Source organism: Delphinapterus leucas, chromosome X (genome assembly GCF_059928025.1).
Source record: "Delphinapterus leucas isolate spDelLeu-1000000601 "Yukka" chromosome X, BTC_Dleu_Yukka2, whole genome shotgun sequence".
In the NCBI taxonomy this organism is placed as follows: domain Eukaryota; kingdom Metazoa; phylum Chordata; class Mammalia; order Artiodactyla; family Monodontidae; genus Delphinapterus; species Delphinapterus leucas.
The window spans coordinates 90878919-91105492 of record NC_143150.1 but is presented as its reverse complement, the minus strand read 5'-3'; the positions used below and the strand labels follow the sequence as shown (position 1 = coordinate 91105492).

General features: G+C 41.3%; 4 protein-coding genes across 16 annotated transcripts; 3 read left to right on the top strand and 1 right to left on the bottom strand.

Moving 5' to 3' along the window:
- Nucleotides 1–2527: 2527 nt before the first annotated feature.
- CDK16 (cyclin dependent kinase 16) lies at nucleotides 2528–14456 on the top strand. 3 transcript variants are annotated; one of them, XM_022556360.3, is made up of 16 exons: nucleotides 2528–2968; nucleotides 7835–8042; nucleotides 8650–8783; nucleotides 8885–9010; nucleotides 9099–9155; nucleotides 9254–9368; nucleotides 10054–10148; nucleotides 10247–10309; nucleotides 10575–10698; nucleotides 10901–11021; nucleotides 11131–11228; nucleotides 11313–11418; nucleotides 11500–11542; nucleotides 11694–11784; nucleotides 13075–13152; nucleotides 13558–14456. In XM_022556360.3, the coding sequence occupies exons 2-16, from the start codon at nucleotides 7841–7843 to the stop codon at nucleotides 13596–13598; spliced, it is 1494 nt and encodes a 497-aa protein (XP_022412068.1). In that variant the 5' UTR covers nucleotides 2528–2968; nucleotides 7835–7840; the 3' UTR covers nucleotides 13599–14456. The 3 variants fall into 3 exon arrangements, with proteins under 3 accessions (XP_022412068.1, XP_022412067.1, XP_022412069.1); XM_022556359.3 differs by lacking the exon at nucleotides 2528–2968 and adding an exon at nucleotides 2989–3409; XM_022556361.2 differs by lacking the exon at nucleotides 2528–2968 and adding an exon at nucleotides 2991–3409 and having other exon boundaries at nucleotides 13244–14455.
- Nucleotides 14457–17564: 3108 nt separating this feature from the next.
- On the top strand, nucleotides 17565–97992 carry USP11 (ubiquitin specific peptidase 11). Of its 10 annotated transcripts, none has more exons than XM_089904968.1 (21): nucleotides 17565–17731; nucleotides 25098–25207; nucleotides 25381–25511; nucleotides 25857–25974; nucleotides 26113–26258; nucleotides 26381–26442; nucleotides 26567–26666; nucleotides 27026–27199; nucleotides 27282–27440; nucleotides 27825–28049; nucleotides 28191–28274; nucleotides 28393–28487; nucleotides 29225–29431; nucleotides 30107–30159; nucleotides 30347–30750; nucleotides 30904–31016; nucleotides 31975–32124; nucleotides 32213–32328; nucleotides 32501–32589; nucleotides 32663–32826; nucleotides 68883–97992. In XM_089904968.1, exons 1-20 carry the CDS (start codon nucleotides 17580–17582, stop codon nucleotides 32798–32800), a joined length of 2826 nt encoding a protein of 941 aa, XP_089761094.1. In that variant the 5' UTR covers nucleotides 17565–17579; the 3' UTR covers nucleotides 32801–32826; nucleotides 68883–97992. The 10 variants fall into 10 exon arrangements, with proteins under 10 accessions (XP_089761094.1, XP_089761092.1, XP_089761091.1 ...); XM_089904966.1 differs by lacking the exon at nucleotides 68883–97992 and adding an exon at nucleotides 54499–55138; XM_089904965.1 differs by lacking the exon at nucleotides 68883–97992 and adding an exon at nucleotides 47067–54492.
- A 9666-nt stretch (nucleotides 97993–107658) lies between these two features.
- Nucleotides 107659–163977, top strand: ZNF157 (zinc finger protein 157). 2 transcript variants are annotated; one of them, XM_089904986.1, is made up of 4 exons: nucleotides 107659–113336; nucleotides 135876–136002; nucleotides 136296–136391; nucleotides 137326–163977. In XM_089904986.1, the coding sequence occupies exons 1-4, from the start codon at nucleotides 113265–113267 to the stop codon at nucleotides 138348–138350; spliced, it is 1320 nt and encodes a 439-aa protein (XP_089761112.1). In that variant the 5' UTR covers nucleotides 107659–113264; the 3' UTR covers nucleotides 138351–163977. The 2 variants fall into 2 exon arrangements, with proteins under 2 accessions (XP_089761112.1, XP_089761113.1); XM_089904987.1 differs by having other exon boundaries at nucleotides 135863–136002.
- Nucleotides 155108–214046, bottom strand: ZNF41 (zinc finger protein 41). The gene is made up of 5 exons (XM_030764228.2): nucleotides 213855–214046; nucleotides 183702–183945; nucleotides 170038–170158; nucleotides 169693–169788; nucleotides 155108–161434 (listed from the first exon to the last, which is right to left on the bottom strand). The coding sequence occupies exons 2-5, from the start codon at nucleotides 183771–183773 to the stop codon at nucleotides 159381–159383; spliced, it is 2343 nt and encodes a 780-aa protein (XP_030620088.2). The 5' UTR covers nucleotides 183774–183945; nucleotides 213855–214046; the 3' UTR covers nucleotides 155108–159380.
- Between the last annotated feature and the right edge of the window lie 12528 nt (nucleotides 214047–226574).

The window sequence follows — 226574 nt, the reverse complement described above, 5'->3', positions numbered from 1 at the left end:
TCGGACTGGACACCTGGTGCCTGAGGGTGCCACTCATAACCTCTGTCCTTCACCCAGCCAGACTCCAACTTTTTCCATTTAGAAACAGACCCCTCATTCCTTCACTCTAACTCAAGTACTGGGAATCACACAAACTGGCCTTACCCTGACCTGTCACCCAACACAGCCTGTTCCCACATGTGCTGCCTCCTGGGCCAGCTCCAGACTCCAGGCACAGCATATGCCCTTGCCCCACCTCCCTCTGGTTACTTTTTTTTTTTTTTTTTTTTTTGACCACATTGGGTCTTAGTTGCTGCGTGCAGTCTAGTTGGCGGCGAGCGGGGGCTTCTCTTGTTGCGGAGCACAGGCTCCAGGCACGCAGGCTTCAGTAGTTGTGGTGCACAGGCTCAATAGTTGTGGCTCTAGAGTGCAGGCTCAGTAGTTGTGGCGCACGGGGTTAGTTGCTCTGCAGCATGTGGGATCTTCCTGGACCAGGGCTCGAACCCGTGTCCCCTACGTTGGCAGGTGGATTCTTAACCACTGAGCCACCAGGGAAGTCCCTTTCTGGTTACTTGTTTTTTCTTGGCCTATTCTGTTTGGGTGACCTCATCCTTCCATACTTCCTTTCATTCTCCGCCAGGACATTAGGGACTGAAGTGCTTTATCTCTGGCATCCATTTAGTGGTGATGCTAGCTATCTAGGTCAAGTGGAGAGGTTTTCCCGCCACAGGTACTTTTTCCATTATTGCTGCTCTAGAGTACCCCCAAACTCTGCACGTCTGTCCACTGTTTCCACCATTTCCACCTCAGCATCTGAGGCTTGCACACAAACTTGATTTCTCTGCTTCTACTATCCTGGGGCCTTCATGGGTACTCTAGACCTTGTTCACTGTATCCCCCCACCCCCCACCATTACACCTCCTGACTCCAGACATTGCTGTCCCTTTCTTCACCACCACAGCTCCTGGATCCCCTTGCTACCTAATTTGCACAAGGTTTGAGAACAGCTTCTTCATCAAGAACCCATGTTTTCTGGTTGCATTTTAGTTCCCCACACATGCCATTTCACTTCTCTATCATTTTTGTCTACCATTATAACACCAGGGCTCAGTGGGCAAGGGCTGGGTCACTGCACTGAGCCCCCTGCACCCAGCAGGCACAAAGGACAGGGTGGGACAAGGTTGCTTCCTCTTGTCTCTGCCTAGAACTATTTACCATCAGGCATTCAACAAACATTTGTTGACTGCTTACTGTGTGTCAGGCTCTACTGTAGGTGTTGGAGACAGCAATAGATAAAAAAGATCCGTGTCCTGGGGTGGGTTGTGTGTGTGTGTGCATGCGCGTGTGCGCATACTTATGTTTTGCTAGGGCAAGACCTAGAATAGACAATAAACACAGTAAGTAAATTGTATGTTAGAAGTTGATCAGTGCAGTTCAGAAGATCTGTAGAGCCAGGTCTGGGGAATGATGGGGTGCAGGTAGGCAGTTTTAAATAGGGGAGTCAGGGAAGGCTTCATGAAGAAGGTGACATTGAAACAAGGACTTGGAAAAAGATGAGGCAAGTGGATATCTGGGGAAAGAGCATTCCAGGCAAAGGGAACAGCAAGTGCAAAGTCCCTGAGGCTGGACTGTGCCTGCTTCATTCAGGAACAGCTAGGATACTAGTACGACTGGAACCGAGTGAGAAGGCTAACAGATGAGGTCTGGGAAGTGATGGACGCGATCATCTATCCCGAGGTGGACTTTTGTCTTTGTGAAATATTTCCACTCCCGACATGCTCCGGTAAATCCTCGTTAATATGAACTGGTGTGACCAAGGGTACCATAAGGGGAAGCCCAGAAGAGATGGGGAAGTTGGCTTTGGACTGGGGTGCCGTGTAAAGATGTTCCAGATGGCCTGCCGGACGGAGTCTGCTGCCATTTAAACTGGGCTTGGTGATAGTGTAGGAGTTTTGCAGGCAGAGAGGGGTGAGGGATTAGGTTGGTTTGTCAGTGCTTGACACACAACAGGCGCCCAATAAATGAAATGAAAAACCGGAGAGCCCAGGAGGTGGGGCAGGGGGAACCACGGGCGGGGCTCCGGCGGGCCAGAAGAGGTAGTTGAGAGGCGGCAGTAAAACCCAATTTAGGGTACAAATCCTCGCGTGAGGCGGAAAAGAGCCCCCTTTCCAACCCAAAGTCCCAAGCATGCGTAGTAATGCACTCGCCCCTGTAAAGGTCCATCTTTCCCTTCAGCCTAGGCTCCACCCCGTGAGCTTCGCTGATGGAGATGGGAGGGGTTAAAGGCGGGACGAAATTCGATTGAAAGACCTTTTGACCAATCACCTTGCGAGGCATTCGACCCATGGTTGAGAACAAAAAGGAGGCCCCGCCCCCTCGACGGTGAAGCCAATGAAAACCTGGCAGAGGCGCGGCCGGGGCAGCGAAATCACGCCTCTCCAGCCAGGCCACGCCCTTTATTCTTGCTCTGCCTCACCCCAGGGAGCAAATCCGATTGGATGGGCGACAATCTCAAAGGGCGGGGCCGCATACATTCACAGTGGGAATGAGCTCGCGTTTGCGGAGGAGCAGCTGGGCGGGGCTAGACTCTGTCCTATCTAAGGTGGTAGAGGCCAGTGATTCTCCAGGCCGCTTCTCCTAGAAAAGTCATCTTCTCGCGAACCTTTAAAGTCCCTGCCTCCGGAGGCACCTCAAGGGACTAGGACTGACTGCCTTATCTTTTTCCTCCTTCCAAAAGTCCCGTTTGCTATCATGGGGATGTACCAAGTGAGACGGAGTAGGGGGACCGAGTGGTGACCGGCACGCTGGTCACTGTCTGCTGCCCACTTCAGCGTTAGCAAACTTCTAGCAAGATCGGAACTGAGTACTAAACAACCTCTACACTTCCCCCCTGGCGCCATTCCAGGGCCGGCGCCACATTCCCCAGTGGGCGCGCAATGGCCGCGCCCCCTCCCGCTGCGGACGGGTCTTTTGGTACATCCAGTCCGAGGTGAGTCCCTTCCCTACCACTTCACCCGTTCCAGCGCGTGCGTGCGCATGCGCGGAGCGCGGCGCGCGCAGCGGTTGGGCCGTTGGGTGTTCGGCTCTGGGATCTGCAGCGTCTCCGCGAACAGTCGGCTCTGAACCGCGAGCCGCCGTGAGCTCTCGGATTCTAGCCGGCGCCAGCGAGCCCAGGGGCATCGCCCGCAGCGGCCAAGCTCATGGCCGGCTGAGCGGGACGCCGCCTCCGCCTCAGCCACCGCCGCCGCCGCCGCCTCCTCCTCCTCAGCCGGCGGCGGCCCGGGCCCAGCAGCCATGGCCGAAGACTACTGGGACGGGCGCCTGCGGCGAACAGGAGGAGAAGGAGGTCGCGCGGCCTCAGCCCGGGCCGCCGCCCCAGGCGCCGCCGCGCCGGTCCCGCGGCGTTGAGGTTGCTCGCGCGCCCCCGCCGGTGAGCGCGTCCACGAGGCGTGGGGTGGGGGCTGCCCTTCCTCCTACAGAACCAACCCAGACCCCGGGCGTTGCCGGGCTGCACTGCTGGCATGCGCCCCCTCCCCCAGCGAGTTTCCCAGAATGCGCCGGGCCGGGGGTCATTTGGGGCCTCCCTGACCTTGGCCCCGCCCTGGGCCTGGTCTGGGAACTGGGGATGGGAAGTACTGTGGGTGCTAATGGGGAGCAGGGTAATCGAAGGACCAGAGGGTGTGTAAATGGGTGGCAGAGTGGTGAAAGACTCGAGGTTTGCTAACGGGGGCCTGAGCTGTGGAGGGGTCGGAGCATGTGGTAATAAGTCTTACCGCTTTGTAAGGTTTTGAGGCCCAGTGTGTGCTAACGGAGGGGCGGTGCAGGGCGATGGAGGGACCTGAGGATGTATAACAAGGGAGGGGACGTCGGAGGAGTGCTGAGATATGCAAATGGGGTTATTGATGTAGAAAGGCCCCGTGTGTGTTACTGGGGGATAAGGTGGTAGAGGTACCAGAGGGTGTGCCAGTAGGATCGGGGTTCTTAGGCCCTGTGTGTGGTAAGGGGGGGCTGGTCAGGATGGTGTTAATATTGTGTATTTGTCCATGACGGACTGCGAGGTGTGAGGGTGCAGAGTGTGCTCATGGAGGACAGGGTAGTGGAAGAACTCCAGTGTTGAGAGGGTACTAATGGGGGTCATAGCTCTCGAGGGTATGTGCATATGATAATAAAGGTCTGGGTAGTATGAGGCCCAGTATGTGCTAATGGGGGCAGAGTAGTGGAAGACCTGAGCCTGTGCTAATGGGTATCAGAGTTGTGGATATATGTGTGTGTGGGTTGGGGGTGAGGGAAGTATCTAAGCACTGTAAGAGGTTCAGTGTATTAAGGATCAAGATGGTGTGAGATCAGTGTGTGTGGGTCCATGAGGTCAAGGGATGTGAGACTCTAGGACACCCTAAGAAGGAGCAGGGTAATATATGAAGTTCTAGTGACTATTAATGTGGATTTAGAGTCATGGAGGCGCTTAAATGTGTGCCAGTGGGGGGGAGAATCAGAGCAGTATGAGTTCTGGAATATGCTAATGAGCGTCTGAACATTCTGAAGACAGTGTGTTCTTGGGGGACTGAGGTGCGTTGAGGTTCCAGGGAGTGCTAATGGAGGGTAGAGCTGTGGAGGGGATCTTGTGTACAATAAGGAAGATCAGGGCTGTGAAGTGATCCAGTTGTCAACCGACCGGGGTTATAGCTATGGAGGAGTTGAAACAAAGAGAAATAAAGGACAGGAACGTGTGACGGTCCAGGTGTGCTAAAGTGGATTAGCACCATGGAGGGCTGAAGTGTGTTAATGGGGTTCTGGGCTGAATGAAGATCTGTGTGCACTAATGAGGGTCAGGCCATTATAGAACAGCGTGTTTGTGTGTCCCCGGGGACTAGGGCTGAGTACAGGTTCAGGGTGTGGTAATGGGGAGGCACTGTGAGGCCCGGTGTGTGCTAATAGGGGCCAGGGTGAAGTGAAGGTCCAGCCTGTGCTGATGGGATATGGGGGGACAGGGTAGTGGGAGGACCAGAATATGTGTTAGTGATGATCATAGCTGTGGAGGGATCTGAGTGTGGGCTAAAACAGGTCAGGGATCTGCAAGATTCACTTTGTGTTCATGGGATTCAGGGTAGTGTGAAGGTCCAGTGAGTGCTAATGTGGGTTACCAACCTCTACTGCTGTAGAGGGTCCCAAGTGCATGTTAATAGGGGTCAGAATCATGTTGGGGGAACAGTGGGTGCTGTGGAGAAGAAAACAGGCAGCATGTGGTGCTAAGAGTTAACTTAGAGGGGCCAGTGGTGTGCTAACAGAGCTTAGTGCTCTGTTGAGGCTTTGTGTGCTGATGGGGGTTAGAGATAAATAGGGAAATTGCATTGCCGATGGCAGTTACAATGCAGAGAAGCCTTCTTGAGGGTCCAGTGTGTACTGAAGAAAGCAGGACACTGTGAGAGTCCAGTGTGTGCTTATGAGATGTGCCTGAACAGAATGAGGATGGTATGTTCCTATGGGAGTTAGTAGAGTGTGATGACTGTGTCCTCAGTGGTTGGTGTGATGTGAGGTGGTGAGTATCCTTGGGTGTGGAAGTATTCTGAGGATGGAAGCATCTCCTCAGGGGGTCAAGACGGACATGTGCCCTTCTCAGAGTGGGGTTGTGTATCCAGTTTCTTGCTCCTTCAGTATTCTAAAACCTAAAAATCTCAGAAAACTGAAATGATATTTAAAAGTTTTACTGCAGATTAATGTTCAAGTGTCTCTGTTCACAGGGCCCTGTCCAGGGTCCCCCTGCTGGGGGCGTTGCATGATACACAGATTTTGTACCCTATCTCCCTAAAATCCCCCCAAAACTGAACTCTGGAATATGTCCAGCCCTTGGGGTTACCGCTTAGAGGTCATGGACCCATGGCTCCTTCGGGTTCCTTCCTCATCCTCCGTCCAGCTCTACTTACAGTCCCCCCAGCTCCCCCATTCCCTGCCACAACAGGCAAAGCGGCTGGGTATCCATGCCATATGGACGTATGGAAAACAGTCTTTGGGGACTGGCCATGCTTCACCTTCCTCAGCCTCAGGTCCAGTGTTCAGCCTCTTGGGTCAGGATACTTTTTGTTATTGTTATCTTGGGTTCTTTGGATGGACTTCATCCTCTTTACTGGATCTTTCTGCTAGGCTGGGCCCTCTACCCCTTCTGGGGGTGATGAGCTCAGGCAGGCAGAAGTGGGGTATGGGGATCGCTAGGGTAAGCACCTGATTTCAGGGTAACAGATGACCCACTTCTCTCTCTTTCGAATCCAGCCCCAGCCTCATCGTCAACCTTCTATCTAGCTCCACTTCCCTTGGGCCCAGGGCCATCTTAGGCCCTGCTGTGAGTCCAGATGGTTCCTCGGCCAGGTCTTTCCCCCTCCTTGCTGGCCCAGAGCCCAGGAGGAAGCAGAAGAAGGCTGGCCTAAGCCTTTTGGTGGCCCCGTTCCCTCTAGCAGCCCCCATCTTCTTGCTGATACCAGTGTCCCTGGGTCACCTTGTCTGGGGTTGTTCATGAGTAGCAGGGACTCACCCTGCTCACCCTGACAGATGTTGGTCCTAGGCCCTTAGCCCCCTGCTTCATTAATTTCTGCCATAAGCACTTTTTGAGCATCTACTCTGTGTCAGTCACTGTTCCAGGTCCTCAGGATATAGCCGTGACCTAAACAGACATAAATCTACCCTGGCGGAGCTGATCTTCTAGTTATGGTGGTGAGGAGACAGTAAAGAATAAAGAAACCAGTAACTAGATGGTGTCATTTCTGAGGAGGTGATAAGTGCTGGGGGGGTAATTGGCAAGGTGAGGGGGCTCAGAATGGTTGCGATTTTAAATAGGGTTATTCGTGGTTATCTGTGAAAAAGGTGATATTTGAGCAGTGGCCTGAAGGGGATGAGGGAGTGAGCTATTTTGAAATCTAGGGGAAGGGTCTTCTAAGTACTAGCAACAGCCACTGCAAAGGCCCTGAGGTGGGACTTTTGGGTGCGGTTGCAGAACAGCAATTAGCAACGAGGGGGCGGTGAGGCCGGAGAGGTAATGGTGTGAATGGGGGCCTTGTGGGCCACATTAAGGACTGGGATGTTTATTTGGGGTGATAAGGGACATGTGGTATGTTCTCAAGTAGAGGAGAAATGTGACCTGGCTTGCAAAAATCTGGTAAAATCTGGGTTCAACCTGATGGAACCAGGACAGCTGGTAGACTTAGATCCCCCCGCAACCCCACCCAGTGGTTGGGTCTGGGCAGGACTCTCCCTCCCTCTCCCTGCACCCCTCACCTGGGTAGCCCACTGGGGTAGTCCTTTAGCCACCTTGACCATGGCTGCTGGGGGAGGCAGGAGGGTCCTTGTGGTCGCGGGGAGCGTTCCGCCTTGGCAGTTGGGGGTGATGTGGGCTGGTGCCAGCAGAACATGCCATTCTGTGGGCGTGCCTGGGGCCGTGTCAGTGGTTCCGGCGTCCTGGGCGAGCCCCCCGCTACACCAATGGCTAGGTCCATCAGTGCTGCTGCACCCGAGAATGCCTGCTGTGGAGCCTCTGCTTCCACAGTGAGGGTGCCCCCATAGAGGCCAACACGCCACCAGTTGGGCCCTTTCCCTCAGCCAGCCACCCAAGCCTCAGTACCCAGGTGGGCTCCTTAGGAGCAGGGTGCCCTGGGGCTGGTCATCGTAGGTGGCAGGCACTGACAAGGGTCTCCATCCATGCCAGGTTTCTAGGAATCCTGAGTGGTCCCAGGACTCCACAGTGGTTGGGTGGGCACTGACACAGGTTCATGTCAGTGCACCTCACTGGGTTGTCATGGGTTTTAGGGGGCCCATGGGTGTCAGGCAAATGCTAATGTGGGACCCATTCGCATCCATACCCCCTGCGCAGGTCGCCATGGATCGGATGAAGAAGATCAAACGGCAGCTGTCAATGACACTCCGAGGGGGCCGAGGTGTAGATAAGACCAATGGTGCCCCTGAACAGATAGGCCTGGATGAGAGTGGCGGTGGCGGCGGCAGTGACCTTGGAGAGGGCCCCACACGTGCTGCCCCTGGTGAACCTCGCTCTGGACGGGGCCCACTCAGCTCTGCACCAGGTGGGTCCACTGACCATTCCCACTTCCAGACTGGTCCCAGGGGTGCTGCCTTCCAACTGAGTTCCTCTTAAACTTGCGTTATTTTCATTTTCCTTTCTCCATTTTTTTCCCTCATCTCTGCCATCCTCTCTCAACACCCTCTCTCTATTGTCCATCTGTGTCCCTTTCCTTGGCTTTGTGCCCAGGCCTCAGCGGGGAGGAAGGGTGCCCCGCCTGCCACAGCTGCCCCAAGCCTCCCTCTGCCCTTCTCCTGCGCTCTGTGACAGCCCCCTCAGGCCTCCTGGCACCTGCCTGCCCTGGGCCTGCCTTCCCAGGGCATTTGGCTACTTCTGCTGCTGCCTGCCCACTGGCTCTGGGCCAGCCGCAGTTTCAGCTCGCCGCTGACGCGGGGTGCTCCACTAGGTGACTATTGCCCTCCCAGTTCAACCTGTCTTGACCTGTGTGAACCTCCCTGGGCCTTCCCACCCTCTCCGTGAGGGACTCCAGGCTGCTCTGGGGGCCATGTGCACACGTGTGTGATGAGGGAATGTGTTACGGGAGGGTGGGGGGATTTGTCCTGGGGCTTCTGAGCCCACCCGGCCTGCCCTCCGCCTGTCCCCACTACCAGAGATTGTACACGAGGACTTGAAGATGGGGTCTGACGGGGAAAGTGACCAGGCTTCAGCCACGTCCTCGGATGAGGTGCAGTCACCAGTGAGGGTGCGCATGCGCAACCATCCCCCACGCAAGATCTCCACTGAGGTGCTGAACCCCCTGTCCGGGCAGTGGCGGGGCTGGAAAAGAGGGTCGGACCTGGGGAGTTGGAGCTCATGGTCCTGTTTCTCCCCTATCTTGCCTGCCAGGACATCAACAAGCGCCTATCACTACCAGCCGACATCCGGCTGCCCGAGGGCTACCTTGAGAAGCTGACCCTCAATAGCCCCATCTTCGACAAGCCCCTCAGCCGCCGCCTCCGCCGTGTCAGCCTGGTGAGCGTCTTCTCTTCCTGTCTCCTCCTCTTCCTCCTCCCAGTCCCTTCCCCTGAGCTTACTTCAGCCTGCCTCCTTTGCCCCACAGTCTGAGATTGGCTTTGGGAAACTGGAGACCTACATCAAGCTGGACAAGCTGGGAGAGGTGAGAGACAGCCAGGAGGCCCATGGTAGGGCTGGGGGTCCGTGGGAACTCCCTGCAGCTTCATAGCTCGTCTCCTGTCACTCTTACTCACATTCCAGGGTACCTATGCCACCGTCTACAAAGGCAAAAGCAAGCTCACAGACAACCTCGTGGCACTCAAGGAGATCAGACTGGAACATGAAGAGGGGGCACCCTGCACCGCCATCCGGGAAGGTACAGGCCCCATCTGATCTGCCCCAGGCTTCCCGGGCTCTCCCCATGGTGTGCGCGTGCACGCACACACACACACACACACCCATAGTGAGGACAGGGACTAGGGGTTCTGGGACTTCCCTCCTGACGTTCTGGGCTTCATGAGAAAGTGCCCATCAGCCACATATCCAGATAATAAATCAGGGTAACCAGGAATCTTCCTGTGTGGAGAAGAGGTAGGTGAATTGTAAAGCAGGGTGCTTGCTTTGGTTCTGAGAATATCCCTGAAAGTGCTCACCAGTTTACTTGACACAATAGTTTCTAGTCAGAATTTCACATGGAATGAATCTGAATTGCATAGTAATTGAGTGTGCAAACTCATTTTCACACGATGCTGCAGATCGGTGTACTGAGGATTGGAGCAAGGGCGCTTTCCAGAAACCAAAAACTGGTTGTGAAAATCTAGTGTCACATAAGCCTGGGGCTGCAATCCCAGGTTCTTGCTCTATACTCTTCTCTGAGCCTTAGTTTCCACATCTGGAACTTGGGGACACACCTTCTTCCTGGTGTCAGGTGGGTTAGAGCCGGTGGCTGTGAGCCACCACCCCAAGCCATCTGGGCTCAACCCGGTCTAGTCCTCCTCCTTGCCTCTGTTCTGAGGGTGGGCCCTGACTCTTCCGCTGTCCCACCCCCCTGCTTCCTGCAGTGTCCCTGCTCAAGGACCTCAAACACGCCAACATCGTCACGCTACACGACATTATTCACACGGAGAAGTCCCTCACCCTTGTCTTTGAGTACCTGGTAAGGTTGGGTGGCAGTGGGTCCTGGGAGGAGGTGGGGAGATGGCCAGGAGCCACAGGATGTGACCCTCTTTCCTCTACCTGCTCTTCTTTCCTCAGGACAAGGACCTGAAGCAGTACCTGGATGACTGTGGGAACGTCATCAACATGCACAATGTGAAAGTGGGTGTGGGGCAGGAAGCAGGGGCACAAGGGGGCCCCCCACTCACCCACTCCACCCCACAAATCTCCCAGAAACAGACTTTTCCCGTTTGGCTTTTTTGCCAAAAAAAAAGCTGGGAGCCCTTGGAGGGCATTGGGACCCTATCCTCTTTCGTGAGACAAGGCTCTGGGCTCAGTGCCTATCTTTGGGAGGGGGAGCAGTGCCTGCTGGGGGTCAGGCTGCTGGATACTCTTTGACCTCTGCCTGCCGTTCCTGGGTCCCCAGCTGTTCCTGTTCCAGCTGCTCCGTGGCCTGGCCTACTGCCACCGGCAGAAGGTGCTACACCGAGACCTCAAGCCCCAGAACCTGCTCATCAATGAGAGAGGAGAGCTCAAGCTGGCCGACTTTGGTACCCCTGGCCTCTGCCTTCTTCCCAGTGATCCCCCAGCCTTACTCTCCCAGCCTCCCCCTTCCCCACAACCACCTAGTCTCAGTCCCTCCCCTTCAGCCCCTCCAGGCTTTGCTTAGGATGCCCTCAGTCCTAACTGCATTCTCCCCAGTACTGCCCACAACCTCCTCAATCCCAGCTGCCCCTTCTCTCCACCTACCAGGCCTGGCCCGGGCCAAGTCAATTCCAACGAAGACCTACTCCAATGAGGTGGTAACACTGTGGTACCGGCCCCCCGACATCCTGCTCGGGTCCACGGACTACTCCACTCAGATTGACATGTGGTGAGGACAGGTCGAAGTGTGGCAGGGGCCATGCGGTGAAGGGGGGTGGCTTGGTCACAACAGCCAGCCGGCCAACTGCCTACATATTCACTGTGCCCTCCCTGCCCAGGGGTGTGGGCTGCATCTTCTATGAGATGGCCACAGGCCGGCCCCTCTTCCCGGGCTCCACGGTGGAGGAACAGCTGCACTTCATCTTCCGCATCTTGGGTGAGGAGGCATGAGCCCTAGGAGCTGTGGGGACATGCAGGGAGGCCCTGTGAGATGTTTAGGATAACTCCACTTCCCCGCCAGGAACCCCAACTGAGGAGACATGGCCGGGCATCCTGTCCAATGAAGAGTTCAAGACATACAACTACCCCAAGTACCGAGCCGAGGCCCTTTTGAGCCATGCACCCCGGTGAGGCTGGTGGGTAGGTGGGTGTTAGGGACCAGAGTACCCAAACTGAGTTTAAAACAGGTCCCCTTGTCCTTGTGGTAGACTTGACAGCGACGGGGCTGACCTCCTCACCAAGCTGCTGCAGGTGAGACGATCTTCCTGGGCCAGCCTTGGGGCCTAGCAGATTCCAGGTGTGGGGAAACAGGGAGCTACAGGGGCAGGATCTGGGGCGGGGAGGAAGAGAAGCCTACTTGTTGCAAGTGTCAATACTCCCCCATCCCAACACACACACTCAGTTTGAAGGTCGCAATCGGATCTCCGCAGAAGATGCCATGAAACATCCATTCTTCCTCAGTCTGGGGGAACGGATCCACAAACTTCCTGACAGTGAGTGGAGCTGGGGAATGGACCGGCTGGTGGGGGGCTTTGGGGAACAGGACTGCTGCAGATAGCTGGGCAGGTTGTGTTGGGCTCTGGCTCTGCCACCTTGGATGGGGTGGGGTGGGGATGGGGGGTATGCCCTTGTTCACGTGTGTGATGTGTTGTTCATTACATTAGAGTTTTTTAGTTTTCAGTTCCTGGAAATTTTCAAATGTACATAAAAACCGATGGAACATCACTTTACCTTTTAAAAAAAAGTAAATGTTGTGAAATAGATACTGAGAAATGACAGATCATAAGCATATAGCACAATGAATTTTTACAAACTAAACACCCGTGTAACCAGCTTACAGGTCGAGAAATAGGATGTGAGAAGCTCCCCTGAAGTGCCCTCTTTTCTCCTTCAGTTATTCCTGGCATCCCCTCTAAGAGTTGCCACTAGTTTGACTTCTAAAGCATAGATATGCTTTCCCTGTCCTTGTACCCTACAGAAATGGAGGCACATGGCGTGTTCCGTTATGTCTGACTTTTTAAAACTTTTTAATATGGACGTTTTAAAGTTAGATATATTTATATATTAGACCAAATAATATGATGAGTCCCCAGGTACTCCAACAAGTGATCAACTCATGGCCAGTCAGGTTTTATCTATAATCACTGATTATTTTGAATCAAGTCCCAGATACATCATTCATCTATAAACAGTTTCAGCACGTATCTCTAAAATATTTTCTTAAGCGTAACAGTAATACCATTATCACGCTAACATTTGATTGGATTAATCTCAATCAAATCCCAAACACCGGACTTCCCTGGTGGCGCAGTGGTTGAGAGTCCGCCTGCCGATGCAGGGGACATGGGTTCGTGCCCCGGTCCGGGAAGATCCCATATGCCGCGGAGCAGCTGGGCCCGTGAGCCATGGCCGCTGAGCCTGCGCGTCCAGAGCCTGTGCTCCGCAATGGGAGAGGCCACAACAGTGAGAGGCCCACGTACCGCAAAAAAAAAAAAAAAAAAAGAAAAATCCCAAACACCATCCATTGTCTAGACTTTACAGGTGGTAATCGCAGTATCACTGTCGCACTTGACAAAGTTAATGATTTCTTGGTGTCACGTAATAGTCTATATTCCATTTTCCCTGGTTGTAGCTGGTTTGTGTGTGGGATTATTTGACGGATGAAAGTCAAGGCTCTCAAAGAAAAGGCAACTTTTTCTAATTTCCCTGACGGGGCCACATGGGAGGTGGTCCTAGGTGGCCTCATGGGTCATGCCCCACTCCTGTCTCTCCTCCACCCACAGCTACTTCCATATTTGCACTAAAGGAGATCCAGCTACAAAAGGAGGCCAGCATTCGGTCTTCGTCAATGCCTGACTCAGGTAAGTGTACTTGTGGCCCTCACCCTCTTCCCTGCCCTGTCCACCTACCTGCTTGCTCACCAACAGCCATCTGCTCTGCTTTCCCCTGCAGGCAGGCCAGCTTTCCGAGTGGTGGACACCGAGTTCTAAGCCACAGACCGAGGCCCCAGCAGGCAGCAGCTGGAGGGATGCCATACCCCTCACAGGGCAGCCCCCAACTGCATCATCCTCCCTGCTTGCTGCCTGCCTACCTGCCTGACTCATGCTCGCCTGCCCACATGTCCCCTGCTGCCTGTCTGAACACCCGACCATTGGCCTGTCGGCCCACCCATTGGCCTGTCTGCTGGGTGCTAACAAAGTTCTCATCGTTCCTTCGCCTGATCTGTCTGTCTGTCTGTGTGTCTCTCTCTCTTTCTGTCTCGGTAGTTGCCGGCGGACAGCATGGCCGTGCCAGCCTCCCACACTGAGGCCAGGCCTATACCCCTCCCCATCATGCCCCACCCCCCGCAGGACCACTACCCCCACGGCAAGCCAGGGGTCTGGAGCTAGCCCAGGCTGGGGATCTCGACTCAGACAAGACACGGTGATGCCTTGGGTCTGAGGCTCCCCTGTCTGCTTTCCTGCCTGCCCCACCTGCCTCATGTTGTGTGGGCCTTTTTCTTTTTGTTTGTTTCATTCATTGTTGTTTTTTAATTATTTTAAATGAGGTTTTCATTTTTTAAATGCAATATCTCTGTATACAGGCTGGCTGGGCCCCACCCACTGTGTGGCCCTCCCACAGTATTTTGTGCAATGAAGCCCCGCTCCCAGCCTTTCCATGGCAGGGACACAACCCCTATTTAAAACCCTGACCATCACCAGACCCTGGGGTCAGCTAAGGGAAAGCATGCCTCGACCACTCGCCTTCCGACCCCCACCTGCCATCCCCAGCTGCAGGGGGACTTGGGGACTACTGGAGACTCTCTGGGAGATGGATGAGGTGGGGGGCCCCCACTCTTTCCCTCCTGCAGTCCCATAGCAGGGGCCTCCTTCTCAGGGTCTCCCTAGCCCAGCCCTCCTGCCCCCATCCCACTCGGTGCTGTTGAGTAGGGGCCCTGCCAGGAACTGACCAACTCAGCGAGGAGCCATAGTGTGTATATGTACACAGGCAGGGACAGAGGGGCACATGGTGGGGGGGGGTGCCCAGGCGTTACCCCCTAACCCCTGGGGAAGATGAGGCAGGGCAGGGACAGTCTCTGGGGTCAGTCTCCAGATGGGTGGTTACCTCCCCTTCACTCTAAACCCTGGGGCCCTCAAATGGGGTGGGAGGGCAGGGGCCTTCCTAGGGCGGTTTGGGAGGGGTGGGTTCCTGAATGCACCATAATCGCTGTATGAAATATTAAAAAGTCTAAAGTGAAAAACCTGATTGCAAATCCCTGTGGGGGTGGGCTCAACCCAGGGTGAGTACTGGGACCTTGGAGAATTCATACCTGGTCCCCATCGTCTAGAAGAGCACTGGGAGTGGGCCAGGGACATGTCAGGACTATGAAAAAGGCATCTGAGGGGTTGCACACAACGGTGGAACATCGAGTTGAAGCAGGCAGGGCAGGCTGTACAGAGCATAGGCTAAGGAGAGAGGAATCAGATTTACCTGAGAATATGCGGGAGCCAGATAGAGGGTAGACTGGTGGGTGTAGAGAGGCTGTTTGAAAGACACTTGGAAGGCCCAATAAAACGAGCTGGGGAGATGAGGCAGAGAGGCCCAGTATGACCAAGACATGTCTGGCTGGGAGCATGAGAAAGGCCAGTTGGAGAGGGAATATGAGAGGAGGGTAGATTTTGAACCACTGAGTAGATAGGGGAACGCTTTTAATACATGGATCAAATTCAGGAGTAGGGCCATTGATGGAATTGGATGTTTAGATTACTGGTGTCTAGGAAGTAATGGAAACCATGGACATGTATGAGATGACCCTGGGGAGGATGCAGTGGTTTGTGAGAGGCTAGAGGTCAAGAGACACAGCCTGGGACTTGGTCTCAAGTCGAGGCTTTGATTTCCTCTGTCCTGGGAGTTCTAGCCCCTGTCCACCATCTTGGGCAAAGCCTAGGATAGACTTCCAGGCAGAAGAGGTGGGGTGGGCAGGGCCAGGCAAATGCTACAGGAGATGCAAGCTTAAGTGACTGGTTACTGAAGTCTAGCGGTGGCAGTGGCCGACGGACCTCTACTGTGTCCCTGTAAGCACTTTGGTGATAGCTTGCAGCCTTATAGTTCCATGATGGCTGCCATGTCCCCAAAGATGGGAAAGCAAGCAGGGAAAACATCACCCTCCCTACCTGACCGCATCCTTGTAACAGGGCTGAAACTTCCACAAGCTTGTCAGCGGACTTATGCCATCATTTGGCTAAAATCAGTTGACATGGCCACCTCTGGCAGCAAGGGAGGTGGGGAAAACGAAGACCTTGCAAAAGGGGACAAGATTGCCAGGCCGGACTAGAATTCATCCAACTGCTCTGGGGAGTGGTAGGGTATCTGGTGTGGGCAGATGTTGGTTTCTGGAAAACGGAGAAATCAAGTTTAGGCCTAGGGAGGGAGGCCTCTTGTTGGATTGTAGGAAGGACGGGCTATCAATTAAATGGGGAGGGGGAGTTTGCAGAGGGGCAATAAGAGTCAATTCAGAGAATCTGACAAGCTTCAGCTGGGCCTGAAAAGCAGCTATCTGCCATGTGCCAGACGGAACTCGAATGCCACTTCGGGGATCCCCAGGTGAAAGGGCTGCTCCCTTTCCTCCCTCAAAGTTTGCACAACTGAGTTGTGACCCCCTCACCTGTGCCAGGTCTGAGCTGGAGGCTGGAATCACAGTAATATACAATCCCTGCCCTGCAGAAGTTAACCGAAAACAGGTAAATCATAAGATCATGTGTATGGGTGGTAGTGGGATTTGAAATTGTGCAGGGAAAGGGTATTCTGGACCTGTGTGTGCCTGGGCCTAGAGGTGTGGAAAGGCAAGGTGTGTTTTTGCCTGTGGGTATGGGTGGTGATAGTGAAGGAAATCACTGAAACAGACCCAGAATCATGAGCCTGTCTTGGGGAGTTTGTGATATGGTCAAGTGGGGACAGCCAATAGGCAGGTAGATGTAGAGAGCCAAAGAGGGAAACTTTAGTTATCACCAACATGTAGGGCTGGGAGCCCTAGCAGAGAAAAGGCTGGCAGAGTCTAGTGCACTGGTTCTCAGCAGGAGATAATCTCCCCCACCCCCAGAGGACATCTGGCAGCGTCTGGAGACACTTTTGGTTGTGCCAACTGGTGGATGCTAGCGGGTAGAGGCCAGGGGTGGAGCTAAACATCCTACAATGCTTCCTACAACAGAGAAATGTCAATAGTGCCTAAGTTGAAAAAACCCTGGCGTGGTGGACTGGTTCTCAAACTTCTGGTCTCAGGATCCCTTTATATTCTTAAGAATTGAGGACATCCAAAGAGCTTTTGCTTATGTCATGCAGCCTCTGGAAAATTCCACCGCATGTGCAAGAGAGAATGACCATGAAAAAGTACTGTTGTGAATAGTTTTGACTTTGTGAACCCCCTGAAAGGGTTTCCTGAACCGGTAGAAAGCCTAGGACCACAGTTTGAGAATCTCTGGCCTGGTGTTTTAAGGTGCCAACTCTGGAACTGGAATTCCTGAGTTCGAACCACAGCTCCACTACTTACTAGGTGGGGCAAAGTGAATTAACGTTTCTGTGCTCAGCATCCCCATTGTTGCCCATAGGCAACCTGCTGCCTAAGACTACTATTTACGTGCAATAAAACACCTAAACAGGGTCAACTATTATTAGTACTGCAACTCCAACAAATATACCTGGCCTGGGGCTGACTTGCCTTCAACACGTTTATCAAGAGAATAAATCTAGTTCACGCAGGGAAGAGGCCCGAAGGGCTGGGCGGCGCCCTGGAAGTGGTGACCTCTTTTGCATTAGGTTTTGATGGAGGAGAAGGGAAGGGTAGTGCAATGAAATAAGGGTATTCTGGTCAGGCTAGCAAAAACGCCGCTCCCAGGATAGGGGCCCGCGGTCCCCAGCAGAGCATGGGACCGAGAAGACCTGGAACCTTTGTGTTCCCCTGAGCGCTCCCCAATACATGTCCTCGTCCATCCCGGGGACCTCTACCTGCACCTTCCACAGAACCGTTTGCCCCGACTCAACATGGCGTTAGAATCCCACAAGACACCTTTGTCTTTAGTTCCCAACTGGAGGCTTTACCCCGCCTATTCGTCGCAGAGATCACCGCTCAAGGTCCGATGCCCGCCTAGCCCCTCGAAGCGTCCGAGCGGGGGCTCCCTTTTCAAGATGGCAGTAGCCCCCCGGCTGTTTGGGGGGCTCTGTTTCCGTTTCCGGGGACAGAAGCCGGAAGTAGCATTTATGGGGACTTTTCCTATCCCCAGCTGCGATGACTGTGAGAGGAGGGCGAACGGCCATGGCGGCGGTGGCAGAGAGTCCGGCGGCTGCGGCTGCGGCCGAGGACCGAGAGCCACAGCGTAAAGCGGTGCCGGGCCTGGAGAGCCAGCGGCGCCAGATCGAGAACGGCGAGAATGGGCGAGGGCATCCGCTGCGGGCGGGCGATAGCTGGTGAGGCGGAGCTGCGAACGGAGCCTCGGCTAGGGGGGACGATGGGGGCGTTGGGGAAGGTGGGGAACGGGGCTGCGAAGGTCCGCAGGAGAGGTGCCGTGGGGCGGGGAGTGGCCTGTGAGACTGAGGACAAGAGACGCGGGGAAGTGCCTTGTCTGTGAAAGAGGCGGGGCCGGGCCTGTGTGGTGGAGCCTGCGGCCTGAGAACCGGAGGCGGTTTGTTGTGGAGAGGCAGGGGGGCGGATATATTTTTTTTAAACATCTTTATTGGATTAAAATTGCTTTACAATGGTGTGTTAGTTTCTGCTGTATTACAAAGTGCATCACCTATACGTATACATATATCCCCATATCTCTTCCCTCTTGCGTCACCCTCCCACGCTCCCTATCCCACCACTCTAGGTGGACACAAAGCACCGAGCTGATCTCCCTGTGCCATGCGGCTGCTTCCCACTAGCTATCTGTTTTACGTTTGGTAGTGTATATATGTCCATGCCACTCTCCCACTTCGTCCCAGCTTACCCTTCTCCCTCCCCGTGTCCTCAAGTCCATTCTCTATGTCTGCGTCTTTATTCCTGTCCTGCCCCTAGGTTCTTCATGACCACTTTTTTATTTTTTGGATTCCATATATATGTGTTAGCATACGGTATTTTTCTCTTTCTGGCTTCACTGTGTATGACAGACTCTAGGTCCATCCACCTCACTACAGATAACTCAGTTTCATTTCTTTTTATGGCTGAGTAATATTCCATTGTATATATGTGCCACACCTTCTTTATCCATTCAGATGTCGATGGACACTTAGGTTGCTTCCATGTCCTGGCTATTGTAAGTAGAGCTGCAGTGAACATTGGGGCGCATGTGCTTTTTTGAATTATGGCTTTCTCTGGGTATATGCCCAGTAGTGGGATTGCTGGGTTGTATGGTAGTTCTATTTTTAGTTTTTTAAGGAACCTCCATACTGTTCTCCATAGTGGCTGTATCAATTTACATTCAGGGGGGCGGATCTTGAGAAGAAAGGGCCACGGCGGCGGGGTCAGGCTCGCGTGGTGGAACTAAGAACCTGGGAAGGAGGTTTTCTCAGCAACAGAGCGGGGCAGCGTGGTCTGCGCGACGGAACGTAGCATTTGGGGGCGGCCCGCGGTGCTCCGCCGCGCCTGACAACGGAGGCGAGGCGGGTGATGTCAGGCGGAAGAGCGAAATCGGAGCCGAAAGGCTGAGGGGGGAGGGGAGTCGGAGCCTGCGTGATGGAGGGAGCTGGAGCCTGGGAACGAGGCTTGTGACGTAGGCCGAGGGGCGTGTCCTGGGGCAGAGGAAAGACTGCAGAGGGGAGGTGGTGCCTTGTGAAGCAGAAAATGGCGCCTGCGAATGAGCAAAGTTTGTGACGCGGCGAGGTTTTTGCCTCTGGCCGAGCCCTTCTTCCCAGGACGGGAGAAAGTGCAGGTGATTGGCACGGGAGGGGCCTTCGATGTTACATTTGTTTTCTGTTTTGTAATGCTTTGTTTTTGTAATCAGGAACAAATAGCTTTTTAAAATGTCAACGCGTATCTTGATAAATCGGCTTGTTTAATTGATTTCTTTGCTAACCAGTGCTTGAAATGTACTGTTCCTGGGTTCATTTTATTTCTCGCCGAGTTGTATCTCGTTTTTTAAGTTGTGAAATACGTAAGACCTGTAAAGATTATATGAAACGTTTACGTAGCCCAGGTTGATGGACATTCTATAAAAATAAACGGCCTGTGCTCTTCAAAAATTTCAAGGTCGTGAGAGACAAAGGATGAAGAACTGTTCCAGACTGAAGAAATTAACGGGATTTAACGAGTCATGATAACTAAATGCAAAGTGTGATCCTGGGTTGGATCCCGGAGCAGAAAAAATAAATTATTTAAAAATAAGTTTTTTCTCATAAAATGAATTTTCTCTCTTTTACTGTAAAAGATATGAATGGGGAAATTGGTAAAATTTTACTAAGGTCTGAAGATTAGCTATTAGTACTGCTAATTCCTTGCTTTTGATAATTGTATTTTGAGTATGAAAGGGAATATCTTTGTTTTTAGGAAATACATGCCGAAATATTTAGGGGTAAAGAACCATCGTGTAAGCAAGCTTACTCTGAAATCGTTGAAAGAATGGCATATATAAAAACGTATTTAAAGGAATAATCGAGCAAATGGGTAAAATTTTAAATTTGGAGAATCTGGATGAAGGGCACGCGGGAATTCTTTGTATTATTTTTGCGATTTTTCTGAGTCTATTTCAAAGTAAAAAATTTAAAGAATAATAAAAAAATTTGTGAATTAATCACCTAGGTTAAGATTCAGACCGTTACCTTAAGAAATCCTTCTGTGCCCCTCCCAGATGAAGATCCCCCTCCCTGCCAGGGGAAGTTATTACCCTGAATTTTTAATTTCGTTAACATTTCCCCACCATTGTATGCATCCCTAAATAGTATTTGTGGTCTAAGCTTTCATTTTATTGAGGGTATATATGAAATCAGACTGGATGCACATGGTGTGCCCTTTGCATCATGTCAGGTGGGTACTCTGTATTCACATGACGTCATTGGTGATGTTAGCCTTGATCACTTGGTGAAGGTATCTGCTGGGTTTCTCCACTGTGCAGGTACTATTTTCCTCTTTCTGTACACAGTAATTCTTTTTAAAAATAATTTATGTCCATCCTTTCCTCAAAATGTTTTAACAGTCTTCCCATTTTATTCAATGTAACTGCTAAAATTCTTACAATGACTTGCAAGGCTTTAGGATTGCGAGGCTGGTCCCTGGCTCTGATCTTCTCCCATGCTCTTCTGATTTCCCTCCCCCTCACTTTCCCCATCCGGCCATGTTGGACTCTTGCTGTTCCTCGAACGCCTCAAGCATGCTCTCACCTGAGAGCCTTTAGGAGTGAGGTTTGCTCATTTTACAGAGTTATTTAATCACAGTACTAGCGAAATATATATTCCTGTTACTGGAGAGACAAGTTGAGATTCCCCAAATCGGAAATATGGAACTGAGCAGTTTGTTTTACCATTACACTATAGCTCTCCAGCAAGGCAAAACCTCAATCCATCCTGAGAATAAACAATAACAGGAACGTTTTTATAGCCCATTTGGAGGTGTTCAGAAGGGCGGGGGGGGGACTTTGGTTTCTGCCCCATCCTACCTTTACAGCCTTGTGACAATACCCTTTAAAATTATCCCACCAGTACCAGGTTTCCTCTTGGGGTGTTGAAAATGTTTTGGAAGTAGATAGAGGTTGTGGTTGCACAATGCTGAATGTACTAAATGCCATTGAATTGTTCACTTTTTAAATGGTTAATTTTATGTCATGTGAATAAAAAATTATGCTCTGTCAATAAAAAAAATTTATCCCATCGATGTTGGTTCAGTGAAACCAGTTTATCTCTGCTTTTGTGGATAATATGCAGCATTTTTCCTTAGCTCCATTTTTTAATGCTTATCTAGAGCAGAGCACCTCAAGATTCTTTAATTTGCTGTCTATTTTATAGGGGTTTGCTGCAGTGGTCAGGAAATTTGTGCTTATAAAGCATTTCAAAGTCATGGACTAACCCCAAATCATATACCTAATATCCATATTAATATTTGCACCTTCTATCTTTTGTCAGCTGGCATATTTGGGTGGGCGCATTTAATTAATTTGGCCATCTAAATTGATTTAATTTCTAGGAGAAGCTTAAATTTTAAGAGAAAATTCAAATCTGTGATAGTTTAGCCTCCTTGGCAAATTTTCGAGGATGAACCATCTAAAACAAATCTGGGATAGCTGGAGTCTCTAGGTCTGTGCAGGGTGGGGATAGTTTCCTAACAGAGGTAAGCAAGCATGAGGTTCTCTTTGCTCAGGTTAAGGAAGGTGGGTGGCTGGGTTCAGTATTGCAGAATCGACTGTGATGTGTGAAGGGGAAGCAACGTCTCACTGGAGCTTAAGAGACTAGCCTAGAAATGTTGAGGGTTTTCTGTCAATGGAGAAGTCTGCACAGCACGGGGAACCATTACCTTTAATGAAGACCCTAGAACTAAACCGACTGAAATTTTCACACGTTTGGTTGGCGATTGCTGCTATAGCTCTTACACAAGGTAAATATGCTTTGGCCACTGGATCTAATGAAAGACTGAAAAAAACAATAGGCCTCTGACAATTCCCCTCTAATTGAGTCGGCACCCTTAGTACCTGTTCAGACTTTTTGTGAACCAAAAAGGGAAAGGAGTTTGTGAGTCTAGCGTCCTGGAGGGGGGATCTTTTGGTAGACAGTTACTGTACTAGTCTTTGTTGCTTGAACATTATGCTTTTTAGCTTGAAAAGTATGCAGTTATTGAAAGATATTTATATTAGTATATCTAATTATATATAATTAATAACTAATCTAGGAAGATAAACTTTCTTTTTGGTTTGTCATTTTTAAAAATATCAAGTTTGAAAAATGAAAGCCTTTCTGAAATTTTCAAGTTAATTAAAATTGGGGGAATTTTGGATAAACCTAATGATGCTATTGTCATTCCTTTTATAGGGCAAAGGAGCAGATCTTTGTGGTATCTCCCAGAGATAGTTTAGACAGAAAAGAACATCTTAACAGTGTTGTTATTCTGACTTTGGCCTGAATTTGTGAAAGACAAAGGAAGAATAGTTGTTTTTTTAACAAGATATAAATTGAAGTAAAGACAAGAAATATTTATAGTCAACCTCGTAAAACACAGTGATAAATAACAAAGATTTTTAGGAGCTTAACTTTTTTTTAAAGAAAGAATTATTTTTAAAAAATGAGCTAAGGAGATGTCAGAAGGTACCAAGAGTTAACAGTAATTTGGTGACAGAAAAAGGAACTTCCAGTCTGGGCATAAATTAATGTAGTCATTTTACAGAAAAAGGCCCCAATTCTAATTTTTCTCCTTTGGTACATTATTCATGTAACAATTTATAGAAAGGATTTATTTATATGCCTGCCTTCTTATTTATGTATGTAGGCTTATACAGATATATAAATAATAAATTTAGAACAATGTAATAGCACATTTACCATCTGAATAAGCTAACAACCTTTTAATAAAACAAGGAGGAAACCATCTCTTAGTTTACATCCATATTTCTATTTCTCTGTAATTATTATACCTAGTGTAATGATTAACCAGAATAACCCATATTTTCTCCAGACACAAGAGAAATCTAGAGGACAGACAATATTTTTAGTAATTTCTTTCCATAAGCACATATTTCATATCATTTTAACAAATTTGAGGAAACACAAACATAAGTGACTTTAGGAAGATCCATTTTATTTCTGTATACTAGCAACAAGACATTAGAAAGTTAAAATTTGAAAGATACCATTTACAGTAGCAACCAAAAAAAAATTGAAGTGTAGGAGTAAATAACAATGTGATGCTTTTTCATTAGACAATGACAGCTCTGTCATGACTGCCACCTGAGCTGACAGATTATGAGCCATCCCAATTCAGAGATGTTAAAAAAGTTTTTGTGTCTTTGAATTGAAAAAACATGCTAGTGATACTTTGTGAAAATTTATGTAAAACTTCAGTCTTCTATGACGGCTTTAGAAATCCAGGTTGTAGCCAGGTCTGGAGGTTTTGCTTACCACTCTAAAAAGTGATTTTAATGTTAATCTTCCTTAAAAATCTGCTTTTAAAAAAACCCATTGAGCTGTAGCTCCTTTTGCTTCGAAGGTCCCATTAACAATAAACTAGCTTTACTGAGTAACCTCATAGACCATCAATGGAGGCAATTAAAACCTTGAAGGGGAGGTGAAGGTGCAAGTGGCAGAGGGTAAGGTCCGCGATGGGGTTTTCTAGATGAGTGATGGGAAGTGTCTGTGGCTTGAGCCACTGGAGTGGGGAGGGTGTGTGTTCCTGGCATGAATGAAGTACGGGGTCTGTGGGGGTCACTGCAACCCCCCAAATAAATAAATGAATAAAAAACAACCCACAGAAAAGTTTGCCTATTGGGGCAACATGTGACTATTCCAGGGTTTTTCTATCTCCCCATCCCCCTACCTTTCTGATCCTTTTTTAAACAAAGAAAAGTTGCTATGTTAAGGAATCCAATTTATAGAGTTAAATCGCTGGAAAACTGTTACGTATTTTTTATCAGTTTTGTAATTTTTTTAAAAAGTGTTTATTTGAGGCTGTTAAATACTTGGGACAGCCTTTTATGTGTCAACAATTCCATAGCAGGGACTTCCCTGGCGGTCCAGTGATTAAGATTCTGCACTTCCACTGCAGCGGGCAAGGTTCGATCCCTGGTCTGGGAACTAAGATCTTGCATGCCACGGGTGGGCGCAGCCAAAAAAAAAAGAAAAAAAAAATTCCATAGCAGAGCAGGTTTGTGTTGGAGTTGGAGGGGGGAACGAGGATTACGTGTACATGAACTTTTTTGTCTAAGCCCTGGGACCGGAACAGTAACAGCTAATGTTCATTTAGCACTTACTATATGTCAAGTATTTTGCAGACTTCAGAATTTCTCATGACATTTTACAAAGGCAGATTTCAACAGTCTTAAATGTTTATCCTAGTAGTGCATATAAAAGTCTCCTTTAAAAGAGAATAGGTCAAACTGCACTTAAAGGTGGTTCAGGTGGTAAATTTTATGTTTTTAACCACAGTTTTACATAAAGAGTGAGCTAGTCACCATACACTTAGAAATTTACTCTAAAGCCAAAATAAATCCTAAATAAGAAATTATTTTTAAGATGGCAGTATACAGTTTTTGAAGGAAAACTTTATGAGTCTTATAGCAGTTGAAATTCTTCTTGATTTCTGAGCGGGTTTTCAGAATTTAACAATCCATTTCTTAGCTGAAGATTTTTGTATCCTTTACAAACACTGCACATTTAACAAATGGCTAAGTCTTACAACATTAGCTGCAAATAAGTTATTTTGAACCTAATTTGACTGTGTTACCCCACAGACTAATACAAGTGAATTATTGTTTATTCCATAGTAAAATCTCCTGTTTTCTGGCACCATGGGTATGGGTATGGGTTTTGGTTTTTTTTTTTTGCCGTTATTGAGCACACTTTCTGTTTTTAATCATCAAATCTCTTTTAGTATCCTAAGAAGTTAAGCATTCTATCCAAATCTGGATTTCACTGAATACATTTTGCTTCTAGTTTATTTTTATATGATGCTGAAAAATTTTTTAAATGTTGAATTCTGGGAAGAATTTCTTTTTTTAATCGGAAATATAGTTGGCGTATAGCGCTGTATTAGTTTCAGGTGTTCATGAAACTTGTCATCTTGACTTGTAACATGTTGATACTTTTAGTCTAATAACCGTGTGAAGTGGTACCACTAACCCCCAGATAGCCGTGTGACACCCCTGTCACCTGTCTGGTCCAGGTTCCTCGTGGAGCAGCACTGGTACAAGCAGTGGGAAGTATACGTGCAGGGAGGAGACCAGGACCCCAGCACCTTCCCTGGCTGCATCAACAATGCTGAGCTCTTTGAAGGTACCAGGCTTCTGCCTCCCAACATCAGCTAAGCCTGGACTTCTTGTCATCTTTGTCCCCGCAAATGATCATGAGCCCCTTTTCTGTGCTAGGTCATTGGTGAGATGGCCAGAGTGACTCATCACTTTCCTTCCCTGATTGTTCCTCTGCCACCTCCCCCCGCCCTCCTGCAGACCAGGTAAACTGGCGCCTCAAGAAGGGACTGGTGGAAGGTGAGGACTATGTGCTGCTCCCAGCGGCTGCTTGGCATTACCTGGTCAACTGGTATGGTCTAGAGCATGGCCAGCCTCCCATTGAACGCAAGGTATAGTGGGTGGGGAGGGTGCTGGGGGGTGGCTTTTATAGGGCGGGGAGTGTAGGAGGAAGGCCTCCATAGGCCCAGGATGGGTCCAGACCTGTGTGTTCACGTATGCTGTATCCATACACCTGGGTCTGCCCTCTCCTCCTCTCCCAGGTCATTAGACGGTATCTTGCTGTGTCCCCTGCATCTGCTCGCCTGTGTGTGCTCCCCTCACAGAGCCTCGTACATGTGTCTATGCCATGTGTGTTTGTCTGTGTGGATGTTCCTCTGATCTCAAAGGTCGTCGTTCCTGTGTCCATGTGTGTGTTGTGTGGGTACACCTGTGTGTGCATCCTTCCCTCCTTCCAGGTCGTGGAGCTGTCCAGCATCCAGAAGGTTGAAGTGTACCCAGTAGAACTGCTGCTCATCCAGCACAGTGATATGGACACAGCTCACACCGCTCAATTCAGCCGCACAGATTCTGTTGGTGAGTCTAAGGGTCGCGGAATGAGTTGGCATTCCCAGCCACGGTCACAGCTCGGTGACCTAAGGAATCTGATGCCAAGATGGGTGGATCCTCCAGGGTCCCAGGAAGACCTTGAATGTGCTCCATCACCCTCCACAGACCTAGTTCTGCGCACCGCTCAAGAGCAGTTTCTGGTGAGCCCCCAGGAAGAGACACGGCTGTGGATCAAGAACGCGGAGGGCTCTTTTGAGAGGTTGTGCAACACACGTGTCACAGTGCTTGACGCCGCTCTCAAGACTGGGCAGGTAAGGGTGGGGAGGGCTTCTTGGCCCACCACCCGTGCTCAGTTGGGGGAAGTGAGGGCTAGGTGTCCATGGGCCCGCCATGAATGCCTTTCCTGATCTTTACTCCTCTTCCTCCAACCCAGGTGGTCATCATGGAGACCCGAAACAAGGATGGCACTTGGCCCAGCGCACAGCTGCCCGCCATGTGAGCCCTTGGGGTTTCCAGTCCAGAGTGGGATCCCACAGTAGGCAGAACAACTGAGCCCAAGAGCACATTCCACCCACAAGTAGTAGGTCCTCAGCTGATAAGAGTTTCTCATCCGTCCCAGGAGCAGCGCGTCGGAGGAGGATGAGGACTTCCAGGGCCAGCCGGGCATCTGTGGTCTCACCAATCTGGGCAACACGTGCTTCATGAACTCGGCCCTGCAGGTTGAGCCATTAGGTCTAGGTCTGGCACTGCGCAGGGATGGATTTGAGCGTTGGAGATTGGGGACAGAGCTAAGGGGGTACTGCAGGGCAAGGGGTCAGTTGGAAGCTGGGGCCCCACAGTCTGGCTCGACATGCCCACGTTACTTTCTGAAACGTTAATGCCTCTTCCTTCCACTTGCTCCCTGCTTTCCCTTGTCTTCTCTCCTTCGTCACCACATTCTTCCTTCTCCTGAAATTCTTCTCTCCCCTACTCCCCTGCCCCTTCTCTTTCTTTCCCCTTCCTCCTGTCTCCCTTTCCTCTGTCCCCACCTTGGTTACCTCTCTCGCCTCTTCATGCACCTGGCCCCTGCCTTCTGCAGTGCCTCAGCAACGTGCCACAGCTCACCAACTACTTCCTCAAAAACCGCTACCTGGAGGAGCTCAACTTCTGCAACCCACTGGGCATGAAGGGGGAGATCGCAGAGGCCTATGCGGACCTGGTGAAGCAGGCGTGGTCCGGCCACCACCGCTCCATCGTGCCCCACGTGTTCAAGGTGTGGCTCAGCCCTGGCCGGTTCCTCTGTGCCCCCATCCCCCAACTCCCTCACGCTCTGACGGCCCTGCCCATCTTCTCAGACCAAGGTCGGCCACTTTGCGTCCCAGTTTCTGGGCTACCAGCAGCATGACTCACAGGAGCTGCTGTCGTTCCTCCTGGATGGGCTGCACGAGGACCTCAATCGTGTTAAGAAGAAGGAATATGTGGAACTGTGCGATGCTGCTGGGAGGCCAGATCAGGTGGGCGCTCCTGGAAGACCCCCATCCTGAGAGCCTCATTAAAGCCACTAGGGCCCTGCCTCAGGAATTTTCTGGCCTCCCTGGAGTATCCCGCACACCACCATTTTCTATTAAGTTTCTCTTCCCTGACCTCAGTCCCAACCTTGGCTCCAATGCCACATCTGCGCTCACGCCCAACCCAGAGTTAACCCCCACCTGGTCTCCTGCCCCAAATAACCCCCGGCCCCGACAGTGAACGCAGTCTCCAGATAGCCCTCACTGTAACTCTGCCTCTGGACTTTACCGGTGGCCGTAACCTTAACTTTAATCCCATGCACATCCACCCCATACCATGGTTTTCCCCGGCCCCGGGCAAGCCTCACCACCCACCATGACACTCAACAGGAGGTTGCTCAGGAGGCCTGGCAGAACCACAAACGGCGGAACGATTCTGTGATTGTGGACACTTTCCATGGCCTCTTCAAGTCCACGGTGGTGTGCCCTGATTGTGGCAACGTGTCTGTGACCTTCGACCCCTTCTGCTACCTCAGTGTCCCATTGCCTATGACCCACAAGAGGGTCATGGAGGTCTTCTTTGTCTCCATGGACCCCCGCCGCAAGCCAGAGCAGGTATGGGGGGAATGGGGACAGGGGACGTAATGAGGAACATGTAGTCAGAGTTCGTTTGATTACTCTGTCGTACCTCAGGGTTTCCTTCACTAACTCACCACACATCCTTCTGCTCTTTTGTGGATACCGTTCCTCCCTCAGCACCGGCTCGTGGTCCCCAAGAAAGGCAAGATCTCGGATCTGTGTGTGGCTCTGGCCAAACACACTGGTGTCTCGCCAGAAAGGGTGAGGCTCTGCAGATAGGAGGAGGGTGGGATTCAGGGGCAGGGGGGCAGAGAGAGGCAGAAGGGCCTGGGGGAGACCTGGCAGACTGACCGGTCCCCTCTCTGCATCCCATTCTCAGATGATGGTGGCCGATGTCTTCAGTCACCGCTTCTATAAGATCTACCAGCTGGAGGAGTCTCTGAGCAGCATCTTGGACCGAGATGATATCTTCATGTGAGTGAGAGGACGAGGGGAGATGAGGGCTTCTCAGGAACCTCCTCCGTTAACCACCTTCCCTCTCCCTTCCTCGGCCTGATTCACAGGGCACCTGCGCAGCTCGGGGCTTCGGCCATGTGCCTTAGTGGGGCAGGGGGCTAGGGGCTGTCAGTGAGTGGGGCGACACATCCTTATACAGGGTGTCCTTGGGTGTTTTCCTCCTTGTTATGTGAGGGAGACTCCTGTTTCTTTATTTTATTCAGCACTTAACTAGTACCTTGTATGTACCCGATGCTGATCTGCACTCCTTACTCACATTGCATGCCTCAAAAACCCAAGTGATTTTTGAAATGGGGAACACTAAGATGCTTTCTGAACATGAGAACATTCAGAGCAAGTTTGAAATCTTTGGGTAACTAAAATAGAAGGTGCTTTATGAGTAGAAAAATTTTTATAAACCAAGCAGTTTAGTTTTCCAAAAAGAAAATGGTTTTAGATCCCTGTGTCACAAAAAATTTTTGTCAGCTCCCTCAGTGCGCTGATAACACCGAAGTACTTTATCTAACATCACATAAACAAAGGGCTGTGTAAATCATCCAACAGTTTGTAAAATACAGAACCCTGGGTAACTCTTCGGACCCTTTTAAAAATATTTTCAGGCTGTGAGTGGTGAGTGGCTGGAGCAACTGGGGTAGAATCCTCGAATCCCTCTTGGGTGTTCTGATCAGGCGTGGCCTGATGTCCATCCCCCACAGATACGAGGTGTCAGGCAGGGCTGCTATTGGCGAGAACTCCAGAGAGGACGTTGTGCTTCCTATCTACCTGCGGGAGCGCACCCCAGCCCGGGACTACAACAATTCTTACTATGGCCTGATGCTCTTTGGGCACCCGCTCCTGGTGTCGGTGCCCCGGGACCGGCTCTCCTGGGATGCCCTGTATCACATCCTGCTGTACCGCCTCTCGTGAGTCTGCTGTTTGGGGTCAGGCAGGGAGGTGGGGTCAGAACTCAGATCCGGGCGTCTAGCTGCTTAGTTGCCACCTCCCGTCTGCATCCAGAAGACAGCTCAAACTTAACATGGCCAGAGAGGAACTTGTAGGCTTTTTTCTTTCTCTAAATTTCTGACTTTGCACCACTTCTCCTAGGTGCTGGGGATACACAGAGGTGAACAAGACAGACAAAATGCAGACTTCATCTTGTACTTAATTGTCTCTTCCTTGGAGAGGCTTGGTTGCTTGTGTTTTTACTGATAGATTTTCATTGTGCTTAAAATCCAGAGTCCTTACCAAGGCAAACAACAGTGCGTTATCTGGCTTCACCTCTCTCTCATGTTGCACTTACAAGTGCTTCTCAGAGGCCTTCCCTGATGGAAATTTACAGCTGATTGTGTGCCTGTTTACCAGTGGCTTATCATACTTAAGATCCACGCTCCTTAACTGTGGCACACAAGATCCTACATTGTCAGGCTGCCTCTTCCCGTGTCCCTCTGACATCTCCTGAGACCTTCCGGGCTCCTCCTTAAGAACTGTTTGTGTGTGGGTTTACCAGTGGCTTCCCATCATAAGCAAAGTAGGATTCTGGGCTCTGTCCTCCCTGCCCTCGGGTCCCTCCTTGAGAGTCTCCTCTGCTCTGTTGGCAGACGCTATGTGACCAGACCCAGCTCGGATGACGAGGATGATGGGGATGAGAAAGGTGAGGAGGAGAAAGGAGAGAGGATCGGCAAGGATTAGGGTCTGTACAAGCAGTCCCATGGCCTGAGGGAGGGTCAGGGGGTTTGGGGTCGGTCTGGCCCACACAGGGTCCACATGGATGTGTATTGCAGCTCAACCCACTGGGGCTCACACATTTCCACCTCTGACATCCTCTCCTGTCCCAGCAGACCTGGAGGATAAGGACAACCTCCCTAAGCCTGGACATGTGGCTGGGGGCAGCTCCCAAGACCCTGGGCCGGAGCAGGCTGGGCCCAGCTCTGGAGTCGCGGGCGGGAGCCGGGCCCCCGTGGACAACTCCCCTGGACCATCCCACTGGCCCCAGAGAGCACGGCGCAAGCACCTCTTCACCCTGCAGACAGTGAATTCCAATGGGACCAGCGACCGCTCGACCTTCAACGAGGATACCCATGGTGTCTCCTTCAGCTGTGAGCCAGGGTTGGGGAGGCGGGAGGGGGGTTTGCTTGGCAGCAGGGCCCATGACCACCTCCCCTCGCCCCCAGCCCAGCCGTACATTGCCATCGACTGGGAGCCAGAGATGAAGAAGCGTTACTATGACGAGGTGGAGGCTGAGGTAAACGAGATCCTGGGGATGGGAGGCACTTTCACCTTGCGCTACACACAAAGTCCGTGCTCTTAACCACTCGGCGTGTGTCTTCCACCCCGACTCCTTTTTATCCCCCACAACCCCCATCCTCATACCTGGCTGTCCATTCCCCCAACCTAGGGCTACGTGAAGCATGACTGTGTTGGGTACGTGCTGAAGAAGGCTCCGGTGCGGCTGCAGGAGTGCATCGAGCTCTTCACCACCACTGAGACCCTGGAGAAGGAAAACCCCTGGTGAGGGCCCAGAACAGGGCCTCTGTGGGTGCAGTTGGGTGGGACCACCTCCTCCAGTCCGTCACCACTAAATACACCTCCTTCCCCCTCCCCCTCACTCGAAGCCTTCCTGCCACTCTGGCCACCAACACCCCAAGCCTATTCCTACCTCAGAGCCTTTGCCTGGGCTGTTCCTTCTCCCAGGGTCATTCTTCCTCTAGTTATCTACAGGATTTGACCTCCATTTTGCTCAGGTCTCTGAGCAAATGTTACCTCATCAGAGAGACCGTCTCTTACTCTTCTGTTAAAAGCCGCTCCTCTCCCAGCCATCAGCTCCCTCCATTCCCTCTTTCTAGCTCTGTAACGCCACTTGATGTCACCTCCTAGATCCCCTTTTGCATCGTTTTTTTGTATTTTCTGTTAGAGTGAACCCCTTAAGGGGGAAGACTTTTGAGTTCACTGTGTGTCTCTTCTCACTGATTATAATGGTGTGGGCTGTGCAGTAGATACTCATTAGATCCTTGCAGAATAAACAAAACAGAAAAAGAGAACGAAAAAAGACAAAACCAGTCTCAAAAATAAGAGCGGCATCTCCATGGAGCAGAAAGGGAATAGAAATACAAAGTAGTGCCAAAGGACTCAACAGTAGACCGTCAGTAAATACCTGGCGAGTGAGTCAGTGAATAAAATAGAAGAGAGAAAACTGGAGTGAGAGAGGCAGGCTCTAAAAGAAGACTAGTGTCTCACAGACTGGAAGCCAAACAAAAACACACGCCAGTACAAAAGTGTATACAGTGGGGAGTTGGTAAGTACTTGGCAGGATTTTAACGTGTCAAGAGAGCAAACTAGAGTAACAGGCAGGCTAGGAGTAAGAGCAGCATCTCTGGATGAGACGTGGCCCACGAAGGCCGCACGGCACAAAGAGCATGCGGTAGGTGCTCAGAAAGTGTCTGTGTCCTGACTCGGGCTCCATCTCTAGGTACTGCCCCAATTGCAAGCAGCACCAGCTGGCCACCAAGAAGCTGGACCTGTGGATGCTGCCGGAGACGCTCATCATCCACCTGAAGCGCTTTTCCTACACCAAGTTCTCCCGCGAGAAGCTGGATACCCTTGTGGAGTTTCCTATCCGGTCCGGGGCCCGGGGAGGCTGGCTGTGGGGGGAAGGCAGGCAATGGGGAAGGGGGCGCCAGCAGTGTTAACCCTCTTCCCACCCACAGGGACCTGGACTTCTCCAAGTTTGTCATCAAGCCGCAGAACGAGTCGGCCCCAGAGCTGTACAAATATGATCTCATCGCAGTTTCCAACCATTACGGGGGCCTGCGGGATGGACACTGTATGTGCCAGGCTGTGGCAGGGCCGTGTGCTGGGGGGTCAGGATGTCCCCAGTGGGTGTCCCCAGATGTGTGAACGGGTGGCGAGGTCGTTAGGGTGGGAGGAGTGAGAGCGGACGTGGACGCCTCTTAGGGGCAGGAGGGTGGGTGAGGACAGCTTCCCCTCTTTTATAGACACGACATTTGCCTGCAACAAGGACAGCGGTCAATGGCACTACTTCGATGACAACAGTGTCTCACCTGTGACTGAGAATCAGATTGAGGTGTGATTTCCATCCTCCCTTCTCCCGACACCCTCCTCCCCGATCCACACTGACTCCTGTCCTCTCCTTGCAGTCCAAGGCAGCCTATGTCCTATTCTACCAACGCCAGGATGTGGCACGCCGCCTGCAACCCCAGCCCAGCTTATCTGACCCCCCAGCGTCCCCAGCCTGTGGTACCCCGGCCAACTCTGAGTTCATGGATATAAATTGAGGGCCCCTGGCCCTGCCACAGGGAAGGTAGCTATCTCTGCTCTCTTCCTTCCCAGCTCCACCCCTGTCCTCTTACCTGTGTTAGGTGCCCCATGCCAGACGCCACAGGCTTAGTCGTGGCTACTGTCCTGTGCTGCTATATTGCTTTCTCCTGGGGAAGAAGAGGCCATGTCTCCTTCCAGCAGTGTGTTCCCTACCTGTGTTTGCCCCTAGAGCATTAACCCTCCCTTCTATTCTCTATTTATGGTTGTCCCCTTCCCTCTTGTCCTCAACCTGGGGTGAACTGAGGGGTTGGTGGTGGGATGCACCTGAACACAGAGTGTATTTTCTTATTGAGACTCTGTACTTCCTGCTGTGTACATATAAACGTGCCAGTGTGTTCCTTGGCAGTGTGGGTTTTTTTCTTTTAACATACTTACCAAGCACCAGTTTTATGCCTGTGTGCTTACTGAATGCCAGGTGTGTGATGGCTGCTGCTCTGAGTGCACCATCTCTGTGCCAGGTACTATTCTAAGTGCTTCTGAAGCACCATCTGCGCATCAGACACGATTCTCAGCACCAACTGCATGCCCAGTGTTTCCCAAAGCATTTTGGAAATATCGATTCATAATCCTCACAACAGTCTCACGCAGGAGTTGTCATCGCCAATTTCAGATGGGGAAACAGATACAGAGGTCAAGTAATTGCTCGAGCTAGGTCCAGAGGTCAGTACACCTTATCAGTTACACGGCAGTAGTCCTGGAGGGGACGTTTGACCTCCCTGGACCCAGGATGGAAATCTTTGTGGACATGACCTGCACTACAGGTGATGTGGGAAAGGTGTGCCTGGAACAGACAGGCATCCGTGTGGGCAAATGGGTGGTTTCCGGACATAAAAGATACTAACCAGACCACCTCGCAGGCCCCCAGTAGTGTCCTCTGAGGAGTGGGTACATCTGGCCCAAGCCATACAAACTGACAGGACAGGTGTGCTGTGTTTGTGTCGCCCCTATGCTTAGCTTCCCGCCATGACTGCAGCTCCCCCACCAGGCAGGGTCCCTTTAGCCTCATGCCACAGAAGAGTGAGGTGGTGCGCCTAGCACAGAATGGGTGCAGCATAGTGTGTCTGCGCATAAGATGCCACCTAAGCACTGCACAGCCCCCACCTGAGCCCTCCCGTAGGCACCAGCTGTCACCTCTGAGAAACAGGGCTCTTGTGGGGACAACCTTGGGGCAGCGTGGAGTGGACAGATGTGCAGTATCTGGATGTAGACAAGCACCCCAACCCTTCACACTGAGGAAGGGAATCCTGATCAGGACGGCTGAGAGACCATTCCCATGGGAAGGGTCTCCTCATTCCCCTCAGCCTGCTGCCTTTGCACTGGACCTGGCAGGCTCCCCCCGCCCCCACCTCCAGCTTTATCACCCACAAATCTCCGGTCATGCTGTTGACACAGGCAAGAATCGAGGTAGTTGCTGTGAGGAGCTCAGCTCAAACTGACTTAAGCGAAAAGCACAGAAATACTAGTTAAAGGTATGACTGGATCCAGGAACTCATAAGCTGTTGTTTAATCCTCACGAAGACTATATGGTTTAAGCACTGTTACCCCATTTTGCAGATGAGGAATCAGGCGTAAAGAGCTGGTTCAAAATGAGACCTCAGGGCTTCCCTGGTGGCGCAGTGGTTGAGAGTCCGCCTGCCGATGCAGGGGACGCGGGTTCGTGCCCCGGTCCGGGAAGATCCCACATGCTGCGGAGCGGCTGGGCCCGTGAGCCATGGCCGCTGAGCCTGCGCGTCCAGAGCCTGTGCTCCGCAACGGGAGAGGCCACAACAGTGAGAGGCCCGCATACCGCAAAAAAAAAAGACCTCATTAGCTATGAGTAATCAATCAGTCCTGGACAAAAATCCACCTACAATGAATTCACTCAAAATAACTTCCCGGGTTTAACCAAAGACGTTTCGAAAAGACAACATGCCTAAGAATCAGGAGAAGTAAGAGGCAACAGACACAGTTACACAGAGACACCTCATATTAGAATCCTCAGACATCAATGTAAAACAGTTATGCTTACTCTGGCCATGGAAATAGAGACGATTACATATGAACAAGAAATTTAAAACTTTTAAAAATGAAAATGAGAAAGAACCAAGCAGAAGTAATAGATCTGAGATAGATAATAACAGTTTGAGAAGTCGATGGATGAGTTTAGCAACATATCAGACATAGCCGAGGAGGGACTCTGTGAATTGGATACAGTTTATAAAGTGCACTAAGTAGTGCACTTCTAGAAGATTTTAAGTTAGACTAATACTACCTTTCGATAAATTAAGGGTATAAAAACTAAAGAATAGAAAAAGTATAAATTTCAAACAAGAGGAAGGGAAATAGATGAATAATCCAAAAGAAGGCAAGAAGAAAGGAACATGGAACAAGGTGGATGGATAGCACATATGCAACCACTTGCAAATAGTCTGCTCTGACCTCTCCAGTTCAAGGAAGGGGACTGGGAACTAGGCTGCTGCTTCCAGACCGCAACTGCCACTGTCCCAGGGAGAAGGTGGGGCGAGGGTGAGTAAGAATGCCACAGAACTTTCCCACGACTTCGAAGAAGTCTTTTTCTTGATTGGGTACTTGCTCTGTTGCTATAAACCTGTGACTGTTTCCAGAGCACTGACACAATTGGTTCTGACAATTCAGCTTGCTTGCTTTTTTCTTTTCTTTTTAAATTTAATTTTATGTTTTCGTTGGGGCACACAAGCTTGGAGCTTCCTAGTCTGCAATTATGCTGATGTCACTCCCTTTGTGTATTATGTGTTTTTCTTTAAATAGGAAATTTATTGATAGAAATCTCATATTTTTTCATTAGATTACACATCATTTATTACTTGTTTTTTATTTTTTTTAATTAATTTGTTTACTTATTTTAATTTTTTTTTGACTGTGTTGGGTCTTCATTGCTGGGCGCGGGCTTTCTCTAGTTGCAGCGAGCGGGGACTAACTACTCTTCACTGTGGTGCGCGGGCTTCTCATTGCGGTGGCTTCTCTTGTTGTGGAGCATGGGCTCTAGGCTCGCGGGCTTCACTAGTTGCAGCACACAGGCTCCGTAGTTGTGGCTCACGGGCTCTAGAGCACAGGCTCAGTAGTTGTGGTGCACAGGCTTAGTTGCTCTGTGGCATGTGGGATCTTCCCGGACCAGGGATCGAACCCATGTTCCCTGCATTGGCAGGCGGATTCTTAACCACTGCGCCACCAGGGAAGTCCCTGAATTAGGTATTTTAAAATGATTCCACTTTATCTCTTTTGTTTGCCTATTAGCTCTTACTCTTAGTTTTATTTACTGATTGCTTTAGGGTTTATATTATACATCTTTAACTTATCAAAGTCTACTTTCAAGTGATATATACTACTTCACATATAGTATAAGAACTCCACAATAGTGTGCTTCCATTTCCCCCTGCTCAGCCTTTATGCTATTGTTATCATGCATTTTACTTTAACATATGTTATAAATCCCAAAATACATTGTTATTTTTATTTTTTAAAAAAATATTTATTTTTTTTTTACATCTTTATTGGAGTATAATTGCTTTACAATGGTGTGTTAGTTTCTGCTTTATAACAAAGTGAATCAGTTATACATATACATATTTGGTTGCACCGGGTCTTAGTTGCGGCATGGGGGCTCCTTAGTGTGGCATGCGAACTTTTAGTTGCAGCATGCATGTGGGATCTAGTTCCCTGGTCAGGGATCGAACCCGGGCCCCCTGCATTGGGAGTGTGGAGTCTTAACCACTGTGCCACCAGGGAAGTCCCTGTTATTTTTATTTAAGCAGTCAATTACTTCAAAGAGATTTAAATAATAAGAAAAGGAATCATATATGTTTACCCACATAGTTGCCACTTCCAGTGCTCTTCATTCCTTTGTGTAGGTCCTGATTTCCATCTGGTATCATTTGCCGCCTTTCTTTAACATTTTTTGTAGCGCAGGTCTGCTGGTGATGAATTCTCTGTTTTTGTATGTCTGAAAAAGTCTGTATTTCACCTTATTTTTTGAAAGATATTTTCATGGGTCTAGAATGTTAGATCAACTGTTTCTATTTCTTTTAGTACTTTAAAGACATTCCTCCACTATCTTCTTCCTTACATTGTTTCCTATGAGAAATCTGCTCTCATCCTTATCTTCGTCCCCCTTTGCATAGTCTTTTTTTCCTTCTGGCTGCTTTGAAGATTTTCTCTTCAGCACTGGTTTTGAAAAAATTGATTATGATATGCCTTGGTGTAGTTTCTTTTTTTTCTTCTTCCAGTTTTATCGAGATATAATTGACATACAGCACTGTGTAAGTTTAAGGTGTACAACATAATGATTTGACTTACATACATTATGAAATGGTTACCACAATGTTTAGTGAATATCCATCATCTCATATAGATACAAGATTAAAGAAATAGAAAAAAAATGTTTTTCCCTGTGATGAGAACTCTTAGGATTTACCATCTTAACAACTTTCATATATAACATACAGCAGTGTTAATTATATGATGTTGTGTATTACATTCCTAGTAGTTATCTTAGAACTGGAAGTTTGTACCTTTTGACTGCCTTCATCCAGTTATCTTCCCCACCATCTTCCTGCCTCTGGGAACCACAAATCTGACCTCTTTTTCTATAAGTTTGTCTCTTTGTTTTTGAAGTATAATTGACCTTCAACACTATGTTACTTCCTAGTACACAGCATAGAGATTCGATTTTTCTATATATTTCAAAATGTTCACCAAGATAAGTCTAGTTACTGTCACCGTACAAAGATATTACATAATTATTGACTATATTCCCCACACTGTACATTTCATACCCATGACTCACTTATTTTGTAACTGAAAGTATGTACCTGTTAAACTCTCTCACCTATTTCTCTCCTCCTCACCTCCCTTCCTCCCTGGCAACCACCTGTTTGTTCTCTGTTTATGTTTAGTTACGTTTGTTCATTTGTTTTTTAGATTCCACATATAAGCGAAATCTTACAGTATTTGTCTTCGTCTGACTTATTTCACTTAGCATAATGCCCTCCAAGTCCATTCATGTCGTCACAAACGGCAAGATTTCATTCTTTTTTAAGGCTGAGTAATATTCCATTGTGTATATATATACCACATCTTTATCCATTCCTCTTTTGATGGGCACTTAGGTTGCTTCCATATCTTGGCTATTGTAAATAATGCTGCAGTGACCATAAGAGTACACATGTCTTTTCAAATTAGTGTTTTCATTTTCTTTGGATAAATACCCAGGAGTGGAATTGCTGGATCATATGGTAGTTGTATTTTTTACTTTTTTAGGAATCTCCATAATGTTTTCCATACTAGCTGCACCAATTTGTATTCCCACCAACAGTGCACAAAGGTTTCCTTTTCTCCACATCCTCACCAACACTCGTTATTTGTTGTCTTTTTGGTAATAGTCATTCTGACATGTATGAGGTGATATATCTCATTGCGATTTTGATTTGCATCCCCCTGATGATTAGTAATGTTGAACATCGTTCATGTATGTGCCTGCTGGCCATGTATATGTTTTCCTTGAAAAAATGTCTATTCAGGTCCTCTGCCCATTTTTTAAATCAGGTTGTTTGTTTTTTTTAACGTTGAGTTGTATGAGTTCTTTATATATTTTGGATAGTAACCCCTTACCAGATATATTGTTTGCAAATATCTTCTCCCATTCAGTAGGCAGCTTTTTGTTTTGTTGATAGTTTCTTGCCTTGGCGTCGTTTCCTCATGTTTCTTGTGCTTGGGGTTCCTTGAGCTTCTTGGATCTGCAGGTTTCTAGTGTTCATCAGATTTGGAAAAATTTTGGCAAGTGTTTCTTTGTATGTTTTTTTTTTTTTTCTGAAGCTCCCTTCTCTCTTCTTCTTTATGGACTCCAATTACTCATATATTAGGCTGCTTGAAGTTGTCTCACAGCTCACTGATGCTCTTTTCATTTTTTTTGATTCTTTTTTTCCTATGTACTTCATTTTCAATAGTTTCTATTGCTGTGACTTCAAATTGACTAGTTATTTTCTTCTTCAATGTCTAATGTGCTGTTAATCCTATCTGGTGTATTTTTCAACTGGGGCATTGTAGCTGTTCAATTTGGGTCTTCTTTATATCTTCAATGTCTCTACTTAACTTTGAACATATGGCATACAATAATAGCAATAACTGTGTTAATGTCCTTTTCTGCTAATTCTAATGTCTGTATCAGTTCTGAATCAGTTTTGATTGATTATCCTCCTTATTATGGGTCATGTTTCCCTGAAAAGGCATTTCTGATACTCTTTGGTTGGATCTCAGACATGGTAAATTTTATCATACTAGTAGCTGGATATTTTTGTATTCCTACAAATCTCCTAGAGCTTTGTTCTTGGATGCATCTAATTTTCTTAGAAATAGTTTCATCCTTTCAAGTCTTGCTTTTATGATGTTAGGCAGTTCCAAAGAAGTGTTTAATCTGGGGTTAATTATTCCCCACCACTGAGGCAAGATCTTCCTGAGTCCTCTATCCAACGACCTGAGAATTACGAGTGTTTCCAGTCTTCCTGGTTGGATCAGCCACTGGAACCACCCTGTGTGAACGCCAGACCTTGTTCCCTATAACCCTTTTGAATGGCTCTTTCCTCAGTCTTGGGCAGTTTCCTTACACAGATGCACTGCTTGATACTCTGTTGATTGCTCCAGGAAGACCCTCTGCAGATCACCAGAGTTCTCTCTGCAGCTCTCTCCTCTCTGGTACTCTGTCCTAAGGACTCCAGCTGTCCTGGTCTCCACAGACTCTCAGCTGTGTCTCTTCAACTCAAGGGCTCTGCCAGGCTCTGCCTGGGTTCCCCTGCCTGAGCAGTGGCCTGGACAATCCCTCCAGGCAGTAAGCTGGGGAATTCACCTCATCTGCTTCCTGTTTCTCAGGGGTCACTGTCCTTCATTTCCATTGTCCATTGTTTTAAAAACTGTTGTTTCACATATTTTGTCTAGTTGTATTGTTGTTTCAGGCAAGAAGGTGAGTCTTGTCTCTGTTGCTTCATCTTGGGTGGAAGCAGAAGTGCTCTCCCACAACTTTGTAAAACTTGCTGTTTAGCTGTTCTTTTCCTCACTTCTTGAGATGAAGCCTTAGTTCATTAATTATTCTAACTTTTTGCCTTGATGTGTTTGTACTCCTAGATAATAAAAAACAGAAATATGGATTGTAAAAACCCCATGTAAATAGATTTATTACTTTTGACACTGTTGGATTCTTTAAATTCTTTAAATAAAAAAAGTAACACATTTGTGAAATGCTTACAGTTTTTTGGTGCCATCGTAGACCTCACCTTGAAAAAAAATTTCCTTAACAACTGGAAAAAATGTATATAAACATGGGTATCTCTATATTTTAAAAACTTACTGTACCTTTAAAAAATTGTACACTCTTTCTCTGTGGAAAGGAGATAGCAGAGAGAGCAATCTGGAAGTTAAAAAAGAAATATGGAAGGTAGAAGAAAGCAAGGAGAAGAGGGAATAGAAAAGTAGGAAAAATTAGTAGCACATGGATGAGGTTTACAGAAATGGCATGTAACCCTCACTGTTTCTAGATCTTCAGTTATAGTTTCCATAGACTGCAATGCATGGCTGGTCATGGTCCACTTGCATTCACCAGCCACCCCACTGAGCGGACCACTGCCTGTGTTAGCTACTCTATAAAATGGTAAAAACAGTATGTAAAAACACTGTAGAAGAAGACTTAATTGTGAATATAGTTTTTTGGTATGTTTAACAATGGACAATGTCTGAAGTCAGGGTTCCAAGGGAGCATCCTCTTTTTCTTCTATTGCCGTGTAAGATCCCTGTCCTATTCTCTGAGCAGCTCTAAAATCTTGTTTCTTTCCAGTCTAGATCCTAACAAAATCTTGGATTTGGCTTGCTCTAGCAGTTACAGTCACTGAGGCGCTTTTCTCTCTCTCCTTCCCTCAGTTAATAGGTTTCCTGTGCCCAGTTGGAAATGGGGCAGGTTGGAGAGGACCTTTCCTCTTTCCAAATGGAGACTGTGCTGAAAGCAGCAGATTTTGTGTCCATTTGGTATCACTACTGCCTCTTCCCAAGCTCCTGTCCCTGTCATCAGCTGACCCTTTCTTTCTGTGATGTATGAATAGGGCTATGAATTTCAGTGAAGGTAAAATATGTGTTTTCAAACAAAATCTGTTTTTGAATCTATCCTGGGGACAAAAGTACTTTCATAATTATTAAATACTGTGTGCTGGTCTAATGTCATAAAAACAACAATATGTATAGGACTTCAGAAATTACAAAAAAGCTTCCAGATACATTCTCATTTGCCCTCTGTGTAACACTGTGGGACGTGGTATTGTCATTGCCATGTCGCAGATGATGGAGCTGCCGCTGAGGCAGGTAGGCATTTTGCCCTTGCCCAAGGTCATATAGCAAATAAGTGGTATCTTTTAGCCAAGTCTTAGCTCTACAGCCCCACTCTTTCTACTACTTTATTCCTTCTAACATGTGCCGAAAAGCATTGTTATTTGTTTAAAGAAAAATAAAGTACTTTCACTCCTCCTAATGAATTTTTAAAAATATTTATTTATTTATTTGGCTGTACCGGGTCTTAGTTGCGGCAGGCGGGATCTTCATTGCAGCATCCTTGTTGCAGCATGCGGGATCCTTAGTTGTGGCATGCAAACTCCTAGTTGTGGCATGCGGGATCTAGTTCCCTGACCAGGGATCGAACCACCCAGGCCCCCTGCATTGGGAGCATGGAGTCTTAAACACTGGACCACCAGGGAAGTCCCCTCCTAATGAATTTGAACATGTGTAAGCTTTTTAAAACATAGAAATGTGTTGGGAATTCCCTGGTGGTCCAGTGGTTAGGACTCCATGCTTCCACTGCGGGGGCATGGGTTCCATCCCTGGTTGGGGAACTAAGATCTCTGCAAGCCGCACGGCATGGCAAAAAAAAAAAAAAAAGGAAATGTATTCCTATAATTTGAAAGAATGAGCCATGTTAGTAAGCCAGCTCTTTAGAGAGCAGTTAATTATTTTAGACCATCTCATTCCCTAGCTTTATCTCTTTGTGCCCTGCCATGGTGGGGTTAATGCCGTCCTGGTTAGTGAAGGGCTCTCCATCATAGGGTGGGCAAGGGAGGATGTCTCAGGTTCAGGGGATTTGCTACTTTTTTAGTGGTTCTGGCATAAGGTTTGAAAGTGAACAGTGTAACAAAGCTGACTTTCTCTAGGCATTTCCCGCCCCCCCGCCCCCATCCCCGATTTCAGCTATTTTTGGTAGCTCTTTGTTTTAACCCAGTATCAAAAAAAGAAGAGGGTGGTTATTTTGTTGCTCAAGCAGAGACTGAACATCACCTGTTTTGACTGCTACAGTGTAATTGACTGCTACAGTGTAATTCATCCATGTCTCCATCCCTATCTTTGGCATGTTCTGAGGACTCCCATCATGGAACCACACAGGGCTGCTTCTCCATTTTTACAGGATACAGAAATATTGGAAGCTTCAAATTGTGCTGTTGTATTCAGGTGAAGTAATTTTATTCACAGGAATACAATTTAAAGATTATTTTGTGTTTTTGGAGAATGGAGCGTTTATAATAACCATAATCCAAAGCTTACATCTTTTCTGATGCTAAAACTCAGCAGAAAACTCCAAAAGAAATTGTTTTGTTAGAGATAGGACAGGGAACTGCCCAAGGGAGTTAGACATATCAAGTAGGCTACTTTTATTGAATGTACTGAATTAGATGACAAGGAAATGTATTAAGTGCATATATATTACCTGTCACTGACTACATCTGAAGCCCTGAATCTCTTAGCAAAGAGATCTGAGCATGCAGGGAAAGTGAGTGCTGAACCCAAGCTGGTGTGTTTGTGGTGGTGTGTGTTCTGAGGCCTTTTTAAAATTTTTATTTATTTTTTCTTAGTTTTATTGAGATATAATTTACATAGAACATTGTATTAGTTTTAGGTGTACAACACGATGATTTGATATACACATATATTATGAAATGATCACAAGTTAACACCTCTCACCTCACATACTGAGATCTTTTTTATTGAGTTATAATTAACATACAATATTATATTAGTTTCAGGTGTACAACATAGTGATTTGATATTTTATACATTATGAAATGACCACCACAATAAGTCCAGTTACCACCCATTACCATACAAAGCTGTTACAATACTGTTGACTATATTCCCTATGTGTACCTTATATACCTGTGAGTTATTTACCTTATAGCTGGAAGTTTGTACCTCTTTATCCTCTTCACCTATTTCATCTGTACTCCCGACCCTTCCTCTGTGGCAACCACCAGTTTGTTCTGAGACCTTTCTGAAGACAGAATAGATATCTTTAATTTCTTATTGCAATGCTGGGATGTTTCTTATTTTTCCCATGGTATCCTTCTAACACCCCTCCTTATCCCCTCCCCCACTTTTCCTCCAACACTTTCCTAAAGCAGAATTTGTGGAAAACCTATTCTGTTTTACTTATTTATTTATTTATTTAATTTATTTTTGGCTGCGTTGGGTCTTCGTTGCTGCGAGCGGACTTTCTCTAGTTGCCGCGAGTGGGGGCTACTCTTGGTTGTGGTGTGTGGGCTTCTCATTGCGGTGGCTTCTCTTGTTGTGGAGCATGGGCTCTTAGGCGCGTGAGCTTCAGTAGTTGCAGCACGCGGGCTCAGTAGTTGTGGCTCACGGGCTCTAGAGTGCAGGCTCAGTAGTTGTGGTGCACGGGCTTAGTTGCTCTGCAACATGTGAGATCTTCCTGGACCAGGGCTCGAACCCGTGTCCCCTGCATTGGCAGGCGGATTCTTAACCATTGAGTCACCAGGGAAGCCCCCTATTCTGTTTTTAAGTTAGAATTTTATAAGCCAGCCCCTTAGGTGATAGCATTCCCAAAAAATCAGGAGTTATGTGTCTATTTTGGAAGTACAATTTTTAAAACTGCAGCGATCACTTATTACTTTCACTGAAAGCATAGAATCAAAAAGTGATATTTGCACTTTTAAAGCATTTTTAGATGATAAAATTAGAGATAAAGGCATAATTCACATTCCAGAGCTCGGTAATGTCTTCACAATAGTGCTTTCTGTATGATAGACATCAGTCTCCAATGTCAAAGGGGACCTCCTTCACCAGAAGTTAGCATTTTCTGGGGGTCTCTTCCATGCCATCTTACTCTAGGGACAAGGAGTGCACTTGGGGTCTAGTCAGAAGCCTGCTCCTAATTCCCATCTCAGGCTTTGACCTCGTTTTCTACAGCTGCAACCATAGTATGTTGGGTGAGGCTCTGGATACAGAACTCTTGCAGCTCTGAGTTTCCATGGTTCCAAGAGCACAGATGAAATAACAGCATAACCTAAATTTTGTTGGAATACGTTGCTTGACTGTGTTTAGCCTGTGTGCGTGTGTGCACACACGCACACACATGTCTGAGTATTCTAGGAATAATATAATTATAGTGGATGCATTCCTGAGCAATGATGAGCAACAATGGGAAACAGCATGGCTGACTGTCTCTATGATAACCTCAGTTAACTATGTGTATGCATATTTTACTTATTTTGGTAATTTGTATTTTATTTAATTTATTTATTATTTATTTATTTATTTGGCTGCACTGGGTCTTAGTTGCGGCAGGCGGGATCTTCGTTGCCACATGCAGGATCTTTAGTTGCTGCATGTGGGATCCTTAGTTGTGGCATGCGAACTCCTAGTTGCGGCATACGGGATCTAGTTCCCTGACCAGGGATCGAACTCGGGCCCCCTGCGTTGGGAGTGCGGAATCTTAGCCACTGGGCCACCAGGGAAGTCCGGTAATTTGTATTTTAAAGTATAGATAATTTTATGTTCATGATCGTGCATTTGTGACCATCAGTTACTTGTGATCGCAGCGATTATTGGCCATTATTTCTGCTGTGGAATTGTAAGAGCTGTGGAGGAGGTGGGTAGAGGAGACACAGGGAGAGAGATGACTCATTTTAACCTTTTCTGGAGCAAACAGGTGATCACATCAGAAAAAGATGCTTTTTAGTATTTATTTCCCCTTCCCCCCACCCCCAAACACCTTTATCAGTGATGTATGACTGCCTTCCTGTGTTGACTTTGTTCTTCAACCACTGCCTTCAAGCTGGTGCTTCTTTTCAAGTGCCTTGTAGACTTGAGAGCACTTTGCATTTAAGTGAGTCTGAGGCAATCTTTTCAGCAGAGATGCTCAGTTATCATATGCTTCTTGGGGACAACTCTTGGAGGTCCTCATTTGCTAAAGTCTCATCATGAGAATTTAAGGACTGCTACAGAGCATCTTCGTTAGACTTATTAAGCCACATGGCTGAGGGAATTCCCTGGCGGTGCAGTGGTTGGGACTCCGTGCTTCCACTGCAGGGGGCACAGGTTCCATCCCTGGTCAGGGAACTAAGATCCCACATGCAGTGCATGTGGCCAGAAAAAAAAAAAAAAAAAAAAGAGAAGGGTTCACAGAAGGCAGGAGTCCCTCTGTGATCCATGTTGGTCCTAGGAAGCATGGTTTTATTTTGTTTCTGTGTTGCTGAGGACCAGGAGTTGAGTGGCCTGAACTGTTGTCACAGAGGTGATGGTTTCTTAGAGGTTCTTTTCATATAACACCTGAACAACCATGAAGAAAATGCTAATTAGCTGCTCTCCAAAAATATTTTCAAAAAATGATGCTTTGCCAAGGCATGGAAACAACACAAGTGCCCATCAATAGACGATTGGTTTAAGAAGATATGGTGTATATATATATATATATATATATATATATATATATATACACACAATGGAATATTACTCAGCCATAAAAAGAATGAAATAATGCCATTTGTAGCAACATAGATGGACCTAGAGAATATCATACTAAGTGAAGAAAGTCAGACAGAAAGAAAAATATTATATGATATCATTTAGGGACTTCCTAAAAAAAAAAGAAAGAAAATTATTTTAAAAAACCCAAAAGAAACAGAAACAGACTCACAGACATAGAAAACAAACTTATGGTTACCAAAGGGGAAAGGGAGGGAGAGGAAGGATAAATTAGGAGTTTGGGATTAGCAGATACAAACTACTATACGTAAAATAGATAAGCAACAAGGATTTACTGTATAGCACAGGGAACTATATTCAATATATTGTAATAACCTATAATGGAAAATAAAAATAATCTGAAAAAAAAATATAACTGAATCACTTTGCCATATACTAGAAACTAATACAATATTGCAAACCAACTATACTTCAATTTTTAAAAATGCTGCTTTGGGTTTGAATGCCCCATCATACACTTCTTTTCATCGAGAAACCCTAGGCTTTTTCATTTTATTTATTTATTTATTTTTTGCGGTACGCGGGCCTCTCACTGCTGTGGCCTCTCCCGTTGCGGAGCACAGGCTCCGGACGCACAGGCTCAGTGGCCATGGCTCACGGGCCCAGCCGCTCCGCGGCATGTGGGATCTTCCTGGACCGGGGCATGAACCCGTGTCCCCTGCATCGGCAGGACTCTCAACCACTGCGCCACCAGCGAAGCCCAGGCTTTTCCATTTTAAACCTCCCATATTTCCCAAAGCGAGACAACCAGTCTTCATTAGTCTCAAAGGCTAGCAGAGCTTTTCCTCACAGAGAGCTATGGACGCTGAAGGGTTCAAAAGCAATTATAACATATTCAAGGCTCTCTTCCTTATGGTTCCAGCAAATATCTCTGCCATATGTCTGCCTGCTTTTTCTGTCACTGCTGAAATTCTGACACCATGCTCATGGTCAAAGCCACTCCTGTGGCTATTCGAATTTATTTCCTGCTTTTCTCATTCTCTTTCTGTTTTTCATGTTGCTATCAAACTCACCTAGTTATTCACAGTAATTCTCTTAGTGAGAATCAATTAGAGGTTTTGATTCTCAAGACATATAACCTGATTTTTCTGCTTGTTCTGACATATTTTTCCTTGTCCTTGTTACTGTACTTAGACCCAGAGAAGTAACATTTTCTTCTGCATTTGTAAAAATCTCTACTTTTTCCCCCAAAGATATTTCACCATAGTTGACTATTTTAACTGATAACATGTAGCATGTACCATGCACTCCTTTCCTTAGTCCTTGAAAATAATTTTCAGCTTTTGTTCTGCGATATCGTTATTCCCAGATACTTTTTTGGCAGTACATACAGTGCAGTAACTTGCTACTCTTTTAAAGACCACAGTAATTTTTTTTCTTTTTTATCTTTTTTTTTTTTTTTTGCAGTATGCGGGCCTTCTCACTGTTGTGGCCTCTCCCGTTGCAGAGCACAGGCTCCGGACGTGCAGGCTCAGCGGCCATGGCTCATGCGCCCAGCCGCTCCGCGGCATGTGGGATCTTCCCGGACCGGGGCACAAACCCGTGTCCCCTGCATTGGCAGGCGGACTCTCAACCACTGCACCACCAGGGAAGCCCCTTTTTTCTTTTTTATACAGCAGGTTCTTATTAATTATCTGTTTTATACATATTAGTGTATATATGTCAATTGCAATCTCCCAATTCATCCCACCACCACCCCCTCCCCCTGCTTTCCCCCCTTGGTGTCCATACGTTTGTGCTCTACATCTGTGTCTCTATTTCTGCCTTGCAAACCGGTTCATCTGTGCATTTTTCTAGATTCCACAAATGTGCGTTAATATACAATATTTGTTTTTCTCTTTCTGACTTACTTCACTCTGTATGACAGACTCTAGGTCCATCCATATCTCTACAAATGACCCAGTTTCGTTCCTTTTTATGGCTGAGTAATATTCCGTTGTATATATGTACCACATCTTCTTTATCCATTTGTCTGTCGATGAGGTTGCTTCCATGAGCGGGCTCTTGTAAATAGTGCTGCAAGGGCCACAGTAATTTTAAAAATCCAAAACTTTCTTTTTACCACCTAAAAAATCCTAATGCACCCAACAAGGATTTTGAAATGGCCTGGGAACAGTTCGTGATACACAAAGGATATCTCTGTTTCTTAGCAAAGTGATAGAACATAAACACCTGCAACTCAACAGACTTGTGAGATACTTTCTTAATTGTGAAATAACGTCTAAATTATATTGATTTAGTGTTATTTTTTGCATTCAAATTCTCTGAAAAATTAATAATCCAAGTGTGGTATAAAGGGTACCATTTTATTAATTAGATTAGTGGGCTGCCAGAGTTGAATATTCCCCACTTTACCAAGCACAAGGGCTTCCCGTAGAATTCTACTAGACCAAGACAGGCCTTTCCTCTGAGCAATAGTGATAAAGTTGTCTAAATATGTGAACTGCACTGTTTTTGTTTTCTTCAAGTAAAAAGTTGAAAGATGTGTTGGAGGATTTTGCGAGCAGACCTTTTGTTTCTTAATGACTATTCTGCCTCACAGAGAGACTGAGTGACTTGGCTGCTCTCAGAGGTGGCAGAGGCCCACGTGGGGGGTTACAGCCCTCATTTGCTGGGCTTGGGGCAAATATTCAATGAATATTCTTTAGTAATGAGTGTTAGTACAGTTCCAACATTTTTATACATTTTAAGGTTGACCCTTTGAACATTTGGATTTCATAGAATATATTAAAATGGTTTAAAACTCTATGGAGGTGGGCGTCCCTGGTGGCGCAGTGGTTGAGAGTCCGCCTGCCGATGCAGGGGACACGGGTTCGTGCCCCGGTCTGGGAAGATCCCACGTGCCGCGGAGCAGCTAGGCCCGTGAGCCATGGCCGCTGAGCCTGCGCGTCCGGAGCCTGTGCTCCGCAATGGGAGAGACCACAACAGTGAGAAGCCCACGTACTGCAAAAAAAAAAAAAAACTCTATGGAGGGACTTTCCTGTTGGCACAGTGGTTAAGACTTTGTGCTCCCAACGCAGGGGGCCTGGGTTCGATCCCTGGTCAGGGAACTAGATCCCACATGCATGCCACAACCAAGAGTTCGCATGGCACAAATAAGGAGCTGGCGAACTGCAACTAAGGAGCCCTTGAGCCACAACTAAGGAGCCTGCCTGCTGCAACTAAGACCTGGTGCAACCAAATAAATAAATAAATATTAAAATAAAACTCTATGGAGTAAATATCTACCCCTTCCCCCATTTTTGACACTATAGCGAGATATTTTGAATTGCAAAGTGCCCTTCTTTTTACTTATAACATCTTATAATTATGTAACAATGGGAAAGTGTTCAGAATAAGTCCTTCCTTTTATGTTTTTATGTTGTGTGAACACTATGAAATAAATTGATTTCTGTTGCCATCGCCATAGGTTTTTCTTATCACATGTGGTTTTTCCAGTTACTAAGCACATAGCATAATTTAAACCATTCAAGCACTGGAGTCAAGAGAACTGGTCTGAGTTCCAGCTTACTAAGCAGGTGATGCTCAAAACACAGCCATGGGCAAAGGGACACAGAAGTCCATTCTCTGAAGTTGGTGTGTGATGTGTTAATTTATAGCCTAATTCTCCTGTTGACTTCTCAATTCACTGCATCATAAAGCTTTTAGCTGCAGCTAAAAAAGAAATCCAGAGACTGATACTTTCCTCATAATTTCCAGAGTTTTAACATGCAGGGTATATATAAAAAGTATACATGTTTGGATTTCATATTATATCTGTTCCATATGACACATATAACATACATATGTGACACATATACATAGAAAACATATTCATATGATAAAACTGTGGTACAGACTTCAGTAATTCATGTACAACCATCACTGCTTTTGCCATATCCATATACCAAATGAACGTTATTACCTAATATGTTTTTTTTTAATCTTTATTGAAGTATAGTTAATTTACAATGTTGAGTTAGTTTCTGGTGTACAGCAAAGTGATTTAGTTTCATATATATATATATATTCTTTTCATGTTCTTTTCCATTATGGTTTATTACAGGATATTGAATATACTTCCCTGTGCTATATAGTAGGACCTTGTTGTTTATCTATTTTATATATAGTAGTGTGTATCTGCTAATCCCAAACTCCTAATTTATCCCTCCCCCACCCCTTTTCCCCTTTGGTAGCCATAAGTTTGTTTTCTATGTCTGTGAGTCTGTTTCTGTTTTGTAAATAAGTTCGTGTCATCTTTTAGATTCCACATATAAGTGATATCATATGATATTTGTCTTTGTCTTACTTACTTCACTTAGTATGATAATCTCTAGGCCCATCCATGTTGCTGCCAATGGCATTATTTCATTCTTTTTTATGGCTGAGTAGTGTTCCATTGTATATATGTACCACATCTTCTTTATCCATTCATCTGTCAAGGGAATTTAAATTGCTTCCATGTCTTGGCTATTGTAAATAGTGCTGCTATGAACATTGGGGTGCATGTATCTTTTGAATTATATGCCCAGGAACGGGATTGTCAGATCATATGGCAACTCTGTTTTTAGTTTTTTGAGGAACCTCCATACTGTTTTCCATAGTGGCTGCACCAATTTACATTCCCACCACCAGTGTAGGAGCCCTAATATGTTTCTTTAAATTGATGCACATTTCAAAATTTAAATAAAATGATGCTCAGTCCTAAGTGCAGGGTGCATTTATCCCTGGTGGTAATTATGGACACAGCACTAAATAACAGAGAATCACAAGTGAGAGAGATGACCCGTTCCCCAGGTTCTTTCAGCCTCGGTAGGCATCACAGTTAGAAAGTCTCAGTTTGGAACTTTTGACAAAAGAAGTACATCTTTTGACAACAGAAGAGTAAGTCTCAGACCCAGAGCCTCCACCGAACAGTAGTTTTTAGCTAAAATTCAGTAATGCTATTTTGTTTTCATTGTAGTGACCCCAGTATATAAAAAGGGGGGAAAAAAGCAATAATATAGAAAAAAAAGTTTTGTGATCACATTCTCCTTTATTTATTTTATTATGGACAGGCTGTGCAGCCTGCAGGATCTTAGTTCCCCGGCCAAGTACTGAACCCAGCCCCCGCAGTGAAGGCGCTGAGTCCTAATCACTGGACTGCCAGGGAATTCCCAACATTCTCCTTTAAGAACATAAATTGTTAAAGTTAATTTTATTTAAAAAGACATAAGTGAACATGTGAGAATTTACCATGTTAGTACTACTTTAATTTAATCTAAGCAATTCATAATTATTATAGGGATTTTTCAAATAGCCATGCTGGAACTTAGAAAAGAAATAGGAACACCAGGTAAAGAAGCCAGGTCTTTCTAGTATTTTGCTTTTTACTCAAATATTGAGACTATTTTACATAACTAATTATAAGTTGCTATATAACTATGGTTATGGCAATTATAAGTTTGATTAATGTGTAGGATCAAAAACTGCAAATACAATAAGCTTTTGGTTCTCTTGCTAATTCACAAACCGAGATATACATCTGAATATGCAACAGGCACGGATTGGGTGACAGCCTCAGAACAGAGATTGGGAGCAAGAGGGCAGCCAGGCACAAAGGAGAAGCCATTCCAAACTGGGAGCACCAGCCTGCAGGCAAACGGAGCCCTTCATGCATGCGTGCTGTGAGGAGACTGTGATCTATATACACAGTCATTGCATGACAGCAACTGCCAGGGCTACCTACTGGCGGTGGTGACATTCCAGAGCGCTCCATGCAGTCTCACTTGTGGGGCATGCATTTTCCATAAGAGTGAGAAACTTCATCTATTTGCCTGCTTTCAGATGGTGTTTAACTCTCTGCTTTAACTTTTGAAAGGGGAAAATAATCGCTAACAAAAGTGTAAGAACATATTGTTGTAGTTGTCCGATGTTTGCTCCAGCAACTATAGCTTGTGAAAGGGGCCCAACTCCATGGAAGAAAGGGACATTGTAAGTCCCAACTCCATGACTGAGACTTTGGGCAAGTTGCTTTACATTTGGGTGTCTCCATTTCCTGACCTGTAAGATGGGTACAATAATGCATACCCATCTGACTTAGGCTGTTGTTGACCTAATTAATCTCCAAATACCCTTTTCACTGTGAAATGTCTGTGATCTGCGTCCTAAGCTTACACAGATGAACTGATTTCCTTTCATTGGGGTATTTCTCTAGGAAAATGGTTATGGTTTCCTGTCTTCCCTTTTGGAATCTCTTAAGTAACACTCCACATCTAAGCTCCTGGTGGTGATTTCTGACACACACAGCAGTGAGTGGTAGCTTGCAGTGAGCAGCGGCTGGGAGCGAGACTATAGTTCTCTGACCAGGAATCGAACCCTGGTTGCCTGGGTGGAAACCAGGAATCTTAACTGCTAGACCACAGGGCCAGCAGCCAGAATCTAAATCCCCAGTCCCTGTCTACCTTTAAAGGAGGGATCTGACAAGGAGACAAGGTATAGAGGAAAGTAAACTGCTTATTAGGAAAGAAGAGTACATGCAGAAAGATGCATGGGCGAACTCAACGAGAGAGTCCTGAGAGTCGCACCTTTGGGAAGTTTAAATCCTTTATAAGGGGGCAGTCTTCTGGGTCTTTGTCTTCTTGACCAGTCGTATTTCTTCGACTCCATGGCTTATTTGTCTCAGGACCCTCCCCTGGGTGCGAATGCACCCCTCAGTCAAGATGGTGTTGGTATCATTCCATTGCAAAGGCGTCTGGGAGGGAAAATAGCAAGACTCATTATGGTCTGGCATCCCCTGCCTTTTTGACCCCATGGAGGCTTCCTGCATATGTGTAGTGTTTCCCTTGCCCCAAGGATGAGAAGTGTATGACCTCTTGATCTTTGAACAAGGTTTAGTCCCTCTCTGGTCCTGCCATAGAAGTGTCCAATGTCCGGCTATTTGCCCTATTCCTGTTGTTGTTTCTTACATCGAAGTGCAGATCTTGAAATGCAGACAGGAGTCTGGTAGTGAATGTCCGGCCTGGAGCCCATCTTTTTCTCACCCCAGGAAGTATGAACAGGAGGCCAGTTGTAAACTTCTAGCCTGGAGCCCATCTATCTCCTGCCTCAGTGGGTTCACAATGACTAATGTCCTGCCGAGTTCCACAGTCCACACAGGTGGCATCCAGGCGATGTGACTCTGGGAGGTGATGTGGGAAACTGTAAGATAAGGTGACACCGGGAAGATATTTTATCAAAACGCCAAAGTGTGAGAAAGCATATCCTCCTTCACATTTCAACACATTTTTGTCACTTGGGCGACAGCTCTTAAGCAGCAGTGCACTGGCAGCTGCTAAGCTGGCTTGTCACATGTCCACGGATTCAGCCGGAAAAGAGACAATGAAACCAAACTCACTCAGGCAGTGTAGTCCTTACAGAGACAGCAAAAGTAAGACCAGCGTGATGTCAGCTCCCATGTCCTTAGTCCCACAGTTTGACACTGAACCAGAAGGGCCAGATGATAGACCGTGGGTCGCTCTGTTATTGAAGAACCAACTTTAAACCACAGCCAAGCAATTTTGTAGACTTTACACAGAAGCCTGCAGCTGTACCCTAAGTGTGATCAAGGTGGGAATTCCAGCTGCACCAGAGCCAGGGAGGCGGATGGAAAATTGCCTCTTGGCGGCTCCTCCTCAGGCTGCTTGTCCTGTTATGTCCCAGGGAAAATCCCAGGACATTCTGCCAAGACTCATTTCGGACTTCAGCCAAACCTTGGCCCATGTGGGCTCCATGGAGATGTGCAAGGTCACCGCCACGGCAGGGCCATTCCCCTACACCTGCACTGCCTGACCTTTCATGGATCCAGCTAGCTAAGAATTCTTTTAATTTTATTTTTTCTATTTTTTGGCCGCACTGTGGCGTGGCCTGCGGGATCTTAGTTCTCCGACCAGGTATGGAACCTGCGCCCTTTGTAATGGAAGCGCAGCATCTTAACCATTGGACCACCAGGGAAGTCCCTAAGAATTATTTTTAGAAGCACAGACCATCCCATCAGATGCCCCATCAGTCATCGTACTGATAGGGGCTTGGACAAAAACCCTTTCTATTTATTTTGAGTGAAATCAGATGAGAGTGACTGTGGCTACGACTCCCAGTAGAACAATCACACCTGCCTGGAGGACAGACTGCAGCCAGGATCTTGATCCAGAGACAAGCCAGCCAAATATGTCATTTAATCCAGATGCAGCAAGAGGTGTTGGCAACTGCACACACCCTGACTTAGTGGCCAGCAGGAAGTCCAGGGTGATGGGATTGTCCATCCCCGGTCATGCTAGAGAGTGTAGACTGGTTCATGTGTGGCAGGCAAGTATAGGCTTGATGTCCATGTCAGAAGTGGTACCCTACTGGACCATAAACTGTAGCAGAAGTGTATCATTTATTACGACAGGAGTAAACCAGTTTTATGTCCCTTACGATAGAAACTCAACTGAATTAAACAGTTCCTACATCAGCCAGCTCAGCCCCCTGCCACAGCCTGCTCAGGGGGAACTAGATTCTACTAATAGGTCTGTAGCGACCTCAGCAGCAGCATTTTGTTGCCTTGGGGTCTAGGACAAGGTTACCACAGCATTCTGAAATGATAGGACAGGTCAGGGGTCCTGCAGGCAAGAGCCAAGAGAGCCTAATGGTCCCCCGCACCCATGCCAACCCCTGGGTCTAAGGTGTTCCTTTCCCACCAGCCCAGGTTGTCACTCTCCTTTTGTGGTCACATGATGGGTACCCCCAGTCTCAGAAGCGCCCACATCTTCTAATCTCCCCCTGTCTTCCCCACACTGTGGGTCTAGGCTCATTCTAAGATGGTCCAGTGGTTTCCTTCTTTGTATACCTTGTGCCCTCCTAGATCATCTTCCGCCTCCAGACGTGTGCACCCCTCCAGGACCAACTTAGAAATTGTCACCTCATACCTATGATCATCATTAACCCGGAGTGAAGAGAAACACCAAGTTAGTGGCTCCAACCTCCCATCTCTTCTGGGCCACTTGCCAAGTCCCGGCTTCCTGCAGGTCGGTGTGGAAGGGAACAGGCAGAGTGAAAAGGACTACTTGGGTGGTTTGGGTCTCTTACAGTCAGTCTGGGCCCCTTTCCCTTCCCCCGAACTTCATAATTAAAACATTTTCTCCAAATGGGAAGTTCTCTTGTGAAGAATTGCCACATCTAGAGCTCATACTGCCTGTTTTTTGGGTTTTTAAAAAAATTTTTTGCCGCGCAGCACGGCTTGCAGGATCTTAGTTCCCTGACCAGGGGAACTGGTCCCTGCAGTGGAAGCAGGGAGTCCTAACCACTGGACAGTCAGGAAGTTCCCGATACTGCCTGTTTTAAATGTATGCACCACTGGAAACTGAGCCCTGCTGGCCCACTTATCTTTTTTTAAATTAATTTTTATTGGAGTAGAGTTGATTTACAGTGTTGTGTTAGTTTGTGCTGTACAGCAAAGTGAATCAGTTATACATATACATATATCCACTCTTTTTTTTTTTTTTTTTTTTTTGGCTGCGTCAGGTCTTATTTTCGGCCCATGGGATCTTTCACTGAGGTGTGTGGGCTCTTCGTTGCAGCACGCGGGCTTCTCTCTAGTTGTGGCACGTGGGCTCCAGAGCAGGCGGTCTCAGTAGTTGTGGCACGCAGGCTCTCTATTGTGGTGCACAGGCTCAATAGTTGTGGCACACGGGCTTAGTTGACCCACGGCATGTGGGATCTTAGTTCCCTGACCAGGGATCGAACTCACATCCCCTGCACTGGGAGGTGGATTCTTAACCACTGGACCACCAGGGAAGTCCCTATCCACGCTTTATTAGATTCTATTCCCATATAGGTCATTACAGAGTATTAAGTAGAGTTCCCTGCACTATACAGTAGGTTCTTATTCGTTATCTATTTTATATATAGTAGTGTGTGTATGGCAATCTCAATCTCCCAATTTATCTCTACCCCTGCCTTCCCCTTTGGTAACCATAAGTTTCTTTTCTACATCTGTGACTGTATTTCTGTTTTGTAAATAGGTTCATTTGTATCATTTTTGAAGATTCCACATATAAGCGATATCGTATGATATTTGTCTTTGTCTGACTTACTTCACTCAGTATGACAGTCTCTAAGTCTATCCATGTTGCTGCAAATGACATTATTTCGTTCTTTTTTATGGCTGAGTAATATTCTATTGTATATATGTACCACATTTTTAAAAATTAAATGAGTCTTTTTATTTGGACTCATTTATTTTATTTTATTTATATTTTCACTCTTTTAAAACATCTTTATTGGAGTATAACTGCTTTACAATGTTGTGTTAATTTCTGCTGTATAACAAAGTGAATCAGTTATACATATACATATATCGTCATATCTCCTCCCTCTTGCACTTCCCTCCCACCCTCCTTATCCCACCCCTCTCGGTGGTCACAAAACACCGAGCTGATCTCCCTGTGCGATGTGGCTGCTTCCCACTAGCTATCTGTTTTACATTTGGTAGTGTATATAACTCAATGCTACTCTCTCACTTCGTCCCAGCTTATCCTTCCCCCTCCCCAGATCCTCAAGTCCATTCTCTACCTCTACATCTTTATTCCTGTCCTGCCCCTAGGTTCATGAGAACAATTTTTTTTTTTTAGATTCCATATACATGTGTTAGCATACGCTATTTGTTCTTCTTTTTCTGACTTACTTCACTCTGTATGACAACCTCTAGGTCCATCCACCTCACTACAAATAACTCAATTTCTTTTTATGGCTGAGTAATATTCCATTGTATATATGTGCCACACCTTCTTTATCCTTTCATCTGTCGATGGACACTTAGTTTGCTTCCATGTCCTGGCTATTGTAAAGAGCGCTGCAATGAATATTGTGGTACATGACTCTTTTTGAATTATGGTTTTCTAAGTCTATATGCCCTGTAGTGGTATTGCTGTGTTGTACGGTAGTCCTATTTTTAGTTTTTTAAGGAACCTCCATACTGTTCTCCCTAGTGGCTGTATCAATTTGCATTCCCACCAACAGTGCAAGAGAGTTCCCCTTTCTCCACACCCTCTCCAGCATTTATTGTTTGTAGATTTTTGATGATGGCCATTCTGACTGGTGTGAGGTGATACCTCATTGTAGTTTTGATTTGCATATCTCTAATGATTAGTGATGTTGAGCATCCTTTCATGTGTTTGTTGGCAATCTTTATATCTCCTTTGGAGAAATGTCTATTTAAGTCTTCCACCCATTTTTGGATTGGGTTGTTTGTTTTTTTGGTATTGAGCTGCATGGGCTGCTTATATATTTTGGAGATTAATCCTTTGTCAGTTGCTTCGTTTGCAAATATTTTCTCCCATTCTGAGGGTTGTCTTTGGGTCTTGTTTATGGTTTCCTTTGCTGTGCAAAAGCTTTTAAGTTTCATTAGGTCCCATTTGTATATTTTTGTTTTTATTTCCATTTTTCTAGGAGGTGGGACAGAAAGGACCTTGCTGTGATTTATGTCATAGACTGTTCTGCCTATGTTTTCCTCTAAGAGTTTTACAGTGTCTGGCCTTACATGTAGGTCTTTAATCCATTTTAAGTTTATTTTTGTATACAGTGTTAGGGAGTATTCTAATTTCATTCTTTCACATGTAGCTATCCAGTTTTCCGAGCACCACTTATTGAAGAGGCTGTCTTTTTTCCATGGTATATTCTTGCCTCCTTTATCAAAGATAAGGTGACCATAGGTGTGTGGGTTTATCTCTGGGTTTCTATCCTGTTCCATTGATCTATATTTCTGTTTTTGTGCCAGTACCATATTGCCTTGATTACTGTAGCTTTGTAGTACAGTCTGAAGTGAAGGAGCCTGATTCCTCCAGCTCCGTTTTCTTTTCTCAAGACTGCTTTGGCTATTCGGGGTCTTTTGTGTTTCCATACAAATTGTGAAATTTTTTGTTCTAGTTCTGTGAAAAATGCCAGTGGTAGTTTGATAGGGATTGCATTGAATCTGTAGATTGCTTTGGGTAGTAGAGTCATTTTCACAATGTTGATTCTTCCAATCCAAGAACATGGTATATCTCTCCATCTGTTTGTATCGTCTTTAATTTCTTTCATCAGTGTCTTACAGTTTTCTGCATACAGGTCTTTTGTCTCCTTAGGTAGGTTTATTCCTAGGTATTTTATTCTTTTTGTTGCAGTGGTAATTGGAAGTGTTTCCTTAATTTCTCTTTCACATTTTTCATCATTAGTGTATAGGAATGCAAGTGATTTCTGTGCATTAATTTTGTATCCTGCAACTTTACCAAATTCATTGATTAGCTCTAGTAGTTTTCTGGTAGAGTCTTTAGGATTCTCTATGTATAGTATCGTGTTATCAGCAAACAGTGACAGTTTTACTTCTTCTTTTCCAATTTGGATTCCTTTTATTTCCTTTTCTTCTCTGATTGCTGTGGCTAAAACTTCCAAAAGTATGTTGAATAATAGTGGTGAGAGTGGGTAACCTTGTCTTGTTCCTGATCTTAGAGGAAATGGTTTCAGATTTTCATCATTGAGAATGGTGTTGGCTGTGGGTTTTTCATATAAGGCCTTTATTATGTTGAGGTAGGTTCCCTCTATGCCTGCTTTCTAGAGAGTCTTTATCATAAATGGGTGTTGAATTTTGTCAAAAGCTTTTTCTGCATCTATTGAGATTATCATATTGTTTTTATCCTTCAATTTGTTAATATGGTGTATCACATTGATTGATATGTGTATATTGAAGACTCCTTGCATTCCTGGGATAAACCCCACTTGATCATGGTGTATGATCCTTTTAATGTGCTGTTGGATTCTGTTTGCTAGTATTTTGTTGAGGATTTTTGCATCTATGTTCATCAGTGATATTGGCCGGTAGTTTTCTTTTGTTGTGACATCTTTGTCTGGTTTTGGTATCAGAGGGATGTTGGCCTGGTAGAAGGAGTTTGGGAGTGTTTCTCTCTCTGCTATATTTTGGAAGAGTTTGAGAAGGATAGGTGTTAGCTCTTCTCTAAATGTTTGATAGAATTCACCTGTAAAGCCATCTGGTCCTGGGCTTTTGTTTGTTGGAAGATTTTTAATCACAGTTTCAATTTCATTGCTTGTGATTCGTCTGTTCTTATTTTCTATTTCTTCCTGATTCAGTCTCGGCAGGTTGTACATTTCTAAGAATTTGTCCATTTCTTCCAGGTTGTCCATTTTATTGGCATAGAGTTGCTTGTAGTAATCTCTCATGATCCTTTGAATTTCTGCAGTGTCAGTTGTTACTTCTCCATTTTCATTTCTAATTTTGATTTGAGTCTTCCCCCTTTTTTTCTTGATGAGTTTGGCTAATGGTTTATCAATTTTGTTTATCTTCTCAAAGAACCAGCTTTCAGTTTTATTGATCTTAGCTATTGTTTCCTTCATTTCTTTTTCATTTATTTCTGGTCTGATCTTCATAATTTTTTTCCTTCTGCTAACTTTGGTTTTTTTTTGGTTCTTCATCCTCTAATTGCTTTAGGTGGAAGGTTAGGTTGTTTATTTGAGATATTTCTTGTTTCTTGAGGTAGGATTGTATTGCTATAAACTTCCCTCTTAGAACTGCTTTTTCTGCATCCCATAGGTTTTGGGTCATCGTGTCTCCATTGTCATTTGTTTCTAGGTATTTTTTGATTTCCTCTTTGATTTCTTCAGTGATCACTTCGTTATTAAGTAGTGTATTGTTTAGCCTCCATGTGTTTGTATTTCTTACAGATCTTTTCCTGTAATTGATATCTAGCCTCATAGTGTTGTGGTCGGAAAAGATACTGGATACAATTTCAATTTACTTATATTTAACAAGGCTTGATTTGTGACCCAAGATATGATGTCCCCTGGAGAATGTTCCATGAGCACTTGAGAAAAATGTGTATTCTGTTGTTTTTGGATGGAATGTCCTATAAATATCAATTAAGTCTATATTGTTTAATGTATCATTTAAAGCTTGTGTTTCCTTATTTATTTTCATATTGGATGATCTGTCCATTGATGAAAGTGGGGTGTTAAAGTCCCCTACTATGAATGTGTTACTGTTGAGTTCCCCTTTTATGGCTGTTAGCATTTGCCTTATGTATTGAGGTGCTCCTATGTTGGGTGCATAAATATTTACAATTGTTATATCTTCTTCTTGGATCGATCCCTTGATCATTATGTAGTGTCCTTCTTTGTCTCTTCTAATAGTCTTTATTTTAAAGTCTATTTTGTCTGATATGAGAATTGCTACTTCAGCTTTCTTTTGGTTTCCATCTGCATGGAATATCTTTCAGTCTGTATGTGTCTCTAGGTCTGAAGCGGGTCTCTTGTAGACAGCATATATACAGGTCTTGTTTTTGTATCCATTCAGCCAGTCTATGTCTTCTGGTTGGAGCATTTAATCCATTTACCTTTAAGGTAATTATCGATATGTATGTTCCTATTACCATTTTCTTAACTGTTTTGGGTTTGTTATTGTAGGTCTTTTCCTTCTCTTGTGTTTCCTGGGTAGAGAAGTTCCTTTAGCATCTGTTGTAAAGCTGGTTTGGTGATGCTGAATTCTCTTAGCTTTTGCTTGTCTGTAAAGGTTTTAATTTCTCCGTTGAATCTGAATGAGATCCTTGCTGGGTAGAGTAATCTTGGTTGTAGGTTTTTCCCTTTCATCACTTTAAATATGTCCTGCCGCTCCCTTCTGGCTTGCAGAGTTTCTGCTGAAAGATCAGCTGTTAACCTCATGGGGATTCCCTTGTATGTTATTTGTTACTTTTCCCTTGCTGCTTTTAATCTTTTTTCTTTGTATTTAATTTTTGATAGTTTGATTAATATGTGTCAGCATGTTTCTCCTTGGATTTATCCTGTATGGGACTCTCTGTATTTCCTGGGCTTGACTGACTATTTCCTTTCCCATATTAGGGACGTTTTCAACTGTAATCTCTTCAAATATTTTCTCAGTCCCTTTCTTTTTCTCTTCTTCTGGGACCCCTATAATTCGAATGTTGGTGTGTTTAATGTCCCGAAGGTCTCTAAGACTGTCCTCAATTCTTTTCATTCTTTTTTCTTTATTCTGCTCTGCAGTAGTTTATTTCCATTATTTTACCTTCCAGGTCACTTATCCATTCTTCTGCCTCAGTTATTCTGCTATTGATTCCTTCTAGATTATTTTTAATTTCATTTATTGTATTGTTCATCATTGTTTGTTTGCTCTTTAGTTCTTTTAGGCCTTTGTTAAACATTTCTTGTATTTTCTCCATTCTATTTCCAAGATTTTGGATCATCTTTACTATCATTACTCTGAATTCCTTTTCAGGTAGACTGCCTATTTTCTCTTCATTTGTTTGGTCTGGTGAGTTTTTACCTTGCTCCTTCATCTGCTGTGTATTTGTCTGTCTTCTCATTTTGCTTAACTTACTGTGTTTGGGGTCTCCTTTTCGCAGGCTGCTGGTTTGTATCTCCCATTGTGTTTGGTGTCTGCCCCCAGTAGGTAAGGCTGCTTTAGTGGGTTGTGTAAGCTTCCTGGTGGAGGAGACTGGTGCCTGTGTTCTGATGGATGAGGCTGGATCTTATCTTTCTGGCGGGCAGGGCCACATCCTGTGGTGTGTTTTGGGCTGTCTGTGAACTTATTATGATTTTAAGTAGACTCTCTGCTAATGGGTGGGGTTGTGTTCCTGTCTTGTTAGTTTTTTGGCGTGGAGTGTCCAGCACTGGAGCTTGCTGGTCATTGAGTGGAGCTAGGTCTTAGCGTTGAGATGGAGATCTCTGCTCTCGACAATTGATATTATGTGGGGCAGGGAGGCCTCTGGTGGTCCAATGTCCTGAACTTGGCTCTCCCACCTCAGAGGTTTAGGCCTGACACCAGGCCAGAGCACCAAGACCCTGTCAGCCACATGGCTGCCGAATCAACTAGCCCTGAAAATGCATGGCACTGGAGCGTGGGGTCCATACCCGCCATTGCTGGCAGTCAGAGAGCACGAGAGAGGGTCAGGAGTGGCAATGCAGTGTCCTAAGGCGCTTTTATATTTCTTAAGACTTTACTGTTGTCATTTTCTATATTTTATTGAACTTGTTATATATTCAGTGCTTTTCAATTCATTGCAGTCATTATTTCTTCTATTGGTCAAACTGTTCAGTTTAGAAGGAGCCAGTTGGAACTCTTTCACGTTGGCTTCTGTCTTTTTTCTTTTATTATTGAAATTTTCAAACAGATATAAAGTAGAAGATAGTAAAAACACACACACACACACACAAAAACCGTGCATGGCTCTATTCCTAAGCTTCAACAATTAATACCATTCTGCCAGTTTTGTTTGATCTTTTCTCCTCACCCACATTTTTCACTGGGGCATATTCAAGCAATCCCAGCCATCCTGGCATTACACAGATAAATACCTCATTCTGTATCCCTAACTCATAAGTACATTATATAAGGAACCACTAGGCCATTATATTTACTTAATAAGATTAACAATACTTCTTTATATTGTCTAATACTCAGTCCATATTCAAATTTCCATGATTGTCTTTAAAATGTCTATTTACAGTAGCTTTGTTAAATCTATATCCAAAGGTCATTTATTGCTGCTGGATATTTTTCTCTTGAATCTCCCTTCCTGTAAATCCTCTATACACCCCTCCCCCCCAATTTTAAATACCATTGATTTATTGGAGAAACTAAATCATTTGTCTGATTGACAAATGGATTTAGATGATTGCTTCTTTTTGATATATTTTTCAATATCTTTTATTTTATTGTTTATTTATTTTGTCTGTGTTGGGCTTTCGTTGCTGTGGGTGGACTTTCTCCAGTTGCGGCGAGCGGGGGCTGCTCTTTGTTGTGGTGCGTGGGCTTCTCATTGCGGTGGCTTCTCTAGTTGCAGAGCACGGGCTCTAGGTTTGCGGGCTTCAGTAGTTGTGGCTCACGGGCTCTAGAGTGCAGGCTCAGTAGTTGTGGCGCACGGGCTTAGTTGCTCCGCTGCATGTGAGATCTTCCTGGACCAGGGCTCGAACCCGTGTCCCCTGCGTTGGCAGGTGGACTCTCAACCACTGCGCCACCAGGCAAGTCCTGATGATTGCTTCTTTAAGGGGGTTTTTATTGTGTTTTCCCCTCCCCATGTTTCCTGTTCACTGGCATTTAGAGCTAGAGGCTTGAGTAGATTCAATTTAATTATTTTTTAAGGGAAAGAATCATTTCATGCAGTGTTATGCACTTTCTTTTGCATTTCATCATGTGTGATTTTATCTTTTTAACTGATGCTGGGATTGATTTGTGTTTGCAGGTGATCTCAGCCTGATCCCTCCATTGTGGCATTTCCTACTAGCCTTTCTCCTGTTGATTTTAGCAGCCACTGAAGATAATTGTCTAAATTCATTATTTCAGTAGTGGTTGGAAAGTAGTGGTCTAATTCTAGCAATCATTCTGCATTCGTTAGCTGGGATTATTTTATAAAGGAGACCTTTTCCTTACCAGCTACTATTTTCACCCTGAAATATGTTTCATGAAAAAAAGTCAGGATTTACAAACAGAAGTAGACTCACAGACATAGAAAACAAACTTATGGTTACCAAAGGGGATAGCAGGGTTGGGGGGAGGGAGAGATAAATTAGGAGTTTGGGATTAATGTATGCATACTACTATATATAAAATAGGTAAACAACAAGGACCTACTGTGTAGCACAGCGAACCATACTCAATATCTTATAATAACCTATAATGGAAAAGAATCTGAAAAATTATGTATATAATATATATATATATACACATACACATGTGTGTGTAAATGAATCGCTTTGCCATACACTTGAAACTAACACAATATTGTAAATTAACTATAATTCAGTTTAAAAAAGAGTTAATGTTAAAAAACAAAAGGATACTTTTTTATCATTTATTAATTTTCAGAGAACTGGTTTCCTAGAGACCTTCATTGTTTAATATCATTAGGAATTCATGGACTTTTAGGTATTTAATGTGTATCCATTGTGATTAAAAAATGTTTTTTACTGTAGATGGTTTACAATATTGTGTTAGTTTCATGTACAGCAAAGTGACTCAGTTACAGTTTTTTCAGATTATTTTCCATTATAGGTTATTACAAGATATTGAATATAGTTCCCTGTGCTATACAGTAAATCCTCGTTACTTATCTATTTTATATATAGTAGTGTGTATCTATTAGTCCCATACTCCTAATTTATCCCTCTTCCCGCCCCCCTTTCCCCTGTGGTAATTATAAGTTTGTTTTCTATGTCTGTGAGTCTGTTTCTGTTTTTTTTTAATTTATTTATTTTTGGCTGCATTGGATCTTTGTTGCTGAGTGCGGGCTTTCTCTACTTGAGGCGAGCGGGGGCTACTCTTTGTTGCGATGTACGGGCTTCTCATTGCGGTGGCTTCTCTTGTTGTGGAGCACGGGCTCTAGGCGAGCAGGCTTCAGTAGTTGTGGCTCGCGGGCTCTAGAGCACAGGCGCAGTAGTCAGAAACAGGGAAGCCATGTTTCTGTTTTGTAAATAGATTCGTTTGTATTATTTTTTAGATTCCACCTACAAGTGATATCATATGATATTTGTCTTTCTCTGTCTGACTTACTTCACTTAGTATGATATTCTCTAGGTCCATCCATGTTGCTGTTGCAGTATTTCATTTTCTGAGCCTGAGTAGTATTCCATTGTATATAAATACTACATCTCTTAAGCCAATAGTCTGTTGATGGGCCCTTGGGTTGCTTCCATGTCTTGGCTATTGTAAATAGTGCTGATATAAGCATTGGGGTACATATATTTTTTTGAATTAGAGTTTTCATCTTTTCCAGATATATGGCCAGGAGTGGGATTGCTGGATCATAGGGTAGTTCTATTTTTAGTTTTTTAAGGAACCTCTGTACTGTTTTCCATAGTGGCACCAATTTACATTCCTACCAACTGTATAGGAGGGTTCCCTTTTATCCACACCCTCTCCAGTACTGATTATTTGTAGCATTGTGATTTTTTTGATGCTCAAATCGTGCCATTTTATTTATTTATTTAAAAAAATTTTTTAATATAATATAATTTATTTATTTATTTGGCTGTTTTGGGTCTTCGTCTGCACTTGGGCTTTCTCTAGTTGTGGCTAGTCGGGGGCTACTCTTTGTTGCGGTGCATGGGCTTCTTATTGCACTGGCTTCTCTTCTTGTGGAGCACAGGCATACGGGTATCAGTAGTTGTGGCATGTGGGCTCAGCAGTTGTGGCTCACGGGCTCTAGAGAGCAGGCTCAGTAGTCATGGCGCATGGGCTCAGTTGCTCCGCAGCATGTGGGATTTTCCCGGACCAGGGCTTGAACCCATGTTCCCTGCATCGGCAGGTGGATTCTTAACCACCGTGCCACCAGGGAAGTCCTTTTTATTTTTTTTTAATTACTTTTTTTTGGAGTATAGTTGCTTTACAATGTTGTGTTAGGTTCTACTGTACAGCAAAGTGAATCAGCTATATGTATACATATATCCCCTCTCTTTTGGATTTCCTTCCCATTTAGGTCACCACAGAGCATTGAGTAGGGTTCCCTGAGCTATACAGTAGGTTCTCATTAGTTACCTATTTTATACATAGTATCAGTAGTGTATATATTGTCAATCCCAATCTCTCAGTTCATCCCACCCTCTTGGTGTCCATACATTTGTTCTCTACATCTGTGTCTCTATTTCTGCTTTGCAAATAAGATCATCTATACCATTTTTCTCAATTCCACATATATGTGTTAATATAGGATATTTGTTTTTCTCCTTCAGACTTACTTCACTCTGTATGACAATCTCTAGGTCCATCCACATCTCTACAAATGACCCAATTTGCTCCTTTTATGGCTGAGTAATATTCCGTTGTATATATGTACGACATCTTCTTTATCCATTCCTCTGTTGATGGACACTTAGGTTGCTTCCATGTCCTGGCTATTGTAAATAGTGCTGCAATTAACATTGGGGTGCATGTATTTTTTAAATTATGGATTTTCTCTGGGTATATGCCCAGTAGTGGGATTGCTGGGTCATATGTTAGTTCTATTTTTTAGTTTTTTAAGGAACCTCCAGACTGTTCTCTGTAGTGTCCGTATCAATTTACATTCCCACCAACAGGGCAAAAGGGTTTCCTTTTCTCCACACCCTCTCCAGCATTATTGTTTGTAGATTTTTTTAATGATAGCCATTTTGACTTGTGTGAGATGATACTTCATTGTAGTTTTGATTTGCATATCTCTAATACTTAGTGATGTTGAGCACCTTTTCATGTGTTTTTTGACTATCTGTAAGTTTCTTTGGAGAAATGTCTGTTTAGGTCTTCTGCCCATTTTTTGATTGGGTTGTTTGTTGGTTTTTTTGGTATTTAGCTGCATGAGCTGTTTTGAATATTTTGGAGATTAATCCTTTGTACGTTGCTTTGTTTGCGAATATTTTCTCCCATTCTGAGGGCTGTCCTTTTGTCCTATTTATGGTTTCCTTTGCTGGGCAAAAGCTTTTAAGTTTGATTAGGTCCCATTTGTTTATTTTTGTTTTTATTTTCATTACTCTAGGCAGTGGGTCAAAAAAGACCTTGCTGCATTTTACATCAAGCTGTGTTCTGCCTATGTTTTCCTCTAAGAGTTTTACAGTGTCTGGCCTTACATTCAGGTCTTTAATCCATTTTGAGTTTATTTTTGTGTAAGGTGTTAGGGAGTTTTCTAATTTCATTGTTTTACATGTAGCTGTCCAGTTTTCCCAGCACCACTTATTGAAGAGGCTGTCTTTTCTCCATTGTGTATTCCTACCTCCTTTGTCATAGATTAGGTGACCATAGGTGTGTGGGTTTATATCTGGGTTTTCTATCCTGTTCCATTCGTCTATATTTCTGTTTTTGTGCCAATACCATACTGTCTTGATTACTGTAGCTTTGTAGTATAGTCTGAAGTCAGCAAGCCTGACTCCTCCAGCTCTATTTTTCTTTCTCAAAATTGCTTTGGCTATTCAGGGTTTTTTTGTGTTTCCATACAAATTGTAAAATTTTCTGTTCTAGTTCTTTGAAAAAAATCCATTTGTAGTTTGATAGAGATTGCATTGAATCTGTAGATTACTATGGGTATGATAGTCATTTTCTCAATATATATTTTTTAACATCTTTATTGGAGTATAATTGCTTTACAATGGTCTGTTAGTTTCTGCTTTATAACAAAGTGAATCAGCTATACATATACCTATATCCCCGTATCTCCTCCCTCTTGCGTCTCCCTCCCACCCTCCATATCCCACCCCTCTAGGCGGTCACAAAGCACCGAGCTGATCTCCCTGTGCTATGTGGCTGCTTCCCACTAGCTATCTATTTTACATTTGGTAGTGTATATATGTCCATGCCACTCTCTCACTTCGTCCCAGCTTATCCTTCCCCCTCCCCGTGTCCTCAAGTCCGTTCTCTACATCTGCATGTTTATTCCTGTCCTGCCCTTAGGTTCATCAGAACCATTTTCTCTTTTAGATTCCATGTATATGTGTTAGCATACAGTATTTGTTTCTCTCTTTCTGACATCACTCTGTATGTATATGTACCACATTTTCTTTATCCATTCCTTCATCGGCGGGCATTTAACTTGCTTCCATGTCCTGGCTACTGTAAATACCACTTATCTTTTTTTTTTTTTTAAACCCCACATTTGTTTATTTATTTATTTTTGGCTGTGTTGGGTCTTCGTTTCTGTGCAAGGGCTTTCTCTAGTTGTGGCAAGTGGGGGCCACTCTTCATCGCAGTGCGTGGGTCTCTCACTATCACAGCCTCTCTTATTGCAGAGCACAGGCTCCAGATGTGCAGGCTCAATAGTTGTGGCTCACAGGCCTAGTTGCTCCATGGCATGTGGGATCTTCCCAGACCAGGGCTCGAACCCGTGTCCCCTGCATTAGCAGGCAGATTCTCAACCACTATGCCACCAGGGAAGCCCCTACCACTTATCTTTTATTTTTAGTTTTTTCTTTCATAAGTCCATGTTATTTTTTAATGGCATTCATCCCTGAAATGTTCAGTGTATGGCCCCCTACCCAGTGATGTTTGCTAAAAGGTGGCAACATTTGGTGGTGACCGGGTGTATTTGGGGAATCCAAAATGTAGCACCACCCATCTAGGAGTCCTTGGATAGCATGTCCCCTCCTGCTGTACAGACAGGGGTAGCAGTGCCATGCCCTAAAAACGTGCCTACTGCAGTTGGTGCCCAGCCAACCTCATGCGACAGGAGGGAAGGGGCCTGGAGGGTCTATTGTCAAGATGGGCCAGGTCCAGTGCCCTGAAGCTCTCCTTGCCACCCAACTGTGTAACTGGCAGTCTCAGCACATTGGCCAGACTTCTTTGGCTTTGTGTTCTGAAATCACCAGGTCTTGCTCTGGGGCCCAGTCCTGAACTATAGCAGAGTTACTGTACCCTGTGCAGGACTGTGTCCAGGCACCCATGGTCCTTACCTGGGCAGTGTGGGGCTAACCAGCTTGTTGATCCATTGCTGCAAATCCCGAAAGGGTCCCATTCCATAGGCATCCACCACATGGGTCACAAACAGAGCTGTGGGTCTTGTGTGATCTGCTGCCATAATGTTTGTTCCCATGGAGGCTGGTCATCCAGTGGCCTTGATACCAGGCTACTGTCCATGAGTCCAGGGCAAGCTCCACAGCCTGCAACTCTGTCCATTGAGTACAGTTCCCCTCTCCATGCACAGGTTTTCTTTTAACTTTTAATTTTGAAATAATAATTCACATGACCTTGCACAAAAAGAAGTACAAAGGGGTTCCTGCACAAAAAAAAATGTACAAAGGGGTTGCATGTATCTTTTACCCAGCTTTCCCATAACTATAGTACAATATCAAAATGAGGAAATTGACATTGGTACAATCCACTGACATTCATATTTCATAAGCTTTACATGCCGTGTGTGTGTGTGTGTGTGTGTGTGTGTGTGTGTGTATGTGTAGTGCTGTGCAGTTCTATCACATGTGTAGATTCATGTAACCACTACACAGACACAGAACAGTTCCATCAGCACAAAGAGCCCTGTGCTGTGCCTTTATAGTCCCCCACCCACCTCCCTGTCCCCTTGGCAACCACTAATCTCTTCTCCATTTCTATAATTGTGTTATTGCAAGAATGTTACATAAATAGAACCAAACAATATTAAACCTTTTGAGATTGGCTTTTTTCACTCATTACAATTCCTTTGAGATCCAACTAAGTTGTTCCGTGTGTCAATAGTTTATTCCTTTTATTTATTTATCTATTTTATAATATTTATTTATTTATTTATTTAGGTTGCACCAGGTCTTAGTTGCAGCATGCGGGATCTTTAGTTGCAGCATGCAGGATCTTTAGTTGTGTCATTTGGACTTCTTAGCTGTGGCATGCAGACTTCTCAGTTGTGGAATGAGGACTTCTCAGTTGCGGCATGAAGACTTCTCAGTTGCGGCATGTGAACACTTAGTTGCAGTATGCATGCGGGATCTATTTCCCAGACCAGGGATGGAACTGGGCCCCCAGCATTGGGAGCATGTAGTCTTACCCACTGGACCACCAAGGAAGTCCCAGTTTATTCCTTTTAATTGCTAAGTATATTCCATCATATGGATGTTACCACCGTTTGTTTAACCATTCATTCACTGAAGGATATCTCGGATAATTCCAGTTTTATGAATAAAGCTGTTAAGACCATTTCATATACAGGTTTTGGAGTGAACATAAGTTTTCATTTCTCTGGGATAAATGCCCAGGAGTGCAATGCTGGGTCATATAGTAGTTGCAGGTTTAGTTTTATTTTTTTAATTTTTTAAAATAAATTTATTTATTTATCTTTGGCTGCATTGGGTCCTTGCTGCTGTGCTCGGGCTTTCTCTAGTTGCAGCAAGCGGGGGCTACTGTTCATTGTGGTGCATGGGCTTCTCATTGTGGTGGCTTCTCTTGTTGTGGAGCATGGGTTTTAGGCGTGTGGGCTTCAGTAGTTGTGACACGCAGACTCAGTAGTTGTGGCTCTCGGGCTCTAGAGCGCAGGCTCAGTAGTTGTGGCGCATGGGCTTAGTTGCTCCATGGCATGTGGGATCTTCCTGGCCCAGGGATCGAACCCATGTCCCCTGCATTGGCAGGTGGATTCTAAACCACTGCGCCACCAGGGAAGCCCACATGTTTAGTTTTATAAGAAACTGCCAAACTCAAATTATTTTCCAAAGTAGCTGTACCATTTGAAATTCTCTCCAGCAATGTGTAGGTGATCTCTGCATCCTCTCCAGTGTTTAGTGTTGTAACTATTTTTTATTTTAGCCATTTTGATAGTTGTGTAGGTATATGTCACTGTGGTTTTCATTTTCATTTCCCTGATGGTTAATGATGTCCAACATCAGTATTTGCCATCTGTATATCCTCTTTGGTAAAATGTCTCTTCATGCCTTCTGCCCATTTTCTAATTGGATTTTTTTGGTTTTCACTGTTGAGTTTTGAGTGTTCTTTACATATTTTAGATACAAGTCCTTTGTCAGATACACATCTTGCAATTATTTTCTCCCAGTATGTAGCTTGTGTTTTCATTCTCTTAACAGAGTCCCTCCCAAGGTGAAAATTTTTAATTTTAATGAAACCCAGTTAGTTACATTTCCCTTTTATGGATTGTTTTTGGTGTCATGTATAAGAACTCTTTGTCTAGGCTGATGTCCTGAAGATTTTCTCCTATGTTTTCTTTTAAAAGTTTTAAAGTTTTATGTTTTACATTTAAGTCCGTGATCCATTTCAAGTTAATTTTGTGTAAGGTGTGAGGTTCCAGGTTTTTTCCCATTGATATCCACTTGCTCCAGCACCATTTGTTGACCAGGCTGTCCTTCTGTTGAATTGCTTTCACTTCCTTGACAAAAGTCAATTGGGCGTATTTGTGTGGGTCTATGTCTGGACTCTCCATTCTGTTCCATTGATCTATTTGCCTCTGCCAGTACCACACTCTTGATCCCTGTAGCTCTATAGTAAGCCTTAATATCAGGTGGAGTGGTTCCTCCTGCTTTTTTTTCTTTTTCCAAAATTGTTTTAGCTATTTTAGCCTTTGCTTTTCCATATGAATTTTAGAAAAAGCTTGTCTATATCGATGACATTTTCATAGTAATTGCATTAACCTATAGATCTGTTTGGGGGGAACTGACATTTCTTACCACGTTGAGTCTTCCAATCCATAACACAATGTATCTTTCCAGTTATTTAGAGCTCCTCTGATTTCCGTCATCAGTATTTTGTAATTTTTAGCATACAGACCTTGTACATGTTTTGTTAACTATATACCTAAGTATTTAATTTTTTTTGGAGCAATTGTATATGGTATTGTGTTTTTACCTTTGATTACAATTAGTATATAGAAATGCCATTTGTGTGTTTTCCAATAAAACTTTATTTACAAAAAGATGGGACTTCTCTGGCGGTCCAGTGGTTAAGACTCTGTGCTTCCATTGCAGGGGGCATGGGTTCGATCCCTGGATGGGGAACTAAGATCCCATATGCCATGCAGCATGGCAAAAAAACCCAAACAATTTTATTTACAAAAAGAGACAGTGGCCCGTATTTGGTCACAGGCCACAGTTTGCCAGCCCCTACTCTAAGATATATTCAGAGTTTCTTTTCAAAGGCAGATTTCCATTATTAGTAAATTAACAAAAAAAGACAATTGTCTTTTACATTTAAAAAACTTTCTAATGTATAAATCTTATTAGTAATATTACTATGTGCCTGTGGCCTACAGGCACATAGGCTAATGCATATCTCCATGGTTAAGCCATATAAATTTTGAATCCCTTTTATACTGAAAATAATCTCTTTGATTTATTTTTCCCTGGATGAAATATTTAGACAGATCACGCATGGCCAGAAATGTAAGTAGCTTCTCTGTCTTTGTTACTGTGATATTGTGATTTATAATAAGAAATATACATTTGGTCTTTACCCCCAGTTTCTGGCACAGAGCTCCCAAAACCCTTGTAATTTTTTTTTGTTTTTGAAGTTTTTTTTAAAATTAATTAATTCATTTTTGGCTGCGTTGGGTCTTTGTTGCTGTGTGCGGGCTTTTCTCTAGTTGAGGTGAGCGGGGGCTACTGTTCATTGCAGTGCACGGGCTTCTCATTGCGGTGGCTTCTCTTGTTGCGGAGCACGGGCTGTAGGCACACGGGCTTCAGTAGTTGTGGCACACGGGCTCAGTAGTTGTGGCTCGCGGGCTCTAGAGTGCAGGCTCAGTAGTTGCAGTGCACGGGCTTAGTTGCTCCACGGCATGTGGGATCTTCCTGGACCAGGGCTTGAACCCGTGTCCCCTGCATTGGCAGGTGGATTCTTAACCACTGCGCCACCAGGGAAGTCCCCTTGTAATTTCTTAAGTGATAAGAGCACAGGAGAATCTTTTCTTCTAATATTTGGTCTTTCACCCTGGTTCCTGACACGGAGCTCCTAAATCCTTTGGAATTTCTAATGAGGTGGCTCTGGGTGGGCTCCTGGATGGTCACCAGAAAGACCAAACCATGATTAGGAGCTTGGCATTTTCAGCCCCAACCTCCATCCTCCAGAGAGGGGAGAGGGCTGGTAATGGAGTTAATGATCAATCATGCCTACGTGAGGAAGCCTCCATAAAATCCCAATAGCATGGAGTTCTGGGAGCTTTCAGGTGGGTGAACCATCCACATACCAGGAGGGTGATGCAGCCCAACTCCATTGGGATGAAACTCCTGTGCTCAGGACCCTCCCAGACCTCGCCCTGTGTGTCTCTTCATCTGGCTGTTCCTCTGTATCCTTTATCATATCGTTTGATAAACTGATAAACGTGAGTGTTTCCCTCAGTTCTGTGAGCCTCTTTAGTGAATCCAAGGGGGAAGAGGTCATGGAAATCTCTCATGTGTAGCTGAGTCAGACAGAAGTGGTGGGTAACCTGGGGACCTACTACTTTCGATTGGCATCTGAAGTTGTGGGGGCAGTCTTATGGGACTCAGCCCTTAACCCGTGGGATCTGATGTGATCTCCAGGTAGATGTGTGTGTCAGAATTAAGTCGTAAGACACCCAGATGGTGTCACAGAGAATTGCTTGGTGGGGGAAAAACCTCCACATATTTGGTGACCAGAATTATCAGAAGTGGGAATTCCCTGGCGGTCCAGTGGTTAGGACTCTGCGCTTTCACTGCCAAGGGCCCGGGTTCAATCTCTGGTCGGGGAGCTACGATCCTGCAAGCCACACAGGCAAAAAAAAAAGTTATCAGAAGTGGTGTTCTGCATGAAAGTAAAGGAGAAAGGTAGGAGGATTTTAGATTTTCCTTAACACAGGTACACATAGCAAGTTTATCATTCCCGACATTCACCTTCTTGCTCTCTTATTAGGCCGCCTCTCGCCTGACCCTTTGGGAGAAAAGGGTTTCCTGGGTCTTTTCTTGTCTGCACTACTTAGTGTTTTGGGGTTGCTGGTTTCTCCATCACCTTGTCTTGGATCTATTACGCAAAAGAAAAGCCAGGGAACTCACCACTATGTCATTCCTTGAGTCTTGAGACACTAGCCAGTCTGCTGTCTTTTATCCACCTTTCAGAGTCTTCTAGAGTCTTGTTTATATACAATATCCAGGTTTTTAGCTGTACTTGGTGGTAGAAATAGAGAGAAGCATGTCCACTCCATCATCTCCAGGAACCAGAAATCTGGCTGTTAGAGTTTGTCAAATCCTGTTTTGGGTTTTTTTTGTTTTTCCCCATCAATTGATATGATTATATAATTTTTCTTGATATGGTGGCTGACATTGGTTGATTTTTGAACATTGAACCAGCCTTTCTTTCATACCTGGAATAAATCTCACTTGGTTGTGGTGTATAATTCTTTTTAAAAAATAAATTTATTTATTTTATTTTTGGCTGCGTTGGGTCTTCGTTGCTGTGCGCAGGCTTTTCTCTAGTTGAGGTGAGCGGGGGCTACCGTTCATTGCGGTGTGCAGGCTTCTCATTGCGGTGGCTTCTCTTGTTGCAGAGCACGGGCTTAGTTGCTCTGCAGCATGTGAGATCTTCCTGGACCAGGGCTTGAACCCGTGTCCCCTGCATTGGCAGGAGGATTCTTAACCACTGTGCCACCAGGGAAGCCCCAACTGTGGTGTATAATTCTTTATAAACATTGCAATATTTGATTTGCTAATGTTTTGTTGAATTTCTGTGGATAAGTTCAAGAGAGGTAGCAATCTGTATTTTTCTTTTCCTTTTTGTCCTTTTTTTCTGGTTTTGATAGCAAGGTAAAACTGGCCTCATAAAATGAGTTAGGAAGTGTTCTCTTATCTGGAAGAGATTTTATAAAATTGGTGCTAATTTCTCTTTAAAACATTTGGTGGAATTCTTCAGGGAAAACATCTGGGCCTGGAGATTTCCGTTTTGAGGGCTAAAAATAACAAATCCAATCTCTTTGATGGTTATAGGACTGTTTAGATGAGTTGGGTAGTTTGTGGTTTTGGAGTATTCAGTGCATTTCTTCTAAGTTGTTGAGTTTATGAGCCTACAGTTGTTCATAGTATTGATATTATCTTATAATCCTTTTAATAGTTACAGGATCTGTAGAGATAATCCCGTCTTATTCCCGATATTGGTGATTTGTATCGTCTCTCTTTTTATCTTTCTCAGTCTTTCTAGAGGTTTTTCAATTTTATCGATCTTTTCAAAGATCTATCTTTTTATTTCATTGATTTTATCATTTTTGTTTTCAATTTTATTGAGTTTTGCTCTTATTTTTATTATTTCCTTCCTTCTGCTTGCTTTGGATTTATTTTTGCTCTTCTTTTTCTAGTTTCTTGGGGTAGGAACTTTGATTATTGATTTGAGAACTTTCCTCTTCTCTAATGTAAGCATCTAGTGCTGTGACTATCCCTCTCAGCACTGCTTTAGTGCACTGCACATATTTTGATGTTGTATTTTCTCTTTTCTTTCAATTCTATGTATTTGTAAAAATTTCCTTTTGACTTCCATCTTGACCCATAGATGACTGAGAAGCATGTTTTTAAATAAGTGTTTTAGAGGTTTTCCTGTTGTCTCTTTTTATTGATTTCTAGTTTGATTCCATATGGTCAAGACCATATGATATATGTACATGCTATATGCAACAAATTCTTCTAAATTTGTTGAGATTTGTTTTATGGCTCAGGTAATGGTCCATCTTGGTAAATATGTTCCATGGGCACTTGAAAAGAATGTATATTCTGTTATTGTTGGGTTGAACGTTTTATAAGTATCAATTAGATTCTGTTGATCAGTGGTGGTGTTCAGTTCTTCTTTATCATTGCTGAATTTCTCTCTACTACTTCTATTAATTGCTGAAGTCCTCAATTATAATTGTGGATTTACCTATTTCTCCTTTCAACCCCATCAGTTTTTGCTTCATGTATCCTGAAGCTATTTTCTTTAGTGCATACACATTTAGGATTGCTATGTCTTCTTGGTGGACTGATTCTTTTATCATTATGCAAAGTTTCTCTTTGTCTCTAAGTTTATTTGCGCTCAAGTCTACTTTTTTTTTTTAAGTCTACTTTTTAAAAAATGTATGTTTGCATTGCTTATCTTTTTCCTGTCTTTCTTTCTTTCTTTTTTTTTTTTTTGGCTATGCTGCATGGCAGGCAGATCTTAGTTCCCTGACCAGGGATCGAACCTGTGCCCCCTGCTGTGGAAGCGCAGAGTCTTAACCACTGGACCACCAAGGAAGTCCCTGAAGTGAATTTCTTGTAGACAGCATATAGTTGGGTTGTGTTTTCTATTCACTCTGCCAATCTCTGGTATATTTGGACCATTTAAACTTAAAGTAATTAATGAGATATGTTTGTGTTTATGTCTCCCATTTTATTATTTGTTTTCTATTTGTTCCCTCTGATTCTTATTCTTCTGTTTCTTTCTTCTTGCCTTCCTTTGGGTACATAAGCATTTTTTAGAATTCCATTTTTATTTATTTACATTATTTTTGAGTATGTCTCTTGTGTGGTTTTCTTAGTGGTTGCTCTAGGTATTACAATGTGCAGGTGTAACTTACCACAGTCTACTGATAGCAATGTTTTACCACTTTGATTGAAGTGGAGAAAACTTATTTCACTTTAGGTCCCTTTATCCTTCTGACTTTTTTTTTTTTTTTTTTTTTTTTTTTTTTGTGGTACGCGGGCCTCTCACTGTTGTGGCCTCTCCCGTTGCGGAGCACAGGCTCCGGACGCGCAGGCTCAGCGGCCATGGCTCGCCGGCCTAGCCGCTCCGCGGCATGTGGGATCTTTCCGGACCGGGGCATGAACCCACGTCCCCTGCATCGGCAGGTGGACTCTCAACCACTGCGCCACCAGGGAAGCCCATATCCTTCTGACTTTTAAAACATAATTGTCCTAAGTGTTTCCTCTATATACACTGAACTCCGTATCAGATGTTATTATTTTTGCTTAAATCATCAAATATGGTTTAAAAAGCTCATGAGGAGAAAGACATTCACTCCATGTTAACCCATTCTGTGGTTCTTTTTTTTGCTTCCTGAAGCCTTTGTCTGTTATTATTTTATTTTTGTTTGGAGAACTTCCTTTAGCCCTTCTTGAAGGGTAGATCTACTAGCAACAAATTGTTTTACTTTTCTTTCATCTGAGAATGTCTTTATTTCCTTTTCATTCCTGAAGGATAATTTTGCCCAATATACAATTCTCAATTGACAGCTTTTTTCTTTCAGTGCTTGAAAAATGTGCCATGTCCTTTAGTCTCTGATTTCAGATGAGAAATTCACTGTTATTCTAATCAGTGTTCTCCTATACATAATGTGTTATTTTTCTCTAGTTGATTTCAAGTTTTTTTCTTTGTTTTCAGTTTTCAAAAGCTTAATTATGATGTATTGGCATGGCTTTCTTTTGGTTTCTCCTATTGTGGTTTTCTCAGCTTCTTAAATCTGTAGGTTTGCGTCTCTTGCCAAATTTGGGAAGGTTTCAACCATTATTTCTTCAAATGCTTTTTCATCACTACTCTCTTTCTCCTCTACTTCTGGCAGTCTAATAATATGAATCTTAAATCTTTGTTATTGCCATATAGGCCCCTGAGACTCTATTCACCTTTTTTCTTCAGTGTATTTTCTCTCTGTTGTTCAGATTGGGTAATTTCTATTGTTTATCTTCAAGGTCACTTCTCCTCTGTCAAATTCATCCTGCCATTGATCTTTTCTGCCTGAGTTTTAAATTTTGCTTATATTTTTCAGTTCTATCTTTCCATTTGGTTCTTATTTTATATCTTATATTTGGTGAGAATTTCTATTTCTTCATTTGTTTCAAGTTCATTTGTAATTCCTTGTTAAATCATTTTTATAATAGCTACTTTAAAATCCTTGTCAAATAGTTCCAATACCTGATTAATCTTGGTATTGGCTTCTATTGATTGTCTTTTCATTCACATTGTGATTTTTCTGGCTTTTGGTATGGCCCCTGATTTTTTATTGTATCCCGCACATTTTGTCTATCATGTCAGGAGACTCAGGATCCTATTTAAATCTTCTGTTTTAGCAGTCATTCTGTTTACGTTTATCATATAGGTCCTGATCTTTTGGGGCTGTGGTTCCAATGATAATTTAGTTTTCAGAGACCTTGCAATGTCATTCTGGTCTGCTTTGTTTGCCTGGTGCCACTGGAGCACCACATCAGTCTTTGTTGGTGCCAGGGGTAGATGTTGATTTCCTGGTTCTGTATGGTGCCCTTGGGTGTGGGATGGAAAGTGTGAGACTGGGAGGTGGGAGCACGTTTTTTGGTTTCCTAGTGCCTCCTGCCACATCTATGCTGGTGCTACCCTCAGGGATTCAGGGCCCTTTCCTTGGTCTGCATGCTCCATGCAAAGTTTCAAATGGTTGTTTTGTTTTGTTTTGGTGGTTGCACTGCTGCAAGTGTCCCAGCATGCCCTGTCAGACTCTAATTTAGCTGATCTGTCCATGAATCAGGTCCAGTTATCAGGAGTCTTGATGTGTCAAGGGAAGTGACGTGTGCAAAGCCACGGGAGTGGTGGGGTGGTGGTGGTGGTGGTGGGAACTGTGGCCTAGTGGTAACTTCTTTTTCCTACAGGCTCCAGTCTGCATAATTGTCAGTCACTGATACTTGTAGTTCAAAAGCCTCATTAGGTCTGACTGGCCTAAGTGGGATGGCAGTCTGTTGAATTTTTTTAAAAGCACTTCCATCTCTATTAGGTTTTTGTTTAATACAATGATCAGCCACCTCTCCCCCATTTGTGTTATTTTAGTGACACCATATGGCTGTGGAAGCCAGGTGGGCTCCTGGTTGTGTCTTATTCTACTGCTACTGCTTTAGTTGTGGCCATTTCTCCACTGGGAACATTCCATGAAATCAAGAGAAGTATTATGCCTACTTAAAGTACCTGTTATTTCAGTACTTTTAGCAGCATCCATTAGAACCATTTGGGTGTATGTCCATCAAGTAAAACATAACACAGTTTGAACAAATATCAACTGTGATGAGGCACCACTGATAACCAGAAAGTGTGTCACAGATCTGATGTTAATCTATTAGGAGAGGGTGGGGCCAATGCCCAGTATAATGGGGGCTCTTTAATCACAAGACTTTGCCAGAAGTTATAAGTTTGGCAAGCAGTCCCCTATTTTGTAAGACACTTCTAAACTTGGTTTCCAGAGGGATTGTGTGTTGTAAATCCACCCACATAAGTCCAAGAAACTTTACTTGGCAAGCAGGACTCTGGATGCTGTTGGAGTTGATCAGCTACCCCTGCTGGTAAAGATGAAATGACACCATAGTCAGGACTGCTGACACTAAGGCTTTTGACTTGCTAACCAACAGGACATCATCTATATAGTGAAAGCTTTGGACCTCATAAGGTCGAGGTAGTTGCACTAAATCATTCCTCATCCACTGGTGACAAATTGTAGGGGGAGGGCAGAGTTTGTCCCATGAGTGCTTTTTACATGTGGCAGTGCCCTGAAAAGAGAAAAAGCATGAACTGCCAGATCCCATGGGGTTTTCTCATAACCCCTAACTTGGCCTTCACTGCCTTTATGTCTTTTCTCCAAGGAGGCATCATGACTTTACCTGCCCCACGTTGGGTGTCAATTTGTCAAGTGGTCAAGCAGTCCCTAAGCGGCAGTGCAGTTAAGTTGGTTTGTCATATTTCCATAGATTCAGCTGCTAAGGAGACAATGAACCATAAGGATTTATTATTTACATAGACAGTAAAAGCAAGGTCAGTACTGTGCGACACTGAACCAGAGGGGCCAGGTGACAGAAAACATGCATGGTGGGTCACTCTGTCATTGAGAACCCTTCTCTAAACTACACACAAGCAGTTGTATGACTTACACAGAAGCCTGCAGCTGTACCCTAAGGGGAGGCAGCAAAGCTGAAAGTCCCATGCCTTACCCAATCCAGGGGGGACAGATGAGAAATGGCTTTGTGGGAACTTTTGGCAAGATAGCAAGACTTCTGGAAGATAGGGAGGCAGATGAGGAACGTCCTGTAACAGCTCCTCACAAGACTGCCCCGTTCCAGGGGAACATCACAGGGCATTCTTCCAGAACTCGGGTGACTGCAATCAGACCTTGACTATGTGACCTATGTGGAGAAAAGCAAGGTGGCCAGGACACCATGTTCGAGCCATTTGCCTACAATTTATACATGAACATTCAGGCCTTGTAGCTTAGAAACTTACTAGAATTTTATAGGAAATGACTAGTGAATAGAGAATTTTAAGCAGTACCCTTAGCTATAAGGTTGTCTCATTCAATCTTGATTAATATGGTTCAAATAGAAAATATTTTGTTAAAAATATCAGAACAGGGAATTCCCTGGTGGTCCAGTGGTTAGGACTCCATGCCTCCAGTTCAGGGGGCCTGGGTTCGATTCCTGGTCAGAGAACTAAGATCCCACATGCCACCAAATATACCAAACCAAAACAAAATGTGACCAAAACCAAAACACACACACACACACACACACAAAACAAAACAAAACAAACAAACAGAAAGATTTTAAAAATTAGAACATGAAAATGAATGTTTTCTTATTATTCAAGTGCCATTGTTACAACTTTGGAATTCCCCTAATAAAAATGTAGAAGCAAATAGGTAAAATCAGATAAAAGCTAAATAAGGATTTTAGTGTTATGATAAGAGGATAAATGTAAGGCAAAGTCTTTATGCTTTTGGATAGAATAATCTCATTTAAATTTAAAGGTCCTTTGTATTCTGACATTTATCTTTTGTACAGTTTCTGTGTATTCATAGTCACTTTTTGTAAACCCTTGAGTGGTGTAAATAAAACAGCTTTCTGTTGCCAGAGACTTATATTTAAATCAATATTACTATCCAAACATCTAAATTTATTTTAACACATGGTTACCTGTTTATTTCTTCTATATTCTTCTATGTAGGGTAAATTCAGCTCATCTCCTCAGGTTTTAAATTAAACTGAATTAAAAAAAAACCTTTGTGTTGCTGGTAATATTTTCATAAAGTGAAATTTTCTTATAAGGATACATTAAAAAGTAGAGGGAAGGTAAAAGTTAAGGGAGTGACTAGGAAGTATAAAAGAAGAAAAAAAGGTAAAAGAAAAATAAGGAAAGAAGAAAGATGTTTCATTTCTTTATATTATAGGGAAGAATATGCCAATTTTTTAGGCTTTACTATTTCTGAAAAGTGTTAAGATAACTAATCTCTAAGAATCTTAACCTTTGTAATTGCCAATAATTGAAATCACCTTGAAAAAACTACAAGATTCAGGAAGGAAAATTATACTTCTTTATTGAAATTTTCATTCCCAGCTAATAGAGTTTCCTGTAAAAATTCTTATCAAACACTGGAGACCTTTCAAGAGATAATATCATGCTTGATGTGCATTCATTATAGACATTTTTCTTTTGGCTGTTAGACTTTATTAATATAGCCTTCCAAAACATTTAAAAAAATGACACCTTGCACTTGAAAGAGTTATGAAAATTATATAAAGAAAATAACATATACAAACTAGTATATATAGAATGGGTAAACAACAAGGTCCTCCTGTATAGCACAGGGAACTATATTCAATATCTTGTGATAAACCATAATGGAAAAGAATATAAAAAAGAATGTGTGTGTGTTTATATATACATATATACACATATATATGTTTAACTGAATCACTTTGTAGTACAGCAGAAATTAACACAATATTGTAAATCAACTATACTTCAATTAAAATAAAGAGGCAAAAGGGATTTCCCTGGCTGTCCAGTGGTTAAGACTCCATGTTCCCAATGCAGGGGGCACAGGTTCGATCCCTGGTTGGGGAACTAAGATCCCACATGCCACGTGGCTCGGCCAAAAAAAACAAAAAAACAATAACAATACTTTAACTTAGTAAGTTTAAACTTGGTGTGTAATAATATAGGGGACACAATGTTATATGTCAAACATGTTTAAAAAAATATAGGAAACAGTGAGAGGCAGATGAGAGTGGGCACTTGTTTAGGGTGTGGCCCAACTCAGAGGCAACAGGCAACACTGCACTCCACCAGCTGTAGGCCCTGGCACCCCCCAGCCTCAGCTCTCAGTGCCCCTCCAGAGAAGCTGGAACACTCTTAGCATTGAATCCATGAGTTCTTCCTCCTGCTGCCCCAGGAAGATACTTGTTCAAAGCCCTTCCCATCGGTGTCAGCAGGATACAATTTGTGTTTGGAGGACCATCAGATATTCAGACTATGATGTTTGGGACCAAAGCAGTCAAATACTTAAGAGTAAGATAATTTCAGTCGAAAGTGTTTTAGAGAACCACGTAAATGAAAGTTTCAGTTAAGGGGGGGATGGGGTAATCATACCTTTTATGTGCATGTGAATGCATATAATGCATGCGAATTAATGCATGCAAATCTCTCATACTGTGATACAAAGCCCAAAAGCGAAGGGGGGTCCCCACTCCTGAGACCTGCCTTAGGTACAGGAATCTATGACAGTTATAAGGATAATGAACACTGTTACTAAGAAAAGCCTGTAATGAAAAACTGAGCCCATCTAAACCTGCAGAATCAGAGTGATTTGGGTCACTTTTTTTTTTTTTTTTTTTTTTTGCGGTACGCGGGCCTCTCACTGTCGCGGCCTCTCCCGTTGCGGAGCACAGGCTCCGGACGTGCAGGCTCAGCGGCCATGGCTCACGGGCCCAGCTGCTCCGCGGCATGTGGGATTTTCCCGGACCGGGGCACGAACCCATGTCCCCTGCATCGGCAGATGGACTCTCAACCACTGTGCCACCAGGGAAGCCCTTGTGTCACTTTTTTACTTTCAGCTTTTACAGTAACGCAATGTCTTTCAAGTGTCATCTCTAGTCATGACTTCCCCTGATGTTCCAGAAAGGGTTGCTTATTGCCAATAATTAGAGAAATGTAATAAATGCCTTTACAAATAATTTTACAAATACATTTAACAATGCCAAGTGTTGGTGAGAATATGGAGCAGTTGGAGTTCTCACACACTGCTGGTGAAAGTACAAATCGGTACAGCAACTATGGAGAACTATTTGGCATTATCTACTAAATTTTAACATATGCATACCCTGTTTCCCAGCTATTCCACTCCTAGGCATCTACCCAGCAGAAATGCATTCATATGCACACCAAAAGTCATGTAGATGAGTGTTTACATCAATGTTCTTTGTTGAAATAAGAACCTGGAAGCAACACAAATGTCCGTGATGATACAATGGTTAAATTATGATATATTCACACAATGAAATACTAGACTGTGACTAAAAGAACAAACCATAGTTATATGAAACAACATGGATGAATCTCATAACATGATGTTGAGTGAAAGACGTCAGACACCAAACAGTACATCCAATGCTATTCCAATTATTAAAGTTCAAGCACAGACAAGACAAACGTGTGGTGTAACAAGTCAGGATAGTGGTTACTTTGAGGAGGCAGGAGGATAGTGCTTGGGAAGGCACAAAGGGAGTTTCTGGGGGAGCTGATAAGGTTCTATTTCTTTTTTAAATTTTTATTTACTTTTAAAAATTTTATTGGAGTATAGTTGATTTACAATGTTGTGTTTCAGGTGTACAACATAGTGATTCAGTTATACATATACATATATTCATTCTTTTTCAGCTTCTTTTCCCATATAGATTATTACAAAATATTGAGTAGAGTTCCCTGTGTTATACAGTAGGTCCTTGTTGGTTATCTATTTTACATATAGTAGTGTGTGTATGTTAATCCCAAGCTCCTAATTTATCACTCCCTGCCATGTTTCCCCTTTGGTAAATGTAAGTTTGGTTTTGAAATTTGTGAGTCTGTTTCTGTTTTATAAATAAGTTCATCTGCATCATTTTAAACAATTAGATTCCACAGATGAGTGATATCATGTGATCTTTGTCTTTCTCTGACTTCATTTAGTAGGATAATCTCTAGGTCCATCCGTGTTGTGTAAATGGCATTATTTCATTCTTTTTTATGGCTGAGTAATATTCCATTGTGTATTTGTACCACATCTTCTTTATCCATTCCTCTGTCGATGGACATTTAGGTTGCTTCCATGTCTTGTCTATCGTAAATAGTGCTGCAGTCAACATTGGAGTGCATGTATCTTTTCAAATTATGGTTTTCTCCGGATATGTGCCCGGGAGTGGGATTGCTGGATCATATGGTAGTTCTATTTTTAGTTTTTTAAGGAACCTCCATAGTGGTTGTACCAATTTCATTCCCACCAACAGTGCAAGAGGGTTCCCTTTTCTCCACACTGTCTCCAGCATTTATTGTTTGTAGATTTTTTTTTTTTTGGTACACGGGCCTCTCACTGTTGTGGCCTCTCCCGTTGTGGAGCACAGGCTCCGGATGCACAGGCTCAGCGGCCATGGCTCACGGGCCCAGCCTCTCCGCAGCATGTGGGATCTTCCCGGACCGGGGCACGAACCTGCGTCCCCTGAATCGGCAGGCAGACTCTCAACCACTGCGCCACCAGGGAAGCCCAATTGTTTGTAGATTTTTTGATGATGGCCATTCTGACCAGTGTGAGGTGAAACCCCGTTGTAGTTTAGATTTGCAATTCTCTGATAATTAGTGATGTTGAGCATCTTTTCATGTGCTTTTTGGCCATCTGTGTGTCTTCTTTGGAGAAATGTCTATTTAGATCTTCTGCCCATTTTTAGATTGGGCTGTTTGTTTTTTTGACATAGAGCTGCATGAGCTGTTTGTATATTTTGGAGATTAATCCCTTGTTGGTTGCTTCATTTGCAAATATTTTCTCCCATTCTGTGGGTTGTCTTTTCGTTTTGTTTATGGTTTCCCTTGCTGTGCAAAATTTTTAAGTTTAATTAGGTCCAATTTGTTTATTTTTGTTTTTATTTTCATTACTCTAAGAGGTGGATCAAAAAAGATCTTGCTGCAATTTATGTCAAAGAATGTTCTGCCTATGTTTTCCTCTAAGAATTTTATAGTGTCTGGCCTTACATTTAGGTCTTTGTTCTGTTTTTAGTTTATTTCTGTGTATGGTTTTAGAGAATGTTCTAATCTCACTGTTTTACATGTAGCTGTCCAGTTTTCCCAGCACCACTTATTGAAGAGACTATCTTTTCTCCATTGTATATTCTTGTCTCCTTTGTCATAGATTAATTGACCATAGGTGTGTGGGTTTATTTCTGGGCTTTCTATCCTGCTCCATTGATCTATATTTCTGTTTTTGTGCCAGTACCATGCTATTTTGATGGCTGTAGCTTTGAAGTATAGTTTGAAGTCAGGGAGCCTGATTCCTCCAGCTCCATTTTTCTTTCTCAGGATAGCTTTGGCTACTCGGGGTATATTGTGTTTCCATACAAATTAAAATTTTTTTTGTTCTAGTTCTGTGAAAAATGCCATTGGTAAATTTGATAGGGATTGTGTTGAATCTGTAGATTGCTTTGGGTAGTACAGTCATTTTCACAATATTGATTCTTCCAATCCAAGAACAAGGTATATCTTTCCATCAGTGTTCTATTTCTTGACCGGGGCATAATTACATGTGTGTGTGTATTCATTTTGGAATAATCCAGTCAGCTATACGCTTAGGCTGTGTGCATTTTTCTGATAAAAGCTTCAATGAAAGTTTTAAAAAATCAATTGAAAGAATAAAACATGAATAAAACATCATGTCATGGAAAAATACACTTTATTATTGATAACCTAACCAGACACAAGCTATCACTAATGTTAAATGAAAAAAAAGTGCACAACCTAAAAGTTGAGAATTATGTTTTATCTAGCAGACTTACTGTGGACTATAGCCTGAGCTACAGCAACTCAGATAGCTCTGAGGGACTGGTCCGAAGAGGTAAATGAGGACCCAGGATATATGAGTGTTTTGCTGAAAAAAAAAATGTAGTTGAACATAAAATGATTACTGCAAATCACAAAAAACAGACATCTCCAGTTAATGATTTTGGTGCTTTTCTATATAGGGGAAGATACAAGAGTCTGGGCTCATTAAAATCATTCCTTAGATATGTATCTCAACTGTATCAGGCCAGTATCCTGTTTTTCTCCATCCTGAATTCCCCTCAGGGGGCACTGTGTGTGTTTGTCTGGGGGGGCCTGCAGTGGCTGATGGCTTGATGGCCTCAACACCCTTTGTTTACTGAAATGGCAGGCAACATTCTTTGTCCATGCCAATCCTTCTAGGTGCCCTTTTGAATGCTTTTTCTTTGCCTTTAGGCTTTGTCCTCAGTCATCATTTCTTCTCACTCCACATGCTCTGTATTGATGTCACTGTTCCCATGCCTTCAGTTGCCATGTTAACGCAGAGTGCTCTCATGTTGCTATTTCATACTTTTCTCCCTCAAGCTCAAAAGAAGCATTTCAGAAAGGATTCCTTGGAACATGAGTCCTGCAAGATACTCTGTGGGAAGAAAACCAGGTCCATGGTCAAATGATTTTGGGAAATGCCTTTGCTCTTAGAAATTCACAATATACATTAGCATATTAAAGACTATGTACCCGTTTAATTTTGTGTAACCAAACGTTCCCCCTAACTTCTTTTACATGGAGTCCCCGCTCTTTCATTTTTCAGTTAACATTTGCTAATGCCCTAGAGAACTATCATTTTTTAGGGCAACTGCTTTGGGAAATGCTGATGTTAACCCATTTATCCAACTATCTGATGGATGTCTCTATTTGGATGTCACACAGATGCAACAAACTCATCTTGCTCAAAACAGATCTCATACTATCCTTCAGTTCTTAGAGGTAATCAGTCATCAGATCCCAGGATTATATTCTTCAAATCTCACTCAACATCCCCAATCCTCACTGTTTCTACTTCAGGCCATTATTACATTTTCTACCTGGACTATTGCAGTAGTATCCTATATGTCTCTCTTATCCCATTCTTTCTCTTTCCTTGAATTCATACCTCACACTGCCACCAAACTGATCGTCTGAAAACGTACAGTGATTATGTTATTCCCACTCGTTAAAACTGAGGATTATTTCTTCATTTGCTTCAGTGAAAATCTTGAATTCCTTAGTGGGGCCGGCAGGGTGCTCCGTGACTGACCCTTGCCCTGCTCTAAGCCTCTGGTGCCTTCCTTCTCTTCCTCTGTACCGTGTACAGATCACAGAAGGCAACAAATCATTTCCCACCCTCTGCTCCCTCTGCCTAGAATTTCTTTATCATCCTTACAGATTAGTAGAGTCAGAACTGGGTTCCAATTCCCACTTTACACCTTACTAGCTCTGTGACCTTGAACAAGGTACTTTAACACTATGGGCCTAATTTTCCTCATCTGTAAATTGGGGATCATCATAGGCTCAGTGCTTAGCAAAACAAAACCAAACGAAACCAAAAACCCCAAAATATACTTCATACATTTTATTTTTATTTTTTTTTTAAAAATATTTTATTTATTTATTTATTTGGCTGTGTTGGGTCTTAGTTTTGGCACGCAGGATCTTCGTTGCTGCATGCAGGATCTTTCATTGCTGCATGCGGGCTCTTGTTGAGGCACAAGGGCTTCTGTAGTTGCAGCGTGTGGGCTTCTCTCTAGTTGTGGTGCACGGGCTCCAGAGCACGCGGGATCAGTAGTTGTGGTGCACAGGCTTAGTTGCCTCGTGGCATGTGGTATCTTGGTTCCCCGACCAGGGATCAAACCCACGTCCCCTGCATTGGAAGGCAGATTCTTAACCACTGGACCACCAGGGAAGTCCCTACTTCATACATTAAAAAAAAATAAAACTGTGACAACATTATGTTTTAAGACCCAATTTTTTTTAGTGGCAATTTTGAAGGATCTTTATTCAAGATTGCCTAGCAAGCTGGTGTCATTTTACCTTTAGTAGTTGCTATCTCTTTTTCCTCTCCCAGCTATGTTGAGATATAATTGACATAACAGTGTAATAACATCACATAACAATGTGTTATTTGATACATTTCTAAACTGCAAAATGATTAGCAATATAGCATTAGCTACTACCACTATTCCATTACATAATTACCATTTCTATTTTTGTGATGAGAACATTTAAGGTGTACTCTTTTAGCAACATTCAAGTATATGATATAGTACCATTAGTGGGATAATGTATCATTAGAATCACCATGCTGTATATTAGATCCCAGAACTTGTTCATCTTATAACTGGAAGTTTGTGCCCTTTGACTAATGTCTCCCCATTTCCCCCACCCCCTGATAACCACAACTCTATTCTCTTCTTCTCTGAGTTCAACTTTTTTAGATTTCACATACAAGTGAGATCATGCAGTATTTGTTCTCTCTCTCTAAGACCCAATGTGTTGCATATAGCCTTTATTTTAACTTTGAATCTAGCATTTAACCAGTAGTTACACACCTCAAGCTAGGCTCACCCATGACACTGCTTCTCCAGCAACCTAATCAGCAGCCCTAAGCCCACTGAACTTCAAGCTTTTCAAGGAGGCCCAGGCCTTACAGGGGCCTCTCAGCGTGATGATGCCTTAGAGAAGGTGTGTTATGTCACCATAACACCAGTAGTTGCAGAAGAGGCCATAGTGTGGGTGCCACCATCTTGCTTGAGGGGGAAGGATGCTGAGTGGCGCACACCAGAGCTGTGGGGACTGTTTTGTTAGTTTAAAGCATCTGTCTACAAACTTCAGTCTTCAGTGAGCACTCTAGAAAATTGTCAGCTTCCCGGATGGAGCCTATGGGGATCAGGATTGTTGTGCAAAGTTTAAGAACACAGTCTGATTTCCTGTCACCTTACTGACACCCTCTCCTCCAACCTGTCTTCCCACTCACTTCCTTCAAGATATTTTGGCCTCCTTGCCATGTACCCTTAATAACCAGGGGCACCCAGTAATTTCCCACCTCAAGCCTCTGTGTTTGACTTTCCCTCTGCTTGGTACACTCTTCCTCTGGTTGCTCACGTGGCTGGCTGCTCCCTCATGCTCTGCTTAAAGGTCACCTTTGCAGAGAGGCCTTCCTTGACCTTCTTTCTCCAAGGCAGAAAACAACCATCCTGAATTTTAAAATGATAGCTTTTCGTGTGTGTGTGTGTGTGTGTGTGAACTATTTTGCCCTTAATTACTTTCTGTCCACCTATTTGTTTACCTGCTTATTGCTTGTCTTTCCCACTCATATATAAGCTTTATGTGGGTAGGGATTTTTCTCTGTTCTCCTTCACTACTGTATAACCAGCTCCTAGCACACAACAAATAGGTAAAATACTGGGGGATGGCGTGGAGTTTGTCTTCTCTGGGCCTTAGAAGAATCTCAGGGGGTTCAGAATGGGTTACTAGCCTGGAGTTACCTTCCTGTTGCTGAAGACAATCTCAAGTCCTCCCCCACTGTGCCCCCAGTGCATGTCCAGTCTCACGGATGACAAATATCAGTGGGCAAGGACACCAAGATCATGATCCTCACCTCCTGAGGCTCTTGTTTCTTCCTCAAGGTATTTATGAGGGTCCTGGGTGATGGTGGTGAATGCTGGTCATTCAGGCAGTGGCCCACCCATTCTGTCCTGGATAGGCCATGAGAAGTGTGCGTTCATGTCTAAGAGCTGAAACTCGCGTCCCTCAGGGTCCAGCATGTGAACCACAGCCAGAACAGGTTGGAGAGACCATAGCCCTGCTGGTCCTGCAGGAGTGAGGAGGGCTGCCTGGGAGGCTGTGGAGGAGAGACAAGGTGGGAAGGATGGTGTCTGAAGGTGAAGGGGGATGTCTGAGGGAAGAGGCCTAAGGATATTTGTGCCCTGACGCCTATGTCCCTACTATTGTTTTCCCTTCCCCTTCAGTGGGCCCTCAGCTGTCTTCCCCACAGCTAACTCTCTGTGCCCACGGGTACCACGTCTCTCCCCTCAATGTGCACCATCTGTCTGGGCAGACTGGAGGAGACCACTTCCCACCTCTTGTCCACCAACACTGCATCTACCTGAGCCTGACACATGGACCCGAGGACAGGAGATGAGGGCTTGGAGCCTCATGACAAAGTTATCCAGCAGTGGGTGAGGGGCCAGCGGGAGGGGGTCAGAAGAAACGCTTCTGTGTCAGGCTGCCTTGCTCTTCACCTCAGAAGCGGGCCAGATTGCCACGTGGAGGTTCAGACAGGGTCAAGAGTGACAGATGGAGACTAATTTTTACCAGTCAAGGCAAGGGTGGGTCTGAAAGTGGAGTCAGCTGGGAGACTCCCCTTGGTGTGCGGGCACCCAGTCGGTTGAGGGCTGCAAGCTTGGGCTTGGTGATCAGTTTGGGGACTTAACATTGCACCTAGGCCTGGGATTTGGGGCCTTGCTTGGAATAAAGCAGCTTAAGTCCCCAGGCTGGAATTTAGCTAGAGTGAAACGCCTAGCAACAAGCCAGCCCCTTAGCTACAGCAAGGACACTGGCAATGCAGGCCTGGAACCTCCCCTTGGAATCCTTGGCAAGCAGCACTGAGGCCTAGAGATCATGGTCAGAGATGGAACGCTTAGTGGAGAATGGGTATCATGGAGACTGGGGCTTGCACCCAGGCCTGGCAGGGTGGGGTGAGGAAGATTAGATTCAGTCACAGAGCATTTGGGGGAGAGGGAGTTCACTCACATTTGGGGTGGGCGTGGCTAAAAGGAACCACCTCTCTGGAGGGCTGACAGAAGATGGCTGTGCTCAAGAAGAGGCCTGAGTGTGGGTACCACCAGCTTGCTTGAGGTTTAGGGAGGAAGGATGGTAAACGGTGCACAGCAGAGCTATGAGGACTGCTGTGTTGGTTTAAAGTATCCATCTACAACCTTCAGTCCTCAGTGAGTACTCTAGAAAATTGTCAGCTTCCCAGATGGAGCCTATGGGGATCAGGATTGTTATGCTAAGTTTAAGAACTTGGTTAACTTAAAATCTCAATGTCAGACTACACTTCTATTATTTATTTATTTATTAAAATTACTGGACTGAATGTCAATATTATGACATAGTATGAGTGTGTTTCATGTTTGGTAATTGCAATCATTGTTGCTTTTGTTGTGGTCATCCATTTACAATGCTTGGTGTCAGTTTATTTATCTCTTGTAAAAATAAAATACAGTTTGTGTGTGTGTGAAAAAAACTAGGAAAAAAATAAATTAAAAAATGTTAAAAAAAAAAAGAATAAATTGGATTCTTCATTCCCTTCTGGAAAAAGGGTTGGGAACTAATATTTTTTGAGCACCTGTTAGCATCCATGGTTTGAGCAACCATGCTGGGAATTTTATATATGTTATTGCATTCATTCTTACGGGACAGGGATAAAAGAAAATATATTGAATTCTAAGAGACTGTGGGTGTTTTCCTCCCCCATTTCTAAAGAGGAAGGCTGCTGCCTTGGTTAAGGAGCTACCTTTGTAGTGCAGGATCCAGGTATTCCCAAATGAAAAGAAAATCAAGAGATGGAGAGACTCATCTACATCCTTGGCACATTGATATTTTGTGCCAAATAGTTCTTTGTTTTGGAGGCTGACCTATGCACTGTAGGATGTTTAGCAGCATCCCTGGACCCCACTTGAGAATCACAGATATACATGTTTAAGGGTTGAGACTTGGAGGTGAGAAAGGAGCTAGACTAGAGAGGTGGTGGAGTGGGAATTGAGGACAATTTTGGGGGGTAGAAAGAGAAAAAGGAGAATTTTTTGAGTCACTACTACAGACTGAGGATGAGACAATTCCCCCAAAGGATTTTTTGAGAAGTTATTCATTAAGAGTGAATTTTCCCCTTTATAATTTTCTTGAAAGTTTGGATCAGGATTTGAGTTGCTCTGAATTGTGATTTTTATATGGTTGTTGTTTCCTTGAATATGATTCTGTGTTGAAACTGGACCACATGGTAAGTGTTCGTGTAGATTTTATATGGTTTACACTCATAACAGTCTTTTAAATTCACACTATCCCCATTTTTATAGATGATGCCCTAATCTCTCTGAAAGGTAAGATTTCACCTTGTACCATTCTGCCTTCCTCTTCCCTTTGCCTTCACAGAGAGGACCATGTTTCATTTTCTCAATATTTTTAAAAGACTAGTATGAAAAAACACCTGTTTTTCCTCTTTTTAAATGATGTCATAGCTTACATTCAGAGGTAATTTAACATCTAACCATCATATGATTCAGAAAGGTATGTCTGCAAGTTTCTTATTGTTGCTATAACAAATAACTACAAATTTAGTGGCTTAAAACAATACAAACATTATCTTACAGTTCTGGAGATCCACAATCAGTCTCAGTGGGCTAAAATCAAGGCATTGACAAGGCTGCATCCCTTCTGGAGACTCTAAGGGAGAATCCATTTCCTTGCCTTTTCCAGCTTCTAGAGGCTGTGTGCATTCTTGACTCATGACCCTGCATCACTTCAACCTCTGTTTCTTTCATCATATGTATTTTTCTCTTTGACCTGCCTGCCTCCTTCTTAATAAGGACACTTCTGATTACTTTGTGAACCCACCTGAATAATCCAGGACAATCTTTCCATTTCAAGATACTTAGTCACATCTGCAAAGTCCCTTCTGCCATGTAAAAGAGCATATTTACAGGTTCCAGAGACTGGGATGTGGGCATCTCTGGGGCCATTATTCTGCCTTCCTCAGCAAGGGTGTAAGACCTCGCAGTATGTATGGTCTCATTCTGACAACGTGCTTGAATTGTTCCATCTTGACTAGATTTTTTTTTAATATGAAATTCTTAGGCTTAGCTGACATTTAATTTTCACACTAGAGTCAGAGTCAGTGCCTGGCTCACAATGACCACTTAGTAAATAAAAGCTAATATTTGTCAGATTGAATTATTACCTATTAACCAGTAAGATTGTAAGACGGGCGTTCTGTACTTTCCTGTGTCCATGACTATTTTGAGGAGATTTTTGGGGAAGAACCTATCCCTCCTCCTGGAGGAGAGTGGGAGAGCGGATGCTTAATGGTTGTAGGATTTTTTTTTGAAGTGATCAAAATATTTTGTAACTAGATAGAGGTGGTGGTTGTACAACATTGTGAATGTATTAAATGCCACTGAATTGTATACTTTAAAATGGTTAAAGTGGTGAGTTTAATGGTATGTGTATTTTGCCACAATTAAAAAAAAATCTCAATGTCAGACTACACTTTTATTATTTATTTATTTATTAAAATTAATTAATTAATTTTTGGCTGCATTGGGTCTTCGTTGCTGAGCGCGGGCTTTCTCTAGTTGCGACACACGGGGCCTACTCTTCGTTGCTGTGTGTGGGATTCTCATTGTGGTGGCTTCTCTTGTTGTGGAGCACGGGCTCTAGGCATGTGGGCTTCAGTAGTTGTGACACACAGGCTCGGTAGTTGTGGCTCGCGGGCTCCAGAGTGCAGGCTCAGTAGTTGTGGCGCAGGGGCTTAGTTGCTCTGTGGCATGTGGGATCTTCCTGGACCAGGGCTCAGACCTGTGTCCCCTGCATTGGCAGGAGGATTATTAACCACTGCGCCACGAGGGAAGTCCCAGAATGCCACAGACTCTTACTATTTTTACCCAGTTTTACTATATATATTTTTTCTTTCTTTCGTTCTTTCTTTCTTTCTTTTTCTTTCTTTCTTTCTTTCTTTCTTTCTTTCTTTCTTTCTTTCTTTCTTTCTTTCTTTCCTTCTTTCTTTCTTTCTTCTTTCTTTCTTTCTCTTCCTTGCTTCCTTCCTTTCTTTCTCTCTTTCTTTTTTTTTCTTTCTTTCTTTCTTTTCTGCACCATGTGGCACGCAGGATCTTAGTTCCCACATTGGAAGCCTTGGAAGCACAGATTCTTAACCACTGAACCACCAGGGAAGTCCTAGATTTTCTTGAATAAATAGTTCTTCATTTGCTGTACGCTCTTAGGACAATTTGCAGAGACTTTAACTGGTTGCTTTCTTTTAAAAAATTTCACCAACTTTATTAGTTTTGTTGGGAGGGGGTCCATGGAACATCTCACTCTACCACCCTGGAACTCTCCATATATATATTTAACTGACCCAGCTTCAGTAATTGAAAGACTACTATTAACTATCAATAATACTGTATTGCATATTTGAAAGTTGCTAAGAGAGTAGATCTTAAAAGTTCTCATCTCTAGAAAAAATATTTGTAAGTACATATGATGACAGATGTTAACTAGACCTGTGGCCATCATTTTGTAATATATACAAATATCGAATCATTATATTATACACCTGAAACTAATATAATGTATGTCAATTATACCTCAATAAAGTTAAAAAGAAAAATACCATCCTTTTCCCACTGCACTGTACTGTGACTGTGACCTTTGTCATAAATCAGGTGGTGAATTTAAATAAATAAATAAGTGAGTAAATATATATATATATTTGTTCTGGACTTTCCATTTTGTTCTGTTGGTCTACCTGTTTATCCTCACACCTATGTCACATTGCCTTAGATCCTGGAGCTTTTTAACAAGGCTTGAAATCAGGTAGTGTAAGTCCTCCAACTTTTTCTTCCTTTTCCTCTTCTCCTCATCCCTCAAGACTGGACTTAGCTATGTTGTTTTTACCATGTACAACTTTTAAACATTTTTATGTCATTGAATATATGTCTTTCTCTTTATGGTTTCTAGATTTTGAGTCACTGTTAGGAAAGTTTTCATCAGTCCTAGGCTATAAAGGAATTCACTGCCTTTCCTTTGTGTATGTGTATGTGTGTGTGATTTTATTTTATACGTTTAGATCTCTGATCCATATAGGATCTGTCTTAATATACAGTGTGAGGAATGGGTCTAGTTTAATTCTCTTTTCCACTTTGCTATCTTTTGTCCTAATACCACCTATCAACTGTGTTCATCTTTTTTACCACTGATTTGAGATGACAGCTGTACCATAATTTCCCTTGTGCACTTGGGTGTGTTTCTATATTTTCTATTCAATTTCACTAGTCTGTGTGCCAGTACCACGTTTTAATTATAGAGGCTTTATAGTATGATTTAATATCTGGAAGAGTTTGTCCCTCCTCAAGGTTCCTCTCCCCACCCCCAGCTTTGTTGAGATATAATTGACATATAACATTGTATACATTTCAGGTGTACAACGTGATGATTTGATATATGTATATATTGCAAAATTATTACCACAATAAGGTTAGTTAAGAAATCCATCACCTCACAGAGTTACCTTTTTTTGTGTGATGGGAATGTTAAGATCTACCCTCTTGTTAACTTTCAAGTGTACAGTACAGTATTGTTAACTATACTCACCATGCTGCACAGTAGCTCCCCAGAACTTATTCATCTTATAACTGGAAGTTTATAGCCTTTGACCAACATCTCCCCATTTCCTCCCCAGCCCCAGGTAACCATCCTTCTACTCTCTGTTCCTCTGAGTCTGTCTTTTTTAGATTCCACATATAAGGGATATCATACAGTATTTGTCTTTCTCTGACTTATTTCACTTAGCCTAATGCCCTCAAGTTCCATCCAAGTTTTCATAAACAGCAAGATTTCCTTCTTCCTCATGGCAAATATATATATATATATTTTCCCCCTCCCTTTATTCCTTTGTCAGTGAACACTTAGGTTGTTTCCATGTCTTCACTATTGTGACTAATGCTATGGAGGTTCCTCAAGAAATTAAAAATAGAACTACCATATGATCTAGCAGTCCTGCTTCTGGGCATATATCTGAAAGAAATGAAATCACTATCTTGAAGAGATACCTGCACCCCATGTTCACTGCAGCATTATTCACAATACCCAAGTCATAGTTCCTTTTTTTCAGGGGTTTCTTGGATACTCTTACTTCTATATTCTTTCATATTAACTTTATAATCAACCTGTTTTGCTCCAGGAAGACATATGATATTTTAATTGGGATCATCTTAAATTTAAAATGAACCTAAAGACAATGAAACCTTTATGATGTTAGTTATTCTTTCCATTTTTATTTCCATTTGTTCAAATCTAGTTGTGTGTTTTTCAGGAGTGTTTTGTAGTTTTCCTATTAAATATATGCCTAGGATTTTATTTTGTTTTGTTTTATTGCTGTTGTTCATTTCACCAAAAAGGATATACAGTTGGAAAATAGCCACAAGAAAATATGATCATTAGCCATTAGGGGAATACAAATTGAAACCAAAATGAGAAACCAGTACACACCTATCAGAATGGCTGAAATAAAATATAGTGATAACACTAAATACTGGCAGTACATAGAAACTGGATCAGTCATATATTGCTAGTGGGAATGTAAAATGGTACAGCCTTTCTGGAAAATAGTTTGTCTGTTTCTTATAAAACCAAACATAATCCAGCAATTTCATTATTGGGCATTTATTCCAGAAAAATGAAAATTTATGTTCACACATAAAAACCTGTACATGAATGTTCACAGAAGTTTTATTCAGAATAGCCCCAAACTGAAAACCACCCAACTATCTTTCAACATTAAGGATGAATGTTTAAACAGACTCTGGTACATCCATACTTCGGAATATTGCTCAGCAATAAAAAGGAACAAACTACTGATACATACAACAACTTGGATGGATTTCAATGGAATTATGCTGAATGAAAAAAGACAATCTTGGGACTTCCCTGGTGGTCCAGTGGCTAAGACTCTGCGGTTCCAATGCAGGGGGCCTGGGTTTGATCCCTGGTGAGGGAACTAGATCTCATATGCTGCCACCAAGAGTTTGCATGATGCAACTGAAGATCCCACACGTGGCAACAAAGATCCTGCCTGCAGCAACTAACACTCAGAGCAGGCAAAAATAAATAAATAAATAAAAATTAAAAAAATAAATAAAAAAAAGAGAAAGGAAAAAGGCAATCTCAAAAAGTCACATACTGTATGATTATATTTATGCAATAAGGTGGAAATAACAGAGATTAGGCGTTGCCAGGGCTTCAAGTGGTGGGGAAGGTGGATGTTTATTCTGGCTATAAAGGGGTAGTAAGGAGAAGCTTTGTGGGGATGGAACACTTTTCTCTCACTCTCTCTTTTTAATATTTATTTATTTATTTAGGCTGTGCTGGGTCTTAGTTGTGGTATGCAGGACCTTCGTTGAAGCATGCGGGATCTTTAGTTAAGGCATGCAGACTCTTAGTTGCGGCATGCATGCGGGATCTAGTTCCCGGACTAGGGATTGAACCCGGGCCCCCTGCAATGGGAGCATGGAGTATTACCCACTAGACCACAAGGGAAGTCCCGGAACAGTTCTGTATATTGATTATGGTAGTGGTTACATGCAATAAAATTGAATGGAACTAAACACACACAAATGAGTGCACTTAAAGCTGGTGAAATCTGAATAAGCTCTGTGGATTATACCAATGTCAATTTCCTGGTTTTGATATTGTACTATAGCTATGCAAGATGTTAGCACTTGAGGAATCTACTGAAGCATCCACAGGACCTCCCTGTACAATTTTTGTTATCACTTCTTATGAATCTATCATTATTTTAAAATAAAAAGCTAAAAAAATCAAAATAACGTAATGGATTATAACCTATCGAATAAAATAGGAAACCATGCGTCCATACCGATATGGATAAATGAATGAATAAATTGAAATTTTGATGAAGAATGAGATATATACATAGTATCAAACTGCCTCCTCACTATATACTCATTAATTACAAAAGGAAAACCAATAACTTTATAGTAGAGAAACCTGGCAGACACAATATTAATCAAGGAATCAAAGTGAACATTCTCAGTATTGATAGGGTGAAATGAAAAGGACATGGCGTTGCCTCTGTGATATTCCTATCCAAGGTACAAAATCTGAATCTAACCATGAGGAAACATCAGACAAATCCAAACTGAGAGACATTCTACAAAATAACTGGCCTGTAATCTTTAAACGTATCAAGGCCATGAAAGTCAAGGAAAGTCTGTGGAAATTGTTTCAGACTGAAGGAAATTAAAGAGACAGGATAACTAAATGCAATATGTGATTCTGAACTGGATGGACCCTTTTGCTAGAAAGGACATTACTGAGACAAGTGGTAAAACTTGAATGGGGTCTGAGGATTAGATGGTAGTAACATATTCATGGCATGTCCTGATTTAGATGCTGTGTTTTGGTTATATAGGAGAATGTCCTCATTTGTAGGAAATACCCATTAAAGTACCCAGGAGTGATCAAGTATCGAGTCAGCAACTTAATCTAAAATGGTCCAGCAAGAAAAGTTCTGTGTACTGTACTTTTCTAAGTTTGAGATTTTTTTCAAAATAAAATATTTTTAAAACATCAAGCAAAATTGTTTGCAGGCAATTTTTTTAATTAGAAAAATTACCTAGTGGAATCTGTAAGATATAGCTAAATCAAAATGGAGAGGAAAAAATGTTGCCTTAAAAACTTACTTAAAAAAAAAAGACAATTCAAGAAGATGGGGGAAAAAAGAAAGCAGAAGGAATAAATAGATAAAAGCATAGATGACAGTATAAAATTGAAAAGAATGATACACTAAATAAATTTTCTTTAGGATAATAAATATAGATAGACTAGTTTTAACAAATACAGTGAGTAAGAAGTACAAGAGAAATAACGAGAATTGCAAGTGATATTAAAAGAATCATAGGACACTACTTTGTTCAATACCATCCAAATAAACTTGGCAATCTAAATGAAATTTGTGTTTTTAGGAAGAATAAATGGACAAAACTGACTCTGGGATAGAGAGAAAATCGAATACACTATTTACAATAGAACAAATAGAATGAAAATTTAAAGTTACCCTCCTAAACTGTGCCAGACCCAAAGGAAATCCTAGGGGAATTCTACCAGTGCTCCTTCGACTTTCCCAGAGCTTAGAAAGAAAAGGGAAAACTTTTCAATTCTTTGCATTTATTTATTTTTAATATTTACTTATTTATTTATTTGGCTGCATCAGGTCTTAGTTGCCGCAGGCGGGCTCTTAGTTGCAGCATGCGGGATCTAGTTCCCTGACCAGGGATTGAACCCGGACCCCCTGCATTGGGAGCGCAGTCTTAGCCACTGGACCACCAGGAAAGTCCCTCAATTCTTTTTAAATTGAATGTTACACTGATCCAAACTTACCAAAAGTAGGGGAAAAAAAGTGGGAAGGTAACTAACTACAAATTTCATTTATGCATATCTGTTCATAGATCATACATGAAACAATGTGAAAAACACTACAGAACAAAAGAATAATCCAGCATAAACAAGTGGGAGTTTTTTTTTCTAGAGATGCCAGGAGAGTCAGATGGAAGGAAATCTATTACTGTAAATCATTATACTGATTGATATTAGGAGAAAATTGGATTATCTCCCAGATGTAAAACATATGTGATAAAAAAACAATGATCAGGACTTCCCTGGTGGTGCAGTGGTGGAGAATCCGCCTGCCAATGCAGGGGACATGGGTTCGAACCCTCGTCCAGGAAGATCCCACATGCCACGGGGCAACTAAGCCTGTGCTCCACAACTACTGAGCCTGCGCTCTAGAGCCCGTGAGCCACAACTACTGAGCCCACGAAGCCACAGCTACTGAAGCCCGCACGCCTAGAGCCCGTGCTCTGCAACAAGAGAAGCCACCGCAATTAGAAGCCTGCGCGCTGAAACAAAAAGTAGCCCCGCTCCTGCTCGCCGCAACTAGAGAAAGCCTGCACAGCAGCGAAGACCCAACGCAGCAAAAGATAAATAAATAAATAAATAAAATAAAAGGGGAAAACATAAAGGTTTAAAAAAAAATGATCATTCCAAATAAAAACTCATAATATGCCAAGAATTGTTGGCTATTTCTTTAACTTGATAAAACCAATAATCAGCATCATATTAAGGGTGAGACCACAAAAGCTGTTCCATTAAAGTCAGGAAAAAGATGAAATTGGTCCCTGTCAGGACCTGACATGTCCTAGTTAGCCAATGATGGTTAAGAAATTAGAGACTGAAACTAGAGGAACAAATATTGGAGAGGAAAAAATACATAACTTTTTTAAAAAGATAGGTGCCCTGCACATACCAAAACTCTGTGAAAATGAAGAATGTGAAAAACAATGTAAATGTAAAAAGCTAAAAGAAAATTTAGAATGATAATTATATAAATTTGGGGACAGGGGGTCTTGCCACGCTATTCTTTATAAAGAATATCTCAACTAGGAGTACTTATAATATGGCAAAAGAAGCCAAGGAAATAATAAAACTATATCAGTGACCTGACACAATTCCAATCATTCATCCCACAGATCTCTAAACACTCACCCCAGAGACCCCCTTCACTAACTTCACATAGTCTCCATCACACACCCCATTACTGACCCTACAGATCTCCATAACTTGGCTTACTGAACCCCAGCCCCCCATCACTAACCCAAGGGGTCATTCCTGATAAAAGCCAGTATCTAGGTGAGTTCTTGTAACAAAGACCCCTTCTGCTGCTTTTTATCTGTCCCCTTCTCTCAGTCCTCACCTATTTGCCACCACTGTGCATCCTCATTAGCAGCTGTGAAGTCAGTTTCCCATGGCCAACAAGGGCGCCTTTGTGACCACAGGGATTTTGCTCCTGAGGGCTCTTCAGTTGCTGCGGGCACTCAGTGGTGCTCCCCACAGCGTTGTGTTCCCGGCGAGTGGCAGATTGGATCTGTCCCTCTGGCAGAGGAGCTGGCCTCTCTCTGGTGGCCTGTCTTTGTACCCTTGGGATAGGACAGCAGGAAGCGGATCAGCTTTTAGGAGTTTTGGAACTGCCTCTCAGACTGTAAATTTGGAGAAATCTCTCTTGCTGTTTATATAGTTAAATATAGATATAAAAATATAACATTACATAGATTAATCACATAGATATTGCATAAAGATGTGTTAGCTATGTGATTTATGTAAGGTGTAAAAATAGTTTTCATGAAAATTGTTGAAACTTGTGCTGGTTATATGACAGGTCACTGTACTTTTTAATTACCTTTTGTCCATGTTTAAGTTTCTATAATAAAACTTTAAAAAATCGTTATTTTGGGACTTCCCTGGTGGTGCAGTGGTTAAGAATCCGCCTGCCAATTCAGGGGACACGGGTTCAAGCCCTGGTCTGGGAAGAACCCACATGCCGTGGAGCAACTAAGCCCATGTGTCACAACTACTGAGCCTGCGCTCTAGAGCCTGGGAGCCACAACTACTACTGAAACCCTTGTGCCTAGAGCCCGTGCTCTGCAACAAGAGAAGCCACCACAATGAGAAGCCCGCGCATCGCATTGAAGAGTAGCCCCCCACCCCCACCCCCCCTCACCACAACTAGAGAAAGCCTGCGTGCAGCAACAAAGATCCAATGCAGCCATAAATAAATAAATAAAAATCATTATTTTGAGTACTGTAATGATAATAAACATGGCTCTGTTACCCAAAGCAAGTTCATGTGCTCTATGCACAGTGAGGCCAAACAAACTGAAAAGTTAGAGTTTGGAGCAGAGAAAGATTTGTTGCAGGGCAAAGCAAGGAGAATGGGTGGCTCATGATCAAAAAACCCAAAGTCCCCAATGGTTTTGGGGGAGAAGTTTTTAATAGGCAAAATTTGGGGTGAGGGCTGCAGGGTGTGTGACTTTCTTGTGATTGGTTGGTGGTGAGGTAACAGGGTGGTGCTCCGGAGATCTCGTGCCCAGCCTGAAGTTACCATCCTCCACCTGGTTGGGGGCCTTAGTTCCTGAGGAAGAACTCAAAGATATTGTTATGTATATTCCTTGAGTAGTAACCAGGACCCTGCTTTAATCACTGCACTGTTTCTTGACTGTTCCTCCTTTGTTTCTGCATTCTCTCTCTTCCCTAATTAGTAACTGTTTGAATCTGCCCTTTGGAACTCAGGGAAGGTGTAAGAGGCTGTGAGTGAAGCCTATTTCCTACAAACAAGAAACTGGGGAAACGGAAAGGATTTGTACCCTGGAGGGCCCCACAGGTTCCTACTCAGTTTCACCTCTTCTCCCTGCTTTTTAAATTGTACTTTTTAATATGTATTTTCCCCCCTTTTCATCCTTACTTTTAGTCCAACTCCAGGCACACTCCTTAAAGCATTGTGTCCTTTATGTCTAGTGACATACAGAAGTATATATTTCACCATCAGTTAATATTTGTAAGTACATAGGGTGAATTGAAACCGCACAACTCAGATGGGATTTGAACCCAGCCAAAACTCAGGTTGGGACTCGAACCCACTGTCTCTTAATTGAAATCACTCACCTGGTCTCAGGACTTAATCAAGCTCAGGTTCTTTATGTCTCGTCAGAGAAAGAATTCAGTGAGAGACAAAGTGATAGGTAAGAAGTGGATTTACTTAGAGAGATACACATTCCATAGACAGAATGCGGTCCGTCTCAAAAGGCAAGAGCATCCTCAAAATATGGGGTGGTTAGTTTTCATGGGCTGGGTAATTTCATAGGCAAATGAGTAGGAGGATTATTCCAACTATTTTGGGGAAGGGAGTGGGGATTTCCAGGATTTGGCCACCACCTACTTTTTGGCCTTTTATGGTCGGCCTTGGAACTGTCATGGCGCTAGTGGGTGTGTTATTTAGCATATGCTAATGTATCACAATGAGTGTATAATGTGGCTCAAGGTCTACTGGAAGTTGAATCTTCTGCCATCTTGGACCTAATCGGTTCTAATCAGTTTATGTTGTACCCTCAATGACTATGTCATTCTTTTAAAGGTTGTGCCTTGCCCCCTTCCCTCCTGTTTCAGAATCAGCCACTATATTTCACCATTATGCAACTAAATCCTCTTATGACCACTAAATGTCTTCATCTTAAGATTCAGAAAGATGCCCATATATCTAAATATCTATATCTAGATACAAAAGTTATTCTATATATTTCCATATGTGCATACTCATATCTATTTTATTTTTAACAAATACATTTATGTTACACACACATAAATCACACGGAAGAAGAATCTCCCTGGCCCAGACAAGGCATCTTGGCTGGGGCTAGGACTCTGGTGCAGGTCTAGTCAACCAGTTCGGTAATGAGATCCCACAGGTTAAGGGCTCAGTCCTGCAAGACTACCCTCTCCCCACCCACTTCAGATGCCAGATTGTCACCCATACTCCTGACCAGTTTCCATGCAGCAGAAATTTGATTAATTCACAGAACTCAGAGAAACATTTTACTTACTAGATTATAGGTTTATTATAAAAGAATATAACCTAGGAACAGCCAGATGGAAGAGATGCATAGGGAAAGATGTCTGGGAAGGGGGGGCAGAGCTTCCATGCCCCCTCTAGGTGCACCACTCTCCCCACATCTTCACATGTTCACCAAACTTGAAGCTTTTTATTTCCCCTTCTTACCTGAAGGATAGTTTCACTAGATAAAGAATTTGCACTTGACAACTCTTTTCTCTCAGGACTTTAAAAAATATTACGCCACTGATGAGAAATCTACTGTCATTTTCTTCAGTCTTTTTCTTTTTTACATTTAAAAAAATTGAGATATAATTGACATATAACATTGTGTAAGTTTAAGGTGTACAATGTGTTGATTTGATGTGTTTATATACTGCAAAATGATTATCACCATATCATTATATATCATATCACCATATATATATCATTATAACACCTCTATCCTGTCACAAATTACAGTTTCTTTTTTGTGGTGAGAACAATTAAGACATATGTATATATATAACTGATTCATTTTGTTGTAAAGCAGAAACTAACACACCATTGTAAAGCAATTATACTCCAATAAAGATGTTAAAAAAAAAAGATTTGCTCTCTAGGCAATTTTCAAGTATATGATACATTATCACTAGCTATATTCACCATGCTGTGTATTAGATCTCCTTTATTTATCTACTACTTGCAGGTTTGTACCCTTAAACAGTATCTCTCCAATTTCCCCACCCAATCTGCTGTCATTTAAATTGGTGTTCCCCTGGGGATAATGCTTTATTTTTCTCTGGCTGCTAAAAGGGAGCAGATTTTGCCACCCCAAAACATGCCTCTTCGGCATATTTTTTAAATTAATTAATTAATTTTAAATTTATTTTTGGCTGCATCGGGTCTTCGTTGCTGCGCGCAGGCTTTTCTCTAGTCGCGGCGAGTGGGGGCTACTCTGCTTGTGGTGCGCAGGCTTCTCATTGCAGTGGCTTCTCTTGTTGTGGAGCAGGGGCGCTAGGTGCACAGGCTTCCATAGTTGTGGCACATGGGCTCAGGAGTTGTGGCTTGAGGCTTCTAGAGCGCAGGCTCAGTAGTTGTGGCGCACAGCCTTAGTTGCTCTGCAGCATGTGAGATCTTCCCGGACCAGGGCTCGAACCCGTGTCCCCTGCATTGGCAGGCGGATTCGTAACCACTGCACCACCAGGGAAGCCCTGGCATATTATTTTAAGCTGGTTATTTTTAAAAAGACAGGAGCCCTGAGAGAAGCTCTGAAAACTGAGTAGAAGTTACCCTTTTGTAAGAGACCTTTACATTTATAAGGGAAATCTCCATTTGTTAGGTGTCTCCCTTCTGTACCAGGAGGAGAAAGATGATTTTAAATCTCTAGAACTTCTTATCAATGGAGAAGGCAACAACTTAAATCTATATAACAACCTTACCCCTGTTTACTGTGCTTTTCCTGGTCACCTCCCATAACTGACTCTCCTCCCACCCCCTCCAACATTTTCTTCCACCTTTAGCTGGAAGATAGTATTTAAGGTGATGGCTTTGGCCATTTCAGAGAGTTACTCAGTTTTCCTGGGTATCTCCCATGTATACAGGAGGTATATATGTTATTAAATTTTGTTTGTTTTTCTCCTGTTAATCTGTCTTATGTCAATTTAATTAGACCAACCAAAGAACTTAGAGGAAAGAAGGGAAAATTAGCCCACCCCTTCACTGTTTTCAAGTTATTTTCATTGTCTTAGTTTTCAAAAGTTTAATTATGATATATACATATTTTTAAATTTATTTATTTGTTTATTTATTTGACTGCATTGGGTCTTAGTTGTGGCATGTGGGATCTTTCATTGTGGCGAGTGGGCTCCAGAGTGTGCGAGCTCAGTAGTTGCAGTGAGTGGGCTCAGTAATTGTGGCACTTGGGCTTAGTTGCCCCACAGCATGTGGGATCTTAGTTCTCCGACCAAGTATCAAACCCGTGACCCCTGCATTGCAAGATGAATTCTTAACCACTGGACCACCAGGGAAGTCCCCCTAATTATGATATATTTTGACATGAATTTCTTTGGGTTCATCATATTGAGATTCCCTCAGCTTCTTGGATCTGTAGGTGTGCATCTTTTGCCAAATTTGGAACATTTCATTAATTATTCAAATACTCATTTGGTCTCAGGGTCTTTCTCTTATCTTCCTGGGAATTCCATGATATGAATGCTGGGCCTTTTGTTATTGTCTTACAGGTCTATGAGACTCTGTTTAATATTTTCTGTCAATTTTCTCTCTGTTGTTCAGATTGGGTAAGTCAAGTTTACTGATTCTACCTTCTGTCATCTCTACTCTACTAGTGAGCCCATCCAGTGAGGTTTTTATTTCTGTCATTGCCCTTTTTGGTTCTATAATATCCATTTGGGGTTTAAAAAAAATAACTTCTTTGCTGAGATTCTTCTCATTTTTCACTTGTTCCAAGAGAATTTGTAGAGTTTGTAATTGATTGTTGAAACATTTTTATATTGGGTGCTTTACAATCTTGTCAGATAATTTGAACATCTGAGTCATCTCAGCGTTGGCATCCGTTGATTGTCTTTTCTCATTCAAGTTGTTATTTACTTGGTTCTTGATGTGACAAATGATTTTCTATTGTATTCCAGGCCTTTATCTATGATGTTAGGAGACTATGAGTCCTATGAAAATCTTTCATTTTAGTAGCCAGTCACCCTGTTTAGGTTTGGCATGAAAGTTTCGGCCTAATTTTGGTGCTGTGGTTCCAATGGCAGTTTAATTTTCTGAGCCTTTGTGGTGTTATTTTTATCTGATTGGTCTATCTGGTGCCTCTGGGGCTCTCACTTGCCTTTGCTGGTGCTGCTTAAGGATGGAAAGGATTTCTACAGGCCAGGCCTCTGGGTGTTCCTCAGTGGTAGACAGATGTGATGAGCTCCACTGACCAGTGCCTTCTGGGTGCCCAGGTGTCTCTGTGCCAGGAAGGGGAATCTCAGGTCAAAGTGGCATCCTGGGTCAGGATGGTTGCTGTGGCTAGGTCCCTCTTGCTGGTTCTGCCCCTCTTGCCTGCCTGGTGACTCTGGGCAGGGGAGAGGTTTTCCAAGTCTGGCCGACTGGTTGGATCCTTCTTTCTAGTTTCACCCACCAGCGTCATGTTTCCTGTTGGGAGAAGGGAATCTCAGGTCTCTTGGGCCTTCAAGGTAAAAGAAGTTTCCAGCCTGGCCTCTTGCTGTGGCTGCATCTCTCCAGCAGTTCCCCCCTGCCTGGTTCTTTCAACTTGACCACCATCAATGGCATATTGCCTAGAATTGTGCCGTTTGATATTGGAGACACCAGCCACATGTGGCTACTGAGCGCTTGAAATGAGGCTAATGAGACTGAGAATTGATTTAAAATTTTATTCATTTTAATTAACTAAAAATTTAAAATAGATACTCAAGTGGAAGATCCAGTGCTTCAATAGAATGCAATACAATTTTGGATTAAAAGATCTGAAATGATGTCCTGTCCCCATTGACCACATATTGAGAGTCACAACATTTCCCTGGCAAACCTTTCAAATACCTAACTGCCATCTGAAAGAAAAACTGTTCTAGATATAATGTTATACATTGTGGTAATATTAGACATTTCTTCTGTTAAAAAAAATAGATACTCAATTCAGTTATTGGAAAACTTTTAAAGTATGTTTGAAACAACCTGTGAATATTAATCTACATTTTCTTTTTTAAAAAAGATTATTTATTTATTTATTTGTTTGGCTGTGCCGGGTTTTAGTTGTGGCATGTGGGACCTAGTTCCCTGATCAGGGATCAAACCCGGGCCCCTTGCATTGGGAGTACAGAGTCTTAACCACTGCACCACCAGGGAAGTCCCTAATCTACATTTTCATCTGTAAATTTTATGAAGTCTGCATATAAATCAAGCATTTCTGATGAAAATTTAGCATTCAAATTGAGATGTGTTGTAAATGTAAAATACACATCTGATTTCACAGGCTTACTACAACAAAAAGAATGCCAAATATCTCATTAATAATTTAAAAAATTGATTACATGTTGAAATGATAATGTTTTGGATATGTAGTTTAAATATATTATTAAAGTTAATTTCATTTGTTTCGTTTTCTTTAATGTGTCGTCTGTCTGCAGCACCTCATGCTAAGTTTCCTCCTCCTTTTCCACCTGTGTTGGAAATTGAGGCTGATGCTCTGTTTGTTTGTTTGTTTTAGTTTGGTTTTTTGGCCACGTTGAGCAGCTTGCAGGATCTTAGTTCCCTGACCAGGTATTGAACCCGGGACACGGCAGTGAAAGCACCAAGTCCTAACCGCTGGACCACCAGGGTAATCCCCAGGCTGTTGCTCTGTGTCAAAGTGATTTAGATGCTCCAGGCAGGAGTAAGAAGTTTCATTCTTTTTTTTTTTTAACACCTTTATTGGAGTATAATTGCTTTACAATGGTGTGTTAGTTTCTGCTTTATAACAAAGTGAATCAGCTATACATATACATACAATTTGGAACAGCAAAGTTATTTCTACATAGTAACAGAGATGTTCACATTTCATTAGTCAGGGAGGCTAAATTCTGCCTTCCACACAGAGCCATTGGCCAGCTGCACCACCTGCCCAAAGCAACCTCAAGCCTTTGCTCCCACCCACTTCCACTTCCCTCACACAGCTGTGTCATCTATCTGCACCCCCGAAGGCTATGCACTGCCCCCTCCCTGCACTGGACAATGAGGACCTCACTGATTTACAGACCAGGAAGCCTCATATACCTAGGGAGGCCAGAGCCCCATTCTTACTCAGCCATTGGTTAACTGTGCCTTTTATCTACAGCCTCTCAGGTGCCACTTTGGCTGCCTTCTTTCACATGGCTGTGGGTGTTACTGCCTAGCATCAGTTTACTATAGGCTGAAGAAGCTAAAGCCCAATTTCTGCAGTCATTGGCTAACTATTTGTCTGTAGCAACTCAGGCTAGACCCTGCCTCTTTCACTCTGCACATAGCAACAGGGGCTTCTCCCTAGTAACAGGCTGCTGCTTCATCCCATTGGCCACCAGAAACTAGATCCCACCTTTCGTACACAGCCATTGGACAGCTGTACCATCTATCTAAAACCCCTCAGGCTTGGTCTAGACAAGAGAGCTCAAATTGCTGGCTTCCATTAACTCTTCCACCACCACTGCTCATATGGTAGGACCTTGAATTTGGTCATTTGTTATTTGACCAACCATCAATGACTCTCTTGTCAAAATCTAAAATCCAGGCTCCTGTAATAACATTTCTACTACCTTTGGACCAAATTTCAACCCTATCAGTATTGCTCTAGTCTGACCTGTAATCTACAGCTCTGATAATTCTTCCACCATCAATGCCTTTCTCGTATCTTTTAGCATTCAGCCTTTAATTAACTATTCCTCGATCAATGTCTCTCTGATCTGGAGCTTGAACCCAGGCCTATTAATTTCTCCACCATCAATGCATACTAGGCCTGATCGCAAACTCGACATCTGTGAACCTTCCAACATTAATGACCTTAATAAAGTCCATCTGATAAAGACCACAAGGGTCACATCCATAGTTGGACAGAAATGGATTTTTAAAAAACAAGTTATTTATTTATTTATTTATTTATTTTCAGCTGCATTGGGTCTTCGTTGCTGCGTGTGGGCTTCTCTAGTTGCAGCAAGCAGGGGCTACTCTTCATTGCAGTGCGTGAGCTTCACATTGCGGTAGCTTGTCTTGTTGTGGAGCACGGGCTCTAGGCTCACGGGCTTCAGTAGTTGTGGCACGTGGGCTCAGCAGTTGTGGCTTGTGAGCTCTAGAGGGCAGGCTCGGTAGTTGTGGCACGCGGGTTTAGTTGCTTCGTGGCATGTGGGATCTTCCCGGACCTGGGCTCGAACCTATGTCCCCTGCACTGGAGGTGGATTCTTAACCACTGCACCACCAGGGGAGCCCAGAAATGGGTTTTAACTTGCTGCAGCAAGGGAGACCACACACTGTAGGAATTGTGGAGGATCTCACTTAGGATGGCCAACTTGTTTTAGTTTTGCCTGGGACTTTCCTGATTTTAGCACTGAAGTTCCCTTGTTCCAATAAACGCCTCAGTCCTGGGCAAACAGGTATGGTTGATCACCCTAGTCTCACCAAAGGAAGAAATAGGATTATGGTAAGTCCCCTACATACGAACAAGTTCCGTTCTGAGAGTGCGTTTGTAAGTCCAATTTATTCGTAAGCCCAACAAAGTTAGCCTAGGTACCCAACTAACACAATTGGCTATATAGGACAGTACTGTAATCGCTTTATAATACTTTTCACACAAATAATACATAAAAAACAAACACAAAAAAATAAAGAAAACATTTTTAATTTTACAGTACAGTACCTTGAAAAGTACAGTAGTATAGTACAACAGCTGGCATACAGGGGCTGGCATGGAGTGAACAGGCAAGAAGAGTTACTGACTGGAGGAGGGAGAGGAGGTGGGAGATGGTAGAGCTGAAGGATCGTCAGCAATAGGAGATGGAAGGCAAGCTGCAATTTCACTCACACCTGACATTGATGGCACAGGTTCTGGTTCCTTGCTGGATTCAGTTCTATCTAGCCTCTTTTTTCATCATAGATGACATGGTAGCACTGGATTGCATTCTGAACGGCTGCTGCAACCTTCGTGTACCATTCTACGTTCGGGTCCTGTGCCTCAAAAAGGAACAGTGCCTCTTCAAATAAAGAAAATCCCCTTGTCATTTCCTGCATCGTGAATCTCTTCAGTTCTTCAGCAGTACCAGCTACATCACCGCTGCTTTTACACTTGCTTCCAGACATCCTGGGCTTGAAATAAAGATGCTGTACTCCTGTATTCTATACAGTATGGTACTGTAAAGTACATAAAAGCACAACCACTTATAGAGGATGCACACACATGACAATGTACACCAGACATGTGAGCTAATTTACATGATTGGACATGTGAACGCACGTCAACATCTTCGAAAGTCCGCAACCTGAAGGTTGTATGTAGGGGACTTACTGTACTACAGGATGTTGGGGAAGAGTGGAGTTCAGTTAAATTTAAATGAAGCAGAGTACTGATTAGCCCAAAGCAAAGTAGGTTGTTATGTAAAAGAGTCAATGTCAAGTCTGGACTGTGAGGTGGATCCAGGGTCCTTTTTATTTAGAAATGCTAAATTAAAAAAAGATGTGACATACTGTCTGCTAAGGTTTCCACTACAGATGCAAGAAAAAAGTGTCCTTATGCTTTCTGTCTGATTGTGGCATCCGAGATTGAATGGGGGAATACAGGGGAAAATTGCAACTGACAAATAACCTTGTGAATAGTAAAAGCCTCCTTTATTTCAAAGAAGAGTTTATAAGAGCAGTATTGGAAAATTATTCCCCTACACCCTTGCCTTCTGATTTTACTTTTAAAAGCATAAGGGTTCAGTCTGAGCATGGGGGGGAGGGATAGTTAGGGAGTTTGGGATCAGCACGTACACACTGCTATATGTAAAATGGATAACCAACAAGGACCTACTGTATAGCACAGGGAACTCTGCTCAATGTTATGTGGCAGCCTGGATGGGAGGGTAGTTTGGGGGAGAATGGATACGTGTACATGCAAGGCTGAGTCCCTTTGCTGTGCACCTGAAACTGTCACAACATTGTTAATCGACTATACTCCAATATAAAATAAAAAGTTAAAAAAATAAATGTGACATGTTTGCTTCAGATACCCCTTATTTGAAGCTCTGAACCTGGGTTGGAAATCGAGTCTGCTTCTCTGTGTCAAAGTGACTTGGATCCTCCAGGCAAGAGTGGGCTGTTTTATTCTTACTGACATAATTTCAATTAACAAAGTTTCTGATAGTCTATGATTTTAGAGAACAAGTTTTCTGGGACTAGGGTAAGGCAAGAGAGACACTCACTTCAAAGTGCAAAATTTAAGGGGGCACCAAAAACTCAGTAATCAAAACCAATAACATTTTAGTGCAATATGTTCAAAAGTCAAAATACAAGAACATTGATGATTGAATCATTAATAGAGAACATGAAGCCAGATCAGAAAAATGCAACATAGGTGTTGGTAGAGTTAAGAAAGGTTCAGGTTTGAGATCAGCTCAGAGACGCATTGATGATGGAAGTAAACAGGGTCTAGGATTTGAGAGGTTGACCAGAAGTCACAAGAATAATAAGTTTTGGCAATTTATGTCGAGGTGCGTGTGTTACAACAATATTCTCATATTTGCCATTCTGTCTTTCATCCAGTTCATAAATACTGCTGGGGAGACAGAGAAAATGGGATAATCTGAGAGGTTAACATTCTAGCTCTCCAGATTGTTGAGCTGAGGTCCAGAGAAAGGAAATGAATGTCCTCAGGGTACCCAGCAATCCATACTCAAGCTTAGCCAGGGTCTACCTGCTGGGTTGGAAACACCTTATGCAGGGAAAAGAGCTCTTTACCTCTTGTCAGAGTAGGCTCCCTGCAGGAGGGTATACTAGGACTAGGTTTTAAAGACTGTGTATAGGAGTTCAGAGGTGAAGAACACCCAGAATTCTCTTCTCTCCCAAGAGTCAGTAGCAGCTCCTGAATTTCCATATAAGAGAGGCTAACCTGGTTGACAGCAGGTGTTGGGGGCATGTCTTGGAGATGCATTTTCATCGAAAGTGTGCTTAAAATGTTTTCTAAATAGTTTTCTATTGATAATTTGCTGAAAAACATTAGTTGTCCATATCAAAGGCTAGTATTATTATTCTTACCTACTATCATTTCAGTGGGGTAATGGAGATTGAGGGGGATTAAAGACCCCTCCATATCAGTTCCACAGTCCGTCAAAACGAGACTGTACCACCTTGACTCCTCCCCTCTCTTCTACAGTGGTATCGCCCAGGAGGGCCTTTTCCCCCCCTCTTCCTAGTGGTATCTCCCTTGAAGATCGGGACACATCTCCCCTTCCCCCGTGGTTGGGGTTTGGCACCTCTGCTTCTGTAAACTTTGCACAAACCTATAGAACTCGGTTCCAAAGACCAGCTTCTCCCGGAAGCTTGTCTTCAGAAAGTTTCTACCCATGAACGACACCCCCCCTCCGTTGCCTATGGAACAGCCCACTGTACGGAATGGATGCTATGATGGCGGCCCTCATGGTGGAACGCCTCGGCGCAGCCATGTTCCTCGCTCGGCACCGCTGCTCATGGACAAAGTCTCTGCAGATCCATAACTGCACCTTGTTCAGAGTGAGTAGACCACAGTCACACAGCTCTTGTGTGATTGTGTGCGAAATTAACAGCCCCAGAAGGGGCAGGTTCAGAGGTGAGGACAGGAAACGGAAGTGGCCCTCAGAGGCTGTTTAAGTCTTGTTGGCGCGCGGCACTAAAGCGAGCGCATGAGGGTTTGTGGCGTGACAGTCATCAGTGATTTTTGAGGTGATGGCTTTGTTGGCTTTTGGGAATGACAGTTTGTGGGGTCAGTTGGTGGGGAATTAAAAAGTCTGGTGAATGGGAGTGTATGCGGGTCAGGGAGGGATGGAGGCTTCTGAGGTAGTCAGTTTTTAGATTCCTTGCTGCATTTTGTTGTCAAGTCCTAATAGTGTGCGTGCGTTTAGATTTTTTCCTCAGTCTCCCCAGAGATTTGCTAATTTTATTAGCCTTTCCAAACAACCAACTTTTGGCTTTGTTGATCCTCTCTGATGTACCTTTGTTTTCTCTTTCCCTAATTCCTGCTATCTGTGCTATTTTCTCTTTTATCTAACTTCTTAAATTGGTTGTTAATTCATTAATGTTCAGCCTTTCTTTGTTAAAATGCATTTGAAAACATGAATTTCCCTTTAAGAGTCTCTTTAGTTGCGTTCCACAAAATGTTATATACACCATCTTATTATTGAGCTTTGTGTTTAATTTTTCTCTTTTATTTATTCTTTACATTACTATAATGTTTTGGGAGGGTTGACATTTTAATTAAATTTTTTATCCAGGGGTATGGTATGTCTGTGTGACTATTTTATATTTGTCAATTTTTTTAACTTTTTAAATTTATAGGTGCAGCTCCTTAAAGAGTTTATTTTACATATTTTATATTTTTCTTGTTATCATTACTAACGGATTTTTTTTCCGTTTTCATTTGGTCATTATTATACAGGGAAAAAACTATCTGATCTTGTAATTTTATCTTGTATCCAGCCCCTTATCAAGTTACCCTATGACTTCTGGTAGAGTCTGGGGTAGGTTTTCTATGTATAAAATCATATCACTGGCAAAGAAAGCTACATTTTCATTTCTTTGCAATATTTATTCTGATTATTTCGTCTTCTATTGTGTGACCTAGAGCCAGAAAAAACAATTTTGAGTTGTATCAGACATCCCTATCTTTTTACTAATTTTAATGGCAGTTGCTTCATCATTTTACTTTTTAGCATAGTATTTCAGGGATGTGTTTTGTAAATGATTTTTGTGATATTTAAGTGATTTACTTCCTCCCTAATTTTAGTTTGACTTTTTATTAGTAATGGCTGCTGAATTGTGTCAAATGCTTTTTTGGTGTAAGTTAAAACCAGCATGTTTCCTCCCCCCCCTCTAATTTGTTGATTTAATCAATATTATTAATGTTGAATCATCTTCTGGAAAGAAGAGGCTCAGAGCTTCTCCGCAGAAGAATTTAAGAGGGATTTTTCACCCTAAAATGGTGAAATAATTAAAGTGGACAGAAGAGACCCCTTTCATTAAGATTACCAGGTTTCCAGGTTTTTTGCCGCCACAGTCACTCACCAGGACCCCATGGACAAGTCCTTCCCCTGCCTACCCCATGGGGCTTCAGCACCATTCACTGCCTCACTTCCACCTTCTCCCCAAACCCAGATCTGCCGTGAACCTGGAATTGAGGTATGAGCTGGTTGGCTAAAGTGTGAAGCACCCTCTGTGGAGCCACCCAAGAGTAACAGACTCTGAGTTCATTGATTTGACTCCAAATATCATGATTGTTTCCACAATCTACCCTCACTAATACTCAGAGTGGGAGTTGCTGAACTTTGTGGGGCGAATGTGGAATGACAGTGATGACGTGGATATGTCCTTTTAGGATTTGTTGGTGTCTCTGTGGAGCTGTTGAACTTTCCGCATATTGGAGGCTGCAGGATCTTCCATTTATTCTGACTGCAGCCCACGTACAAAGGCCTCTCCAGCTTTGGAAGGTGGGCTGGTACTCAGAGTCAACATGCCAGCTAATGGGAAATCACCCCAGAGGTTTCCTGCCCTGGTTCCAGGACAACCTGGCAGATCATTTGAGGTAAGTAAGAGGAGCCTACTTTTCTCCATTTTTTAATTTAAAAAAAAAATTTTAGACAAAAATTTGTATTTTTTAGACCAATTTTGATTTTTAGATAACTGTAAATTCAAATGCAATGTACTGATGTACTGTTTACCCAGTTTCACCCATCATAGCATCTTGCAAAATCTTGGTATTGATACAGTATTACAACCAGGATATTGACATACAGAACATTTCCTTTACCACAAGGATCTCTCATATTGCCCTTTAATAGTCACACCCACTTCCCTCCTGCCCTGTCCCTCCTTAACCCCTGGCAACCAATAATCTGTGCTCCAGTTCTATAATTTTGTTATTTCAAGAGTGTTATATATGTAGAATCATACAGTATGTAACCTTTTGGGACTGGCTTTTTTTACTCAGCAGAATTCTCTGGAGATTCGTCCAGATTGTCACATATATGAATAGTTTGTTCCTTTTTATTGCTGAATAGCATTCCATGGTATGGATTTACCACAGTTTGCTTAACTAGTCACTAGTTGAAGGACATCTTGGTTGTTTCCAGGTTTTGGCTGATATGAATGAGGATGCTGTGATTGTGTAAGATTTTTGTGTCGAAGGAATGCACGTGAGTGCAATTGCTGGATTGTATGCTAAGAGCATTAAAACAATTAAGTGACCTAATTTTTAGTAGTTCTAGATTTACAGAATAATTGAGATGGTAGTATTAGTGTGGTACATTTGTTACAATTAACCAATATTGATACATTATTATTAATTATAGTCAACAGTTTACAGTAAGGTTCACTCTTTGTGTTACACATTCTATGTGTTTTGACAAATACATAATGACATATATCCACCATTACAGTTCATACAGAACGGTTTCATCTGTGCTTTAGCTATTCATTCATCTTTCCTCTCCCCCTGCCTGAAACTCTGGCAACCACACTCTTTTCCTGTCTATAGCTTTGCCGTTTCTAAAATGTCATATAGTTGGAATCATACAGTCTGTGGCCTTTTCAGATTGGCTTCTTTAACTCAGCAATTTGCATTCAAGTTTCCTCCATGTCTTTTCATGGCTTGATAGCTCATTTATTTTTATCACTGAATAATATTCCATTGTATGGATGTACCACAGTTTGCTTATCCATTCACCTATTGAAGGACACCTTGGTCGTTTCCAGTGTGGGGTGATTATGAATAAAGCTGCTATAAACATATATGTACAGGTTATGGTGTAGACATAAGTTTTCCATTCATTTGGGTAAATGACTAGGAGTGCAATTGTGGGTCACATGGTAAGACTTTGTAAGAAACTACCAAACTGTCTTCCACAGTTTTTCATCATTTTCATTCTCACCAGCAATGAACGAACATTCTTGTTGCTTCACATCTTTGCCAGGATTTAATACTGTCATTTTTTTGGATTTTAACCATTCTAATAAGTGTGTAGTGGTATCTTATTGTTTTAATTTGAAATTCCATAATGAAAAATGATGTTGGACATGGTTTTACATGCTTATTTCCCATCCGTATATTTTCTTTGGTCAAGTGTCTATTCAGATCTTTTGCCCATTTTGTAATGGGGTTGTTTGTTTTCTTATTGTTGATTTTTAAGAGTTCTTTGTATATTTTATTTTACTATTTAAAATTTTTTTTTAAAATGTTTATTTATTTATTTATTTATTGGCTGTGTTGGGTGGGTCTTAGTTGCGGCACGTGGGATCTTTCCTTGCAGTGCGTGGGTTCTCTGTTGGGGCGCACGGGCTTCCCTCTAGTTGTGGTGTGTGGGCTCCAGAGTGCATGGGCTCTGTAGTTGTGGCACACTGGCTCCAGAGCGCGTGGGCTCAGTAGTTGCAGCACGTGGGCTTAGTTGCCCTGCAGCATGTGGGATCTTAGTTCCCTGACCAGGGATCAAACTGGCATGCCCTGAATTGCAAGATGGATTCTTAACCACTGGACCATGGGGGAAGTCCCTCTTTGTATATTTTTAAATACAAGTCGTGCAAGTATTTTCTCCTGTTCTGGGCTTGTATGTGTCGTGCAAGTATTTTCTCCTGTTCTGGGCTTGTCTCTTTATTCTCTTAACAGTGTCTTTCACAGAGCAGAATTTTAAAATTTTAATAAAGTCCAACTTGTCAGTTTTTCTTTCATGTAATGTACTTTTGGTGTTATATTTTAAAACACTGCCAAACCCAAAGTCACTTAGATTTTCTCCTGTTATTTGCAGAAGTTTTCTTTCTTTCTTTTTTTTTTGGCTGCGTCATGCAGCTTGCGGGATTTCAGTTCCCTGACCAAGGATTGAACCTGGGCCATAGTAGTGAAAGTCTGGAATCCTAACCACTAGGCCACCAGGGAACTCCCTATTTGCAGAAATTTTATATTTTTGCATTTTGCCTATAAGTCTAAGATCCATTTAGAGTTAATTTTTGTGAAAGTTGTCAGGACTGTGTCTAGATATTTTCTTTTTGCACATGGATATCAAATTGTTTCAGCACCATTTATTGAAAAGGCTGTCCTTTCTCCATTGAATCGCTTTTGTTCCTTTGTCAAAGTTCAGTTGTCTCTATTTGTGTGGGTCTATTTACTGGCTCTCTATTTGTTGCATTGATAAATTTGTCTATTTTTACCAATACCATACTTTTATTTATTTATTTATTTTTAAATTGAGGTATAATTGACTTACAATATTATATTAGTTTCAGATATACAACATAGTGATTCGATATTTGTATGTATTGTTAAATGATCACCATGATAAGTCTAGTTGACATCCATCACCATACATAGTTACAGAATTTTTTTTTCTTGTGATGAGAACTTTTAAGATTTACTCTCTTAGCAGCTTTCAGATATCCAATATAATATTATTAACTATAGTCACCATGCCTGTACATTACATCCCCATGACTTATTTACTTTTTAACTGGAAGTTTGTACCTTTTGACTCCCTTCACCCATTTTACCCTCTCCTCTCACCTCTGGCAACCGCCAATCTGTTCTCTATATCTATGAGTTTGTTTTTTTGTTTGTTTTGTTTTGTTTTAGATTCCACATATAAGTGAGATCATACACTATTTGTCTTTCTCTGTCTGATTTATTTCACTTAGCCTAATGTCCTCAGGGTCCATCCAAGTTGTTGTAAACAGCAGGATGTCTTTCTTACTCATGGCTGAATAATATTCCATTGTGTATGTGTGTATATCTATATCTATATTTATATCTATCTCACATTTTCTTTATCCGTTCATCCATTGGATGGACACTTAGGTTGCTTCCATATCTTGCCTATTGTAAATAATGCTGCAATGAACATGGGAGTGCACATATCTTTTCAAGTTAGTATTTTCATTTTCTTCAGATAAATAGAAGTAGAATTGCTGGATCATATGGTAGTTCTATTTTTAATTTTTTGAGGAACTTCCATACTGTTTTCCATAATGGCTGCACCAATTTGCATTCTCACCAACAGTGCACAAGGATTCTCTTTTCTCTATATCCTCACCAACAATTGTTACTTGTCATCCTTTTGATAATAGGCATTGTAACAGGTGTGAGGTGATAGCTCACTGTGGTTTTGATTCGCATTTCACTGATGATTAGTGATGTTGAGCATCTTTTCATGTGCCTATTGGCCATTGCTATGTCTTCTTTGGAGAAATGTCTATTCAGATCCTCTGTCCATTTTTAAATTGGATTGTTTTTTGCTATTGAGCTGTATGAGTTCTTTGTATATTTTGGATATTAACCCCTTGTCAGATATATAATTTGCAAATATTTTCTCCCATTCAATAGGTTGCCTTTTCATTTTGTTGATGGTTTCCTTCGCTGTGCAGAACCATTTTAGTTTGATGTAGTCCCACTTGTGTATTTTTGCTTTTATTGCCTTTGCTTTTGGAATCAGATCCAAAAAAATCATTGCTAAGACTGATGTCAAGGAACTTACTGCCCATGATTTCTATGAGTTTTATGGTTTCAGGTCTTACATTCAACTCTTTAATTCATTTTGAGTTAATTTTTTATATGGTGTAAGATAGTAATCCAGTTTCATTTTTTGCATGTGGCTGTCCAGTTTTCCCAACACTATTTTTTGGAGGTATTGTCCTTTTCCCATTGTATATTCTTGGATCCTTTGTCATAAATTAATTGACCATATATGCATGGGTTTATCCCTGGGCTCTTTATTCTGTTCTGTTGTTGTTTGTGTCTGTTTTTATGCCAGTACCATACTGGGGTTTTTTTCACTAAATTTATTTATTTATTTTTATTTTTTTAAATGAAGTATAGTTGATTTAAAATGTTGTATTAGTTTCAGGGTACAGCACAGTGATTCAGATATATATATATATATATATATATATATATATATATATATATATATATATAATTTTTTAGATTCTTTTCCCTTATAGGTTATTACAAAATATTGAGTATAGTTCCCTGTGCTATACAGTAGGTCCTTGTTGGTTATCTATTTTATATAGATAGTAGTGTGTATATGTTAATCCCAAACTCCTAATTTATCCCTTCCCCCTTTCCCCTTTGGTAAAGGGGAGGTAACCATAAGTAACAATAAGGTAACCATAAATTTGTTTTATGTGTCTGTGAGTCTGTTTCTGTTTTGTAAATAAGTTCATTTGTATCTGTCTGTTTTTGTTTTTTGGCTGCACCACCAGGCTTGTGGGATCTCAGTTCCCCCACTAGGGATTGAACCCAGGCCACGGCAGTGAAATCGCTGAATCCTAACCACTAGGCCACCAGGGAACTCCCTGTGTCTTTTTTTAGATTCCACATATAAGTGATATCATATGATATTTGTCTTTGTCTGGCTTACTTCACTTAGTATAATAATCTCCAGGTCCATCTATGTTGCTGCAAATGGCATTATCTGATTCTTTTTTATGGCTGAGTAATATTCCATTGTATATATATACCACATCTTCTTTATCCATTCTTCTGTCGATGGACATTTAGGTTGCTTCCATGTCTTGGCTATTGTAAATAGTGCTGCAGTGAACATTGGGGTGCATGTAACTTTTTGAGTTATAGTTTTCTCCCATACTGTTTTGATTACTGTAGCTTTGTAATATATAGTTGACCTTTGAACAACACAGGTTTGAACTGTGTGGATCCACTTATATGTGGGTTATTTTCAATAGTAAATACTACAGTACTACACGATCTACAGTTGGTTGAATCTGTGGATACAGAGAAACTGGGGATAAGGAGGAACCAAGTATATGGTGGGCCAACTATAAGTTATACATGGACTTTCAACTGCACAGAGGGTCAATGCCCCTAATCCCGCATTGTTCAAGGGTTTTAAATCAGATAGTGTAATGCCTCCAGCTTTGTTCTTCTTTCTCAAGATTGCTAGTGTGTTGCAGTATTTAACTTACTGCAAGAAGTGAACTTACTGCAAATAAGTAAACAACAATTTAAATTACTGCAACGTTTAGTTTTGTTAGGTTTATACTTAAGTGTTTCATACTTCTGAGTAATTATCAATGGTTTCATATTTTTTATTTTGGAGTCCACGTTTTCACTGCTAACATATAGAAAAACACTTGGTTTTTGTATGTTTTTCTATGCTTTCTATGACCTTTTCATCTGGAAATAGGGACAGTTAAATTTCTTCCTTTGTATTCTGTATGCCTTTCATTTCCATTTCTTGCCTTATTGTAATGGTTAGAACTTCCAGCACTATGTTGAATAAGAGTCGTGAGAATAGACATCCTTGCCTTGCTCTTGGTCTTCAGTCTTTTATCATGAAGTATAATGTTAGCTGTAGTTTTGTTTTATATGCTGTTTATCAAATTGAGGGTGTTCCTCTGTATTTCTCTTTCTATTCTGGTTTTTGCAGGAATGAGTGTTGGATTTTTTCAAGTGCTTTTTCTATATGGATTGATTTTTGAATATTGAACCTGCCTTACACCCCTGGAATAAACCCTAATTGGTCATGGTATATAATTCCTTTAATATATTAATGAATTATAGTTGCTAATATTTTGTCAAGAAATTTTGCCTCTATATTCATGAATGATATTGCTGTGTAGTTTTCTTTTTTATACTATATTCATCCAGTTTTGTAATCAGGGAATGTGTTAGTTTCATGTGGCTGCTGCAACAAATTACCACAAACTTGGTGGCTTAAAACAGCAGAAATTTATTCTCTCATAGTTCTAAAGGCCAGAAATCCAAAATAAGCATCACTGGGCCAAAATCAAGGTGTTGACAGGGCTTTACTCCCTGCAGAGGCTCTGGGGGAGAATCTGTTTCTTGCCTCTTCCAGCTTTTGGGGGCTGCAGCTATTCCTTGGATTGTGACTTCATCCCTTCATTCTTCATGGCCAGCATCTTCAAATATCTCTCTACTGTCTTCACATCACTGCCTCTGTGTGCGTCAAATCTTCTTTTGCCTCCCTCTTGTAAGGATACATGTGATCACATTGAGAACCCACCTGGATAATATAAGATACTCTCCTTATTGGAAGATCCTTAATCACATCTGCAAAGACCTTTTTATTTTTGCCATGTAAGGTGATATTCATAGATTCCAAGGATTAGGATGTGGATATATTTGGGGGGCCCCTTTTCACCTATCCTAGGAAAATACTAGCTTCATAGAATGAGTTTGAAAGAATTACCTCCTCTTCTGTTTCCTGTAGGAGATTATGTAATTGTGTTAATTCTTCATTAAAAGTTTGGTAAAATTCTCCAGGGAAACCATCTGGCCAGAGATATCTTTCTTTGGGTGAGTTTTATTTTTTATTTTAAAAAACTTTTATTGGAGTATAGCTGATTTAAAATGTTGTGTTAGTTTCTGCTGTACAGCAAAGTGAATCAGTTATACATATATCCATTCTTTTTAGATTCTTTTATGAGTTTTAAATTATGGATAAATTTTCCTTAATAGTACAGGGCTACTTAAATTATCTATTTCATATTGGATGACTTGTGGTCGTTTGTGTTTTTTGAAGAATTGGTTCATTTCATCTAAGTTATAAGTGTAGAATTGTTCATAGTAATTTCTCTTTTGATGTCTGCTGGGTCTGTAGTGATATTCATTGTTTCATTCCTGATATTGGTAATTTGTGTCCTTTCTCTTTTTTTTGTCAGTCTTAACTAAAAGTTTATCAATTTTATTGATATTTTCAAAGAACCAGCTCTTTGTTTAATTGACTTTTATATATTGTTTTTCTGTTCAGCTTCATTAATTTCTCTTCTTTTCTATTATTTTCTTCCCTCTGTGTGCTCTGGGTTTATTTTGGTCTTTTTTTCTTTATTTTTAAATTGAAATATAATTGGCATATAACGTTATGTAAGTTTAAAGTGACAATGTGTTGGGAGTTCCCTGGTGGCCTAGTGGTTAGGATTCCAGGCTTTCACTGCTGCAGCCTGGGTTCAATCCGTGATGGGGGAGCTGAGATCCTGCAAGCTGTCCTGTGCAGCCAAAAAAAAAAAAAAAAAACAAGTGACAATGTGTTGACGTGATACATTTATATACTGCAATACGATTACCCCTGTAGCATTAGCAAACACCTCAATCACATCACATAATTATCATTTCTTTTTTGTGGCAGTAACAGTTAAGATCTAGTCTCTTAGCAACTTTGTATAATACAGTATTGTTGACTATAATCACTATTCTGTGCATTAGCTCTCTTGGACTTACTTATCTACTAGTTTCAAATTTGTACTCTTAACTTATCCTCAATATGGTCTTTTTTCCTAGGTTTTTGGTGTGGGACCTTAAATCTTTGATTTGAGACTTTCCTCTTTCAAATGTATGCATTTAGTGCTGTATATTTTCCTCTCAGCAATGCTTTAGATGTGTTCCACAAATTGTAAATATGTATTTTTTTCATTTTCATTTAGTTCATTGTATTTTTTGGATTTCCTTTAGACTTCCTCTTTGAACCATGGATTATTTAGAAGTGTATTGTTTCATTTCTAAGTGTATGGAAATTTTCTTGTTATCTTTCTGTTATTGATTTCTAGTTTGATTCCAGTGTAGTCAGAAAAAATGCCTTGTATAATTTCAATTCTTCTAAAATTGTTGGGGTTTGTTTTACGGCCCAAGATATGCTATATGTTCCATGGACACTTGAAAGGAGTGTTTATTCTGCTGTTGTTGGGTGGTGTGTTCTGTAAGTGTCAGTTAGATCCTGTTGGGTCATTGTGTTGTTGAGAATGCTCATTTTCTGTTTAGCTGTTCTGTAAATTGTTGAGAGAAGGGGTGTTGAAGTTTCCAACTATAATTTGTCTACTTCTTTCAGTTTTATCAGCTTTTGCTTCTGTGTTTGCTGCATACACATTTAGAATTGCTTTGTTTTTCTTAATGGATTGACTTTTTTATCATTATATAGCTCTCTCTGTGTCTGGTAATTTTTTTTCTAAATTCTAATTTATCTGATATTAATATAGCTACTCATGCTTCTAGCTTTATTGAGGTATAGTGGACAATACTTCTGCTTTCTTTTAATTAATGTTTGCATGATATATCTTTTTCCATACTTTTTCCTTCAACCTGCCTATATTGCTATATTTGAAGTGACTTTCTTTTAGATACTATACAGTTGAGTCATGTTTTTAATCCTTTCTGTGAGTCTCTGTCTTTTATTTGGTGTAGTTAGACCATTCACATTTAATGAAATTAATGATATGTTAGGCCTACGTTTACTATCTTTCTTTTCTGTTTGTTCTCTCTGCTTTGTTTTCTGTTTTATTTTTCCCTGTCTTCCTATCAGTTTCTTGAGCATATTTTAGAATTCCATTTTGATTTACATATAGTGTTTTTGAGTGTATTTCTTTGTATAGTTCATTTAATGGTTGCTCTAGATATTACATTATATACACATAACTTATCATTGTCTATTGCTATCATCATTTTGCCAGTTTGAGTGAAATGTAGAAACCTTGCCTCCCTTTAATCCCCTTTGCAGTCTCCTGTTTATCATTGTCTTAAATATCTTGTCTACATACATTTAGAACCAGATCAAACAGTGTTAACATTTTTTCCTTTAATTGTCAAACGTAATTTAAAAACTCCAGAGGGGAAGGAAAGTCTATTGCACTTACCCACATTTTCATTTACTGTATTCTTTCTTACTTTGTGGTGTTCCAAGATTCTTTATTTTATCTTTCATTTTCTGTTTAAGGAATTTCCTTTAGCCATTCTTTTAAGGTAAGTCTGCTGGTGACAAATTCTATTAGTTTTCCTTCATCTGAGAATGTCTTTATTTCTCCTTCATTCCTGAAGGATATTTTCATTATATATAGGATTCTGTCTTGACAGTTCTTTTCTTTCAGCACTTGAAAAATGTTATGCTACCTCCTATGGCATCTGTGGTTTCTGATGTGAAATCTGCTGTCATTCACATTGTTTTGTAAGGTGTTGTTTCTCTCTCATGGCTTTCAGTGCATATATTTTATTTTATTTTTTTAAAGATTTATTTATTTTATTTATTTATTTTTGGCTGTGTCGGGTCTTAGTTGCAGCATGTGGGATCTTCGTTGAGGCAAGTGCGATCTTTTGTTGTGGTGCGGAGGCTCTTCATTGTGGTGCATGGGCTTCTCTCTAGCTGTGGCGTGTGGGTTTTCTCTTCTCCAGTTGTGGCACACAGGCTCCAGGGTGCGTGGGCCCTGTAGTTGTGGTGCACTGGTTCCAGAGCACATGGGCCCTGTAGTTTGTGGCATGCAGGCTCTAGCTGAGATGCACGAGCTCAGTAGTTGTGGCATGCGGGCTTAGTTGCCCCACGGCATGTGGGATCTTAGTTTGCTGACTAGGGATTGAACCCGCGTTCCCTGCATTGCAAGGTGGATTCTTTACCATTGGACCACCAGGGAAGTCCCTCAGTACATATATTTTAATCTTTAGTTTTCAGAAGTTTAAGGATGTGTCTTGGTGTGGATTTCTTTGGTTTTATCCTATTTGGGGATTGCTCTGTTTCTTGAATCTGTAAATTTATGTCTTTTGCCAAATTGGGATGTTTTCAGCCATTATTTCTTCATGTACTTTTAAAGCCCCATCCTCTTTCTCTTTTCCTTTTTGTGTTCTGATAACATGAATGTTGGTTCTTTTGCTACAGTTCCACAGGTCCCTGAGGCAGTATTTTTCCAGTCAATTTTGTCTGGGTAATTTCTATTCTTCTGTGTTCCATTTCACTGAGTCTTTCCTCTGTCCCATCTGTTCTGTTGTTGAGGCCATCCATTGAGGTTTTTTTTGTGTTTTTTGTTTTTGTTTTTTATTTATTTTTTGGCTGTGTTGGGTCTTTGTTACTGTGCATGGGCTTTCTCTAGTTGTGGCGAGCGGGGGCTACTCTTCATTGCTGTGCGAGGGCTTCTCATTGCAATGGCTTCTCTTGCTGCAGAGCACAGGCTCTACGCACACAGGCTTCAGTAGTTGTGGCATGTGGGCCTCAGTAATTGTGGCTTGCGGGCTCTAGAGCGCAGGCTCAGTAGTTGTGGTGCATGGGCTTAGTTGCTCCGTGGTATGTGGGATCTTCCTGGACCAGGGCTCAAACCCGTGTCCCCTGCATTGGCAGGGGATTCTTAACCATTGTGCCACCAGGGAAGCCCCCACCCATTGAGTTTTTAATTTTAGTTATTGTGTTTTTTAGGTCTAAAATTTCCATTTGGGTCTTTTTTATATCTTCTATTTTTTTCCTGAGACATGCTCACTGAAGCGTTTTTGTGATGACTGATTCAAAATCTTTGTTGGATAATTATCTCTGTTATGTCAGTCTTGATACCTATTGATTTTTTTTTCATTCAGTTTGAGATTTTTCTGGTTCTTGATATGAGTGATTGTCAATTGAAACCTAGGCATTTTTGGTGTTATGCTATGAGAATCTTGTTCTTATTTAAACCTGATTTAGCTGGCTTCCTCTGACTTCACTCCAGCTGGGGAAGAGAGGGCGTCACCTCATCAGTACCAAGTGGCACTATATATATATGTATGTGTGTGTGTGTATATATATATATATATATATATACACCACATCTTCTTTATCCATTCATCTGTTGATGGATACAAGATGCTTCTGTGTCTTGACTATTGTAAATAGTGCTGCTATGAACATTAGGGTGCGTGTATTTTTTTGAATTACAACTTTGTTTTGTATATGGTGTTCAGAGTTTTTAGTCATACTTAGCAGGAGGAATGGGGGGAAGTATATTTACTCTATTTTCCCAGAAGCAGAAATCAGCCTACTTCTTAAGAGAGAAAAAAAAACACAGAGCTCATTTCCAGTTCAGATTAAAATTACAGAACTTTTACTTCTTTGCTATTACACTTACATATCTTTTTTTGGTGGAGGTGTTATAATGACATTAACACAATTACTTTCTTGGTTTATCCTATAATATAACAAATAATGGCAAATGAAGTAAAACTAATAAGAATGGTTGCCTTTTCTAAAAAAAAGAAACATTGGGAGTGTTAGATAAATATTTTTCCATGTCCAGAAATAATTTTCTACATAATTTTAGTGGTTACATAGCACTCCATCCTTTGAGCACTGACAATGGTGGTAAGTTTTCATTATAATTGACAATTTGATGGTGAAACTCCTCGATTTGTTTCTTTACATACATCCATGATTATTTGTTAAAGATATTTTTTTGGAAATTGAATTTTTGTGTCACAGGAGAGGGTTCACTAAATTGTGAGGAATTCAGTGGATGACAGTGAAAAATCTTCCTCTTCACACTAAACGGTAATACTGTTTGGAGGCTGATGATTCTGGGCAATGCATGTCAACTTTTTCCTGATCAGTGCTCTACCCCTCTCCAGCTCTTCCTTCCCAGATCTTCCAAAAAAGAGTTAGAGATGGCCACATCTCCAGCCAGTTTTTATTTGTTCATTTATTTACTTATTAATTTTGTTTTCCTGTGGTTTTTAGGGAGCTTCTACGTATAAATAGACAAATATTAGGATAAAAGGAAGGGAAATAAAAAGAAGAAGATATCAAAACAAGTTTTAGAATGTAGGCATGTTGGTCAACAATCCTACACAATTAGAAACTTTGAAGTCAAGATTTATCTTTGATATTCTGGGATGACATAACAGAGTTAGAAGTCCAATCAAACACATGAATTTCAACACCCCCACAGAGAAATCGATAATTCCTCTATAGTAAAGGTTTCCTGATACTTGAGAGTTAAGAAATCTTTTGATGGATCTTCATATGGATGATGGAAACAGTATCTTCAATTACAACTTTGTCATAAATGCTATTACAGGACTCCTATGGCTCTTTCTCTTTTTGAAAATATTTTTTTCATTCAGTGTTTAAGTAAGATTAAAACCTATAAGATTTTGCTTACAGTTAATGAGTGATAAGAGAAAGGGTGAACATTAATTATCCTCTGATTGGGTAATTAAAATGCATCTGACCCAAAGTCAAGTTACTCAGTGATATACCAGTTACTTTGTGTGGGCTTAAGAGTTTTTCACCAAAATACTTCTAAACAAAGCATGCCATCTGAGAGCATAGGGATACTGGGTACATAAAATACTACATAAGAAAGTTGATGGAAGGTAGTTGTGTCAGACCTTTAGTTTCTTTTTTTTAAAAAATTGAAGTATAGTTGATTTACAATGTTGTGTTAGTTTCTGGTGTACAGCAAAGTGATTCGGTTATACATATATATATATAAGTATATATATGCTTTTTCATTATAGGTTACTACAAGATATTGAATATAGTTCCCTTTGCTATACAGTAGGACCTTATTTATCTATTTTATATATAAGACCTTTAGATTCTTTAGGCTTCTAACAGTTGGTTGCCATATGCAGGGACTTTGCAACCAGTTCATCGTTATTTTCTCTCTTGACTTTTCTGAGTTAGACAGTTTTAACCCACACCCACTAAGCAGGATTAAAGAGACGCTTTAAAATAAAGATTAGTTGGAAAACATAAAGCAATCCTACATCCCAGTGGAATTTTAGTTGAATTAAATTGTAAGAGAAATGCAATGATTATTGCACGTATTGTTCTAGTCTCACTACATCTGTTGAGTAGAATTTGCATTCCAAGTGTTTTCATCTTCACCATCATTGAGTCCTTAATCTGTCTCCCTTCCTTTTTGAAGTCTTCCCGATGCTTTTCCGACACTCCTTTCTGGCTGGTTCTCTTTTTTTCTGAGTTGCTAGATGGTGCACAATTTGAGAGTTCTGATGATGTTGTTATCAAAGAAGTCTGTGCAGGAGGAGCATTACCAAATAAGAAATTGCTAATCAATGTCCAGATGACGTGGCATGGATAAAGTACCATCCCCAACAGTGTCCAAATGTCTCCACTGGAAGAGTGCACCATGGATGTAGTTGGTCTTTCTGCCTGTGCAGTAAACTGCCATGCTTTTTCTCAAGGAGCATCCAGAGGAAACTGATTTATAAAGGAAGAACCATCAAGAAGTCAGAATTGGGGCTTCCCTGGTGGCGCAGTGGTTGAGAGTCTGCCTGCCGATGCAGGGGACACGGGTTCATGCCCCAGTCTGAAGATCCCACATGCCGCGGAGCGGCTGGGCCCGTGAGCCATGGCCGCTGAGCCTGCGCGTCCGGAGCCTGTGCTCTGCAATGGGAGAGGCCACAACAGTGAGAGGCCCGTGTACTGCAAAAAAAAAAAAAAAAAAAGACAGAATTGAATTATTGCAACAATGTTTCTTTCTCTAGCATAAGATTCCCTCTTGAATTCCACTTTTGCCTGTTGTCAACAGCATTCCGTTCGTGATGCCCAAAGATATCAAGAGAGCTACCGCTTTTTGCAATTCAGACATAGCTTACTTTTTTTCAGGCCCTTATACAAATATGGCCTTCTTTTGGGTCATTTTATAGAGAGGAGCTAGCAATGTTTGCAGATGTGGACCATGCATCCTGCAAAATCCATGTAATCCAATCATGGGCTGTGTTTCTTCTTAGTACCAAAGGTAGGCAACAACACTTCATTTTTTGTTGCCTGTGGAATGTCACATGTGGCTCCTGCCAAGGGTATTCCTAAGAATTTCACCATTTGAGTGGGCCCTTAGATTTTTGTTGGATTTATCAACTAGCTTCTGTTGATCATATGTGTCACTGTTGCATTTAAGTCAGTCCTTGTTCGATCTTCAGTTTCCAATATTATGATATCATCAATGTAGTATATTATTATACTTGGGACCTGCATTAATTCTAAATCCCTTCTAACCAAATTATGACAGTTGAATTATGACAGCTGGTGAATTCAAATAACATTTTGACAGTACAGTAAATGTGAATTAGGTTCCTTCCCACATGAAAGCAAACTGTAGCTGACTCTTCCTATATTGAGATAGGGAAAAAAGCATTTGCAGGATCAGTCACTGAGAACCAGTCTCCTTTAGCTTCCTGTATTTTTCCACTGTTGAAACCATATCAGGAAGTACTGATGCTATTAGGTGATACTAATTTATTTAAGCCTTGATGATCTGCTGTTAGTCTCCCTGAGCCATCCGCCTTTTTCATGGACCACTCAGGGCTATTCTAAGAGAATTTGTTGGACCAGCACTCCAGCTTCTAACATGTCATTAATTAAAATGGTAACTTTTTTTGTCCACCACATTTTCTACACTGCTTCAAAATAACAACTTGTATGAGCTTAGGCAATTATAAAGATTCTCATTTATCATGTGCAATTAATACTGGCCAAAGGATGAACTTATACTCCTCTTGTTTTATAATACTACATAGGAGAAGTATTCCCCAGTCAGACATAAATATCCATCTCAGGAATACATTTAGATGAAGGAGGTACAGTTCACATAAAGTCTTTTCAAATATTCCCATTTTCATGCAGATTTTCACCTTAATTTCATCAACTGTTGCATCCCTATATCCTTTTAATCTAACTGTGGCCCCTGTTAGGACTTGACCAACAGATTTTGGAATCACAGTGCATTATTCTTCCATGTCAAAGAGTCCCAGAAAACTTTCTTCCCTGCCCTCTGGCCATTTACCCACATATGTGCATATGGCCTTTGGGTACTCAGCTGGGTGTTGAGCCTGGATGAAGACTAAGATAAACCTTGAGTCCATACTGATAGTAAATGTATGAACGAGGGAGAAAGGAAAAGCCCTTCCTTAAGGTCTAGTGGCAACTAGTAATGTGGAAAGAATGATGGAGTTAGAAAAATAACCTTTTGCAACCATTCTAGTTAGTAATAATTAAGCCAAGCAAGAATCATTGATGGATGCCAAAGTTATTGGATGAAAGTTTAATGAGGAGCAATACATTTACATAGTTTCAAGGTATGTTCCTACACATTGCTCATTAATTACATAGGGAAAATTGGTAACTTTACAGTGGAGAAAGCTGACGGACACTACCTTAACTAAATGATCAGAAACATAAAATTTTTAATTTGAAGAGTCCTCATAATCTCACCTTCTGGAGATAACCAGTCTTAACAGTTCAGTAACTATCCCTCAGGAATTCTGAAGTTTTTCTGGATATGACTGATTGATTGTTCCAGAGACATTTGTTGAGAAGAGTATCCTTTCCCCACTGAATATTCTTTTTTTTTAAACATCTTTATTGGAGTGTAATTGCTTTACAATGTTGTGTTAGTTTCTCCTGTATAACAAAGTGAATCAGCAATACGTGTACATATATCCCCATATCTCCTCCCTATTACGTCTCCCTCCCACCTTCCCTATCCCACCCCTCTAGGTGGTGACAAAGCACCGAGCTGATCTCCTTGTGCTATGCGTCTGCTTCCCACTAGCTATCTATTTTACATTTGGTAGTGTATATATGTCAATGCTGCTCTTTCACTTCATCCCACCTTACCCTTCCCCCCTCCCCGTGTCCTCAAGTCTATTCTCTATGTCTGTGTTTTTATTCCTGTCCTGCCCCTACGTTCATCAGAACCATTTATTTTTTTTTAGATTTCATATATATGTGTGAACATATGGTATTTGTTTTTCTCTTTTTGACTTACTTCACTCTGTATGACAGACTCTAGGTCCATCCACCTCCCTACAAATAACTCAATTTCGTTTCTTTTTATGGCTGAGTAATATTCCATTGTATATATGTGCCACATCTTCTTTATCCATTCATCTGTCGACGGACACGTATGTTGCTTCCATGTCCTGGCTATTGTAAATAGAGTTGCAATGAACATTGTGGTACATGACTCTTTTTGAATTATGGTTTTCTCAGGGTATATGCCCAGTAGTGGGATTGCTGGGTCATATGCTTGTTCTATTTTTAGTTTTTTAAGGAACCTCCATAGTGGCTGTATCAATTTACATTCCCACCAACAGTGCAAGAGGGTTCCCTTTTCTCCACACCCTCTCCAGCATTTATTGTTTGTAGATCTTTTGATGATGGCCATTCTGACTGGTGTGAGGTGATACCTCATTGTAGTTTTGATTTGCATTTCTCTAATGATTAGTGATGCTGAGCATCCTTTCATGTGTTTGTTGGCCATCTGTGTGTCTTCTTTGGAGAAATGTCTATTTAGGTCTCCTGCCCATTTTTGGATTGGGTTGTTTGTTTTTTTGATATTGAGCTGCATGAGCTGTTTGTATATTTTGGAGATTAATCCTTTGTCAGTTACTTCGTTTGCAAATATTTTCTCCCATTCTGAGGGTTGTCTTTTGGTCTTGTTTATGGTTTCCTTTGCTGTGCGAAAGCTTTTAAGTTTGATTAGGTCCCATTTGTTTATTTTTGTTTTTATTTCCATTTCCCTAGGAGGTCCCCACTGAATATTCTTGACACCTTTGTCAGACATCAATTGATCATATATGTGTGAATCTATTTCTAAATTCTATTTTGTCTCATGGATATCTTTTTTAAAATATTTATTTAGTTATTTTGGCTGCGCCAGCTCTTAGTTGTGGAACGCGGGATCTTCATTCCGGCATGTGGGATCTAGTTCCCCGATCAGGAATTGAACCTGGGCCCCCTGCATTGGGAGCGTGGAGTCTTACCCACTGGACCATCAGGGAAGTCCGTCTCATGTATATCTTTACAAAAATACTACACTGTTTTGAAAACTGTAGCTTTATAAGTCTTGAAATGAGGTAATGTAAGTCCTCTAACTTTTTTCTTGTTCAAAATTGCTCTGGCTAATCTAAGTCTTGTGGTTTTATATTAATTTTAGAATCAGCTTGTCCATTTTTGGTTCTTAAATTTCTTTATTGATTGTGATCAGTGTTGCTTGTAATATTTCAATTTTAAGGAACTTACCGAGATTGTTTTCTTTGTGCCCTAGTATATGATCAAGTTTTGTGAATGTTCCATGTACACCTGAGAAAAAGTATATTCTGTATGATCTGGGTATAGTGTTTGTTTCTTTTGTTCTTTCCTTCTCTCTCCCTCTCTCCCTCCTTCCCTCCCCCGCCTTTCTCTCTCTCTTTAAAAGTCTCCCATTAGAGAAAGCTTCTATTTCTTTTTGTATCTCTGTAGTTTTCAGCTTATGTAGGCTTTTGCTGTGTTACTTTGTGCATAGATATTTACAAATATTTTTATTGTTATATCTTCATTGTGAACAGGGCTTCTAACATTATGAAGTATCGCACTTTATCTTATATCCTTTTGGAATTCTACTCTGTCTGGTATCAGGATTTCAGTCCCTGCTTTTATATTGTTTTCATTTGGTAAATCTTTGCCCATCGTTTTAACTTTAGCCTTTTTGAAAGACCATTTTAATCATGTCTCTTGTATACAGCATTGTGTTGGGTTCTGCTTTACAAGGCAATGTGAAAACCTTTTTATTTTAATAGATGAAGTAAGCCTATTCACATTTATTTGTATTACTGTTTGGTAATATAAATAATACAAATATGTTCTCAGTTCTCTCATTTTATCTTATGATGTAATTACTGTGTGTATTTGTTATATTTACTGTGTTTCTTTTTCTATTGAGTGTTTCCTCTAAACTTTTTTTGGTAGTTGGGAAGACTTGTATTTTTATGCTGGTGGTTACCTTTGTGTTAATCCTTTTTATAGTACTCTTAGTCAACCCTTTTATCTTTCTTTTTATTTACATATTTATTTATAAAATTATATATATTTAAGGTGTACAGCATGATGATTTGTTATACATATACATAGTGAAATGATTCCTACAGTTAAGCTAATTAACATATCATCTCCTTACATAGTTACCGTTTTGTGTGTGTGATGAGTGCACCTGAAGTTTACTCACTTAGTATATTTCCATTGTTCAATACAGTGTTAAGTATAGTCATCATGCTTGTATATTAGATCTCTAGACTTTATTCATCCTACATAAATGTAACTTTATACTCTTTGACCAACATCTCTCCTCATTTCCCCCATACCCTTGGTAACCACCATTCTACTCCTTGCTTCTGAGTTTGACTTCTTGACTTTTTTTTTTTAGATTCCACATATTAGTGAGATCATACAGTATTTGTCTTTCTGTCTGACTTATTTCACTTAGCATAATGTCCTCCAGGTTCATCCATGTTGTTGAAAATGGCAGGATTTCCTTCTTTCTCATGGATGAATACTACTCCACTCTATATATACTAGATCTTTTTTATCCATTCATCCACTGATGGACACTTAGGTTATTTCCATATATTGGCTATTGCAAATAATGTTGCAATGAACATGGGAGTGCAGATACCTATTTGGGATAGTGATTTCATTTCCTTTGGACATATACCCAGAAGCAGGACCGCAGGATCATACAGTAGTTCTAGTTTTAATTACTTGAGTAATCTTCACAATGTTTTCCATAATGGCTTTACCAATTTACCTTTTTTATTTTTTCGGTAAGTGGGCCTCTCACTGTTGTGGCCTCTCCCGTTGCGGAGCACAGGCTCCAGACGCGGAGGCTCAACGGCCATCGCTCACGGGCCTAGTCACTCCACGGCATGTGGGATCTTCCCAGACCGGGGCACGAACCCGTGTCCCCTGCATCAGCAGGCGGACTCTCAACCACTGCGCCACCAGGGAAGCCGCAATTTACCTTTTTTAAATTAATCTTTTACAATCTAATTTGTCTCTCATCTGTTACCTATACAGCAGTAAATGATCTTATTCAGTTTCCCCCTTTCTTTCTCTTCTCCGCCCATATTTTAGTTGTATTTTTTCTACTTTGTCAGAACACTTAATGTGTATACATTATCCTTCAACCCATGACCCCAGCCTTATTTTAGTCTTATCTTTACCGTTAAATATATGAAATGCTTACTGTCAGTCCTTTTGCCAGAATTTTCCCATTCATTGTTTTTGGTTGAAGCTCATTGTTTAGTATAGTGCTATCCAGTAACACTTCCTTCAGTGATGGGAATGTTCTGTATCTGTGCTGTCTAGTACTGTCCAGTACTGTAACCAGCCACATGTGGCTACTGAGCACTGGAAATGTGCTTTAGTGTGACTGAGGAACTGAATTTTTATTTTTATTCCATTTTAATTCATCAAAATTTAAACTCAAATAGACACATGTGGTTAGTGGCTACCATATTAAACAGTGAAGCTCTAGCAAATTCCTTAGGAAGGGCACACATATTCTGGCCTATTCAAAACTTTTTCTGATGGCCTTGATACTTGGAGGGTATCTTGGCTGGATATAATTTCCTTTATTTGTATTTTCTTTCCTTAATTTTCTTGAATGTGCTGTTCTACTATTGCCTTGCTTTCTGTGTTGTTTTTGAGAAATGGATGCCGATCTAATTCTTTTGCCTGGAGGCCCTGAGGAATATTTTTCTTTGCCTTTAAATTCTAATAGTTTTAATTAGGATATATCTCAGAGTTGATTGTTCCAAGTCAATTTTCCTTGGTACCTAGTGGGCCCTTTGATTGTGTTGAGGTTTGTTTTATGATCCAGGATATGGTCTAGCTTGGTGAATATTCCATGTATACTTGAAGAAACAGTTAATCTCAGTTTTTGAGTGAAATGTTCTACAATTCCTTGGATGATTGGTGGTGTTCAGTTTTTCTGTATCCTTGTTGATTTTCACTCGTCACTAAGAGAGGTGATGAAAGTTGGCAGCCATATTTGTGGATTGTCCCATTTCTTCTTTCAGTTTTGCTTCATGTATTTTGAAGCTATATTGTTAGGGTGATCACCCCCACACCCCTGTTCCCAGGGCTTCCCCATCTTGGTCCTCTAGCTGGACAGTTGGGACTTTCATCTCCATCCTGGCACTCACTTTCTGCAACTAGGTTTGCCCTTGAGGCCAAGTGGTGAGAGGTTAGAAGAAAGGCAATGGGGATCCTTCCCATACTCTTCAGACCACTATTCCTCTGGCCAAAGAAGAGGATTCCTCTCCCTTAGAGTTTGAGGAGCCTGCTGCTGCAAGGTTACATCTTTGGCACTGGGATTTACTTTGGGGCAGGACTGCATGAGAAAGAAAAGAGGCTTTCTCTCATTTTCTCTGTCCCACAAGAGCCCCTCCCACCCCCTTTCAGTCTTCATGTCATATTGGTGTACCTGCTACTCTGTATTTGATGCCTCTTTCAAGCTCTGTGTTCTCTTAGCCACCCAGTTTATTCTGGTGGCTTCAGCTAGTGCTGAAATGCTACTGCCTCTCAATCCTTCGTCTATCCTAGCCTCCTCTCACAGATCCAGCATCATATATGCACCTTCCAGCTGGACGTCTCTATCAGTATGTGACATAAACACTCCAGCTCAGGTCCAAGATCTATCTCAATTTCCCCTTCTGCCAACCCACTGTCTTTCCTGTTTTGCTAATCTCAATATTGTGGCACCAGCCTCAACCCAGCTGTTCATCAACCCAGCTGTTCACTCTCAAGGGAGAGTAATATTCTCTCCCTTTCTCCTACTTGACAATACTTCTGTATAACTTATAAATCTAACTATATTGTGGGAAGGTCAGAAAATATTCTGATCATATAAAGAGTCAAGTATTTTGGAGACTGAGGATAGATAGAAAAAAAAAGGTGAAAATCCCTCCACTGTCTGCCCCTGAATATCTCTATAGCCCTTTATCTCATCACAGCCCAAAGCACTGTTTTCCTATCATACTGTGCTATTTATAGTTCTCTAACTCACCATGTGTGTTTCATGTCTTCCTGCCTTTTCTCATACTACTGCCCCATATTCGTGAGGGAGATTATATTCTTGTTTAAGGATTCAAAGCTCTACCTCCCCAATAACACAAGTTGGAATCTTATTCCATCCCTTGTGAAAGCCCATTGCACCCTGTACACATGTCCAGCATAGCTCCTATAACATATCATTGCAGGTGTGTGTTCACATTTAGGCATACCTCCGAAATATTGGAGGTTTGGTTCCAGACCACTGCAATAAAGAAAATATCACAATAAAGCGAGACACATAAATTTTTTGGTTTCCCTGTGCATATAAAAGTTACACTGACATTATACTGTAGTCTATTAAGTGTGCAATAACATTATGTTTAAAAAAACCAATGTACATACGTTAATTAAAAAATACTTTGTTGCTTAAAAATGCTAACCATCGGGCTTCCCTGGTGGCGCAGTTGTTGAGAGTCCGCCTGCCGATGCAGGGGACACGGGTTCGTGCCCCAGTCTGGGAAGATCCCACATGCCGCGGAGTGGCTGGGCCCGTGGGCCATGGCCGCTGAGCCTGCACGTCCGGAGCCTGTGCTCCGCAACGGGAGAGGCCACAACAGTGAGAGGCCCGCGTACCAGAAAAAAAAAAAATTGCTAACCATCATCTGACAATTGCAGGGTTGCCACAAACCTTCAATTTGTAAAAAACGTGATATCTGTGAAGCACAATAAAGTGAAGCGCAGTAAAACACGGCATGCCTGTGCAAGTCTCCTTATTGGGGTACGAGCTCCTTGAGAGCAGGCACTCTATCTTTGTTTCCCCAGCAATTGGGACAGGTCCAGGCACAAAGTGTTAACTCAGTAGTCAGTGGTCTTTTCTCCATGAATTGAAAAATTAATACACTAGCAGGACTGTTCTGTGTTTTCCTCCCCCAAAGTATAGTATCAAGAAAGAAAGGGTCAGGTTTCCAGTGCCAGCTAAAAACTATCACTTGCTATCTGCCCCTACAAGGATGAAGTCACTAGCCACTGCAGTCACTGACCTTCAACATACCCTGAAAGGAGTTCAGGGTGGAGATCAGGAATGAGACACTCTGTGCTCTGGGAGAAACTGGCAGAGCAGGCCTTCAGATAGTTAGATATTTTCAGGAGAAAATTTTCTGAACTCAATTTCTTGCATCTTCTCATATCTAGCAAAGCACTAAAACTATTAACGGAGACATCTCCTTCTGACTAGCAGCAACCTTCTACCAAGATGTGTGCTTAACTGCATGTACCCCCTTCACCAAAATCACATATATACTGACCTCCCCCCTTGCCTCTTCAGAGCAGTTCCTCAGAGCTATCTGAGAGGCTGTCTCCTGAGCTATAGTCCTCATTTTGCCCCAAATAAAACTTAACTCACAACTCTCACGTTGTGCTTTTTTTTTTTCAGTTGACACCAGTGTAGCTTTTTCTAGTCAACTGTCAAAAGTGCTCTATTGAAAGAATTAGTTCCCACACATCTTTTCCATGTGTCCCATTCTGATCATTGCAGATTGTTGTTACAGGGATCTGTGTCATTTGAAGACGTGGCTGTGGATTTTACCCGACAGGAGTGGTACAGACTGGACCCTGCCCAGAGGACCATGCACAAGGATGTGATGCTGGAGAACTACAGCAACCTGGCGTCTGTGGGTGAGGATTATTGTCCATGTAACTCCTGGTAGCATGTGTTTCCTTTCTTGGTTGCTGTAACCTGGGCAGCCTTTGCAGAGTTCAGTGATACTTTAGTTCTAGATTCAAGGGGTCACAGATGATTTATCAGTTTGGGGCACCAGGAAGAGTGTGTGTGTTCTCACTTCCCCCAATGAAAGGTTTCAATGGGCGCCCTTCCTTGTGCAGCTCATGAAGATGCACTTTTCTCCTCCATCAGAGGCCCTAAAGCTCAGACAACTTGGCCCACGTCCTGTGCCATTTCCCATTAACAGGCCTCTGCGTGGCCAAACCAGAGATGATCTTCAAGTTGGAGCGAGGGGAAGAACTGTGGATATTAGAGGAGGAATCCTCAGGCCATGGTTACCCAGGTGAGTGAGCAAGAACTAGACATATGGAAAATAGGGGAAATAAGAGCTCAGGAATTCAGGTCAAAGGTTAAGTTTGGGCAGTGTTTTTCAGGAATCCCTTTTCAGAGGCCCTTGCTCTTTGAAAATGACCAGAGGACAAAGGTCTACATGCTTTAGATACCTAAATCCTACATCCCAATATCATGCTCACACTTAAGTGCTCTCTCCTATTTTATCTCAATTTTTGTAGTCATTTACCACTCTTATCTTTCCCTGCCTGCCTCAGTTTAGACATTTATTCTTAGCTAGTCTGTCTCTCTTTAGTATTCTCAATTGCCTTCCTTCCCTCCATTGCCTTGGATGCCTTCTGTTGTCAAGCAATCATTCATACATTCATTTAGTCATCTACCAAATCCTAAATGAGGTCAACTATATGCTGGTCACATTCTAGGTGTGGGGATCCAGTAGTGAATAAAGTAATATCTCGGTTCTCCTGGAGCTTGCAGTCTAATGAGGGAAAGAGACCAGAAACAAACAAATACATGGTATTTGGTGGTGAAAAGAAAATCAATTCAAGATAAGAAGAACAGACAGTGATGGAGTTTGTGCTTTTGGGGAATGTGGTCAGAGAAGACTCTTTGGGGAAGTTAACATTAGTGCACCAACATCAGTGAAGTGAGAGAGACAGAGCCATGTGGAATTTTAGTATTCTGAGCAGAGAGAACAGTAAGTGCCAAGCCTAGTCTGAGCAATATATCATAGGAACAGCAAAGATGCTGGTGTGGCTTAATGGTGGGTGGTGAGAGTGTTAAGAGGTGATATCAGAGAGTTAGCCGGGGGCTAAGTTATGTAGAATTTTTATAGGCTTTGTTAAGCATTTTAATTTTACACTGTGACAAGGGAAAGCCTATGTTGGTTTTGAGTGAGAGAGATATGATCTGATTTGTTTTTAAAGGCTCTCTGTCACTGCTGTGTGCCAACAATTCTGTTGGGGGTAATGCCCTCAGTCATGATAATGACCTTCAGCATCAGAAGCTTCAAACTTTGGATCAAACTGTTGAATATGGGAAAGGCTTCTACAAGAGAACAGCCTTTGTTGGACATAAAAGAACACACAGAGGAGAGAAAAACTTTGAATGTCATGAATGTGGGAAAACTTACTGCAGGAAATCAAATCTTATTGAACATCTGAGAATACACACAGGCGAGAGACCCTATAAATGTGGTGAATGTGCAAAAACCTTTAGTGCAAGATCATACCTCATTGCTCATCAGAAAACTCACACAGGGGAGAAGCCCTTTGAATGTAATGAATGTGGAAAATCTTTTGGCAGGAAGTCACAACTCATTCTACATCGGAGAACACACACAGGAGAGAGACCCTATGAATGCACTGAGTGTGGGAAAACCTTTTCTGAGAAGGCAACCCTCATGATTCATCAGAGAACTCACACAGGGGAGAAACCCTATGAATGTGGCGAATGTGGGAAAACATTTCGTGTTAAGATATCCCTTACTCAACACCAGAGAACTCACACAGGGGAGAAACCCTATGAATGTGGTGATTGTGGGAAAAACTTTCGTGCAAAAAAATCCCTAAACCAACATCAAAGAATTCACACAGGCGAGAAACCCTATAAATGTGGTGAATGTGGGAAATTCTTCAGAATGAAGATGACTCTCAATAATCACCAGAGAACTCATACAGGTGAAAAACCCTATCAGTGTAACGAATGTGGGAAATCTTTCAGGGTGCACTCATCTCTCGGAATACATCAGCGAATTCACACAGGAGAGAAACCTTATGAATGTAATAAATGTGGTAATGCCTTCTATGTCAAAGCACGCCTCATTGAACATCAGAGAATGCATTCAGGAGAGAAACCCTATGAATGTAGTGAATGTGGAAAAATCTTCAGTATGAAGAAATCCCTGTGTCAACATCAGAGAACTCACATAGGAGAGAAACTTTATGAATGAAGTGAATGCAGAAATGCCTTCTATGTGCAAGTATGCCTCATTGACACAGGAGAGAGACCCTTTGAATGTCAAGGATGTGGGAAAGCCTTCTGCCAGAAAGCACACCTCAGAGAACATCAGAGAACTCACTTAGGCCAGCCCTTGCCTTGTACTATGGAGAAAGCTTCTCTAAGAAGATTCCCCTCACCATTTGACCAAGCTCTTTGGGCCATCTGATTACTGGTGCACACAGAGTGCACTTGTAACAATTTGGCTCTTATGTTGGTGTGAAAATTGTCCTGATCGCCTTAGGGAGTGGCTCATTGTTGTTTTCATTTCATTTGGATTTCCCTAATTAGTGGTGAGGTTGAACATTGGCTTACCTGTTGACTGGCCATTTGTTTTATTTCGTCTGTGCAATGACTGTTCATATCCTTTGCTCATTGTTTTCTAATGGGCTGTTTATCTTTTACTTCTTGGTTTAAATGTTGTTTTTCTTGTTTTCTTTTAATATGTGAAAATATAAAAATCCTTTTTCAGTCATGTGTGTTGCAAATATCTCCTCTCAGACTGTGACTGGTTATTTAATTTTTTAAACTCTTTTCTTCTGCTGAGGTTTTATGTTTTCACATTATTGGTTTCAAGGTGATAATATTCTCCTATACTTTCCTCTAAAGTGAAGGTTTCACTTTCAACATTTAGAATTTTAATCTACCCTAAATTTTTTCTTTGTAATATGAAGTCTACAATATATAATGCTGTATTTCTTTTAAATACTTTACATCAGTGGTATCACACTATTTTTAAACTTATGCAACTTGCTTTTTTTCACAAAGTGTTACATTTCCAAGATCTATCCATGTTGATAAATATATTTATTTGTCTCTCCATTCCCCTAGTGAAAGACATTTGTATCATTTTTGTGTTTAGTGTTTAAATCTAGAAGTGGAAATGATGGGTCCAGGGTGTAGACAGTATGCCAGTTATTAATCTATTGTGCTTCAGCTCCAAACCTACCCTTCTATACTCGGCTTTGTGATGCTGGGGCCATGACTACAGAACACGTTTCTGTCTTGCCAGCTGCTACTCCCTGTTGGGTCCTACCAGTAAGAGATACTAAATATAAACATTGAGTCTGTGGAAGGAAGAAGGGACTTGCTCCTTTTTTCCTTCTGGTTGGCTCCCTGTTCATCTGTCAGCCCAGCATTGCTTCTTCACTTGGGCAGCAGCAGTTCCTCATGGTAGCAGCAGTTTAATCCAGTTTTCACTTTTCCAGCACTAACAGCTTTAGGGTACCCCACCCCCTCAGAGACCTAGCAGCATCTGGCTGGTGCCACCTCCTTAGAGGTATGAATCCCAGTCACATGAGACCCTGCTTCCAACCTTCTATTTTTAATAATTCCAACTTCTTCCCTTGTTACCCTAGGCCAGCTGCTTTCTGCAGTTGCTACCTCCATGATAATTTTAATGTTCTCTTTTTGTCTTTTAAGTTACCTGGTTAATAACTTCATCACTAGTTAAAAATTCATTATAAGTTCTCTCGTAATCAGTATGGTTTCTGTCTCCTAACTGGGTTCTGATTGATATAGAAGTTTTTCAACTTGACTAAATTTTAAAGTTAAAAAAATTGCACTAATTTACACTCTCATGAGCAGTTTGAGAAAAAGTTTACATTTTCGCACATATTCACCAGGACTTATCTGTTTTTTGAAAATTGTTGCCGATCTGAAAGGTGTAAAATGGCTTAAGCCCTCCCATCCATGAATATGGTTTGTCTTTATTTAACTCACCTTTTAAAATTTTAAATAGTATTGTATGGTTTTCTCTAAGAAATTGTCTTTGAAAGTTAATCTTTTAATAGAAAATTTGCTCATGTACATGTATATACATATATATTAAAATATTATGTATTATGGGGTATATGTATATTTATATGTAATATATGTATCTATATATATGTATATAAGTGTGTGTATACATGTGTGTGTATGTCTCCCCAGAAAACATTTTTGTTTTATATATTCATTTTATTTTACCCACATATTTACCACTTTGATTGCTCTTCATTCTTTTCTGCATTTCCTCCAGGATCATTTTCTTCTTTGCCTGAAAAATATCCTTTAGAGTTTTCTTTAGTGGAGGTCTATTAGTGATAAACCTCTCAACCTTGTGAATATTTTCTCTTGCACTTTTTTGATAAGCAAAAGTGAATCCTTTACCTTTAATACTTGGTAGCACTGTGCCATAGTAAATTGATGCTAAATTAAATACTTTTTTTTGCTTTTTTCCCTGAGTGTTCCATAATGATTATGACAACCCAGGATATTTGAATTAATCACCAGATGTCCCCCAATACAGCATACACTTGAATATACATATTACACTTTCTTCACTTTGTATATAGCATGCCCTCATCCTCATTTACTAATTATTAAGTTTATCAAGATGATATCTCATCAGTTCTTCCAATCTTCATCTCATCCATTAAAAAAATTAAATTTGATGTTTTAAAATTATTATTATTATGGAAAATGTCAAACATAAATAAAAGTAATCTATAGTGACAGAAAGCAGATCAGTGATTGCCTCTGGGGTAGGAATTAACTCCTATGAGGTAGGAGGGAGCTTCCCAGGGTGATGAAACTATTCTGTATCTTGACTGGAGTGGGTGTTAATGGGGATACACAAGGTCATCAAATGAGTAAACTTAAGATTTGTGCATTTTATTGTACATAAATTATATCTCAATTAAAATTTTAAAACAACAATAAAGAATTCCTTGTTCCCATATCAGGAGTCAAATGTGGGCTGCTTGGGAGAAAACCAAGAATCTTGACCACTAGATCAGATGAAAGACACTGGCAATGGGAGACTTGGTCCTCCCAAGGCTTTAGAAATGGTTTTGCTCCATGAAAATGACCTTTACTAAGGCCCCATGATGGGTTGTGCTGGCCTTCCATTAGCTACCATCACCTATGTGGTGATCCCTACTGGCCAATACTACTGTGTGTATTTGGCTCCCAATAGCCTGAGCACAGTCTCTCCTAATCCTCCATTAGCATTGACTACCATGATGTAGTTCTTACCCCCATCACATGTCTGCACAGTGTCTACTAACACCCACTCCATTAGCGTATAGCAGTTCTTATCACCACCTTTAGTTAAGAGCACAGTGTCTGCTGACCTTCCATTAGCTCACAATAGCTTGTCTTCCCACACTTTTTATTCCAGCAGAGTCTGCTGACCCCCTTTAGCTCATAACATCATGTCTCGCCACCCCTTTTAGCTGCTATTACAATTTTTACTGACCTCCATTTGCTCACAGCATAGTGTCTTTTCACTCCTTTAGCCTCCAGCTTAGTGACTGATGATCTATTAGCTCAGTATCATGTCTTTTTGCCCTCTTTTAGACTCAACATGGTGATTGCTGACCTCCCATTAGCTCCCAGCGATGTGTCATCACCTTCATTTATACCTAATGCAGTGGCTGTTGACCCCATGCTGGCTCTCACCACTTTGTTCATTCCCCACTGTCCACTATACAGTATATTTAATCCAATGAGTTCTAATCGCAGTATCTGCTCATCCTACATTAGATCCCCTCACTATGTCTGCTGGTTTTTTATTAGCCATGAGTACAGTGTCTCTGACCCCCATGAACCCACAACACAGCACCGTTGCACAAATATTTATCTGCTGTTCCCCAGTTAGCCACCAATATGGTGACTTTGATCTCTTGAGCCCCAGCTCAATGTCTGCAGAACTCACATGACCTTGTCACTCTATCTTCTGATTCCCCATTTACCAAGTTCCAAGTTTTTTACCTGAGGACCCTAAATAGCCTCCATCACTATGTCATCCGACCTTACATTATAGCCTATTAGTGCATCTGTTGACCATACGTTAATGTCTTCTGACTTGTCAGACACCCACACAGAGTATGACCTCCTTGAGGACCCATTACCATGTTTTTTGTCCTTACAGTAGCTGAATCCCTGTGTCTGCTGCTGAGTCCCTCTCCCTCGCCTTTAACCACGAGTATTGTGTCTTTGACCCCTTGAGGCCTGAGTAGAGTTTGCTGACCCCACGTTAGCTCTGATCCCAGTGTCTGTTGATCCTCCATTAGGCAGTAGTACTGTTTCTTCAATATGCATGAGGTTCCAGCAATGTATTTGCTGATTCCAAATTAGCCACAAGATCAGAGACTAACCTCCATGAGCTTCTGGCACAGTATCTGCTGATTCCACAGTAGTCTCATCTTGCTGACCACCCATTAGCAATGAGTACAATGTCTTTGACCTTCATAAGTCCCAATCACAGTGTTGCTGACCCTGCATTAACCATCATCACTGTGCCTGTTGATCCCCCATTAGCCACTAATACAGTGTCTGAATGCAATGATGTCCCAGTACAGTGCATGCTGACCATACATTAGAGCCCATCACCATGTTTGCTAACCCTATACTGGCCTCAACACTGAGACTACTGACTACCAGCTACTAGTTTAGAGCCTTTGCCTCACGTTTTTCAATCACAGTATCTGCTACTGATCCTATATTAATTAGTGTCACCACTGTGTCTTCTAATCTTCGCCACGAGTAGAGTGTCTTTGCTCTTCATAAAAAATCTGACTAGTGTCTGCTGATCCCATATTAGTACTTTATTACCCTGCTGATTAGCCATTAGCCACCACTAAAGTGATTTTGTCTCCACCCCAGCATCAGCCCATTCGCTACCCCCATCCCTGTGGATGCAGGTTACTCATCCTCTAATACAATGTATTGACCTCATGAGCCCCAGCATAATGCCTGGGACTCATTAGAGCCTACCCTGCATTAGAGCCCTTTATGGCTTCTGATGATCTTCTATTGGTCGCCAGTACAGTGTCTTTGACTCCCATGAGTCCCCATAACCATATCTGCCGGTGCTGTATTAGCTCCCATGATTGTTGAATTCCCACTAGTCATTAATATACTATATTTGATCCCTGTGATTACTCCCCACAGTTTCTGATGACCCTCTATTAGGACCAGTCATTGTTCCCTGATTTCTGTAAATTGGTTTGTTGACTGTTTCAATTGTTCCTTGGACTCCGGTGGTTCCCCAGTCCTGCAGACTGCTTTTTTATTTTTCCTTTCCCAGCACTTCAGAGACTCTTCTTTGATGTTTTTGGCCTGATCCTCTGGATCTGTTGCTCTCACTCTTTTGTAGCCCCTCTGACTGTCTCCCAAATACAAGGACTGTTTTGTGGTCTCTTCAGATGTTTGATGATCCCTCTGTTCCTCAGGTCCAGACACTATCCCCTTGTCCCGTTAGCTGTTTCCTGGTTTCTCTAGCTGTGCCCTCAGCTTGAGATTGTTCCCTTATCTGTCTGGCTGTCTCCTAGGTATTTCTAGCTGTTGCATGACATTTAGGGATGTTTTCTTCTTCCATTTGCCTGTTCTAGTCTCTCTGGTTGTCCTCTAACTACAAGGACTGTTTTCTGGTCCTTTGGCCTTTTGATAATTTCTCTGACTGTTCACATCACTGCCATGACAGTTTCCTGGTCCCTATGGCTGTTTTCTAGTGTCCAGGGATGTTTCCTCAGCCCTGACCTATTGTCTGGAACCACAGACTGTTCCTGCTGCTTCTGGCAGTTCCCCAATACATGGAATAGGTTACTTTACCCTCCCTGATGTTACCTCAATCCTGGGTATGTTCACATGTCTTATTGCTTATTTTCTGCTTTTGCCGTTTCTCAACACCAAGGACTGTTGTATACACTGGATGTGGCCTCAGGCATTAAACAGCAAGTGGGAGTTGCAGGCTCCAGAGGGAGCACCTTCCAGGTGCTCCCTTTAGCTGTGGCTGCTATGGAGAAGCAGACCCTACAGAGAGGCTATTTAGTTCAGAGTCCTGGTGTGAGTCACTACATTTCCTCCCATTACCCTTCTAGAAAATCCATTAAGGTGAGTAAAATGAGTTACCCCTCACCCCCACATTCCATGTGTCTCTGTGTGAATCTCTGCTTGGAAAAGAATCTCTGATGGCTGAGAGGAAGTACAAGGGGTTGGCAGTCCTGTGAGGTGTGCAGCATGGGGTCCAGCTCCATGGGTAGCCTGGGGGCTGGCCCTACCCTCACCCAGCCCTCAGTACTTCTCCCTGAAAAAAATGGGTCTCACAGTCCCTACCCAGAATCCTTCTGAGGTCTGTGATAGGGTTGGAGGATGATTTATGGGTGTATTCACCCCTTGGATATTTTTTCCAATCAAAACACAAAACTCTCATAATAATAACTTCATGTGTAATATTACTAACAGTGACAATTGCTAGACAGGCAATGTAGTGTAATGATGAAGAACATGAACACTGAAGCCAAATCTGTATTCAAATCCGAAGCCTTAATGGTTTCTTAGCTATGACACCAAAAGCACATACTATAAAACAAAAAGGAAATAAATTGGGCTTCATCAAAATTAAAAACTTTTGTGTGGTAAACAGTACTGTCAAGAAAGTAAAATGTAAAAAAAAAAAAAAAAGTAAAATGTCAACCCACAGAATGGGAAAAATATTTGCAAATCATGTATCTGATAAGGGATGTGTATCTCAGATATATAAAGGACGTGTATAACCCAGTAATAAAAAAAAACCCAACTTAAAAATGGGCAAAGGAAAAAAAAATGGGCAAAGGATCTGAATAGACATTTCTCCAAATGAGATATATGAATGACCTAAGTACATGAAAAGCTTCACAGCATCATTAGGCATTAGGGAAATGGAAATCAAAACCACAATGAGATATTTCACAACCACTAGTAGGCTAGAATAAAAAAGATAGACAATAGCAAGTGTTGACGAGGATGTAGAAAAATTGGACTCATCTTAACATTGTTAATGGGATGTAAAGTGGTGCAGCTGTTTTGGAAGAAAGTTTGGAAGTTTCTTAAAATGTTAAACATTGAGTTACCATATGATCTAGGAATTCTACTCCTTGGTATCCACCCAAGAGAAATTAAAACATATATCCATAAAAAACATACACACAAATGTTCACAGCAGCATTATTCAGAGTAGTCCCAAAGTGGAAACAGCCCAAATATCCATCAACTAATGAACGATTGATCAAAATGTGGTATATCCATACAATAAAATATTCAGTAATAAAAAGGGATGATGTAGTGATACATGCTACAAAATTGATGAACTTTGAAAACATGTTACTTGAAAGAAGCCAGTCACAAAAGACCACATATTGTATGATTCCATTTGTATGAGATGTCCAAACTATGGAGACAGAAAGTAGATTAGTGGTTACCTAGGGCTGGGGTTGGGGGAGGTGGGAAAAGTGGAGAGTGACTGCTAATGGGTTTCTTTTTGGGATGATGAAAATATTCTAAAATTCTATTGTGATGGTTGCACAACTTTGTGAATATACTAAAATTAATTGTCATATTAAATGGGTAAATTTTATTGTATGTGGATTGCATCTCAATAAAGTTTTAAGAAATATTATAAAAATAAAAAAGATATTAACTAAGTCAGTATTTCTTAATTTGATTCCTTATAATATTTTTTAAAGAAAAACAATTAATTAGTTCCCACTTACGAATGAGAAAGAAATCCTGCCTTTTCCTAGCTCTGTGTCCTTGGGGAAACCATATTACTTCTCTATGCCTGTTTCTACATCTGTAAAATGGGGATAAAAATAATGCCTAACTCATACGGGCAGTGTAAATATTAAATGACATTATATATGTAAAGTGCTTAAAACAGTGCTAGGCATATAGCTCTCTGTAGTAGTTATTGTAAGGTCGGATCTTAACAAACGGCACCGCGAAACAGAGGAAAGCTTCAAGTGAGCTTTATTAGGGAGCGCTCCCGGGCGAGGTTCACTGGTCCGAGAGAAAGGGGCCAGAGAAGTCGCACCCGGGCGAGGGTTGGGCAAGATTTTATAGGGGAAGAAGGGAAAGGGGTGTGGTGAATCCGGGAGGGCGCAGGTTATTCCTTATTTGGTGGTCTCTTCAGGTATCGTGGCAATATCCGGGTGCAGGTTGCATCAGTCTTGGGACCGTTAGTCCCACCCCTCGAAAGGCGGGAAGGCTGGGCCGGGTGGAAAGTCCCCAGGTCAGTCCCTGGAACTGGGTGGTCCGGAAAGTCTCCAGGTCAGTTTCTGGAACTGGGTGGTCCGGAGAGTTTCGGTCTGATGCAACCTGTGAATCTGATTGCGTTCCCCTGCCTCGGGCCAGTTGGCCTTACAGTTATTATTAGTAATAGTAATGGTAAATATATTTTATAACAGTAGTGATAGATCTTAGTAATGACCATTTACGTTATTGCAAATAATGTTTTATTAGGAATGATAATTTATAATATTGGAAATAATGTATAATATTAGTAGTAATAATTGCATGCCCTCTGGCATCTTTAGTTTAACTCATGATTTTGACAAACTCAAAGACATTACAAATATTTAATATACTCATTTGTAATGTTTTTCTTATGGTGATGCTCATACACTAATTTCTAGTGTACAAATCCCCCCACTGAAAAATACCAACATTTTCAAAGACTTCTGAGGACAGCCATCCCCAAAGCGATAATGTTCCTGCTTCTATTTCCAAGTGAGGTCACATTCTGAAGTGGTGGGGGTTATGTATCTTTTTGGAGGACACAATTCAACCCATAACAATTCTCCATTATGCAGTCCTCACTGTGGACAAATCCCCATGTTTATAAATCTCTACTGTTGCCAAGAACAGATGACAAATCCCCAAGCCCTGTGTAAATAATTCCCTTGAAAAGTACCCTCTCTTCATTGTGGCATATCCCCTCTTTCACAAATACACAGCTGGCAAATACTGTATTAGTTTTCTATCGTTGTGTAACAAATTACCACAAACTTAACAGCTTAAATCAACACCCATTTATGATCTCACAGGTCAGAAGTCCAAGTAAGCTTGACTGGGTTCTCTGCTTAATGGTCTCACAAAACCAAAGTGTTGGCCACACTGGACTCTTTTTTGGAGGCTCTTAGGAAGTATCCATTTCAATCTTATTCATGTTATTGGCACAACTTAGTTCCTTGCAGTTGTAGTACTGAGGTTCCCATTTCTTTGTTGGCTGTCGGCCAGTGGTGGTTGCTCTCTGCTTCTAAAGGCTAACTGCATGCCCTACAATGTGGGCCTCTTTGTCTTCAAAGTCAATTAGGACGTGCCAAATGCTTCTCATGCTTCCAATTTCTCCAGCATCCTCTTTTGTCACCAGCAGGAGAAAACTTTGCATTTCTGAAGGGCTAAGGTACTTAACTAGATTAGCCTCACCTGGATAATCTCCCTATTTTAAGGCGAACTGATTAGTAAACTTAATTACATTTGCAATTAATTTGCTACATAATGTAATATAATCATGGAATTATATCTCATCACATTCACAGGTTACATGCACAATCAAGGGGAGATGTTTATATAAAGCCTCCTGCAATCACTCTTGCACTATCTTCGTATTCACAAATATTCATTCCACTGGCATATCTCCATTGACAATCCCCATTGGCAAATTTCCCTTCTCATAAATATCTACTCACTGGAAAATCTTTCATTCCTTAACCTGTTGGGGGAAAATAAATCACCCCATTCCAAAAAAAAATCCCTTAAAATATCTCCACTCATGACCCCTCTTGACAAATCTCCTCACTGAGAAATAAAAACTATTGACATATCACCAGTCTGCCACTGAAAAATCTTATGCATAAACACCCACTGGCATCTTTCTTATTTATAATCCCTGTTGAAAAATCTCTTTTTATAAATAACCTCCATAATACATACTCCATTGTTGTTGTCCATTGAAAAGTCTTTATAAACACCCACCTGATGGTGTAACCTATTTATAACCTTTGATGACAATTTGCCTTGTTTTTAAACACTTGACTATTGGCATATGTCCTATTGCCCAGCTCATTTTAAAAATATACCCATTATAAATACCCTTGTTGACATATACCCCACTGACAATATCTGTTGTATATCTCTCCATTCATATACACCTATCAATGTATCCCTAAGTGATAGCTCCACATTTACCAGGATCTATATTCATAAAAACCTCTCCCCCTCAACCAGGTATAACTCTATTGATGATCACTGGTGACAAATCTCTTTATTCTTAAATACTCACCGAAGTCATATCACTCATTGACAACCCAATTTACAAATCTACTGATGTGCAAATACCTTCCCATTGGAATTTTTTTACATTAAAAATCCCAGTTGAACATAAATTTTCACCTACTGGAGAATATCTCATTGACAGCCTACATTGACATATCTCCCCTTTCTTAAATACTTCCCAATATATCCCACACTGATGAGCACTTAATTGATACAAGTTCCTTGTTTATAGATACAGGTTCATTGGCATACTTGTCTCAAACCCAGGTTACAATATTCCTCATTCATAAAAATCACACCAACTGAAATATATCTGTTACTGATGATCTCCATGGACGAATCTCCACATTTATAAATTCCTGCCTGTGACTTCTTCTAGCCAAGATGGAGTCCCAGGGCCTGGATTTACCCTCATGCCAGGAACAAACAGAACAAAAACCAGACAAAGTACATTGAGAAAAAAAAAACGGTTTTCAAGACACTGGATATTAGGCAATGAAGAACAATGATCCCTGAGGAAAGGGAAACAAATGAAGTGAGTCATATGATTTTTCCAACATACTTCCTCGAGAGAGTTTCCAGGGTACTGCACAGAGAGGGGAAACTGAGGAAGAGACTGGTGAATTCCCTGAGTTGAGAAGGAACTGAGAGTCTAGGGAGAACAAGGCAGCTAGAATTTGTAGGACACACCACCAAAGTGGAGAAAACTGCACAGAGAGAAGATCCGGGTGATCTGCCTAGGGTCCTCCTTGAGTATTCAGTTGACTATCAATCAGCACATGTGTGTGAGGCCAGGGAGAGAACCATCTGAAAGGATAAGAGGAAATGGTGTCTGATGCTCACACAGGGCTGGGAATAGTGTCTGTTCTCAATAGCTAGACTGGAAAAATAGGGCATTGGGTAGATAATTCAAGAAGCTATTGCCTTAGTAGCAGGGATTAATTAGCCCTAGGCTGAGCACTGCTCCAGATACACCTAAAAAATTATATTAGCAAGATGTGCAAGGATCAAACTCCTTCCAAGTAACTTAGCTGTGTCCCAGAACAAAACTCCAGATGACTTATAGAAATGCATATATGTCCAGTACCCAACAAAATAGAATTCACAATGTCTGGCATTCAATCAAATATTACCAGGCGTGAAAAGAGTTAAGAAAATAGGAAAAGTAATGAGAATAATCAAGCAATCAACCAACCCAGAAGTGACACAGAGGTTAGTATTAGCAGACAAGGATATTTTAAAAGTTATTGTAAATGTATTCCACATGCTCAGAAAGTAAGTAGAGATTTCGGAAATATTTTTTAAATTAATTTATTTATTCATTTATTTATTTATTTTTGGCTGAGTTGGGGCTTTGTTGCTGCGCACGGGCTTTCTCTAGTTGTGGCGAGCGGGGGTACTCCTCCTTGCGGTGTGCGGGCTTCTCATTGCAGTGGCTTCTCTTGTTGCAGAGCATGGGTTCTAGGGCGCGTGGGCTTCAGTAGTTGTGGCACGCAGGCTCAGTAGTTGTGGCTTGCAGGCTCTAGAGCACAGGTTCAGTAGTTGTGGTGCACAGGCTTAGTTGCTCTGTGGCATGTGGGATCTTCCTGGACCAGGGCTCAAACCCGTTTCCCCTGCATTGGTAGGCGGATTCTTAACCACTGCACCACCAGGGAAGCCCGGGAAATATTTTAAAAGACCCAATTACACGATTTCCACTTCTGGGAGAATGGAGCAGATGCACTTTTCCCTATTCCTCTTGCTAAGTACAATAAAAAACTTTGGAAATGATATTTATAAAACAAACATAAGCTGACTCAGAAAGGTGGAGTGAAGGAGGCAAGCTGGCTAAGGACCTCAGGACCCAAAAGAAAAGAGCACATTGGGAGTTCCCTGGTGGCCTAGTGGTTAGGACTTGGTGTTTCCCTGTCATGGCCTGGGTTCAATCCCTGGTCAGGGAACTGAGATCCCACAGCTGTGTGGCACGGCTGGCGGGGGGGAAGAACATTTGTTCTATGGGTTTTCTTTTTGCCTCATATATCTGACAGTTGTGGAGAACCTGGCAACCTAGAAATGCCAATGGGCCCAGACAAGAAAAAAGACCCTACAAAAGCCAGTTCTGTCTAGTAAAAGAACCAGGGAATGGGCAGCTTAACAATATGGTAAACTTTCAGAAAATAGTTGCTTTACTGATCCCAACAGTATAGAAAAAAAATGTGGTCCAACTCCCATCCATGCTAATAAATGCCAAGTGAAGAGCTTATATTTTCACCCTGAACAGACTGTAAAAGTCATGCCAAACCCCTGCCAAGGTGGTGTCAGAAAAAATCGACTATGAAGCCAGGACTTTTGTCCCCACTGGGTGGTAATGAGCCCTCACCTATATGATGTCAGTGGAAACCATACAGGGAGCCTAGACTTCCTTTCTCACATATCAGCATCAAGGCACCCCTCTCTTTTCCCCTAGGGTGGTGTCATTGGTGGCCATGTGGAAAACAGTAGGGAGGCACTGCTACGCCTTCCAGCCAGGGAAATAGTGGAGTCCTACTTGGTTGTGGAACTCCCAGTCTTGCCCAGCAGTAGCAAGGAGCCCCCCAACTCTGTTATTAACAGAGACTGAGTGGGGAAACTAGACTTCTTCCCATAGCTGGCATTAACAAACTGGCATCCTCCACTCCTTTTCCCTGCTGGAGTGGTGTCAGAAAAAGCCAGCTTAGACAGAAGGTTTAGGGAATTCCTTGGTGGTCCAGTGGTTAGGACTTAGCACTTTTACTGCCGTGGGCCTGGGTTCAATCCCTGGTTGGAGAACTAAGATCCCACAAGCCCCGTGGTGCAGCCATAAATAAGAACCAGGATCTTACAACATAATATAGAAAGTGTTCATCTTTCTTTGTTTTTTTTTGGCTGTGCAGCTTGTGGGAATTTAGTTCCCTGACCAGGGGTTGAACCCAGGCCATGGCAGTGAGAACGTAAAGTCCTAACCACTGGACCACCAGGGAATTCCATGAAAATGTTCATCTTTCAATTGAAAATCACTTTTCACACCAAGAATCAGGAATACATGTGAACACCAAGATGACAGAGATGTTAGAATTATCTGACAAAGATTTTAAAGTAGCCATAATAAAAATGCTTCAATGATCAATTATGAACACATTTGAAACAGATGACAAAATAGAGTCACAGAAAAGAAATAGAAGGTCTCAGCAAAGATATAGAAGATATAAATAAAAACCAAATGGAAATTTAGAACTGAAAAATAGAATAACCGTAATAAAAAACTCAAAAGATGAGCTCAGTGGAGAAACAGATGAAGAAATCAGTGAGTTGGAAGATAGAAGAACAGAAATTACCCAGTTTGAACAACAGAGAGAAAATAAAATTTTTAAATGAATGGGGGACTTCCCTGGTGGAGCAGTGGTTAAGACTCCACGCTCTCAATGCAGGGGGCCCGGGTCAGGGAACTAGATCCCACATGCATGTTCAACCAAGAGTTTGCATGCCACAACTAAGGAGCCCGTATGCCACAACTAAGGAGTCCACCTGCTGCAAGTAAGATCTGGTGCAACCAAATAAATAAAGAAATATTTTTAAAAAATGAATGGATCCTCAGGGACTTGTGGGATTATAACAAAATATTTAATAGTCCTGGAGGAGAGGAGAAATAGGGCATGACTGAAGAACTACTCAAAGAAATAATTGCTGAAGACCTCCTAGATTTGGTAAAAGACAAACCTACAGATTCAAGAAGCTGAGTGTTTATCTGGGAATGTGTTTATTCTTCCTTCATTTTTAAAAGATAGTTTTGCTGGATATGAGATTCTTGGTTGATAGGTTTTTTCTTCCAGTACTTTGGATATGTCATCCCATTGCCTTCTGGCCTCTGTTTTTTTGCGGTACGCGGGTGTCTCACTGCCGTGGCCTCTCCCGTTGCGGAGCACAGGCTCCGGACGCGCAGGCTCAGCGGCCATGGCTCACGGGCCCAGCCGTTCCGCGGCATGTGGGATATTCCCGGACCGGGGCACGAACCCGTGTACCCTGCATTGGCAGGCGGACTCTCAACCACTGCACCACCAGTGAAGCCCCAGCCTCTGTTGTTTTTGAAGTCAGTTGTGAATGTTATTGGGGTTCTCTTCTATATGAGTCATTTTTCTCTTGCTGCTTTCAAGATTTTCTCTTTGTAGTTGCCCTTCTGCATTTTTATTATGATGTGTCTGGGTAATGATCTTTTTGAATTTATCCTGCTTGGAGTTTGTTGAGCTCTTGGATGTGTAGATTAATGTTTTTCAGCAAATTGGGAGAGGCTACAAATGGGTCTTGACAGGAATAGACACTCTGAACCGAGCTGTGCATACCTGGAGGGAGATGCAAATGCTCATACTACTATAAAATGACCAGAACAGAAGATATTGTACCAATTTGAACCACCGAGTTACATTCTTCAGACCAAGGAACACACTTTACAACTGTATTAGTCTGCTTGGGCTACCATAACAAGATACCACAGACTGGGTGACTTAAACAACAGAAATTTATTTCCTCACAGTCTGAGAGTCCAAGATCAAGCTGCCAGTAGGATTGGTTTCTGGTGAGACCTGTCTTCCCAATTTATAGATGACCACCTTCTCACTGTGTCCTCACATGGCATTTTCTCTGTGCTTGTACACCACTGGTGTTGCTTCCTCTTTTTATAAGGACATTAGTCCTTTTGGATTAGGGCTCTACCCTTACAACCTCATTTAACTTTAATTACCTCCTTGAAGGACCCATCTCCAAATATAACCACATTGAGGGTTAGGGTTTCCAGATATAAATTTTGAGGGAACACAATTCAGTCCACAATAACAATCTGTAGCGTCCAACAATGAGCAAAGAGGTATCCTAGGAGTGGTGCTTTTATAGAGACTTAGAACAGGCAACTGAAATATTTGTTGTCTAAAACTGGGAGAGATAAGGGCATGCAGGGCTGACTTACACATCTTTACAGTGTGTGCTCACCCTCAACATGAGGGTGGCCAAGAGAGGGTCTCCAATAGATAGATTCCTTCACTTTTCAGAAGAATCTGGGGAAGAGGAGGTGGGAGAAGATGCTGGTATGACTATACAGTTTCCCCCCACAACACTTCAATGTTCTTTTATTCCTACCTGATTCAGTGGTCCCAGGACCAGGGCTGCAATTGCAGGGGCCAGAAGCTGGGATGATTCCTAGGCAAGAAACTTTAATTGTACTTTCATACTTTTGCATCAGAATTCCTAAAGGCATAATGTGATTGATAGACTGTGCCTTCACCCAACTTGGCAAACTTAGGGTTGACAGTGAATACAGCTGTATTACCTAGTGGTTGAGATAGACCACTAGTTCTGTACTTGTGATGATACCCTATATAAATGGGAGTGGACTGAAGGGGAAGCATTTGCTAGACTGGTATTGCTGCTGGCAATCTGGACCAGCACAGTGGCCAAACCTATTGTCCCCTCCAAAGGTGGTAAAGTTTGGATCAAATTCAATGATAAATGGAGAGAAGAAGGAATATAGCTGAGAGTAAAAGAATGAATAAATAGGTTATGCAACAAGGGAAATCCATTACATTGGTGCCCGAAAAGCTCAGAGTAAGAGGTGATATTGTCTCTTAACTCAATTAAACCAAATGCCAGAAAGAATGAAGCCATATGTTGCCAAGACTACTCCTACTTTTGGAACCTGAGAAGGTCAAATAGAAGTCTGCAAACCTGAGTGATATTGTTCTGGGAGATGAATGTGCCAATATCTTTTGAGTATTTTATTTTGGAAAGAACACTTAACAAGACATCTACTCTCTTGACAAATTTTAAATGTACAGTATATTATGTTGACTATAGGTATGGTGTTGTATGCAGATTACATCTACTATCATGTTATAATATGGTGTAACACTGCCGTTGTTGCTAAGACTATATTTATATTGATGGTCAAATACATGGGGAAATTGAGTTAAAGACTTTTCAGGATATAACACTGATGGCAAATGACTAGCTTAAGGAAGAATTGGATTTAGCTAACCATCAGCTAATCTCTATGCTAAATAGTTCCACACAAGTTTATCATAAGGTAGATCAGAGAGGAAGAGTAATAAAATTGGTATAAAAATATGAAAATGCATGTAATGGCTTTACAGGATGGATTTGAATTATTGAAACTGAGGGTGAACCCTTGAACTTGCAGTTGGTGTCAGAGTGAGGACAGTCTTGTGTGGGGACTGTTCCAACTTCTGCCCAAGATAAGCATACAAACATCAATTGCTTTTCTATATACTAGTAATTAACAATAAGTAATTGAAATGAAAAATGAATACTACACAATAAAGTGGAAATAAGACAACACCAAGTAAAATAGCATCAAAATGTGAAATAGTTAGGGAATAATTTGTCAGATGTGAAAGACCTGTACACTGAAAATTACAAAATATTGTTGAGAGAAATTAAAAAGAGAGATATACCTGATTTATGGGTCAGAAAACTCAGTATTGTTAACATTTCAATTCTCCCCAAATTGGTCTATAGATTCAAACCAACCCCAGTAAAAATCACAGCAGCTTTTTTTGTTGTTGAAATGAACAAACTTATTCTACAATTTATATGGAAATGTAAAGGACGTAGAATAGCCAAAACAACTCTGGAAAAGAAACAACTTTATTGAGGTATAATTTAGGATCCATATTTAAATTGTACAGTTCAATGACCTTTTTAAAAAAAACAAAAGTTTATTCTTAAATGTACAACAGGCTCCAAGACAACACTTCATTCTAGATATGGGTGGCAACAGATGTTATGGCAGGGAACCCAGATGTTTAAACAGGAATGGAATTAAGGATCACCTCAATGACTTTTATTAAATTTACCTAGTTGTGCAACCATCATCACAATCAAGTTCTGTAACATTTCAATCACCCCAATAAGATTCCTTGTATTAATTAACAGTTAATGACGATTCCCATTCTCACACCCAGACAACCACTAATCTACAGATCTCTGTATTTTACTTTTGTGGACATTTCATTTAAATACAATAGGCAAATACAATACTAGATCTTTTGTGTCTCACTTCTTTCACTTAGCATGTTTTTGAAGTTCATCCATAGTTGAACAGTTCACGCTGTAGTATTTATTAGTATTTGTTCTTTTTTATTGCTGAATATACCACATTTTGTTTATCTACTTGCTGGTTGATGGACATTTGGATTGTCTCCACTTTTTGTCTTGTATGAATAATGCTGTTATGAATATTCAAGTGTAAGTGTTTGCACGAAAACATTACATATCTTTTGGGTAGATAATGGGAATGGCAGTACTGGGTCCTCTGGTAAATTTATGATCAACTTTTTAAGAAACTGCCAAACTTCTCCAAAATGGCTATACCATTTTAATGCAGTCACACCAGAAATGTAGGAAAGTTCCTGATTTTCCATATCCTTGCCAACATTTATTATAATTGTTTTTTTTTATTTTAGCCGTTTTAGTACATATAAAGTGGTATTTCATTGTGGTTTTAGTTAGAATTTCTCTAATGACTAATGATGTTGGGCATCTCTTCATGTGCTTATTTGTATATATTTTTTGGTGAAATATCTCTTCAAATCTTCAGCCTAATTTTAAACTGGGTTGCTTGTCCTCTTTTTATTGAGTTGTAAGTGTTCTGTATATATTCTGGATACAAGTCCTTTATCAGGTAAATGATTTACAAGTGTTTTCTCCCTGTCTGTGCTTTGTCTTTTCATTTTCTTAATGGTACCTTTTGAAGTTTAAACCTTTTTCATTTTGATGAAGTCTAATTTATCATTTTTTCTTTATGGATCATGCTCTTGGTGTCCTACTTAAGAATTCCTTGCCTAGTACAAGGTCACAGATATTTTTCTCCTATGTTTTCTGCTAAAACTTTTATAGTTTTAGCTTTCATATTTACATATCTGATCATTTTTTTGTTAATTTTTAGTATGGTGTGTAGATTTAAATTCATCTTTTTGCATGTGGATATGTAATTATTCTTGCACCAAATGTTGAAAAGACTTTTCTTTCCCCAATGAATTGCCTTCACACTTTTGTAAAAAATATTTTTACCGTAAGTATCAGGGTTTATTCCTAGACTCTCTGTTCTGTTCCATTGATCTATGTCTCTATCCCCATGCCAGTACCATACTGTCTTGATTACTGTAGTTTTCTGGTTTTGAAATTGGGAGGTTACTGTCCTTCCACTTTGCTTTTTAGCAAATTCCTGTTTGCTAATCTTGGTCTTTTCTATTTCTATATAAATATTAGGATTAGCTTATCAATTTCTGGGGAACAAAGTCTGCTGGAAATTTGATAAAGTTGTATTGAATTTGTAGATCATGTGATTTTTCCTCTTTACCTTGTATATATAATATGGTAGATTGCGTTGACTGATTTTTGAATGTTGAAGCAGCCTTATATCACTGGAATAAACCCCACTTGGTCATGATGTATAATCCTTTTATATGTTGCTGGATTCATTTTGCTAATATTTTGTTGAAGATTTTTACATCTATGTTCATGAGGAATGTTGATCTGTAGTTTTATTTTCTTGTGATATGTTTGTATGGCTTAAGTATCAGGGTAATACTGGCCTCATAGAGTTGGGGAGTGTTCCTTCCTCCTCTATTTTCTGAAAGATTTTGTGGAGTGTTGATATTATTTCTCCTCAAATGTTTAATGCAATTAACCAGTTAAACCATCAAGCTTTGGGCATTTTTGTGTGGAAAGATTTAAAGTTACTAATTGCTTACTATTGCTGGTGAGATGTAAAATGGTACAGTCACATGAGAGCCATGCCTGGGTTTCAGATCTGAGATATCAGTCAACTGTCTTGGGAAGATGGTGAGATTGGAGGATAAGGAAAGAAAAATTAAATCACACTGAGATATCACTATACATCCACCATAATGGCTACAGTAAAAATGATGGAAAATACCAAGTGTTGACAAGGATGTGGAGCAAATAGAACTCATATACTGTGCTGGTGGGAGTGTACATTGGTGAAGCCATTTTGGAAAACTAGTTTTATAAACTAGCTGAGCATGAACACCATATAGCCTGGCAGTTCAACTCCTAGATATATACCTAACAGAAGTTCATAAATATGTTCACCAATAGACAGGTACTAAAGTATTTATAGTAGCACTATTCCCAATAGCCCCAAGCTGCAAACAACACAAATGTCCATTAATAACAGAATGGATAAATATATTGTAGAGTATTCACAGAATGGAATAAAACATGACAATAAGAATGAATTATCCATAACTACATTCAACAATATGGACAAATCTCATATTTACAATGTGAATGAAAGAAGATAGACACTTAAGAGTATATTACCAAAATATGCAATATAATTGTTTGACTCAATTTATATAAAATACCAAGCAGACAAAGCTATTTAAGTCAGGGTAGTGTTCACCTGGCGGGGTAGGTGGACAGTAAGGCCTGGAAGGGAGCACAGGGAGTTTTTCTGGGGTGCTGGTCATGTTCTGTTTCTTGATCAGTGTTCAGTTTGTGAGAATTCATTGAGCTGTATGCTTATGGTATATGCATTTTCTGTATGCATACTTTAATAAAAAGGTTTAAAAACAAAATAAAATTACATGCTAAAAAGAAAGCCCCTTTCTTATGAGTATTGCAAAAAACATTTAATTGAAATCAAGAAAGCATTTATATATCAGTGCTTTAAAAAAAGCAGTGTTCTTTCTAGAGAAGTCTTCCAGTTATTCAACTATAATAAACTATAATCATATCTTAGGCTAAAAAACTACAATGCAACATGACTTTATCCCATAGCAATGTACACAAAATTACTCTTAATGTGCATGTAGGAAATGAATATATCAAATTAACTAAATTGGAAGAAAAACCACCAAAGTTTTATGTATTGAAATCCAATTTCTTAACCATTGTTTTTCAAACAGAAATCCCAAAGAAAGCAGAAGCTTCAGTGGATGAGATGGGAAGTCCAGAGTGTTGTGGCTCAGTTTCATTGTCTTAGGGTCAGTTACTAAGGGGATAAGAAGTTTATGGTCTGCAGCTTACATAAATGATAGCTTTTTTGATACAGGTTAGAAGGTATGCCTACCATTTTCGAGTGTGAATCACCTGCTGCCACAGCATAGAATTAATGAGGGAACAATTGCCACCTTTAGGTGTGTGTAACATTTAATAACTCTATTCCTGTAACACAGGCTAGAGCTATGCTTAATTTGCCAATGCATAAAGTCAGACTTTAAGTTTAAAAATTATATTTAATTTTTAAAAAATATACCATGGTGACTTCTCAAAGGGAAGAGAAAGAACGGTTCTCAGGGCAATATTTTCTGTGTCTTAAATGTCAATGATAAAAAAAACTTCTGGCTTCTACGCATAGATCTATTATACATTCCCAAATTGGTTTTTGCCTTGACTTCAGTGCCCTGGAGGTGTTTGAACAATGAATACTCTTCTCCCCACCCTAGAAAGTTGAAAAAAAAAATGGCCAGTATTAAGGACTTTTACATCCCAAGGTATGAAGGACAAATCTGTGCTGAATTTATAAAGCCCTTTATCCAAAAAGTGAAACATAGGAGATTACAAGTCATCTCCTGGGGTCTCTATTTCTACCATTTGCAGGAGATTGAGAGTACCTGTGTGAATCATAAAACCAAACAGGGCTATTGCTCAAATGCTTTATTGAAGTGTCTCCCTATGCATATAATTGCATATCAACTTGTATTCCACCTGACTGAAGGATACTTGGCTTTGTTTGCCTTCTGTTCACTTAGGCTGTTTGTAGTCCATCATATCTACTCCCCCTGCACAATGATTGATGCATCAGGCACTCCTCATCTCTCCACTATGAGACAGCTGATGCATATCCAGTTGTGATTTCCAGCTGAAGGCATTTTCAGTCACTGGCTTTATAGAGTTTTTCTCCACTATGAGTTTTCTGGTGTTTAATGAGATTTGACCTGTCAGTGAAGGCCTTCTGACATTCTGTACAAGCATAAGGTTTCTTCCCTGTATGAATTATCTGATGCAAACTTAGTGTTGCTTTCTGGATGAAAGCTTTCCCACATTTACTGCATTCATAGTGTCTCTCTCCAGTATGAGATTTCTGATGGATAGTGAGGCGTGATTTCCAGGTGAAGGTCTTTCCACAGTCACTGCATTTATAGGGTTTCTCTCTAGTATGGATTTTCTGGTGTGTTATGAGATTTGACCTGTCAGTGAAGGCCTTTCCACATTCAGCACATATATTGGGTTTCTCTCCTGTGTGAATCTTCTGATGCACCCGGAGTTGTGACTTCTTTGTGAAGCATTTTCCACAGTCATTACATTCATAAGGCTTCTCTCCAGTATGAATTCTATGATGTGCAATGAAGTGTGATTTCTGGATGAAGGCCTTCCCACATTCAGGACAAGCATAGGGTTTCTCTCCTGTATGGATTCTCTGATGCACACTGAGTGTTGATTTCTGGATAAAGGCTTTCCCACATTCATTGCATTCATAGTGTCTCTCTCCAATATGAGATTTCTGATGTATTTTGAGGCGTGACTTCCATATGAAGGCCTTTCCACAGCCATTGCATTTATAGGGTTTCTCTCCAGTATGAGTTTTCTGGTGTTTAATGAGATTTGACTGATCACTGAAAGCCTTTCCACATTCGGCACACATATACGGTTTCTCTCCAGTATGAGTTTTCTGATGTGTAGTGAGATTTGTCCTATGAGTAAAGACCTTTCCACATTCTGTACATATATAAGGTTTTTCTCCTGTATGAATTCTTTGATGCACATGGAGTTGTGATTTCTTAATGAACGATTTCCCACAGTCACTGCATTCATAAGGTTTTTCTCCAGTATGAATTCTCTGATGTGTATTGAAATGGGATTTCTGGATGAAGGCCTTCCCACATTCAGTGCATACATAAGGTTTCTCTCCTGTGTGAATTCTTTGATGCATCCTGAGTGCTGATTTTCTTGTGAAGGCTTTCCCGCATTCACTGCATGCATAGTGTTTCTCTCCAGTATGAGTTTTCTGATGTATATTGAGGTCAGAATTCTGGGAGAAGCCTCTTCCACATTCACTGCATTCATAAGGTTTTTCTCCTGTATGAATTCTCATATGTCTAAAGAGATATGATCTGTGGAAAAAGGCTTTTCCACATTCACTGCATTTATAGGGTTTCTGCCCAGTATGAATTTTCTGATGTGTAATGAGGTTTGACCTGAGTGTAAAGGCCTTCCCACATTGAGTACATATAAAAGGTTTCTCTCTTGTGTAAACACTTTGAGGTACCTCAGTTTGCGGCTTCTGAGTGAAGACGTTCTCACGCTTGTTGCATTCATGGGATTTTTCTCCAGCATGAATTCTCTGATGCTCAAAAAGATGTGACTTTTGGGTGAACGTCTGTATGTATTGAGTACACACATAAAGTTTCTCTTCAGTATGAATTTTCTGATGGTGGGTGAGAACTTGTTTGTGGCCAAGATGTTTTTCACATTGATGAAGTTCACAGGAGTTTGCTCTTGTATTAGCATTCTCATTCTTAGTAGAAGAAGAGCTATGGGCAAAATTGTTACCATTTCTAAAAATTTTATCAAAGTTCTTTGTTGCATTGCTTTTATTATGATTATGTAAGTTTAAAGTATGCTTCAAACTCTTTCCAAATGTGTCATAGTTATGGAGTCTTTTAATGGAAGGAACAAGCCTGGTACTCACGTGAATTATTTTTTCAATGTTTTTACATTCATAGCCCCTCTCCTTAATCAACACTTTCACATGACTTAAAGGGTTATTTTGGTTTTCTTGATATCTCTCTAGCCGGTCATTATCTTGCCACAGTTCTTCTACAATGGAACACAATGAATCTTTTCCTATGGACTGACCAAATTTCTCACAGTGTAATGAAACTTCTCCAGAAATTCTCTGTTGTTGGGTTTGCCCATTATCCTCATCTAAAAAGAAAGAGAAAAAAATGAAAATGACTCCAGAACAATTATCAGAGAATAGAAGGTATATGGAGTTTGGACAGGATGAACAGAGAAATGGAAGAGTCCTTATGACAATAATGCAAATAGTAATATGAAATTCTTCTAGAACACTCTATGCAAAACAGTTATATACCATTTATGATGCACCAGGCACTTCCAAGTGCTTTACACAAAGCAGCTCATTTAATCTTCACTAAACCCTAAGAGGTAGCTATCATTATCAATCATGTTTCACAGATGAGAAAACAGAAGCACAGAGAAATTACGTAACTTGCTGAAGATCAAATAGCTAAATAGGGCTTCCCTGGTGGCGCTGTGGTTGAGAATCTGCCTGCTAATGCAGGGGACACGGGTTCGAGCCCTGGTCTGGGAGGATCCCACATGCCACAGAGCAACTAGGCCTGTGAACCACAACTACTGAGCCTGCGCATCTGGAGCCTGTGCTCCGCAACAAGAGAGGCCGCGATAGTAAGAGGCCCGTGCACCGCGATGAAGAGTGGCCCCCACTTGCCTTGCACAGAAACGAAGATGCAACACAGCAAAAAAAAAAAAAAAAACTTAATTAAAAAAATAGCTAAATAAATAAGAGATGGGATTTGAACCTGAGAATCTATATCCACTATGTAGGAAGTCAGGGCAGTGAGTAGAGTAACCAGAAGAAGAAACTGAAGTCTGTTAAAGGTAAGCCTGAATGGAAGAAATATTTCAGAATGTATGTCCTTATTACATATTAGGTCTAAAACGTTAATAATCTCTCTGCTTCCTCTTGCTTTTCCCTCTGAACCATTATGAGCATGTACATTAAATTTATAGTCCTCAAATACCAATTCCTCTATATCTATAGGAAAAATATATGCTTTCAACAAGTGTCAAATAGGAGAGGGCAAACCATCTATGGCAGAAACTGCAAGCCATCCACCAAAATCTATTCACCTCTTCTTTTATAGTAATAGAACATAGCTGGGCATTACGTTTACCAGTCTCACTTTGTCCTCACCAGTGGAATATGAGCAGAAGTGATATGTACCACTCCTAGGCCAGGCTTTAAGACAGTGGGCAAATCTCCCCCATTCCCCCTTCCCCAGCCCAGAGGACTCAACAATGACCCAACATCAACCACCCAACAGAGAAATGGAAGAGTCCTTATGACAATAATGAAAATAGTAATATGAAATTCTTCTAGAACACTTACTCTATGCAAAACAATTATATACCATTTATGATGCACAACAATACTCTAGGAGATGGCAGAGCAATAACTTGGAACATGGTCCTTGAATGACCCAAGATCAGAGTTGATTTGTTGAATGCACCCATTCACCTGAGAATGCTTATGTAAGAGAGGATACAGTTATACTAAGCTTGTTGCTTTGCTCCTCTGTGCATATTCAGAAGGTATTGTCCTTGATATCAGCTCTAATTTTAGTACACCTCTAGGGAGGTTATATCTGCTATGAATGTATAAAGCAGACACAGTACCACTCATATTGATACTAAATTTGGCACAGTTTTGTGTTATAACAGAGAGAATTAACACACAGAGCCTGAAATTATTAACATTTCATGCAATTATCTTCCCTTTCCAAATATAATCTATGGTCTTTTGAATTCTTCTGATCAAATATTTGAAGGATCCTTCTGAAAGAGAGAAAAATATCCTCCTCTGCCTATCTCCCCAAATTCAATAAATTTAAGTTTACTAAATATTTTCCATGCTTGGCTTCAGAAAACTGAAGAGTAAGTGTTACAGTTATCAATTTTTTGCCCTTCAATCCCCAATTCACCCTTCCTTGCCCGCTCTACAAAAATGGATCTGAGTCTTTTTTCCTTTGCCATCTGGCATGATGTTGAACCTTGTCAATACAGGGTGATGGGAAAACACTGGAGGAAGGGATTTTGCTTCCTGGTTCTAGTGAGCTCACTCAGCAGGCTCCTCCAGCAAGGGCAGCTTGTCTATTACCAGGCTTCAGCAGTGTGGTGGCTTTAGCAGCATCTGGCTCCTAATGCACATGCAGCTTCCCAGGCACCCAGATCTTGCAGTGCAGGTCACTTCTTTAGCACCCAGCTCCTGCCACTCATATGGCTTCCCAAGCACCCAGCTTCTGCAGTGCATTGCAGCCAGAAGCACCCAGAACCCAGCAGTTTATCCTGGCACCTCTCTCAGATGGCTTGTAGTGGAATATTTCCAATGAGACACTTCCCTATGATCAGCTTTTTCTGGAACCTCAGAGGGTAGATTTCCAGTGAGTTCAACCAGTGTGGCATGACAGCTGCCATGCTGTGAGCCATGGATATGCCTTCCCTATAAGGTCTGGATTCATCCCTGGGAAGCAGGGGAGGCGCTTCCTTGGGTGTTCCTTCACAGTCTTAGAGATACTCTCCCACACTAATTTGCTATTCCTTTATTCTTTAGCGTTCTCTTTACTTTTACTGGCTAATCCCTTGTTACCTCAATCCCACAATAGCTAATAATTCTTTTTTTCAAATTTATTTATTTATTTATTTATTTATTTATTTATTTATTTATTTATTTTTGGCTGCGTTGGGTCTTCGTTGCTGCACATGGGCTTCCTCTAGTTGCAGCAAGTGGGGGCTACTCTTTGTTGCGACGCGTGGGCTTCTCATTGCAGTGGCACTAATAATTCTTTGTTACATGTTCAAATTAGTATGTGGTTTCTCTCTCCTGATTAGGTCCCAAGTTATACAATAAGAAACAGGCTCTTTTTTTTTAGTGTAAGAATGGATCTTTTTAAAAATTCTTTTTCATTATGGTTTATCACAGGATATTGAATATAGTTTCCTGTGCTATACAGTTAGACCTTGTTGTTTATCCATTCTATATATAATAGTTTGCATCTGTTAATTCCAAACTCCCAGTCCACCCCTCCCCCACTTGGCAACCACAAGTATGTTCTCTATGTCTGTGAATCTGAGAAATAGGCTCTTAATTCTGGGAGCTTTCTAAAAACTTAGAGGTAAAAAAAGCCTTAGTTACCACACAGTCTAAAATCCTATGTTTTTCTGTGAGTTCCTGTGGGATGGAGGATGAGAAAAAAGAAAGAGCCATATATTCTGGAGTAATTAAGAGCCATTTCATGAAATAGTGAAATCTGATCACAAGGTGAAAATGTATCATCTAAATAGATAGAGCACAGAATAAAGAGTCAGATTAGGGGAGCACTATCAAATATGGCAGACATCAAGAAAACATTAAAAATGCACAGCAAATGAAACAATCAACAAAATGAAAAGGCAACCTATGGAATGGGAGAAGATATTTACAAGTCATACATCTGATAAGGAGTTAATATGCAAAATATATAAAGAACATATACAGCTCAATAGCAGAAAACAAACTGATTAAAAAATGGGCAGAAGAATTGAACAGACAGTTTTCCAAAGAAGACATACAAATGGCAAACAGGTACATGAAAAGGTGCTTGATAGCAGTAATCCTCAGGGAAATGCAAGTCAAAACCACAACGAGATAACACCTCACACCTGTTAGAATGGCTTTCATCAAAAAGACAAGAGATAACAAATGCTGATGAGGGTGTGGAGAAAAGGGAACACTTGTGCACTGTTGGTGGGAGTGTAAATTGGTGCTGCTACTATGGAAAACAGTATGGAGTTTCCTCAAAAAATTCAAAAGAGACCTATTGTATGATCCAGCAATTCCACTTCTGGGTATATATCCGAAGGAATTGAAATCAGGATCTCTTAGAGATATCTGCACTCCCATGTTCATTGCAGCATTATTCACAATAGCAAGATATGAAAACAACCCAAGTGTCTGTCCACACTGAATGGATAAAAAGATGTGGTATATATATACAATGGAATATTATTCAGCCATGAGAAAGAAGGACATTGTGCCATTTGCTACAACTTGTCTGAACGTTGAGGGCATCATGCTAAGTGAAATAAGTCAGAGAAAGACAAATACTGCATGGTATTATCACTTGTATGTGGAATCTAAGAAAGCCAAACTCAGAGAAGCAGAGAGTAGAGTGGTGGTTCCCAGGGACTGGAGGGTGGAGGGAATGGAGAGCTATTGGTCAAAGGGTACAAACTTCCAGTTATAAGATGAACAAGTTCTGGGAATCTAATGTGCAGCATGGTGACTATAGATAATGATACTGGGTCATATACTTGAATGTTGCCTAGAGAGTAGACCTTAAATGTTCTCACCACAAAAAAGAAATGGTAACTATGTGATGGGATGGAGGTGTTGGCTAATGCTATGGTGGTAATCAGTTTGCAATGTATAAATTATCAAATCATTTACATATTTGGATTGGAAGAGTTGATAATGTTAAGATTTTAATTCTCTCCAAACTGACTTATAGATTCAATGTAATCACAATCAAAATTCACTTTCATAGAAATTGAAAAATTGACTGTAAAATTCAAATGGATACACAAGGTACTTAGAAAAGCCAAAACAATTTGAAAGAGAAGAACAAAGTTGGAGGACTAATATGACATGATTTCAAATTTATTACATAGCTACACTTATCAAGACAGTGTGGGAATGGTGTAAAGATACATGAATAGATCAATGGAACAGAATGAAGCATCCAGAAAGAGACCCACATATATATCACAACTGATCTTCAATAAAGGTGCAAAGGCAATTCAGTTGAGAGGAGGATAGCTTTTTTAAAAAATAAATGATGCTGAAATGATTGGATAGCCATGTGCAAAAATGAACAAACACAAAACTCTGATCCATACTTTAAATCACATATAAAAATTAATGCAAAATGCATCACAGAACTAAATGTAAGACCTAATTTTGGGGGGGACCTTGGATTAGGTAAAGATTTCTTAGATACAACACCAAAAGCACAATCCGTAACATAAGAAAAAAGATAAATTAGACTTTGTCCAAATTTTAAGTGCCTCATGAAAGACACTGATAAGCAAATAAAAAAATTCATAAAACACATACCTGATAAATAACTTGTGTCCATAATATATAATGAACTTTCAAAACTCAACAATAAGAAAACAATGTTCCCTATAGAAAACTGGGCAAAAGATTTGTACAAACACTTCACCAAAGAAGATATATAGATGTCAAATATTAGATATTATGGAAATGCCAATTAAAACCGCAGTAAGATACAACTATCTTACTATTAGAATGGCTAAAAGTTTTAAAAATGGACAATTCCAAGTGCTGGTGAGAATGCAGATCAACTGGAACTCTCATACATAGCTGGTTAGAATTGAAAATTGTATAGCCACTTTGGAAAAGTTTGGCAGTTTCTAGTAAAGTTAAACATATACTTACCATACAGCCCAGCAATCTGACTCCTAGGTATTTACCCAAGTGAATGAAATCTTATCATCACACAAAATATGGAAACAAATATATAAACATAGCACCTTTATTCATAAACACCAAAACTGGAAACCATCCAAATATCCTTCAGCTGGTGAATGGATAAACTGTGATATATCCATACTATGGAATACTACTCAGAAATACAAAAGGAACAAACTATGGAAAACACAACAGTAGGAATGAGTTTTTTTTTTTTTTTTTTTTAGGAATGAGTTTTGAATGCTTTATGCTAAGTGAAAGAAGCCAGGCTCAAAAAGCTTCATACTGTATGATTCCATTTATATGACATTCTGGAAAAGGCAAAACTATAGAGACAGAAAAGACATCAGTATTTTCCAGGTCTGAAAGTGGTGGGAAGAAGTAACAATAAAGGGACCTGAGGTAATTTTTGTTCTATATCTTGATTGTGGTGGTGGTTACATGACTGTATGCATTTGTCAAAACTCATAGAATTATTATTATTATTTTGGCCACACCACGTGGCTTACGGGCTTTTTGTTTCCCATCCAGGGATCGAACCCAGGCCCCAGCAGTGAAAGTGCTGGGTCCTAACCACTGGACCGCCAGGGAATTCCCCAAAACTCATAGAACTATTAACATAAATAAACCTCATAGAATCATAAAATATGTTAAAAATGGACTTGAGCATAGGTTATACAAAATATACAGATACACATTTGAATTCGAAATACATGGCCATGTTGTTTGCCTCTCTGAATGAAGAGTTTAATTGTCACATGCTAAGTCATGGGGAATAATTGTAGGTTTTTTCATAAAGCTAATGTCAAGATAAATAGAACATTTTAGGCAATGAAATTTATCGTTAGCTTTTGAAGTGAACTAATAAAAAGAATGGAATCAGCAAATACAATCAGTAATAGAAAAATTATAATCCAGGCATAAGAAAATATGGAGCTGGTTTTGGGTGATATTGCTGGGAACTAAGAAGATGAACTGAGAACTGAAAATGATATTCTCAGAAATGGAAAAGCAGTAGGAACTGTAGAGTGATTAACTTAAAAATGACAGAAAGATTTAAGAAACACTGACAAATGTAAGAAAAGTTGGAAGGTGAGAAGGGTTTCTGATACATGAGGTAATGATTCCAATTTCTGATGTAGTGAGGAGCAAGAGAAACATCTCAATGGAACTTTCTGGGTAGCTAAATGTAGTACTAAAGTACCAGGGAAGAACAGATTGGAGATGTCAAAAACAGAGTCATCAGAATTTCAGGATGGATGAATCCTTGCATGTATATGAAGAAAAGACTGGTGAACAGTAGACAGGGTCCGTAGGGCAACCTCATTTATGGGGATAATGAGGAGAAGGCTGGAAAAAGGGGCAAATAATAAATTGGATGCAAATCAGGATGAAACAGACAGGAAACAAATCAAAACTAGGGGAACATGAGCAAGGTCACTCATAGGAGAGAAACTCAAAGAGATCACAAATGGTCAATAATGAAATGCTCAAACTAGGTATTGGAGAAATGAGAAATAAAAAATGAGATATCACTTTATACCCATAGTTGGCCCAAAAATGAGAAACTCTGGTAATATTAATTGTTGGCAGAAACTCGAGGAAAGCAAGAACCCTGTGCCCTATTGCTGGGAGAGTAGATTAGTGCAGCCAATTCAAGAAGAATACGGTGGTGCTCAAATTCAGTATGAGAATATGCAATGATCAGGCAAACCCTCTCTTCTATATACATCCCTGAGAAATTCTCACACTCTAAGAGAACATCTGTGTAGAAATTTATTGTAGAGTTGTTTGTCTTAAATGGGAGTTAACGAAAACCTAGGTTTCACCACTGGGTGTATGGTTCAATAAGATGTGGTGCTAGCACACTGTGCAATACTATGCAGCAATTTGAACGAATGAAGCCAGATGAGCACTGCAATATGGACAGACCTTAGGGGTGAGTGAAAAAAAAGGAACATAATTAAGAAATGTAGCACAGGGACTTCCCTGGTGGTCCAGTGGTAAAGAATCTGCCTTCCAATGCAGGGGATGCAGGTTCTATCCCTGGTCGGGGAACTAAGATCCCATATGCCCGTGGGGCAACTAAGCCCACGCACCACAACTACTGGGCCTGTGCGCCCTGGACCCCATGTGCCACAACTAGAGAGAGAAAACCCAAACGCCACAACTAGAGAGAAGCCCACGAGCCACAGCTAGAAAGAAGCATGAGCGCAGCAATGAAGAGACTGCAGGCCATAACCAAACATCCTGCATGCCTCAGTGAAGATCCTGTGTGCTGCAACTAAGACCCGACACAGCCAAAAAAATAAGGAAAATAAATAAATTTTAAAAATGTATAAACAAAGAGTGTTTAAAAAAAAAGATGTAGCACAATATAATTTATATATACTAAAAATACATACTTATAAACCAATACTTCAGGCTTTAAGAGAATATCATACAAATTCAAAGATCAAACACATTAGATCTGTTGCCTTTGGGAGGAGGCATAAGGGATGGATATGAGGAATTGGAATAAAAGGGAAGAAAATTTAAAATACCTAATGTACAAGAAAAGAACCTAAGATAAGGGGGTGGGAGTGAAGTAGGAAGAATAAAAAGTCCCTAGGTAAGATAGGGTAGTATGTATGTGATCCATGGTACAGAGATTAGAGACAGCTTTCTTGTCAAAAAGCCAAGCAAAGAAGACAATGGGTATCGGCAAGGGTCATACTTGGAGAAAGCATTCAGATATTGGAGGGGCTCTGCCAAGTCTCTCCAAGCAACCCCAAACGCTTCGAGCCTTCAAGATAAGATATCTTCAGAGCCTTTCAAAGGCATCAGCCTCTTCTAGAGAAACTGAGATCTATTTCCATGTCCCCCATCTGCCTAGGTCACACTCACTCACCTGAGCAGCTCTGGTGTGGGGTTTCCTCCTCCAACGTCCATGGCCCCTCTCCTTGCTCCAACTTGAAGATGACCTCTGGTTTGGGAACTTGGTACCCTGTTAACAGGACATGATACAGGATTGGGTCCAGCTAATTGGGTTTTGGGGCCTTTCAATGACACTTCCATTTGCTCTTCAGGAAAGTAATCCCATTTCACTGGGAGTAGAGTAATAATCACAGACGTGAAAAAGGACTGAAGAATCTCGGGCAAATCAAGGATGACACCATCACACACTTCAGATGCCCCAGAGCATTCAGCAGCTGAGAATGGAAGCAGCCTCTCTGAGGCCCCTGGCTGTGCTTACCCACTGAGCGCAGGTGGCTATAGTTCTCCAGCGTCACATCCCGGTATAGGAGCCTCTGAGCAGGGTCCAAGTGCTGCCACTCCTCCCTGCTGAAGTCCACAGTCACATCCTTGAATGACACCTGTAACAACACAGTCCTGTTCAAGGTGACATGGTCAGCACTGGAGGATGGAGGGAAGAGGAATAGGAAGTTGTTTTTAATGACTTTTACCATAATGTATCATGTAGGGTTTTCACCCAGCACCCAGTTTTGCATTTTATTTTGTGAGAGAAAAACATATTGAAGTATCTTGACATTCACTGTGTATTAAATTCATTCATTTATTCATTCAGTTCCTCTTTTTTCAAAAATGAGGATTAAAATAGGCTCTCTTTAAGTCCTCGAGTTAACGTAGGAACTACATACAATACATTTACTGGTTGATTATGTGCCAGGCAATGGCAATATAGTATGACTAAAATATAAAACAACTTGGACAACCAACATAAGAAGATACAAAGGGGGCTAAAAGGCATTTGGAAGAAATGTACTGGGGGAAAGGCAAAACAATAAAGCCTTTAAAAGATAACATAGAAAAAACCATAGTAGAGATGAATATCTTCATCATCTTGGATTATGAAAATAATTCTCAAACAGGATGCAAAAAACATTAACCACAAAGAAAAAGATTGATGCCTGTCTCCAATGAAGAGACAGCATTATAAGAGAAAAAAAGAAAAGCCACCAAATAGAAGATATCTGCAACACATTACTGACAAAGGGCTCATATCTAGAGAATGTAAAGAACACTTACAAACCAATTTTTTAAAAAAAGAGAGAGATCACCAGTAGAAAAGTGGGCAAAAGGTCTGAACAGGCATTTTACAAAAGAGGAAATCCAAGGCATTAATAAACACAAAAAGGGCTTAACTTCCTTAGTAACCAGGGAATGCACATTCAAACCATAATGAGTTACCATTACACAGCCCCTAGAATGTCTTCAGTGAAAAACACTGGCAACATCAAGGATGTGGAGAAAAAGTTACCCTTGTACACTGTTGTTGAGAATGTAAATTGGTGCAGCCACTGTGGTAAACAGTTTCTCAAAACACTAAAAACAGAACTACCATATGATTCAGCAATTCCACCCCTGGGTATATATCCAGAGAAAACAAAAATGCTAATTTGAAAAGATACATGCACCCCAATGTTCAAAGCAGCACTATTTACAATAGCCAAGACATGGAAGCAACCTAAATGTCCATCAACAGATGAATGGATAAAGAAGATGTGGTATATATATACAATAGAATACTACTTAGCCATAAAAAGAATGGAATTCTGCCATTTGCAACAACATGGGTGGACTCATAGGGTATTATGCTAAGTGAAATAAGTCAGACGGAGAAAGCCAAATAGTATATGATATCATTTATATGTGGAATCTAAAAAATAAAACAAACTAGTGAATATAACAAAAAACAGGAACAGACTAACAGACATAGAGAACAAACTAGTGGTTACCAGTGGGGAGAGGAAAGGGGCGAGGGGCAAGGTAGGGGTAGGGGATTAAGAGGTACAAACTACTATGTATAAGCATACAAGGATAAGCAACAAGGATATATTGTACAGCACAGGGAATATAGCCAATATTTTATAATAACTATAAATGGAGTATAACCTTTAGAAACTGTGAATCACTATGTTGTACACCTGAAACGTATATAATATTATAAATCAACTATACCTCAATAAAAAAGTTTTTTGAAGAACGGCAATATGAAGTGTTGAAGAGAACATGGCGCAACGAAAACTCTCATATGTCTAATGGAGCTGTAAATTGGACGACCATATTGGAAAACCTTTTGGCTTTACCTGGTAATGTTGAAATATGCATACACAAGGACACAGTGATTCCATCCATGGAAATATGCTCAATTGGAATATGTGCTCATGTGCAACGAGAGGCATGTTCAAGAGTATTTACAGCAGCATTATTCAAAATGTGTGTAATACTTCATGATAAAAAAGTTTAAAATTAACAGTAGTTTTAAAAATCAGTGTTCAGCATAACAGTAACAGTATCTACTATCTGTGGAAAAATATGAAGGATATTTTCTTAGTTGCTTTTATTTGCATAATCTATAAGCATATACCACCCATCCACCCACCCACCCACCAACTAATCAAGACTGGTTTCTTGGTTAGGGAAATCTGTGGGACTGGGGGAAAGAACTATGTGAATGTATTACCTATTAAAAAATTAAGTTTAAAAGTTACCAATGGGCTCAAGATGGAACAGATACAATTCTCCCTATTTCTCCTGCTAAGTAGCTGGACATTATATATATAAAAAAAAAGATAAGAAGACTGTCAGTTGGAGAGAAGGAGGCTAGCTGCCTAGGGACCTTGGAACCTGAGGAGTGACACAGCAGTGATTTCCCTGAGTTTTCTTTTCACCCCATATATCTTGGACTGGGTGGTGGAGAAGCTGGCAACCCAGAATGCCAACTGGTGCAGATAAAAACAGTCCCAAGAAAGCCTGCTATCTCTAGCCAAAGTACCAGGAAAGGGCCAGTGTAACAAGAAAGAAAAATTTAGATAATTACTGCCCTACTCCAGCCAAGCATCACAGAAAAAAGCTGCAGCTCCCATCCCAATTCTCATCAGCAAAGGCTGAGTGGGGAGCCTAGGTTTTCATCCCTGCCTGGGGATAATAAGGCCCCTCCCACACAGTGTCAATTTAGGCTATGTGGGGATCTTGAACTTCTACCCCCAACACAGTAATGAGGTACATTTTTGTCTCCCCACCAGGGTGGTGTCAGAGGTGGTCTGGTGGGGAGCATGACATTCCACCTCCACCCAGGATCAACAAGGTGCTTGTCCCCTCTGGGGTGTCAAAGGAGGCTAATTAGGGACCTGAACTTCCACCTCCACCTGGCAGTAAGACGGAGATTCTCCTTTTTTAGCAGAACAGTGTTGGAGGGAGACTGCTAAACACAAGATTTAAATAATATCCAGAGTCTCAGAGTGCCCAAAATATCCAGGACATAACTGAAAATCAGGCATCATGTGAAGAAGCAAGAAAATCTTAACTGGAATGAGAAAAGACAATCAACTGATACTGACACTGAGATGACACAGATGTTAGAATTATCAAGGATTTTAAAGCAGCCATTATAAAAATGCTTCAGGGATTTCCCTGGTGGCACAGTGGTTAAGACTCCGCACTCCCAATGCAGGGGGCCTGGGTTTGATCCCTGGTCAGGGAACTAGATCTCACATGCATGCCACAACTAAGAGTTCACATGCCACAACTAAGGAGCCTGTGAGCTGCAACAAAGGAGCTCACCTGCTGCAACTAAGACCTGGAGCAACCAAACAAATAAATAAATATTTTTTAAAAAGCCTGGCTATGCATTAGAGTCATCCGGGGAACATTTTGTCCCTGTGCTAACAGTACTTTGTTATTATTTTTTAAAAAATGCTTCAATATACTTAAATGCAAAACCAGAAAGTCTCAGAAAAAAAGATATAAAGAAGAACAGAATGGAAATTTTAGAACTGAAAAATAGAATAACTAAAATTTTAATATCAGTGGAAGAGCTCAACAGCAGAATAGAGAGGACAGAGGAAAGAATTAGAGAACTTGATGACAGAACAATAGAAATGATCCAATCTGAACAACAGAAAGAAAATTGACTGGAAAAAAAATGAGCAGAGCCTCAGGGACCTCTGAGACTATAATAAAAGATCTGGCATTCATGTCATCAGAGTTCCAGAAAGAGAGGAGAAAGTGTGGGGCTGAAAAGTATTTGAAGAAATTATAGCTGAAAATTTCTCAAATTTGGCAAAAGATATCAACTTAGAGTTTCAAGAAGCTGAGCAAACCCCAAAAGGATAAACCAAAGAAATTATACGAAGACACATTATAGTCAAACTTCAGAAAACTAAAGACAAAGAAAAAATCTTGAAATCAGCAAGAGAGAAATGACACCTTACCTATAGGGGAAAAACAATTAAAGTGACAGCAGATTTCTCACCCAAAACCATGGTGGAGCGAAGGAAATGGCACATTTTTCAAGTGCTGAAAGAAAAGAACTGTCAACCCTGAATTCCATATCTGGCAAAATTATCCTTAAGAAATGAAGCAGCCATGGCCATTAAGTACATGAAAAGATGCTTAACATCATTAATTATCTGGGAAATGAAAATCAAAACTACAATGAGATACTACCTCACACTCACTAGGATGGCTAGAATCAAAAAGTCAGATAATAACAAGTGCTGATGAGGATTTGGAGAAATTGGAAACTTCATACAAACACTGCTGGTGGGAATGTAAACTGGTGCAGCTGCTTTAGAAAACAGTCTGGCAGTTCCTCAAATTATTAAACATAGAGTTATCATTTGACCTAGCAATTCCACTCCTAGATGTATATATATACTTGAGATAAATGAAAATATATATCTGCATAGAAACACGTACGCAAATGTTTACAGCAGCATTACTTATAATAGCCAAAAGGTGGAAACAACCCAAATGTACATCAGCTGACAAATGAATAAACAAAATGTGATACACCTGCACAATGGAATATTATTCAGCCACAAAAAGGAAGGAAATACTGATACATGTTACTACATGTACATGCTACACTTCTTCCCTATTTATTTGCCTACCTACATATATATCTGCTGACCTATTATGGACTGGTGACTTCCTACTTTATTCAGTGGGTTATAACATATTACTATCATTATTTCTTTTGCTACTCAAATTGTCCCAGGTTTAGCCAGAGGGAGCTCCTTAAAAACATTATGCTGAGTCAAAGAAGCCAGACAAAAAGATCACATGTTATGTGATTCCATTCATGTGAAATGTCCAGAAGAGTAAAGTCTGTAGAGACAGAAAGCATATTAATGTTTGCTTAGGGTTGGAGGAGGCAGGGAGGTGAGGTGGGGCAGAGTGATGGCTTAGGGGTATGGGGTTTCTTTTTGAGGTGATGAAAATGTTCTAAAATTGATTATAGTGATGGTTGCACATATCCATAAACATACAAAAAACATTGAATTGGACACTTATTTTTTAAAATAAATTTATTTATTTATTTTTACATTTGGCTGTGTTGGGTCTTTGTTGGTGCACATGGGCTTTCTCTTGTTGTGGAGCATGGGCTCTAGGCACATGGGCTTCAGTAGTTGTGGCACACGGGCTCAGTAGTTGTGGCTCATGGGCTCTAGAGCGCAGGCTCAGTGGTTGTGGCACATGTTGCTCTGCGGCATGTGGGATCTTCCTGGACCAGGGCTTGAACCCATGTCCCCTGCATTGGCAGGCAGATTTTTAACCACTGTGCCACCAGGGAAGTCTCTGAATTGGACACTTTAAATGGGTAAACTATGGTATGTGAATTATATCTAAATAAAGCTGTTACTAAGAAAGAAGAAATGAAGGGGAAATCAAGATATTCTCAGAAGAAGGAGAACTAAGAAAATCTGTTGTCAGCAGACCTACCCTAAAAGAATGGCTTAAAGGAAGTTCTCTAAACAGAAAGGAGATGGTAAAAGAAGTCTTTGAACATCAGGAAAGAAGAAAAATGGAAAGAGAAAAAATATGATTAAATACAATAGACTTTCCTTTTCCTCTTGAGTTTTCTAAATTATATTTGAAGGTCAAAGTAAAAAGTATAACATTTTTATGATGTGGATCTCCATGTATGTAGAGGAAATATTTAAGACAATTGTAACTGGTGAGGGTAAAGGGACTTAAAGGGAGCTAAGTTTTCTACACTTCACTCTAACTGGTAAAACGTCAACACCAGTAGAGACCTATGTGGTGATGGAATAGTTCTGTATCTGGATTATTGTACAGGAATCTACACATGTGTAAAATGGCAGAGAACAACACGCACACCACAGAAATGTCAATTTCCTATTTGTGATAATTGTACTCTAGTGACACAGGATGTAATCATTAGGGGAAACTGGGTAAAGAGTTACATGAGACCTCTCTGTACCATCTTTGCAACTTCCTATAAATTTATAATTATTTCCAAATAAAAAGTTTTAACAAACTACTAAATTATCCTCAGAAAGATTGGAGTAGGGGACACAGCAAAAAAGATCAAGATGCTATTAAAAAGGAGCACTCACAGGAGTTCCCTGGTGGTCTAGTGGTTAGGATTCGGCACTTTCACTGCTGTGGCCAGGGTTCAATCCCTGGTCGGGGAACTGAGACCCAGCAAGCCGTGCAGCACAGCCAAGAAAAAAGATAAAAAAGGGGGGGAATTCACTTCTTTCCTCTCTATCTGCCTACCTATGTATTATAGGGTCTGGTCACTTCCTACTTTATTCAGTAGATGATAATCTATTACTATTATGATTTCTTTTGCTACTCATATTGTCCCAGATTTGACCAGAGGGAGCTCCTTCAAAGTGGCTCCTGTGTCATTTTGACATGTTCCCATCTTTTGAGTGCTTCATTACTTCCCAGCACAATGAGTTCTTCCAGAATCATTTTGTACTTTCTCTGTTCCAACCATGGAGTCAGTCATATCTCCAAGAAGCTCTAGTTCCTATTAGTGACAAATGGTAACTTAAGGTGTGCTTATTGTGCCTGGCATATAATTGTCATTTCAGCAGTCAGAGAAAGGAATGTTTTTCCTTATAGGAGAATGCCAACTAATCAATATAGAAGAAATGATGGAATTAGAAAAACACCATTAGGGAAATAGCACCGTAATTAATTGTTACAGGCAAGAATCATTGCTAGATGCTACAATCAGCGGACAAAAGCATGAGAAATAGTCTCAATGTATACATAGTCTCAATGTATCTCCCCACAACCTAGTTGTTAATTACAAAGAGAAATATAGTAACTTTACAGTACCTGACAGATGCCAGGTGATCAAAGTTAACATTATCAATAAAGGACAAATTGGTATTGAATTCTTGCCAATGTGAGGCACTGAGAAGAACACAGCATCATTTCTGTGATATTTGACAAAAATGAAAAACCTGAATCTAATTATGAGGAAGCAGGAAAAAAAACCCAAATTGAGGGACATTCTTCCAAATGGTGTCATGAAAGTCAAGGAAAGGCTAAGGAACTGTTTCAGATTAAAGGGTAAAGGGACATGACAACTAAACATAATACATGAGCCTGGATTGGATCTTGGATCGGGGGAAATACTATAAAGGATGTTATTGTGACAACTGGGAAAATTATTTACAAATTGTATGTTAGTGAAACCGAGCAGGACCCTGTGGGGCTCCTGGGCATGGAAGCCTTTCTGTCCCCTGTCCTTTTTTTTTTTTTTTTCAAGATTTTGGTCTTTATTTATTTATTTGTTTGGCTATGCTGCATGGCTTGTGGGATCTCAGTTCCCCGACCAGGGATTGAACCTGGGCCCTGGCAGTGAAAGCCTGGAATCCTAACCACTGGACCACCAGGGAACTCCCTGTCCCACATCTCTTGTTTGTAGGGAATAGATTCCAGCCTCCATGACCTTCCCTGACTTCCAAAGGGCAGATTTGAACAGTTGCTAATCAGTTAAGGGAGGGGATGCAGAGACAAAGGAGAAGCAGCCAAGAAACAATAGTGCAGCCTTGGGGCAGGGTCCTGGTTCCTCCTCAAGGGATACACATAATATCTTTGAGCTCTTTGCAGAACTAAAACCCCCAACAAATGGAAGGTGTTAGCATTCTTCATTCCAGAGAAGACCGCATGAGGCCAGATTAAAGGAACCAGAGAAGCTCATCAAGAGACTACCTGAGACCAGATTAAAGGAGTGCAGGCCCTGCACACACTCTAATCCTTACCAGCAAGCCTGCTCTTGAACCATTGCTATAAAACTCCTCAGCCAATCCTCCCAGGTTGGGACACACAGTTTTTCGGGGCAGGAGCCTACTGTGTCCCCATTTGTCTGGCAAAGCAATAAAGCTACTCTTCTCTACTTCACCCAAAACTCTGTCTCTGAGATTCGATTTGGCACTGGTGCACAGAGGCCGAGTTTTTCACCTCATTAGGTAATTAGATAATACTCATCAAATATCAGATAGTACTAGATCAATGTGCAATTTCTTGATTTTGATAACTGTACTGTGATTATGTAAGAGAATGTCCTTGTTCTTAAGAGATACACATTAAGTATTTAAGGGTAAAGGGGAATTATGTCTGCAAATTACTCTCAACTGGTTCAGAAAATAAAGTTTTAAATATTTCTGTGTGTATACACTACATACATACATACATATATACATAAATTGAGAAGAGAAAGCAAATGTGGCAAAATGTTAACAATTAGTGGTTCTGGGTGAAGGGCAAAAGAATCAAACGTTTCAAAAGAATTAATGCTTTAAAACTCTTAGTAGAAAATATAGGTAAATATTTGTTTAGGCCTTGGGGTAGGTGAGGATTTCCTAAACAACACAAAAAATGCCCTAAGTATCAAAGACAAGATCTAGTGATTCAACTGTGAGGAAATGAGGAACCTTTATTCATTGAAAGACCTTTGTTCTTTGGGGGCCCTTATTAGTGAGTGTTCAGGGGCACAGAGCAGGCATGGAACTCACAGTATCTGCTCCACCACCAGCAGCTCCGGGGGCAGATCCACAAGCACTGGGTGGTGCCCAGCACTTCTCCATCCACTAGCTCTCCTGAGCACAGCCCCAAGGGTTGCTGAGAGCAGGACCTCCACCTGAGCCTCTAGCAGCATGTCTGACCTACTCCCCTTCACTGCACAAGGGCACTAACCCAGGGAAAGCCCTGGGGTCAGGCTTGAGGGAAGCTCTCATTCTGCCTGCCCATCCTCCTGATCCTTGCTCTCTTGCCAGTGACCCCAGGACAGACTGGCAGGTGTGTAGGTGACACAGGGGAGGAGCCTCAGGTGGCGGGGAGGAGTGGCTGTTTGCCAACCAGTATGGGAAAATTAAAATATTCTATCATTTGGCACTGGTAAACATTTTTTAAAAACTTTGTTTTACCATTTTAAAAAATTGAAGCAGGCTTCCCTGGGGGCGCAGTGGTTAAGAATCTTCCTGCCAAGGCAGGGGACATGGGTTTGAGCCCTGACCTGGGGAGATCCCACATGCCACAAAGCAACTAAGCCCATGCACCACAACTACTGAGCCTGTGCTCTTGAGCCTGTGAGCCACAACTACTGAGCCCACGTGCCGAGAGCCCGTGCACCACAACGAAGAGTAGCCCCCGCTTGCCACAGCTAGAGAAAGCCTGCGCACAGCAATGAAGACCCAACACAGCCAAAAACAAATTAATTAATTAATTAAAAAATAAAATAAAACTTGAAGCATAGTTAGTTTACAATGTTGTGTTAGTTTCAGATGTACAGCAAAGTGATTTAGATATATATATATATATATATATATATATATATATATATATATATACTTTTTCAGACATTGTTAAATATTTTAACAACTCTGACAGCCCAAGCTGGTGGACAAAAGACCACACTCATCTGTCTCTCCCTCCCTGGGAGTCACACAGGGAAAGGGTAAAAAGACCATGCCAGGCACAGATGCCCCTCTGATCCCTTTCACTTTGGACTCCACCCTGGCTGGGTAGGCTTATGTGATGTGATGGAGAGGGATTTTGGAGCTAGTGACTTGGATACAAAGTTGCTAATATAGAACCACCCAGATTCTAGCCTCAGCAGCCACATACAAAAAGGTTCGGTTTTATGGCCCATTTCTACCATGGAGGATGGCCTGTGTCTCTGCCACCACCAGGACACTTACAAGGACTCCCTCATCCTAGGTGAGGATCCCCACTCCAGCTCTTGACAGCTTGCCAGTGAACCACACAGCAATGTCTCAGTCCCAAAACATTCTGCACTCTCACCCCAAGGGAATGCTGTGCTGCCAGGATTGGCCACTCACTGCCCATTCTGTCCCTGGCCATCTGCTCTGTCCCACCCTGCAGCCGGCTTGGGGCTCAGTCCCCAAGGGCTGCTCTCACTCCTGCCCCAGCACACTTCTCCATCACCTCCTGTGATATAACCCTGCCCTTCTAAACCCTATCCCAGCCTAGCAGGAGGGCTCCTAGGGCACTTACTAGGCTGCCTGAAAGTATGCAGTGTAGCTCACTGTGCCCTCGCCTGGGGCTGGGGGTGCCCTAGTCTTTCCTGCTCCCATGCTCCTCCCTCTGGCTTTCCCTGCTTACCCTACCCACTCCTGTCCCCTAACTTCTCCCTGCTCCCTCTCCTGATTCTTGTTCCCTCTGCATGGTCCCCATCTGACTCTTCCTTCATCCCTCTGTTTACTGTTCCTTCTAAATGTTTCTTGTTATTTCTGACTGTCCCCTGGTCTGTTTCCTGATGCCTCTGTTTATTGCTTCCTCTGATTGTCCCTTGTTCCATTGTTCCATGCCTCCTGTTTCTTCTTCCCTCTGACTGATCCCTGATGCCTCTGACTGTCCTGTGTTCCCTTTGACAGCTATTCCTCTAGCTGATCCTTAGTCTGTGGCACCATTCTGGTTGCACCCTAGTCCATCTGGCTGCTCCCTGGTCCTGATGAACCTTTCTCATTCCTTCTAGTTGACACAGACTGACTGCCCTTTGACTCCTCTGACTTCTTTGTAGACCCAATTCTTCCCTGCTCCTTGGGCAGTCCTGGAATGCATTTCTAATATGCTCTCATCTGGTGCTCTGCATCTGGTCCATGGACCACTGTCTGTGAAGTGCTGGTCTACCTGGCTCCTAGCCTAGGCTCTTGATCATCAACATATACTACTTCTGTGTGCTTTGTGCCACAGCTGGGTTCTGTACTTTCACCTTCTGCATCACTTGCATTACATGTGACTTTTGACTGGCTCCTTTGGCTGTTTCTTGGGCAGGGTGACCAACTGTCCCAGTTTGCCTAGGACTTTCCCTGTTGTAGCAGTGAAGTTCCACATCCCATGAAGCCCCTATTGCCCTATCTCAGGGAGCTCTGGATGCTCCCCAGACTCTCTCTGGCTTCTGCAACTGTCCCTTAACCCCAGTGCCCACTACATGGGGCCTCTGGCTTCGGGAATGGATACTATGCCTTCCAGCTGTTCTCTAGTCCCTCTAGTTGTTCCCAGGTCAGACAGGCTGCTATCCAAACCAGATATATCTTTGATGTCCACTTTGCTATTCCCTCTGGCTACTCCCCAACCTCTACAACTGTTCCTTGTTGCCTCTGGTGCCCTTGGCTACTCCTCATCCTCAGAGGTCCTTCTGCCTCTCCAACTGTCCCATGGGTCTGTCCCTTTCCTGCCCCTCCAACCTGTTCTACAGCCTCAGCAGCTGGTCCCTAGCTTCCTCTGGCTGCTGCATTTCCCAGGCTCATCTTTCCCATTTCCCATTTCTGTTCCCCAGTATCTCTGCCTTTCCCCATCCTCTCAGATTCTCCTCTGACCCCTGGTACCTCTTGAAGTGGCTTGTCTGGCAGGCTCTTACCCAGTACACCAAACCTTTTTGCTTTTTCCTTTTAGCTGATTCTTCTGTTTCCTTGTCCCTGTGGATGGTCCCTCTTCCCTCTGGTTGATATCTGGTTCCTCTATTTCCTGGTCCCTCCTCCCATTTTGAGATCCTTCTAATTGTTCTCATATCCTCTGGCTCTTCCTTTCTCCCCACTATTAACACTTCTCCAGCCCCAACTACTGTTTCTTGGTCTCTCTGCTGCTCCTGGCCTCTGGCTCTTGTTTCCCATTTCCTCTGTTTGTTCCACTGATTTCCCACCTGTCCCCTGGGCCCCTTGGCTATCCTCTATTTCCAATAAGTGCAACATGGTCCCTCCAGCTGTTCCCTGTGGCTATTCCTCATCCCTCTTTCTCTTACTGACACTTCTGCCTGTTTTCCAGCTTCAGCCACTATTTCTTAGCCCAACTGGCTGTTCCTCACCCCTGGGGACATTTTTATTGGTTCCTTGGTATCTCTTCCCATTCCCTGCTGTCTGACATCTAATGAAAAAACTAAGAACCTAACAGATAAATACGTGAATAAATAATATTTACTAGGGCTTGGTCATTTCCATCTCTTCTTGCAAATGGGCAGAGGTCTATGGTTGGGAAGGAAGACATGAATGGAGAAATGTGCCTTGCAGAGATCAGAATCATTCGTCTAGAAATTTCCACACATTGGCTGGGCAAGAGGCCATGTGCAGAAGGACTTGGGAGGACCACATTGTTGTGGCCCCAACCTGTGGGTCTGTGACTGGTATGATGGAGAAGAGCCTGGACAAGGACAATTTTCCAAGAGTGGAAGTGCCCTACTGTTAGGCAGCAATTCATTTACCATTCAATGTCCCTATACCTTTGACTCAAAATATAATTTCAGTGACTTGGGCAAAAAGATTTAAGTGTAAGAATTTCACCATAGCAGTTTTCATCACAACAGACAACCTAGAACGCCCTAAATTCACATATAGTGGATTGGTTAAATTAAATATAGTTTATCCATAGGATATAGTTTATCCTATGCATCACGTGTGTGTGAAGAAAAATATTTACTGCCTAGAAAATTATATTAAACTGCCAAGTTAAAAAGGAAACAACCAAATACTATGATTTCATTTTTAAACTTGAGCTATATAATGTATATGTGTGTGGTATGTATGTACACTCACAGCCCCACATGTATACCCACATACATGTACATACAAAGGAAAAAAAAACTGTAAGGAACTATAGCTAAATGTTAACAATGATTAACTTTGGCTAATGCTGGAATTATAAGTAATGTTTTATTCTCTTGTATTTGCTTACCTGTATTTTCTAACATTATATTGTGAAATAATGAAATAGTAAACATCAAAATAATTTTTTAAAGTTTAATATTATCCTAATGACCACATGACCCTGAGCCCCTGTGACAAGGAGCCTGTCCCCAGAGGTGACAGCATCCACAGGACAGTCAGAAAGAGGGAGCTGTGGGGCAAGGTCTGGCTCCCTCATCATCTTGCTCTGTTTACAGAATCTCAAGGGGAACTTTTAGTGGGAAACTTGGTCTTGGCTATTGTGTGGTGAGGGTGGAAGACATGGTCAGGAGACAAGGTTCCAGTCCACTGCTGTCACTCACAATCCCAGAGGCCTGGGCAAGTCATGTACCTTCTCAGGCCACTTTACTCATCTTTGAGAGGAGGAGGAAGCAGAGGGGCCCTAGAGACTGTGGTCACCCTACTACCCTGCCATTCTCTAAGTTCCAAAGAAAGGGGATTTTTCTGCCCTAGATCAGGATAGAGGAGAAATCACCAAGTCCCCAAGGATCAGGGGAAAGCAGGCTCTGGTAGGGATCAGCTGAGTGTGTGCACAGAGCCAGTGAGGACTGAAGGGCCTGTGCTGGGCGTCAGGGGGTAGCGTCTCCCTGGCTGGGGCCGGTGGTCACCCCCACCCAGACCTCGCTCGCAGACGCCCTGCAGGGAGCTGCCTCCCCTCCTCTAGGCTGTGGGGCTGACCCTCCCAACCCACCTTTCCTCCATCGGCTGCATCACATTTTCCACTGAAACAGGAAGGGCTCTGGATGTGGGACACCAGCCACATGGTGCTCACGCAGCAGGAGGATGGTGACCTGTCTCAGGGACACCAAGTCTGGAATTTGCCCCTCCTGTGACACACTTGCCCCTGCCCTGAGTCCCTAGTGACAGGTCGGGGCCATCTCCTCACTGAATAAACTCCTGTCCCTTGAGCCCTGTCTCTCCTCACCTCACACACACTGCCATGTCCCTCTGCAGCCAGGGCTGGGGACCACTGGGGAGAGCTCCGGTTGGCTGGCATTGTCCCGCTGAGCCTCAACCCTCAGGCTCTCCTGCTGACAACTCCGCTTTTCCCGGTACCCTGAGGCCAGGCGGGTCCGTGGACTCAGCCAGAGCTTCTGGGGCTGGAAGGAAGATCCTGCAGCCTTCACTACGGGGTCTGGCCCAGGGGCTGCGCAGAGACTCCAAGAAACCTGGAAAGACAGTGTCCACGTGGTCAGTCATTCAGCATTCACCCCATAAATGCTTCCTGGGGGCACCAAAGTACAGTTTACAACACTGGATACTGTGGAAGAGAAAAGTTCAGTAATCAACACCAAGTATTAGCATACAATATGGAAAAAAAACTCATGAGATTTGGTGTAAAACGTATGAGAGTTTGAATTCCAGCTCTTTTGCATTCTAGCTGGAATCTGGGAAAGCCACTTTAGTCTGAGTTTCTTCACCTTAAAACTGAGGATGGGGGCTTCCCTGGTGGCGCAGTGGTTGGGAGTCCGCCTGCCGATGCAGGGGACACGGGTTTGTGCCCTGGTCTGGGAAGATCCCACATGCCGCGGAGCAGCTGGGCCCGTGAGCCATGGCCACTGAGCCTGTGCGTCCGGAGCGTGTGCTCCACAACTGGAGAGGCCACAACAGTGAGAGGCCCGCGTACAGCAAAAAAAAAACCAAACAAACAAAAAACTGAGGATGAAAACACCCATCTCATAGGGCTGTTAGAGTTAAATGACATGATGCTTCAAAAGCACTCCTATTTGGCATCAGGAACACACTCCATTGATATTAAATATTGCTGTTATTATAAGGTGCAAGGAATGTTTTATTCGGTACCTCATTTAATTTTCACACTCATCCTATGAACTAGGCATTACTTTTGCTATTATTCCCATTTACCATCAGATAGAGCTGTTCATAAATATTAAGAAATTTGCCCCAAGATCTCTTAGATTAGGGGGAAGGACAGGGATTCAAACCCAGGTCTGCCTAGCTCCAAAGTACATTTTCTTAACTACTGTGCCATATGGTATTCTATACGTGGAAGAATCACAATAAACATTATTTCTGTTTCTTGCTGCCTTTAAAGTGCTCTGGCTGAAGGATGACATGTCACATGTGATAAACCAAGCGTCTGTAAAATTCAGTGCACATTCTGGGCAACTTATAGAGCCCACCCACCCTCTTCTGCCAAAGATGAAAACATAAACTCTTTGCCCCCTCTCTCCCAATTCCCATCTGGCCCTGAAAGTCAGCATGTCTGCACAGGCTCCTAAATCGGTAACCTACACTGCTTGACAAAAACTGTGTCCCAAATGGTGCCATCAACTGGTTTCCATAGGTTCCTCAAATAATCACCAACACAGGCAACACAACCTCAATAGAAAATCAACTATTAATCTGCTCAATGCCCCCTGGATCCAAACCTGACCTCCTATAGGACTCCATAACTCACAGCCCATATGTAGAGTCAATGACTCCCATAAACCCCTCAAATATAGACCTTCCGGTCCATCACATACTAACTCACACAGTCCTGCAATTACCGATGTCTACAGGTCCCAATCAATGACTCCCATAGGGCTCCTAAAACTGTCTCCCAAAGACTTAAAATCCCAGGCTTGCAATCAATCTTTCACCACCTCAGTGTCCCAATCAATAACTCTCATGGACTGACTGATGACTCCAGATACTTTAGATGACTTCAGACCTCCAACTCTTATAAAACCTCAAGAATTTCTACAGAGGTCTCAATCACTTACCAACATATGTCTCTAATTATGTTTCTTCAAGGATTTCCCAAGATTATCACTCACTGACCCAACATGAATAGCATCTATAGGCCCTGGATTATCTAATCCTATTGGACTCTAACTCCGTGATGCCCCCCCCACAGAAATCCTCCCAATCCTTTACTCCCAGGGGAACCAAATCAACCCCAAATCTGGTTTGGTATTGAATTTAAAGAATAAAAAGAAAATTTAAAATGCTTCCAGGCAGAAACAGCATGTTATTTACAATGGAAAGGGATCACAATGGCACTAGATTTATTTGCAACAATAGGAGCCATATTAGAAGAAAACATCTACAAATTATTGAAAGGGACTGCAATCCAAGAATTTTAAACCCACTCTAGCTGAATACCATGCTTCCGTTAGAGCAAAAGACAATTTTAGACATACAAGCACTTATAACATTATATACCAATATTAGAATCTCAGGAGAATACTCAAGGGGATAGTCTAAGCAATTGTAAATTCAATAGTAACAGAAACCTCAAAATTGGAGGAAAGCAATTTTGAGAAATGATTATTGCAATTGATATATAGTTATAACTGAGTAAAGAAAAATGTATGTAATTGGGCACCTGGAACAAATAAGATTATTACTATTAATAAGTGGAAAAAATTTTAATACCCTGGGGAAATTTACTGAGTGAAATGAGGAGGAGGAAAATTATGCATCTCTTTTACTAGATCCAAATAATATTAAAACATTATTTGGATTTAGAAATAGAGAAAATATAGACAATCACATTTGTAAGGAAGGTGAAGGCAACTACTAGCAGAAATTGATAAAGATAAAACTCCAAACTATAATTCCAAAATAATAAGAAATTAAGAAATTAGAGGGGAATTAAGAGAAACATGACCAAACCAGCAAAAAAAAAAAAAAAAAAAGGAAAAGAGAAAGTGAGGAAATATCAACCACGTAAAATAAATAGTAAACATAATAGGAGGCATGAAATCAAATATATTAGAATTCAACTAAATTGAATGAGCTGAATTCTGATGTAAAAGATAAGGACTATGGGATTGGGTTAAAAAAATACAGTTGCCACACATCTAAAACAAAAAGACAAAGATGTGAAATGAAGCACTGGACAGAAGTATGCCATGTTATTTGCTACTCTTTCCATTATGGTCAGCATTAGTTACGGCTTGTTAGGAAATCGTTGCCTACCTCAGAGTCATAAAGATGTTTAATGTTTTCTTCTAAAAGTTTTACTGTTTTATCTTTCACATTTAGATCTATAGTCTTCCCAGGAAGGATTTGGTGTGTGGTATGTGTTAGGGTCAAGATTCATTTCTTCCATATTGGTGTCAAGATGATCCAGTACCACTTATTAAAAAGATTACCCCTTGGGCTTCCCTGGTGGCACAGTGGTTGAGAGTCTGCCTGCCAATGCAGGCGACACGGGTTCGTGCCCCGGTCCGGGAAGATCCCACATGCCGCGGAGAGACTGGGCCCGTGAGCCATGGCCGCTGAGCCTGCACATCCGGAGCCTGTGCTCCGCAATGGGGGAGGCCACAACAGGGAAAGGCCCGCGTACCGCAAAAAAAAAAAAAAAGATTACCCTTTTTCCAGGTTGCCTTGTGACCATATATGTGGGAGTCCATTCCCAAACTCTGTATTCCCATTGGTCTATTTGTCTATTCTTGGACCAGTACTACACTGTCTTAATTAATGTGCTTCATATTAAGCTTTGATATCTGGTAGAGTAAAAGATTATTAAGTTGGATTGCATTCAAAGTAAGGACCTCTGTTCATGAGAAGACAAAATTAAGAGCATAAAGGCAAATCCCACAGTGGGAGAAGATAATTGCAATACCTGTATCTGACAAACAACTCATATCTCAAATATATTAAGAATTCCTAGAAATCAATAAGAACGATAGAAGAACACAAGGATCAGACACTTCACAAAGAAGATATCCAAATGGCAAATAAGCATAGGAAAAGATGCTCAAATTCATAAGTTAGCAAGAAAATATAAGCTACAGATACTCATCCACATCCACCAGAAATGGCTTAAATGAAAAGGATTGAAAATAACCAAGAGCTGGCAAGGTTGTAGAGCAACTGAAACTCATAAATTGTTTTTTAGGAGCATAATATACTACAAACACTTTGGAAAACTGTTTGGTAGTATTTGTTAAAGCTGAACATATGCTTTATATCCTATGACCCAGCTATTCCATCGAAGCATTTACTCAAGAGAAATGCGAACATATGTTTACCAGAAGACAGGTATGATGATGGTCACAGTGGCTTTATTCAAAACTGAAAAGTATGCAAATGCCCATCAGCATTAGAATGGATAAACAACTTGTCCTTTATTAATACAAGGAATTAATACACAGCAACGAGAATCAACAACTGCTATACACAACACGCACAAATCTTATCTCATGAACATTATATTGGCCAAAGAAGCCAGACCTGAAAGAGCAATGAATCAATATTATATGATTACATTTCTATACATTTCAAAAACATGTAAAACTAATCCATATTGTTAAAAGTTAGGATATTGATACCCCTTGGAAGGAAGTTAGTGATTGGAAAGGAACACAGGAGGGCTTCTTGAATGTTAGGAATGTTTTATTTCTTGATCTAGGTGGCTGGTTGTGCAGGTTTGTTCAGTCTTTTAAAATATCATCAAGCTAAACATGCATAATGTGTGCACTTTTCTGTATTATAATTCAATAAAGATTTTAAAAATATATAATACCCCAGACAAATGCAAGAAAATGAAAGTAGGTCTAGAAATATAATTATTGAGGTGGAAATTAAGGTCCAGGGTGCACAATAGATTAACAAAAAGGGAGTCTCTTTTAATATAAAATATACAATAAAGAAGTGATAACTTGCATAAACCTTTAGGGTCATTCAACATATACAAATAAAAACAGCACAAATGCATGGAACCACGTGAAGTCTTAAAAATCATAATTATGAGGACTTCCTCTTCTGGAGATGAAGTAGATATAATTTTATCTATTCTTCCTGCTAAATACAGCTGAAAACTCTGGACATTATCCAGAAAACATAGGAAAACTCTGAAAGGTGGAATGAAGAAGGCAGACTGGCTAAGGATCGTGAGACCTAAAAAAATGACATGGCAAAAAAAAAAAAAATGACATGGCAGTGAGTTCTCTGGGTTATCCCTTAGCCTCATATAGCCTAGACTAGGTCCTGGAGAAGCTACAACCCAGAAAGGCCAATGGGTACGGACAAAAACTGCCCCAAGAAAGCCTGCTCTCTCTAGTCAAAGGACCAGGAAAGGGGCAGTCTAGCAAGATAGAAAACTTTCAGACAATGATGGCTCTACTCAAGCCAAACACAGAAAACACTGCAGCCCCAGCCCCACGACTAACAGCAAGGCCAAGTGGATCCAAGCCTAGACTTCTACACTTGTCAGACTGTAAGAAGGCACCCCCAGGCCCCAGCCCCCTGCCAGGGTGGTGTCAGAGAAAGCCTAATAGGGTGCTGTATCTTTCTTTCCTTGCTGGGAAATAACAGCTGCCTTCTCCTCCCCTACCTGTCGGTAACAGTGGATACCAAGGGAAGCAGTGACGAGGTGCCTACCCCCTCCCAGCCAGGGTGGTATCAGCAGAAGCCTAGTGGGGAGGTGGAACCCCCACCCTCACTGAACAATAACAAGGAGTCCCCTGGCAAAAAAAAAAAAAGAGGGCAAGCAAGAACTTGGACTTCCAACCCACCTGTCAATAACAAATGTCACCTGTGATGTGACATTTCCCTTCACCAAACAGAGCTCTGTCAAAGAAAGCCTGATAAAACATAAGAGTCAAATAAATTCTAGAGCCTCATAATATAATACCCAAAATGTCCTGGACATACTAAAAAAAAAATCAAGTGTCATTAGAGAAATGCAAATCAAAACTACAATGAGGCATCACCTCACACCAGTCAGAATGGCCATCATCAAAAAGTCTACAAACAATAAATGCTGGAGAGGGTGTGGAGAAAAGGAACCCTCCTACACTGTTGGTGGGAATGTAAATTGGTACAGCTACTATGGAGAACAGTACGGAGGTTCCTTAAAAAACTAAAAATAGAACAAGCATATGACCCAGCAATCCCACTACTGGGCATATACCCTGGGAAAACCATAATTCAAAAAGACACAGGCACCCCAATGTTCATTGCAGCACTATTTACAATAGCCAAGACATGGAAGCAACCTAAATGCCCATTGACAGATGAATCGATAAAGAAGATGTGGTACATATATACAATGGAATATTACTCAGCCATAAAAAAGAATGAAATAATGTCATTTGCAACAACATGGATGGACCTAGAGATTATCATACTAAGTGAAGTAAGTCACACGGAGAAAGACAAATAACATATGATATCACTTATATGTGGAATCTAAAAATTAATTCAAATGAATCTGTATACAAAACAGAAACAGACTCACAGATGTAGAAAACACACTTATGGTTACAAAAGTGGAAAGGTGGGGGGGGAGGGATAAATTAGGAGGTTGGGATTAACATATACACACTACTATACATAAAATAGATAATCAACAAGGACCTACTGTATAGCACAGGGAACTCTACTTAATACTCTGTAATAACCTATATGGGAAAAGAATCTGAAAAAGAGTAGGCATATGTAAATTATAACTGAATCACTTTGCTGTACAACTGAAATTAACACAACATTGTAAATCAACTATACTCCAATATAAAATTTAAAATTTTTAAAAAGAAAGAAAAACATCAAAGCAAAGAAAAGGGGAAGAATACATATGAGCTTCACTTGTGTTCAGGAAAAAAAATAAGATGTCATACTAAGAACCAGGTAAATCTCAACTCGAATGAGAAAACACAATGAGGATGGCGGAAGAGTAAGACGTGGAGATCACCTTCCTCCTCACAAATAGATCAGAAATACATCTACATGTGAACAACTCCTACAGAACACCTACTAAACACTGGCAGAAGACCTCAGAACTCCCAAAAGGCAAGAAACTCCCCATGTACCTGGGTAGGGCAAAGGAAAAAGAAAAAACAGAGACAAAAGAATAGGGACGGGACCTGCACCAGTGGGAGGGAGCTGTGAAGGAGGAAAGGTTTCCACATACTAGGAAGCTCCTTGCGGGCAGAGACTGCAGGCGGCGGAGGGGGAAAGCTTAGGAGCCACGGAGGAGAGCACAGCAACAGGGGTGCGGAGGGCAAAGCAGAGAGATTTCTGCACAGAGGATCAGTGCCAACCAGCACTCACCAGCCAGGGCTTGTCTTGTCACCCGCCAGGGCGGGCGGGGGCTGGGAGCTGAGGCTCGGGCTTCAGAGGTTGGATCCCAGGGAGAGGACTGGGGTTGGCTGCGTGAACACAGCCTGAAGGGGGCTAGTGTGCCACAGCTAGCCATGAGGGAGTCCAGGAAAAAGTCTAGAGCTGCCGAAGAGGCAAAAATATTTTTCTTGCCTCTTTGTTTCCTGGTGCGCGAGGAGAGGGGATTCAGAGTGCTGCCTAAATGAGCTCCAGAGATGGGCGCGAGCCGTGGCTATCAGCGTGGACCCCAGAGACGGGCATGAGACGCTAAGGCCACTGCTGCGGCCACCAAGAAGCCTGTGTGCAAGCACAGGTCACTGTCCACACCTCCCCTCCCAGGAGCCTGTGCAGCCCGCCACTGCCAGGGTCCCGTGATCCAAGGACAACTTCCCTGGGAGAACACACGGCGCGCCTCAGGCTGGTGCAACGTCACACCGGCCTCTGCCGCAGCAGGCTTGCCCCACATCTATACCCCTCCCTCCTCCCGGCCTGAGTGAGCCAGAGCCCCCGAATCAGCTGCTCCTTTAACCCCGTCCTGTCTGAGCGAAGAACAGACGCCCTCAGGCGACCTACATGCAGAGGCGGGGCCAAATCCAAAGCTGAACCCCAGAAGCTGTGCAAACAAAGAAGAGAAAGGGAAATCTCTCCCAGCAATCTCAGGAGCAGTGGATTAAATCACCACAATCAACTGGATGTACCCTGATTCTGTGGAATACCTGAATAGACAATGAATCATCCCAAACTGAGGAGGTGGACTTTGGGAGCAACGATATATATATATATTTTTTCTCTTCTTCTCTTTTTGTGAGTGTGTATGTGTATGCTTCTGTGTGTGATTTTGTCTGTACAGCTTTGCTTTTACCATTTGTCCTGGGTTCTATTTGTCTGTTTTTTTTTTTTAAGTACACTTTTTAGCGCTTGTTATCATTGGTGGATTTGTTTTTTGGTTTGGTTGCTCTCTTCTTTCTTTTTTTTAATTAATTAAACTTTTTTAATAATTATTTTTTATTTTAATAACTTTATTTTATCTTATTTTATTTCATTTTACTTTATTTTATTCTATTTTATCTTCCTCTTTCTTTCTTTCTTTTTTTCTTACTTTTATTCTGAGCCGTGTAGATGACAGGCTCTTGCTGCTCCAGCCAGGCATCAGGGCTGGGCCTCTGAGGTGGGAGAGCCAAGTTCAGGAAATTGGTCCACCAGAGACCTCACAGCTCCACGTAATATCAAACGGTGAAAATCTCCCAGAGATCTCAATCTCAACCAAGACACAGCTCCACTCAATGACCAGCAAGCTACAGTGCTGGACACACTATGCCAAACAACTAGCAAAACAGGAACACAACCCCACCCATTAGCAGAGAGGCTGCCTAAAATCATAATAAGGTCACAGACACCCCAAAACACACCACCAAATGTGAACCTGCCCACCAAAAAGACAACATCAAGCCTCATCCACCAGAACACAGGCACTAGTCCCCTCCACCAGGAAGCCTACACAACCCACTGAACCAACCTTAGCCACTGGGGGCAGAAACCAAAAACAATGGTAACTATGAACCTGCAGCCTGCGAAAAGGAGACCCCAAACACAGTAAGATAAGCAAAATGAGAAGACAGAGAAACACACAGCAGATGAAGAAGCAAGGTAAAAACCCACCAGGCCTAACAAATGAAGAGGAAATAGGCAGTCTACATGAAAAAGAATTCAGAATGATAGTAAAGATGATCCAGAATCTTGGAAATAGAATGGAGAAAATACAAGAAACATTTAACAAGAATCTAGAAGAAGTAAAGAACAAAAAAACAATGATGAACAATACAATAAATGAACTTAAAAATTCTCTAGAAGGGATCACTAGCTAACTGAGGCAGAACAATGGATAAGTGACCTGGAAGATAAAATAGTGGAAATAAACTACTGCAGAGCAGAATAAAGAAAAAAGAATGAAAAGAATTGAGGACAGTCTCAGAGACCTCTGGGAGAACATTAAACGCAACAACATTTGAATTACAGGGGTCCCAGAAGAAGAAGAGAAAAAGAAAGGGACTGAGAAAATATTTGAAGAGATTACAGTTGAAAATTTCCCTAACATGGGAAAGGAAATAGTTAATCAAGTCCAGGAAGCACAGAGAGTCCTATTCAGGATAAATCCAAGGAGAAACATGCTGACACATATTAATCGAACTATCAAAAATTAAATACAAAGAAAAATTAAAAGCAGCAAGGGAAAAACAACAAATAATATGCAAGGGAATCCCAATAAGGTTAACAGCTGGTCTTTTAGCAGAAACTCTGCAAGCCAGAAGGCAGTGGCAGGTCATATTTAAAGTGATGAAAAGGAAAAACCTAAAACCAAGATTACTCTACTCAGCAAGGATCTCATTCAGATTTGACGGAGAAATTAAAACCTTTACAGACAATCAAAAGCTAAGAGAATTCAGCACCACCAAACCAGCTTTACAACAAATACTAAAGGAACTTCCCTAGGCAGGAAACACAAGAGAAGGAAAAGACTGACAATAACAAACCCAAAACAATTAAGAAAATGGTAATAGGAACATACATATGGATAATTACCTTAAATGTAAGTGGGTAAATGCTCCAACCAAAAGACATATACTGGCTGAAAGGATACAAAAACAAGATCCATATATATGCTGTCTACAAGAGAGACACTTCAGACCTAGGGACACATACAGACTGAAAGTGAGGGGATGGAAAAAGATATTCCATGCAAATGGAAATCAAGAGAAAGCTGGAGTAGCAATTCTCATATCAGAACAAATAGACTTTAAAATAAGACTAGTACAAGAGACAAAGAAGGACACTACATAATGACCAAGGGATCAATCCAAGAAGATATAACAATTGTAACTACTTATGCACCCAACATAGGAGCACCTCAATACATAAGGCAAATACTAACAGCCATAAAAGGGGAAATCGACAGTAACACAATCATAGTAGGGGACGTTAACATCCCACTTTCACCAATGGACCAATCATCCAAAATGAAAATAAATAAGGAAACACAAGCTTTAAATGATACATTAAACAAGATGGACTTGATTGATATTTATAGGACATTCCATCCAAAAACAACAGAATATATTTTCTTCTCAAGTGCTCATGGAACATTCTCCAGGATAGATCATATCTTGGGTCACAAATCAAGCCTTGGTAAATTTAAGAAAATTGAAATCGTATAAAGTATATTTTATGACCACAACGCTATGAGACTAGATACCAATTACAGGAAAAAATCTGTAAAAAATACAAACACATGGAGGCTAAACAATACAGTACTTAATAACCAAGAGATCACTGAGGAAATCAAAAAATACCTAGAAACAAATGACAATGAAGACACGACGACCCAAAACCTATGGGATGCAGCAAAAGCAGTTCTAAGAGGGAAGTTTATAGCAATACAATCCTACCTCAAGAAACAAGAAATATCTCAAATAAACAACCTAACCTTACACCTAAAGCAATTAGAGAAAGAAGAACAGAAAAACCCCAAAGTTAGCAGAAGGCAAGAAATCATAAAGATCAGATCAGAAATAAATGAAAAAGAAGTGAAGGAAACGATAGCAAAGATCAATAAAACTAAAAGCTGGTTCTTTGAGAAGATAAACAAAATTGATAAACCATTAGCCAGACTCAACAAGAAAAAAAGGGAGAAGAGTAAAATCAATAGAATTAGAAACGAAAAAGGAGAAGTAACAACTGACACTGCAGAAATACAAAGGATCAGGAGAGATTACTACAAGCAACTCTATGCCAATGAAATGGACAACCTGGAAGAAATGGACAAATTCTCAGAAATGCACAACCTTCCGAGACTGAGGCAGGAAGAAATAGAAAATGTGAACAGACTGAACACAAGGACTGCAACTGAAACTGTGATTAAAAATCTTCCAACCAACAAAAGCCCAGGACCAGATGGCTTCACAGGTGAATTCTACCAAACATTTAGAGAAGAGCTAACAACTATCCTTCTCAAACTCTGCCAAAGTATAGCAGAGGGAGGAACACTCCCAAACTCATTCTATGAGGCCACCATCACCCTGATACCAAAACCAGACGAAGATGTCAAAGAGAAAGAAAACTACAGGCCAATATCACTGATGAACATAGATGCAAAAATCCTCAACAAAACACTAGCAAACAGAATCCAACAACACATTAAAAGGATCATACACCATGAACAAGTGGGGTTTATCCCAGGAATGCAAGGATTCTTCAAAATACACATATCAACCAATGTGATACACCATATTAACAAATTGAAGGAGAAAAACTATATGATCATCTCAATAGATGCAGAGAAAGCTTTCTACAAAATTCAATACCCATTAATCATAAAAACCCTCCAGAAAGTAGGCATAGAGGGAATTTTCCTCAACATAATAAAGGCCATATATGACAAACCCACAGCCAACATTGTTCTCAATGGTGAGAAACTAAAACCATTTCCACTAAGATGAGGAAGAAGACAAAGTTGCCCACTCTCACCACTATTATTCAACATAGTTTTGGAAGTTTTACCCACAGCAATCAGAGAAGAAAAGGAAATAAAAGGAATCCAAATTGGAAAAGAAGAAGTAAAGCTGTCACTGTTTGCAGATGACATGATACTATACATAGAGAATCCTAAAGATGCTACCAAAAAACTACTAGAGCTACCCAAAGAATTTGGTGAAGTAGCAGGATACAAAATTAATGCACAGAAATCTCTGGCATTCCTATACACTAATGATGAAAAATCTGAAAGTGAAATTAAGAAAACACTCCCATTTACACTGCAACAAAAAGAATAAAATACCTTGGAATAGACCTACCTAAGGAGACAAAAGACCTGTATGCAGAAAATTATAAGACACTGATGAAAGAAATTAAAGATGATATAAATAGATGGACAGATATACCATGTTCTTGTATTGGAAGAATCAACATTATGAAAATGCCTATACTACCCAAAGCAATCTACAGATTCAGTGCAATCCCTGCCAAACTACCACTGGCATTTTTCACAGAACTAGAACAAAAATTTCACAATTTGCATGGAAACACAAAAGGCCCCGCATAGCCAAAGCAATCTTGAGAAAGAAAAATGGAGCTGAAGGAATCAGGCTCCCTGACTTCAGACAATACTACAAAGCTACAGTAATCAAGACAGTATGGTACTGGCACAAAAACAGAAATATAGATCAATGGAACAGGATAGAAAGCCCAGACATAAACCCACACACATATGGTCACCTTATCTTTGATAAAAGAGGCAAGAATATACAATGGAGAAAAGACAGTCTCTTCAATAAGTAATGCTGGGAAAACTGGACAGCTACATGTAAAAGAATGAAATTAGAACACTCCCTAACACCATACACAAAAATAAACTCAAAATGGATTAAAGTCCTAAATGTAAGGCCAGACACTATCAAACTCTTAGAGGAAAATATAGGCAGAGCACTCTATGACATAAATCACCGCAAGATCCATTTTGACCCACCTCCTAGAGAAATGGGACAAAACCCAAAAATAAACAAATGGGACCTAATGAAACTTCAAAGCTTTTGCACAGCAAAGGAAACCATAAACAAGATGAAAAGACAACCCTCAGAATAGGAGAAAATATTTGCAAATGAAGCAACTGAGAAGGGATTAATCTCCAAAATATACAAGCAGCTCATGCAGCTCAATATCAAAAAAACAAACAACCCAATCCAAAAATGGGCAGAAGACCTAAATAGACATTTATCCCAAGAAGATATATAGATTGCGAACAAACACATGAAAGAATTGTCAACATCATTAATCATTAGAGAAATGCAAATCAAAACTACAATGAGATATCATTTCACACTGGTCAGAATGGCCATCCTCTAAAAATCTAGAAACAATAAATGCTGGAGAGGGTGTGGCGAAAAGGGAACACTCTTGCACTGCTGGTGGGAATGTACATTGATACAGCCACTAGGGATAACAGTATGGAGGTTCCTTAAAAAACTACAAATAGAACTACCATATGATCCAGCAATCCCACTACTGGGCATATACCCTGAGAAAACGATAATTCAGAAGGAGTCATGTACCACAATGTTCATTGCAGCTCTATTTACAATAGCCAGGACATGGAAGCAAGCTAAGTGTCCATCAACAGAGGAAGGGATAAAGAAGATGTGGCACATATATACAATGGAATATTACTCAGCCATAAAAGGAAACGAAACTGAGTTATTTGTAGTGAGGTGGATGGACCTAGAGTCTGTCATACAGAGTGAAGTAAGTCAGAAAGAGAAAAACAAATACTTTATGCTAAGACATATATATGGAATCTAAAAAAAAAAGATCTTGAAGAACCTAGGGGCAAGACAGGATAAAGACGCAGACCTACTACAGAATGGACTTGAGGACATGGGGAGGGGGAAGGGTAAGGTGGGACAAAGTGAGAGAGTGGCACGGACATATATACACAACCAAATATAAAAACGATAGCTAGTGGGAAGCGGCCACATAGCACAGGGAGATCAGCTCGGTGCTTTGTGACCACCTAGAGGTGTGGGATAGGGAGGGTGGGAGGGAGGGAGACGCAAGAGGGAAGAGATATGGGGATATATGTGTATGTATAACTGATTCACTTTGTTATAAAGCAGAAACTAACACACCGTTGTAAAGCAATTATACTCCAATAAAGATGTTAAAAATAAAAATAAAATTTTTAAAAAAGGAAAGACAATGAACAGATGCCAACATTGAGATAATATAGATGTTGGAATTATCTGACAAGGGTTTTAGAGCAGTCATCATAAAAATGCTTCATTGTGCAATTATGAAAAAACACAACACAAATGAGACAATAGACAATCTCAGCAAAGAAATAGAGGATGTAAAGAAGAACTAAATGGAAAATTTAAAACTAAAAAATATAGTAACTGACATAAAAAACTCAGTGGATAGACTCAATGACAGAATGGAGAGGACAAAAGAAACAGTGTACTTGAAGACTGAATAGAAAGAAACCAATCTGATCAACTACAGAGAGAAAATTAACTGGAAAAAAATGAAGACAGCTGAGGGCCATGTGAGACTATAACAAAAGATTTGACATTCGAATCATTGGTGTCTAAGAGGACAGGAATGAGTATGGGGCTGAAAAAGTATTTGAAGAATGTAATAGCTGAAAATATTGCAAATTTGGGAAAAGACATCAACTTACATATGCTAGAAGCTGAATGAAACACAAACAGGATAAAACAACAGCAGCAAACAACAATAAGAAAAATCCACGCCAAGAAACATCATAGTCAAACAAAGGCCATATACGACAAACCCACAGCCAACATCGTCCTCAGTGGTGAAAAACTGAAACCATTTCCACTAAGATCAGGAACAAGACAAGGTTGCCCACTCTCACCACTCTTATTCAACATAGTTTTGGAAGTTTTACCCACAGCAATCAGAGAAGAAAAGGAAATAAAAGGAATCCAAATCGGAAAAGAAGAAATAAAGCTGTCACTGTTTGCAGATGACATGATACTATACATAGAGAATCCTAAAGATGGTACCAAAAAACTACTAGAGCTAATCAATGAATTTGGTAAAGTAGCAGGATACAAAATTAATGCACAGAAATCTCTGGCATTCCTATACACTAATGATGAAAAATCTGAAAGTGAAATTCAGAAAACACTCCCATTTACCACTGCAACAAAAAGAATAAAATATCTAGGAATAAACCTACCTAAGGAGACAAAAGACCTGTAGGCAGAAAATTATAAGACACTGATGAAAGAAATTAAAGATGACACAAATAGATGGAGAGATATACCATGTTCTTGTATTGGAAGAATCAACATTGTGAAAATGACTCTACTACCCAAAGCAATCTACAGATTCCATGCAATCCCTATCAAACTACCACTGGCATTTTTTACAGAACTAGAACAAAAAATTTCACAATTTGTATGGAAACACAAAAGACCCCGCATAGCCAAAGCAATCTTGAGAACGAAAAACGGATCTGGAGGAATCAGGCTCCCTGACTTCAGACTATACTACAAAGCTACAGTAATCAAGACAGTATGGTACTGGCACAAAAACAGAAATATAGATCAATGGAACAGGATAGAAAGCCCAGAGATAAACCCACGCACATATGATCACCTTATCTTTGATAAAGGAGGCAGGAATGTACAGTGGAGAAAGGACAGCCTCTTCAATAAATGTTGCTGGGAAAAGTGGACAGCTACATGTAAAAGTATGAGATTAGAACACTCCCTAACACCATACACAAAAATAAGCTCAAAGTGGATTAAAGACCTAAATGTAAGGCCAGACACTATCAAACTCTTAGAGGAAAACATAGGCAGAACACTCTATGACATAAATCATAGCAAGATCCTTTTTGACCCACCTCCTAGAGAAATGGGACAAAACCCAAAAATAAACAAATGGGACCTAATGAAACTTCAAAGCTTTTGCACAACAAAGGAAACCATAAACAAGATGAAAAGACAACCCTCAGAATGGGAGAAAATATTTGCAAATGAAGCAACTGACAAAGGATTAATCTCCAAAATTTACAAGCAGCTCATGCAGCTGAATAACAAAAAAACAAACAGCCCAATCCAAAAATGGGCAGAAGACCTAAATAGACATTTCTCCAAAGAAGATATACAGATTGCCAAAAAACACATGAAAGAATGCTCAACATCATTAATCATTAGAGAAATGCAAATCAAAACTACAATGAGATATCATCTCACACCAGTCAGAATGGCCATCATCAAAAAATCTAGAAACAATAAATGCTGGAGAGGGTGTGGAGAAAAGGGAACACTCTTGCACTGCTGGTGGGAATGTGAATTGGTACAGCCACTAGGGAGAACAGTATGGAGGTTCCTTAAAAAACTACAAATAGAACTACCATATGACCCAGCAATCCCACTACTGGGCATATACCCTGAGAAAACCATAATTCAAAAGGAGTCATGTACCACAATGTTCATTACAGCTCTATTTACAATAGCCAGGAGATGGAAGCAACCTAAGTGTCCATCACCGGATGAATGGATAAAGAAGATGTGGCACATATATACAATGGAATATTACTCGGCCATAAAAAGAAACGAAATTGAGGTATTTGTAGTGAGGTGGATGGGCCTAGAGTCTGTCATACAGAGTGAAGTAAGTCAGAAAGAGAAAGACAAATACCATATGCTAACACATATATATGGAATCTAAGGGAAAAAATGTCATGAAGAACCTAGGGGTAAGACGGGAATAAAGATACAGACCTAATAGAGAATGGACTTGAGAATATGGGGAGGGGTAAGGTAAGCTGGGAGAAAGTGAGAGAGTGGCATGGACATATATACACTACCAAACGTAAAATAGATAGCTAGTGGGAAGCAGCTGCATAGCACAGGGAGATCAGCTCGGTTCTTTGTGACCACCTAGAGGGGTGGGATAGCGAGGGTGGGAGGGAGGGAGATGCAAGAGGGAAGAGATATGGGGATATATGTGTATGTATAACTGATTCACTTTGTTATAAAGCAGAAACTAACACACCATTGTAAAGCAATTATACTCCAATAAAGATTAAAAAAAAGAATAAAGTGGGAGAAATAAATCTACCTGATTTCAATACTTTTTATTTAACTATAGGAATCAAGACAATGTGGTACAGATGAAGGGATAGGCACATAGATTAATGGAACAGATTAGAGGACCCAGAAAAAGCACAGTCAACTAATTTTTTTACAAAGGTACAAAAACAATTCAATGTCTTTTCAACAAATGGTGCTAGAGTAATAGGACACTCATAAGCAACAAAGAAACAAACAAACCAAAATGAAACAAAAACAAAAAATGAATCTCATTCTAAATATCACACTTTATAAAAAATTAACCCAAAATGGATCATAGATTTATATGTAAAATATAAAACTGTTGGAAGACAACAGAAGAGAAAATCATCAGGACTTAGGGCTTAGTGAAGAGTTCTTAGATATGACACCAAAAACATAATCTTTTAAAAGAAAAAATAGATAAATTTGACTTCATCAAAATTAAAAATTGTGGCTCTACAAAAGACACTCTTAAGAGGATGAAATGACAAGCTTCAGACTGAGAGAAAATATTCACAAACCCCTTATTTGACAAAAGACTCATATCTATAACATAATAAGAACTCTCAAAATTCAACATTGAAGAAACAAACAACCCAATTAAAAAATGGGCAAAAAGGGCTTCCCTGGTGGTGCAGTGGTTGAGAGTCCGCCTGCCGATGCAGGGGACACGGGTTCGTGTCCCAGTCCAGGAAGATCCCACATGCCACGGAGCAGCTGGGCCGGTGAGCCATGGCCGCTGAGCCTGCGCGTCCGGAGCCTGTGCTCCGCAACGGGAGAGGCCACAACAGTGAGAGGCCCGCGTCTAACACAAAAAAAAAGAAAGAAAGAAAATGGGCAAAAGACATGAAGAGACATTTCACCAAAGAGAATATATGGAGGGCAAATAAGCACATGAGAATATGTTCAACATCCACAGACAAGCATATTCTAACATCTATATGGAAAGGCACAGCCCCTAGAATAGCTAAACCAGTCCTGAAGAAGAATAAAGTGGGAGAATCACTCTAATAGATATTAAAGCTTACTGCATGGGTACACTAATCAAGACTGTGGTTTTGGCAGAGGGACAGACACAGATCAATGGAACGGAATAGAGGATCCAGAAATAGCCCCACATAAGTATGGCCAACTGATATTTTTTCAAAGATGCATCTTTTTTCAAAGATGTTCTAGCACCAAGTCAATGGTGCTAGAACAACTGTACATTCAGGGCAAAAAGAACCTCAACCTAAACCTCACTCCTTACACAAAAATTAACTCAAAATGGATCACAGACTTAAATGTAAAATGTAAAACTATAAAATTTTTATGAAAAACATAGGAGAAAATCTTTAGGATTTAGGGCTAGACAGAGTGTGGTATGATAAGAAATATATATTTGGTTTTTGTTCCTGGCACAGATCTCTTAAAAGCCCTGAGATTTCTTAAGTGATAGGAGTGATAAAAGCATCTTTTGTTAGTTTGTTATTCCTTACAAGCCCCTTCCAACGATGCCTGAGTTTATGCTGATGAAGGGACTCATGGTGGGTTCTTAGATAATTTTAGGGTGGGGGCTGGTTGCCATAGGAACCAATCATTTGGTTATAGGGCTTGATTAGAGGGTTGAAACTTTCAGTCCCACTCCCCCACCACCACCTCCCTCCTAGGGAGGGGAGAGGAGCTGGAGATTGAGTTCAATCACCAATGGCCAATGATTTAATCAATGGGGTCTACATGATGGAACCTCCATATAAACCCCTCCAGAAAAATCCCTAAATAATGAGGTTTGGAGAGCTTCCAGGTTGAACACAGATGTGCTGGGAGGAAGGCATGTCCAGAGAGGGCATGGAAGATCTGTGCCTTTCCCCCCATACCTTGCCCTGTGTATCTCTTCCATCTGGTTGTTTCTGAGTTGTATCCTTTATAATAAACTGGTAAACATAGTGTTTTCCTGATCTCTGTGAGCTATTCTAGCAAATTACTGAGCCTGAAGAAGAGGTCCTGGGAACCCCCAATTTATAGCTGGTAAATCAGAAGTATGGGTGGCCTGGGACCTGCAGTGACTGGCATCTGAAGTGGGGGCAGTCTTGTGGGATTGAGCCCTTTAACTTATGGGATCTGATGCTAACACCAGGTAGGTAGTGTCAAAATTGAATTGAATTGTTGGACATTCAGTTGCTCTCAGAGAATCAGAGAATGACAAAGTTTTTAGACTGGACACCAAAAGCATAATCCATAAAAGGAAACACTGATAAATTGGGTCTTGCCAAAAATTTAAAAACTTTTGCTCTGAAAAAGACCAGAGGATGGAAAGGATGAAGAGGATGAAAAGCCAAGCTACTGACTGGGAAATATACTTGATGACAACATATCTGACAAAAGACTGGTATCTAGAATATGTAAAGAACTCTCAAAACTCAACAGTAAAATCATCCAAACAATTCAATTAGAAAATAGGCAAAACGCATGAACATTTCACCAAAGAGGATATACAGATGGCAAATAAGCGTATGAAGAGGGGTTCCATATTATTTACCAGGGAAATGAAAATGAAAACTACAATGAGATATCACTATACATATGTCAGAATGGCTAAAATAAAAAATAGTGACAACACAAAATGCTGATGAGGTTGCAGAAAAACTGGATCTCTCCTACACTGCTGGTGGGAAACGGTTTGGTAGTTTCTTATAAAACTAAGCATGCAATTCCCATACGGCCCAGCAATAGTACTCTTGAGCATTTATCCCAGAGGCATGAAAGCTTATGTTTACACAAAAAATCTGTACATGAATGTTCATAGCAGCTTTACTGGTAATAGCTCAAAACTGGAATCAGTCCAGATGTCCTTCAACAGGCGACTGGTTAAACAAACTGTGGTACATCCACCCCAAGGAGTGCAATTCAACAAGAAAAAGGAATGAACTGTTGATACTCACGCTACTTGGATGGTTTTTAAGAACATGATGCTAAGTGAAAAAAGCCAACCTCAAAAGTTTATATACTGTATGATTTGATTAATATAACAATTTTAAAATGACAAAATTTTAGACATGGAGCACAGGTTAATGGTTTCCAAGGGTAGTGGAGACAGAAGGGAAATAGGTGTGGTTATAAAAGGGCAACACTAGGGATCCTTGTGATGTTGGAACTATTCAGTATTTTGACTATGGTGATGGATACACAAACCTACACAGGTGATAAAATTGTATAAAACTTGGTACATGCATATACACATACATGTATGAGTAAAACTGGGGAAATCTGGATAAGATGGTTGAATTGTATCAAGGTCAAAATTCTGGTTGGCATATTATACTTTTATTTTGTAAAATGTCACCATTGGAGGAAACTGGGCAAAGTGCACAAGGGATCACTGTATTATTTTTTTACAACTGCATATGAATCTATATCTCAAAATATATTTTAAGTAAAAAAATTTTTTAAAGGATGTTCAATGTCAATGTTTAAAAAGATGTTCAAAGCTTTTGTACAGTAAAGGAAACCATCGACAAAACAAAAAGACAACCTACTGAATGGGAGAAAATATTTGCAAATGAGGTGACTGATAAGGTATTAATATCCAACATATATAAATAGCTCATACAACTCAACATCAAAAAAACAAAAAAAAATTAAAAAATGAGCAGAAGAACTGAATAGACATTTTTCCAAAGAAGAAATGCAGATGGCCAACAGGCACATGAAAAGATGCTCAACATCACTAATCATCAGGGAAATGCAAATCAAAACCACAATGAGATATTACCTCACACTTGTCAGAAGAGCTATTATCAAAAAGTCTACAAATAACAAATATTGGCAAGCTTGTGGAGAAAGAGGAACCCTTGTACACTGTTGGTAGGAATGTAAACTGGTGTAGCCACTGTGGAAAATGGTATGGAGGTTTCTCAGAAAACTAAAAATAGAACTACCATATGACCCAGCAATTCCACTCCTGGATATATATCTGAAAAAAACAAAAACACTAATTTGAAAAGATACATAAACCCCAATGTTCATAGCAGCACTATTCACAATAGCCAAAACATGGAAACCACCTGTGTCCATCAACAGATGAATATATATATATATACATATATATATATATATATATATATATACACAATGGAATACTACTCAGCCATAAAAAATAATGAAAATTTGCCATTGCAGCAACATGGATGAACTTGGAGGGCATTATGCTAAGTGAAATAAGTCAGACAGAGAAAGATAAATACTGTATGATATTGCTTATATGTGGAATCTAAAAAATACAACGAACTAGTGAATAAAACAAAAAAGCAGTGGACTCACAGATGTAGAGAACAAACTAGTGGTTACCAGTGTGGGGAAGAGGGGCAATATAGGGGTCTGAGAGTGGGAGGTACAAACTATTGGGTGTAAGATAGGCTCAGAGGTGTATTGTACAACACGGGGAATATAGCCAATATTTTGTAATAACTGTAAGTGGAAAGTAAACTTTTAAAAGTGTACAAAAATTAAAAAAATTTTTAAAAGATGTTCAATGTCATTAGCCATTAAGGAAATGCAAATTAAGACAATGATGACATAATCACTGCACACCTATTAAAACAGCTAAAAATGTTTTAAATAGCAACAATACCAAATTCTGGAGAAAATGCAGAAAAACGATCTCTCATACGTTGTCAGTGGGAATGTAAAGTGGTACAGACACTCTGGAAAACAGTTTGGCAGTTTCTTTAAAAAAGTGACCCAGCAATTGCACTTCTGGGCATTCATTCTAGAGAAATGAAATCTTACATGTACACAAAAATCTGTACAATTGTTCATAGCAATTTTATTTGTAATAGCCCCAAACTGGGGACAACCAAAATGTCCCTTAGTAGATGAATAGTTAAACAAACTGTAGTACATCTATAATATGGAATACTACTCAGCAATAAAAAGAAATGAACTATTGTTACAACGATAGTTGTAAGGATGGTTTTCAAGGACATTATGCTGAGTGAAAAAAAAAAAACAATCCCAAAGGCCACATACTGTATGGTTCCATTTATGTAACATTCTCAAAATAACAAAATTATAGAGATGGAAAACAGATTATTGGTGGCCAAAGGTTAGGGATGATGGTGAGGATGAAAAGTACAAAAAGGGTAAGAGCTCTGTATATTGATTATGGTGGTCATTACACGAATCTACACACATGGCAAAATAACAAGGAATTAGGCACACACATTGTACCAATGTTAAATTTTTATACTGCATTATGATTTTATAAGATGTAACTATTGGGGGGAACTGGGTAAAGGGTACATGGGATTTCTCTGTCTTATGTTTGTAACTTTGTATGAATCTATAATTATTTCATAATAAAGAGTTTTTAAATATCACAATTACGCTGGGAAATTTTATTATAATATAATGGGTCAAGTAGACCAAAAAAAGAAGTAAAGAGGATTTGAGAAATATAATCAGTGCTAGATTTAATTCTGTCCAATTAATATACTCTTCTTTTAGACTCATGGCACAGTTAAAAAAACTTTAAATTGTGTAACTTGGGGCTTCCCTGGTGGCGCAGTGGTTGAGAGTCCGCCTGCTGATGCAGGGGACACGGGTTTGTGCCCCGGTCTGGGAAGATCCCACATGCCGTGGAGTGGCTGGGCCCATGAACCATGGCCGCTGAGCCTGCGCATCCGGAGCCTGTGCTCCACAACAGTGAGAGGCCAGCGTACCGAAAAAAAAATTGTGTAACTTGGACTCAAAGAAAAAAGTATTGATATTTCTTAAAACTTAGAGTTTTGGCAGGCTATATTACCAACAATACTACAAAAATCAGAAATATAGAATCAAAATTGCTAAGAGACTATGTCTTAAACATCCTCACCACAGAAAAGAAATGATAATTATGTGACAGGATGGAGGTGTTAGCTAAAGCTACTGTGGTAATCATGTCGTAATTTATAAATTTATAAACATATCAAATCAAAACACTGTATACCTTAAACTTACACAATGTTATATGACAATTATATTTCAATAAAAAAGAAATGTAGAATAAAAAGATAACCAAATGACCAAAACTAGTTTGCAGTTAAGAAATAGTCTCTACAGATACAAACTACTACACATAAAATAGATTATAAGAATTTACTGTATAGCACAGGGAACTATATACAATATCCTGTAATAACCTATAATGGAAAATAATCTGAAAAAATATATATATAACTGAATCACTTTGCTGTACACCTGAAACTAATACAACATTGTAAATCAACTATACTTCAATTAAAAAAAAAGAAAGAAAGAAATGTTCTCTAAGTAGAGTGATGGTTACTAGGGGCCGGGGGGTGGGGGAAATGGGAAGATGTTGGTCAAAGGGTACAAACTTCCAGTTGTAAGATAAACAAGTTCTGAAAATCTAAGGTACAACATGGTGATTATTGCTAATGATACTGTATCATATACTCGAATATTGTCTAGAAAGTAGATCTTAAATGCTCTTATCACACACACACACAAAGTGGTAATTATGTGACATGATGGAAGCGTTAGCTAACACTATGGTGATAATCATTTTGCAATATACAAATGTATCAAATCAACACACTGTACACCTTAAACTTATACAATGTTATATGTCAAGTATGTCTCAATAAAGCTGGGGGAAAAAGAAATATTCTCTAAACATGGCAGGATTGGGACTTCCCTGGTGGTCCAGTGGTTAAGACTCCGCATTTCCATTTCAGGGGGTGCAGGTTCAATCCCTGGTCAGTGAACTAAGATTTCACATGCCACATGGTGCAGCCAATAAATAATTAAACAAACAGACAAACATGGCAGAATTGAAGATAAATTCAATAACAAAATTATAAACTTCATACCTCATTTTGAGACATGGCTAAAGTTATATTTAAGGGACATTTTAGCCTAAAATGTTATTAATATTTAAAAAGAAAAGCCAAAGATAAATGAATTAAGTGCTAAACTTAAGAAATTAGAAAAAGAAAATAAAATATTCATGAGACACCTGATAAAGGTAAAAGAGAAGGAAATGTACATGTACACACACACACACACACACACACACTCACATATCACACATATACTCACACAATTTTAGGAAAGAAAAAGGAACTACTACCACAGATGTGGAAGTGACCAGAATAATTTAAGCATTATGTGCAGCTCTATGAAAATATAAAATCCCTAGCAAACATAAACCACCAAGGGCTTTACTGGTGGCACAGTGGTTGAGAGTCCGCCTGCCGATGCAGGGGACACGGGTTCGTGCGCCGGTCCGGGAAGATCCCACATGCCGCAGAGCGTCTGGGCCTGTGAGCCATGGCCGCTGAGCCTGCGTGCCCGGAGCCTGTGCTCCGCAACGGGAGAGGCCACAACAGTGAGAAGGCCGCGTACCGAAAAACAAAACAAAACAAAACAAAACAAAAAACCATAAACCACCAAAATTAAACCCCCCAAAAGAAGAAATCTGTAAAGACCAGTAATCAGAGAAAAAAAAAATAATTAAAATTTACCATTTTAAAAGGCACCAGTTCTAAGTGTGTTTATAGCTGAGCTTTAAAAAGAAGATAATTTCTATGCCATTTTAACATATAAAAAGATAGAAATCTCCTGAATTCCTTTTAAAAACTGCCATAACCTTAGTACCAACACATGTTAAATATAGTACAAAAAAAGAAAAAAGAAAAGAAAACTATAAGCAGTTTTCTTATAGTGGCAAAAATTTTAAATAAAATATTACTAATTCAAATCCAAATGTATCTTATAAGAAAAATTCCCCTTGACCAAACAGAATTCTTCCAGGAAGGCAAAGATGCAGCCACATTACACGTCAATGTAATTCATTACAACAACCAATTAAAGAGAATAATACCATAAGGCTGTGAATATCAAAAAGCATCTGACACAATTCAGGAGCTATTCCTAATAAAAATACAAATTAAAATAAGAACATTAAAGAACTGTGTAAATATTACAACTACTACCCCCAAAATCACCAGAAAACATTATGCTAAAAAAAATGCCCAGATAAAAAGACTTAATATCATTAAAATGGCAATACTCCCCTAAATGTTGTACAGGTTCAACACAATCCCTATCAAAATCCCAGGGGCATTTTTGAAGAGGGTAATGAGCTCATCCTAAAATTCAGATAGAAATGCAAGGAACCTGAATAGCCAAAACACTGAATAAGAACATAGTTGGAGGACACACATTTCTCTATTTCAAAACTTGCTACAAAGCTATATAAATCAACACAGCATGGTACTGGCATAAAGGAGGCATATAGATGAATGAAATAGAATTGAGAGTTCATAAATAAGCCTTTACACTCATGGTCAGTTGATTTTAGATAAGGGTTTCAGTACAATTCAATGGGGAAAGAAACATCTATGACATCAAAAGCACAAGCAACTGGGACGAAGTGAGAGAGTGGCATGGACATATATACACTACCAAATGTAAAATCGATAGCTAGTGGGGAGCAGCCAAATAGCATAGGGAGACCAGCTTGGTGCTTTGTGTCCACCTAGAGGTGTGGGATAGGGAGGGTGGGAGGGAGACGCAAGAGGGAGGGGATATGGGGATATATGTATATGTATAGTTGATTCACTTTGTTATACAGCAGAAACTAACACAATAATGTAAAGCAATTATACTCCAATAAAGATGTTTAAAAACAAGCACAAGCAACAATAACAAAAATAGATAAATTAGACTTCATAAAAATTAAAAACTTTTGTGCTACAAGGTCACCACCAAGAAAGTGAAAAGACACCCATAAAATGGGAGAAAATATATGCAAATCACATATCTGACCAGGGACTTGTATCCAGAATATATAAAGGATGCTTACAACTCAATGATACAAAGACAAATAATCCAATTAAAAAATAGGCAAAGAATTTGAACCGATATTTCTCCAGAGAAGACATACAAATGGTCAATTAAACACATTGTCTTAGTGTGTTCAGGCTGCTGTAATGAACTACGATAAACTGGGTGGCTTAAACAGCAAACATTTATTTCTTACAGTTCTGGAGGTTGGGAAATCCAAGCCCACACGTCAGCAGATTGGGTGTCTGGTGAGAACCTGCCTCCCGATTCATAGATGGCTACCTTCTTGTTGTATCCTCACATGGCAAAAGGTGGAAGGGGGCTCTCTGAGGTCTCTTTTATAAGGGTACTAATCCCATTCATGAGGGCTCCACCCTCATGACCTAATCACCTCCCAAAGGCCTCACCTCCTTATACCATCACACCGCGGGTTAGGATTTCAACATAGAATGGGAGGGGCACATAAACATTTAGTCCATTGCAAACATGAAAAGTTGCTCAACATTCATTAGGGAAATAGAAATCAAAACCACAATGAGATACCACTTCACACCCACTAAGATGGCTAGAAAAAAAAAAAAAGACTTGTTAAGTGTTGATGAGGATATGACACATTGGAACCTTCATATATTGCTGTGGGATGTAAAATGCCAAAAACAGTTTGGCAGTTCTTCAAAGGTACCATATGATCTAGCAATTCCACTTCTGAGAGAAATGAAAACATACGTCCGCACAAAAACTTGTACACAAATGTTCACATCAACATTATTCATAGTAGCCAAAAAGTGAAAACAACCCAAATGTCCATCAGCTGATGAATGAATAAACAAACTGTGGTATATCCATACAAAGGAATATTATTCAGTAATAAAGAATGAAGTACTGATACAAGCTATAGCACCGATGAATCTTAAAAACATGCTAAGTAAAAGAAGATAGTTACCAAAGATCATATATTGTTTGATTCCATGTGTATGAAAGGTCTAGAATAGGCAAATTTATAGAAGCAGAAAGTAAATTAGTGGCTGTCTGCAGCTGGAGGTATGGGGTGGGAATGAGGAATGAGCACAACGTTTCCTTTTGGGGTGATGAAATGTTCTAAAATTGGATTATGACAGTGGTTTGCACAACTCCTTGAATATACTAACAACCATTGAATTGTAAGCTTTAAATGGTGAAGTTTATGGTAGGTGAATTATACCAATAAAGCTGTTAGGAAAAAAAAGATCATGTAGCTAGTAAGTGGCCATGCAGGATTTCAAACCCAGTATCTGGAAAGGTGAAGGTATTCAACAAATGTTTGTTGAATGAATGAATGAATACCCTTCACTTTCAAATTAGCAACAAGATAGGGATACCCTCTATCAAGTATCACTCAACATTGTTCTGAAAGCTCTAGCTAATGCAATAGGAGAAGATGGAGTAATCAGAATAAATATTTGAAAGGAAGAGAGAGTATCATTGTTAATTGGATGTGACATGATATTATATCTAGGAAAACTAAGAGACCATAAAAGGCAACTAGAATTCACATGAGAATGTGATAACTGGACTGGATAAGAAATAAAATGCAAAAAAGAAATTAAAAAATTTTAATTTATATAATTTTTCTATGGAAATAGAGAAATGTGCTATTCACTGTGATGATATCAAATTTAAAATATTTAAGAATGAACTTTTCAAAAAAGGTTCTGAATCTATAAGAAGAAAATTATAAAATATAGTTTTAATGGTTGCTTTTGAAGTGAAATAAAATGTTTTTAACATTCATGTGGAAGAATAAATGCTAAAAAAGATTAAAGAAAACAACCAAAAAAAAAAAAAGGAACAGTGAGGGGATTAGCACTATTCAATATTAAAAGTATTTCTAAAGTCAAAACAATTTTTTGAAAGGGAGTAGATACATATATCAGAAGAAAATATAGAGTTCAGAAATAGAATGATATACATTCGGGAATTTATGTGACAAAAGTGGCATTTAACTGAGTTAGAAAAGGCTATTTATTTAATGATTGGTGCAGGCAAATTTTCTATCCAAATGGAAAGTAGAAACTTTGATCTCATCTCACACCACACACCAGAATTTTCCAGTTGGATTACAATTTAACTTTAAAACAATAAAAATTTAAATTTAAAGCATGTATTTATTTAAGCACAAAGCAGGGAGAACCCACTAGGCAAGACACGATATTCAGAACTTGTTAAGGAAAAATTACCTAATCAGATAATTATTTTTTCTAATTATATGTGAATACACCTTTCAAAAATCAAGATATAAAGAGAGATAAAGGGAAAAAATTACAATAAATGACAAAAGGTTAATATCCACAAATTAGTAAGACAAACTACATAAAGGAAAAAAAAAAGACCAAAGGATATGAAAATTTTTAAAAATACATTTCAAAGGCCAATAAATATGAGAAGATATTCAGCCACCAGGTGTCAGGAAAATGCACATCAAGGTAAGCTACATACTGTTGTGTTTGGCCCTCAGAATGGCAGAAATTAAAAAGTGCAGCAACATTCAGTGTGGGAGATGATTTTGGAATGAGCCCTTTTATATGTTGCTGGTGGGAGTTGCAATTTTACAAAAGTTTTGGACTTAAATTTCAGTACATACCATCCACTTCAAGGAACATCCATTCCTGCACCTAATGATCACTCAGATGACAGTCTCTGGCTATAATTTAGAAATCAATAACAAAAATTACAACTTTTTGGGAAATGAAAATCTCATATCTAAATAACTAAGGGATCAGAGAGAAAACCACAACAAAAATTAGAAAACATTATTAATAAACTGTGGTGGAAATGTTACATATCAACACTTGTGACATGGAGCTAAAGTGTTCTTAGAGAAAAATTCATGAACTTAATGCTTATACTGTAAAAGAAAATGATTGAATATTAATGAGATAAGCATTCAATTTAGGAATTTAAAAATAAGAATAAAAGAAAAAACCCAAAGAAAAGAAATAATGAAATCAAGGGCAGAAACTAATGACACAGAAAACAAAGATACAGGAGGACCAAGAAGGTCAAAGGTAGGTTTTTGAAACAATCCCATCTCAATCCTAAGACCACCCACAGAGCTCCATCACTCACACCACAGAAACCTTGACCATCCACCCAATAAACCCCATCATATACCTCACAGACCCTGCAACACTCATCCCGCGGCCCTCATCACTCACCTCAAAAATTCTCTATCTCACTCACTCATTCACTCTCCATTACCCACTCCACAGGCTCTCCATCATTCACTCCACAGACCACCCATAACTCTCCTCAAAGACCCTCATCACTTACCCCACTGAACTCCCATCATTCATCTCACAGACCCCTCCATCACTTACCCCACTAACTCCCTATGACACCCCACAGAACCCCCATCATTCGCCCCACAGGGACTCCAGCACTAACCCCAAAGAGCACACATCACACCTCCAAGACTGTATCACTCACACCACAGTCCCCATTCCTTACTGCACTTACGCCTGATCACTCACCCCACAAACCTCCATCGCTTATCCCACAGACCCAGTCACTTACTCCACATACCCCATCAGTGGCCTCCGAGGATCTTCATCACTCACCCCACAGACTCCTCATCGCTCACTTCACCAATGCCCCCTGCTCACCCTATAGACCCTGCATCACTATGACCCCACAGACCCCCCAATACTCACCCCACAGACTACCTATTACTTTCCCTACTGCCCCCACCATTCACCCACAAACCCCTATCACTCTACGCACCTCCTCATAAGTGACTCCAGAGAAGCCCCATCACTCACCCCACAGAGTACCATCACTGAGCCCGAAAGCCATGTCGTAACACCCCCATAATTATGTCAACGTTTTACTGGCCCTAAATCGCCGCCTCTGTTAAACTCAGTCCCAGAGCCAGAAGTATTGAAATTGCCTCTGCGGGACTCCCACGTTTCTGGACTTCGCATCGCACATGCTTAGTGTCGGCGCGGAAGCGGCCGTTAGCCCCCAATTACACTGGGTGCACTCACGAGGTGTCAGTGCGTGTGCGTGTCTGTGTGTGTCGGAGGAGAGGCGGGCTTTCCGATTTTCTTTAGTGACTTTGTCAGGCCACTAACATGGCTGTCCCCTTGGGAGTGTCTCTCCGGGAGTCGCCATCTTGGGAGGGTGGGCATTTCTGCTGCGCCGGAGCCAGCGGGCCCCCGCCAGACCTTACCCGGTGGGGCTTCCCGGGAGCCGATCGGGCCCAGCAGATCGGGCTGCAGATCCCGGACTCCTCCCTCCTGCGCCTCATGCTCCACCATTACCCCGAGGCGCGGGCCTGGCGCCTTCCCTTCTCTGTGCTCGGGGCCCCGCCCTCAGGCCGTATCCCCGGGGAATCGCGGCATCTTCGCGCGTTGCAACCCCCCTTGCCCCTCTCCCCGATCCTAGCTAGAAAGACACCACAAGACACTGACCGGCCCCCGCCCCAGCCGCCGCTCCACTTCTCGGGGTGCGGAACGGCCCCCGATCGGCGCAGGCGGCTCGCGGCGGCAGGGCCCGGGGCGCCGCTACGTGCCCACCTGACGGCGCCTCTGTCCACCCGTCGGCTGGGGGCATCGCCCGGCTCTGGCTGTCACCGACCCTGGGTAGTTGCCACGGGGGGAATAGTACGTGTCAGATTTAGGCCAGGAAGCGGAAGTCGCCCGCAGCGAGAGTTTAACCACTCTGGGCGCAGGGAGCTGAGGTGATAGAGCGCCAGAAACCAAGCATCTGTGCAGGGAGCCATTGATTTGGGCGTTGGGGGGGGGGGGCTTGTGACATCAGTGGTGGGGCACGTCATCCAATTTTTTAAAAACTCGAGTAATCAGCCTTCCCAGTTTCCTTATAGAAGCATGAAGTTTAAACTTCTTTTCCAAAGATCCAAGTTTTGATTTGTTGCATTTTCATTAGTGTTCAGTTTCAAGTGCTAATTTGTAATTTTCCCCCCTTTGACCCAAGAATTATTTAGAAGTCCAGTGTCGAACATGCAAAAATTCTCCGAGACTCAAATGTCAAGGGAATGGTGACTTTATTCAGGCTGTTGCGACAAGAACAGCCCTGCGCAGTGTCTCCTGGAGCATGGAGAGTTTTATATTGGATAGGAATTTCATAGAAGGAAACAAAAGCAGCCAAGTGCTAGCTGCAAGTTTGGTGGTCCGCAGGTGGAATGCTGCTGAAGGGAGCTGTTTTTGATTTGGCCCATCTCATTCTGTTGTATCCTGTTCTCATACTTAATGATTAAAGAAGGAACTTAGAGGGAGTGCAGAAAATTTTACAGTTCCTAACACCATTTTTCATTTCCTCAAACACAAAGTTAATCTCGATGTTAGTGATTTCTAACTTAATTGCACTGTGATCTGAGAATGTTGTCTGAATGATGTTGAGTCGAAATTTGTTGAAATTTGCCTTAAGCTTCAAGCACAGGCCAAGTTTTCAAAAATGTTTCATCTCTTGATTGAAAAAACCATATATTTTCCAATAGTTGGGTTTAGCGTATATGTTTATTGGTTCAAGCTTGTTAGTTGGGCTGTTAAAAATGTGTATATTGTTCCTCTTTGCTGTACAACTGAAACACAACACTGTAAATCAACTATACTCCAATAAAATTTTTTTTAAATGTGTATATCATTCCTGATGATTTTCTTCTGCTTGCTCCCTGAGTTACTGAGATTTCCCACTGTATTGATAAGTCAGGGTTTCATTTCACCAGTCAACTTTTGCTTCCTATATTTTTAAGTTTTATTATTAAATCAAGTAAGGCTATTGTGTTGTTGAATAGATACAGCCAAATAACTTCCCCAAAAGATTTTTAACATTTCCTCCTCCCACCAGCAAAATATGAGTCCATCAAGGCAAATCTTCTCTAGCACTGAATGTTGATACTCTAATTTTTGCCAATCAGAGGACTAATTTAACTGCTTTAATTTGCATTTTCCTGACTACTTGTGCAACTGAAGATCTTTTTCTGTTTGTTGACCATTTAGATTTTCTCTTCTGCAAATCTTCATATCCTTTGTCCAATTTTCTTTGGAGTGATTTGTCTTTTTCTTATCAATTTGTAGTAGCTCTTTGTACACTAGGGATATTATTAAGTCTTTGTTAGTTAGTGGCATTGCAATATTTTTCCCCTAACTCTTTTTGCCCTTTGCATTTGTAGTTGTCCTTTGATCTTTAATTAGAAAAATGTATTTTTTCATCAAAAATAAGTTTTCTTTTCTGGCTTCTGTATTTCCTGTCTTGTATGGTCCCCATTCCAGGTAGTCCTAAAAAGATAGTCTTAACATTTATTTCATTTTTATTGTTTTAAATTTTTCTACTTTAACTTTTAATCTAGTTGAAATTTATTCTGGTATATGGTATGAGATCAAGGTCAAGCTTTACTGTTGCTGCATCAAATAAAAACAAATCTAGAATTAGATAGGGAGAGACTAATTAGAAAGAAAGACTATTGCAACAGGGAGAAAATTCCCATCTCAGAAATCTGCAAGCATCTCAAAACCGAACAGAAAAAGGCTTTCTGTTTATAGATAGGGTAAGGAGGAGGCAAGCCAAGATAAGCAGAATCTGTGGAGGAGAAGCTGCACAAACGGGGGAATGACTAATGGGGTCTGACAGGAAAGTGCCCACTGTGGTCAGCTGATTCCCAGGACAAGCTGAGAAGAGGGGCACATTCCACATTTTTTGTGCTTGCTCAGGCTTGGGGGCAAGCAGAGTTCAGGAACCTGTAGGAAGGAGAGAAGCTTGGCTAAATTTTGGCTAACAAGCATTTTGTTGAGATTAATGAATGTTTATAAGGAAAAGAATGAGAATTTGGAGGGTCTGTGTCTGGTCATGTCACAGGTAAACAAGGGGCGTCTGTGAGTCCAAAGTCATATAGGGAAGGGAGGTTCTTTGCAGTAAGCAAAGAGTAACACACAAGAACACAAAAGAGTAAGGGAGGATCTCTCTGGTGGCACAGTGGTTAAGAGTCCGCCTGACAATGCAGGGGACACAGGTTCAATCCCTGGTCCAGGAAGATCCCACACATGCCATGGAGCAGCTAAGCCCATGCGCCACAACTACTGAGCCTGTTCTCTAGAGCCCGGGAGCTACAACTACTGAGCCCGAGTGCCACAACTACTGAAGCCCATGTGCCTAGAGCCTGTGCTCCACAACAAGAGGAGCCACCACAATGAGAAGCCCGCGCACCGCAATGAAGAGTAGCCCCTGCTTGCCACAACTAGAGGAAGCCCACGCACAGCAACGAAGACCCAACGCAGCCAAAACTAAATAAATGAAAAAAAAAAAGAGTAAGGGAATTTCTTAACCTTCACTATTTACCAGAATCACAGGGTTCAGGTAAAATCCAACATTATCAGCTAGCACGGTTTATGGAAGTTACTGCCCTATAGCACTGAATTAAATGTGACTTCTGTCATATAAGGTCACAAATATATTTAGCTTGATCTGAACTCTATTGTGTCTCTATAATCTATATGATTTCAAAGGATTTTTGTTCTTGCAGATCTATTTTTCTAGGAACTCTGAAGTCCCTAGAATCATTTTATGAAGTTTCAAAATGAATGCTATGCACCCCACAAAACCCTCCACAAAACAAAACTATTGTTATTCTGATTGGAATTGTATTATTGGGTAACCCGAACGAACTTTTTGGCCACCCCAATATGTTAATAGTTTGGAGAGAGTTAATGCTCTTTATTATAATAAGCCTTTGTATCTAGGGATTTGATCTGTCTCTGATTATGTCTTGTATTATATGCTTCAATGATATTTCATAGTTTTCTTCTTATAAGTTCATCATCTTGTTTGGTTAAATTGATTCTTAGATATTTATAATACTTTTATTGTTATTGTTAAGACTTCTTTTTACTAATCCTGTCTGCTAACTGCTAGCATTGTAAGAAAAGACGTATTTTTAAAATTTTATCTTATATTCAGCTCCTTATCAAAATTCCCTACCAATTCTGGTAGCTTCTTAGTATAGTCTCTTAGGTTTTCTAATTGTATAATCAGATTTAGTTAATATTCTCTTTTATCTGCTATTTGATGTCATTAGTTCTTTTTCCACTGAATTAGCTATCCAATATGGTAACCACTAAGCTTACATGGCTATTTAAATTTGAATTTATTAAAGCTACATAAAATTTAAAATTCAGTTTCTTAGTCACCTAGCCACATTTCGAGTGCTCAATGGCAGCATACGGCTAGTTGCTACTGTATTAGGCAGCTCTCTCTATATAGAACACGTCATCATTGTGGAAAGTTGTATCAGACAATGCTGAGATAGAACCTTCAAATTAATGTTGAGTAATAGATGTGATAGAGAGCATCCCTATGGTGTTGTCACTTTTAATGGAAATCATTTTATTCATTTTACCATTTAGTATAAAACTTTCTGGCAATTTTTGGAAAATGGTTTTGTCAATTTTAAGTCGTTTCCTTCTATTTCTATTTTGAGTTTTTATTATTAATATAATGGCTAATGAATTGTATCACATACTTTTTTATATCAATTAATAGTGTTACATGGCTTTTCTAAAGTGTTGGTGTAATGAAGTATATCGATTGATTTACAAATATTAAACCATACTAGCATTCCTGGAATCATCTTAATGGTTATGGTGTATTTTTTTTCTCAAAACATATCTGGATTCATTTGATATGCGGATATTTTATTTAGAAAAGTTTAGCTATATTCATGAAATATTGCCTCTAGTTATCTTCTTTTTCGAGCAATATATTTCAGTTTGGGTATTAAAATTATTCTCTTTTAAAAAATAAATTGGGAATCTTCCATCTTTCTCTACGAACCGGACTCTATAGACCCATTTAGTCCTGATTTATTTTGGAAAGTATTTCTTAATTTTCAGCTGGTTAAGATGTTATGGTAATATTTAATTTATTTTTGTTTTTGTTGGCTCTTATCAGAGAATGTGATCTGCCAAAGCCCTACTTTTAAAAAATATATCAATCATTTCTCTGAGGCAAAGTTAGACAATTGAATGTTTTTTAATGTTGCAAGGACATAGGAGTAGAGAGTCTGCTTGTAAGATACAAATTTCTTTTTATGTCTTTTAAATGTAGCTTATTGATTATAATTTTCAGATCTTTCTTACCTTTAATTATTTTTGTTAGCTTGATCTATCATACTCTGAATGAGGTATAACCTCCCACTATAAATTATGAATTTAAAATTTATAAATTATGGATTCTTAACCGTGGTGGTTAAGAATCCGTCTTGCAACTCAGGGGACACCGGTTCGATCTCTGGTCGGGTAACTAAAATCCCACATGCCGCGGAGCAACTAAGCCCGCACACCATAACTACTGAGCCGATGCAGCCAGAAAATAAATAAAATTTTGTTCCTGGGCTTCCCTGGTGGTACAGTGGTTGAGAGTCCGCCTGCCGATGCAGGGGACACGGGTTCGTGCCCCGGTCCGGGAAGATCCCACATGCCACGGAACGGCTGGGCCCGTGAGCCATGGCCGCTGAGCCTGCGCGTCCAGAGCCTGTGCTCCACAACGGGCGAGGCCACAACAGTGAGAGGCCCACGTACCGCAAAAAAAAAAAAAAAAAAAAAAAAATGTGTTCCTTTTCTATGAATTTTTTCTGGTGTTATTGGTGTTTGTATAAATGTTTATACATATTATATCTTCATCTAATGTATACTTTATTATTACATAATGTCTCTTTAAAAATCTGTTGAATGCTTTTGGCCTTGGAGTTTAACCTGATAATTATATCATCTGGCCTCCTTTATTCTGCTTGCATTTACCTGATGTATCTTTACATAGTGTTTAGTTTTGCCTCTTTATTTCAAATGTACATTTAGGAAACAATGCATAACTCTTGTTTTTTTAACCCTATTTCACAGTCTTGTATAGGAGAACCCAATCGATTTCATTTGTTAATGATATGCTCAATTTTGTGTCTTCAATCAGACTGTTTCCCTTTTCTACTTTGTTGTTGATACTCCTTTTCAATTTCCTTACATTTGCCGTCTCTGTCAAGTTTCTGTTCATTCTTCTTCCTCTCCTAGTAATTTGGAAGTTCAACTCTGCTTATCAATTCTGCTGGTGATTATCCTTCTATTACTTATAAACATGATTCAAATTTTCTCTATTGGTCCATGACACACACACACACACACACACACACACACACAGATGCGTTACTTTCATTTACTCCTAATTTCTTAGGAGAATGTACCATTTAGAATATTTTTACTTCTTCACTCGACCCTCACCCAAAATTTCTGTTCTTTTCTGAGATGATTTTTTAAAAATTAAAATGGATGCTGGGAATATGGTGGCAACTGAGCAGTTTTTAAATCTCTCTTCATGCCAACATGCAAACAGCAACCCGATAGCAGCGTCAAAACCCATAGATAATGTTCACAACAAAACTAGGTGACACAGTATCCTCAGCATGGTAGATTTTCTGCAGGTAAGACTGCCAACGATATTTCCATCTCCATTAGTGCTTGCCACTCCTCCCATTGAGATATGGAGTATATTTTTTCATTCTTTGTGTCTGGGCTGGCCTTATGTTCTGTTTCACCAATAAAATGCAGTAGAAATGACATTCTGGGGCTTCTGAGTGTAGACATTAAGAGGCCTTGAACTTCTGCTTTAGTGAGAGGGGAACCTAGACACCCTGTAAAAAAGTCCTATCTTTCTGAAGACCAAGGCTCTGAGACACCATTTTATAAAAGAGTCCATGTGCATAAGAACTGAGGCCCCAACTGAAAACTAGCACCAAGGTCCCAATCATGTGTTGAAAGCATCTTGGATCCTCCAACCCCATTCTAGCTGCCTCAGACATCATATGGGGAAGAAATGGAGCCATCCCCACTGAGCCCTGCCCAAGTTTTTAACTGATAGAATCGTGAGCAATAAAATGGTTATTATTTTAAGCCACTAAGTTTTGGTGCAGTTTAGTTCCACAGCAATAAATAGCCGAAATATCCATGAATTTCAAAATACGTGTGGGTGAGGACAGGTCACCAGTAGCCACAAGAACTGCATGATATAGTTATCTGTGTAGGAAAAAGCAGAGAGAATTAAGGGGCATTTGACAGGCCTGAGAATAGGAGAATGCCAAAACAGTCAACAGGGATGGTATGCCAACTTGAATTCAGCAGCTGAAACTGAGAAGCGTTTTACCCTATCCATTAACAAGTGAATGTAAGGGGTCTGCAGTAAAGTCTGAGGGGGCTGGAACAGACTAATTCCTGTGAACTCTTAAGACTGACTGTGCTTGGGGGTCCCCAAGACCACCCTCAGGTTCAATGATTCACCAGAAGAACTCAGAGAACTTAGCAGAGTGGTTATACTCATCGTTATAGTTTATTACAACAAAAGGATAGAGATTTAAATCAGCAATGGAAAAGAGCACATGGGGCAGAGTCCAGGAGGGACCAGGAGCAAGCTTCCAATTCTCCTCTCCCAGAGGAGTCATCTAGCCAGTGCTTAATTCTCCCAACAAGATGTGGAGTAACACACAGAAATATTGCCAACCAGGGAAGCTCACCTGAGTCCTGGTGTCAGAGTTTTTATTTGGAGTCAATCACATGGGCAGAGCTGACCTTAGTTACTCGGTCCCTCCAAAGTTCGAGCTGATTCTGGTTGGCCCAAGACCTCCACCATAAATTACAGTTTTAGAGTAAACTCTATGGCATGGCTCATGGACTCAGGTAAACAAAGATATTCTTAACAGGCGGGCTATGCCAAGGGCTTAGAGGTTGTCTACCAGGAGCTGGGCGAGGGCCAAACCTTTCTTTGGGACATGCAAGGTTTGGACAACCCAGACCTGCTGAGTTAATCCTTTATTGTACATTGATCCACTAGGGCTCTCTTCCAGGATAGGGATCTACACTGAGGAGAAACTTCTGAAGGTAAAATCAAAATTGAACAGGTTAGAACAATAGAGAGTAAGTGTATTCATTTCCTATGGCTGCTGTAACAAATTGCCTCAAACTTTGTGCTTTAAAACAACAGTAACTTATTCTCTCACAGTTCTGGAGGTAAGTAGTCTGAAATCAGCATCACGGCCAAAATCAAAGTTTCAGCAAGATCCTGCTCTATCCACAGGTTGCCAGCATTCCTCACCTCTTCTGAGCCTTCACCAGCAGTGCCTTCAGCATCTATATTTCAACCAGCAGTCTGTTTTAAGCAATTGAGGCTTTTTCTGTCATGTTCCTTAACATTCTTCCAGCCTCTACATCGTATTCAACTACACTATTCCAAAGCCACATCCACATTTTTAGATATTTGTTACAGTAACACCCCTCTTCTGTCACCAAACTCTACATTAGTTTCCTATTGCTGCTGGAACAAATTATCACAAACTTAGTGGCTTAAAACAACAGAAATTTATTCTCTCACAGTTTGGGTGGCCAGGATTCCCAAATCAGTATCACTGGGCCAAGACCAAGGCATTGGCAGGGTCATGCTCCCTCTGGAAGCTTTAAGGGAGAATCCATTCCTTGCCTCTTCCAGCTTCTGGTGGCTGCTGGCATTCCTTGGCTTATGGACCCATCACTCCAATCTCTGCCTCCATGGTATTCCTTCTTTTCAAACTGTGTGATCTCCCTTTGCCTCCCTTATAAGATACTTGTCATAGGGCCCACCTGGAGAATACAGGATAATTTCATCTCAAAATCCTTAATCACATCTGCAAAGTCCTTTTTTTTTTGCCATATGGTAACATTCACAGGTTTCAGGGATTAGGACATGGATTTCTTTTAGGGAGTCATTATTCAGTCTACCTCAATAAGGAAAGAGAATGTCCAGGTAAAAGTAGGGGAATAGAGTCAAGAAATCTCAGAAACAAGTTGCCATAATCTTTAGCACTATGCAAAAACAACAGAAGAGGGAGCTCTGACATTTGAGAAGCTACCCTGAACCCCACCTCCTTCCAAAAGTTCAGGAAAACTAATTTCTTATAAAGAAGAGCAACAAAAATGTACAGAAGGCAAATCCCATATAATGTTGCTATAAGGATAAAAGAATAAGCGGTAGAATATCAACCTTAGAGACAATGAAAGCATGATTGAAACTCACACTTACAGAACACATCAAAGCTATAGTCACTTTTTTTTTTTTGCCTCACCTCTTTTGAGCCCCAACCAGGGATTGAACCCAGCCAGGCCCTCGGCAGTGAGAGTGCAGAGCCCAAACCACTGGACTGCCAGGGAATTCCCGAGCCAGCTATTTTTTTTAAATTTTATTTATTTTTGGCTGCATTGGGTCTTTGTTGCTGCGTGTGCGCTTTCTCTAGTTGAGGCAAACAGGGGTTACTCTTCGTTGCAGTATGCGGGCTTCTCATTGTGGTGGCTTCTCTTGTTGCTAAGCACAGGTTCTAGGCACGTGGGCTCGGTAGTTGCAGTGCACGGACTCTAGAGCGCAGGCTCCGTAGTTGTGGCGCATGGACTTAGTTGCTCCGCTGCATGTGGGATCTTCCCAGACCAGGGATTGAACCCATGTCCCCTGCATTGGCAGCCGTATTCTTAACCACTGCACCACCAGGGAAGTCCAAGCCAGCTATTTTGAACAAGCTAAAAGACATTAAGAAAATGGTGCAAGGCAATAAAAGAATAGCATAAATAAGTACTAGAAAAATTCAGAAATAACATGATGGATCTCAGGAAATATTTGGAGAAAAAAGAAAAAGTCATTTCAGAATAGAAGATTAAACTATAAGGAACATGAAGCAAATAAACATAACACATGATGGCTTAAGGGAAATAGAAGGCAAAAAGGAGGAAAATGTTTCTTTAAGAAAGGAAGAAAGAAAGAAAGAAAGAAAGAGAAAAAGAAAGAAAGAGAAAAAGAAAGAAAGAAAGAAAGAGAAAGAAAGAAAGAAAGAAAGAAAGAAAGAAAGAAAGAGAAAGAAAGAAAGAAAGAAAGAAGGAAAGAAGGAAAGAAAAAGATTTGAGAACAAGTGACAAACATTGAAGGTAGAAAAAGAAGATCCAATTCATATACCATAGAAGTCCCTGTAAAAGAAAACCAGAACAAGGGAAAAAAACAAATACTAAAAACTATAGTTCTGGAAAACCTAGAATAATTTTTAAAAAGTTAAAACTGCATACTAAGAGAGAACACCAGACTTCCTTCTGCTTCTGGCCAAGATGGAGTAACAGGGACCAGATTTACCATCCCATCTGAAACAACTAAAATAATGAGAAAACGTGTATGAAACAATGGTTTTCAAGACATTGGACATCTGGCAATGAAGAACAGTGATCCTTGAGAAAGGGGAAACAAATGAAGTGAGCTCTACAAATGCCTCAGCCTGGATAGAGTTTCCAGTCATAACACTGACAGGGGGAATTCAGGCAGAGCCCAGTACTCTCCCTGAGTTAAGGAGATGGACCTGGGAGTTCAAGGAGACCAAGGAAGCTAGAGTTCACAAGTCAGCTCGCTGGAGAGAAGAGAGCTACATAGAGATGAAAAGAGCTCCAGAGATCTGCAGAGGGTCCTGCTTGAGTTTTCGACTAAGTACTCCTCAGCTCATGGATATGAGGAAATTACACAAGGCTGGGTAAAGAACCACCAGAAGGTATTAGTGAGAATAATCCTTGGAGTTCACAGAGGACTGGGAATAGTTCCTGATCTCACCAGATAGAGTGGAAAACCTCATAATTCACAGGGAATCAAGTAGAGTACTTAGAAGGTCAGCAGTGGGGACAAAATTTGCCCTAGACTAGTTGTTGCTCTGACCCTATTTAATAAAGCTTAAAAGCAAGACCTGAAAAAAATCCAACTATTCCCAGATAAATTAAATGTGTCCCAGAATAAACCTTAACAATATTTATAAGAATACAAAAATATCCAGCCCCAAGCAAGGTAAAATTCACAGTGTCTTTCATCCAGTAAAAAATAACCAGGCATGGGGAATTCCCTGGTTGTCGAGTGGTTAGGGCTCCACACTCCCACTGTAAGGGGCACAGGTTCGATCCCTGGTTTGGGAGCTAAGATCCTGCATACCACATGACCAAAAGTAAATAAATAAATACAAATTATTTAATAAAATAACGAGCCATGCAGTGAACCAGGCAAACATAGGACACATGATTTGGAGAAAAATAAATCAAATTGACACAGAAATGACACAGATTATGAATCAGTAGTGAAGAACATTAAAACAGTCATTATAACTCTATTCCAATGTTCAAAATCCTAGATTATGCATACTAAGTAGAGACATGGAAGCTTTTTTTCTTTTTTTAATCATGGTTTGGTGGGATTTATTCTAAGAATGCAAGGTCAGTTACACATCCAAAGTCCAATTAATATAATATAATTCACCATATTAACAGAATAAAGAATGAAAACCATGGTCATATCAAAAGATATATTAAAAAAGACTTTACAAAATCACACATTTATGATACAAAAACACCCAGTAAACTAAAAATGATGAAAGCTCACTCAACTTGCTAATGGGCATCCACAGAAAAATCTATCCATAATGTGATACTAAATGGTGAATGCTTTCCTCCTTGTCAAGCTGGTAAGGAGGCAGGAATGCTCATTCTTACTGCTTTTATGGAAGTTTTTTTTAAAGGTCCAAATAAAACTTCTGGAGATGAAAAACTACAGTATCTGAAATGAAAAATGAATGGCTAGAAGTAGCATCAGATTAGACATTGCAGAAGAAAAGATTAGTGAATCTGAAGGCATAGTGATAGAAACTATCCAAACTGAAATGTAGAAGGAAAAAAGACTGAAAAATGAACAGAGTATCAGCTGTGGGATAAAATCAAGCTGCCTAATATATACATAGTTGGTGTCTCTGGGGGGTGGGAGGTACAGAAAAAATTATTTGAAAGAGTATACCGTATACCTGAGAATATCCACCCAGAATGACCGCCACTAAGTCATATTCTCATAAATTATTTGACTTTAAAGATAAAGATCTTTAGAGCATCTAGACAAAAAGAGCAAGTGACTTATGAGGGAAAGAAAATTAAATAGTCATCAGACTTTGATAGCAACCCTTTCTGCCAGAATAAAGTGGAGTAACATTTAATATAGAACAAGGAAAGAAAATGTGAGCCAAGGGGCTTCCCTGGTGGCACCGTGGTTAAGAATCTGCCTGCCAATGCAGGGGGCACGGTTCAAGCCCTAGTCCGGGAGGATCCCACATGCAGTGGAGCATCTCAGCTCGTGCGCCACAACTACCAAGCCTGCACTCTAGAACCCGCGAGCCACAACTACTGAGCCTGCGAGCCACAACTACTGAGCCCGCATGCCACAACTACTGAAGGTCGCGCATCTAGAGCCCATGCTCTGCAACAAGAGAAGCCACTGCAACGAGAAGCCCGCACACCGCAACAAAGAGTAGCCCTGGCTCGCCACAGCTAGAGAAAGCCTGCATGCAGCAACGAACACCCAATGTAGCCAAAAATTAATTAATTAATTAAAAAAAAAAAGAAAACGTGAGCCAAGAATTTTTACCAAGAAAAACTGTCATTCAACCATAAAGTACATGGACAAAATGTTAACGACATGCAAGAACTCAAGGAATATTGTCCTCATATGTTCTTCCCAAGAAATCTATTAAAGAACAAACTTCAGAAAACCAAAATGATTAGAGTCTTTGATGTAAGGACAGGCGGTAAACACTGAACTAAGAATTAAGACCAAATAAGGGCCCTCCCTGGTGGTCCAGTGGTAAAGAATCTGCCTTGCAATACTGGGGATTGGGGAACTAAGATCCCATATGCCACGGGGCAACTAAGCCCACATGCCACAGCTACTGAGCTCGAGTGCCTCAACAAGAGAGCCCATGTGCCGAAAACTACTGAGCACATGTGCCCTGGAGCCCACATGCCACGCACCACAACTAGAGAGAGAAAAAACCCGCATGCCACAACTAGAGGGAAGCCTGCACGCTGCAAGAGCCCGTGCACCGCAAGGAAAGATCCCACGTCCCCAACGAAGACAAACACAGCTAAATAAATAAATATTAAAAAAAAAGAATTAAGACCAAGTAACAGTTCAAAGGGAGAGTTTAGAATGCAATGGCTGGACTTCCCTGGTGGTGCAGTGGTTGGGAATCCACCTGCCAATGCAGGGGACGCGGGTTCAATCCCTGTTCCAGGAAGATCCCACATGCAGCAGAGCAACTAAGCCCATGCGCCACAGCTACTGAGCCCACGTGCCACAACTAGTGAAGCCGGTGTGCCTAGAGCCCATGCTCTGCAACAAGAGAAACCACTGCAACGAGAAGCCCGCACACCGCAACGAAG

Bases quoted from the DNA above. Each gene is read 5' to 3' on its own strand.
- CDK16 (XM_022556360.3), top strand. From the start codon at position 7,841: ATGGATCGGATGAAGAAGATCAAACGGCAGCTGTCAATGACACTCCGA. The intron at 11,022-11,130 runs GTGAGGACAGGT...CTCCCTGCCCAG, and splicing joins TCCACTCAGATTGACATGTG to GGGTGTGGGCTGCATCTTCT. The intron at 11,419-11,499 runs GTGAGGCTGGTG...TCCTTGTGGTAG, and splicing joins CTTTTGAGCCATGCACCCCG to ACTTGACAGCGACGGGGCTG.
- USP11 (XM_089904968.1), top strand. From the start codon at position 17,580: ATGGCGGCGGTGGCAGAGAGTCCGGCGGCTGCGGCTGCGGCCGAGGAC. The intron at 26,259-26,380 runs GTAAGGGTGGGG...CCTCCAACCCAG, and splicing joins CCGCTCTCAAGACTGGGCAG to GTGGTCATCATGGAGACCCG. The intron at 26,443-26,566 runs GTGAGCCCTTGG...CATCCGTCCCAG, and splicing joins AGCGCACAGCTGCCCGCCAT to GAGCAGCGCGTCGGAGGAGG.
- ZNF157 (XM_089904987.1), top strand. From the start codon at position 113,098: ATGACAGTGATGACGTGGATATGTCCTTTTAGGATTTGTTGGTGTCTC. The intron at 136,003-136,295 runs GTGAGGATTATT...TCCCATTAACAG, and splicing joins CAGCAACCTGGCGTCTGTGG to GCCTCTGCGTGGCCAAACCA. The intron at 136,392-137,325 runs GTGAGTGAGCAA...TTGTTTTTAAAG, and splicing joins CTCAGGCCATGGTTACCCAG to GCTCTCTGTCACTGCTGTGT.
- ZNF41 (XM_030764228.2), bottom strand. From the start codon at position 183,773: ATGCCAGCCAACCGGAGCTCTCCCCAGTGGTCCCCAGCCCTGGCTGCA. The intron at 170,159-183,701 runs GTGAGGAGAGAC...GTGTTGTTACAG, and splicing joins GACATGGCAGTGTGTGTGAG to GTGTCATTCAAGGATGTGAC. The intron at 169,789-170,037 runs GTAAGCACAGCC...TCCTGTTAACAG, and splicing joins TAGCCACCTGCGCTCAGTGG to GGTACCAAGTTCCCAAACCA.